At 46.1% G+C, this 288,358-nt stretch overlaps 1 protein-coding gene and 2 long non-coding RNA genes across 3 annotated transcripts; 1 reads left to right on the plus strand and 2 right to left on the minus strand.

Moving 5' to 3' along the window:
* Positions 1-9,116: 9,116 nt before the first annotated feature.
* Positions 9,117-14,661, minus strand: LOC139262049 (uncharacterized). The gene is made up of 3 exons (XR_011592869.1): positions 14,586-14,661; positions 10,295-10,892; positions 9,117-9,378 (listed from the first exon to the last, which is right to left on the minus strand). It is a non-coding gene; the product is annotated as an uncharacterized lncRNA (long non-coding RNA).
* Positions 14,662-17,801: 3,140 nt separating this feature from the next.
* Positions 17,802-160,749, plus strand: LOC139262897 (uncharacterized). The gene is made up of 3 exons (XR_011592992.1): positions 17,802-17,979; positions 151,925-152,022; positions 160,058-160,749. It is a non-coding gene; the product is annotated as an uncharacterized lncRNA (long non-coding RNA).
* A 95,502-nt stretch (positions 160,750-256,251) lies between these two features.
* Positions 256,252-270,358, minus strand: LOC139262896 (interferon regulatory factor 1-like). The gene is made up of 10 exons (XM_070878153.1): positions 270,226-270,358; positions 268,609-268,707; positions 267,931-268,030; positions 267,067-267,243; positions 266,922-266,971; positions 266,668-266,800; positions 265,833-265,976; positions 263,690-263,736; positions 260,037-260,220; positions 256,252-257,424 (listed from the first exon to the last, which is right to left on the minus strand). The coding sequence occupies exons 2-10, from the start codon at positions 268,693-268,695 to the stop codon at positions 257,318-257,320; spliced, it is 1,029 nt and encodes a 342-aa protein (XP_070734254.1). The 5' UTR covers positions 268,696-268,707; positions 270,226-270,358; the 3' UTR covers positions 256,252-257,317.
* Positions 270,359-288,358: the final 18,000 nt, after the last annotated feature.

The raw sequence follows: 288,358 nt of genomic DNA on the forward strand, positions 1-288,358 counted from the left end.
TTCTGTGTGTTTGTCCATTGGTCAGTTTGACCTGAAACACTCTACTCCCCTTGTTGGCTGTGATCGTGCCAGCAAGCCATTTGGGATCATGTCCATAATTGAGCACAAACACAGAATCATTGATCTCAATATCGCGTGACAAATTTACGCGGTCATGGTACACACTTTGTTGATGCCGCTTGCCCTCCACGTGATCATGGAGTTAAGGGTGGACAAGAGGGAGCCTTGTTTTAAGCACTCTTTTCTTGAGCAGCTCGGCTGGGGGATCCCCGGTGAGTGAGTGGGGTCTGGTGCGGTAGCTGAGCAGCACTCGGGACAACCGGGTCTGCAGGGAGCCTTCCGACACACGTTTCAAGCTTTGCTTGATGGTCTGAACTGTCCAAGCCCGCATCCAATGGCCAGGCGGAATGAACGGGGCAGATGTGACATGTTTAATCCGGGTGCGGGTCATGAATTCCTTGAATTCAGCACTGGTGAAGCACGGCCCATTGTCGCTGACTAGGACATCCGGCAAGCCGTGCATGACAAACATGGCTCAAAGGCTTTCAATGGTGGCCGTGGATGTGCTTCCAGACATTAATGCACATTCAATCTATTTTGAGTAAGCGTCCACAACAACCAAAAATATTTTGCCCAGAAATGGGTCCGCATCGTCTGCATGAATCCTCGACCACGGTTTGGAGGGCCATGACCACAAACTTAGCGGTGTCTCGCTGGGTGCATTGCTCAACTGAGAGCAAGTGTTGCACAGGCGCACGAATGATTCTAAATCTGAGTCGATGCCGGGCCACCACACATGGGATCTGGCTATAGCTTTCATCATTACGATGCCTGGGTGGGTGTTGTGCAATTCACATATGAATGTGTCTCTGCCTTTCTTGGGCAAGACCATGCGATTGCCCCACAATAGACAGACCGCCTGCAGGGACAACTCGTCTTTGTGTCTGTGGAATGGTTTAATTGCCTCTTGTTTCTCCACTGGGATGCCGGACCAGCTCCCATGGAGGACACAGTTTATTACCAAGGACAGTAAAGGATCCTGGCTGGTCCAGGTCCTGATCTGGCGGGCCATAACGGGGGACTTTTCCTTCTCAAATGCCTCCATGACCATGAGCAAGTCCACTGGCTGTGCCATTTCCACCCCGGTGGTGGGCAATGGTAGCCGACTGAGAGCATCTGCGCAGTTCTCTATGCCTGGTCTGTGGCGGATTACATAGTTGTAAGCCGACAGCGTGAGCGCCCATCTTTGGATGTGGGCAGAGGCATTGATATTAATCCCTTTGCTCTCAGAGAACAGCGGTATGAGCATCTTGTGATCAGTTTCAAGCTCAAACTTGAGGCCAAATAAGTACTGGTGCATTTTTTTTACCCCGTAAACACATGCCAGAGCCTCTTTTTCAACCATGCTGTAGGTCCTTTCGGCCTTGGATAAACTCTTGGATGCATAAGCGACCGGTTGCAAAATCCCCGATTCGTTAGCCTGTTGTAACCACACCCGACCCCATATGACGACGCATCGCAAGCTAGCACTAATCGTTTACATTGGTTGTACAGGATAAGCAGTTTGTTCGAACACAATAGACTTCTGGCTTTCTTAAAGGCAGCCTCTTGTGAATTCCCCCATACCCAGTTGTCTCCTTTGTGCAGTAGCGCATGTAGGGGTTCTAGCAAAGTGCTTAACCCAGGTAGGAAATTACCGAAATAGTTAAGGAGTCCCAGGAACAACCGCAGCTCCCTCACGTTCTGTGGTCGCGGCGCGTTCTTGGTGTCGGTGGGTCTGATGCCGTCTGCTGCAATTCTCCTTCCTAAGAATTCGACATCCTGTGCCAGGAAAACACACTTCGAGCGTTTCAACCTAAGCCCTTCGCGATCCAATTGACTAATACCCTCCTCCAGATTCTTCAAGTGCTCCATGGTGTCCCGACCTGTAATTAATATGTCGTCCTGTAGTGGGGAAAATGCTTGAAACTATCATTCAGGAAGAAATAGCGGGACATCTAGATAGGAATAGTGCAATCAAGCAGACGCAGCATGGATTCATGAAGGGGAAATCATGTTTAACTAATTTACTGGAATTCTTTGAGGATATAACGAGCATGGTGGATAGAGGTGTACCGATGGATGTGGTGTATTTAGATTTTCAAAAGGCATTCGATAAGGTGCCACACAAAAGGTTACTGCAGAAGATAAAGGTATGCTGCGTCAGAGGAAATGTATTAGCATGGATAGAGAATTGGCTGGCTAACAGAAAGCAGAGAGTCGGGATAAATGGGTCCTTTTTGGGTTGGAAATCGGTGGTTAGTGGTGTGCCACAGGGATTGGTGCTGGGACCACAACTGTTTACAATATACATAGCTGACCTGGAAGAGGGGACAGAGTGTAGTGTAACAACATTTGCAGATGATACAAAGATTAGTGGGAAAGCAGGTTGTGTAGAGGACACAGAAAGGCTGCAAAGAGATAGGTTAAGCGAATGGGCTAAGGTTTGACAGATGGAATACAATGTCGGAAAGTGTGAGGTCATCCAGCTTGGGAAAAAAAACAGTAAAAGGGAATATTATTTGAATGGGGAGAAATGACAACATGCTGAGGTGCAGAGAGACCTGGGAGTTCTTGTGCATGAATCCCAAAAAGTTAGTTTGCAGGTGCAGCAGGTAATCAGGAAGGCGAATGGAATGTTGGCCTTCATTGTGAGAGGGATGGAGTACAAAAGCAGGGAGGTCCTTCTGCAACTGTATAGGGTATTGGTGAGGCCGCACCTGGAGTACTGTGTGCAGTTTTGGTCACCTTACTTAAGGAAGGATATACTAGCTTTGGAGGGGATACAGAGACGATTCACTCGGCTGATTCCGGAGATGAGGGGGTTACCTTATGATGATAGATTGAGTAGACTGGGTCTTTACTTGTTGGTGTTCAGAAGGATGAGGGGTGATCTTATAGAAACATTTAAAATAATGAAAGGTATAGACAAGATAGAGGCAGAGAGGTTGTTTCCACTGGTCGGGGAGACTAGAACTAGGGGGCACAGCCTCAAAATACGGGGGAGCCAATTTAAAACCGAGTTGAGAAGGAATTTCTTCTCCCAGAGGGTTGTGAATCTGTGGAACTCTCTGCCCAAGGAAGCAGTTGAGGCTTGCTCATTGAATGTATTCAAGTCAGAGATAGATAGATTTTTAACCAATAAGGGAATTAAGGTTTACGGGGAGCGGGCGGGTAAGTGGAGCTGAGTCCACTGCCAGATCAGCCATGATCTTGTTGAATGGCGGAGCAGGCTCGAGGGACTAGATGTCCTACTCCTGTTCCTAATTCTTATGTTCTGATGTAAGACCATTCTACAAGGAACCGACTTTAACAGGCTCTCCGTGTTCCACTGGAAAATTGCCGCGGCCGACCAAATCCCGAACGGGCACCAGTTGTAGATAAACAGACCTTTGTGCGTGTTGATGCAGGTGAGGCCTTTCGAAGACTCCTCCAGCTCCTGTGTCATGTAGGCCGAGGTCAGGTCCAGCTTGGTGAACGTCTTCCCTCCTGCCAAGGTTGCAAATAGGTCATCTGTCTTGGGTAGCGGGTACTGGTCCTGCAGCGAGAAACGGTTAATCGCTACTTTATAGTCCCCACAAATAGTTACCTTGCTGTCACCTTTAAGTACCGGGACAATTGGACTAGCCCATTCATTGAATTCCACCGGCGCGATGATGCCTTCGCACTGCAGCCTGTCCAGCTCAATTTCCACTTTCTCACGCATCATATATGGTAATGCCCATGCCTTGTGGTGGATGGGTCGCGTACCGGGAACCAAATGGATCTGCACTTTCGCCCCTGAGAAGCTTCCAATGCGTGGCTTGAACAACGATGGAAATCTGCTCAGAATCTGGGCACATGAGGTGTCGTCAACGGACGAAAGTGCTCGGATGTCATCCCAGTTCCAGTGGATTTTTCCCAGCCAGCTTCTGACAAACAGTATGTGGCCATCTCCTGGCACGATCCACAGCGGGAGTTCTTGTACTGCTCCATCATAGGAGACTTTGACTTCTGCACTGCCAATTACAAGGATTAGTTCCTTGGTCTATGTCCTTAGTTTGGTGTGAATGGGGCTGAGCTTGGGCCTGTGTGCCTTGTTGCACCACAGCCTGTCGAAGGCCTTTTTACTCATTATGGACTGACTCGCACCTGTGTCCAGTTCCATAGATACTGGAATTCTGTTCAGTTCAGCTTTCAACATTATTGGTAGACATTTCATAGTGAATGTGTGTACCCCGTACACTTCTGCCTCCTCGATACGAGTCTCCAATTCAGCCTGATCCACAGTGGATCGATCTTCCTCTGCAACATGGTGGTTTGCAGGGTGTGCAGGGTTTGCAACTCGCCTGCACAGTCGCTGGAGGTGTCCCATTGTTCTGCAGGCATTGCGCGCATAGTACTTGAGTGGCATTGATGGGCCCAATTGTCATGTATTCAACCAGCAATGTAACCCATGTATACTCTGACCTAAGTTGTACACTGTGAGAACAATGACCACTAGGTGGTGAACTTGTGGGAGACACCCCTAACCTGGAGCTTCAGATATAAAAGGGGAAGCTCCACCCACTTCCTGCAGTTGAGTGCTAAGGAATAAAGGACAGGTCACAGACTGACCTTCTCTCAAGCATGGGCCTCGTGTGCATTTATACTGTACAGTAAGGACAAGAAACTGGGATTTAAACCACGCGAGCATGGCCACTAGCAGAACAGACGAGAGGTACTGTGTTAAGGAATGGTTGGGACAGAGATTCAACATTGTTAAAGCAGCACACAGTTCTCCAGGCAGAAAGAGGCTACGGGATGGTAGAAAAGGAGGCACTCGCATGTGTATATGCGGTTAAGAAAATGCACCAGTACCTGTTTGGCAGAAAATTTGAGCTGGAGACAGATCACAAACCCCTAACGTCTCTTTTGGCTGACAACAAGGCCATAAATACAAACGCATCGGCCTGCATACGGAGGTGGGCACTCACGTTAGCCGCCTATGTCTACACAATTCGGCACAGACCGGGCACCGAAAACTGCACCAATGAACTCAGCAGGCTCCCACTAGCCACCACTGAGGGGGCTACCGAGCATGCTGCTGAGATGGTCATGGCTGTTGAAGCTTTCGGAAGCGAAGGCTCACCTGTGACAGCCGTCAGATTAAAGTCTGGACAAATAGAGACCCGCTATTGTCTCTAGTCAAGAAATGTGTCCTGAATGGGGACTGGGCAGCCACGTACAGGGCATGCCCTGAGAATTTTAAACCATTTCACAGGCGCAGGGATGAACTCGCGATTCAGGCCGATTGCCTACTGTGGGGAAACCGCGTAGTCATGCCCCAGATTGGCAGAGAGGTGTTCATCAGAGAACTTCACAATGAGCACCCGGGCATTGTCATAATGAAGGCAATTGCCAGGTCACACGTTTGGTGGCCAGGGATAGACGCAGATCTGGAACTTTGTGTTCGCAGGTGCAACACGTGTGCCCAGCTGGGCAATGCGCCCAGGGAGGCCCCCCTTAGCCCCTGGCCATGGCCCGCCAAGCCTTGGTCACGCATCCATGTGGACTACGCAGGTCCTTTCATGGGAAAAATGTTTTTGGTTGTAGTAGACGCCTACTCCAAATGGATCGAGTGTGACATTTTAAATTCAAGCACATCCTCTGCCACGGTAGAAAATCTACGGGCAATGTTCACCGCCCACGGTCTACCGGACATCTTGGTCAGCGACAATGGCCCGTGCTTCACAAGCACTGAATTCCAGGATTTCATGGCAGGCAATGAAATCAACCATGTCAGAATGGCACCGTTCAAGCCGGCCTAAAACGGCCAGGCAGAACGAGCAGTGCAGATAATCAAACAGGGGATGCTCAGAATCCAAGGGGGTTCCATACAAAGCCGTTTATCATGCTTCCTGTTGGCCTACAGATCCTGACCACACTCGCTCACAGGGATTCCATCCGCAGAGCTGCTAATGAAAAGGACGCTCAAAACCCGGTTATCCCTTATACACCCCACCATGAAAGAAATTGTCGAGAGCAGGCGCCAGTCACAATATGACTACCATGACAGGAATGCGAGGGCGCGATGTATTGATGTAAATGACCCTGTTTTTGTCCTCAACTACGCTGCAGGGCCCAAATGGCTCGCAGGTACTGTGATTGCCAAAGAGGGAAATAGGATTCTGGTAGTTAAACTTACCAATGGACAAATCTGTCGCAAACATGTGGATCAAACAGAAAGGAGGTTCAGCAACCCCATAGAAGAAGCAGAGGAAGAACACAATATAGAGTTCACTCCTTCACAGGTGACCAAACACAGGGACTAAAGGGAGGAGAGCCCAGTCACTGTGGGCAGTCCGGATAGGCCTGAGGCACCGCAAACAGCAGACACTCAGGCCAGCGCCCAACAACCGGAGTCCCAACTCAGGCGCTCTACAAGAGAACGTAAATCACCAGAGAGACTCAACCTGTGATCCCAATAAGACTTTGGGCGGGGAGGTGATGTCATGTATTCAACCAGCAATGTAACCCATGTATAAACTGACCTAAGTTGTACACTGTGAGAACAATGACCACTAGGTGGTGAACTTGTGGGAGACACCCCTAACCTGGACCTTCAGATAAAAAAGGGGAAGCTCCACCCAATTCCTGCACTTGAGTACTAAGGAATAAAGGACAGGCCACAGACTGACCTTCTATCAAGCATGGGCCTCGTGTGCATTTATACTGTATAGTAAGGACGTATCACCGATGATCACCTCCCCACCGACAACAATGTGCTAACTGCCTCGCATTAACGATTGATGGCGGACTCTGGGTCATCTGAGGTCGTGCAGCAGCAGCCGACATGTACGTTCTGTAATATATATTTCTGCTCGAAAATGACGTTACTTTGTGCACAGTACTGGCCGAAACCTCTTTACTCTGCAAAATCTGCTTGGTGTTGTCACTGGTGGACATAAATGCCTGGGCTATCATTATGTCTTTGCTTAGATTCGGAGTTTCAACAGCCAACAGTTTGCGCAGGATTGTCTCATGTCCAATGCCCAGTACAAAACAGTCTCTTCGCATTTGTTCTAGGAATCCCTCAAGTTCGCAATGTCCTACAAGGCGCCTTAGTTCGGCGACATCGCTCGCCACTTCCTGGCCCTCCGACCATTGACACGTGTAGAACCGTTATCTCGACATCAAAACGCTTTCCTTAGGATTTAGGTGCTCCCGGACCAGCGTACACAATTCTTCATAGGATTTAATTGTTGGTTCCCAGAGCTAGAAGATTCTTCATGAGGCCATAGGTTGTTGCTCCACAGACAGTAAGGAGGATCGCCCTTCGTTTGGCAGCATTCTCATCCCCTTCCAGCTCGTTGGCCACAAAGTATTGGTCAACTCTCTCCACGAAAGCCTCCCAATTGTCCCCTTCTGAGAACGTCTCCAGGATACCAACTGTTCTTTGCATTTTCGCGCGGTTATTCGTTACCTCTTCGCCAATTGATAAACTCATAATAAAGGATGAAACTGAGTACTGTGAAAAATGAGCAAGTGTGACCTTAGCTCCTTTAATAAGACTCCAGATGCAGGTACCTCATGGGTGGCCTGCTTATATATAAGTGCTCCCAAGGGATGCTGGGACCCCTTGGGACTCCAACAGGTAGGCCCTCTGATGGTAGTGTGATACAGGTTGCAAGGGTTAAATATATAACACACCCTGAGCAGGTCGCTGAGTTCATTATGGTGGGCTGCATATTGCATAAACTAGCTATGAGGAAGGATAACAATTGCCAGATGGGACCACCAGTCCACCTCAAGGGAGAGGGGAGGAGGAAGAGGGATGATGAGGAGGAGGACGAGGACCTCGAGGAGGACAATCAGCCTGGTGATGAACCCATGGCCCCACATCCGTCCGCAACACTAGAAAAGTCCCGCCTTGCGTCAGCAGCTCATAAATGAACAGCTTGCGTGAACCTACATTGGTGACAGTTCCAGTTGCACTACGTTTCATCCTTGCCTGGCCATAGCCATTGTTTCCAACCATTGTACTAATGTTTTACCTTATGTTATTAGAAGACACTTCAGGACAATTGTAAAATTAAATAAAAATGTTTAATAATTGAAGACGAATGTAAAAATTTTTTGAACAAACATATATAACACATCCCACCCTCAACAGTCAACATCATTTGTAACACAACAATATAACAACACCCTCCCAATCAGTGAACATTCAACAAAATGTATTTTTAACAACAATATACAGCACCCTGCGGCCACGCTTCCCTCCTGCACCTTGACCCCCTCCTTGTATTAACCCATCGTTTAACTCCCCGAGTAATGGGACCAAGATGTCGAGGCCTGCTGCTGTGTGTGCGGGGGAGGGGATGGGTGACGTCAGCAGAAACACCTCAGTGGCTGGAGGAGAAGGTGTTTCTGAAAAAAAGTCTTCCGAGTCAGAAGGAAGTTCTTCCTGTCTCGCATCTGTCATGGTGCTTGGTGGGACGGCACCTTGGGGTGCAGTGCCATCTCCCGAAACCATCACAAGCTGCAAGGCATCGACAGAGTCGGTTGTTCGCCCCATTGCCGCAACTATGCGCTCCATGCCCTCCGTTATTCATGCACACAGTGTGGCAATGTTGCCAGTCAACCCACCAAGCGCCCGGAGGAGCTCTCGACCTATGTCTACGCTCGCCCTTGACAGCGAGACCATGTCCTCATTTGGATCTGCCCATTGCAGCACGTGCCTACCTCACCGACTCAGCATCCGTGGGGTTGGCATGAGCACTGGATGCATTGGAGCGGCCTGGTGTAAGCAGCTTTGCCCGGCTACTTCATCTGTTGACGATGTGGCCGCAGGTCCCACAGATGAAAGCTGGTCATCTTCCTCCTCCTTGGTTTCTTCTTCTGCACCTGTGGTGATGACCACCTGTAGCAGCAAAGTGGTTGTTGCAGGGGCCTCCCTTTGTGCCTTGGGAATCTGGGTAGCTGCAAAACATAATTGAGATTATTAGAAGAGAAGGGTAGACATGAGAATGCTTGTGCTGCACTGGCATATGTATGAGGAGAACACTACTACAATAAACATGAACGAGAGACATTACATATGATTAACCTGAGAGTACAGAAGCTGCATACATAACATTACATCATTCATATATTATAATGAAATGCCATTAAATTACTTTAAATTACCACTGCTTTACCACTGCTTTATACATTACTCACATAGTGCAACAACGGGATCTGCACCAACACGGGTGGCAGAACGGTTCTGGGTGCCCACTAGTGCTGTGCACATCCCTCCAAATCAGTGAGCGGGTGCAGCTCAGCAGGGCCTCCTCCACTGCACCTCTGCTCTGCCCGATTCTTAGATATCTTCCTCTGCAAACGTGACACGAGCATGGCATAAGCTAATTGACTAGATACTATTACGAAAACACAACAGATATTGTAATCAACAATTCGTCACCCCGCATTCTATTCATTGATAACTTTAACATTATATGCTAATACGGTTTGTATCCACAATGGATGCATGGTTATAACATCTACGTTCAGAGAAAATATTTTATAAGATCATGTTTAGGAACTAATGCTTCATACCAAACATATCGCGTACAATCTCCACGAAAGGCCCATCAACGGGCCATGCCATTCGGCACCTGAGGGGAGGTAGGCGGTTTATTTGAATCAATGGAGGTTCCCCCGGGGCAGCGGGGGTGGAATCAGGACCACTAGTGAGCTCGGTAATGACAGGAGTTTAATGGGAGGGGGCACCTGTGTGTCCATGGGCTGTGCTCGGAGACCTCCGTGTGGCCAGAGCTAATGTCCCAAAGTGTCCCAGGGCAGACAGTGAGCCAGGGCAGCTCTCCCCCAGTCCAGGCTGGGTCACTATATGAGTGACAGCAGCCGGAGAGACTCACATAGTCTGGGTAAAGGTGACCGGACCCCTCAGTGCTCAGTCGTGCCTCATCCACCATCCTAACCAAAAAGGAGACGGTGCCCAAGTTAAAGACTTGCTCACAACACACAAGAATTCTCCTTCTAAACTAACGTGGTAGAAATGCCAAATGTTTGCAGTCTGTCTGTTTCCAATCATTCCTTTAAATAATAATAATTAATACTGTTGATTAAATGTAGGCAAAATTAGACTTCTAGGGTGCAGGTTCCAACCCCAGTCCAAATCTTAGCAGGGAAGCTACCCAAGATTACCCAGCTTAATTACAATCTGGCAGATATACATTCTAATTAATTCAATGGATCATTACAATTTAAAATGTAATAATTTAATACTTACTCTTGCTGAAGCAACCAGGCTGCTCCACCTCTTGCGGCACTGGTCTGCCTCACGACTATCGTGGGACACTGAAGATACAATGGCGGCGATATCGCACCATATTTTTTGATAGGTGCTGCAAGGGGGAGGATTCCCACGCCCACCCCGGGTTCATTGTCCCCAACGACTTTCCACCTCATTTATGGGGGCCTCATTCGCTTCATCCAAAAAGGCTTTCGCCCACCTTCTCCCTGACAGTTCCTCCTCATGGACACTTGTATCGCTGGACATATTTTTATAAAACAGCTCCAAGATTTAAGAATAAACAGACAATACTCAAATTACAACTATCAACTCCGATGATTGCTCTTGTTTCTCTCTCCTTCTCTCTCTCCCCCTCTCTGACTCTTCTGAGCATGGCGCAGATGACTCCTGAACTCCCGAACGCGGGAAAACTTCTTTACTAAAAAAAACGCGCATGCGCAGAACGACCGCTGCTATGATGCCAGCCTTGCATGACTGAATACATCGCTAAGGCCCATTTCACATCAGTAAGGCGATCGCCCAAAATAAAAAGATGAAACTAGCGGTCTTTAAAATGGGCGATATTCCAGCAATCCTGAAAAATAAACAAACACTAGGGATTAGAACCTCCACTTTTTTTGCATGCTTAATGCCCACTTAAGGCCATTTTACCGCTGAAATGATGTATAACGCCCATATATCGCCCATTTTGGCACAAAATGGAAACTGACAGGCATTTTTAGGAAACTTATCACTGAGCGTTACTTTCTCCATGTACTTAATGCCGGGAAAAAATATTACCGCCCGCCCACTTTTTTGGGGCAGAATCATTGAATTAGCTAAATCAATGCCCATAACATCAGCAGCGTTACTTTCCGCGTGGAATTAATGCCGGGATTCAATAATACCGCCCGCCCATTTTTTTTTGTCGTAAAGAGCACATTTGGCGAAACTAACTGTTGCGCAAGCGGCAATTTCACTAGTCGTGTGACTAGTATTTGCCTGCGATGGTTCCTGAGTTAAATACCAAATTGCACACTGGACAAATGACAGTATCGTTAATGTTCATTTAATACAGGAAAAGTACAAGACTCAGTACTTATACTCTATAATTCTCCGATAGAGAAGAAGTACAAGACTCACTACTTATACTCTATAGTTCCCCAATACAGAAGAAGTACAAGACTCACTACTTATACTCTATTTAATTCTGCTTAACTCTGCAGAAAGGCGTTCCAAAAGGTGTTCTATTCCGCTCAAAATACTAACTCTGTTCAACTCAACATAGTTACCCAATACGCCCGTGTGATCAATCCGGTCCTGACACTGTTCCTTCAAGGATCGCTCCCTGGTCCCTGCTTCTGTCAAGTGTTGTTCCCGGGTTCTCGCTCTGGACTGTCCGAGCTTGTCTATCTTTATACCTTTTTTGTCCCTCATTTAACCATGTGTGTTGCTATTAATTGCCTGCTTGTTTCTACAAGATACAGAGACATTCTGTTGTTATCTCAACTTGTCTCTCGCCTCCAAAAGTTAATACCAAGTCGGGAATCTCCCTTCCCATGTGTAAACATTATCTTGATCAATGAAATCCTTTATTACCACCCCTTACTGTGTCCACAGCTGGTCCTGTTATGGTAACTCCCTCTTGTCCGTTGGCCTTCAATCTGTTATTCCTACACCTGCCCTTTTGTTCGGTCATTAGCAATTGCCGGAACTTTATTAATTGGCATTCAGTATTTACAAACTATCTCTTATCCAGGGCCACTCCTTTGAATTTAGCTTTATTATCCTGTAGCTTCCCAGCTGTTTTACAACTTTACCTCATCTCTTATCTCATTGACTCGGAGGTTAATGCCTGCTTGTTTTTTGTGCAAGAGAGTTTATTAGTTTTTTAGACCCCAGGTCTGAACTAACTTCTTAAGCCTTTCTGATATTTCCACACTAACGCCCAGGAGATCAACCACTGTACTTTCACCACCTCGCACACATATCGCCCACAATATTGCTCGTCCAAAAGAAATGCCCAGAAAAAGTGGAACTGTTCTGAACTAAAGCCAGCGGTGTGGCTGCCATTTTTTTAAATCGCAGGTCGCTTCATTCAAAAGGCTGCCTCAACTTCGGGGAAGTTTGCATTGACTCTGCAGTTCTTCTCAGGTGAAGTGAACATCTCAACAGACATATTTTCAGACTCTGGACTATTGGGGCTTTACTCCAGGTGTATTTTAGTGAGGAAATCATTGCTTCTGATCAATCGCTATAATACTTTGGATGCAATGGGACCAACAAACAATAACAGTGCTTAAGCAGCGCTTCAGATGTCTTGACCACTCAGGAGGGGAGCTAAATACAACCCTGAGCAAGTAGGTAAATTTGTGGTCGTGTACTCGATGCAACACAACCTGGCTATCATGAAGGACCAAGAATTGCCAGAAGGGACTGATACTCCACCTCAGGAGAGAGAGGAAGAGGACGACGAGGGGCTGGACGCTGACCTAGGGCCAGACAATCAGGCTGGCTGTGCAACCATGCCCACGACCCTTTGCAGGAAAGGGCCCGTGGTGGCTACATAGCTGCAAGACTCTTACGTGAGGAGCTGATATCTGAACGACTTGCCTGAAAGAACGTTGCTATGAGTGACAACGCTGACACACTGCTGTGTGTGTGCAGCTCAGACATTACTGGTGCCCATTACCTTGGTGCCAGTTAAAGTTTACGTTGATTGATGTTAAGTTTTATTTAACCCTTTCATGTTAAGGAATCACCAGTGTGTAACGGTCCAGCTATCTGAGACAATGCGCAACAAGGTTATGTTCAATAACAAAAGTTTTATACCAACATTGGTCTGAAATCATAAGTATCACAGGCAATAACACCCAACCCCCGCCCACACCCTACTTTTTCCACCATTGACATCAATCAAATGTTCAACATGTCCAACAACACAGAATACAAAGGCAAAGCAGGAGCATGGTCCCCAGCCCCCATACATTACAACAAATTGCATACACCCAGATGGAGATATAATACAGCCATTATCTGTGGACATGCACCTCACTTTCCTTCCCCCCTCCCCTTCTTCTCCCCACATCTACCCCTTCCCCTCCTCGCTCCACGGCGCCTGGCCGAGGAACTCCTCAGGCGGTGTCTCATTGGGGGGGTGAAGGCAGATGCGTTAGTTGCACGGGTACGGGAGCGGGGGGTGCCGAGGGGGCAGCATACTCTGATGTAGAAGCAGGATCTTGGTCCTTGCTCTCATCTGTCGTTCACAGTGGTGGTGCAGAACCTAGGGGTGGAGTGCTGTGCTCAGGGACCACTGGGATGCCTGTGCCAGCAGTGTTCCTGGCTATCGCATTCAGGACCTCCGCCATCCATGGAATGTACTTGATCATGGTGGCCAGATGTCGGGATATGCCCCCCAATGCTTCGATGAGCTGGTCACCAATGTCTACAGTCCTCCTGGACAACTTGTACCATCTCTCCACCGTCATGTGACGCTCGTGGAACAGACCTGTCGCATCCACGAAACCTCCGCGGGGTCGGCACCATCCTGGGGACAAATGGGGTGTCCTGTGATAAGGTGCTTGGGACCGGTACCTCCAGAGTGGAGGTGGGAATGATCGGAGGACTATTAGATGGCCTTGGGGTGGAATGGCTTCTGGAGCATGGCGATGCAGGTTCCTCGAAGTCCACACTCTCATCCGTGGAGAACAGACCCAGTAGATTGACGGGCAAGAATCGGAGCTCCTCAGTACCAGATGTTGGATCGTCCGGAGAGTTGGGCCCCGCGCCCCCACCTTCTGGCATCTGTTAGATATGGCCCTCGAAGCTAAAGGGATCAAGGGGAATGGAGAGAAAGCAGGAAAGGGGTACTGAGGTGAATGGTCAGTCATGATCTTATTGAATGGTGGTGCAGGCTCGAAGGGCCGAATGGGCTACTCCTGCAGCTATTTTCTATGTTTCTATGTTTCTATTTTTCTATGTTGACTTGCCTTGGGATGCGCTGATGGCTGAGCTGCAAAACACAAATGAGGTTATTGGAGGAGAAGGGGGTGTTAGAGTCACAAGGTGAGTCCAGCACTACACACAGCATATGCACGACAAAAGCACCACCGCTCTCAAAATCATTGCGGATATCACATTTCATGACCATGCATTGCAATGATTTTCATTAGACCATCATTATTTCTATGACAATTTTAGAAATCATCTACCATATATGATTGTTCAGATATGAGTGGGTGTGGCATCTATTGACTTCACATCACGCAATGGTGTAAGCTTTACTCACGTGGCATCACTTCAGGGTCTGCAGATGCATCCATGGCTGTCTGGGGCTGCTTCCCCACGAGTGCGAGCATCCCGCTCCTCCATCTCAGTGTTGTCGCTGGTGACTGGTGGCCCCCCACTCGTTCGCCTCGGCACAGAACTCATCGTCGATAGCTTCTTCTGTAAAAGGTGACAGGATGACATGGCATGAGATCATTGCGTGCTATCATTGCTAGGTACTGTCACAGAGACTGATACAACACATAAATGACAGATGTAATCATGATTATTATGAAAATTATCATTTTTTACCTAAAGACGTACAACATGGCCGCAGGCTTTGAGTAAAACATTCCCGGTAAAAGTGAAAGACCTCACATCTGCTGATAGTCACTCATGACTGTTACAAATCAAATTATATAAATACATAAGTACATGTAAATCAATGTAATACTTACTCTTGTGGATCTCACAAGGTCATTCATCGTCTGCGGCATTGGTTGCCCTTTCGAACCTCGTTGATCGCCGACGAGACCACCTCTGCTATCTTGGCCCATATCTTTTGGTAGGCCTTTGGGGTGAGCTTCCCACACCCTCACTGTGTCAAATCACCCTAGCGTAACTCAACCTCCTGCAGAAGGGAGGCATTTGCTTCATTCGAGAACCTCCTGGCTCTTTGCGCCCTTCAATGTGCTCTTCTCCCACCTCACTGCCCTCTCCAGCGTCAGTCTCCACAGCGTGCTGTGATGCCTCCTCCTCTCTCTCCATTACAGGCCAAATTCAGGCAAATATGTGGCTGGTAACAGTACTTTTTGTTTGCCTACTTGCTGTGAAGCTCTAAAGTCTCCCTCCTTCCTCCCAAAGCAGCCACACCACACCCAGACACGCCTTCAGTCCCTCTGAGCTCCCTCTCTCTCTGTCTCCTCTTCTGCGCATGCCATGATGACCTTTGACCTCCTGAATTGCGGGAATCGAGCGTTGCCATGCCGTTGCTAAGGACGGCCACACTTTACAGCAGAAGGTCAAAAAAATTTAACGCTACCGCCCATTTCATATCGCTCGCAGTAACAGCCATTTTCAAAAATTGGAGACTAGGTGCTTTGAGAATGGGCGAGAAGCCGGCGATCTGAAAAACCCTTTTTTAATCGCCCACGCCAGAAATAATACCCATTTTTGGGCGATAAGCACAAAAGTGGAGGTTCTAGCTCTAAGGCCGGAAATATCGCCCAAAAGATCATCGTGGAAAGTCGAGCCCAATCCGTGTCTCACCTCTTCATGGTACAATGTACTGATGTTTCAATGCACTGTTTCACCATGCTGACCCTACATAGAAACCCACTTTCTGTGGTGTTGGTCAATTTGCAAGTGAAAAATGACTCTGGGTGAGTTGTGAGAGAATTGGAAAGTACATTGAAAGGGTCATTGTTCTATCTGAGCTTAAGCTGATTTTTCAACATGGTGAATGAATGTAGAGCTGGGTGCCTTGAGAAATTCTGTCTCGGACAGATTCTGAAATTCAACAGTCCCAGCATAGAATAGCCCTCACAGGTAACACATATAGAAACATAGAAAATAGGTGCAGGAGTAGGCCATTCGGCCCTTCTAGCCTGCACCACCATTCAATAAGATCATGGCTGATCATTAACCTCAGTACCCTTTTCCTGCTTTCTCTCCATACCCCTTGATCCCTTTAGCCATAAGGGCCATATCTAACTCCCTCTTGAATATATCCAATGAACTGGCATCAACAACTCTCTACGGTAGAGAGATCCACAGGTTAACAACTCTCTGAGTGAAGAAGTTTCTCCTCATCTCAGTCCTAAATGGCCTACCCCTTATCCTTAGACTGTGTCCTCTGGTTCTGGACTTCCCCAACATTAGGAACATTCTTCCCGCATCTCACCTGTCCAGTCTCATCAGAATTTTATATGTTTCTATGAGATCCCCTCTCATCCTTCTAAACTCGAGTGAATACAGGCCCAGTAGATCCAGTCTCTCCTCATGCGTCAGTCCTGCCATCCCGGGAATCAGTCTGGTGAACCTTCGCTGCACTCCCTTAATAGCAAGAACGTCCTTCCTCAGATTAGGAGACCACAACTGAACACAGTGTTCCAAGTGAGGCATCACCAAGGTCCTATACAACTGCAATAAGACCTCCCTGCTCCTATACTCAAATCCCCTAGCTATGAAGGCCAACATACCATTTGCCTTCTTCACCACCTGCTGTACCTGCATGCCAACCTTCAGTGACTGATGTACCATGACACCCAGGTCTCGTTGCACCTCCCCTTTTTTTAATCTGCCGCCATTCAGATAATATTCTGCCTTCGTGTTTTTGCCACCAAAACCCCACATTTATCCACATTATACTGCATCTGTCACACTAGGGAACGGAGTTTGTGGCAGGAGACCAAAGACAATGGCTTCGGTCTTCCCAATATTGACTTCGAGAAAATCAAGGCAGAGTATGCTATGATACCACCTTTGAAATTATCCACAAGTTCGGGATTTCCAAGCTCGTGCTAAATCCCGAACTTCCGTTCTGTCAAGGTACGCCTTGACAGATGATCCGCACCGATGGGGAAATACTCATTGCTCAGGAGCCTGTTTCAATGTCCACGCCGTCACAGCCACCGCAAAATCTGTCCATTGTTTGTCGAACTCTAGCGAGAGGAAATAGAATAGAAAGAAAATATAAAACAAAAATACAGTAAAAATATCCTCAAGTAGACTGAGAATACAGTACAGATGAAATTAGATTTAAAGAGTAAATTCTCACATCAAGGTATAGTACCGAGCTATCCAAAACAAGGAAGGCTCCTGCTTCGGACCATGTTCTATGCTGAGTTATCTGAGTGGGGTCACTGAAATTTACCTCAGTTTCTCACTATCTCGGCTTCCACATCACCTGGAGAAGGTAGTGGCAGACTGCCGCTGCCTGTACCTCAGCATCTTTTAATCCCTTCAGAAGAGAAAAAGCGGGGGGGAAATAGGCATGAGGAGGAGGCCTGTAGCCCATGTCCCCTTTTAATCTATTAAAAATAAATCAATTGTTTGTTAAAAAGAGATCTTAACTGATCCAAAAATGAAGTGATATTTATTAATATGAAATATACACAAGTGTGGTTGTGCATTATGAGGCCATGAGCAGCCCCGGCCAATTTTTCTTATACAGGAGGGCAAAAGTGAAAGTTGTGAAGAGAGTGGAAGTGAAAGTAGAATTACACGTTGGATGTGTTGGAGAGTACAGGCAGCTTTCCTGTCTATCAGCAGTTACAAATTTAACACAAGATACATGCAGACGGCCTGGGATTTATGGAACAGTGCATTTGGAATATGTAGCTGCGTATGTTGCTGTGGACAAAGGGACATGTCACTCTGTGGTGTGAGATTTGAGCTCGAACATTTACAGAAAGGTAAACCAACGTTTTCCAGTGCTCTGTGAATTGAAAGTAATGTGACGAGTTTTCTTGTTCACTTTGATACATTTCTAGGTGTTGTTTATGATTCAGTGTTTGATGTGTAGCTTTGGACAGTAACAGATATTCATTTGTCTTGTTGCTGGCAGAACTGAGAACAATGTTTACATTCGAAGCATCCATTATTTACTCACCCTGAAAGTTACAAGATGTGTTCATTGCTGATGATGGGCATAAAAGCGGAATTAATTTGTGTAGGTAGTCGAGGGTAGACAATAAGAGTAACACAAAATGTTGAACTTGTGGGAAAACACCTCGAAGTGAAGTTCGCAATTTAAAAAGATTTGTATTTTTTCATGTAGGCTTTATTTCCTTTCAGTTTCACATTCTGATGCTAGAACGCTTGGTGCGTCTTTGTTGTGTTGAGCTGGTCCCTTCAATTAAGAAAGATCACAGATTCTAAATGCGATATAGGAATGTGAAAACTTGTGCAGTGAAGAGAGATTTTGGGGCCGAAATTGCTCCTCCCAATAAGGTCTCTGACCGCCACAGGGCGGCGCAAAATGGCCGCCGACTCGCCTTGGAGGGGCCGCCATTTTAGAAATTGCCCTAACTCAGGAGCGCAGTGGTGTCTGGGTCCGCATCATCTATTTTCCCACCACAGGGTGCACGCATCGACCCCTTACTGTCTGGTGGGGACTCCCTCACGAAAATGCCCTCACAAAATTGCACCTTACCCGAAATTGCCCCACGGGAGAAGCCCCGCCACCGACCGGTGCCCCCGACAGTTTTTGCTGTCGGTGCACTCTGTGTGAAATGGCGGCTCGGCCGCCCTTAAAGGGGAGGGCGCACTGCCGCGGCCATCACGTTACTTTTTTTTGTCGGCCAACTGCCAGGTCGGCTCGACAATTATGGCCACAGGTTCAGCCGGGCCGCCCTGCAGCCCCTCTTGGGTGCCATGCCGCTGGCCCGGCCAAAACCTGTGCTGGGAGCCCAGTAGACCTAACTAAAATATCTGTAAAGTTCGCAAGCAGCTCTCCCCCTTAACTGAAGGGGAGAGACGTTGTGAGGCGCTAGCGCGATGACGTCATCAGCACGGCGCTGATAACTGACAGCTGCGTCCCGCCCCCAGTTCCGCCCTGCTAGTGACGGCCACTGCGCTCTGCTCCCACTTCTGTACCCATGATGATCCACTTCCGCCCCACTGGAAAAATAACCCCGAGGAGCTGAGTTTTGCCAGATAGGCCGCCTCATCCATTGCGGCAGCCAGAACACTTCCAAAAGAGTTGGTGCACCCCGTTTCCGGCAGAGGGCAATTTCTATCCCTTTAACTCCTGCCAATAAATTAACCTTTTTTAGAATAAGACAAAAAGATAGATTCCCTCTTAAGAATTGTTTTCCCTACCTTCCACTCCTCACAGTGTGCATCCTGCAAGCTTGTGTTTACATCTGCTTCTGATTGTTCCCTCCTGTCTCTTCACAGTATCGTGGCTGAGATTGAGAAATAAATGTTGACGACTTTGAGCACAAATCCACAGCATAGCGTTTCACCTTGCAACATATTGAGGGGCCGAAATTGCCCCTCCCGATAAGGCCCCTGGCCACCTGAAAGCGGTGGCATCGGGGCAGCGCGGAATGGCCGCCGGCTCTCCGTGGAGGGGCCGCCATTTTGTAAATTGCCCTTCGTGAGTTTTGGAGCGGTGCCCGAGATCGCCCCGCCCGTATTCCTGCCGCGGTGTGCATGCGCCGACCCCTTACTGACTTGCGGGGTACCCCTCGCGAAATTGTCCCTCGGGAAATGGCCCCTTTCCCGGTATTGCCGTGCGGGAGCAGCCCTGCCATCGGTAGGTGCACTCTCTGTGGTATGGCAGTCCGGCCGCCCTTAAAGGGGAGGGCGCACTGCCATGGCTCCCATGTTATTTTATTTTGTCGGTCGACTGCCAGGTCAGCCCGAAAATTATGCCCCTGGGTTCAGCCAGGCAGCCAACAGGCAGCCTGCCACCCCCTTTAACTGAAGGGATGAGACGTTGTGACGTGTCAGCACGACGCGGCACGTCCGTTGCAAGAGCATTTCCGCCCCTCAGCCGCCACGGCATCCATCCTGACCAAAAAGAAACTTCCAAGTGCCGAATATCCCTATTGTTCAAATTACCCAATAGACAGAATTTGGGATAGGGTCAGCAGCAGGTGAAAATGGCAGGTGGAAGTGTTGCCTCACCACAGTGCCGAAACACTATTGCAGGATTTCTTCGCTACTATCTCCTTTAAAATACAGTGCTAATCTCTAGATCAGTGTACTGTTTAAAAGCTGGCAAAACATAGAGAGAAACTTTGGTGTAAAATCTGACATATTTGACAGTAACACAAGGCAAACCATGTACCCAAGCCCCAATTTTAACTCGGGGGTGAGCGGGCTGAGGCGGCCGGTGAACCATCCTGTTCTCAGCATAGTGTGGTCCCGGAGAGTTTATATCCTGGCACCACCTGCATGCCCTCAGCCAGTTTCCTGCCTGAAACTGGTGGGAGGCGGCAGATGGCTGGTGGGCAGGAGCGTAATGTTTGGCGGCAGGACACTGCTGCCGGGTATCCAACAAACAGTCCTCGGCAGTCAAGGATCAGTGAGGGAGCGGGGAGGCCCTGGCCAGGAGAAGCCTCAACTTTCCTCGGGGGGCCTGGAGGAGCACTCCAAAAAAAAGTTAAGAAGCTAACCTTTTTGGGCCTCTTCTCGCCTTGACTGCTCTTCCTGCTCAGAGGACCTGGCAGGAAAAGCACAACCACTTATAGCAGATGATGTAATTGGAGCCCGTCGGGCATATTTGAAGTAGGACCCTGCTGGTTTACAGTGGGTCTCATGCTTATCTGTTAAGAAGAGCAGGTTGAAATCAAAACCTGCAGGATCGCTGTGAGCAGGTGAGTCACATGAGCAATTTTAACTCTCTGCCTGTTTGGTTTTCATCGAGCGGGCAGGGTTAAATTTGCCCCAACAGTGTGACTTACAGGGGATAACCTGGTTCCTCGCTCACTTAATTCATACAACAGACTAAGATTTATATGTACTGTAAATGGAGGATAAATATATAGTGAGGCCTGATTGTTGGTGATATTCATCCAGTGACTGAATTTAAGCATGCAACATATGAGCAATGAAGTGAGGCAGTTATATGTGATGTATAGAATGGGAACTCTCTGCATCTACTGTTTCTACAATGGATCTGATTAATTGTAACTCTTAGGATTGCTTTTGTGACATGTGATACATCAGGTCTTCCTATAAGGATCGCTTTTATTTCAGTTGAGATCTGGAGTTTCGGGAGAAAAGGTTATACTATGTTAGTTCTGGAAATTTTGCAGGCTCTGCCAAAGAGGTTTTGTTGGACTGGGGAACCAAAATATTTAGAGATGAATTATTCTGGATGAATATTGCATACTGGATTGGAAGGGAAGCATCTGTTTTGCTGGCGAGAAATACTTTTTAGGGCAATATAAGAGAAATTGTAAGGCTGGTTCAGCATTTAAAATATGATAAAAACGCAGTCTTAAGTGGCTTCCTGTCCCCACAACAACAACATCTTGCATTTATATAGCACCTTTAACATACTAAAATGACCCAAGGTGCTTCACAGGAGCGTAATTAGACAAGAAATCAGTTTCTTTAGTCTCTCCTCCCTCAGTATCATCCTATAAATCTCATAAGTACACTCTCAATGGTCTTGACATCCTTCCTAAAATCAGGATGGCTAAAATTGGATGAAATATTCTGTGGCCTAACCAGTGATTAGATTTAGCATTACCTCTTTGCTTTTGCACTTGATGCTCCCATGAACAAAACCGACGTTGTAAGAATTCTGCAAGAATTACACAAATGTGTGCTTATGGATCCTAATTTCCTTCTGTGCACTATTGCAAGATAAACCAAACTGCTGGCACACAAAGGCTGATTCCCCATTGAATAGAAAACCAGAGGCTGCAATTTCCCTATTCTGTGGGTTTTGCTCCTTACCAGTGGCACCCAATCAGCCATACAATATACTGTTCTTTTATAATCATAATTCCCTTCAAGAGTAGGCACTGGCTTTGAAAATTGGTTGAATACCACAATATTTACAGGCTATGAACATGCAGGTTAATGTTCCTCCTGATTTATTTTCAGCTTTTTAAGCCCTGATTTTGTCTTAATAAATAGTGGGGCAGAAATTGAACCTCCCCCCACCCCGCAAAAATGTGGCGCACTTACCCTGTTTCATGTATTTTTACTGGCGCAGTTGATGCGGTGGCCTCTTGAGCGAAATTCCGCACTTTGGACTTTTATTTCCAGTGGACTGGAAGTCGGTCATAATGGGGGCGGAAGTGCAGCAGTGAGCAGAAGTTCGCACAGTAGACATGCGGAAGTTGGGGGCGGGCAGAGCGTCTGCCGCTGTCACTCATCAGCGTAGTGCTGATGACGTCATCACGCTGGCCGTCACCACGTCTCTTCCCTTCACGTAAATAGGAGAGCCGGTGCGATTATTGAAGCTAGGTCCACTGGGCCACCAAGGAGGGTTTTGGCTGGGCCAGTGGCCTGGCACGCAAGAGGGGGTGCCAGGTGGTCTGTTGGCGACCCGGCTGAACCTGGCGGCATAATTGTCAGCCAGACCTGGCAGTCAGCTAGCAAAAAAAAATATGGCGGCCACAGCAGTGCACCCTCCCCTTTAATGGCAGCTGCACCTCCATTTTAGAAGTACTCCCAACACTGTGCACAGTGGCACCGAGCGGCAACGGCAAGATTTTGTCAGCGGAATTTCACATTCACATTGATGATGCACTTAGGACAGATCGACAGCAGCAGAGCGGCAGTGGGGGGGAGTGGGTCACCGCCTGGATACCGAATTTTCAAAATGGCGACCATTACACGAAAAATCAGTGGCCATTCCACTCCGCAGCATGACCATCGATTTCCAGTGGTAACAGGCCTTAAGGGAACGGGAACGGCCCACAATATGGGGCCAAGTTTCGGCCTGAGTTGCTCTTGTTTTTTTGAAGCAACTGGTTTAGAATGGAGTATCTTAGAAATTGCAATTCTCAGCATTTAGTTTGCTCCAGTTCGAGTCAGTTAGAACAGTTTCAGTTTGGAACAGATTTTCTTTTTCAAAAGGGGGCGTGTCCGGCCACTTACGCCCATTTTGAAAGTTTAGGTAGTGAAAACTTACTCCAAACTAACTTAGAATGGAGGAAGTGTAGATTTTTGTACGCTCAGAAAAACCTTGTCTACACTTGGAAAATCAGGCGTAGGGAATGGGGGGTGGGAGGTTTAAAGGGAAGTTTACAAACATTAAACACTTCAGTTTTGCAAATAAAGAGCCATCATCAATAATAAATGATAAATACATCAATAAATCAACCAATAAATCAATCAAAAAAAATTAATAAGAAATAATTTTTTTTTTAAATCAATAAATAAAACATTTTCTACTTACCAACTGCAGCACCGGGAGCCCTCCAACAGCATGCTGGGATCCCCCCCCGCAGTGTGTCTCTGTCAGTGTCTCTATCTCTCTGTCTGTCTGTCTGTCTGTCTGTGTTTCTGACAGCAAGGGGAGGGAGAGGAGGGGGGTAGAGGGAGAGAAGGGGGGAGGGAATGGAGGGAGGGGGACAGAGGAGAAGGGAGGAGAAGGGGAGGGAAGGGGGGAAGGGGAGGGAGAAGAAGGGGAAGGGGGGAAGAAGAAGGGGAAGGGGGGGAGAAGAAGGGGAAGGGGGGAGAAGAAGGGGAAGGGGGAGAAGAACGGGGGGAGGAGAAGGTGGGAGGAGAAAGTGGGGGGAAGGAGAAGGGGGGGGGAAGGAAAAGGGGGAGGAGGCTGAACGGGCCCGGCCCAAGACTTCGGGAAGGGCCCGTCTCCAGCACCAGATTTACAAGTAGGTGGCGTTGGGTCGGGTCGGGTCCGGGGTCCGGGGTCAGGAGCGCGGGTCGGGTCGGGGGGAGCGCGGGTCGGGGTCGGGAGCGCGGGTTGGGTCGAGGGGGTGGAGGGAGGTTGGGTCGGGTCCGGTCCGGGGGGGGGGGGTGGCAGTCGGGAGCATGAGTCGGGTCAGGGGTCGGGGGGGAAGATGGAGGTCGGGTTGGTTCGGGTCGGGGGGTGGGGGGAGGGAGGGAGCGCGGGTCGGGTCTGGAGGTGGGGAGGGAGGGAGGGAGAGGGAGGTCAGGTCGGGTGGTGAGGGGGGGGTTAGCGCAGGTCGGGTCCAGTCCGGGGGTCGGGTCCGGTCTGGGGGCGGGGAGCGGGGGGAAGCAGGAGTCGAGTCGGGTTGGGAGGAAGCAGGAGCTGGGCGTGGGAGAAGCCTTATGCACACAGCCCCAGTGAGGCCATTCGGCCAGGGCTATGGGCTGCATGCTTCGGGCCCCTCCCACACAGTTTTGGGCGCTTGGAGCTATTGCACATGCGCGCCCACTGTAGCGCGCATGTGCAGAGGTCCCGGCACTGTTTTCAGCGCAGGGACCTGGCTTCGCCCCCCCATAGCTCGTGCTGCGCCGCACCCGGCTCCAGAGGGCCTACAGGGAGCCGGAGAATCTGTAAGTTTATTTTTGACGAGAAAAACAGGCGTCTAGATCGGGGTTGCGCGGCCCGAAACTTGGGCCCATAGTTACTTATCAATTTATATCAGTAGTAGGAATTCAGCAGCTGTACATCTGTGCTTTCCTCCACAATGAAAATGTTGAGATCATCTTATTTTCGCATTTTATTTAAGAAATACTGATCTCCATCAAAAGGTTGATGGCTGTCCAACTGTTTGGTTTAGAGTATAACCACTGTTTAGAGTAAAGGCACGATAAGGAAAAAAACGCTTAAAATAGGTGAACACTTATTGACTTTTCCTGGAGATTCTATATCTAAAATTATTTCTGTTAGCAGGAGTTTCGGCAGCATATTTGATATTTTGATATCTTCCATTGAAAGTTGGCCAAAATATGCAAAAGAGTATATTTTAATGCCATTGTTAAACTCTAATACTAATTTTCTAATCCACATGTATCTTGAAGCTTATTCTGGTGATGTGGGCAGTTCTGGTTCTGTCGGAATGTTCTATTAACAAGGCAGTGCTTTTCCAAAAAACTGACAAACAATTTGTTGCATATAAGTAAATATGACCAAACATAACTCTTATGCAAGTCGAGAATTCTGTTGTGCTTAATAACTTCCTGCAGATTGCTGGATCTAAGGATAACATTTTCAGTTCAACACAATACCCTGATCCAAGAATTCAACATTACCCTCTATTACCCTTCATTTTATTATTAAATATGAGGGTAAGAATTTAGTCAAAGTGGAGTTAAGAGGGCAGGAGCTTTCTCCTGGCTCTGTTAATATTGCTCTTAAATACACTCTTACTATTTGCACAAGTGAAACTCTTTTTGGATTTGCACAAGTGAATCTCCTGCCCTGGGAGAGGCATATGGCCTCCAATCAATGAAGTTAGCTACCTCCTAGATTTCTTCCTGCAGCAGCTGATTAAATTATTACATTGACCACGGTATGATAATTTGCATATTGTCCCTTTTGTGTCTGTATTTTAGTTCATAGAAATTTTGATCTGAACCAAACATAAGGAGATTCTTAGCAAATGAGTGTATTTATCAGAGCTAAACCCAACTCAAGCCATTAGAAGACTTACAATTTGTAAAAGTTGCATCATGTATTAATGGAGACAGGCTGGGCATGATCCAAGATAAATTAGCATTGTAAATCTTCACTGGGGCATTCAGGATATGCTGGGCTGTAAGGTTTCATTTTTCTTTTAAATCACAGTACATTAATGTTAGCAGATTTCTTAGTGGTTACCGTCATAACAAAAGGTTGTTAGTTCGGCGACAATAAGTCCATTTATGATTCACTCATAAGTGCTTTTTATAATAACGAGCTTCATTATAGTGACTGATTTGGTCTTCCATTTATATTAAACGAATAATATAACCTGATCCCCAGGCTCCGAGTACCTCCGATTACACTCTCTGATGTCTGAGAGCAACGTAAGACCTGGAGTGACCAGCTCTCGCTCTCCAGAACCTCCGCGCGGCTGCATTGCTCCTGACCCTCGAGAATGCCCTGAAGTTAAAGGGAACCTGGTTCTATTCTTATACTATATATCATGCATTACAACCTTGGCCTGTGCTTACCGAATACATAGCTTGCACATTCAGCCTTTGCCCCTGTGCTACAAGCTTTGTGTATAGTACAGTAAGTACTTAGACCAAATGTGTATCCTGTTCCGTAGACCTGTTGTTCATACATAGAGACAAGATTACTTTCTCTCACATTTGCTCTACCACTAAAAATGCTCACAGAAAGGAATGCTGAGATGGATTGGTTTTTAAATCATCTTAAAACATTCTAATAAGTAGCAAGAAGGTTCTGATTAGTCTTACCATGAGATTGTTGTCTTAAAATATAAACAAGATCTGATTCCAGCAAAATATTCTCGTTCTAATAGAAATGCTTATTTTCATAGAATGCTTTTTAAAATCTACTTCCCAATGAGATTTGCAGAATTGGGCAAATCAAATTGACTTGGTTCAGATAGTTTCAAGCTGGTTAGCCCATTACCACTGCAAATCCCCGGGGAGGACAGACTCACCAACATCAGTGTCCTCGACCAGGCTAACATCCCCAGTATTGAAGCAATGACCACACTCGATCAGCTTCGCTGGGCAGGCCACGTAGTACACATGCCAGATACGAGACTCCCTAAGCAAGTGCTTTATGCGGAGCTCCTTCATGGTAAACGAGCCAAAGGTGGCCAGCGGAAACGTTATAAGGACACCCTCAAAGCCTCCCTGGTAAAGTGCGACATCACCACTGACACCTGGGAGACCCTGGCCGCAGACCGCCCGAGGTGGAGAAAGTCCATCCGGGAGGGTGTTGAGCTCTTTGAGTCTCGATGCAAAGAGCAGGAAGAGGTCAGGCGCAGGCACTGGAAGGAGCACGCGGCAAACCAGCCCCACCCATCCCTTCCCTCGACAAATGTCTGCCCACCTGTAACATGGTCTGTGGCTCTCGTATCGGACTGTTCAGCCATCAAAGAACTCACTTTGGGAGTGGAAGCAAGTCCTCCTCGATTCCGAGGGACTGCCTATGATGATGATGATTTTTCTCCTTTTTTCTTTTTGGGTTCTTTCCATACTATTTACCATTTCTAGTTGAGAGAATAAAGTGTGAAACTACTTCACTGGCCTGAATTTTAATACATTGGTGGGTTGAGAGCAGGGGTCTAGGAAGCGGTCGGGAAACCTGGGAGAAACTTGAGTTTCCCGCAGGCCCTGCCCAATTTAATGGCAGGACATGAGTTGCATTTGCAATCTCTGTCCTCGCCCCCTCCTGCCTCCGTTAAAACCGGAAGTGAGCGGTTTGGAGGCGGGTTCTGGTTGGGATTCATATTATTAACACTTTAACTCCCTACCCGACTCCAAGCCATCTGTCTTTTTGGGTTAAAATTACCCCCAGTATCTCTGCTAGTGTTAGGACATGAGTGAGAGTGCCCAGAATGACAGACCCTCCAAATTTCACTTCCTCCCAGTACTGAATCTTACAGCCAACGAACAGCATCCACTCCACTAGCAAGGAACATGGTCAATATTGGGAACGGTGTGTGGAAGGTTGCTGATGTGAGCTTGTGTCCGAGTAATCTCTGGCATTGCCCCCGACACAACCTCTGCTAAAGTTCAATTTTAAATAAAACTGCTACTTAAACAGAAAAATCCCAAACGCTAATTTTAATCCCAGTGATAATTTATCTTTAATTAAACATTGTGCAGCTATTTTCCCATTTATCTTGAACCATTGTTATTAGACAAAAAATAAACAAAGCAAGAACTTGCATTTATATAGCACTTTTCATGATCACAGGACATCCCGAAGTGCTTTGCAGCCAATGAAGTAGAAAAAGCGGCAGCCAATTTGTGCACAGCAAGTCCCACAAACAGCAATGACCAGATAATCTGTTTTAGTGATGTTTGATTGAGGGATAAATATTGGCCAGGACACTGGGGAAAACTCCCCTGCTCTTCTTCGAAATAGTGTCATGGAATCTTTTACATTCACCTAAGAAGGCATATAGGGCCTTGGTTTAACATCCCATCCAAAAGACAGTACCTCTGGCAATGTAGAATTCCCTGGGGGAAAAAATGCCCTTTTTTATAGCCCCATTAGTGCCAATTTAGTGCAATGAGGTTATCACCTGGGAAGGTGTCTATAGTGCCTTCAGGGAAATTGCCCCGGAGGTTTGGGGGACATTGCGCCGTTAGTGGTTCGCCCTGCGATTGGCGTCCCAGGCTGGCGCACGCACGGCGATGGCATCATCGCCATGCGTGCTGATCCCGCGCCGACCTCTTGGGGGAAATTGCCTGGTGGTCGGCAAGGATGGTGCTGGCCAATGTCACCGCCAGCTTCGCGAGTCACTACCGCCGCCGGAGCTCCATTTAAAGTGGAGGTTGTTTGTGCCATGGGGCGCCACATCACCCTCGCCTCGACCAGGTTGCCATCCTGCAGCCCGGCACTCTGTTATGGGTGCCAGGCTATTGGCCGGATCAAGGGTGTCCCTGGTGTCCCAGTGCCGGCCGCCAAATGACTACAGAGCGCGCAGCGGCCCGGCCCTTTAATTTAAGGCAAGGAGCATTCTGCTGCGTTAGCGCTACGTGGAGCATCTGCATAGCGCTGACGTTGCCGGTGGGGCACTGCGCTCCAGAGTGCGGCGCTGGACCCCGCACCATGCTACCGCCTGGGACCACCCTTCCGTGGACGCGGAGTGCCTCCGATAGCGCTCCGCCTCCGTTGAGGGATGGAAGGGCCGAATTCCGTGCCGGGGTGGCAATTCCGGGCCGGGCGATAAATGTCCCGGACCCGGAAGGTCACCGCCTCCAAACGGGGCACGGGGCAATTTCACCCCTCCTCTGTCTTGCACGCAAGTGTCAGCCTAGATTTTATGCTCAAGTCTCTGGAGTGGGATACAAACCCACAACCTTCTGACTCAGCTATAAGGGTGCTGTCAACTGAGCCATGGCTGACTGAAATTATGTGCTGTCCAGTCTGTGATCACAAGATCATTATGTATTAGGAAGGCTATTCAACCAATCTTAATCCATCCAACCAGTAAGAGCCTACAGCTCCTCACAAACCCACTGCAGGATCCAATTGTTCATAAATAATGCCAGGGTTTTCTCCTTCACTGTTCTGTCTGGGAGTCCATGCCATGTGTTGATTACTATTTATGTGAAGAAAAATCTCTAGTCTCACCACAGTAACCTTTGATCTTGGGTCACTGGCTACCTGCCAAGCTAAAATCTCATTCAAATCATATTGAACTGTCCTCCTTGATGATTCTATTAAATTCAACAATACCACACCATGCAATCCCTCAGTGTGCCATAGAATAGAGCCAATTTTTACTCCATCTGGGGGAAACGGTGTAGTATCAGAGTTAAAATTGGAGTAGTTGACGTACAAGCCCATGCCTGGTCCGTTACTATTTTAACTTGGGTCTTCTGCTGGGCAGCTCAGATGCCTTTTGAGTCAGGCAGGAGCCTCAATAATCTATGCAAATAGAGGACTTATAAAGTACATAGAATTAGAGAAATTTACAGCACAAAAGGAGGCCAATCGGCGCATCTTGGCTGCGCCGGTTGAAAAAGAGGTATCCAGCCTAATCCCACTTTCCATGGTCTGTAGCCTTGCAGTTTACGGCACTTCAAGTGCATATCCAAGTACTTTCTGCCTCTACCACCCATTCAGGCAGTGAGTTCCAGACCCACACCACCCTCTGGGTGAAAAAGTTCTCAACACCCCTCTAATCCTTCTACCAATTTCTTTAAAGTTATGCCCCTTGGTTATTGACCTCTCTGCTAAGGGAAATAGGTCCTTTCTATCCACTCTATCTAGGCCCCTCATAATTTTATACACCTCAATTAAGTCTCCCCTTAGCCTCCTCTGTTCCTAAGAAAACAACCCCAGCCTATCCAATCTTTCCTCATAGCTAAAATTCTGTCGTCCTGGCAACATCCTTGTAAATCTCCTCTGTACCCTATCTAGTACAATCACATCTATCCTGTAGTGTGGTGACCAGAACTGTACGCAGTACTCTAGCTATGGCCTAGCTAGTGTTTTATACAATTCTAGCATAAACTCTCTGCTCTTATATTCTATGTCTTGGCTAATAAAGGAAAGTATCCTGTATGCCTTCTTAACCACATAGTCCAATGCATTTTAGAGGGCCTACTGGGTAGAGTGTGCCCCATGGATGTTCTGCTCAGTAAAACCTGGGGGCCATGAAGGTAAGACTAAAGTTATTTTCTAAAGTCTGCATCAATGTCATACTACAAAACTATCATACCTCACACTAGGCCAAGCTCAAACATAGCACACTTGATCCTACAATAGATCATACTGCTAGCTGCACTTCTAATCTAGCACTAATATCTACAACTATTTGCCTTCAGTCTTTATTCAACTCCAACATTCAAGTCCAATTTCAGATCCTACTCTACAATCCCAAGAGTTGTACAGTTCCTCATGCTCATTTTTTTATTCATTCACAGGATGTGGTCGTAGCCAGCAAGGCCAGCCTTTAATGCCCATCCCTAATTGTCCTTGAGAAGGTGGTGATGAACCGCCATCTTGAATCGCTGCAGTGCGTGAGATGAAGGTTCTCCTACAGTGCTGTTAGGTAGGGAGTTCCAGGATTTTGGCCCGGCGCTGATGAAGGAATGGTGATATATTTCCCAGTCAGGATAGTATGCAACGCAGAGGGAAGCTTGCAGGTGGCGTTGCTTCTATGCATCTGTTGCCTTTGTCCTTCTAAGTGGTAGAGGTCACAAATTTGGGAAGTGCTGTCAAAGAAGCCTTGGCAAGTTTCTGCGGTGCATCTTGAAGATGGTACACACTGCAGCAACAGTGCGCTAGTGGTGGAAGGAGTGAATGTTTAAGGTGGTGGATTGGATGGCAATTAAGCAAACTGCTTTGTCCTGGATGTTGTCTAGCTTCTTGGCTGTTGTGGGAACTGCACTCATCCAGACTATCTCTTGTTGGAGATAGTCATTGCATGGCACTTGTGTGGCACGAATATTACTTGCCACTTATCAGCCCAAGCCTGAATGTCATCCAGGTCTTGCTGCATGCGGGCATGCACTGCTTCAATATCTGAGGAGTTGCTTCATTGATGAAGCAGCTGTACATGCTTGGGTTTGGGACACTGCCCTGAGGAACTCCTGCAACGATGTCCTGAGATTGAGCTGATTGGCCTCCAACAACCACAACCATCTTCCTTTGTGCTAGGTAGGACTCCAGTCAGTTGAGAGTTTTCTCCCAGATTCCTATTGACTTCAATTTTACTAGGACTCCTTGATTCCACACTCAATCAAATGCTGCTTTGCTGTCAAGGGCAGTCACTCTCACTTCACCTCTGGAATTCAGCTCTTTTGTCTATGTTTGTATTATGTCTATAATGTACTCCATGAGGCACTGTGTTGTACTCAAACTGTAGTGACCTTGGTCCTTTATTCCAAACGCCAGAGTGAGTCACAAGCATGGTGTGCAGCCTTTTATAATGGGCCCTGCCAATTTTTTACACAGTTTGTATCATGACACCTTGGTTCAGTCACTTACATTCGTTACGTTTTACGGTCGTCTGCCAGGATTGGGTAGATTGCATTCATGGTTCAGTCATGGTAAGTACTGAGGTAGCAGTACAGGTATGCGAGGATGCTAGTTCCAGAGCAACCGGACGGGGTCCTAGTCGTCTGATGGCGGCGCTGCATCCCCTGCTAGCGGGGTGGGCTTGGTTCGCTCACCTAGCCAGGACTCAGGGCCTTTGCTGTTGCCTAATGGTGGGCAGAGCCACAGATGTGTGTGACCTCCCTGTCCTCCGTTGAGAGCTGCAGAGTCTTCTGCCTGCTTTCTAACGGTGTTGGGAACCTGGCTGTTCCAGGTCCCGTTTGCGGATCTCGTTGATTCTGACCTTTCGCTCCCAGACATGGCCGAGGTAGCGACTGGGTCTAGGGGCTGCGCCGTCTCCACTCGGGTGGTGGGCAACGACGGCCGATTGCGCGTATCGGCACCGTTTTTGTTTCCGGGTCTGTGGCAAATAGTGCCATCGGGTGCCTGCAGCATGGGATAGACCTGGGGCAGGGTATCAGGATCAGTGCCTTCACCCTTCTGAGGTCGCTTGTTTGCTACTTTTGGATACACTCTATTCCCAACATCTCGCAACAACATTTTGTTCTTTACATTTGGAATAGTACCGACAATTCGCAACAACATTTTGTTCACAATCTTAATCGGTTCATAGAAATATAGAAACATAGAAAATAGGTGCAAGAGCAGGCCATTCAGCCCTTCGAGCCTGCACCGCCATTCAATATGATCATGGCTGATCATGCAACCTCAGCACCCCGCCCCTGCCTTCTCTCCATACCCACTGAACCCTTTAGCCATAAGGGCTATATCTAACTCCCTTTTGAATGTGTCCAACGAACTGGACTCAACAACTTTCTGTGGCAGAGAATTCCACAGGTTCACAACTCTCTGGGTAAAAAAGTTTCTCCTCATCTCAGTTCTATATGGCTTACCCCTTATCTTTAGACTGTAACCCCTGGTTCTGGACTTCCCCAACATTGGACACATTCTTCCTGCATCTAACCTGTCCAGTCCCATCGGAATTTTATAAGTTTCTATGAGATCCCCTCTCATTCTAAACTCCCGTGAGTATAAGCCTAGCCGATCCAGTCTTTCCTCATATGTCAGTCATGCCATCCCGGGAATTAGTCTGATGAACCTTCGCTGCATTCCCTCAATAGCAAGCACGTCCTTCCTCAGATTAGAAGACCAAAACTGCACACAATATTCAAGGTGTGGTCTCACCAAGGCCCTGTACAACTGCAGTAAGACCTCGCTGCTCCTATACGCAAATCCCCTCGCTATGAAGGCCAGCATGCTATTTGCTTTCCTTACTGCCTGCTGTACCTACATGCCTACCTTCAATGACTGATGTACCATGACACCCAGGTCTCGTTGCACCTTCCCCTTTACTAATCTGTCACCATTCAGATAATAATCTGCCTTCCTGTTTTTGCCACCAAAGTGGATAACCTCACATTTATCCTCATTATACTGCATCTGCCATGCATTTGCCCATTCATCTAACCTGTCCAAGTCCCCCTGCAGCTTCTTAGCATCCTCCTCGCAGCTCGCACTGCCACCCAACTTAGTGTCATCTGCAAACTTGGAGATATGACATTCAATTCCTTCGTCTAAATCATTAATGTATATTGTAAATAGCTGGGGTCCCAGCACTGAACCCTGCGGCACCCCACTTGTCACTGCCTGCCATTCTGAAAACGACCCGTTTATTCCCACTCTTTGCTTCCTGTCTGCCAACAGTTCTCTAGCCACGTCAATACATTACCCTCAATACCATGTGCCTTAATTTTGCACACTAATCTCTTGTGTGAGACCTTGTCAAAAGCCTTTTGACAGTCCAAATACACCACATCCACTGGTTCTCCTTTATCCCACTCTACTAGTTACATCCTCAAAAACTCTAGAAGATTTTTATGCATGATTTCCCTTTCATAAATCCATGCTGACTTGGACCAATCCTGTCACTGCTTTCCAAATGCGCTGCTATTACATCTTTAATAATTGATTCCAGCATTTTCCCCACCACCGATGTCAGGATAATCGGTCTATAATTCCCTGTTTTCTCTCTCCCTCCATTTTTAAAAAGTGAGGTTACATTAGCTACCCTCCAATCCATAGGAACGGATCCAGAGTCTATAGAATGTTGGAAAATGACCACCAATGCATGCACTATTTCTAGGGCCACTTCCTTAAGTACTCTGGGATGCAGACTATCAGGCCCTGGGGAATTATCGGCCTTTAGTCCGTTCAATTTCCCCAACACCATTTCCTGACCAATAAGGATTTCCCTCAGTTCCCCCTTCTCGTTAGACCCTCGATCCCCTGGTTCGTTACATTGATTGCCATGCACACAATGTCTCTTTAAGCTCAGTTGGTTGCAGGTCTCCTTTAAGAGAACCCTGCTGGCTTTACCCCAGTCGAGTCCTTTGTTAGACACCACATGTTGGTCCCTCAGCGTTGCACCTCGTGATATTGCCGCGGCCATCTTTTTTTTCAGCCACGCTGCCCCTCGCTGCAGCAGGGATGCCATCTTGCCTCTGTCCTCAAGGTCGACTGCCTTGATCCTTCTCTCCTGCGATTCTGCCACAAAAAACCTCGGTCTCCACCAGTTGCACCCTCTAGTAGTGCCAGTATGTATATATACAGTGCAAACCTTACTGATAGCACATCAGATAAACAAGTCTCCATCTTATGCAACTATAAAGTGACTACACAGAGATTATATCTATAGTCTGCATACACAACAGTTTGCACGAAGGCTTTAATGAGGTCTGGAGCCGAGTGGACCTGGCAGAACCCAAACTGAGCATTAGTGAGCTCATTCTGAACGATATACCAAAATGTTACATTAAGAACTGAAAAAGGAGCAAACCAACCTTTTCAAGAGCAAATGAGTGCACATTAATTTTAACATTTATTCAGTCCACACTTCTGTGGTAAACAACTGAACGGAAGCACTACTCTCGTGGAGGAGGGGTTAATATATAGGGATCGTCATTGGACCAATGTCATAAACTTTAATGACTCAGGGAGGCGTTGGCCGAGGTTTCACAACATTTGCTCGCTTCCTTGGCCACAGTTGATCAATGTCCCAGAGAGAAAATAACTTGATGAAAGGGGAAAAGGGTTCTTATCTTCACAAAAATGATATGAGTTAAAAGATTATTTTCATTGGCTTGTTTCAAATGTTCCTCTCTCTCAAAAGTACGTTGTTCGCAAAGTAATGCAAACAAAGCATTAAATCCTCCTCTTACTTTTTTATATTTTCATGAACTAGACATATGTTGTAAATTCAGTGTCCCTGCTGACCCAGCAAACAGATGTACACAAAGGGGGTGCTACAATGTTGTAGCTTTGTCGCCTACCCTTGATCCTTTCAACTATGGCTGCATGCTTTGCGTGCAGGTTTGCTGATATTACCCAATAGTGTCTGACGAATTAGAACTTCCTGTGGTACAAGGAGAGTTTTAATTTTTTTTTAATTTACATTTTTCCACCATGCGGCAGTAATAAGAAAATTGTTTCAAACAGCTATACAAACGACAAACTGAACAAAGCTAGTTTGGAAAGGGGAAAAAAAAACAAGCTTCCTGGAGCTACGCCAAGCCACATGCAACTTCTCACTGAAAAAATTTAGAACAACATTAACCAATTAAGATCATGTCAGTTCAAACCAAATCACGTTAGTTGGCAAATTCTTATTGCAACTTTTCCCTATGCACAATAACCATCAACACCAAAGAATATTCCAGTAGTTGCAGTTAACTAAAACACCAACCTTCCTATTCCAACTTCAAAGATAAACACAGCTTTATACAATTGAAAGAAAGTCATCAATTCATGCTGCCATTAAATAGAGATATACATAAACTTCATTTGAAAAATGAACGTAATCTCAGCATAGAATTACGAACCAGTGGCCTATTGGTGATGCCCATTATTGTACTGGTATATTTTGCCATGAATGGCAGGCCATTGGTTCTCCCTGCTGCCCTTTCCCCAAGCAAATTGCCTAATTTCAGGGGGATGTTCTAAAAGAACACATTTTGATCATGAAGCCACTGTGCTTTATGGTACGGTACCGCAACACAGTGTATTTACATTTGCTGAATAGACGTGTGCAATATTTACATTGATGTCATGATTAGAATTTCACAATGTGTACCAGGCAACAATCTTCACATGAATATGGAGCTTTAAAAGAGTGAAAAATCAGACTGAATTTTCAGTATAAGTTATAATTGCATCTCTGAAGATTAACAGCCACCATACTGAAGGGATTCCATCCATGTTTGAAATGAGTCTGAAAACATGGGATGGGGAAAAAGAAGACAGTCGAGAGACAACTGAACATTTTTTATTGAAATAACAAATAATCATAAAAATGACCCAGCAAGAATTTAAAAAAAACCTGATTTGAAGAAATTGCTGCTTATTTTGTTTGAGCAGTAACTGAACCAAATTAGTGCAAAGACCGATGTCTTTGAGTTTTTAAGCTATATCTTTTTCTTCATTAAGCATCAATGACTACTCTGATAAATGAATCTTGTGTCCCCTATGAACCAGAGTGTGTCTTTATCTGCACAATATACAGATCTCAGGAATTGAATCGAGAACCCTTGACACTGTATTTTTGCTTATTGGCATATATGACATGATCTTATCTTCAATAGGCAGATACAAATTCACTCGATCAGATGGAGGATCAGGCTGAGAATCAACAGACAAATGTTATTTGCATTGACATATAAATGAATAGTATTCTGTAGAAATAGTACATTTATTGAGAGTGAGACTGATAGATTTTTGTTAAGTAAGGGTATCAAGGAATAGGGAGCAAAATCGGGTAAATGGAGGTGAGATACAGATCAGCCATGTTTGAAATGAATGACGGAACAGCCTCGAGTAGAAAAATAGCCTACTACTTTTCCTATGGCTGGAATCTGCCAGGCATGCAGGTTTGGAGGCGAGACAGTAGTAAAAATGGCAGAAATTGCGAGCGCGTCGGGAATGCATCGTCATTGTGCCTTTAACTTAGACGTGTTTGCCAGCCACCATGGACCCGAACGGCAGAGGCGGGCAACCTAATTAAACGCATTAAAACCTTGTTGTCAGACCCACAACAGGAAATTTAAGCAGACCTTTTGAATTTCACTGGATGACCACAGGAATCACGCAGCTCGGGAACCACGTCTGTTAATGTGCAGCGGAAGCTCTGGCCATTGATCGAGGTCATTAATGCACAGCATAGAAATCCCAATAAATACTCCCACATGACACTTCATTACTTGCTAAGGGAAAGGCTGAATCCATTTTGAGCACAGGTTTGGGTGTCAAAAGTTTACAAGTCTTTTCTGTAACCTCGGAAGTTACTCTCAACACATTGCTAGTAACTATCAAAACATTGACAGTTTGCTCCTCTGATCGCTACTTGACCGGCCATCTATTACATCAGCATGGGTGACGTTTATACTATCTCACCTTGGTCCTCAGAATCAGACCACGATGAGTCCCAACACCAGCAGCAAATACGGCAACAAATTTCTTCTCAACCCCCTGATGATCCACAGGACAGAGGACATCAATGTAGGGCTGCACCGTGCTGGAGGCGATCCCCCAACACAGGGTATACAGGCAGAAGATGAGCTTCCTCAACAATGACGGAACAGCAGTGCCAAAGCAGGCTCAGGCTATTGCGCCAAGTCATCACAGACATTTGCAGCTTACTGGAGCAAGACCTACAGCTCAGAGGAGCTGGTGGACTCGTCTTACCAGTGGCTGTCAAAGTCACCATCGCTCTCAACCTTTTCACCTCGGGCTCCTTCCAGGGATCTGCAGAAGACATTTGCGGCATCTCGCAGTTTTCCGCCCACAGATGCATCACACAGCTCACCGATGCCCTGTTTGACAAGTCAGCCAATTAGGTGAATTAATGCGCCAGAGCACATTGCTGATCGGGAGGCCAGGGATGGCCTCTTCATGGACAGATCGACTTAACATACTGCATTATACCCATATGGCTGCCTAATGCTGTGCCAGGTCCCCCACCCCACCCTCATCAACACCATAAAGCACCCCTACAATGACCAATCTTTTCACACTGAAGACCATTGCTGGAGGTAATGTTATGTCTCACTATTCACTCCAACTCACTAAGCCACTTCCAAAGTATCAGACAAAAATGGGCATGAACAGAAAGTGGTGAAAATAAGTAGTTTTATATGTGTCATAACATTAACAGAACCTTAACAATAACACTTCTTTAAACACCCAGGTGCTTAGCCCTGTGCATCTACTTCTGTGTGAGTTTTCATTTATGCATGCTTCCACAAGGTGCATCCCCTGTGACTTCAGCAGAGGAAGAGACAGGCTGCTCAGTTCCTTGCTGTGACTGCATAGGCACTTTTGGCGGATGACCTCTGGGTTTTGGAGTCTATGATGGTTCGCCAAAGTCTGCTGCTCCTGCGACTGTGCAGAGGCAGACTTGGCCATCACGATCTGAGGAGGCATATGACTGAGGGGGGGAAGGGCAACGGGGGAGAAGTGTGAGCACTTTGAGAGGAGCTCCCACTTCCATGTGCCCTCTCACCATCATCCCTCTCATGGGCCACCCGCACTTGCTGGAGAACACCAGTGGGGCCTTGAGGACCCAAGTCTACCTTTACATCCCTCCTTGAGAGGAGGTCTTTGAGCCTCTGTTATCTGTTGTCCATATGCTCATGTGCTCATGTGAGTGGTGCAATAGCTGCTCCATGCTGGTGGCCATCCTTTCAATGGAAGCGCATACTGTCCCCATCACCTGCGAAAAGATGGTGCTCTTGTTAGAGATGGACTCCCCCATTCTCTGCACACTTGCAGACATCACGACTAAAAATCCTGACAGAGCCTCCTGCACTTCTTCCTACACCTCTTTCTTGATGGCCTGGGGCTCAGCATCTACATGCAGCTGAGCAGAGCTGGGAGCGCCCTGCGCCCTCTAGTAAGTAGTCTCCTCTGCTGTTCCTGTCTCCATCATCTGTTCTTGCTCACTTGTGACTTGTGAGACACTACTTTATCTTGCATAGGACCCACCGAGGTATGCTGGTGCTGGGTGCGCTTAGGTGGGTGACGGTGCAGCCTCAGAGGTTGGAGGATCCTCTGAGGAGTTGTCTTCCTCCTCCAGCTGGACAGTGGGGGGGGTTGGGGGCGGGGGCACTTGATGGACCTGTGGAAGAGTAAAGAGATGATTCAGAAATGTTATATTAAGAATTGGTAACAATTCCATTATGCACATGATGAACATTCACTAGCTGCTGATATCAGTCCCCATATGAGTGACTGTTGTATGCCATGTAGCTGTATGAGATGTAATTCCGTCACCAGGTTGCCGAGGGATCCCCCTCTCTCTCTTTCCCACCACCAGCAGTTCCGTAACTCGAAACTTCCAGGGCGACCTCCTCTACTGGAGTTAAAGTGGTGAAGGATGGAGGGCCATCTCTGGTTCTCTCCCTCGCTCTGTTGTTTGTTTGTTTCTTCTGCAAGAAGGAAACAAAAAGAAGTTTGAGTGAGAGTAATGGCATGAGTGTAAGCAATGTGTGTGTTGCATTTTTGAGGGTGACTATGAGGGAGTGTGGCGTCAATGCCAAAGTGCCACTGTCAAATAGCCTCTTTGTGTGGTGTTATTTGGTATGATTGCATTAGGATGAAGGTAAATGTGAGGGGTGGATTGTCAGGTGGGGATGTGAGTCTGTACAGAGAGAGGAATGGGTGGATGTGCAAGGTATGTTGGTGTGAGTAAGGATGTGCAGGAGCAGGGTTGGGAAGGAAGAGGTCGGGATGTGGTGACAGGCACAGCAGGATGAAGATGAGTGTGGCTTTGCACTCGCCTGTCCTAATCTCATAAGATCATTGCAGCCCTTCCGGCACTGCACCCAGATCTGCCTCACCACATCCCTGATGTTCAGCTCCTCAGCTAATAGATGTCAGGCTCTTTTTGACTCCTGGGGCGGTCTCTTCTGCCCATCAGCAGGGAAGAGGACCTCCCTGCGTGCACTGACTCCCTCCATAAGAATATGTCAAGAGTCATCTGAAAACCTGGGTGCAGCCCTTTGTCTTTGTAAAGTCATGTTTTGAAGTGTCAGCAATAAGAAGATCGTGTAATATCCTCCCTGCACACCCCTAGATGAACCTTTAAATGCGATGTGGCCAAGGCTGCTTTAAATATCCCCACTGGAAATGAGTGATCAATTACATCATCAGACCCGCACCATTTAATAGGGCTGGGAAACGCGCATGTCTGCCTGAATAGGAAAGGGTCAGTGTGAGGAGCGGGATCATTACAACAACACGGTTCCGACCCACCACGCATCCAAACCCGAATGGGTAAGGCACATTCTGGCCAATGCTCCTACAATGGTTGCAACCTTTTCTTTTTGGCCTTGGGGCAGACGTTCCTCTTCCCCTGAGTACAGCAAATACAGGATCATTGTCAAAAAGTCAGTAACATCATTAGACCACCTTCACCTTCAAATTCCTGTTCAAGTCACACATCATCTAGATTTTGACATATTCTGCTGTTCTCTCAGCATCGCTCGGTCAAAATCCTCGAGTTCACTATCATTATGGAAGCATTACCATCACTGTAGTTTCAAGAAGAGGCCAAATCGTAGGGCAATTAGAGATGGGCAATAAATGTCGTCTTGTCAGCATTTAAATGGACAAACTATCAGACAGGCTCCTTTATAGGCATGTGTTCCTAATCAAACAGTTGTCCTCTATTCACTACAGCCAGGCAATGTAATAGCTCCTGCAGGGACAAGAATCTTCCCCCAGAAATGTCAGAACAATAGACACTTTTGTGTTACCGCTCAGCATAAAATTGACCCTTGCGTATCAGTTGTGAATGAGCTGAATTCATTATGTACTATACTGACAAATATACACAAGAATGGGGAGAAATTTAGAATTCAACAGAGGACTAAGGGTTTAATTAAGAGGGGGAAAATAGAGTACGAGAGGAAGCTTGCAAGGAACATAAAAACTGACTGCAAAAGCTTCTATAAATATGTGAAGAGAAAAAGATTAGTGAAGGCAAACGTAGGTCCCTTGCAGTCGGACTCAGGTGAATTTATAATGGGGAACAAAGAAATGGCAGACCAATTGAGCCAATACTTCGGTTCTGTATTCACGAAGGAAGACACAAATAACCTACCGAATGTATTAGGGGACAGTGGGTCTAGTGAGAAGGAGGAACTAAAGGATATCCTTATTAGGTGGGAAATTGTGTTAGGGAAATTGATGGGATTGAAGGCCGATAAATCCCCGGGGCCTGATAGTCTGCATCCCAGAGTACTTAAGGAAGTGGTCCCAGCAATAGTGGATCATTGGTGATCATTTTCCAACAGTCTTATCAACTCTAGATCAGTCCCTATGGACTGGAGAGAAGCTAATGTAACACCACTTTTTAAAAAAGGAGGGAGAGAGAAAATGGGGAATTATAGACCAGTTAGCCTGACATCAGTAGTGGGGAAAATGTTGGAATCAATCATTAAGGATGAAATAGCAGCGCATTTGGAAAGCAGTAACAGGATCGGACGAAGTCAGCATGGATTTATGAAAGGGAAATCATGCTTGATGAATCTTCTGGAATTTTTTGAGGATGTAACTAGCAGAGTGGACAAGGGAGAACCAGTGGATGTGGTGTATTTGGACTTTCAAAAGGCTTTTGACAAGGTCCCGCACAAGAGATTGGTGTGCAAAATCAAAGCGCATGGTATTGGGGGTAATGTACTGACGTGGATAGAGAACTGGTTGGCAGACAGGAAGCAGAGAGTCGGGATAAACGGGTCCTTTTCAGAATGGCAGGCAGTGATTAGTGGAGTGCTACAGGGCTCTGTGCTGGGACCCCAGCTCTTTACAATATACATTAACAACTTAGATGAAGGAATTGAGTGTAATATCTCCAAGTTTGCAGATGACACTAAACTGGGTGGCGGTGTGAGCTGTGAGGGGGACGCTAAGAGGCTGCAGGGCGACTTGGACAGGTTAGGTGAGTGGGCAAATGCATGGCAGATGTAGTATAATGTGAATAAATGTGAGGTTATCCACTTTGGGGGCAAAAACACGAAGGCAGAATATTATCTGAATGGCGGCAGATTAGGAAAAGGGGAGGTGCAATGAGACCTGGGTGTCATGGTTCATCAGTCATTGAAAGTTGGCACGCAGGTACAGCAGGCGGTGAAGAAGGCAAATGGTATGTTGGCCTTCATCGCTATGGGATTTGAGTATAGGAGCAGGGAGGTCTTACTTCAGTTGTACAGGTGAGGCCTCACCTGGAATATTGTGTTCAGTTATGGTCTCCTAATCTGAGGAAGGATGTTCTTGCTATTGAGGGAGTGCACGAAGATTCACCAGACTGATTCCCGGGATGGCAGGACTGACATATGAGGAGAGACTGGATCAACTGGGCCTTTATACACTGGAGTTTAGAAGGATGAGAGGGGATCTCATAGAAACTTACAAGATTCTGATGGGACTGGACAGGTTAGATGTGGGACGAATGTTCCCAATGATGGGGAAGTCCAGAACCAGGGGACACAGTCTTAGGATAAGGGGTAGGCCATTTAGGACTGAGATGAGGAGAAACTTCTTCACTCAGAGAGTTGTTAACCTGTGGAATTCCCTACCGCAGAGAGTTGTTGATGCCAGTTCATTGGATATATTCAAGAGGGAGTTAGATATGGCCCTTGCGTCTAAAGGGATCAAGGGGTATGGAGAGAAAGCAGGAAAGGGGTACTGAGGGAATGATCAGCCATGATCTTATTGAATGGCGGTGCAGGCTCGAAGGGCCAAATGGCCTACTCCTGCACCTATTTTCTATGTTTCTATTGCTCACCACACCGCCATCATACCATCCCGGTCTCATGGGATATCACAGTGTCCACCTGGGCACAATGCTGATACGAGAGACACTACAAAAGATTCCAAACAAAATTATTAAATTTATTAAAAATCAATTCAGACATATTTACATGAAGAAAATGTGTGTGCTTTTTCCTAACCTAGCACTCCTATGAAATGCTCCCCCAATGGCTGCAGCATGGCTGGTGGAAGGCTGCTGAATTTCCGTGCGGGAAACTTCTGATGGCCTTGCAGGACGACCTCGAGCAATTGTGGCCCTAGAAGGCCTGGCTGTAGACTGCACCACTTCGGCATGGGCGGTTGTAGTTTGGGCTGGCTGGCTGACAGACAGTGGCAAGGGAAATGGTGGAGTGGTAGAGGTGGGAACAGGAATACAGTCATCTGTTATACTGTCATACTCTCAACTACAAAGCTTTACGCTTCCTTTTCCTACCTCTCCTATGTGATGCAAGCCCTGTAGCTTCAGCTGAGGGAGAGGCAGGCTGCTCATGTCCCTGCTCTGACTGCTGAGATGCTCTTGGCCAATGACCTCTGGGTTTTGGTTCCCATGAGGGCCCTGCCAAAGACTGCTCCACCTGCAGCTGTGAAGGGACAGACTCGGCCATCGGGGCACAAGGTAGCATGGTGGGCACTGACTGAGGAGGAGGCCACTGGTGAGAGCTGTAAGCACTATGAGTGGAGTTCCCAATTCCATGTCTCCTTTTGCCACCATCCCTTTCATGGGCCAGCCGCACTTCGCTGGTACGATTCTGCTGGAGAGCACATTAGAGCAGATCAGTGCGATGTTGTAAGGCCAAGGCTAAGATAATTGTCATCCTATTGAAGGCATCAGACATGTTGACATCCAGAGTATGCATGGCCGTGGGCAAGACTCATTTGATTGCCACGTTTGATGTTCCACAGAGTTCGCCAGTCTATCCAAGGAAGAAGACATCATTGCAATGCCCTGTGACATCAACCAAACTCATGCTTGAGACAGACTGCTCCATTCTCTCTGCAGTCATGTCAGTGTGCTTGGAAGGCAGGTCAATACATCACACATTGTCTGCTGCTCCTCACTAATCATTGTTTTCATTGACGGCCCCCGGGGTACAGCACCAGATAAGCAGAGCTTGCAGAGGGCTGTACTCTCCGACACAAACTCTCCACAGTTGTCCCTGCCACCCGTGTTTGCTTTCGCTCACTTGTGAAGTGTGAATCACCAGGTGAAAACCTAACTATCTGTCTAACTGGTCCCACCGAAGTTCAAGAATCTGCGTTAGTGCATGGTAAGCATGAGTCCTGTGAGGGTCCACCCTTAGAATGAAACAGCTTCTATGAGGATTCATCATCCATGAGGTCTGCCAATGTGCATAAAGGCCCTGGCGGAGAGAAAAGATATGAATTAGTACTGGCAAGCTAAGTACCTTGTAACTTAGCATTATGAAGATGATCAAATTTCACGATTTCACTCGCTGTTGAAATCAAGTCAACATGACTGAGTTTTGTATGACATGTGGGTCAGTGATATTTAATTGTGTCACCAGGTTGCTGGAAGGCCTCCATCTCCGATGACCAGGGACACCAAAATGCCACTGATCTCCAGTGCTTCTTCCTCTGCAGTTGTTAGCTGGTAAATTTGTGGTGGATCACCTCTGGTTCTCTCCTTCTCCCTAGTGTTCTGTGCTCTTTTCTCCTACAATGGAGGAAAGAACAGACCTATGTGTGACTGTAATGGCATGTGTCCACCTGATGGATGCAGTGTATTTGTTGAGGCATGAAATTGCATAGGGATGAGGTTGAGTGGCAGTGGTGGATGGATGGGGATGTGAGCAAGTACATAGAAAGAGAAGGATGGCTCCGCTTGCAAGTTAAATGGTGTGAGGAGTAATATAATGGAGTAGGCATGAGAAGGCAGAGTGAGGGGGTGGAATGATGTACGCAGCAGGATGTAAGTGAATGTGCAACTTTAAATCATTAAAATCCTTTCTGCACTGAATCCAGGAGAGTGGCACAGTGCTTCTGCTGCTGATCTCCTGGGCCGCCTCCAGCCACGCCTTCTTTGTGGCAGAAGCAGGTTTCTTCCTCCCATTGCTGGGGAAGATTATTTCTCTTCTCTCCAGCTCCTCACAGCCCCAGCAGCACATCAAGGGAGGTGTCATTGAAGCGGGGCACGGCCTTTGAGCATCCGGAATTCATTGTCCCACCTTTCCAACTCCAAACTCCTCCAAATTCCATCTTTGGATTGGTCCTTTAAATACTGAAGTTAAGGTCATGTATTGCGGGGGTGCACCATGCTCGCTGCTGCAAAATGGACTGGAATTAAAATGCTAATGAGCTGGCTGCATTAAAATGTCACTGCCAGACATGCTGAACTTACTTGCAGGATTCCCATGCAATATCGGACACCCCTTCCCTCACTCACAACGTGCCTTTGAATTAATATCGGGGCCTTTTTCACACAAGTTATTGACAGTGAAGAATTTCCCCACTTTTCCCCAAATAAGGCTTTTGAAACTAAATCACAAAAATGCTCTTCAGTGTTCTCCAGCAGCAGGATCTATTTCATTCAGCAACTATCATATTTTAGAAATAAGAGTACTGTAGGATATGCTAAATGCACTAAAGACAGCCTAGTTACTTGTAACCTTGATTCCAAAATGGCAGGGTGAGATAAAGCTATCAAAATTGACTTTTTTTTAAACAGAAAAGAATGAATGTATAAATTCTTTGTGTAGAGATTGCATAGTGTAGTCCTACTGACACAAACTGGGTGCAAGGAACAATCCGCTGCACCAAAACACATAGGGCCCATAGCCCAACTGAAATTGGGCATCGCCTTCATCTAAATTATTGAGCTGTGGACACCTGCTGCACGACCTCAGGCAGCTTGCCAGCAAAGCGAACATCTAGGTTAGGCCGCTGAAACGCCCTCAGGTAAGTTCAGGGAGGGGGGCTGGAGCGGGTTATGGGCGAGGGGGGCGCAGTGATGATCACAATGCTTCTGGAGTCATGGGAGCCCTTTAAAAAAAATGATTATTAAACTTACCTTTCATTGGCCGCTGGAGAATCCTGAGCAAACCCAATGCCTGCCCTGTTCATCATTGACTAATTTTGAAAAAGGGTCCTTCAACAGGCATTAGGTCCCTAATTTACATATATAAGACACTGAAGGCATATTGTAGGCATCCGCCCAGGGCGGCTGATAATGCGTCCTACAAATTTAGTGGTTGGACAATGCCTGCACAATGTTAATATAATGAGCCATCACTTTATATTTAGCAATATTGAAAGAAAACCCTGACTTCGCCTAGCTTGAATGAGTGCTGTGCTGTGGAAGATAAACAGGGTTCGTTGAAATAAACATGTTCTTGGCTTGGGCTGGGAGTGATTACTTGAAGGATGCATTCAAGTATGAAACAACTTGGCTTTGAATTTTAGATTAAGAATGGCATATTTGTAGATTCATTGACTTAATGCCATGGGTGAATTACAGTTTGGCGTTTATGAAAGTAAAGAGCGATAATAAATCATGTTCTTTACCCCAAAGCTTCAACAGTGTCTGTAGTTTGAAGCTGGCAAGATTAGTGTTATGGTAATAATCACTTCTTTGAGTAGATTGGAACTATACTCTCTAGAGCAGGTGAGACGAAAGGAAAAAGAGCATAATAACAACTATCTTCTTATCAAGACATAAAAGGGAGAAATTGGCCTGGTTTGTGCCTCTCCTTAGTGTCTGCAGGGGGCGGTAACACGGTGCGAAGGGATTCCCGACTGGGCGCTGTAAGAGGTGGTCCCGGGGGTCAGGTTCAACTCTGACCTACTTAAGCGGTTCGAATTGCTCCCACTCCCTTGGGTTCTAGACTCTGGGTTTATTTGGGGGGGGTGACAAAGTGCAAAGGACAACTGGTTTGATGCAAAAGAACTTTGACTTTATTACAGACAAGAAAATACAATGTCAAACTTATAATCACTCTAATAAAGAACAATACATTACACATTCAAAGGGGGTTACAGCAAAAATTACACCTCCCACCTCCCAATACCTAATCCTAGCTAGAGTAGATTCCAGGGCAGGCAGGGACTATGCTTACCAATCCTTTCTGGTCAGTTAGCGGTAGTTTGCAATTTCGGGGTTCGTTAAATTCTGTAGGTTTTGCTTGCCGTACCCCGAATGTCAGAGAAGACTTCTTACTGTGCAATCTTCAGTTGGGTTGAGTCCGCTGATGCGGTAAGGCGCGTTTTGGATCTATGGGGTAAGTACCCGGTTTTCTTCATTAGAAATAGGTTCAAAGTCTCTTTAGGTAATGTTTTCACCTGTTGGTAGTCAGGCCTTAGATTGTACACTGGAAACTTTCGATTCTTCGGTTTCTTTCTGTTGGAGTTTTTTTTTGAGTTTGGTCGATCGCGGTGGTTTCTCGGTGGTACCACATTGACTGTGGTCGGTTGCTGCCACGATGGTGATGTTCTTCCTTCCTTCAGGACTTCAAGACTTCGAGGCTGGATAAGTTAGTTTTCAGCTGTCGCGTTGGTCTCTCTCCCTTCTTGATGGCATACTCGCAGTGTAGCACCTGGAGCTATATACAGTGTCTCCTGAGGTAGGAGCAACCTTGTAGCTACCTAGCATCCCAACCTCTGTTAAAAACAGGGGCCAGTTATACGGTTTGAGTTGTTCTAATCTTCGCGCCAAATCAGTTCAGAATTCTTTGTTTAAATTTGGCGGGCTTGACTTTTCTTTGTAATATTTTGGCGGGCTTGTTAAAAGTTAATGTCTTGGGTGGGTTGCATTTCTAAATCTATTTCCTCATGGAAATATTAGCTTGCTAATCGCAATGTTCTTTTATGCTTGGTTTTTCGCATACAGGCTGCATTGGGCCCATTGTTCTTATTCATGTTGAAGGTGGCTTATCTCAGTTTGGTTTGATGGCTAGCCATCTCTGAGTTATTGTTGTGATGTAAATGTCTCTTGTGGAGAAGGGTTTTCGAATGTCCATTCCTCCAGACAAGTTAACTTAGTCTCAACACCCAAACAGTTCCAATAATCAAGTGGGCTTCTTTAGTTCTTTAGGCCCGCCCACAGGCTTGAATTTGTCTTGTAAAAGTCCAAAATTTGATTAAAGTTCGTAGTTACTCCCACAAGCACTTTAGGATTTCAAACTTTCCGGTAGATAGTCCCAAATTAAATTTCCTTTCAATGAGCCCAAACACTGGGGTGGGGGGGGGGGTTCTCGTGAATTTTGCATCCTTCAGCGCGGAGAATTCACCGGTGCCCGCAAACTTCCCTGGTGGTTTTGAGCTGGCGCTAACACTTACCACATAGCTCTCTAGCACCCCGTTGCTCATGACATTATCCAGTGCACAGCGCCCCGTTACCGCCCCAGATCAGAAATTCCCTCTCTTCCCCTGTCTGAGCTCCTGCTGTCACCAACGGCAGGAAGAAGAGGCAGCCGCTGGGGGATGGGTATATAAAGGCGTCAACATCCAGTTTATTTGGAGTCAGCAAAGAATTCTGTCTCGTCAGATTGAGATAGGCAAATAGCTGTTTTATGCAATTTTATCGTTGTTCAGTTTCAGGAGTCTTCTGCCTCATTAAAATTATTCAGGATCATTCTGATGAGATTTAAAAGTGCTACATTTCCATACATTGTTGGGGGCTGTACTGGCACTGGACCCCGCCCTCCACCATCAACGTCGCAGGCAGCGGAGGCGGAGAGAAAGATTACAAAATGTAGCCAGAGGGAGGAGGTCCAACAGGACTTTCAACAGGTGGCCTTACCCTCCTAGAGCACTCCGGGAACATTTCTCCTACATCAGTTTCACTGAAGAACAGTGTGTTTGAAGGCTGCGCTTCATCAAGGACATGGTCACAGAGCTCTGCCACGTCCTGCAACCAGACCTCGAGCCTCAGACCAGGGTGAGGACGGCTCTCTGAGTGTCAGTCAAGGTCACCATCGCCCTCGATTTCTACGCCAGTGTGCAACAGGAAACATATCGCATTGCTACATCTGCGAGGTCACAGAGGCGCTCTACAGAAGGAGAAGGGATTATATTTCCTTCCCCATGACCAAAGAAAAGCAGCACAAGCATGCATGTGGCTTTACCAGGATAGCAGGCTTCCCCATGGAGCAGAGCGCCATTGACTGCACCCAAGTCGCTTTGCGGGCACCGCATAACAATCCTGAGGTATTCCATAACCGCAAAGACTACCACTCACTGACTGTTCAGTTGGTCTGCAACCACACACTGCAAATCCTCACTGTCAATGCCCACTATCCTGGCAGCAGCCACGATGCCTTCATCCTGTGCCAAACCGGTGTGCCAGCTCTGCTCCAGCCACCACTTCAAGCTCGCGACTGGCTGCTGGGAGACAAGGGCTATCCACCTTGTTCATGACTCCCCTCAGCTACCCCAACACTCATGCCCAGTACTCGCATGATTAGAGCCATGCTGCCATCAGGAACATCACTGAGCAGACCATCGGAGTGTTCAAGCAACGATTCCGCTGCCTTGACCACTTGGGAGGAGCCAACCAGTACTCGGCTGAGCAGGTGTCCTTTACCGTCATCGTCTGCTGCATGCTGCACAACTTGGCCATCATGAGGGCGCAGCCATTGCCATCAGCATAGCTGCACCAGCTCAGGAGGAGGAAGAAAGAGACAAAGAGGGCAAGGAAGAGGAGGAAGAACAGGAGCATGAACAACTGTGATGGAGGAGGCAGCCACTCAATCGGCCTTGTGGAAGGGCAGTCCGTGACTGCCTCATCAGACTTCAGTTCCAATGAATTCGAGGCCATTTCCCGGTTGCTCAGCACGTCCCCATCGTTCCATCAATTTCTCAATCCATGTCACAGCGCAAAGCTGAAATGAGCACCAGATCTGCAGTCAGGAGATCTAAGGAAATATATGTATTGACATATAGATAAGATAGCCAATTAGCAATGTAGAAAATTGAAACTTCAGCATGAGATTTGCTATATACAAAATTAATTGTTGTTGCACAATCTAGAGATGGTTAAAGAGAGCTGTTCTTTCATCAAGCTTGATCGTGGCAGCCTAACTAAGCAGACTTCATGCAATTGGATTTCTCTAGACTTTTTCTGGAGAGCAGATTTAAACATTCACAAAAAATAGATGAAAGTTGAAGAATTAACAATAAAGCTGACCTTTTGAATTATTTATTTTCCTCACGACAGTCAATGTCTGCGTCGTGCATTGCTAACCAACCAGAAAGCACTGACAGCATTAGAATTAAAATTTGCAATCAGCCAAATGGGCCGTAGAAAAGGAATGGGTATGTCCGCCACTCCATTTTAACTCTCCCCACCTGGTTTCTGCCAACATCCCCCCGCCCCCCAAGTTAAAGTCGATCCCAATGTCTCCGACTATGAACTACAGTGTGGGTTTTCAACTTCATGTCGGGGCATAAAGCTGTCTTTGTGGATCAGCCATCCATTGTAGAAACACTCCATTTTCATTTCACTTGATTTCAGTTTTACATCTGGCAGGAAGTTGAAAATATATCTTAGGAATCAAGTTTATGAAGAAGTAAAATTAAACAGAAATACAAACAAAGCTGAAATATTTCACTAGTAAAGGAATACTTGTTTTCTGATCATGTACTTTAAACCATTTGAAAAATGATAAATGTCTTGCAAGTTAAAAAATTCTCTTGGAACGGATGCTTATGAGGAAACTTATATATGAACTCAGATATTCAAGGTGTATTTCCATTGGCTTCTAACTCATTCAGGTGCTTAGCGAAGCAGAAATTCACTAAGGATCTTTCCAATGTGAGCTGTTATACGCCTCTTACTTTCAAGACTGAACTTGCACAAAATCTCAAAGGGTTATCTTTCATTATTAAATACAGCACTCAATCACAGTATGGTTCAAAGGCATCAGTTTGTCAATCGCATATTCCTGATATAATAGTTACAGCTGTGAAACAAAGCCAATCGTATACAGAGAAAGATTAGCTTTCCCCTCTGATGAGCTCACAATACTAAGCAATTGTCAATCTCTTCTTCTCAGCCAAATAATCAACATTAAATATTACTTTCACCCATTTGCACTTGCAACTTAGCAGTCCAACTAGACATCTGCTCCTTCGAATGGCATTGATACTAGAGACAAAGAATGGCCCCTATATTGGTGGCCTTACTGCCCACTGCCGCCTGCTGCCGCCGACTGCCGGCAAGTTTTGTTGCCATTTTCCTCTCCTTGCCATTTTCCTTTTGGGCTGGAACGGGCGGGAGGGGAGTACCACCGGGAACCGCCCGCCGGCGTTCTCTGGCAGCCAAGTCGCATAAGTGGCCTCCCGCCCTCCGAGATGCCAGATTGGTGCGTGCGGGAGTCAGCGCCAGCAGGGGGAAGGACCGCTGCGAGGAGGCTATTCCAACCCCGACAGTAGGTATGAACACCTGCAAGAAAATGTTAGTGAGCATCCTTAAAACATTTTTTTCACAGCGATTACCTGGATGGGGTCCCCTGAAGATGTTCTGGTGTTTCTTTTTTTTTGTTTTTTTTTTTTACTTTTCAGGTCATCCACCGTCCCTGGGCCCGACTCCATCCTCGGCAGCACTTGGGCGGCAAGCTCATTGCCGCCGAGATTGAGAGCTCCCGCCCACTGCCGCCCAGATTGGCGGCGTAATTCATTATTTGGCCAGTCGGTACTGCCACCTCTTTGAGGAATCTTTCAGGCAAAATACCGCCTGGTCTCTTGGCGGCCATCGGCGGTCCTTTGGGCGGCAAACGGGCGGGTCTTGCAGCTCATGAGAACCGGGGCCAATGCATATTTCAAGTTTGCACACAAACACACACACAGTTTGTTTCTAGCAACAAGAATGAAATTAAAGTGATTATCAGCTACCAAAATCTTATAGGATCCTATATATCAATAAAACATCCTTTTTATGATTTGAAACAAGATAGATCTTCAATCTGTCACAGAACGCACCACCATTTTTTTCCAATTTACTCCCATTCTCCCAAAGTTGATTTCTTATGCTGGGGTTCCATGAACATAAGCAGCCTTCCTCTATGTCACCTAATTATATTAGTGATGAGCACAGAATCTAAGAGATAGTTGAATTGCCACCCTTGGCCTTGTCTCGCAGGTTTGGGGTGGTAAACAGTAGCCTAACGGAGCTGGTCAAGTGTGATCACTGCATCGATATTGGGGATGTTGGCCTGAGCAAGAACACTGGTGTTGGTGCGTCTATCCTCCCAGTGGATTTGCAGGATCTTGCGGAGGCAGCGCTGGTGGTACATCTCCAGCGCTTTGAGGTGTCTACTGTATATGGTCAATGTCTCTGAGCCATATAGGATGATGGGTATCACTACTGCCCTTTGAACCATAAGCTTGCTGCCAGATTTGAGGTCCTGGTCTTCGAACACTCTCTTCCTCAGGTGATCAAAGGCTGCACTGGAGGTGGTGTTGGACCTCGTCATCGATGTCTGCCCTCGCTGATAGTAGACTCCCGAGATATGGAAAATAGTCCACATGTCCGACACGAGACTCCCAAAACAAGTGCTCTATTCTGAACGACTACACGGCAAGTGAACCCCAGGTGGGCAGAGGAAACATTTCATGTACACCCTCAAAGCCTCTTTGATAAAGTGCAACATCCCCACTGGCACCTGGGACACCCTGGCCCAAGACTGCCCTAAGGGGAGGAGGACATCCGGGAGGGCATTGAGCACCTTGAGTCTCGTCGGCAAGAGCATGCAGAAACCAAGCACAGACAGCGGAAGGAGCGTGCGGCAAACCAGACTCCCCACCCACCCTTTTCTTCAATGTCTGTCTGTCCCATCTGCGACAGAGACTGTAATTCCCATATTGGACTGTACAGCCACCTGAGAACTCACTTTTAGAATGGAAGCAAGTCTTCCTCGATTTTGAGGGACTGCCTATGATGATGAAACAGAGTACAATGTGGCAGCAATTCCTACCGTTTCAAAACCACTAGTCTAACACTACAAAGGATTGTGCACCCAGAAAATCACCAATCTCCTTTAAGGTCCACTGGGACCCTACACTGCCGCATTTAATTGGAGTCAAGTGGGCCTGGATTTTGCACTCCGACCCATTTTCCCCAATCTCTGCACCAAATCTGCCCCACAGTTATCCCCGGTGTCCTGGCCAATATTTATCCCTCAATTAACATAACTAAAAACAGATTATTTGGTCATTATCACTTTGGTGTTTTGGTAGCATGCTGCATGCAAATTGGCTGGCGTGTTTCCGACATTACAACAGTGATTACAATTCAAAATTACTTCATTGGCTATAAAGCACTTTGGGGCATCCTGAGGTTGTGAAAGGTGATATATAAATGCTAGTTTTTCTTTTTTCCTTTCTTTCTATCTATCCCTGAAGTGGATGCTCTATTTTTTTTTCCTGCAACTGAAGATTGGGGTTACTATTGCTATATATTGATATGGCGATCCTCTTACACACACACACATGAGGTTTCCCCCATACAGATCGAGGACGCTATACCTCCTAGTTAGAGGGCGCTATATATTCTATCGTTACACCACTGTTTCACTAGTAGGAGGATCGCCATTTTAACTGTACAATGCTGACTGAGCTTCAGAATAAAGAGAATTAAATTGAACTGAAGAGTTGTTCAAGAGACAAAAAATACATGGTGTCAGAAGCGGAGACTTCCGATTTTTCGTCAAATGCATCTACGGTGCCAACTTCCGCGCACATTTCCCTCCCACCTCCATTGCAGGTGATTGGCGATTTGAAAGCCAACTGGAAAAAATTCAAACAGCTGTGGGACAGCTATGAAATTATCACGAATATTGTGGAAAAAACAGATAAAATTAGGGTTGCAACATTTATCACTGCCATTTGCAGAGATGCCCTCGGTATCAACAATATCTTCCCTACAAATCGGAGGAAGACAAACAGGAAATTGAGATTATTTCGAAGGTCTGGGAAGAGCACTGTAAAGATAAAACCAACATCATCTATGAAAGGTATCAGTTTAACAACTGTGTACAAAGGGATGAGTGTTTTGATAGTTATGTCGTGAAAGTGAGGGAGCTGGCATCAGCATGTGATTTCGGCAATTTGAGGGATGATGTCATCAGAGACTGCATAGTCTGCGGAATATCTGTAAGAGGCTGTTGCAAGAATCAAGCCTAACACTAGATAAATGTGTGATACTCTGTAAATCTACAGAGGCCACAGATGTGCAAATGAAAGCCGTGAAGCTCACTAAAACAGAGTTAGACTCTGAGAATGTCAAAATTGTCAGACAGAAACCCCAACCCACAAAGAAAGAATTCACAGACAACGAGTTTACGAACAATTGCAGATATTCTGTCAAAAACTAAATGCCCAGCACTTGGAAAGACCTGCACAAGATGTGGCAAACAAAATCACTTTTCTCAAGTGCAGGCAGAATGGATCGAGGAAGAAGTCTACACATAACCCTAAATATAAGGGCAAGTTAAAAGTTCATGCACTATATGAAGACAGTGATGATTTTGATTTTGAAGTCATGATTGTTGGTAAAGTTGATCACACAATCAAGGACAAAGCTGATCGAAAGTATCCTAACAAGATTATGGCAATCTTCTCCATTAAAGGTAAAATAGTAAAAATGCAAATAGATTGTGGGGCCACATGCAATGTGCTACCTCGTAGATACTTGCCTAAAGGCTTAAAGATAAAAGAATCTAAGAACCATGTAACCATTCCAATGGTAGGGACTTGTAATGTGCCACTGGAAAATACAAAGAGCAAGCAAAAATACATTGTGCCCTTTGTGATCATTGAGGACCAAAGTGCACCACTGATTGGCTCACGCACTGCTCAACAGCTACAACTGATACAAATGCAGCATCAGAATATCGCAGTGGTAAATGAACCACGCGAATCGCAAACTACGAACAATGCAAACATCTCGCTAGCGTCAAAAGCTGATGCCAACAATGCGTATCCGGATGTGTTTAAGGGACTTGGACACATGCCAGTGACATAAAAGACTATATTTCAAAGTGTGAAACATGCAACACCTATCAACCGAACCAACCAAAATAGCCATTAATAAGTCACGACCTCCCTCAGAGATTGGTTGTGAAATATTCACACTCAATGGCCAAGACTACCTATGCACAGTGGACTACTACTCGGACTATTTCAAGATAGACAATCTGCACGAAAGAAAGATACCATTGTCATCATCAAACACCTCCATAAACACTTCTCCAACCACGGTATTCCAGACACGGTTCAATCTGACAATGGACCTCCCTTCAATCACAACAGTTCGCAAACTTTGCCACAAAATATGGATTCGATCACGCAACAACCTCACCAGAATATTCACAAACCAACGAAAAGGTTGAGAATGCAGTTAAGCTCACAAAGTGTTAAATCAAGATGACAAAGAAAGACTGCGGTGACTTCTGCATGAACCTTCTCATCTGGCGAAACACACCAACTGAAGGCCTTAATAGTTTGCCAGCACAACACTTACTCAGTCACCACACAAAGACAAACATCCCAATCGCAAACAAACTTCTCAAACCAAAAATCGTACAGGACGTCAACATCAACAAAGAAAAGAACTGTGCCAAACAAGCACACTACTACAACAGAGGTGCCACAGCACTTATACTCTGCAGGAAGGAGAAACAGTGAGACTCAAACAAACGTGAGACAGCAAAGTGTGGCAAAAAGTTCAGGTTCAGAAACAAGTCGGCATTCGATCATATCAGATCGTTACAGAAGATGGCCGGAAGTATCGCCGAAATAAGAAACATCTGCGAAAGAGCGCGGAGACATTCATTGAAACTCCAGAGATGTCAGTGACACCCACACATAATCCACTGCCAACACAGCCAAATAACATGCAAAACAACACCTCAATGACAACACGTGAAAATAGGGATATGTCGATTGATACTTCCCCTCAGAGCACTGATAAAGGGACTAAATCGATCGAACACCACTGAAACAACCAGTTTGAGGCGAAACAACAGAATCTGCACAACCAACAAAATACATGGAACGGAACACCATGTACAGAAATAAGAAATCATGGACACTGGACACTTGGATAAAGAGAAAATAAGACAAGGTTTTTGTTGTTGTTTGTTAAACTTATAGTTGTTTACTACATGTATTCATAAGAAGTTCATTACCAGTTTATATTGAAACTCACTTTAATTCACTTTGTTTCTTATGAAAGGAAAGGTGTAACGATAGAATATATAGCACCCTCTAGCTAGGAGGTATAGCGCCCTCGATCTGTATGGGGAAACCTCGTGTGTGTGTGTGTGTGTGTGTGTGTGTGTGTGTATGAGGATCGCCATTTTAAATGCACATTGCTGACTGAGCTCCAGAATAAAGAGAGTTAAAGTGAACTTAAGAGTTATTCAAGGGACAATAAATACAAGTGGTACCTGCCATGCCAGAAATCATCACATACTACCTCATCCTGATGTCTTAATGCTGTAGAAATCTCCAAGACTGTTAGCCTCTTTAGTGTTCTGCATGTCATGGGAAAGTTCCAGCAATATGATGCAGGTGTAGGTAGTAGATTTGTCTCACTTCTTTATCATATGCACTGAAACTGTCTTACTGCCTCCACATGAGATCAACCTTCTCTAATAATGTTTTTTTTTTAAACTGGGCCCCTGAGATCTGGATCCCTCAGCTCCTCAAGTACAGTTGATTGTTTTTCCACCTTTCATGGGTGTCTTCCACACCCAGATCATCATTCCCACCAGTTCTCAGAACTTCATCCAGTGTCAAACTACTTCACTCACAAACTACTTCCTCCAAAGTGGGGTTTTGTGTTTGTACAGTTAAGAAGCCATGATAGAGTTGGTGATGAAGTGGCAGGAATGGCAGATCAGGAACTAGCATCAGTTGTGTCTCTGGAAGTACCTGGATGCTCAATGGAGTGGACCGCCTCTTCCTGCAAGGGACCACCTGTTAATTGTATTCAGGTGGTGGGTATTAATTGTGTTCATATATATGGGAGCAGGCTTGGGAAGTGGGAGAATCTTATATTGGGGTTTACAGTATGTCTCTGAATAAAGGCTTCTAAAGACTAGGCTTTAGTTTTCCTACCGGCTCTACTGGAAAGTAGGGAGATGGGAAGCAATTTGCTTGCTTGTTGGCTCTGTATTGGGAGAGAGGGAGAGTGAAGGAGAACCACAACTATGTGTGTGCACCCCTGCAACACACTCACCCTCCCATTGAGCCCTATTCTACGTAGTGACCTCACTTCTCCAGCCTCCCTCCTCCTTCGCTCTCTCTCACTCTTGAGAGGCAACCTCTATCTTTGCTATTATTGTTTCCTTTACCTTTTTTCAGCAGAGAGGAGAAATTGCCTCTCCCATCCTGAAATCACTAGGCGAGGTGGGTCTTTTCCCCATTTTATCTCCAAATCTCCTCTGTTTGAAGAAAAAACCATATTAGTCTCAGGTTTAAAACTTGGAGTGAGTGTAGCACTTTATTAACATCAATCGTGACTTCCTCTTCGCCGGTGAAAAGGCAAGCAAGGGCAGACTCGGGCATGGCAGCTACAGCCACTTCTGCTGCCCTGTCACCTTTCAGCCTTATCACCAAAAAACATGTTGTGAAGAACTACACTCACCCCAACATGACCCTCGAGGCTTGCATCAAAACCATGGTTTTGGTTGTCGGGCCTTCAGCCATCGTTGTCGCCCTGAATGTGTGGGAAGGCTGTGTTCTTCCTGAGGTCTGAGCAGGTGATGTTCCTGGCCCTTAATAAGGGGCTCACGGTGGGCGGGACCTTCCTGCCGGCGGATCCTCTCAAGGCCACTGCGCAGCAAATAATTTTATCAAATGTCCCATCCTTTATTCCCAGTGAGCTCCTCCTCCCCCACCTACGTCAACTGGAACAGGTGAGGTCGGGGATAGCGATGATCCCACTCGACTTCAGGGAGGCCTCCGTCATGTCTTCTTCTTCCAGTACCAGCTTTGTGTTCAGCTGGCGAGAGACGAGGACATGGAGGGTGGATTCATGGTTAGCCACCAGGGAACTCTCTACCACGTCTTCTGGACATCGGATGATGTGCAGTGCCACACCTGCAAGGAGGTGGGGCAGGTGCTTAAAAACTGCCCCACCTCCAAGGCCGCCAACACAACTAACCGGCCAAGGCTAGTACCCGCACTGCTCCCGTCCCCAGGCCTGTCCCCCGCCACAACACCAAATGCGCGGTCGTCTTCAGACGCCAATGTCATCACGGCCTCCGGTGGGACTGGTGGAAGAGCATCCACACAGAAGGAAGGTGCAGAGGAAGCCTTCTTCTCTGAACGTGTACACTCCCTGGACAAGTGCACTTCTCTGTACAAGTGTCTGCTCTTTTAGGCTCCATCTATGCCATCGAGTGCATTATCCTCGGGGGGGATTTCAACTGCACCCTCGAGGCGACGGATCGCTGTGGTGCCCCAAGCCGCATGGTGGCAATGGGGAAGTTGAGGGACTTGGTCGGGTCCTTCAACTTGGTGGACGTCTGGTGAAACTCCAGTCCGACTCCGGCGCCTTCACTCACCTGAATTCTGGAGGAGCAAGGTTCAGAATCAACCGCCTTTACATTTCCCAGGCATACGTCTCCTGTGTTTTGGTTGCTTCCATGCGGCCAGTACCATGCTCATACCACCACCTGGTGTGGGCAGAGCTCACTCCACTCCGCTCATGGGTGGGGTCCATGTACTGGCATTTTAACAACCTGCTGTTGAACGACAAGCGGTTCTGGGATTCGTTCCATTGATTCTGGGGAAGGAAGCAAAGGGGCTTCCCTTCCTTGAGGCTATGGTGGGATATAGACAAGGCTCACTTCTGTCTCTTCTGTCAGGAATATGTGAGGGAGTCGACCAAGAGGTGGGAGGTCCAGGCAATTGGAGGACGAGGTGCTTCAACTGGAGTTTTGTCTCAGTCAAGTCTTCGAAGACCCGGACCTGCGGGAGATGTACGAAGAGAAGAAGGGAGTACTGAAGGACCGGCGGCTCATTGGGTCCTGAAACGCGTACGTGAGGTTGTGGATTGAGTTCCTCCAGGACTTGGACCCTGGTTCCCCCTTCTTCTACTCACTGGGTAAATGGCATGGGGTCCGTAAGCAGCTCTTGAGGCTGCTGGCCCATGACAGATCTCTGGTCTCGGATCCGGGAGGGCATCAGTGCCAGGTCTTGGGCCTATTACGGGGCTCTGTTCTCTCCGGAACCATCCAACGAGGATGCTGAGAGAGTTTTATGGGAGGACCTGCCGAAGGTCAGTGTGCTGAACAGCTGGATGCTCTGCTAAGTCTTGGCGAGTTGACTGGTGCCCTTGGCCAGCTCTCGAGGGACAAGCCCCCGGGGCTAGGCGAGCATCATGGGAGCGACTATGCGCGGGTCCTGGGGAAAGTCTGGCGACTAGGGAGATACCCCATCTTGGCACAGGGCAGTCATCGTCCTGCTGTCCTTGATGGGCGATCTCCACCTATTTAAGAACTGGCGCCCTGTCTCCCTCCTCAGCTCGGACTACACGATCTTTGCCAGGGCAATGTCTGCTCGCCTTGGCACCGTGCTGAGCTATATGATCCACCCCAACCAGTGCTACACAGTCCTGGTCCCGACCATCCACGACAACATCCATTTGATCCGGGACCTGCTCCACCATTCCCAGAGAGCTGGTCTCTTGATAACCTTCCTTTCCCTGGATCAGGAGAAGGCATTCGACAGGGTGGATCACGGGACTCTGTGCGCATTCTTGTTTGGGATTCACTTTGTCACCAGATCCGACTTCTGTACGCCGCCACGGAGTGTCTGATTAAGGTTAATGGGTCTTTGACAGCGCCCCTTTGCAAGGACCAGGAGTGGAAGTCGTCCCTTCAGCTTACGCTGAAGGCGTGCTCCTCGTGGTGATGGATCCCATTGACTTGAGGAGGATGCTCCAGTGCCAGAAGATGTACTCAGTCACATCCTCTGCCAGGATCAATTGGGAGACTCGTGGTGGGTCAGTGCCGGGTGGCTCCCTGCCGGAGGAATTAAGGCCTTTTTCCTGGAGCACCATCCATTTCCTCTACCTGGGATTTACCTTCGGACTGCCGAGGAAACCTGGCCGGCGAATGGGAAAAAGCTGGAGGCCAAAGTCACCGTTCACTGAGAGCACTGGACAGGATTGCTCCGAGTGCTGCCCTACAGAGGTCGAGCGCTAGTCATAAACCAACTTGTGGCCGCTATGCTGCAGTACTGGTTGGTCACTTTGATCCGTCTCCCTGAATTTGTTGCCGAGGTACAGAAGAAGCTTGTTGACTTCTTCTGGGATAAAAGGAAGTATTGTGTCTCTGCCACGGTTCAGAGTCTCCCGCTTAGGGAGAGCGGTCAGGCACTGGTGTGCGTGCGTACCCAGGCAACAATTTTCCCTTTTCGGATCCTCCCAGATGGTGTGTGCCGGCGATGTAATTCGTCTGCCAGCTGCACGGCCTCAATTATGACAGGCAGCTCCTGTTTATAAAACTGGGGTGTAGCTGGGCCTCCTTGCAGGAGCTGCCTGTCTTTTTGCAAGAATTGATCAGGATCTGGAACACTGTTGCCTCCAGCCAGAGTTCTCCTTTATCAGGAGTGGCGGCTGCTGCTCAGGAATCCGCACCTCCACAACTGCAGTTTCAGGTGGCTAATGGAGAGGAGGGCTCGGTCTGATAAGGTGAGCAGAGTCAGGGATGTACTGGATGGTGGGGAATCGGTCTGGATGTCGCCAAAGAGGCTGGTACAGCGCATGTCATGGCATGGCATCCAGTCTGTTGCCAAAGCCACTGAGATGCTAAAAGAGGCACTCAGCCCTGACTCCACTGGGTGTGTCAAGGAGGCTCAAGTATGTGGAGCGATCCCGTCAGAACTGATCCTTGGTGTCAGGCCTCGAAACCTCCCTCAGGAACAGGCGCCTCACAGCTTGACCCGTCTCTCGGATATCCCTTCCGTGCCTTGCCACTCTGCACGGAGGGGTTTCCTGTACGAGCTGCTCTTGCACAATCTCCACTTTGTCTTCCTCATCTCCCGTCTGCCATATGGAGGAGGCAGGTTGCCCAATGGAGGGCTCTCTACGCGGGAGTCCTCCCCTTTTCTACTGGGGACTTAGCGTGGGGACTTCCTTCTTGCACGACTACTGGGCCTGGCCAAAGTGGCCATTAACAGGTCCAGGCAGTGGCAGGTCGATCGGCCAGTATGATTGATGCATTCCACGACCGAAGGGACTGGAGTGCTTCATTACCCCCAGAAACTAAATTCTGATTTGTTAAGTTTCAAGTAAATTCCACTTTATTTGTGGTTCATTGGTCATGCCCCTTTAAAAGAGGGCACTTGCTTCCTTTTTATTGGTGATGGCGCCAGTCATCAATCACTGACATCAACATAAAAGGTGTAACTGACTGAAAGCTAAGCTCTAGTGTTCAACCCAACTTTTACACCCCATATAATGTGAAACACAGAAGAGCGACATTTGATCTCAAAGGTATAGTGGGTGAGCAAAAGGCTGTTGAAAATTTTGAGGAAGCACATGAAGCTGACACTATTTATCAAGCCCACTGAGTAGGAAAGATCTGGGTCCTTGCCACTTACCTCCAGGAGGTACACATCCATGTTCTCTGATGGTTTGATGGTATCATCATCCCTGGTGGTTTGTTGGTTGGTGGGCATTAAAATCTGACAGTCCAGTGGCTGTTAAGATATCAAATCTCTAATGTCTGATGATCAGTGTCACTTTCAAGATTCAAAAGGGAGCAGCAGGAGCTGGTTTATAGGGGGAGGAATCTGGTGCTCCTGATATACAGAGATCTAGGACATGAGGGTCCAGAGATCAGGCTGTTAATTTCCTGTGCAGCCAAGAATTAAGAGGAAAACACTGGCAAAGCTGTCTGCTCAGCTAGTAAGGGAAGACAGCCCCAAAGACACAAAGGTCTCTTCTGGAAGAATTGGACCAACCAATCACATAGAAAGAGGTACTGATTCAAGAGTATGTTCCAGCCTGCAAACAAGGGCAGTGTGAAATGCTTTGCTGTTTTATATGTTATATGAAACATTATAGTATAACGTTCAGGATTTACTACTCTGTTCAGTAATATGTAAAATAAACCAGCTTCTTAATTTTTTTTAATTAGCCTTGTCTCACCAAAATTTTTAATCAATCCATCGTTCAGGTGACACGAGAAGAGCATACAGGGATATGTGCTAGATTACAGTATCTAGTTCATTTATCAGAGTTGTACTGATAAAGCCCCCAGGCACATTACTTACTATATGACTAGATATTGAGCAGTAAGGATACGCTCTTGATTGTAACGCATGTGGAACTCACTTATGGGGGAGACTGGTAGCGCTGAACCCTAAGAGAATATCTAGAGTCGATCCAACATTTGTGGCAGTGGGTAAGCAGGAAGTTCTTTGCTATCTGATGCCTCTGATCTTTGGTGATCGATGCTGGTTTGATTCCTTCGAGATTTAAAGTGACTTGAGTTTGACTTCTGGTGGATCTAATTTTGCACTTAAAGGTTTCATTATTATTATTTAGGAAAAAGACTGCTGTCTAAGTTAATAGTCATGATGTTAAGGACAGGATCTGCCACTCTTGTTCTATACAATGGAAGATTAGAGCACTACTGCAAAGCTTGTAGTATAATTCATAACCTTTTCACGATCCATATATTTAGCTTGCAGGTTCACAGTGCAGGGACAATAGTAATGATGATATTGTTGTTACATGCCAGATTTGTTATCCTTACTGTAACTAGGCAGAATTTCAAGTAGCAAGTCAACATTCTTTCCCCTGTGGCACTGTAAACTAGTTTTATCCGTTCAATTTCTGATAAATCAGATGTTTGTTTGTGATAGGACCCCAGTAGCCTGTTTTTATAATCTGATATCAATATGATTGGATGCTAGCCTGCAGCAGGTAAGGGCTTGTTTGATTGCATCTTATGTGTTTGCAGTCAGTGCTTTTTGCAATTACCGAGTACAATATTGAAAAAATTGTACATATTCTTTGTTTTCTGAAACTTAAGAGATTTCTGAGATGCCAAGTCTAAACCTTTCCTGCTGGTAAATACCACACATGTTTATAGATGTGGTTATACAGCCAAGCATATTGGAAATGGTAGGGCATTTGCCAATAATGGCGGGACTTATAGATGTAAAGAACTGTTAGTTGAGTAAAAATTCCAGCTTTGGATGGCCTTCCTCCATAATTTACTTGTGATCTCATGAATTTTTCTCATGTGTTAGAGTAAGAGCATTAGTAAGCATACTTTAGCCAGGAAATTACTGTTAGCAATATTAGTGGACGAACACATAACACATTTGAGTGACATCTCTCTGACTGCTATTTAAAACTTGCTTTTTGATAGTGTACCTTTTCTTTTTCCAGCTCTTGAGCTTTGAATAGTTGGCCATCCTGATTTAGATGAAAATAGATACTTTTTGAAGCAGGGGTAAATGATTACACAGGCAGTAAATAGGCAAACGCTTTGTTTAGCACAGGTACCACAGACTTTTGAGCAATCCAACTTGTAGCACAAAATTATATCATCTGGAAAATGACTTTGTGGAAATACAAAAAGAAAGACTTGCATTTATATAGCACCTTTCACGACCTCAGAACGCCCCAAAGCGCTTTACAGCCAATCAAGTATTTTTGAAATGTTGTCACTATTGTAATGTAGGAAGCGTGGCAACCAATTGAACACAGCAAGCTCCCAGAAACAGCAATGTGATAATGACCAGATAATTTGTTTTTGTTATGTTGATTGAGGGATAAATATTGGCCAGGACAACGGGGATAACCCCCCTGCTCTTCTTTGAAATAGTGCCATGGGATCTTTTACATCCACCTGACAGAGCAGACTGGGCCTCGGTTTAATGTCTCATCTGAAAGACAGATGATAAAAATTGGGAGAGATGTAAAACATGCTGCCGATTCGCTATCACCCATTTTACATTATCGCGCAAAGTCAAAATTACCTCAGTGAGTGTATAGATTTGGTCAAAGCTTAGATAGACCAAGGGAACTCCGATGTTTTCCGTTAATTTAAGCAGCAGCAGGTCTAGCTCAGGAGGTTTGAGGCCCCTGTAAGAGTTGTTCCATGGCATTGGAACTGGGGGTTCTTGTGCATGAAACACAAAAGGTTAGTATGCAGGTACAGCAAGTAATCAGGAAGGCAAATGGAATGATGGTCTTCATTGCAAGGGGGATGGTTTATAAAAGCAGGGAAGTTCTGCTACAAAGGGTATTGGTGAGGCCACACCTGGAGTTATTTAAGGAGGGAAATACTTCCATTGGAGGCAATTCAGAGAATGTTCAGTTGATTCCTGAGATGAAGGGGTTGACTTATGAAGAAAGGTTGAGCAGGTTGGCCTATACTCATTAGGGTTTAGAAGAATGAGAGGTGATCTTATTGAAACATATAAGGTTTTGAGGGGGCTCGACAAGGTAGATGCAGAGAGGGTGTTTCCTCTCATGGGGAAATCTAGAACTAGGGGCATAGTTTCAGAATAAAGGGTCACCCATTTTGAACTGAGATAAGAAGGAATTTTTTCTCTCAGAGGGTCATAAATCTGTGGAATTCTCTGCCCCAGAGAGCTGTGGAGGCTGGGTCATTTAATATATTTAAGGTGGAGATAGACAAATTTTTGAGCAATAAGGAAGTTAAGGGTATGGGGAGCAGGCAGGGAAGTGGAGCTGAGCCCAAGATCAGATCAGCCAAAAGTCTTATTAAATGGTGGAGCAGGCTTGAAGGGCCAAATGGCCTACTCCTGCTCCTATTTCTTATGTTCTTATTCTTCCTGATTGCTGTAGTCAAGCACTAACGGTATAGGCTGTTATCCTGGGGAGGCCCAGAACTGGCATCTTCCCTCAAGATTCAGGATTTAAATATAAGAATTTAAATGTGAAGATAATAAAGTGGACAGAAAAAAAGACTGATTTGTTAAAGAAGTCACAGTTTGAAATTGTTGGAAATAGTTTTCTGGGGGATTGTTAGATGAGAATTTTAGAGAAGATTAAGGGGTATGGAATTTGGGGGAGGATTAAAAAAATTGATTAGATGGAGAAAACAGAGAGACTGCATTATTGGCAGTTTTTCAGAGTAGTTGAAAGTGATTAGTGATGTGTAACAGGGTTCAGTTCTGGGGCCAATTCTGTTCACCGAGTGTATCAATGATTTGGATCTAGGCCTCAAGAAGTGTTTAAAATTGCAAAAAGGTGGGACAGGTTAGAGGGAAGCAAACTGGTTCCAGTAATTGAAGAGTCTAGAACGAGGTGCCATAGCTTCATGTCAGAGATTTAGAACAGAGATCAAGAGAAATCTCTTTACACAGAGTGAGGCTGTGGAATTCAATTCTAGGCTTAGTGGTTGAGGCAGATACTGTATCGACATTCAAGGTTAGATTGGATAGGAAGGAAAAGGCAATAACTGGAGAGTAAAAAAAGTTAACAAAATTCTAAGTTCTATACTTGTATACAATAGGTTGGGCTAAAGTGATTATAACTCTTTGCTCGCATGGACGGTTAACACCAGCACGGATTGGTTGGGCCAGATGGCCTATTTCCATGTTGTGACTTCTACGTATTTCTAGGCTTTTGGGGTACCTGCAATCTTATTCTGCTCTATATGAGCCATCTTTCACAATCATGTATCTCAGGCCATAATCTCTGCACCTCTGAATACAGATTACTCCCTCAACTAAATCATGACAGGACAATATTTGTCACTATGCTCTTGCTCTTTCGAATTCTCTCACCAAACCACTTTGTCTTGCTACCTCCCTCCCTGTCCTCAAGCGCATCGAAATAACCCAACACTTTGACTATGCCTTAAATCTTCTCCTCGCCCCAGATTCCATTATCCTGCTTGGTGTTCACCTCTCCATATTATAAAGTACTCTGGGCAATAATTTTACATGAGAAGCACTGTAAAATGATATGAAAGTGATGCCAAAGAAGGCTAACTTAATTTGTTTAAACAACTCGTGTTACCAGGATAAACTTGTGGAAATAATTAATGAATCACAATTCAGCAAGCTATGGATCAAAATAGGATAGGTAATAATATAAGAAAAGAATAATTTGCCAGGTTGGTGGTATGTGGCTTTAAATTGAATTGCCTCCAAATTTTGCTACTGAAACAAATGTAAATGAATTCACATTGACAAATTTTTGCTGCTGAGAGCACAATTAGATATGAAGGGAGAGTGTCAATAAAGAAATGAAGAGTTTGTTTTGAAGGAGAATTCCAAATGGTCATTAATTTTAAATCTCAAAATTGCACTGTTAGTAGATTTTTTAAAGTTTGATTTAGAGTGGCTTTCTTTCTTTAAAGTGTGACAGAAATTTGTATGTGAGACATGAAGTGTATAGACCAGTCTAAAAGCGTTTTTACTTAGCTGATTTCCCATGATGTTGCTTATAGTAAATGAGATGATATGTTGTTTGTTAATCTGTACTCTGAGGTGCAGAGATTATGGCCTGAGATACATGATTGTGGAAGATGGCTCATATGTTAGAAACATAGAAAATAGGTGCAGGAGTAGGCCATTTGGCACTTCAAGCCTGCACCACCATTCAATATGATTATGGCTGATCATGCAACTTCAGTACCCCATTCCTGCTTTCTCTCCACACCCCATGCTGTAAAGTGCTTCAAGACGTCTGGTGGTCGTGAAAGGCCCTATATAAATCCAAGTCTATCTTTTATACATCAACTGCACAATCTTCCTCAACCCTCTACCGTTATTTAAGAACATAAGAAATAGCAGGAATAGGCCACTTGGCCCTCGCGCCTGCTGCGCAATTCAACAAGACAATGGCTGATCTGATCATGAACTCAGCTTCACTCCCCCGCCCGCTCCCCATAACCCTTTATTTCCCTATCACTCAAAAATCTGTCTATCTCTGCCTTAAATAAATTCAATGACCCAGCCTCCACAGCTCTCTGGGGCAGAGAATTCCAGCGATTTACAACCCTCAGAAGAAATTCCTCATCTCAGTTTTAAATGGGCGGCTCCTTATTCTGAGACTATGTCCCCTAGTTTTAGTTTCCTCTATGAGTTGAAACATCCCCTCTGCATCCACCTTGTCTAGCCCCCTCATTATCTTGTATGTTTCGATAAGATCACCTCTCATTCTTCGAAACTCCAATAAGTGTAGTCCCAACCTATCTTCATAAGTCAACCCCCTCATCTCCAGATTCAACCTAGTGAACCTTTTCTGAACATCCTCCAATGCAAGTATATCCTTCCTTAAATATGGAGACCAAAATTGTACGCAAATAACTCACTCAAATTTGTATCGTAACTTGCCTTTAACAAATTTGTGTTGGCTATCATTAATGAACCCATTGTTTTCCAACAGACTTATGATCTTTAGAAATACCTCATCACTTGGCAGCATCCTCTTCAGTGCTTGAGCTACACCAGCTAGCTCCACAAGATTTCCATTTCTGGTCTCAATTCACCTGACCATTTGACTGAATAAAAGATACAAAATACTGGTGTATCATTTGTTACCCACTAATCTTTGTCCTCTTATTTTGCCAGAGCTCTTTGATTATCCTGTTCACCTTAACTATCACCTTTAAGGCCCCTGACGTACCCGGTCAGCTGTTTCCAATCTATCTGGGCCAGAACCCCCAACTCACCAAAATTAGCCCTTTTCTGGTGGAGTACTTTCACCATTGCTTGATGCACATTCTCTTCCATAACTACAGCAAATCAAATATTATGATCACTATTCCCCTGATACTCTCCCGTGAAACGTGCTCCATTTTATTTCCCAGAACTATCTCCAACACTGTTCCCTTCCTTGTTGGGCTGGAAATATTAAGAATTTCCTCTCCCACCCCCAAATAGATTCTACGAGCACGTTATATTTGTAGTAAGACATGTAGTGGTTCTCGCAGGGTGCTGAGACCCGGTAAGAAGTTACCAAAGTAGTTCAAGAGTTCCAGAAATGACCATAGCTCCATCACGTTCTGTGGCCTCGGTGTGTTCTAGATTGCCTCCGTCTTCGCGTTGGTGGGCCTGATGCCGTCCGCCGCAATCCTCTTTCCCAGGAACTCCACTTCAGGCATCAGGAAAATGCACTTTGAGCATTTTAACCTGGGCCTACGTGGTTGAGTCGACTAAGAACCTCCTCCAGGTTCTGCAGATGCTCGACTGTGTTCCGACCTTTGACCAAGATGTCATCCTGGAAGACCACGGTATGCGGGACCGACTTCAGTAACTTTCCATGTTTCTCTGGAATATCGCCACCGCTGATCGGATTCCAAACGGGCACCTGTTATAAACAAAAAGACCTTTGTGCGTGTTGATGCAGGTGAGGGCCTTCGATGATTCCTCCAGTTCCTGCGTCATGTAGGCTGAAGTCAGATCCAGCTTCGTGAATGTCTTTCCTCCCGCCAGCGTTGCAAAGAGGTCGTCGGCTTTTGGTAGTGGGTATTGGTCCTGCAGGGAGAAACAATTGATAGTTACTTTGTAATCACCACAGATTCTCACGGTGTCGTCTCCCTTGAGGACTGGGACAATAGGACTGGCCCACTCGCTGAACTCGATCGGTGAAATAGCTCGATCTCTACCCTTTCTCTCATCATGTACGGTACTGTTTTCGCCTTGTGATGGATGGGTCGCACCTCCAGAATTAGATGGATCTGCACTTTTGCTCCTTGGAATTTCCTGATGCCTGGTTCGAACAGTGAAGAAAATTTGTTTAAGACTTGGGCACACGAAGTGTCATCAATGGGCGATAGCGCTCGGACGTCGTCCCAGTTCCAGCGTATCTTTCCCAGCCAGCTCCTGCCGAGCAGCGTGGGACCATCGCACAGTACGCACAGAGTGATAGCTTGTGCACCGCTCCATTGTAGGAGACCTTTACGGTAGCACTGCCGATTACAGGAATAAGTTCATTTGTGTAAGTTCTTAGTTTTGTGCGAATTGGAGTTAAGACTGGCCTTGAGGCCTTGTTGCACCACAACCTTGCGAAATACTTTTTCCCATGATGGACTTGCTTGCGCCTGTGTCCAGCTCCATTGACAGCAGGAGTCCATTTAGTTCAACAATCAGCATTATCGGGGGACAATTCATGGTGAACATGAGTACCCCATGTACCTCTGCCTCCTCTATCTGAAGCTCTGTTTCATCGTGATCCTCCTCTGCAACATAGTGATTTGCAGGTTTAACAGGCTTAGCAGCTCGACTGCACACTCGTTGGAGGTGTCCCATTGTTCCACAGCCCTTGCAAACATATCCTTTGAATCGGCATGAATGGAAACGATGATCACCCCCGCAGCACCAACAAGTTGTTTTTGGCCTTGCATTCATCACCCTTGATGGTGGACTCAGACATCTGCGGACGTGTAGCTGCAGGTATGTATGACCTGCCCTGTACGATTTGAAAACAACATCACTTTGTTCACAGTACTTATAGCAGCACTTGTGTGCTGACAGAGTTGCTTAGTATTGTCACTGGTGGCAATGAACGCCTGGGCTATCGCTATGGCCTTACTCAAGGTTGGGGTCTCTACAGTCAAAAGTTTGCAAAGTATGGTTCGTGACCAATGCCAAGTTCGAAAAAGTCTCTGAGCATGTGCTCCAAATGTCCTTCAAATTCGCAATGTCCTGCAAGGCGGCTTAGCTCGGCGACATAACTCACCACTTCCTGGCCTTCAGACCTTTTTTAGGTGTAGAACCGGTACCTCGCCATCAGAAAGCTTTCCTTCAGGTTCAAATGCTCTCGGACCAGTGTGCACAAATCGTCGTACGATTTCTCCGTGGGTTTCACTGAAGAGAGCAGATTCTTCATGAGGCCATACGTTGGTGCCCCACAGATGGTGAGGAGGATCGCCCTTCGTTTGGCAGCGCTCTCTTCCCTATCTAGCTCATTGGCCACGAAGTATTGGTCAAGTCGCTCCACTAAAGTTTCCCAATCATCTCCCTCCGAAAATTTCTCCAGGATGCCCACTGTTCTCTGCATCTTTGGGTTTGCTATCTGTACCTCGTCGCCAGTTGTTGTGTATGGAGAAAGAGTCAGGCTGAATACTGTGAGCTCAAAGTAACGTGTGACCTTCATCTTTTATTGCAAGTCTCCAGAGTGCCTCTCCAACCTGTGAAGCCTTCTTAAATACCTGTGCTCCCAAGGGATTATGGGATCCCTTGGGACTTCGGGGAATGAGCCCTCTGGTGGCTGTACAGAGTAGATACAAGTCCACATATATAATAATATGCGAAGATAATCTTGCTCTTTTTGTGCTTAAAGGTGTTTTTCTAGACAGAGGCAGAATATATTCTACTGCTGAGGTGAAACTCTTTTTGGAGTTCATCTGCAAAACAAAAAACATTAAACCATGCCACCCGACCTGGGTGACACACCAGACATTTACAAGGCCCTTTTTTTTTTTTTTCCCCTTTTTTTTTGGTTTTTTTTTTGTGTTTTTCTTTTTTCGGTTTTTCTTTTTGGGCACTAAAATCACAATTTTTACTGCTGAGGTGAATCTGTGTCTCTTTAAGGCCACATGGTATTAATTAAATGTTAAGTAGATTCATTAAGAGTTTAATTGCTATTTAGACAGCAGGCCAGAAACACGATGTTATCTTTTTTTAAGTGGTCATTAAGTTCAATTAGGAGCTTGCCGACACAATGGCTGGCATGAACTGGGTGCAGGGAATAATCCTCATCTTTGAAATTTGCAGTCTTCGCCGCTGAACTTTAAGGCCTGTTTCGGAGAAAAAAATGGCAGCCGCCACACTTCCTCCCACTGCCGGCAGGTCCCGCGGCAACCGCCATTTTCGGCAGGTCAGCAGCGCAGCCATTGCCTGCGTTTGTCGAAAGTATCAGAGCGTGATGTCACCCAGCGTGCAACGCCAAGTTGATGTCTGCTCATCCATTTTGGTTATCGCTGCTCCTCTTGCCTCCCTCTCCAAAGCACGTCTTGTGTGTGCAGCCACTAAAACACTTCAGCAGCATAAACGGCCATGAGGATGCTTCAAGTGACAAATGTAAGAACACCAGGACTATTATCTCCATGTCGCAATGTTTATATTAATTGCAAGCCTAGGTATTGAAAGCTAACCCTTGAGATTTGTAGGTAAAGTTTTTTTTATTCAGTGGTTTGTTTATTTGAAACTGTCCTGCCTGAGGTGTAATACTGGATGTAACAAATGTGAAGATGCAGAATATTGCAAGTGATTACTTCTGAGTGACTAGAAGAGTAAGTTTGAGGTTTGAATTAAGAATCGCCTATGGATGTTCAATGTTTCGATCTCTGAAATCTGAAGTGTGAATTCAAATTGTTTAAGTTATCAGGTATGTGTATTCTGTCTTCACCATTTAATAGTAAAATGCTCTCAAGTTGTCAAGACTCTCCTAAGCCAGTGAGTAAAGTGACCTCAGCATATCAATGAAATGATGACTACAGTGTATCAGTTTCAAATACTACAAAATGCTGGATTTGATCGTTCCTGTCCTATATCTTTTTCTTCCTGCTACATTTAAATTTAAAGACGCATTTAAAATAATGAGCTTCATTTAAAATAAAGAGCTTGGCATAGTCTCTACTTCTTTAGACTGAGATGTGTGGATAAAATGATAGGGGAACGAGCCTTGAAAGCATGAAATGGGGCATCTTGGCTCAATGTCAAAAAAAAATGAACACTGAATGCTGCATGCCTTCTTCAGTGCAATGCGAGGTACAGACCTCCGATAATTAATTTGCTGCCTTGTACACCCACACCAACCCCCTTCTCCCCCAATCCCATAAAAGCCGAAGTCCAATCAAACTACAGACTTCCCTGGTGCAGTCGACAGGCTCCCCACAAATAGAACATAAGAACATAAGAATTAGGAGCAGGAGTAGGCCACACGGCCCTTTGAGCCTGTTCAGCCTTTCAATAAGATCATGGCTGATTTTCGACCTCAACTCCACTTTCCTGCCTGATCTCCATATCCTTGATTCCCCTAGAGTCCAAAGATCTATCTATCTCAGCCTTGAATATTCTGAACGATTCAGTATCCACAGCCCTTTGGGATAGAGAATTCCAAAGATTCACAACCCTCTGTGAAGATATCCCTCCTCATCTCAGTCTTAAATGACCAAGCTCTTATCCTGAGACTGTGCCCCCCTAATTGGCAGATGGAGTATAATGTGGGAAAATGTGAGGTTATCCACTTTGGCAGAAATAATAGAAAAACAAATTATAATTTAAATGGAGAAAAATTGCAAAGTGCTGCAGTGCAGCGAGACCTGGGGGTCCTTGTGCACGAAACACAAAAAGTGAGTATGTAGGTACAGCAAGTAATCAGGAAGGCAAATAGAATGTTGGCCTTTATTGCTAGGGGGATAGAGTATAAAAGCAGAGAAGTCTTGCTACAACTGTACAGGGCATTGGTGAGGCCACACCTGGAGTACTGCATACAGTTTTGGTCTCCGTATTTAAGGAAGGATATACTTGCATTGGAGGCTGTTCAGAGAAGGTTCACTAGGTTGATTCTGGAGATGAGGGGGTTGACTTATGAGGAAAGGTTGAGTAAGTTGGGCCTATACACTTTGGAGTTCAGAAGAATGAGAGGTGATCTTGTTGAAACTTATAAGATAATGAGGGGGCTCGACAAGGTGGACACAGAGAGGATATTTCCACTCATGGGGGAAACTAAAACTAGGGGACATCGTCTCAGAATAAGGGGCTGCCCATTTAAAACTGTGCCCCAGAGAGCTGTGGAGGCTGGGTCATTGAATATATTTAAGGTGGAGATAGACAGATTTTTGAACGATAAGGGAGTAAAGGATTATGGGGAGTGGGCAGGGAAGTGGCGCTGAGTCCATGATCAGATCAGCCATGATCTTATTGAATGGCGGAGCAGGCTCAAGGGGCCAAATGGCCTACTCCTGCTCCTATTTCTTTTGTTCTTATGTTCTTATGTTCTTAATTCTAGGATGCATAAAGAATTTGCCTGTAACATTGATTGGTGAGCGGGTGGCAAGTAAATTGTTGTAACAAATACGACAACTGTTTCATAAGAATTAGGAACAGGAGTAGGCATCTAGCCCCTCGAGCATGCTCCGCCATTCAACAAGATTATGACCGACAGGTTCACTCATTTCTTCCTCCTTCTCCATCACTGCAAACAGGACACAGTCGTGACCTTCGGCCTCCTGCTGAGCTTAGCGCCGGAAAAGCGTATTACACCACAAATTCTCCGCACCACTGAAGTTAATTAGCATGCAGCACCAATGTACCGGTGCTGCCTGTGCTCTTTCTGCGGGCAGCCGTTAGCCTTGCTGGTGCTGTTGCCGGCAGGTGTCCAGTCTACTGCAATTTCTAGTCCCCTGTGGCAGAACCGATAGGCTCGAGGCGCATCTTATATTGGGCCTCGGGCTTCACTTAAATGAGAGCAGTGAGCTGCAGCCACCTGCTGTGCACCCCCAGGCAGTTCGCCAGTGAAGATCCTTGGCATTGTGGGCCACTCCGGCTGCACCCTCAAACAATTGCTTAAAGGGGAAGGAAACGTAATCGGGAAGGAAGAAGATCAAGAGAGGTGGGGCTGACCAGGGCCAGGTAATAACCTATGGGACTAAAGTGGAGCCAGGAGGAGCACTGTAAGTATTTATTATAATTTACCTTTAAGGGTTGCTGATGAGATTACATGTAGACCTGGTTTTCCTGAATGCCGCTGAACTGGTACCCTTTTCTGTATATTTAAATACCTTCCTGCCTCTTTGGGGTGGGAGTGCTGAGAGCTTATAATGTCCTGCCTGAAAATTAAATTAGGCAGGCAAATGGATGTCCAAGGACCGCACCAGATTTTTTCTGCTGTTCTTCCATTTCTCAGGTGAGAAATTGGCCACCAGCAGTTTGAAATCCACCCCATCCTCCGTGGTGTCAGAAATGGAAGTCACTCACTGTGATTTTACCAGAATATCTTTGAAGGGGATATAGATGAAAACAAGGAACGGTTGGTCAGAAAAGCCATCCTTTCGCAGCCCTTTGCTTTTCAGTTAAATTATACATAGAAATATTTCAACTATGTTGGTAGATATTGTACTTAATCTGTGATTGACTCAGTACATTGTGTTTTTTTTTAAACTGTGGCTTACTCCATGTTATTGTATCAGCTGCCAAGTCACTTTAAAATGAAAAATATAAGTGTAATGCACCAAGAATGCAATCACTCTACAGGCCTCTAAGCCTACCATTCAAGATGTGCCCTTTAAAGCAAAACTAGAAAGGACAAGACATCGGGAAGCAGTTGAAAAAGCTTTAGAAATATGTGGGAGAAGTATAGGATTCATTAAAGCAACCAAAAAATGTGTGAACTGTTACATCAATTCATTATTCTTGTCAGAGAGGCACTAAATATTCTTGATGGTCTCAAATTTGAGACAGATGAAGACAAGAATGACACTGACTTTGTTCTTATCAACATTGCGCACTTCTGTTTTGCAGAAACCCACAAACATTGCACTTGCAACAATTAAGACGAAATAGGTAGCTAGTCTGCACACCTTGACTAGAATATGTAACAATGGGGTCCAGAAATTCAGCTGCACAGCGCCTATTTTTCATTTGCTAAACAACAACAGCTTGGATTTATATAGTGCCTTTATGGTAGTAAAAGATCCCAAGATACTTCACAGGAGTATTATAAGATTTTAAAAATTGACACCAAATCACATAAGGAGAAATTAGAGCAGATGACTAAATTTTTGGTGAACGAGGTAGGTTTTAAGGAGCTTCTAAAGGAGGAAAGAGAGGTAGAGAGGCAGAGAGGTTTAGGCAGGGAGTTCCAGAGTTTAGCGCCTAGGCAACAGAAGGCATGGTCACTATTGGTTGAGTGATTATAATCAGGGATGTTCAAGAGGGCAGAATTAGAGGAACGCGGACATCTCGGGGGTGGCGGGGGGGGGGGGTGGGGGTGTTGTGGGGCTAAAGGAGATTAGAGATAGGGAGGGGCAAGGCCATGGAGGGATTTGAAAACAAGAATGAGAATTTTGAAATCGAGGCATTGCTTAACCAGGAGCCAATGTCGGTCAGCGAGTACAGGGGTGATGGGTGAGCGGGACTTGGTGCAAGTTAGGACATGGGCAGACAAGTTTTTGATGATCTCAAGTTTACGTAGGGTAGAACGTGGGAGGCCAGCCAGCAGTGCGTTGGAATAGTCAAGTCTAGAGGTAACAAAGGCATCGATGAGGGTTTTATCAGCCGATGAACTGAAGCACAGGCAGAGACGGGCGATGTTATGGAGGTGGAAATAAACGTTCTTAGTTATGCCATGGATATAGAAACATAGAAACATAGAAAATAGGTGCAGGAGTAGGCCATTCAGCCCTTCTAGCCTGCACCGCCATTCAATGAATTCATGGCTGAACATGCAACTTCAGTACCCCATTCCTGCTTTCTCGCCATACCTCTTGATCCCCCTAGTAGTAAGGACTTCATCTAACATCAATATGTGGTTGGAAGCTCATTTCAGGGTCAAATATGTCACCAAGGTTACGAGCAGTGTGGTTCAGCCTCAGACGGATGTTAGGGAGAGGGATAGAGTCAGTGGCTAGGGAATGCAGTTTGTGGCAGGGACCACAAACAATGGCTTTAGTCTTCCCAACATTTCATTGAAGAAAATATCTGTTCATCCAGAACAGTCGCCTAAACTTCCACTATGGTGGATAGGAAGCACAGAAAGCCAGAAATGTGTCACCTGTCATATTGATAAAGGCCACAAAATCGACATGCAGGGCTCACATTTGAAACAGACGTTCGGCCCTTGCATATACAAATATGCAGCCAAAACAGTTGAGAAATATGTATCTAGCAAGATAAATAAAGAAAATGCATCAAGTTGTGAAGCCCAAGATGTTTTTGAAAACTCCTGAACTTGACTTTAAATACCATGGAAAATGTCATTTCAGAAAGATAGAAGTGTGTGCTGTTTGTGGTCCGGAAGGAAATGTAAGTAACAGTTTGGTTCAGTGGTAGTATGCTTAACTGCAAGTCAGAAGGTTGTGGGTTTATAGCTTGCTCTAGCGGTGGAGACTCACACTTTCTGTAACAGTGTTGGAGGTGCTGATTTTTAGATCAAACATTGAACTGTTTATCTGCTGAGGTGGATTTAAAGACCCATTGCACTTTTTCAAGGAAGAACGGAGAGCTCGCCTGCTGTTCAGGTCAACATCCATTCACCAATGAACAGCACCATAAGAAACGAACTAGTCCTTCATTTTATTTTTGTTTATGGGATGTTACTGTGTGCAAATTGGCTGATGTATTTGTGATCCACACGACACGAAATGCACTTCAACAAAAACGTATTTGCTGTGAAGTGCTTTGGGATGTTCTGGGGATGTGCATCTTTTTAATTTATATAACAGAATCATTTTTCAGCCTCAGTGTTTAAAGTCCAGAAAAATGGAAAACAGTGACCAAATAATGTAAGTAAAGTTACTAGTGATTCACAAATTTTACATTTTCACACTTATGTTGATCAGAATGCCAACAGATGTTTAGGAGTGTGCCAACACACTCCAAAACAATAAACAAGTTAGATATCAACTAGACATTGACCGCTCATGTCCAACAAAAGACAATTTGACCGAGAAATTCAACTTCTGCCCAACATGGGCACAAAGTGGGCGGAATGACAGCTCTGTATTCCAGTCCATGCTGGCACTAAGCCTCATTTAAATGCTGCCGGCGAGCTGTTGGCGTCAAATGGATGCCGTGCTGCAGCTCAACGGTTGAGACGGATTGGAAATCAGCCAGGTGGAACCATCCAACAAGTCAGGCCTAGGAGTGTGGGGGTGGTGGTGGGGAAGGCGATCTCACAAGGGGGTGGGGGGAGCGGTGGCTATGAACATGTCAGCAATGGACTTGAGTTTTATCAGTGGGACCAATAGGAGCCCACAAAATGTATTTGGCCTTTTATTTGGGCGGCAACCAACGATCACATTAGGCTGCTCAAAACAAGGTATAACTAGACAGATCATGTGTGGCGCAAGGACTTGTTCCTGAATTTCTGTTGGTGGTCCTACCATCAGTGTTGGACCCAGATTTGCACCTTTAAGCAGCCTTATGCCCATTTCAGGCGGCCATACTGCTAGTCTATTTACAGGCTCACCTGAACATTGCATGAGGTGAGCCTTGGGTATTAAATGGGCTGCTGAGGTATACCTTCCTGATTGTCAACAGGGGCCGGCCATTTTTCAGGCATAGAACTGACAGCCGTGAGCTGAATTCTTCCCCCCACTAAGTCCTTGGGAAAAGAATGGTAATTAAAAAAAAATCAAGAGCAAGAAAAAGTAAAATATTTGTTTCAAATAGTGGCAAATGGACATGGACCTGTTCTGATGTCAGAAATATGGGCTCAAAATTCCTTAGGGCCCACTCTGCCCTTGTAACCCACTCGGTGGGATTTCTAACCCACAGTCTGCTGTGACCCATCCCAAATCAGATCATTTACATAGGGAGCAGGCACCTATGCTGTTTCCATCGGAGAGCCTGGAATTTAAAAGTAACACCTTTCTGGTTAAACTAGTGTTCAAAAAAAAATTTAAAAAATATGAGTTATTTTCTGCTTTACCAATGGCACTCAAACATTGTGATCGATTGCTGTTAGGAAACTGCCATTTCCTAAAGTAACGGAGCCCCACTTCCACCAGGACCTGGTCCTGGCATCCAAGTATACCTGCATCAGTGAACTTAGCACAAGGGTCAAGTGAGGCGGGTCTGGCAAGATTTCTGATTGATGACAGTCACCCTACCCATCCGGCCTTATACAGTATTGTCATTACAAAGGGGGCAATAATGAACCTATTCCCATAACAAGAAGTAATGCTAAACAACAATAATAATGTTATATACCAATGCCTTTATAATTATTTGAATTGCTCCAACTGGAACATTCGCACTGTTGAGACATTATAGTTCATTGTTGATGAACTGTTATTGTATAAAGGTTTATTTTCTATAGAGGATCAAGGTGTAGCAATGTTGAAATTTAAACTTTGTATCACTGGTGTAGTACAGGAAGTTTCCTGACTGCTCCCACTGACCTGGATATTATTTGTATGATACAGTGTAGAATTAAAATGGCTGTACAATAAAGAACTAATTTATTTAGTTCTGGTTGTTTATTATCAACTAGTATGTAATAACAATTGGTACATAAGAGTAAAGGTACTCTCACTGGTGTTTCAGTGCTTCTTATTGTAAGCTTTGCTCATAAACGTTTACTTGTGCAGTGCTATTTGCCTTGCCTTCTCTTAGCCTTTTCCAGTCTATTTTTCACAATGCTAGATTTCATTCAAAGATATTGGGAGCAATTTGTTGCATCAGTTACAATTTCTAAAGCCTGTGAACCTGTTTTTCATTCAATTTTGGTACCAGGTTCTTTATTTTAGTATAACATTTGCAGGGTTATGGGGAAAGAGCAGGGGAGTGGGATTAATTGTATAGCTCTGCCAAAGAGCCAGCACAGGCATGATGGGCCGAATGGCCTCCTTCTGTGCTGTATCATTCTATGATTCTATCAGGTGGCATAAGCAGCTGGTCAGAAGCAGCCTGGGAGCAGACATTTTGCATAGAACTTCTCTTGTAGTAAAACAATGAATTTCCATTTGAGTGGCATGATTCAGGACAAATGACTTTTAATTAAGCTGATTATTTTATTGAAGAACAAAGAACTGGTTAAAGAAGATGTTGTACGGAATTTTACTGTGATTGTGATAAAGTATGATAACAATTAATCAAATTCCAAACAAGACTAGTAAACTTACAAGACAAAGTTCATTCTGAACTGTAATCAAATGAATACCTGCAGATAAGTGGGAACAAAGCCACATGGTATTCCAGTAAATGGCAATAAAATATTAGCAACCTTTAACACCTTAGAATTGACTTAGGTTGCATTTAACTCATGCAGCTTCTAAAGTACATGAGCTAACAGGCAAAGCACACTTAACCAGGTGTGATAAGAACACAAAAATGGGTTGTTAATATAGTAACCTTCAGTTGCTATAGGTACAGTAAATGTTAAAGATATTCAGATGAAGATACATATTTACAAATGCACATGATGAATAATTAACCAAAGAAATCTCGCTGCTATGTTACTATTCACTTTCTCAAATTAGATGATGGAACAAGAAATGTGTACTATACCCCTAGCTCCAACCACAAAGTGTTATAAACATAAAAAATAACACACATTTCCCATGGCACTGCTTATGGGTAACTTGTGACATGTGGTGCGGTTTCTGATCACCATAATGTCACAGCTGTCTAAATGACTCTTTTTACTGGTCACTGTAATACAGCAACTTTACTGAAATAATGGCCCTCATTTTAAAAGAAGGGCAGGCATGATGATTATAAGCCCCAAAGTGGGCAGCGAACCCAAGGAGTCCAAGGATGTGGCGACCCGGTCGATCTTAATGGCCAGATCTCATTATCATAACTTTCATCAGAGTCCTGCCTAATCTCAGCCAGATCCACTACCTGGCTGATGGCCAGGAGCGGAAGATTGCAGACAGGAGCCCGTAGCTTGTAACCCACAGGATAGGCCTCTGGCAGTCAGGTAAGTTTATGGAGGTGAGAGGGGATGTGATCCGAGCGGGGGGTGGCGTGGGGGAAGCTGGGGTAAAGGAAGCCCAAAGGTTTCCTTCTGAGGCCCAGAGGGGCACTCCTGCTCCACCTGGCCCACAAAGAAATGTTTTTTTTAAATTTACCTGACTGAGCCTTTCCTGGCCCACGATCTTCCTCCTGACAGGTTGGGTCTGACGGGGAAGCCCTTGCTGGAAGTGATATGGCCTGGAGATAAAAAATAAAAACATTTGACACTGAGACACATAAGTAGAAATTAATGCAGGTGACCAAAAGCTTGGTCTAAGAGGTAGGTTTTAGGGAGCATCTTGAAGGAGGAAAGAGAGGCGGAGAGGTTTAGGCAGAGAGTTCCAGAGCTTGGGGCAACAGAAGGCACGGCCACCAGTGGTTGAGCGATTATAATCAGGGATGCTCAAGAGAGCAGAATTAGAGGAGCGCAGATATCAAGGGGTTGTGGGGGTGTAAGAAATAACAGAGATAGGGAGAGGCGCAGCCATGGAGGGATTTGAAAATAAGGATGAGAATTTTGGAATCAAGGCGTTGCTTAAATGGAAGCTAATGTAGGTCAGTGAGCACAGGGGTGATGGGTGTGCGGGACTTGGTGCGAGTTAGGACACGGGCAGCCGAGTTTTGGATCACCTCTAGTTTACATAGGGCAGAATGTGGGAGGCCAGCCAGGAGTGCATTGGAATAGTCAAGTCCAGAGGTAACAAAGGCATGGATGAGGGCTTCAGCAGCAGATAAGCTGAGGCAAGGGAGGAGACGGGCGATGTTACGGAGGTGGAAATATGCGGTCTTAGTTACGCTGTGGATATGTGGCAAAAGCTAATTTCAGGGTCAAATATGATACCAAGGTTGCAATAACAGCACTGTGAGAGTATCTTCACCACATGGACTGCAGCAGTTCAAGAACAGGCTCACCGCCACCTTCTCAAGGGTAATTAGGGATGGGCAATTAATGTTGGCCTTGTCAGCGATGCCCACATCCCAGGAACAAATAATGTTTTTAAAACCTGTACATCTGTCTTACTGAAACTAACTGATTCGGCCTTCCTCTGCTCAGTGGCCATACAATATGCAGAAGATATGGTTCCACAGTGTCAATTATCTTCTGGCACCTTACTGAAGTGGCCACTATTCATCCATAAACCTTGACAGTGAACATTGGCAGGCTATTGAACTAAAATAAGCCAAGTAACATCTCCGCCAAACCCACTGGTCCTCCCCCACTGCCCTTGTGCACCTTCAGAAGTGGTTACCACACAGCAATTAGGAGCAGGGATCCACCTCAGTAATCCATGGCACTGAATCAGCCACCTTGACCCTACTCTCTGGAACCTCCTCCGTAAACCCCAATTCTGTTTCTACCCATAAAAGTGTAAAGTCATGTCCCCTCTACAGATTCACATGAGGCATGTAGTGAAGTCAAGGTCACTCTGGACCTGCACTTTTATTTCACAGCTCTGGAATGCTGCACTTGCCTGAGACCTGTCCTTATATATCTGTCTCTTGCAAGTGCACCCCTGGTGGTAAGGTATGCTGGTGGTTACAGGTCATATCTTATTACAGTCATGTATAGCATGTTAGGATACAGTTATATTTATTAATGTAAGATACATGACATCACCCTCCCCCAAGGTCTTATTGTCTTTATAGGTTCAGTCTCTCAGGTGGTCTACGCCCTCACGTGGAGCGTCTGAGTTGTGGTTCAGTTGTTTGCCTTGGTGTCTGTTTTTCTTTGGGTGTGGTTGCTGGTATCTCGCCTGGGCTGTCTGTTTCGATTGGTGTGATTGTTGTTGACTCACCTGGGCTGTCTTTGGGATTGCCCTTTCCTCAGGTTGTTCCCTCTGTCTGTCCACCAGGTGTGGTGCGAGTTCCACATTGTAGTCTGCCTCTGGTTCCGCAGTGTTGTTGGTAAATCTGCTTTTGATTTGGTCTACATGCCTCCGGCAGGTTTTGCCATTGTCCATTTGTACTACCAGTAGCCTGTTTCCTTCCTTGCCCGTTACTGTCGCTGCAAGCGATTTGGGACCCCTGTCATAGTTTAGTACAAACACTTTGTCCCCTATCTCATTCCATCTCCCCCTCAAATTTCTGTCATGGTACTCAGTCAGCTTACGGCACTTTGCCTCAACGATTTCGTGCATGTCTGGGGGGATTAATGAGAGCCTTGTTTTTAAAGTCCTTTTCATCAACAATTGCGCGGGGGGGATCCCAGTCAGTGAGTGCAGATGAGATCTGTATGCCAGCAGCAGTCGCGACAGGTGACCCTGCAGCGTGGGACCTTAGATTTTAAGCATGCCTTGTTTAATAATTTGCACTGCTCTCTCCACTTGGCCATTGGAGGCCGGCTTGAACAGTACCGTCTTGACGTGATTTATGCCGTGGTCAATGATAAAGTCTTAGAATTCTGCGCTGGTGAAGTACGGACCATTGTCACTGACCAATATGTCAGGGATTCCGTGCGTTGCAAACATGGTTGCGAGGCTCTCCACAGTGGTGGAGGTTGTGCTCGAGTTTAAAATGGTGCATTCGATCCACTTTGAAAATGCATCTACAACTACGAGGAACATTTTGCCCATGAATGAGCCCGCATAGTCTACGTGCACCCGCGACCACGGATTGGTAGGCCAGGGCCAGGGGCTCAGTGGAGCCTCCCTGGGGGCATTGCTGAGTTGGGCACAAATGGTGCACCTTCGGACGCAGAGCTCCAAGGCCGCGTCAATACCAGGCCACCAGACGTGGGATCTGGCTATGGCCTTCATGAGAACGATCCCCGGGTGCTCGCGGTGGAGCTCCCGGACAAATGTCTCTGCCTCGCAGAGGCATGACTACTCGGCTGCCCCACATCAGGCAGTCTGCTTGTAGTGTAGCTCATGCATGCGCCTGTGAAAGGATTTTAATTACTCGGGGCAGGCATCGCGAGCCTCTGCCCAGTCACCGGTTAGGACACATCTTTTTACTAAGGATAACGTGGGGTCGCTGGTCATCCAGGCTCTGATTTGGCGAGCCATCATGGGCGAACCTGTGGACTCAAAGGCATTGATTGCCGTGACTATCTCACAGTCCTGTTCGTCAGACCCTTCCGTGGTCACCAGGGGTAGCCTGCTGCGCGTGTCGGCACAGTTGTCTGTGCCTTATGGTATAGTCGTAGGACGCCAGCATGAGTGCCCACCGTTGAATTCACGCCGAGGTGTTGGCGTTTATTGCCTTGCTCTCGGATAGGAGGGACGTGAGGGGCTTGTGGTCGGTTTCTAATGCGAACTTGGCCCCGAAAAGGTATTGGTGCATCTTTTTGACACTGTACACGCACGCGAGTGCATCCTTCTCTACCATTCCGCACCCGCGCTCCGCCCGCGAAAGTGACCTGGAGGCATAAGCTATGGGTTGTAATTTGCCCGCACTATTGACATGTTGCAAAACGCACCCGACCCCATACGCTGACGCATCGCATGTGAGAACTAGCTTTTTACCTGGATCAAAGAAAGTCAAACCACTGTTGGAACACAGAAGGTTGCGTGCCTTATTGAAGACGTGTTCCTGGGCGACCCCCAAAACCAATCGCACCCCTTCCTGAGTAGCACATGGAGAGGCTCCAGCAGCGTGCTTAAGTTCTGCATAAAGTTCCCAAAGTAATTGAGTAGCCCGAGAAAGGCGCGCAGTTCTGAGACATTCCGGGGCCTGGGTGCCAGGCGAATTGCTTCTGTTTTGGACTCTGTTGGGCGGATTCCATCAGCGGCAATCCTTCTGCCCAAAAATTCAACCTCGGGTGCGAGAAACAGGCACTTGGATTTCTTGACTCGTAGGCCTACCCAATCCAACCGCTTTAGTACTTCCTCCAAATTACGGAGATGGGAGTCGGTGTCCCTGCCCGTGATAAGTATGTCGTCTTGAAATACAACCGTCCCCGGGATGGACTTGAGCAGACTCTCCATGTTGCGCTGGAATATGGCAGCTGCCGACCTGATGCCGAATGGGTATCGATTGTACATGAAAAGGCCTCGATGTGTGTTGATGGTGGTGAGTAGCATGGATTCCTCAGTCAATTCTTGCGTCATATACGCAGATGTGAGGTCTAATTTTGAGAAAAGTTTACCTCCAGCCAATGTGGCAAATAAGTCCTCCGCTCTGGGCAGCGGGTACTGGTCCTGTAGGGAGACTCTGTTTATGATAGATTTGTAGTCCCCACAGATTCGTATGGATCCATCAGGCTTCATGACTGGGACGATGGGACTTGCCCAGTCGCTAAATTCCACAGGTGATATAATGCCTTCCCGCAGAAGCCTGTCTAGTTCGTGTTCAATCTTTTCCCTCATCACATAGGGTACAGCTCTGGCCTTGTGATGGACCGGTCTAGCATCCTGTGTGATGTAGATTTTGACTTTGGCCCCTTTGAAAATGCCCACACCTAGCTGGTGTTTAAATCACTTTATAACTGTTGAGCAGGAGGTCCGTTCCTCTAATGACATGGCATGGACATCATCCCATTTCCAGTTCAGTTTTGCCAGCCAGCTTCTCCCCAGCAGTGCTGGGGGGTCTCCGGGGACAATCCACAGGGGAAGTCGGTTCACTGTCCCTTTGTGTGTGACAGAGAGCATGGCGCTAGCCGAGGACTGGTACGATTTCTTTGGTATAGGTCCTTAGTGTGGTGTCGACCCTTGTGCGTTTTGGTCTGTCTCTTTTATGCGGCCACAGTTGTTCAAATTGTTGAGCGCCCATGAGAGATTGACTCGCTCCCGTATCCAGCTCCATGTTGACAGATATTCCATTGAGTTGGACCCTCATCATTATAGGAGGCGTCCTGTTGTAGGAGCAGCGGCCATTGATCATGTTGTCCCGCTGTACATCGGTGTCCCGGGGACTGTCCCCACCATCTTCTGGTCCGCTTTCCGACCCATCCGATTCGTATACCAGCTGAGCTGCCGTTTGTTTTGCACATGCGGGCCAAATGCCCTGTATATTCACAATTTCTGCAAACAGCCTGCTGAAATCGACATCCCCTTGATGAATGCCCACCCCCACACCTCCAGCACAGACCTGTTCCATTGTTCAAAGTGTTCCCAAAGAATGAGCTGCGTCTGGCTGATCTCTCTTGAGCTTCTCTCAGTTTGTAGTTGATTGCTCGCATTGTGGGTTGATGAGGTGTGAACGGCCGTTCCTGTAGCCCTTGATGGCTTCTGCCTGCTGTCGAGAGCCTGTTCTCCTGGTTTTGTCTGTGTGTGGGGGTAGCAGTTTGTTTAGTGCTGTGAACTTCTTGTTCCGATATTTCGTTAGTTGTCGTACCTGCATTGTAAATCAACCTCGTTTTTTCTTCCCCTACCAAGAATGTCTGTGCAACCAGTGCTGCTGCCTCTAAGGTCAGGTTCTTGGTATCTATGAGCTTTCGGAATATGCCTGCGTGGCCTATTCCTTCAATGAAAAAGTCTCTCAGCATTTCTCTCCTCAGTTCATCGGAGAACTCACATAAACTAGCCAACCTCCGAAGTTCCGCCACAAAGTCGGGTATGCTCTGGCCCACACAGCGTCTGTAGTTGTAGAACCTGTGTCTGGCCATGTGTAGGTTGCTCGCTGGCTTCAGGTGGTCTCTTACCAGTGTGCTCAACTCTTCAAACGACTTGCTTGCTGGTTTCTCGGGTGCCAACAGATCCTTCATTAAAGCGTATGTTTTCGAGCCACAGCTGGTCAAGAGATGGGCTCTTCTCTTGTCTGCCTTATCATCGCCTAACCAGTCTTTGGTTACAAAGCTTTGCTGGAGCCTTTCTATAAAGTCCTCCCAATTGTCTCCCGCATTGTACTTTTCATCTGATCCATTGTTCGCCATTCTGTGGATTCTGTAATCCCTTAACTCGTCGCCACTGTAAAGTCCTGTCCCCTCAGTACAGATTCATACGAGGCATGTAGTGAAGTCAAGGTCACTCTGGACCTGCACCTTTATTTCACTGCTCTGGAATGCTGCACTTGCCTGAGACCTCTCCTTATATACCTGTCTCTTGCAAGTGCATCCCTGGTGGTAAGGTATGCTGGTGGCTACAGGTCATATCTTATTACAGTCATTTATAGCATGTTAGGATACAGTTATATATAATAATGTAAGATACATGACAAAAAGCCTAATCCAAATCAACCTTTGACGAACCTTTTGGTCACACTTCCTAATCTATCCCTCTCTGATGCATTGTTTATACCCTATCTGTTTCCGTTATTGAATGCCTTGGAATGTGTTTTTAATGTTGAAGATGTTGTACGAATGCAAATTGTTGTTCTTGTTTAATTCCTCTGACAATATTTATTTTTGTCCCTGCAATTTGGGATTTAATAAGTATAATTTAAGTTTTGAATTCTCCACCTCATTAGGATTTCCTGGAAACACCAAAGATCTTGACTGAGCACAACCTAAAGTAAAATGTTCTCCCAAAAGTAAAATTTCAGCTTCTGTTAAGCAAAGCTACAGTGAGACACAAAGGGTAGGAATTTTCTATTTAAATATTGAGCCATTTCCAAGCAATACAAACAATTAGCTGGGCGGTGCCATGACAAATTGTGGCATATTGGCATCTATGTTGAAACAATATCTAGTCCCAAGTAAGTGATTTGCTCTGTGGAACACCCACAATCTGATTGTATAGTCTCTCTGGGGCCGTCTTCATACCAGATGTGGAAAGACAGCAACTTCCTCCAACCTACATATCTGCAACTTTTTGATATTTTTAATCACAGAAGGTCTTAGTCCGGCTAAACTTTTCAGTTAGATGGTTCATCTTTTGAAAGCTAGCTAGTGTGGCATCATGGATGCTAAATACATTACTTTCTTAATGTTCATTGTTTATTTCAATCCAGAGAGAGAAAAACTAAGCTGATTCTCTATTAATTAATAGAGAAAAGAGGGAGCTTTAGCTGTTATTCACTACCTTGTCTGGTGAAACCAAAGTCCCAAGGCACGTCACCCTCATTGCTAATCCATTGAAAGGAATAAGGCTTGTGTACAATGAGGAACAACTGAGGGAAAAGATACTCCCTTTTTAAATGTGATACTCCCTTTTTAAATGGGAATCATTAATATCTCGGCAGTAGAAGTTCAGTTATTTGGCTGTGGAAGGATCCAGAATTATTTTTGTTTCATGACACCATGCACAAATTGATTTTTATACGCCGACTGCACAGTTCCTTGACTGCAGTCACCACACGCTACTCTGTGCACCCATAAAAACCGAGTGCATGGGTGTTGAGTGTTACTTGTGGAAAGTTACACCCCAACTGGTTTAAAATATCTCATCTCAATGCTAATTAACCACAAAATGACATCAAACTTTAAATCAGTCGAGTCGGGCTCTCTCAAACAATTGTTTCTTTTCACGACAGCCTCAGTTGGTAGCTCACATGTCAGCCGGGCTACAAATTTACAAATAATTGAACTAAGAGCAGTGAGAAAAGAATTCAAATCTAAAAATTTTTTTACTTTTTATACAATTTAAATGATGGAATCAGCTTTCTGAGCTAAAGGTACATAATGAGGGCTTTATTGTATCACTGAAGGGTTGGTATTTGTGACAGAGCTGGAGGAGAATACTGATAAGGCAGCTAGTTGGGTTTGGACCAAATATCCACCATGCCAACAACATTGTGACACCAACAGCTTCAGCAAAAACCATTGCTGGGAATTTCCTTGGGGATTCTCCCGATTAGCTGCCATAACTTAGGCAGAAGATCGGGGGAGACCCCAGAAAGACGCATAAACAGAGACTTTGCCAATCCTTTAAGTCAGCAAATCTGGAGAAATCCGAGGGAATTTCTGGCATACAAATTCACGGGAAGAAAGGGCCCGATTTTCCTGTTTCTTCACCACACTAAAACAGAGACTCGGGCTCAACAGACAATTTATTTAACACAAAACTGGTAAATGGACAATACTCCATGCAAAACTGTGTTGTTTACAGTAATTTACAGATTTTGCTATCTTTCACCATGTATCACGGGAATCAAAAAATTTTTCCTGAGCTGTCTTTCAACAAACTGATTACCTGAAAATCACTGCTCACTTGCAATGTGGCAAAACACTATCATGGAATCAAATTAGCCAAACCCTCTGGTGGGCGCATGAAACCACAGATAAAGCCCCAATCAAAGGTTTCTGGCCACAGAGCTGTCAATCAATACACTACAGCTAATCGTTGCATCTGCCCCTTCTCACAAGCTTGTGACACAGCTGTCAATCAAAATCATCATCCCAAAAGAACTTGGTTCCGTATAACGTGACTGACCTGCTTTCGAAATCTTTTGCAGAGAAGGCAGAAGAAAAGGCATTAAGGTAGATTTTAACAGGGTCCACTGAGTAGATACTGGCAGAAGCACCCCGAAAATCGTGAGAAAAACATCGTCCCATTCTCGCTTCCTATTCGATGAATGCTATATTTTTCAGGTCATTCATGAATGCTTTGTGAAGTTGGAATTTAGGTATTTAAATCAAGATCCTATAGTGTAGGATCAGATGACAATGCCCAATGACATTTTATATTCGTTGCTGGATGTGGGCATCGCTGGCAAGACCAGCATTTATTGCCCATATCTAATTGCCCTTGAGAAGGTGGTGGTGAACTGTCTTCTTGAACTGCTGCAGTCCTTGTGGTGAAGATACTTCCACAGTGCTGCTAGGGAGGGAGTTCCAGGATCTTGACCCAGCGACGATGAAGGAACGGTGATATATTTCCAAGTCAGAATGGTGTGTAACTTGGAGGGGAACTGGCAGGTGATGGTGTTCCCATGCGCCTGCTGCCCTTGTCCTTCTAGGTGGTAGAAGTTGCGGGTTTAGGATAATGCTGCCAAAGAAGTCGTGGCAAGTTGCTGCAGTGCATCTTATAGATGAAACACACTGCAGCGACGGTGCGACGGTGGTGGAGGGAATGAATGTTGAAGATGGTGAATGAGGTGTCAATCAAGCGGGCTGCTTTGTCCTGGATTGTTTCGAACTTCTTGAGTGTTATTGGAGCTACACTTATCCAGGCAAGTGGAGAGCATTCCATCAAACTCCTGACTTGTGCCTTGTAGATGGTGGAAAGGCTTTGAGAAATCAGGAGGTGAGACACATGCCACAGAAATACCCAGCCTCTGTTCCACTCTTGTTGCCAGATTATTTATATGGCTGGTCCAGTTAAGTTTCCGGTAATTCTGTTGAACACCAAATGATGGTGGTTAGACTCTCGCTTGTTGGAGATGGTTATTGCCTGGCACTTGTGTGGTGTGAAAGTTACTGTCATTTATCAACCCAAGCCTAAATGTTGTCCAGGTCTTGCTGCATGCGGGCACAGGCTGCTCCATTTTCTGAGCAGTTGCGAATGGAACTGAACACTGCAATCATCAGCGAACATCCCCATTTCTGACCTTATGATGGAGGGAAGGTCATTGATGAAGCAGCTGAAGATGGTTGGGCGTAGGACATTGCGCTGAGGAACACATGAAGCGATGTCCTGGGGCTGAGATGATTGACCCTCACAACCATCTTCCTTTATGCTCGGTATGACTCTAGCCAATGTCGAGTTTACCCCCTGATTTCCATTGTCTTCAATTTTACTAGGGCTCCTTGATGCCACACTCGGTCAAATGCTGCCTTGATGTCCAGAGCAGTCACTCTCACCTCACCTCTGGAATTCAGCTCTTTTATCCATGTATGGACCAAGGCAGTAATGAGGTCTGGAGCCAAGTGGTCCTGGTGGAACCCAAACTGAGCTTCAGTGAGTAGATTATTGGTGAGTAAGTGTCACTTGATACCACTGTCATCGACACCTTCCATCACTTTGCTGATGATTGAGAGTAGACTGATGTGGCGGTAATTGGCTGGATTGGATTTGTCCTGCCTTTTGTGGACAGGACTTACCTGGTAGATTTCCACATTGTCGGGTAGATGCCAGTGTTATAGCTGTACTGGAACTGTACTGGCTAGAGGCATGGCTAGTTCTGGAGCACAAGTCTTCAGCACGACAGCCGGAATGTTGTCGGGACCTATAGCCTTTGTTGTATCCAGTTCCCTCAGCCACTTCTTGATATCACGTGGAGTAAATCGAATTGGCTGAAGACTGGCTTCTGTGATGGATGGGAATCACAGGAGGAGGCTGATATGGATCATCCACTTTACACTTTTGGCTGAAGATGGTTTCAAACGCTTCAGCCTTGTCTTTTGCGTGCTGGGCTCTGCCATCGTTGAGGATGGGGATATTCATGGAGCCTCCTCCTCCAGTTGTTTAATTGTCAACCACCATTCACGACTGGATTTGGCAGGACTGCAGAGCTTTGATCTGATCCGTTGATTGTAGGATCGCTTAGCTCTGTTTATAACGTACTGTTTCTGCTGCTTAGCATGTATGTAGTGCTGTGTTGCAGCTTTCCCACATTGGCACCACATTTTTAGGTTTGCCTGGTGTTGCTCCTTGCATTTTCTTCTGCATTCCTCATTGATCCAGGATTTATCACCTGGCTTGATGGTAATGGTAGAGTGAGGGATATGCCGAGCCATGAGGTTACAGATTATGGTGGAATACAATTCTGCTGCTGCTGATGGCCCATAGCGCCTCATGGATGCCCAGCTTTGAGCTGCTAAATCTGTTCCGAATATATCCTATTTAGCGCAGTGGTAGTGCCACATAATACGATGGAGGAAGTCTTCAGTATGAAGACAGGACTTCATCTCTACAATGATTGTGTGGTGGTCACTGCTACCAATACTGTCATGGACAGATGCATCTGCGACAGGTTGATTGGTAAGGACGAGGTCAAGTAGGTTTTTCTCTGGTGTTGGTTCCCTCACCAGCTGCCACAGGTCCAGTCTGGCAGCTATGTCCTTCAGGACTCGGCCAGCTCGGTCAGTAGTGGTGCTACCGAGCCACTCTTGGTGATGGTCTTTGAAGTCTACGACCCAGAGTACATGCTGTGCCCTTGCTATGCTCTATGCTTCTTCCAGGTGGTGTTCAACTGAGGGAGGGCGGTACGTGGTAATCAGCAGGAGGTTTCTTTACCTGTGCTTGACCTGAAGCCATGAGACTTAATGGAATCCGGTGTCAATGTTGAGGACTCCCAGAGCTACTCCCTTCCAACTGTGTTCCACTGTGCCACCACCCTGGGCGGGTCTGTCCTGCCAATGGGACAGGACATACCTAGGGATAGTGATGGAGGAGTCTGGGACATTGGCTGAAAGTTATGATTCTGTGAGTATGACTATGTCAGGCTGTTGCTTAACTAGCCTGTGGGACAACACTCCCAATTTTGGCACAAGTCCCCAGATGTTAGTGAGGAGGACTTTGTAGGGTTGACTAGGTTGGATGTGCCATTGGCGTCGCCAAAGCCGGTGCCGAGGTCGATGCAGGGTGGCCCATCCGGTTTTATTCTTATTATTGTTTCTTGTAGCAGTTTGTTACAACTGAGTGGCTTGCTCGGCCATTTTAGAGGGCACTTAAGAGTCAACCACACTGCTGTGGGTCTGGAGTCACATATAGACCAGACCAGGTAAGGATGGCAGATTTCATTCCCTAAAGGACATTAGTGAACCAGATGGCGTTTTATAAAAATCCGGTTGTGTCGAAATCTCGACTCCTGATAAACGACTCAGACACCTTCAGCTCCGGCAGAAGTTTCTTTAATTTACTTGCAGCAAGGAGAAAGGTCTCACCCAGTCAAAGGCTACGTGGCGACCCCCCGAAATAGTACAATTTCACGAGATATTTATACAGTAAAACCCAAGTTATGGCCTCTCCCTGTGTATTGGCTCTGTCTCGCAGTCAGTGAATACAGATAAAGAGTTAATTTTTCAACATCCTTGTCCTGACATGGTTTCCAGATATTTCCTTTTGTCAGGGTTATTAGTTTGGCCAGCCGGCCATTACTCGATGAGAGTGTGGTAATGAGCTATTACCTGCATTGCATTGTGTCAGGATTGTCCAGTTTCCTGGTCAGTTATCTTTTTGCATCAAATGGATGAGGTCTCTACAAGAGATAATGGCTGGTGGTTTGAGTACTTCGAAAAGGGTGGGGTGGAGTGGAACTGGTGTTATATAGACAATAGGAGAGCACCATGGGGGGTACTTGTCTCAGCAGGACTTGCCTCCTAGCTGTCTGGTGGCTATCAGCCATTTCAAGCCAGGTTTAGCTGTTTATGCAAACCGACTGCTTGTTGCAGAAATTTCTGGAAGGACCAGGACTCCATTTTGTTTTATATTAAAAGGGCACAAAAATACAGTGTGGTACAGCTTAGATAAAAATACATTTCCACAGTAGTCTCATGGTCACCATTACTGATACTAGCTTTTTATTTTAGATTTATTTAATTAACTAATTGCAAATTCCCCACCTGCCATGTTGGGATTGAAACTCATGTCTCCAGATTATTATTCCAGGCCTCTGGATTACTAGCATTGAGAGAGTCAATTGGAACACTACAATATACATTGGTCCAGAATTCCTATCGTGACATCAGAGAGGGACTGGAAACCTTTGACAATGGAAGGCATTTTGGCCACTCAACGGTAGGTGGAGGAGAAAGAAGAACAAGAGCAGCGGCAGCAAAAGCAACAAGGGTGTCATGTATGTACATGCTGTTTGTAGCCACCAGATAGAGTCCTTGTTGGAGGCCACTGAGCAGCACGCACATGGTGCTGCTCTGATATAAAAGGCCAGCCATTTTGTGAATCAGGCACATTGGGCCGTAATAAAGCAGAAACGAGGTTGTGCCTTGTTCAGTTAACCAGTACTCAGTTTGTACCTTTATTGCATAAACAGTTGGCGACGAGAATACAAGAACCTTTGTTTGCAAAATGAGCACGATTGGATTTTTAGAGCGATTCATGGAGGGAGAAGATTGGGCAGACTTTGTGAGCCGTTTGAACCAGTACATCGTGGCCAACAAAATGAAGGTGTCGACGATGCAGATTGACTCCGGGCCGTGTTCCTCACTGTATGCGGTTCAAAGATCTACGGTCTGATAAAGAATCTACTCATGCCTAGTGATCCAACAGAGAAAAAGTACGAGGAGTTGTGTAAGTTGATACGGGAGCACCTCAAGCCAGATGACGGCATCATCATCTCGAGATACAGGTTTTATACACACATTCGATCGGAGGGCCAGAGCGCGGCGGAATTCGTTGCTGACCTGAGACTTCTAGCGGGACCGTGCAAGTTCGGGACGGTGTTGGCAGACATGCTGCGGGACTTCTTTGTTATCGGTATCAACCACGAGGTGATCCTGCGCAAACTTCTGGCGGTGGAGGAGCTGGATTTAAAAAGTGCCATCCAGATCACTCAATCGTGTATGACGACGGACAGGAATTTAAAGCAAATATCGGTGAAGAACCGAACCTCGGCAAGTACTGTAAATGCAATTGATTCGGCGTTCGGCAGAGCGGCACATGGCAGAGCCCATCCGGCTGCATTCGCGAATGATTTGGCGTTCGGCAGAGCGACATATGGCAGGGCCCATCCGGCTGCATTCGCGAAACCTGTGGCTGCCCAAAGTCCGCCAGCGGGAATGTATCCGACATCTCCGTGTTGGCGTTGTGAGGGTAATCATCGACACCAGCAGTGCCGATTTAAGCAATATAGTTGCAAAGGCTGTCTGAGAGTGGGGCATCTCCAGCGCAAGTGTCCGCAGATGAGCAAGCGAGCTGCGACACACCACGAGGAGGATGAAAGTCAGACTAGCGCGGATCCGGATACACAATACGAGATGCCAGAGGAGGAGGTGTATGGACTGTACTCTTTCATAACCAAAAGTAAACCAATTTTGATTAATGTGAAGTTTAACGGAATACCGGTATTGATGGAACTGGACACTGGGGCAAGTCAATCGATCATGAACGAGAGGGCATTTAATAAGCTGTGGGATACTAAGACTGTGAGGCCCAGGCTCAGCTCTGTTAACGCCAAGCTGCGCACGTACACCAAAGAACTGATAAAGGTGATTGGGAGTGCACAAATTAATGTGTCGTGTGAGGAGAGGCCGAAGACATCTGGGGAGGAGGCCTTACCTCCCACGTGTTTACAGGCAGCAACACTTATACCTCCAGCTCTCTAAGGAGCAGTGTGTGAGAAGCGCGCTTCCAAAAGGAAGTGCTGACAGAGATATGCCATCTCCTACAGGCAGACCTGCAGCCTTACAGCGGCAACAGGACTACACTGCCTATCGCTGTGAATGTGGCGCTGGCCTTCTATGCCTCCAGTTCTTTCCAGGCTGCAACAGGGAGCATATGCAGCATCTCTCAATACGCTGCACATTGCTGCATTCGCCATGTCATAAAGGCTCTGTACGCCTGTAAAATGGATTTCATAACATTTCCAATGAGCAGGCATGTGGGTTTTGCAGAATTGAGGGCTTCCCGAAGGATCAATGAGCCATTGACTGCACACACGTGGCCTTTGCGAGCACCATTACACCATGCAGATATATTCAGAAACCGAAAGGGATATCACTCCATAAATGTGCAGCTGGTGTGTGACCACACTCAGCACATCCTCGCAGTGAATGCCCGCTAACCAGGGAGTGCACATGATGCTTCCATCCTGCGTGAGAGCACTATCTCATTGTTTCAGCCACCACAGGAATGACGTGACTGGCTGCTCGGGGACAAAGGATGCAGCCTAGCCATGTGACTCATTACCCCCCCCCCCCGGTCCCCCGTCCCCCCCCGAAACCCCACCACACAAGCGGAGCAGCGCTATAATGAGAGTCATGCAGCCACCTACAACGTCATCGAACAGACAATTGGGGTGCTGAAACAGCACTTCTGATGCCTGGACACTCTGGAGGCAGCCTTCAATACTCTCCTCAACAGGTCTCGGAATTCATTATGTTGTGCTGCATGCTGCACAATTTGGCCATCATGCAAGTGGGGATTGCAGCCCCACCTCAGGAGGAGGAAGATGATGAACAGAAGCCTGTCGAGGCTACTAATGGACAGCCACATCTTACATGGGGAAGGCAGCGTGGAGATGCCGTCGGACCAAGAGCCGCATGTTGGCAGCTCAAAATGGATTGGTTCTCTTGAATGGAGAAAGCTGAGGGATGCAGCTAATACTGGCTGTGCTATGTGCCACCATAATGGTACATCTCTGGTTAAGTTTACAATGATACACAAGACGACAATGGCAATGGTCAAAGTAATATTTTACTCAAGCAAACAAACACCCCTCCCAACCCCCCAAAAAAAATACAACGTTCTGTTGCAACACTCAACACCAATGAAGTGCAGCAATGTACGGTAACTATATACAGGCCAGATTAACAATTTTTAGTGCATCTCCCCAACATGGTGCTAGTCCTTAATCAGACTTGGCCTGACCTTTCCCCCCCCCTAACCTTTAACCCCCATCCACACTGACTCCTCCTCCTCAATGAGGCCTCAGTGCTTACAGCAAGGCTGTTTGAGGGCTGCTGTGTGTGTGGGCCAGACAGTACAGATGGCCTATGAGGACACCCTGGACCAACTCTGGCTGTTGAAGGCCCGGCATCAGTGGCAGCAGTCTGAGATGGCTTGGGTGTGAACCGCGTTAGGTGCACGATCGGAGTGGCAGTGGTGGGAGCCGCAATGCTGTCATCTTGAGGAAGGACAGCACCTTCAATTTTCAGGGGACCACTGTCACTCACATGGGGCGGAGCCTCGGCATCCGGAGCACGATGTGTGACCACAACTTGCTGACCTGCTTCAGCACCGTCACTTCCCCGTCGGACTTTGAGGAACACAGAGAGGACAGCAGCAGTCAGTGATCGCATGGCATCACCTAACTGTTGCGTGGCTTGTGCCTGCGATGCGATAGCTGCTGCACCCATGGCACGCATTATTATGTATGCATGCCAATGATGTACTGTAACACTAGACCTGAATGTAACTTCACCCTGTATATGCCTTACCTGTACACCAGAGGGTGCTGCTGCTGGAGACCTAAGGGTCACCTGTACACTGCAGGTAACCCAGTATAAAAGGGAGCTCACCTTTTGGTGTCCTCACTCTAGCAGCTGCAATAAAGGACTACAGTCTGTACAGTTTAAGTGCCATACCCCTGCCTCGTGGAGTCATTAACAGAGTACTTACATACACAATACGCATCATCCCCTCTGGGACTCCACTATCACTGATGGAGCCCATCTGCCTCTGTGAGAGGCCAAGTCACTGGAGTCCTGAGCTGCACGGGCAATGCGTGAGGCTGCTTCCGCCACACTCATAGCAAGTGGATCGATGCTCTGCAGGACCCTACTCAATGCATCCATGAGGTTGCGGTGCATTTGCCCGTTCTCCCTGAACACAGCCACTAAGTCCAGGTCCACGTCTACCTGTCTCTGAGCAGGACTACTGGGCGGACTCACCCTCCGGGGAGCTGGCCTCCAAGCGTCATCTCTCATTGGGCATTGCTGTCGGCCACTGGGGCCAGGAGCCTCAGACACATCAAATCCCTCAAATGAGATGTCGTCCCCCGATGTTGTGTCCCCATTCGGTGGGACTAATGGGGTCTCCCGTTCAGGGAGCACACTGTCATCCCCTCCCTCATCATCTCCTTCGTCCCCAGATGTCAACGGCTCATGGGAAGGCTCCTGTGCTCTTGGCTGGTCATCTGTAAGCACAAAGCAACAGACGTGTGGTTAGCAGCAGGGGAGGGGGCAGGCTGAAAGAGGAAGGTGGCATTGGCCATCTAAATGTAAAGGGGCTAGGCCGCTTGATATTAGGGGTCAAGGAACTCACATCTATCGCAAAAGCCATTCACACACCATCACTACCCGTAGGGGGCTCTGCCTCGCCGCCGGCCACCACACGAACTGGGGTGCCCATGAGGGCCGACACTGCTCCACCTCCGTGAGGTCCTGCATATCAGGCCCTCCACCTCCAGTCCACTGCTGCTCCTGGTGATTATGCGCTAACTTGGCCTACAATAAGAGCAAGAAGAAGGGTTGAGTAAGTGTGCAGCTCCTCTTGTGCCACATGTGCCTTCCATAGCTGCTACTGTCTGGCAAATGATTATAATCTGCATGGCTGCAGACTGAGCATGTGAAAAGACTGAAAGAAGGTGAGAGCCAGGTAGCATTACGGCTCAGGGGGACGTTTGGCCAACGTATATCAAGAGTGGAAGGGGAATACGAGGGGGGTTGTCAATGATTAGGGGACAAGAGGGTCTGCCTGAATGTGCAGGGATTGGTTGGTGAACTGAGCCTCCAGCTTTCAGGTGATTTCAACAACCCACACCATGACCTGAATACATAGACAAGGGGCAGTTCCATCAAAGACTTTACATTGTGTGAGACAGTGATCTTGCAACCATGGCAGGGGTCTATAAATGTAAAGGGTACTCACCCTGATGACCCTCGTGAGGTCGTTAAACTTTTTGCAGCATTGTGTGGCAGTTCTAGCCACCATGTCTGCCGCTGACACCTCCTGCACTATCACTCTCCAAATCCTACTGAAGACCCTTGGCACAGGCCTCCTTCCTCCCACAACATGTAGTGCAGGCCACCTCCTGTCAATGGCCTGAACTAGGGCCTCAGCGGCCGTTGCAGAGAAGCGGCGTGCTCACTGGCGTCCCTCCTGCTGCGCCATGCCTCCAGCTCTTAGTGAAGTGGGCCGGTAGATCTGCACATGTGCAAACAAAATCGGTACGCCCTAAACTTTCACCCGGGCCCGGGAAGTGTCGAGCGGGTCTGTGCATGCGCAAAGTTTAGAGGATTTTTTGCACCGCGGTTTTCAGGTTGGTGGCCAAGCACAGGTGTATAACACCTGATTTAGCGCCCCCGATCATTGAACCTCAGTTTCAGTCAAATTTTACGGACAGAGGCACAAACGTTTTCCAGGCGCTATTAATACCGTCCCGACATGATTAACACCCCAAAATCACCAAACCCGAAAATCCAGCCCAAAGTCTCAGGATAAGTAGTCGACTATTTAGGATAGAGATGAGGAGAAATTTCTTCACTCAGGGGGTTGTGAATCTTTTGAATTCTCTACCCCAGAGGGCTGTGGATGCTCAGTCGTTGAGTATATTCAAGACAGAGATCGATAGATGTTTGGGCACCAAGGGAATCTAGGGCTATGGGGATCGAGCGGGAAAGCAAAGTTGATGTAAAAATTTTGCCATGGTTTTATTGAATGGCAGAGCTGTGGTGCAGTGGTCCACAGAGATTTCATCTGCCATTTATAGAGAGGGTATCCCTTGTGCCCCAGCATCCAACCTCTGATCTGCTCAGCTTGGTCAATCGGTGAGGATATGGTGGACTGGCGCAGTATATAGGCAACATGGCACCAGCTGTACATTAAGGGAATGGTACCCTTTTCTATTAAGAAATAAAGATGGCTCATGTGGAGATGTCCTGATGGTGATACTTGAGGGCTTGAGGGGTCACATGACCTATTTCTGCTCTTATTTCTTATGTTCTTATGGACACTCTTTTTACCAAGGCAAACAATTACATCAGAGTCTTCAAGAACATCTAAAGTCAATAAGAAAGAGCTTTCGGGCTCGTTGCATTACAGGGTTCCTCCAAGTACAGGCAGTCATTGACTGTACGTGCATCACCGTCAGCACATCTCCACATGAGCCAACTTTATTTCTCAACAGAAAAGGGTATCTTTCATTGGATATATTCAAGAGGGAGTTATATATGGCCCTTACGGCTAAAGGGATCAAGGGGTATGGAGAGAAAGCAGGAAAGGGATACTGAAGGAATGATCAGCCATGATCTTATTGAATGGTGGTGCAGGTTCGAAGGGCCGAATGGCCTACTCGTGCACCTATTTTCTATGTTTTCTATGTTTCTTTCCCTTAATGTACAGCTGGTGCCAGGATGCATATATACAGCGCCAGTCCACCGTATCCTCACCAATTGACCAAGATGAGCAGATCAGTGGTTGGATGCTGGGGCATGGGATACCCTCTCTATAAATGGCAGATGTCACCTCTGTGGACCACTGCACCACAGCTGAACACTGATATAACGTGAGCCATGGCAGCACACAGGACTTTATAGATGTGCTGAAGCAATGCTTTTGGTGCCTTGACAGATCGGGCGACTTCTGGATAGTTAAGATGTGCTGTGTCCTCCACAACTTTGCTGTTCAAACGGGGTACGATGCAGAGCCACCACTGCCAGAAGACCAGCCGTCATCTGATGCTGATGGGCCCGCGACGGTGAAGCTGGAGAGAAATGGGAGGAAGACAACATGAAGTTGCTGCTTTGCACCAACAGCTAATTCAGCAGCAATTCAGCTAATCAAGGCCATTCACACATACCATCACCCAACTACATTAACAGGCAACTGCACCATCTGAGCAGGTCTGTCCAACCTGCAATAAACGACTTCCAGCTACTGACCAATACTGACACAGAAGCCATCTGCCATTTCTGGCTCAGATCCTGCTGAATACCCACACTGCCAACAAAGTTGCAATTTCAACAACAACAGCAACAAAATTGTATTTATATGAAGCCTTTAACATAGTAAAACATCCCAAGATGCTTCACAGGAACATTATCAAACACAGTTTGACACCGCGCCACGTTAGGAGATATTAGGGCAGATGACCGATCATAGTGGTAGGTTTTAAGGAGCGTCTTAAAGGAGGAAAAAGAGGTGGAGAGATGTAGAGGTTTAGGGAGGGAATTCCAGAGCTTAGGGCCGAGGCAGCTGACGGCAACGTTGGAGTAATTAAATCAGGGATATTCAAGAGGCTAGAATTGGAGGAACGCAGATATCTCGGATAGTTGTAGTGCTTGAGGAGAATACAGAGATAGGGAAATAGGGCTCAATTTTCCCCAGTATTTGCGCCGTTTCTTTTGGAGCAGGCTACTTTTTCTGGCCTAACTTAAAAATCCCCATTTTCCCCAATCAATTTGCACCAGCGTAACTCAGTTAGTTACGAATTTTTTAAGTCAGTTTTTTTTTCAGCCAAAGGGGGCGTAACCAGCCATCTACGCCACTTCCAGCCATTTAGGGAAGTTTGGCCAGCTGAGAGTTACTCCAGTTCTGATTAGGCCAGTGTATGTGGCCTGTCCTGAAAAACCTTCCCTGGAGTTAAGGAAATCGGCGCAGGTAAGGAAAGCGGTGCAGCAGATGCCCGGACACACTGAAAGAATTGAAAAACACATAGCAGCAACTTACCTCCAACCCCGCCCACTTCCATTCTTGGTCCCCAGTTTACAGTGTCGGTCCCTGGTTTACCCCAAGAAAGAGAGAGGGAGAGAAGGGGAGAGGGGGAGAGGGAGACAAACCGGCGACTGGACAGCCTTCAGGCGGGGTTGCAGGTAAGTTGGTGCTATGTGTTTTTCAATTCTTTTAATATGTTGTGTTGCGAGGTGGCTGTATGATTCACTTTGCAGCCTCAGCTCGCATTGTGTCCCTGGTTACCCTGGCAGACCGATTTTTTTTTGGCGCAGATCTAGGCTTCACCCCCAAAACTAAAGATCGGGTTAGGCCATGCAAAATGAAGAGATCCAATAGGGAAACTTACAACTTTTTTTTTTTGGCATACTTGGGGCCCCAAAAAATCGAGCGCAACTCTTCAAGTACGCCAAAAAAATGCCTTGGGGAAAATGGAGCCCATAATTTCCACACGTGTTTTTTTTAATAGCTGACACAACTGCCATAACACAAGATAATCACCCAAGTGTTAACCCACAGTGTGGCCGCGATTTCACCAACAGTGGCGAGATGGGTGCGGGCGGCATTGGTAGCTTGTGGGGAACGCGTTCCCAGCTCCATCCTGCCCTCTCAGCACTATTTTACGATGATTGGGCTTGTTAAGCCCTCCCGATTAACAGGAAACTGGTCTGATGACGTCATCTGATGATGCGTCCTGGTTTCCTTAAAGGGACCACAGCCAACTTTTTTTTGACAGTTCTTCTGTTAGTGTTCTACAGCATTCAGCTGCTGCAAACACTGACAAATACTGCACAAAGGTGCACGGCTGCACTCTGGTTCTCCCATGACTCCCTCCAGATGATTAAATCAAAATCTTTCTTTCTTATGGAGGGAGTCACAGTGTGCAGGGAGGTTGTCTTCCTCCTGCAGGGCACCACGCAGCCTGCTTGCACATTGCACAAGAGGGCACAAGCAGGATGTTGTCAGAAGGATCTGGTTGCAATGGCGCAAACCTTTCAATGATCTCAGTAGATAATGAAACGTTACTGCAAAGCCACATTCAACCTCATCCTGCTGTGCCACTCATTACATCTCCATCACTCTGCCTTCCCTACTCTACTCCTGCACATCCTTACTCACACCAACTGACCTTGCACCTCCACCCATCCCTCTCTCTCTCTTTCCCTCTCAGATAGGAAATGGATGATCAACAGGAAGAGCAGTGGAAGGAAGGTAATGCAGAGGTCCCCTGAGGTCATCCCCCTCTAAAACAGATACACTGCTTTGGGTACTGTTGGGGGGGATGTCTCGTCAGGGCAGGGCAGCAGCAGCCAAGTCCATGGGTGACTCTGCTGCACAGGAGGGAAGGAAAAAGAGTGGGAGAGGAATAGTAGTAGGGGATTCTATTGTAAGGAGAATAGATAGACGTTTCTGCGGCTGCAATCGAGATTCCAGGATGGTATGTTGCCTCCCTGGTGCAAGGGTCAAGGATGATTCGGAGTGGTTGCAGAACATCTTGAAGGGGGAGGGTGAACAGCCAGTTGTTGTGGTGCATATAGGTACCAACAATACAGGTAAAAAACCGGATGAGGTCCTACAAGCTGAATTTAGGGAGCTAGGAGTTAAATTAAAAAATAGGATCTCAAAGGTAGTAATCTCAGGATTGCTGCCAGTGCCATGTGCTAGTCAGAGTAGGAATCACAGGATAGCTCAGATGAATACATGGCTTGAGGAGTGGTGCAGAAGGGAGGGATTCAAATTCCTGGGACATTGGAACCGGTTGTGGGGGAGATGGGACCAGTACAAACTGGACGGTCTGCACGTGGGCAGGACCAAAACCAATGCCCCAGGGGGAGTGTTTGCTAGTACTGTTGGGGAGGGGGTTAAACTAATATGGCAGGGGGATGGGAACCTATGCAGGGAGACAGAGGAAAGTAGAATGGGGGCAGAAGCAAAAGATAGAAAGAAGAAAAGTAAAAGTGGAGGGCAGAGAAACCCAAGGTAAAAATCCAAAAGGGCTACATTGCAGCAAAATTCTAAAAGGGCAAAGTATGTTAAAAAGACAAGCCTGAAGGCTCTGTGCCTTGATGCGAGGAGTATTCGCAATAAGGTGGATGAATTAACTGCACAGGCATCAATTAATGAATTTAATACAATTAGCATCACGGAGACATGGCTCCAGGGTGACCAATGCTGGGAACTCAACATCCAGGGGTATTCAACATTCAGGAAGGATAGACAGCAAGGAAAAGAGGTGGGGTAGCATTGCTGGTTAAAGAGGAAATTAACGCAATAGTAAGGAAGGACATTAGCTTGGATGATGTGGAATCTGTATGGGTGGAGCTGCGGAATACCAAAGAGCAGAAAACGCTAGTGGGAGTTGTGTACAGACCACCAAGCAGTAGTAGTGAGGTTAGGGACAGCATCAAACAAGAAATTAGAGATGCGTGCAATAAAGGTACTGCAGTTGTACTGGTCCGGTTTGTACATATAGATTGGGCTAACCAAACTGGTAGCAATACAGTGAAGGAGGAGTGTATTAAGGATGGTTTGCTGGACCAATATGTCGAGGAACCAACTAGAGGGCTGGCCATCCTAGACAGGATGATGTGTAATGAGAAAGGACTAATTAGCAATCCTGTTGTGTGAGGCCCCTTGGGGAAGAGTGACCATAATATGGTAGAATTCTTTATTAAGATGGAGGGTGACACAGTTAATTCAGAGTCTAGAGTCCTGAACTTAAGAAAAGGTAACTTCGATGGTGTGAGACGTGAATTGGCTAGAATAGACTGGCAAATTATACTTAAAAGGTTGACAGTGGATAACCAATGGTAAACATTTAAAGATCACATGGATGAACTTCAACAATTGTACATCCCTGTCTGGAGTAAAAATAAAAAGGGGAAGGTGGCTCAACCGTGGCTAACAAGGGAAATTAAGGATAGTGTTAAATCCAAGGAAGAGGCATATAAATTGGCCAGAAAAAGCAGCAAATCTGAGGACTGAGAGAAATTTAGAATTCAGCAGAGGAGGACAAAGGGTTTAATTAGGAGGGGGTTAATAGAGTATGAGAGGAAGCTTGCCAGGAACATAAAAACTGACTGCAAAAGCTTCTATAGATATGTGAAGAGAAAAAGATTAGTGAAGTCGAACATGGGTCCCTTGCAGCCAGATTCAGGTGAATTTATAATGGGGAACAAAGAAATGGCAGACCAGTTGAACAAATACTTTGGTCCTGTCTTCACGAAGGAAGACATAAATAACCTTTCGGAAGTACTAGGGGACCGAGGGTCTAGTGAGAAGGAGGAACTGAAGGATATCGTTATTAGGCAGGAAATTGATGGGATTGAAGGCCGATAAATCCCTGGGGCCTGATAGTCTGTATCCCAGAATACTTAGGGAAGTGGCCCTAGAAATAGTGGATGCATTGGTGATCATTTTTCAACAGTCTATCGACTCTGGATCAGTTCCTATGGACTGGAGGGTAGCTAATGTAACCCCACTTTTTAAATAAGGAGGGAGAGAGAAAATAGGGAATTATAGACCAGTCAGTCTGTCATCAGTAGTGGGGAAAATGTTGGAATCAATTATTAAAGATGAAATAGCAGCGCATTTGGAAAGCAGTGACAGGATCGGTCCAAGTCAGCATGGATTTATGAAAGGGAAATCATGCTTGACAAATCTTCTTGAGTTTCTGAGGATGTAACTAGTAGAGTGGATAAAGGAGAACCAGTGGATGTGGTGTATTTGGACTTTCAAAAGGCTTTTGACAAGGTTCCACACAAGAGATTGGTGTGCAAAATCAAAGCACATGGTATTGGGCGTAAATTACTGACGTGGATAGAGAACTGGTTGGCTGACAGGAAGCAGAGAGTCGGAATAAACGGTTCCTTTTCAGAATGGCAGGCAGTGACTAGTGTGGTGCCGCAGGGCTCATGCTGGGACCCCAGTTATTTACAATATACATCAATGATTTAGATGAAGGAATTGAGTGTAATATCTCCAAGTTTGCAGATGACACTAAACTGGGTGGTGGTGTGAGCTGTGAGGAGGATGCTAAGAGGCTGCAGAGTGACTTGGACAGGTTACGTGAATGGGCAAATGCATGGCAGATGCAGTATAATGTGAATAAATGTGAAGTTATCCACTTTGGGGGAAAAACACAAAGGCAGAATATTATCGGAATGGCTGCAGATTAGGAAAAGGGGAAGTGCAACGAGACCTGGGTGTCATGGTATATCAGTCATTGAAAGTTGGTATGCAGGTACAGCAGGCGGTGAAGAAGGCAAATGGTATGTTGGCCTTCATAGCTAGGGGATTTGAGTATTGGAGCAGGGAGGTCTTACTGCAGTTGTACAGGACCTTGGTGAGGCCTTACCTGGAATATTGTGCTCAGTTTTGGTCTCCTAATTTGAGGAAGGACATTCTTGCTATTGGGGGAGTGCAGCGAAGGTTCGCCAGACTGATTTCCGGGATGGCTGGACTGACATATGAGGAGAGACTGGGTCGACTGGGCCTTTATTCACTGGAGTTTAGAAGGATGAGAGGGGATCTCATAGAAACATATAAAATTCTGATGGGACTGGACAGGTTAGATGCAGAAAGAACGTTCCCGATGTTGGGGAAGTCCAGAACCAGGAGACATAGTCTAAGGATAAGGAGTAAGCCATTTAGGACTGAGATGAGGAGAAACTGTTTCCCTCAGAGAGTTGCTAACCTGTGGAATTCCCTGCCGCAGAGAGTTGTTGATGCCAGTTCATTAGATATATTCAAGAGGGAGTTAGATATGGCTTTTACAGCTAAAGGGGTCAAGCGGTATGGAGAGAAAGCAGGAAAGGGGTACTGAGGTGAATGATTAGCCATGATCTTATTGAATGGTGGTGCAGGCTTGAAGGGCCGAATGACCTACTCCTGCACCTATTTTCTATGCTTCTATGTATCTACATTATCACTTCCCTATCTCACTAGCCACCTCTCACACTTACCTACATCCTTGTCCAATCATACCAACTAACAACACACAAGGGTAGGCACTTGGGTGGTTTAGCCAATATGTAAAGTTTCTGTAAATGTGTTGTCAAATCATTGAAACTTTTATTTTGAACACCTTGTGTTTTTGGACAGATTTGTGGGCACCTTTCAAAGTGGCTTAGTGAGTTATAGAGTGAGTTGTATGTCTGAATAGTCAGACATAAGAGTACCCTGCACAATGGTGATGAGTGTGAAAGGAATGGCTTGGACATTGCAGGGATGCTTTATGTTGCTGGTCTGGGGTGGTGCCAACCTGGCACATCATGTGACAGCCAGGGTTTACAGCGCAAAATGAAGTAAATGTGGCCATGGTGAGGCCATCCCTGGCCTCCCGGGCAGCGATATGGTCAGGTGCTGATGCCCTGTGTAGCATCAGTTGATTGTGGAGAAGTTTGGTGTTGTTATCGGTGATGCTGGTGTATTTAGTGATGTTGGTGTTGGAGCTGATTGCGGTGGGAGTCTGAAGACCAAGATGAGATTATTTCAAGGGCATTGATACTGCTGGAATAGATGGCAGGTAAGGTTGAGATGACAGATGGTGAGAGAGGTTGCTCCAAGGAGGTGACAGTGAATAGAGTTCACTGCAAACAGCTCCAAACTGCATACAGCTCAAAGGTTTCTTCCAAATCCTGAAGGCTTCAGCTTCTGACATTGAAAAGTGAACAGCTGTGAAATGGTAGCTTTTATACCACTTCTGTAGCTGTCAACTAGCCAAAGCAATAGAGATTCACTGAGAACCCGACAGACATATGAAACTGGCATGAAACCCGAGGGATGGCAAACTCATCAAAATGTTGGTAAAATTGTAAGTGCCTGCTTTTAATCCTCTTAAATAGCATTAAAGTACCTGTTAAGTAGCTTCATTAACTGGCCTGCCACTTGGTGTTGGGTCTGCGATCTGCACGCAAACCCGACAGTTAAACTTACAAGGAGGCGGGTTTAGAGCGGGATCCCGTCCTGCTGTCAATCAAGGCCATTTTGGCAGCGGACCCACCTCCAAACCCGCACTGGCAGGGCTGAGAAGATTCCGGCCTGTGTTTCTTAAGTGATTTATTGCCTATTCTACTGGTCCTATGAAGTTATCACCCAGTGGCTTGAGCATGCATGGTGAAACGCTGCAGATGTTGAGATGAAAGCACTAAAGATGTTTGAGTTCGATGAACTCTAGGAGCTCAGGGCCTTGAGGGCTCAGCTGCACACCACAACATCTCAGCTGCTGTCAGAGCAGATTGGCTTAGCTGGCTTTCTTGTACCCTTTCTTGCATGGTGAGCATTGGTTGAGTCGGGGAAGAGGGAGCTGATGTGATGTTATCCTGAGAGAGGGTAACATGTGCCACTCCCATGCGTCTGTGAATCATCACTCCCAGTGATCTGCAGGAGAGCAAACCGCAATCAAAATCTACCCCATTAATGAACGGAAGCACTTTAATTACATAGATGGGCTGCCTTTCGAAGTACTCAAGCATAGACAATGCTTGTGGAACAAGTGTGGAACCATTTGTGGTACAGAAGTTACAAAATGAAAAACTGCCCATTTAAGCATTTAACATCTTAAACTTTATATTATCCATTAGAGACCAGTACTAATTCACATTTGCACAATAATTGACATTCAATCTGTCTGACTGAAATGTAGAAATAGACAATAGATAATAAAATTCACCATGTGTGTACTATGGCTAGCAATAAAGAAGCTAATCGATACTCTAACGCAGATAGAAATGCTTCTTTTTTCTCACAGTTTCAATAACATTGATTAAATCTAATACTGAAAATATTCATTTAATTGGTTATTGCAAACTTTAATACATGCATTACACATACCGTCATCAGCTCCAAAGTTGACTACTCCAACACTCCCCTTGTTGGCCCTCCATCTCTTATCCTTGATAAACTCCAACTTATTCAACATTTCTGTACACATCCCATGTAGGGGGTTTTACTACGACCTTTGAGCCCCCACAGCTTATGCCTAGCCTGTGGGAACTTCTCTGAGCAGTTTCGAAGTTCTCTTAACCCCTGGTTCTGGACCCTGGACTTATCACAGAAGTAATAAAACAAAAGGTAGTCAAATGTGTGTTTGGAATGAGTCTCAGGTGTTTATTAGAAAATTGAAGGCACCAAAACTTTATTTCAGACATGTGAAAACTACCAAACTTTAATGCAACGTAACAATCACGGTCAGACAGAGCTAGAAGGGAGGAAGAAGAACACACAAAATTACAGTGTATCTGTCTAAACCAAAAAAAAAACACCTCCCAACACCCAAACCTTACTGTCTAGGTCTACACCTTCAAGGTCAGAATTATACTTGCCAATGCAGTTTAGATGTTGTCTTCAGGAATGGTAGGCTTTGTTTTCTAGCGACGGGAGAGTTGTTTTATTGTCGTTGGGGACCCCGGTTAATTCGACCACTCAGAGGGCGGGTGGTCGGCTCGATCGTCGCTGGTTGGCCCCTGGTAATATGGTGGCAGGTTCTTCTGTTGGTTTCGATGGGCCCATTTGGGTTTTAATCCCAAGCTGGACCTTGGTGGAGTTCGGGGCCTGGTTGCAGCTGACCGAGCTGAGTGTCATGCTCCCGGTTGCGGTTTTGACTTGGCCCCCTTTGGTTGGAGCGAGGTTGCTTGTTGGTCAGCAAAATGCTGGAGACACTGCGAACACTTGGGCATGAACACGAACACTGACGCGAACACTTTCTTGCTGGAGAAGGTGGAGCCTGGATACAGGGCTCTGACCTAGTTGGTTTTAAAAAGTCCTTTGTTCGGGCTTGTTCAGTTTCAAAAGATGCACCCTTTGAGATGTGATCAAACTCCAACGGCCGACCTGGGCCATTAACGGTAAATGATGGCCCAATTTAGTTTGACGAGGTGTTAACTGCCAGTCCATTGTACTAGGCCATCCTGCCACCTGTCAATCTCGGGCCCAGGCCTGGAGTTCTTTGTTGGAATTAATCGTTGTCAGGTGATGACTCAGGAGATGAGTGACAGGTAAATAATGGTTTTGCTGACTTTGCAGGTTCTCCGACCCCCAATACTCACACAGCAAAACCCACCTGTCCATCATCTCAGCAATATGTGTTCTTTTACTCCGTCTCTCCTGTTCAGGCTTTTTGCAGTCTTTTCCAGCAAAATCCACAGAATATACCTATAAGTCCATAAAGTCCTCCAAATCTTTCACAAGAATCTCCAGACAGTCCAGCACAAAGGTTCTCCAGGGCCAAGTCTCAAGGACCCAAAAGTTAGTCCAGGTTTCCACAGAAGGTGTACATACACATGCTGTTTTCAGGGCTCCAGGCTTCAGAACCTTAACAGGGGTTTTGAACTGGCACAGTCCGAGACCAAGACGGATTCCCCAAACCAGGGAATTTTGGTCAATCCTTATACCCACCTGCCACTCAGTGCCAGTTGACTATCATCTCTGTCCTCGGTGACATGCATTAGCTCCCCACCCTCAATGCATAACATTTTTAATCACCACCCTCCTCTTTAAATCCTCACCCCACCCTATCTCTGCAATCTGCCCCAGCCCAATATAGCCCCCTGAATAGTCCATTCCTCTAACTGTGGCTTTTGTGCATCCTTCTTCTTTGTGCCCACTATTAATGGCAGAGCATTAAACTTCCCAGTCTTACTCTCTGGAATTCCCTGTCTAAACCTCTTGCTATGTTATTTTCTCTCTCTCTCCCTGCAACCCCCTTTCAAAACCCTTTTTCTTCAACAAAGTTTTTGGTCACCCTTTCAAATGCCTTCCTTCCTGTCTTAACATCTGAGTTTCTTATGCATAATCTGTGAAAATTCTGGGATGAATTTTTATTTTAAAGGTGCTATGCAAAATGTAAGTTTTTAAATGTTGTTTAATGTTGCGGATGTTCTGTGGTTGAATTGCGGCTCTTTGAATGCGAGTGGTCCAGAGCAACAAAGGATGCATAACAAAACTAGCAGTGTATTTTCTATTCTGATCTGAATAACTTATAAATATATTAACTATTTATTGTTTTGTGGGCAACATAAAGGAAGATAGTAAAGGATTTTTAAACACATAAAAAGTAAAAGGATTGTTAAAGAAATGGTCGGGCAGTTTAGAAATGGAAAAGGAAATCTATTGATGGAATATGAAGGATGGAGAAGATACTAAATGACATTATCTCTGTGCTCACAGAAGAGTGTGATAGTGGGAATGAAGTTATTCCAGAGGAGGAAGTGAAGCAATTAGATAGGATAACTACGGATACGCAAGTAGTACTGAATACTAAAAGTGGAAAAAGACTAGGCCCTGATGACATGCACCCCAGAATGCAGAGCAAAGTCAGAGAGGAGAAGAAGCAGCTCTGACAAACATCCACATATCCTTGGCTATGGATGTTGTGCCAGAGATGGAGGATTACCAATGTATTACCTCTGTTCAAGAAGGGAGAAAAGGATAAGCCAGACAAATATAGATCAGTCAGCCTAACATTGGTAGTGAATAAGCTTCCACAGGCCGCAATACGAGATCAAATGAATACTCACGGTATTAAAGAGAGTGTAGCAGTATGGATAGGAAGTTAGTTAAAGGACAGAAAATAGAGACTCGTGATTATTAGATGAGGGGGAACTGGGAGGAGCTCATAGAATTTCTGGAGTCATGTTTTTCACACCGAAGGAAAGTGGTGTCCTGTTGTTGAGACAATTTATTTTCTCAATAAACGTAAACTTGGGCCTTAGGTGTACAATATCAAAATTTGCATATGACACAAAAATAGGGAATATTATTAACTGCGAAGAGGACTGCAAGTGACTTCAGGAGCACTTAAACAAAACCAAGGGAAGGTGCAGCACAGGCCAATAGCGAGGCTGTGAGGTCGTGAGGCTCATATTGCGTACTATGAATCCCACGTAGACAGAGGTCCTGTGGGAAAGAGGAAGGAAGGAAGACAGTAGGAGTATGTTTGAGTTTGTGTGTATGTATTGGCACATGCGGTGAAGCCTGGTCTCCAGTCGTTTTGGATCCCCTTGCCACTGGACCAAGACCTTGCTCCGTCAAGCCTGTGTGATGGCTGGTGTGCAACGGCCATCCCACATTAAAAGAATTTGCGCACAGGCATCTTCCACCGTTTAAAATGAGTTCATCAATCACCCGAGTACTCATTTTTAGTATGGAAGCAAGTCATCCTCAATCGCAAGGGATTGGCTATGACATAAACAAGATGGAAGATTGGGCAGATAGATGTCAGATTAAATTTAATGCAGAGAAATATGAGGTGCTATATTTTGGGGGAAAGAATAGGGCATATTGTACACACTAAATGGTTAAACTTTAAAAGTGATACAGCAGCACAGAAACTAGGGTTCAAAACTTTAACACTGCTCGTTAACAGTGAGAGGGCAAGTTGATAAAGCTGGAAGGAAAATGGAAATCAGCAGGCCTGCTATTGTCTGAAGCTGCTTGCAGCATGAGGGTTTTCTTGCCACAGGCGAGGACTCAGAAAATCTACCCTTGTGGCACTATATATTGGAGCTCCGTATTCGAGAGGTTTTGTGGGTTCCAAGCAGCAACTTTATCAGATGGTGGGTTTTCCCCACTGTCCGCTATATTGGGGCGGGTAAAGGGCTGAGCTGAGCGAGAAAGCACTTTCCCACAGGGAAAGAAAATCAGAGGGACAGCCACATCAGTCATTGTCCATTTCCTAAGTGCAAATAGTTATGTATCAATGAGGTATGGGAGCAGGGGTCCAACCTGTCATCCACAGCTGGTGATGGTGCAAGGCACAGGAAAGCTTCACAAAATGGGCAGAAATATTTGTTCTGCGTTAAATGTGCGGAGAGTGGGAACCTTCAACTGACCTTTTGGATGATTTAGGAGGACAGAAAAGAAACACAAACCGTCGAGTGTGGTTTTGTTTTCCATTCTGCAGCCTTTAGAGAACAGTATACATTGTGATGGGAAAGCTTGGATGCCTTATCTCAAGTACATTCGCATTTCGTGTTGAGCATCTGTAATTGCGGTGCACTCAGGATATCTGTTAGATCGCAGTCTGTTATCCCTTTCTGCCATATGTTAGGGGCTTTTAAACTTGGCACAAGTACAGGGATTTTCCTCCATTGTTGACATCCCTATATTCAAAAATGATCAGAAACTCAAATTGTTCAGCTTCGCCATCATACTATCACTAACTGAATGCTTGACCAGCAACCAGAGGTAAAATGTGTAGAATTTTAAATTGCTGTGTTAATATTTATATTGAAAATAGAGATGTATTTTTAATGAAAGTGTAATGTCATTTGTGGCAGTGAGGCTGTGATAGAAACGACCAATGGAACAAGCTCTGGTATGATTGCACACTTCATGCCTTCTGTTTTATCGGTATTAGACTTACGAAATTTATGGGCTCAATTTTCCCCCAAAGCTTTTTTTTTTGCTGTACTTGAAGAGTTACGCCCATTTATGGGGGGCCCCAAGTATGCCAAAAAAAATATTCTAAGTTTCCATTTTGGATTTCTTCATTTTGGTGCAGCCTAACCTGTCCTTTAGTTTTGGGGTGGAGCCTTGATCTGCTCCAAAAAGATAGGGTTATATACAGCCAGCTCCCAACACATTAAACCACATTGCATCAACTTAAAAACACATTAAAATATATTGCAGCAACTTATCTCCAATTATTAAAGCCGGTGTCGATCCCCACCCCTATCCCAGGCCGAGTGGTCTCCTGGTCTGCTCCCCCGCCCGCCCCAGCCCATTGCTGGTGCTGGTCCCGCTCCCCCGCCCCTAGCCCTGGCTGAAGGGCTTGCTAGTCCATTCCCCTGCCTGACCCTGGCCCCGAGTGCCTTGCCGGTCCTGCTCCACCCCCCCCTCCCCAGCCCCGAGTGCCTTGCCATTCCCGCCCCTATCCCAGACTGGATGGCCTGCAGGTCCGCTCCCCCACCCCCAGCCCAGGCCGAATGGCCTCCCGGTCCATTCCCCCACCCCTATCCCAGGCCAAGTAGCCTCCTGGTCCGCTCCCCCGCCCCTATCCCAGGTCAAGTGGCCTCCTGGTCCGCTCCCCCGCCCCTATCCCAGGCCGAACAGCCTCCTCCCTCCCGGTCCCCGCAACTAACTACACCCGAAAGGCTTCCCCTCACCCTCCTCGCTCCCTCCTCTCTCCCTCTCTCCCTCACCCCCCTCTTCCCCCCCCCCCCCCACCCTACCCCTCTCTCTTACCTCTCTCCTGCTGCTGCTGTCTGGGCATCTGCTGCACTTAGCTGCGTCGATTTCCTTACCTGTGCCGATTTCTTTAACTCTCCAGAAGGTTTTTCTGCAGAGGCCACATACATTGGCCTAAGCAGAATTGGAGTTACTCTCAGCTGGCCAAACTTGCCAAATTGGCCAGAATTGGCACAGGTGGCAGGTTATGCTCCCTTTGGCTGAAAAAAAACTTACCTAAAAAAATTGTAACTAACTGAGTTATACTGGTGCAAATTAATTGGGGAAACTGTTTTTTTAAACTTAGGCCAAAAAAAGCAGCCTGCTCCCAAAAAAACCGGTGCAAATCTTTGGGGAAAATTGAGCCCATAGACTAGAAAAATGTGAGCTGTTTTTGTAAACTAGACCTGATGGAGATGTAGTGCTAAGTATTGAGCAGGAAGGAAGTGGTTACAGTGCAGGATGAAAAGGGAAGTCTTTCAAAATGCAACCTTTACCTCCTGACCTTCACCATCAATAATATGCACCATTTCCAATGCTGAGTCAGTACAAAGTGCTCCCATTCCACAACCCTTAATATTGCCAGCTTGTGCAATTTTAGCCGTAGGTTTCCTTCATTAACATAAATACTGTGGCTACAAGAGCAGGTCAGAGGCTGGGTATTCTGCGAGTGACTCACCTCCTGACTCCCTAAAGCCTTTTCTCCATCTTCAAGGCACAAGTCAGGAGGAGTGCGATGGAATACTCTCTACTTGACTGGATGAGTATAGCTCCAACAACACACAAGAAGCTCAACACCATCTAGGACAAAGCATCCCTCCACCACCCATGCAACGTGTCTGCATTGTGTACCATCTGTAAGATGCATTGCAGTAACACACCAAGACAGGCTTCTTCGATAGCACCTCCCAAACCAGCCTATACAAGCAAACAAGGGTAGCAGGTGCATGGGAACACTACCACCTCCAAGTTCTCCAAGTCACACACCATCCTGATTTGGAAATATATTGCCATTCTCTCATCGTTGCTGGATCAAAATCCTGGAACTCCCTCCTCAGCAGCACTGTGAGAGTACCTTTGCTTCATGGACTGTAGCAGTTCAAGGTGGATCACCACCACCTTCTCAAGGGCACTTGGGGATGGACAATATATGCTGGCCTTTCCTGCGATGTCGACATCCCATGAATACATTTTTAAAAGTAACATGTGTAGGGTTAGGTTTGTGCACTTACACGGAGCCCTGAGGCAGTTAGGGTCCCAAGCGGGCCCAGTGAAATGACACCTACCCAATGGTAGTAGCTGATTCTTGATCATTTTGTCAACTATTTTTATAGTACCTATTGGAAAACTGTCTTTTCATAATCGTACATGTACAGATTTGACACCAGATTAAGTAAGTAGTATTTAGTGCCATTACCCAGTAAAATTTCGGGGTCCCAAACCGAACCCTTGCATGGGGCCCCCACAAGGCAAACACCGTTCCTGTTTAGTAAAGTTTATCATTTTCTTAAAGGTATCAATGGTGGATTTTTTCAATTAATTGGAACTTGGCATCGAACAAATTTCCGAAGTATGGAAAAACAGGCCTACCTACTTCATCGGTGTAAATAAATTTCATTTACAATTAAAACATTAGTTAAAAATAAAAGAATATGAACCTTTGTTGGAATACGCTGGTAACTTCTCACTTAAATTTTTAGTTGACTTCCTCTCTCAATGTTTGATCTTTTCAAATTTTCATGATCTCTACCCATTCCAATTGTTACATTCAAAATAATTTATTTGGCTATAAAATAGGATTTGAGCAGCATAACATCTAGACTTGGTGTTTAATAGCCCTGCTTAATTCCTACTGAAAAGAATCATCTATCATGGTATTTTGTTGCTGATGCCTGTTTTAATAATACCTATTGGCCCGGATTCCTCACCTGCATAATAATGTATTTATAAATATGTAGGTAGTATTGTCAAGGTTATCTGAAACCTGCAGGAATTTCCTCGGAGCTACTCCTGCTCTGCTGCTCTAACTTCACCGGAAGACCAATTAAATCCCGTTTAAGTGGGTAAAAGTTTCCGCCACACTTTAGGTAAAGTTATATAGTGGAGTGGGAGCAGGTCTGAGGAAATCCAGTGAACTTGAAAGGAAGTAACTACAGGTTTCGCCCTTTAAAGGTTAAAAGCAAGAGTCGAGAACACAACTGGAGTTCTTTTGAAAAGATACTGTTTGAATTGCAAAGAGGTGCAATTTTCTACTCTTGTACTTTAAACACAAAACAGTGCATATTTAAATATTAGGCACAGAGGATAGCGTGTATATGACACAGCCCGTCTAATTTTTCCCCCATTCATTTAAGGTTCGAGTAGGAGAGGATAAAAACGGGCTGAATTTGCTATTCCAAAACAACTCATTGCCCTGGAAATTGCAGTCAGCAGGGATGCGACAGCAATTGCCGCTGACCTCAAAGAAAGCTGCCCACAAAGATCTTGTGATCACTTCAGCAAAAACTTCGGCTTTATCGATGTTAATTTACTTGTAGCGCTTTTTATAGGGGATGTCCAGCATACAGCAGCAGTGATGTCATCAAGCTGACTAAGCAGCCAATCACACAGAAGAATTCTCACAGACAGCAAACCAGAAAATAAAAAAAAGAGTTTTTATCATTCACTTTTCAAAAAAATTGCAGAGGAAAATAAAACTTGGGACATACTTATGGTGTTAACGTAGAAGTTGAAATATAAACAAACTTAAAAGAAATATTTTTCATTATTTTAAAAATCCTGTAATTTTTTATCATAATGGAGAAATTTGACTTTCCACAGATATAAAATTAGTTTTTCAGGGCCAGACGGTTGTTCAGTAGTGGTTATTACTCAGAACTTCATTAAAACCCAAGGCTTTACTTTAAACGGTGTTTGTAATAGAGATGTTAGAGCAGAAAAGGAGAAGTTTTCAGAAGTTCAAGTGATTTCAGCGATTGCTGGCTATGGAAAGTTCCACAGCATAACCTGTGGTGGAACAGGGAATGACTGACTACAACTTCAAGATCTCTGCGGCTATCTGCGCTTGTGCTAAATCCTGAAGTTACGGTTAGATTCAGAGGGGTAATGACGGCGAATGCTGACAATTTTGCCATCATTACCATCGCAAAATTTGGGCCATAATTTATTTGCATTTTTATCCACTATATGTCTCCCACAACCTGCCTTGCTGTCAGCAAATATACATTTCATACATACATTAATAGGATTGGGATGAGACAAAAGTTTGAAATAGACTGTGAATTGTGACAATCCCCAGATTGGTTCATCTAACTTTACTGTACATTCTTCAATGCATGTAGCCTGTGGTCCTTCCATTTAAACCTGTGCAAATTCATTTGGTTTTGAAACACTCCTTAAACATAATTTAATGCCAAATTCTGTGAAGAAAAGATCAAAATCCTGAAACACAAAATACTTACAATTCACTGGTGTGATGTTTCCATTTTCCTACTCCAACTTCTGGTGGGGTCTTTTCAGTGTGATTGAGAATTTGTGGAGCATTAGTACAGAACTGTGAAATAAAAAGAGAAAATGCTAAAAACACATTGCAGGTCTGAAAAGAGTAAAGATGGAATACTTCATGTGAAGATCCGTTATGATAACTTAAAGGAAAGGGAGTTATAAAGGAATTACCAAAATAAAGAGGGAGTCAAAGAACATGGGTCAAATATACTTAATAGTAGTGTAGGCAATTAAAAAAATATCTGTGGTGGAGAACTGTGGCGAGTTTTGTGCTGTGGATCACTACATATCAGGAACTGGATTGAGAGTGTCCACAAACATGTGTAAGGTCCTTTCAGCCAACAAAGATATTTTCTTACTTTCAGTCCGGATTGGGTAGGCCTCAGGTGAAAGGACAACTCACTGCACCAAGCTTTTCTGCGCAGGAAATTCCATCATTATAAGGATTTATAACATTCATTATGAATTAAAACATTGCAGTACTTCCAGAAGACATCAGCACAGAAAGGGTGAAAGTCGTGTGATCACAGCTGACACAGGCATGCAGCAATACTGGGGACAGCTTAGTGACAGATGGCGAGGTTGTCCGCTGCTAAGGTCTGACCTTTCAACTTTCCTGTTCAGCCAGAACTAGGTACTTTAAAAAAAAATGTTTACAACATTGTATATTTTATATTAAAATTTGAAATGGCTTGGTTTGCTTGGAGACGAGCACATATTTATACAGAACTTTTTCTCAGGAGATTCAATTGTTAGCTGTAAACTCCACAATAGGGTACACTGTGAAAAGAGAAGGCTTGATTAGGCCATATTGGTCTTTTCTCATTCCATGCTTTCTTATGTTCATCACTGACATGCACTTACTTTCTCTTGTCCAACACATTCCCTGGCATGTGTCAGGACATTAAGAAATAGTGAACAATAACTCAAAAGTGAATTTCACAAGTCCCAGCAGAGAGCTTTGCCCAGCAATAGCACATATTGAAAATTCAAAAGCAGCGTGTACCTAATTATGCAATCCCAGCTGGTGAGGCTCCCCCTTTTCTCCTAGCTTTAAGGCCTGCCAATAATGACTGCAGGAGTAATAAATGAGCAATGACAGCATTTTAATTTGTTACTGTCAATCATGCTTTGTGTAGATTGAGGAATTTGTTTTTCTCACAAACACACTTATCTGCTGCATGTATCAAGCTGTGGTCACACAGCCCACGGATCTCCCTTAAACTTTTCTGATTGGATGACTTGGGGACTTTTGTATAAAATGCTGGGGCATTACCCTGGTTGATTGATTGGTTTGTTGTGATTCTGAGTAACTATAATTAGACATAAAAAAACACAAGCTCCACATTTGTCTCAAAATAATTTCTGAGATCTATCTGGGGAGCAAGCATAAAATCACAGAGTAATACAATGCAAAAGGAAGCCATTCGGCCCATTGAGTCTGTGCCGGCTCTTTCGAAGAGCAATCCCGTTAGTCTCACTCCCCCACTCCTTCTCCATATCCCTGCAATCTTTTTCTCCTTCAAGTATTTATCCAATTCTCTTTTCAAGGCTACTCCTGAATCTATTTCCACTGTGCATTCCAAATCCTAACCACTTGTTCGGAAAAAAAAGTTTTTCCTCATGTCGTCTCTGGTTCTTTTGCCAATCAGCTTAAATCTGTGCCCTCTGGTTATCTATCTTTCAGCCATTGTAAACCGTTTCTCTTCATTTACTCTATCTTAATTAACCCTTCATGATTTTAAACTCCTCTATCAAATCTCCTCTTAACCTTCTCTGCTCTAAGGCGAACAACCCTAGCTTCTCCAGTCTATCCACGAAACTGTAATCTCTCATCCTTGGAACCATTCTCGTAAATCTCTTCTGTAGTCTCTATAACGCCTTCATGTCCTTTCTAAAGTGTGGTACCCAGAATTGAATACAATACTGCAGCTGGGATCAATTAGTGTTTTATATGGGTTAAGCATAACTTCCTGGCTTTTCTATCTGTGCCCCTATTTATAAAACCCAGGATCCCATATGCATTATTAACAACAACAGCAGACTCAGAAAATGCTGGTCAGGCAGCATCTGTGGAGAGAAACAGAGTTAATGTTTCAGGTCTGTGACCCTTCTGCTTTGTTAGCCTGTCCTGCCACCTTCAAAGATTTGTGCACAAGCATCCCCAGGTCTCCCTCTTCTTGCACCCCCTATAAAATTGTACTATTTAGAATGTATTGGCTCTCCTCATTCTTCCTACCAAAATTTATCACATCACACTTTTACCATTGAATTTCATCTGCCATGTGTCTTCCCATTCCACCAGCCTTTCTACTGTTGAAGTCTAGTACTATCCTCCTCAGTGTTTACGACAAGTTCCAAGTTTTGTGTCATCTCCAAATTTCAAAATTATGCCCTGTACCCTGCAAGTTCAAGTCATTAATGTAGATCAAAAACAGCAGTGGTCATAGGCTAGTACTCCCTCCAGTCTGAAGAATAGCCACTCACCACAGCTCTCTATTTTCTAACCCGGAGCCAATTTTGTATCCATGCTGCTCCTGCCCCTTTTATCCCATGGGCTTCAATTTTACTAACAAGCCTATTATGTGGTACTTTATCAAATGCCTTTTCAAGTCCATATACATAATGTCAACTGCACTGCCCTCATCCACCCTTTCTGTTACCTCATCAAAAAACTCAATCAAGTTAGTCAAACACGATTTGCCCTTAACAAATCTATGCTGGCTCTCCTTTATTAGTCCATGCTTGTCCAAGTGGCTGCTAATTTTCTCCCAGATTATTGTTTCTAAAAACTTCACCATCTCAGACGGTATCCTGACTGGCCTGTAATTGCCAGGTTTATCCTTCTCCCTTTATTAAACAAGGGTGTGACATTTGCAATCCTCCAGTCCTCTGGCACTACCTCTGTATCTAGGGAGGATTGGAAGATTGTGGCCAGCGCCTCCTCAATTTCTATCTTTACTTCTGTCAGCAACCCAGCATGCCTCCCATCCAGATCGGGTGACTTACCCACTATATGTACTGCCAGCCTTTCTAATACCTCCTCTTTATTTTTATAAGAAATGGCCATCTGTAACCACACACTAAGCCAATCAAAACTGGAAGATCCAGTCGTTTCCACTCTAGCACCCAAGGCCTGTATGACAGTGTGTGTATCCAGGGCAGAAGCAATGAGAGTCCTTTGGGCCTCTGTTGTGGAGTCTTCTGCTGTAGATCAGCCTAGAGCAGCTACAGACCCCAAGATGGATTGCGGTGCTGCAAAGCCATTCACCAGGGTCCTACAGGTAATAGGCTCCTACAATTGGATTGAGATCTGGTAAGCATATCCAACCAGAAAATACATCCTAAATCTTCTGTACAGGTAGGAGAGAATAATCAGGCAAGTTACCATTCCACCAACTCCTCTTTCCCTCCCCCGATGGAATTTCTGCACTTTCTAGTGAAAGTGATGTAAAATATATAATACACCTACCCAAATATGGGTGACTGTATTATAATGAGAGGCAAATAACTGGAATAAATCACTCAGCACATTTGCCACCCTTTATGCCTTATCAGCACTGGGTGCGAAGGATGCCTATCCACTCCTGGCATTCAGTGTTGCAATGGGCCGGGATGGGGAGTGGTTACGTTCCAGTGCCCAGCTTCTCTGATCTAATTATTAAATGTCCCTTACTCCATGATATAGGAGTTGCAAAAAAGGAGTGGGTGGAAGTCCCATCATGCAAAGGGTCCGCCATCATAGGGATTTTAGGCTACTTTCCTTATTCATCAAGCAAACTTGATGTCACACACAATTCATTTGAGTCAGCTAATTGGATAATTAATAGGTGTCCAATGCATAAACTTTGTATTGCATTCCAGTTTGATGTTTGTCAATATCACAATTTCTGCTCCCTGCCCCCAAATTCAGGAGATAGCACTTAGGTTTCCATGATTGCACTTTGAGTGCCATCAATGTTAATATAATGAAAAACCTTACGACAAGCACATTTGTGGTCTCTGGTAAAATTGTCCATCTCACTTCTGAGGGTCACATATGCACCTGATTGGCTCAAATAACCACTAGCTGTTAAATTCACCATGCTGATTAATTAAAATTTAAAGAGGTAGAAACATTATCCTTTGCAGACCAGTAACAAGGTAGGGAAAATGACCATTAACCCAGAAATCGGCACAAAACCAACCAGTTAAATCAATCCTTTTTTTTTCAATACTGCCAATTGGGAAATGGCACTGCCAAAAAAAAAGTGCCAATCAAATCGCTGAAACAATTGTTTTCAGGTTTTTTTCCCTCACTCCATAATATTTCCTCAACTAGTCTATATATACTTAAATATAACATTTATAATATAAACAAAATATAAAAATTAAAGAAATCAGAAAAAAAAGCTTTCAAATTACCCATGACCTGTTGGAAAACTGACCAAAACAAATTATTTACAGTACAGAAACAGGCCATTCGGCCCAAAGGCCCAAAGGTGTTTATGCTCCAGACAAGCCTCCTCCCAACTTCTTCATCTAACTCCATTCACATATTTTTCCATTCCTTTCTTCCTCATGTGTTTATCTAGCTTCCCCTTAAATGCACCTATGCTATTCGCCTCAACCACATCTTGTGGCAGCGGTTCCACATTGTGACCTACCTCTGGGTAAAGAAGTTTCTCCTGAATCCCCTATTAGACTTATTAGTGACTATTTTATATGTATGGCCCCTAGATCTGGTCTCACCTGCAAGTGGAAACATCTTCTCTGTGTCTACCCTATCAAACCCTTTTATAATCTTAAAGACCTCTATCGGGTAACCCTTCCGTCTTCTCTTTTCTAAAGAGAAGAGCCCCAGGCCTAGAAATTTAGGGGTGTAGCGCCACCCATTACCGTCAGATGCTGCCGCTGCCTGCGATTGCAGAATGTATTGTAATGAGTCGGAGCGTGACGTCGATCGGAGTGCAACTCCGAGTTGATGCCCGCTCATTCATAATGGATTTCACCTATTGCAGTCCACTCTAAAGCACGCCAGTGCGTGCAGCCGCTAGAAGTGTTTCAGCAGCGATAACGGCCATGAGGAGTCTGGCAGGACTTGGCAGATTGTATACGAGGATGGAGGCCGACAAGTGGAAAACAGCTCAAATGGATGTCGGAACTTCAAATGCCGCCTTTGCCAAGATTCTTCTTTTATATTTTAATTTTTTGGCCTTCAGTGGGGGGATGTGGGGTGGGGGGTGATTTGGGCGGGGGGTGGGAGGGAGGAGGGGGGAAGGGGGGTGGGGGCAGGAGGTTGCATTTTCTGGTGGCTTTCCAGGAGGCTTACAGTCTTTTGTGGGTCAGTATATCAATGGATGAACTCCATTTGATTTGAAGATTATCTCTGATAAGATCTCTTTTATCTTTATCACCAGACTATCACCCCCTAGCAAACCTGGACTCAAATGCTTAAGATTTTAATGAATTATATTTAATTTATTCAAAATTCCATAGCCAAATATTTATTAAATAATTATTTTGTGTTGCGTATGCAACACTCATTAAAAGCTGGCACAATTACGACATATTTAAATATTTTCAAGAGTAACCATTGGGGAAAGATTAGTGTTGCAGAGAATGCAGGTGCATTCAATTCATGAACTATCAAAAAATCAACAAACATTGGGTAACAGATAAAATTTTTGCAGCAAGTGCGGCAACTCTTCCATACATGGCCTACAGGTTTGCTACTTTCTTCTCCGTTCCCCTTCACTGCAAGCGGGAGACAGATGCACCTTCGGACTCCAGCTTAGCGCTGGAAAGAGCGCGTTACACCAGAAAATCAACGTCACGCTGATGTTAATGAGCAGGCAGCACAAAAATGTCAGCTGGTGACCATTATCCTTTGCCATCACTGTTAGCATCAGGTTTTCAGCTTTCTCCAATTTCTAGGGCTCAGTCTATTCATTCTTTCCTGATGGGTATAACCCCTCAGTTCTGGTGTCATTCTAATAAATCTTTTTTGCACCTTCTCCAGTGCCTCTGTATCCTTTTTATAATATGGAGACCAGACTGTTCACAGTACTCCAAGTGTGGTCTACCCAAGGTTCTATACGTTTAACATAACTTCAATGCTTTTTATTTCTATCTCTCTAGAAATGAACCCTAGTGCTTTGTTTGCATTTTTTAGTTTTGCGGGTAGAGGTCTATACTGTCTCAGGTTCTGGGGCTTGAGGTTTGCTCATACATTTCTCTATCAAATTATTTGAGTTGCTGCACAGCTTTGACCTTCTAAGCATCTGTGAATATATGCCTCCAGTGCCCAGAAAAATGTTGGCCCTGTAAACTGTTCCACCTCAAGTTAAAACTGCCAAGATTGTTTACTACAGGTTTTCCCCAAGTGCTGCCTCTTCATTAAGGCCCAGATAGGACTGTCCCAAATGGCTCTGTTGCTTGCCCAGATGTCTACCCATTGCTCTATTACTAGCCAGTATCAATGAGTAACAGCACAAGATTTCTTCGAGGAGGGCATAATTATTATGTATGTAAACATTACCAATGTGTAAGACTTGCCACCAGGGGGTGCACCTGTGGGAGACCCAATGGTCACCTGCACACCCTGGGCAAGCAGGTATAAAAGGCAGTCTACCATGCTGTTTCCTCACTCTGGAGTTACATTAAAGAGACCAAGGTCACAACAGTTTGAGCTTACAATATACAGTCTTGTGGAGTTATTCGGAACATATCAATTAGTGATGAGTAACAGATCACGAACTTTCACGTGGTTATGGCTGCCGTTGGTATTCTTGAGAGATTTGTTGAGGGTGATGATTGGGAAGCCTTCGTTGAGCATCTTGACCAGTACTTCGTGGCCAACGAGCTGGATAAGGAAGAAACCACGGTCAAGCGCAGGGCGATTCTCCTCATCGTTTCCGGGTTCACGATATATGGCCTCATCAAAAATCTGCCACCACCGACGAAACCAGTGGAGAAGACATAGCAAGAGTTGTGCACGCTGATTTGGGAACACCTCAAGCCGAAGGAGAGCATCTTGATGGCCAGGTATCGCTTTTATATGCACCATCGCTCCGAGGGCCAGGACGTGGCGAGCTATGTCGCCGACCTAAGACGCCTTGCGGGACCGTGCGTATTTGCTGGATTTTTGGGGGAAGTGTTGTGGGACTTTTTTGTGCTTGGAATCGGCCACGAGGTCATTCTTCGCAAACTGCTGTCTGCCGAATCCCTAAATCTGAGCAAGGCCATCACGATAGCCCAGGCTTTCATATCCACGAACGATAACACCAAACAGATATGATTGCAGCATCGAGCTCACCGGCAAGTACTGTGCATAAAATAAGGTCTTCAGCAGGCAGAACTGTACATGGCAGGGCCTACACGCCTACAGAGGCCAGACCTAGGATGACTCAGAGCCCGCTGTGGGGCGTGAATGCGAATCCATTAACACCATGTTGGCGCTGCGGGGGTAATCATCGGACCCATCAATGTTGATTCAAGCATTACGTGTGCAAGGGCTGTGGAACAATGGGGCACCTCCAGCGAATGTGCAGACGTGCTGTGACTCACCACGTGGCAGAGTCGGCAGAAGATGACCAATCCGGCATGGATCACGCTGAACGAGTAAGAGAGGTAACTCAACCCAAGGCTGAAGAGGAAGTGTATGGGGTACACACCTTCACCACCAAAAGCCATGTTAAAAGTCAAATTAAACGGCATTCCAGTTTCCATGGAATTGGACACGGGGGCGAGTCAGTCAATTATGAGCCAGAAGACTTTTGAGAAACTGTGGGGCAACAAGGCACAAAAACTAAGCCTGATCCATACCAAGCTGCGCATTTACACCAAAGAGCTTATACCAGTCATTGGCAGTGCGGCAGTGAAGATATCATACGATGGAGCTGGGCATGATTTACCACTATGGATTGTATCAGGCAGTGGCCCAACGCTGTTCAGCAGAAGTTGGCTAGGAAAGATCCAATGGAACTGGGACGACATCAAAGCACTGCCTTCAGTGGATGACGCCCAGTGCCCAAGTGCTTAACAAATTCCCATCGTTATTCGAGCCAGGCATCGGCAACTTCACAGTCGCCAAAGTGCAGATCCATCTAGTCCCTGATGCACGACCCATTCATCACAAGGTGCGAGCGGTTCCATACATGATGCGAAAGAAAGTTGAGATCGAGCTGGACAGACTTCAAGGAGAGGGGATCATATCACCAGTCGAATTCAATGAGTGGGCCAGTCCAATTGTTCCGGTGTTGAAACGTGATGGGACGGTCATAATCTGCGGGGACTGCAAGGTAACGATCAACCGAGTCTCGTTACAGGAACAGTACCCACTACCCAAAGCGGATGACCTGTTCACAATGCTAGCAGGGGGGAAGTCGTTCACCAAGCTGGATCTAACCTCTGCTTACATGACACAGGAGCTGGATAAACCTTTGAAAAAATTGACATGCTTCAATATGCACAGAGAACTGTTCATAAACCACAGATGCCCCTTTGGGATTCGCTCGGCTGCGGCCATCTTCCAGAGGAACACGGAGAGTCTGCTGAAATCGGTTCCGCGCACCGTGGTGTTTCAAGACGATATCTTAATCACTGGCCGCAACACCACCGAACACTTGCACAACCTGGAAGAGGTTATAAAGTGACTGGACCAAGTGGGACTCAGGCTGAAATGATCCAAGTGTGTTTTCCTGGCGCCAGAGGTTGAATTTCTGGGGAGAAAGATTGCGACGGGCGACATCAGACCCACGAACTCCAAGAAGAAGGCCATCAAGAATGCACCCAGACCACAGAATGTGTCATGTTTGTAACTACAATGTAATACCACTGTACTACTGTATACACTCAACTTAGATGCACACCTTGACCACACGGGGTGAACTTGTGGGAGACACTCCTTGCCTGATCACACAGGTATATAAAGGAAGGGCCCACGCAAGGTCATGACTTCTGGAGTCCTGTAATAAAGAGCTAAGGTCACAGAGTGGCCTTGTCCCTGGAATGTGCCTCATTTGGTTTCATGCTGTAGAGTAAGGACTTTACATTGGTGACGAGAAACGGGAATTCATGACCCATGAGAATGGCCACCGGTAGCACAAAGGAACGGTACTGTGTTGGGGAAGACTGGGACGATTTTGTCGAGAGACTTCAGCAAAGCTTCGTTACTAAAGACTGGCTAGGGGATGCAGCGGCCGACAAGCAACGGGCTCATCTCCTGACCAGCTGCGGGCCAAAGACTTATGCACTCATGAAGGACTAACTAGCACCCGAAAAGCCGTCGGACAAAACCTTTGAAGAGCTCAGCAAATTAATCGGGGAGCACCTCAAACCGGCGAGCAGTATACACATGGCTCGACACAGATTCAACACCCACCGACGTCATGAAGGACAGATCATACCGGACTTTGTAGCGGACCTCCGGCGTTTGGCCAGCCTCTGTAAGTTCACAGACGCCTGCAGGGGGGAGATGCTAAGGGACTTCTTTATTAAGGGTATCGGTCATGCAGGAATTTTTCACAAGTTAATTGAGACAAAGGACTTGACCTTGGAAGCGGCAGCGTTGTTAGCTTTAACTTTTATGGCGGGGGAGGAAGAGACGAAAATGATTTACGTGTGCAATTCTGCCTCTAATGCGGTGATGGATCAGGGAGTCAACATCATAAATGCTACTCAGAGCTCCACAGGCAGGCAGGGGCAGTCCAACATTTACCAGGCAGCAATAGATCCCAGAGCAGGATCTCAACAGAGACAATGGCAGGCTGAACAGACGTTCACGCCATCACAGTGGACAATGCGGCCCGGGATGGGGCCATTGACACCCACTAATAGGGTACTTAAGAGCAGTCAAAGGGACAGTCAGCGTGGAATTCCTGGCCATAGTCCCTTTGTCCCCAACAATGGAAACTTTAATTCATGCTGGAGGTGTGGGGGAAAACATGCAGCCAGATCTTGCAGATTCCAAAATTTTGTCTGTAGAACCTGCAATTTCAGTGGCCATTTAGCTTGAATGTGTAGAAAACCTGCAACCAGACTGATATATGAGGCAGATGGACCAGAAGAGGGTTCTGTGAGGCAGGATGACTTTTGAGGCAAATCGATGGACGCCGAGGTTCAGCGGGTCCATGTGGCAAATATTCACAGTTCATACACCAAAACACCACCAATGATGATGAAGGTTTTGTTGAACGGTATCCCAGTACACATGGAGCTGGACACTGGGGCCAGCCAGTCACTCATGGGCGTTCAGCAATTCGAGAAGCTATGGCCACTCAAAGCCAGTAGACCCAAATTAGAATGTATTGAGACACAATTACGGACTTACACCAAGGAAATCATTCCGGTGCTAGGCAGTGCAATGATGGCTGTCACACACAATGGGTTGGTGAACCGGCTGCCACACTGGATTGTCCCGGACAATGGTCCCGCACTGTTGGGGAGGAGTTGGTTAGCCGAGATGAACTGGAAATGGGAGGATGTTCACGCAATGTCCTCGGTGGAGCGAAGTTCGTGCTCACAAGTCCTACAACAATTCGAGTCACTATTTCAACCGGGCATCGGGACTTTCAAAGGCACTAAAGTAGTGATACACATCACCCCGGACACCAGGCCAGTGCACCACAAAGCCAGAGCGGTGCCGTATGTGATGGGGGAAAAAATCGAGAGCGAATTGGACCGGCTGTTGCGAGAGGGTATCATCTCGCCTGTTGAATTCAGCGACTGGGCGAGCCCCATCGTTCCGTTCTAAAAGCGGATGGCTCTGTCTGGATCTGTGGCGGCTACAAGGTCACCATCAATCGGGTATCTCTACAAGACCAAGACCCGCTCCCAAGAGCGGAGGACCTCTTCGCCACGCTGGCAGGCAGCAAGCTGTTCACCAAGTTGAACCTCACTTCAGCCTATATGACCCAGGAACTGGCCGACGAATCCAAACTACTGACCACCATCACCACACACAAGGGACTGTTTGTGTATAACAGGTGCCCGTTTAGCATTCGATCAGCGGCCGCGATTTTTCAACGTAACATGGAAAGCCTGCTTAAATCCATTCCGGGAATGATCGTATTATAGGACGACATCGTCATCACGGGTCGAGATACCAAGGAACACCTCCACAACCTGGAGGAGGTGCTACGCCGACTGGACCGGGTAGGCCTGCGACTCAAGAAGTCTAAATGTGTGTTTTTAGCTCCTGAGGTTGAGTTTCTGGGCAGGAGGATTGCTGCAGATGGGATTTGGCCCACCGAATCCAAAACAGAGGCGATTCGACGAGCACCCGGGCCCTGCAACACATCGGAGCTGCGTTCATTCCTGTTGAACTATTTCGGGAACTTTCTGCCGAACTTGAGCACGTTGTTGGAGCCACTACACGTGCTCCTGCGTAAGGGTTGCAATTGGTTTTGGGGAGACTGCCAGGAACGGGCTTTTGATCGGGCGCGAAACCTACTTTGTTCAAACAAGTTGTTGACCCTGTACGACCCCTGTAAACGTTTAGTTCTGACTTGTGATGCATCGTCCTATGGGGTTGGATGCGTGTTGCAGCAGGGTAATGCTGAGGGTCAGCTACAATCTGTGTCTTATGCCTCCAGGTCGCTCTGTCAAGCAGAACGGGGATATGGCATGGTCGAGAAGGAAGTGCTTACATGTATTTATGGTGTAAAAAAAAGGCATCAGTACCTCTTTGGTAGGAAGTTTGAATTAGAGACGGACCACAAGCCACTCACATCCCTGTTGTCAAACAGCAAGGCTGTCAATGCCAACGCATCAGCTCGCATACAGCGGTGGGCTCTCACGCTCGCTGCGTATGCCTACACCATCCGGCACCGGCCCAGCACTGAAAATTGCGATGATGCACTCAGCAGGCTCCCATTGGCCACCACCGAGGGGGGCAGTTGAGCAAAGCGCTGAGATGGTCATGGCTGTCAATGCCTTTGACAGCACAGGCTCCCCCATCACAGCCCGCCAGATCAAAATCTGGACAAACAGAGATCCCCTCCTATTCTTGATTAAGAAAATGTGTCCTGACTGGGGATTGGGCGCCTACACACGGAGCATGCCCTGAGGAGGTCAGACCATTCCACAGCTCTCCATCCAAGCCAACTGCCTACTATGGGGTAGTTATGCCTCAGAAGGGCAGGGAGGCATTCATCAGGAAACTCCACAGCAAGCATCCAGGCATTGTGATGATGAAGGCCATTGCCCGGTCACACATTTGGTGGCCTGGAATTGATTCAGACCTGGAACACTGTGTTCGCAGGTGCACGACGTGTGCCCAGCTGGGTAATGCCCCCAGGGAGTCCCCACTCAGCCCGTGGCCCTGGCCCACCAAGCCATGGTCACGCATTCACGTTGACTACGTGGGCCCGTTCACGGGGAAGATGTTCCTCATTGTAGTAGATGCGTACCCAAAATGGATCGAGTGCATCATCCTGAATTCATGTACGTCATCCACCACCGTGGAAAGCCCACGTGCGATCTTTGCAACCCATGGCTTGCCGGACATCCTGGTTAGTGACAATGGCCCGTGTTTCAAGAGCTATGAATTCCAGGAGTTTATGTCAGACAATGGCATCAACCACGTCAGGACTGTGCCGTTCAAGCCGGCCTCCAATGGCCAGGCGGAATGGGCAGTCCAAAAACGGGCCCTCCCTACAATGCTGCCTATCGCGCTTCCTGCTGGCCTATAGATCCCGCCCGCACTCGCTCACGTGAGTCCCGCCCGCAGAGCTACTCATGAAACGGTTGTCCCTCATCCACCCAGTCCTGACTGACATAGTTGAGGGAAAGCGCAAGTCACAAAACGAGTACCATGAACGTAATTTAAGGGGGAGATGTATAGAAATAAATGATCCTGAATTCGTCCTCAATCATGCCATGGGGCCCAAATGGTTTGAGGGTACTGTAATTGGCAAAGAGGGGAATAGGGTCATCGTGGTAAAACTCAACAATGGCCAGATATGCCGTAAGCATCTGGACCAAGTAAAAAAAAGGTTCAGCATGGACACGGAGGAACCTGAAGAAGACCATGAGATGGAGCTCACACTACAGCCAGTGAACGAGCAACAAGAGCAATCAGAAGAATGCACAGTCCCTAAGGTCAGCCCGGACAGGCCAGAATCACCACAGGTGACAGACACTCACATCAGTGTCCAACAACCAGAGCGTAGACCACCTGAAAGACTGAACCTATGATCCCAGTAAGACTTTGGGGCGTGGAAAGTGATGTCATGTTTGTACTACAATGTAACACCACTGCACTACTGTATACACTCAACTTAGATGCACACCTTGACCACAGGGGGTGAACTTGTGGGAGACACTCTTTACCTGATCACACAGGTATACAAAGGGCGGTCCCACGCAGGGTCATGACTTTTGAAAGGAATTCAGGATCATGAAAGGGATAGACAAGATAGAGGCAGAGAGGTTGTTTCCACTGGTCGGGGAGACTAGAACTAGGGGGCACAGCCTCAAAATACAGGGGAGCCAATTTAAAACCGAGTTGAGAAGGAATTTCTTCTCCCAGAGGGTTGTGAATCTGTGGAATTCTCTGCCCAATGAAGCAGTTGAGGCTAGCTCATTGAATGTATTCAAGTCACAGATAGATAGATTTTTAACCAATAAGGGAATTAAGGGTTACGGGGAGAGGGCGGGTTAGTGGAGCTGAGTCCACGGCCAGATCAGCCATGATCTTGTTGAATGGCGGAGCAGGCTCAAGGGGCTAAATGGCCTACTCCTGTTCCTAATTCTTATGTTCTTATGTTCTTATGTTCTGGAGTCCTGTAATAAAGAGTTAAGGTCACAGAGTGGCCTTGTCCCTGGAATGTGCCTCGTGTGGTTTCATGCTGTAGAGTAAGGACTTTACAGAATGTGACGAAGCTGCGTTCGTTCCTGGGACTCCTCAACTATTTTGGAAACTTTTCTACCGAGGTTGAGCACGTTACTGGAACCTTTGCATTTATAGCTACGCAAGGGTGATGACTGGGTTTGGGGTAAAGCTCATGAGAGAGCCTTTAACAAGGCCAGAAACCTACTATATTATAACAAATTACTTGTATTGTATGACCCGTGTAAACATTTAGTACTAGCGTGTGATGCATTTTCGTACGGGGTCAGTTGTGTGTTACAGCAAACCAATGTGTCAGGCAAACTGCAATCGATTGCATATTTGTCCAGAAGCTTATCTAAAGCTGAAAGAGCCTACAGTATGGTTGAGAAAGAAGCATTAGCATGTGTATATGGGGTTAAGAAAATGCACCAATACCTATTTGGACTCTGGTTTGAGCTCGAAACCGACCACAAGCTGCTCATTTCGCTGTTCTCAGAAAACAAACATAAAAACATAGAAAATAGGTGCAGGAGTAGGCCATTCGGCCCTTCGAGCCTGCACCACCATTCAATATGATCATGGCTGATGATGCAACTTCAGTACCCCATTCCTGTTTTCTCTCTATACCCCTTGATCCCTTTAGCCGTAAGGGCCACATCTAAGGTATTAACACCAATGCCTCGTCCCGCATCCAAAGATGGGCACTAACGTTATCTGCGTATGACTATGTAATCCGCCACAGACCAGGCACTGAGAACAGTGCTGATGCCATCAGTCAGTTACCATTGCCCATCACCGGGGTGGAAATGGCGCAACCCGCAGACTCGCTCCTTGTAATGGATGCTTTTGAGAGCGAGGGGTCACCCGTCACGGCTCGCCAGATCAGGACCTGGACTAGCCAGGACCCTGTGCTATCACTAATAAAAAGCCGCATCCTCAATGGGAGCTGGTTGACAGTTCCCGGGGAAATGCAAAAGGAAAATAAACCGTTCTACCAACGCAAGGATGAAATGTCCATCCATTCGGACTGTCTGCTATAGGGGAATCGTGTAGTTTTGCCAAAAAAAAGGCAGCAAAACATTTATACGCGACCTTCACAGTACCCACCCAAGCATTGATTCGGAATTGGAGTTATGCGTACACCAATGTAATGCTTGCTCACAGTTGAGCAATGCAGCAAGGGAGGCCCCACTGAGTCTGTGGTCATGGCCCTCCAAACCGTGGTCCAGGGTCCATGTAGATTTTGCTGGCCCCTTTCTAGGAAAGTAGCAGTGGACGCTTACTCTAAATGGATTGAATGTATAATAATGTCGTCATTAATAATGTATAATAGTGCCACCATTGAAAGCCTCTGGGCCATGTTCGCACCCATGGTTTGCCCGACGTCCTTGTTAGTGACAATGGATCATGTTTCAGCAGCTCAGAATTCAACAAGTTCATGACCCGCAATGGCATCAAGCATGTCAGGTCTGCGCCATTTAAGCCCACATCCAATGGTCAAGCAGAACGGGCAGTCCAAACCATCAAGCAGAGCTTGAAACGCGTGATGGACGGTTCCCTGCAGACCCGGTTATCTCAGATTCTGCTCAGCTACCGCACGCAACCCTACTCATTTACCGGGGTTCCCTCTGCAGAATTGCCAATGAAGAGAGCACTCAAAACCAGGCTCTTCTTAGTCCACCCGGATCTCAATGATCATGTAGAAACCCGGCGTCACCGGCATAACGTGTACCACGATCACGCGGCTGTAGCGCATGGCATTGAGGTTAATGACTCTGTGTTTGTTCTTAATTATGTTCATGTCCCAAATGGGTTGCTGGCACTGTGTTAGCCAAGGAGGGGAATAGAGTGTATGTTGTCAAACTTTTGAATGGACAAACGTGCAGAAAGCACTTGGATCACACCAAACTGCGGTTCACTGACAACCAAGAACAGTTTGAAGAGGAGGACATCACCATCAATGATCCACCCACACACACCCAACCAGCAATTGAGCTTGCAGTCAAACATGAGGATGAACCCACCATGCGCGACAGTCTGATCAGACCAGCCACACCGCAGTGCAGCAATGATCCGACCGACTCACCCATGCCAGGACATCAACTCAGCCGATCAACCTGGGAACGCAGAGCCCTGGATTGTCTGAACTTGTAATTAACTTGTGTCTAAGACTTTGGGGGGGAATTATGTTATGTATGTAAACATTACCAATGTGTAAGACTTGCCACCAGGGGGCGCACCTGTGGGAGACCCAAGGGTCACTTGCACACCCCGGGCAAGCAGGTATAAAAGGCAGTCTACCATGGTGCTTCCTCACTCTGGAGTTACATTAAAGAGACCAAGGTCAACACAGTTGAGTTTACAATATACATTCTTGTGGAGTTATTCGGAACATACCAGTTACAAAGCCAAAAGTCAGGTTGTGGGTGTTTTATTATAAAATGTCGATTCTGCACATCATCATGTGGTTGATCAGTTCCTCAGAGGAAATAATGTGCTGCCAGTTGGTGATGCAATCGTTCGTTCATTAAAAGACACAGTCCAGAATTCGCTCTATTTGGTTAGCAGGCATATTTGAAACCTGCAATTGCATTTTGCAGCACTCTATAAATAACTGAAATGCAAAGACATTTTATCATAATGCCCAGCCTGTTTAAAAACAAAACAACAGCCTGTATTGTGTTCTATGTCTTGGTTTATGGTAGGAGGTTCCTGTTTGTGTGACAGTATGGATTTGGAGATAAGGGGATTGGCTTGAACATATCATTTTTGAAACTTGTTTGAACAAAACTCCAGCTCATAGTTGAGAGATTTAATGTACTGATAAAATAGGCTCTTCTTCCAACTCCTTCCCTTAAGTCTGCAAATGTGACTAATTTGTGTTGAGCTTCTGAATTCAAGTCATTAATGTAAATTAGAAAGCACAGGGGAATAAAAACAAATTATTGGAGCACTCCGCTCAGTACTTCCTCTAACTCCTTAACTACCTTTACTCAAAAACTTGCATTTACATAGCAACTTTAAGGTAGAAAACAGTTTGTGGTGAAGTCCAAATTTAGCTTCCAGAATCATAACATAAGAAATAAGAGCAGGAATAGGCCAATCAGCCCTGCGAGCCTGTTCTGCCATTCAATATCATGGCTGATCTGATCTTGGACTCAACTCCACTTTCCTGCCTGTTCCCCATAACCCTTGACTCCCATGTAGTTCAAAAATCTGTCTTGAATACATTCAATGACAGCCTCCACAGCTCTCTGGGGTAGAGAATTCCAAAGATTCATGACCATCTGAGAAAATAAATTCCTCCTCATCTCCATCTTAAATGTGCGACCCCTTATTCTGAAACTATGCCCACTAGTTCTAGATTCCTCCAAGAGGGGAAACATCCTCTCAGCATCAACCTTGTCAAGCCCCCTCAGAATCTTATATGTTTCAATAAGATCATCTCTCAAACGCCAATGAGTATAGGCCCAACCTGCTCAGCCTTTTCTCATAAAATAACCCCTTCATCCCAGGAATCAACCTAGTGAACCTTCTCTGAACTGCCTCCAATGCAAGTATATCCCTCATTAAAGAAGGAGACCAAAACTGTACGCAGTACTCTAGGTGTGGTAGCAGGACTTCCCGACTTTCATCCTCTATCCCCCTTACAATAAAGGCCAACATTCCATTTGCCTTCCTAATTAATTGCCGTGCCTTCATACTAACTTTTTGTGTTTCATGTACGAAGACACCCAGATCCCTCAGTACACAAGCATTTTCTAGTCTCTCTCCATTTAAATAATATTTTGCTTTTCTATTCTTCCTTCCAAAGTAGATAACCTCACATTTTCCCACATTATACGCCATTTGCCAAATTTTTGCCCACTCACTTAACCTATCGATATCCCTTTGAAGACTCTTTAGAGTGGAAATTCGGTCACGCCCATTTAGAGGCGTTAATCCAGGCGAAGTGGTAATTTTAGCGCCTTGTGAAGTTTGCGCCTCCCGCCGAGAAATTTGTTGGAATCGGACAAAGAGCTGAAGGGGGCACTAAAACTGCCATTACACACCTGATCTGGGGAGGGCGCTAATGAAAATGCTGGCGCTAAATTTAGCCGAACCATTGCACATGCTCCAAAATCTGATTCAGATCCTGGGAAATGCCAAGTCTTAAAGCAGCGGCAAGGTAAGTATGCACATGCGCAGCTCTACCTCCTCACTGACCTGAGAGTGGGAAAGTGGAGGAGCAGGGAGGAAGGTTAGACAGCTCACCACTTCTCAGCCATGGCCTTGAGGCCTTGCTTGAGGCTGGTTGCGAGGCGCAACCTGGAGGGGGACGAAGGCCATCGCCACGGTTGTTCAGGAGGCTGTGGAGGGAGGTGGCCCAGCATGTCTCTTACATGTAACACAGTGGTCAGGACAGTGACACGACCTCACTAGAGTCAGGGTGAGTACCCTTTACATTAACCTTGCAATGCATTCATGTGAACCTCAATGTCTTACACAATGTAAAGGCTATACACTGCCCACCCCTTCTCTATGTGTACCAGGCCATGCTCCTCATTGCTGGAGACACCCTAAAAGCTCTCTACTGCCTCCCCAGACATGCCGCCTATCTAAGCATCTCTCTCCTTCTAGCTCCCAACTGCCTGAGGACACCCACCAACACCATTTAACTCTCCATATGCGGTCACAGGCCTTCAGTCTCATACCGACTCATAGCTCTTTGTCCCCAAATCCCACCGTTGAAACATAGAAACATAGAAAATAGGTGCAGGAGTAGGCCATTCGGCCCTTCGAGCCTGCACCGCCATTCAATGAGTTCATGGCCGAACATGCAACTTCAGTACCCCATTCCTGCTTTCTCGCCATATCCCTTGATCTCCCGAGTAGTAAGGACTACATCTAACTCCTTTTTGAATATATTTAGTGAATTGGCCTCAACAACTTTCTGTGGTAGAGAATTCCACAGGTTCAACACTCTCTGGGTGAAGAAGTTTCTCCTCATTTCGGTCCTAAATGGCTTACCCCTTAGCCTCAGACTGTGACCCCTGGTTCTGGACTTCCCCAACATTGGGAACATTCTTCCTGTATCTAACCTGTCTAAACCCGTCAGAATTTTAAACGTTTCTACGAGATCCCCTCATTCTTCTGAACTCCAGTGAATACAAGCCCAGTTGATCCAGTCTTTCTTGATATGTCAGTCCCACCATCCCGGGAATCAGTCTGGTGAAACTTCGCTGCACTCCCTCAATAGCAAGAATGTCTTTCCTCAAGTTAGGAGACCAAAACTGTACACAATACTCCAGGTGTGGCCTCACCAAGGCTCTGTACAACTGTAGTAACACCTCCCTGCCCCTGTACTCAAATCCCCTCACTATGAAGGCCAACATGCCATTTGCTTTCTTAACTGTCTGCTGTACCTGCATGCCAACCTCAATGACTGATGTACCATGACACCCAGGTCTCGTTGCACCGCCCCTTTTCCTAATCTGTCACTATTCAGATAATAGTCTGTCTCTCTGTTTTTATCACCAAAGTGGATAACCTCACATTTATCCACATTATACTTCATCTGCCATGCATTTGCCCACTCACCTAACCTATCCAAGTCACTCTGCAGCCTCATAGCATCCTCCTCGCAGCTCACACTGCCACCCAACTTAGTGTCATCCGCAAATTTGGAGATACTACATTTAATCCCCTCGTCTAAATCATTAATGTACAATGTAAACAGCTGGGGCCCCAGCACAGAACCTTGCGGTACCCCACTAGTCACTGCTTGCCATTCTGAAAAGTACCCATTTACTCCTACTCTTTGCTTCCTGTCTGCCAACCAGTTCTCAATCCACGTCAGCACACTACCCCCAATCCCATGTGCTTTAACTTTGCACATTAATCTCTTGTGTGGGACCTTGTCGAAAGCCTTCTGAAAGTCCAAATACACCACATCAACTGGTTCTCCCTTGTCCACTCTACTGGAAACATCCTCAAAAAATTCCAGAAGATTTGTCAAGCATGATTTCCCTTTCACAAATCCATGCTGACTTGGACCTATCATGTCACCTCTTTCCAAATGCACTGCTATGACATCCTTAATAATTGATTCCATCATTTTACCCACTACCGATGTCAGGCTGACCGGTCTATAATTCCCTGTTTTCTCTCTCCCTCCTTTTTTAAGAAGTGGGGTTACATTGGCTACCCTCTGTCATGTATTCAACCAGCATTGTAACCCATGTATAAACTGACCTAAGTTGTACACCTTGAGAACACTGACCACTAGGTGGTAGACACTCCTAACCTGGACCTTCAGGTATAAAAGGGGAAGCTCCACCCACCTTCATCACTTGAGTGCTAAGGAATAAAGGACAGGTCACAGACTGACCTTCTCTCAAGCATGTGCCTCGTGTGCATTTATACTGTGTAGTAAGGACGTATCAATGGCGACAAGAAACTGGGATTTAAACCATGTGAGCATGGCCACTAGCAGAACAGACGAGAGGTACTGTGTTAAGGAATGGTTGGGACAGAGATTCAACATTGTTAAAGCAGCACACAGTTCTCCAGGCAGACAAGGGCAGTCAGGCATGCCCCAATATGTAGTCGAACCCAGAGGGGGAGTTCGACAGAGACAATGGCAGGCTGAACAGCGATTCACGCCATTGCAAGGGACAATGCGGCGAGTAATAGGGCCATCAACACCTGTTAATGGTACACTCAAGGACAATAACAGGGGCAGTCAGGGACGATCGACTGGCAAGGGACCTTTTGTTTCAAACCGCAACTCATGCTGGAGGCGTGGAGGCACACACTCAGCCGAAGTTTGCAGAGATGAGCAAAATACCTGCAGAAATTGCAGAAATGGACACTGGGTGAAATCGCTGGAAGCTGTAGTTCAGCGAGTTCATGTGGAGCACGTATACAGTTCATGCACCAGGACGCCACCGATAATGATGAAAGTGCTCCTCAATGGCATCCCAGTATCAATGGAGTTAGACACGGGTGCCAGCCAGTCCCTGATGGGTATCAAACAGTTCGAAAAGTTGTGGGCATCCAAGGCCAGGAGGCCAAAATTATCGCCGATTGACGCACAGCTACAGACTTACACAAAGCAGATCATTCCGGTGCTAGGCAGCGCCACGGGAGTCGTGACCCACAAAGATTCGGAGAACAGGTTGCCACTCTGGATTGTCCCAGGGGATGGTCCCGCACTACTGGGGAGGAGTTGACTTGCTGTCATGAACTGGAAATGGGGCGATGTCAATGCAATTTCCTCTGTGGAACGAGTATCATGCTCACAGATCCTGGACAAATTTGACTCATTATTTCAACCCGGCATTGGCACTTTCATGGGGGCCAAGGTAGTGATTCACATAAACCCGGACGCCAGACCAGTACACCACAAGGCCAGAGCGGTGCCGTACGTGATGCGGGAAAAGATAGAAGGCGAATTGGACCGCCTGCTGAGGGAAGGCATCATCTCGCCAGTCGAATTCAGTGACTGGGCGAGCCCGATTGTGCCGGTGCTCAAGGCGGATGGGTCGGTCAGGATATGTGGCGAATACAAGGCCACCATCAATCGGGTGTCACTCCAAGACCAGACCGAGAGCAGAGGACCTCTTTGCGACGCTATCCGGTGGCAAAATATTTTCAAAATTGGACCTGACCTCAGCTTACATGACCCAGGAGCTGGCGAGTGAGTCGAAGAAGCTGACCACCATCACGACACACAAGGGGTTGTTTGAGTACAACAGATGTCCGTTCGGGATTCGCTCGGCCGCCGCGATCTTCCAACGAAATATGGAAAGCCTCCTCAAGTCGATTCCAGGGACGGTGGTTTTTCAGGACGACATCCTCATTACGGGTTGCGATACTGAAGAACACCGCCACAACCTGGAGGAGGTGCTACGCAGACTGGACCGGGTAGGTCTGCAACTGAAAAAGGCGAAGTGCATCTTCCTAGCTCCAGAGGTAGAATTCCTGGGGATGAGGGTAGCAGCAGACGGGATCAGCCCTACTGCATTCAAGACAGAAGCGATCCAGAGAGCACCCAGACCCCGTAACACGACGGAGCTGCGTTCGTTCCTGGGGCTCCTGAACTATTTTGGTAACTTTCTTCCCAAATTGAGCACGCTGCTAGAGCCGCTACACGTGCTCCTACACAAAGGTCGCGAATGGGTCTGGGGGGACAGCCAGGAAAGGGCTTTTAATAGAGCACGCAATTTGTTATGTTCCAACAATCTGTTAACGCTATATGACCCATGTAAGAAACTTGTGTTAACATGCGATGCGTGGTCCTATGGTATCGGGTGTGTGTTGCAGCATGTCAATGCCAAGGGTCAGTTACAGCCGGTAGCTTATGCCTCCAGGAGTCTGTCCCAGGCAGAAAGGGGCTACGGGATGGTAGAAAAGGAGGCGCTCGCATGTGTATATGCGGTAAAGAAAATGCACCAGTACCTGTTTGGCAGGAAATTTGAGCTGGAGACAGATCACAAACCCATAACGTCCCTTTTGGCCAACAACAAGGCCATAAATGCAAATGCATCGGCCCGCATACAGAGGTGGGCACTCACGTTAGCTGCCTATGACTACACAATTCGGCACAGACCGGGCACCGAAAACTGCGCCGATGCACTCAGCAGGCTCCCACTAGCCACCACTGAGGGGGCTACCGAGCATGATGCTGAGATGGTCATGGCTGTTGAAGCTTTCGGAAGCAAAGGCTCACCCGTGACAGCCCGTCAGATTAAAGTCTGGACAAATAGAGACCCGCTATTGTCTCTAGTCAAGAAATGTGTCCTGAATGGGGACTGGGCAGCCACGTACAGGGCATGCCCTGAGAAATTTAAACCATTTCACAGGCGCAAGGATGAACTCTCGATTCAGTCCGATTGCCTACTGTGGGGAAACCGCGTAGTCATGCCCCAGTTGGGCAGAGATGTGTTCATCAGAGAATTCCACAATGGGCACCTGGGCATTGTCACGATGAAGGCAATTGCCAGGTCACACATTTGGTGGCCAGGGATATACGCAGATCTGGAACTTTGTGTTCGCAGGTGCAACACGTGTGCCCAGCTGGGCCATGCGCCCAGGGAAACCCCCCTTAACCCCTAGCCATGGCCCGCCAAGCCTTGGTCACGCATTCATGTGGACTACGCAGGTCCTTTCATGGGGAAAATGTTTTTGGTTGTCGTAGACGCCTATTCCAAATGGATCGAGTGTGACATTTTAAATTCAAGCACATCCTCTGCCACGGTAGAAAGTCTACGGGCAATGTTCGCCGCCCACGGTCTACCAGACATCTTGGTCAGCGACAATGGCCCGTGCTTCACAAGCACTGAATTCCAGGACTTCATGGCAGGCAATGGAATTAACCATGTTAGAACAGCACCGTTCAAGCCGGCCTCAAACGGCCAGGCAGAATGAGCAGTGCAGATAATCAAACAGGGGATGCTCAGATTTCAAGGGGGTTCCTTACAAACCCGCTTATCACGCCTCCTGTTTGCCTATAGATCCCGACCACACTCGCTCACAGGGGTTCCACCCGCAGAGCTACTAATGAAAAGGACACTCAAAACCCGATTATCCCTTATACACCCCACCATGAAAGAAATTGTCGAGAGCAGGCGCCAGTCACAATATCACTACAATGACAGGAATGCAAGGGCGTGATGTATTGATGTAAATGATCCTGTTTTTGTCCTCAACTACGCTGCAGGGCCCAAATGGCTCGCAGGCACTGTGGTTGCCAAAGAGGGAAATAGGATTCTGGTAGTTAACCTTACCAATGGACAAATCTGCCACAAACATGTGGATCAAACAAAAAGAAGGTTCAGTAACCCCATAGAAGAAGCAGAGGAAGAACACGATATAGAGTTCACTCCACCACAGGTGACCAAACACCGGAACCAAAGGGAGGAGAGCCCAGTCACTGTGGGCAGTCCGGACAGGCCTGAGGCACTGCAAACAGCAGACACTCAGGCCAGCGCCCAACAACCGGAGCCCCAACTCAGGCGCTCTACAAGGGAGCGTAAACCACCAGAGAGACTCAACCTGTGATCCCAATAAGACTTTGTGGGGGGAGGTGATGTCATGTATTCAACCAGCATTGTAACCCATGTATAAACTGACCTAAGTTGTACACAGTGAGAACACTGACCACTAGGTGGGAGACACTCCTAACCTGGACCTTCAGGTATAAAAGGGGAAGCTCCACCCACCTTCATCACTTGAGTGCGAAGGAATAAAGGACAGGTCACAGACTGACCTCTCAAGCATGGGCCTCATGTGCATTTATACTGTGTAGTAAGGACGTATCACCCTCCACTCCATAGGAACTGATCTAGAGTCTATGGAATGTTGGAAAATGACTGTCAATGCATCCGCTATTTCCAAGGCCGCCTCCTTAAGTACTCTGGGATGCAGTCCATCAATCCCTGGGGATTTATCAGCCTTCAATCCCATCAATTTCCACTATGTAGGCTGAGATGCACACCTCGCGCTATTAGTATCAAGTCACTTACTGCAGACACATGGCACACGAGTAACTGCAGATCCACTCACAACATCTTGTTTTAGTCATTGCAGGCCAAACTCGCCCACAACAGGCGAGAGCAGGAGCGGACGGGAGGTGGGGAGCCAAACCTCCAGGACCTCACCGCGGTCAAGGAGCGAATGTCCGTTCTCATGGGCGCACTAGTCAGGGCGGTGGCGGCCGGCAAAGCTGAGGCCCCGCATGAAAGTGATAGTTTGTGAATGAGATGTCCATTTTCTGTGACAGCCCTGACCCTTGAGCCCCCATGCCTTACAACATGTTGCTCCACAATAACGATGCCCCCTCCTTCTTGCCTTTTTGCCCCCTTCCCAACTGTTACCCACACTCGTGTTGCTTTGTGTTAACAGATGATGAGTCAGATGAACCGCAGCCTGCCCATCAGCCGGCATCATTGCACGAGGGGGAGGGTGAGGAGGATGTGGAGACGTGTGTGGCCACAGAGCGGGACCCATCCTCAGTGCTAGCCAGTGGGGGGACCAGCTCGGTGGAGGACACCACTACGTTGCTGATCCTGACGCTGCTGGCCGCAGTGGCCTGCAATAATGCGCAGCGCAAAGAGAAGCAAGGGGGCCAGCTCACCGGAGGGTCCTGCTCAGAGTCAGGCAGATGAGGATCTGGATTGGATGGCTATGTCCATGGAGTCCACGCAGATGCACTGTGAGATTATGGGTGCATTGGGGAGAGTACCGCAGAGCGTGGATGCATTTGCTAAGTGTGGCGGGGGCCGCCTCAAGCATTGCCCATGCCTCTCAGCAGTCCACTGAGCCCATCCTTGCCCAGCTAAACCGGGAAGCGTGCTCAACGAGCGACAGTAGGGTCACAGAGGTGATAGCGCGTGCCATGGTTGACGTGGCAGCAGCCATGACATCACAGGCCAAAGCTACGCAAGGTCTTCGTGATGTCATGCAGATACTGGTTGCTGGCATGCACTCTCAGATTGCAGCGTTTCAAGTGCAGTCTGTGCTTATGCAATTTCAGAGTGATGCCAAGCAAGCAGTATCTGCTGCCATCCTCTCCGTCATCCCCACAGTCGGACGGGGAACAGACAGTGCCGCAGCAGGTCAGCAATCTGTGGTTGCACTTCTTGCTCCTGATGCTCTGGCACCGCCGCGGAGCACTGACAGTGTACCAGTAGAAATGGAAGGTGCAGTCCTCCCTCATGATGACAGCATTTCAGCTCCCCGCCACTGCCAGTCCGCCTCTGCACTCGCCACGGCCTGCACCCCAATCGTCCGACACTGCTGCTGCCCAGTGTGAGGTGGTGCGGTCAGCAGTCGGACCTCCCAGGCCCACAGCTGGTCCAGGGTGTCAATGTAGGCCATCTGTACTGACTCCCTCAGACACACAGCAGCCCTCAAGTGGCCTTGCTGCAGGCACTGAGGCCACATTTAGGAGCAGCAGTCGGTATGGGAGGGGGTGAAGCAGAGGTTTGGAAAATACCAGTGCAAGATGCACTGAGGAAATGTATCCCCATGGGACCTCTCTACATATGTTCCATAATATAATGAGCTTCTGTGTTCTTTGAAAGGGCAAGTGCTCCACTTTGTTTTACTTGTGGGTGTGAGGTTTTTGGGGTTGCTTGAGGGATGTTTGAAAAATAAAATGTTACATTGACGGTCTCCTTCAGCCTCTGGTGTATGACGGTGGACTTTTGACGGAGAAGAGGCATTATCCTGCCTCAACACACGGTCATTATTGGCTGCATCCCTCACCTCCCTCCATTTAAGCAAACCGATGCCTTATGAGCCACCGCCAAATAGCCCTGGACCCGCCAACATTGGCACACTGCCACATCCGTGGCTGCTACTGGTTCTCGTCGTCTTGCTGGATATTCGGGGCATCACCAGGCTTCTGTTCCTCTTCCCCCTCCTCCTGAGGTGGGCGGTGGGCCTGCGATCCCCACTGGCCTCATGATGGCCAAGTTGTGTCGCATGCCGCACGCCACAATGAATAGTGAGACCTGTTGAGAGGAGTATTGAAGGCTGCCTCCAGAGCGCTACAGGCATCAGAATCGTTGCTTCAGCATCCCTATAGTCTGCTCTATGATGCTGCGGATGGCGGCATGGCTCTCATTGTAGCGTTCCTCCAGCTCTGTGGTAGGGTTGCAGAGGGGGCGTCATTAGCCAGGTGGCCAGGCCGTATCCCTTGTTCCTGAGCAGTCAGCCTCGGCACTCCCATGGTGGTTGAAACAGTCAAGACACAGTGCTCTCCCGGAGGATATATGCATCATGTGCGCTTCCAGGACAGCGAGCATTGAGTGCGAGGATGTGTTGTGTGTGGTTGCACACCAGCTGCACATTTAGGGAGTGGTATCCCTTTCGGTTTCTGAAGACCTCTGCATTCTGGAATGGTGCTCACAAGGCACATGCATGCAGTCAATTGCTCCTTGCACCCTCGGAAAGCCCGCTATCCTGGCAAACTCACATGCGCGCTCATCCTGTTTCTCCCTGGTTATCAGGAAGGTAATGAAATCCATTCTGCATATATAGCGAGCCTATATGATGTCGCGGATGCAGCGATGTGCTGCAAATTGTGAGATGCTGCATATGTCCCCTGATGCAACCTAGAAGGAGCCGGATGCATAGTAGGCGAGTGCCACCATGACGTTCACTGCGATGGGCAGCACAGTCCTGGTGCTGATGTGAGACTGCTGGTCTGACTGCAAGAGATGGTATATCCCTGTAACTACCTCCTTTCAGAAGTGCAGCCTTCTGACACATTGCACCTTGGACAGGCCCAGGTATGAGCGTTGGGGAGGGTGGTAAAGCCGTGGGGAGGGTGGTAAGGCCTCCTGCCCTGACAAATAGGGGCTTCTCCTCCTTCAGCTGCCGACATGGCCAACAGCGCTTCTCTCTTGACACTGACTTGCTAGAACATGTAGAATGTGATGCTGGTGGCATAGTAATGCACCCATCAAAGTTCTCAAAATGACTTTTTCTCAAGTTAGTGTTAAGACTGTTATGTCTGTCTGCTGCTACAGACCCGGAAGCACACACACACTATGCTCTGTGTAAACGTTGCACTGACTGTGAACTCCGAGGGAAGCGCTTCCTCATTCCTTTAAGTAGTCACCAGTTAACGACTCTGGAAGGCTGTAACAACTGTTTTTTCAGGCATGATTAGTGGCGGTCGCTAAATGAGGCTGCCGGACCTAATTTAGCAAGGGCGGGTGCAAAACTACACCAGACTAGCATCATGATCGGACCGATAGTCAGCAGCCAGGCACTAGCGTTTTGTGCCCCCGGTAAACCTCAACTGAATTTTCCATTGGGGCACAAAAAGCTGCGCGCCCGGTCGGTAAGCTGTTACGCTCGCATTAACGCCCCTCCTGGCCACTAACTGAGGTGCTAGACAACCGAAAATCCAGTCCATGTTGTCCTCCTCACAACTTGCTTTCCCATCCATCTTTGTTTCATCAGCAAACGTGGCTACATTACACTTGGTTCCTTCATCCAAGTCATTAATATAGATTGTAAATAGTTGAGGACCCAGCACCGATCCTGCGGCACCCCACTAGTCATTGTTTGCCAACCGGAAAATGACCCAATTATCCCGACTCTCTATTTTTTGTTATTTAGCTAATCCTCTGTCCATGCTAATATATTACCCCAACATCGTGAGCTCTTATTTTGTGCAGTAACCTTTTATGTGGCACCTTATCGAATGCCTTTTGGAAATCCAAATACACTACATAGAATGGTTACGACACAGAAGAAAGCCATTCGGCCCATCGAGCCCATGCCGGCTCTCTACAAGAGCACTTCAGCTAGTCCCACAAAGCCCCGTACTTATCCAATTCCCTTTGGAAAGCCTCAATTGAATCTGCCTCCACCATCCTTTTAGGCAGCGCATTCCAGATCCTAACCACTCGCTGCATAAAAATGTTTTTCCTGATGTAGCTTTTGGTTCTTCTGCCAACCACCTTAAATCTGTGTCTTCTGTGTCTTCTGGTTCTCGACCCTACCACCAATGGGAACAGTTTCTCTCTATCTGGACACCTCATCATTTTGAACATCTGTCAAATCTCCTCTCAACCTTTGCAGCTTAAAGGAGAACAACTCCAGCTTCTCCAGTCTATCCACATAACTGAAGTACCTCATCCCTGGACCCAATCTTGTAAATCTTTTCTACACCCTCTCTGAGGCCTCCACATCCTTCCTAAATTGGAATTGGACACTATTTGACCTCCATTTGAGCCGAATCAGTGTTTTATACAGGTTCATCATAACTTCCTTACTTTTGTACTCTATGCCTCTATTTATGAAGCCCAGGATCCCATATGCTTTTTTAACCGCTTTCTCAAACTGCCCTGCCAGCTTCAATGATTCGTGCACATATACCCCCAGGTCTCTCTGTTTATGCACCCCCTTTAGAATTGTTTCGGTTACATTGCCTCTCCTTGTTCTTCCTACTGAAATGTATCACTTCGCACTTTTCTGCATTAAATTTCATCTGCCATATGTTCGCCCATTCCACCAGCCTGTCTATGTCCCCTTGAAGTCTATCCCTATCCTCCTCACGGTTCACTATACTTCCAAGTTTTGTGTCATCTGCAAATTTCGAAATAGTGCCCTGTACACCCAAATCCAAGTCATTAATATATATCAAGAAAAGCAATGGTCCGAGTACTGACCCCTGAGGAACCCCACTATGTACCTTCCTCCAGTCCAATAAACAACCGTTCACCACTACTCTCCGTTTCCTGTCACGTAGCCAATTTTGTATCCATGTTGTCACTGTTTCTTTTATTCCATGGGCATCAACTTTGCTGCAAGCCAACTATGTGGCATTTATTAAATGCCTTTTAGAAATCCATGTACACCACATCAACCGCATTGCCCTCATCAACCCTCTCTGGTACTTCATCAAAAAACGCAATCAAGTTAGTTAAACATGATTTGCCTTTAACAAATCCATGCTGGCTTTCCTTAATTACATAAGAAATAAGAAATAGGAGCAGGAGTAGACCATACGGCCCCTCGAGCCTGCTCCGCCATTTTATACGATCTTGGCTGATCCGATCATGGACGCAGGTCCACTTCCCTGCTCGCTCCCCATAACCCCTTATTCCCTTATCAGTTAAAAAAACTGTCTATCTCTGTCTTAAATGTATTCAATGTCCCAGCTTCCACAGCTCTCTGAGGCAGTGAATTCCACAGATTTACAACCCTCTGAGAAAATAAATTTCTCCTTGTCTCAGTTTTAAATGGGCGGCCCCTTATTCTAAGATTATGCCCCCTAGTTCTGGTCTCCCCCATCAGTGGAAACATTTTCTCTGCATCCACCTTGTCAAGCCCCCTCATAATCTTATACATTTCGATAAGATCACCTCTCATTTTCTGAATTGCAATGAGTAGAGGCCCAACCTACTCAATCTTTCCTCATAAGTCAACCCGCTCATCTCTAGAATCAACCTAGTGAACCTTCTCTGAACTGCCTCCAATGCAAGTATATCCTTTCGTAAATATGGAAACCAAAACTGCATGCAGTATTCCAGGTGTGGCCTCACCAATACCCTGTATAACTGTAGCAAGACTTCCCTGCTTTTATACTCCATCCCCTTTGCAATAAAGGTCAAGATTTCATTGGCCTTCCTGATCACTTGCTGTACCTGCATACTAACCTTTTGTGTTTCATGCACAAGTATCCCCAGGTCCCGCTGTACTGCAGCACTTTGCAATCTTTCTCCATTTAAATAATAACTTGCTCTTTGATTTTTTTTCTGCCAAAGTGCATGACCTAACACTTTCCAACATTATACTCCATCTGCCAAATTTTTGCCCACTCACTTAGCCTGTCTATGTCCTTTTGCAGATTTTGTGTGTCCTCCTCACACATGCAATTAAACCACACTTGTCCAAGTGACAGTTAATTTTGTCCCAGATTATTGTTTCCAAAAGCTTCCCCACTTCCGAGGTTAAACTGACTGGCCTGTAGTTGCTGGGCTTTATCCTTGCACCCTTTTTTGAACAAATTTGCAATTTTCAAGTCTTCTTGTACCACCCCCATATCCAAGGAGGTTTGGAAGATTATGGCCAGTACCTCCGCAATGTCCATCTTTACTTCCCTCAGCATCCTAGGAGGCATCCTATCCGCTCCTGGTGACTTAGCTACTTTAAGTACAGCCAGCCTTTCTAGTACATCCTCTTTATCATGTTTTCTCCCATCCAGTATCCATTAGCCTTTATAACCGGAGAACATAAAGGGAAAATAGTTTCGCTACAGCCCTGGTTGGACCACATCTGGAGTACTGTGTACAGTTCTGGACATCAAACCTTAGAAAGGATACATTGGCCTTGGAAGGAGCACACGCAGATTCACCAGAATGTTACCAGGGCTCCGAGGGTTAGATTATGAGGAGAGATTATATAAACTAGGCTGTATTCCCTGGAAGATAGAAGGTGAAGGAGTGTTTTAATTGAGTATTTTAGGATTTTGAAAGGAACTGATAGGGTAGATAAAAAGAAACTTTTCCGCTGGTGGAGGAGTCCAGGATAAGACTACATAAAAAGAAAAAAAGACTTGCATTTATATAGCGCCTTTCATGACCACTGGATATCTCAAAGCACTTTACAGCTAATTAAGTACTTATTGAAGTGTAGTCATTGTTGTAATGTGGGAAATGCGGCACCCAATATGCTCCCACAATCAGCAATGTGATAATGACCAGATAATATTTTTTGTTATGTTGATTTAGGGATAAATATTGGCCAGGACACATCATGGTATCATAGCCAGGCCATTCAGGAGAGAAGTAAGGTAACACTTCTTCATGCAAAGGATGGTAGAAGTGTGGAACTCTCTCCCACAAAAAGCAGTAGATGATTGCTTAATTAATAATTTTAATTCTGAGACAAGGGTACAAAAGGATATGGAGCCAAGACAGGTGGGTGAAGTTAAGATACAGATCAGCTATGATGTCATTGAATTGCGAAACAGCTGAATGGCCCACTTCTATTTCTCTGTGCCTATGAAGAACAGCAGAGATGGATCCTTCAGACCTCCTGATTTATTCAGTTTAATTTTATTGTTAGTGTTATTTAAAAAAGAGAGTGGTGGTGTGTGCGTGATAGAGGAAGAATAATGTTGCTCTGCTATACATCTCCCCATGTCTGTTTTAAGAGTGAGATAGGTAAATCCTAGATTGGGAAAATGATATGTTGAGGGCAGAATTGATTGTTTGATGTTATTTTTGGTGTCGAGAATTCACATTGTTTTTGCACTTCATGTTACAAAGAGGATAGATTTATTTGTGCTTTCTAGAGGCTTCTCCCGCTCCACCACTAACTTTGGCAGAAACCCTTTGCATACATAAATGGGTTCCCGTTTAAGTTACAGTGATGGAGCAGGAGAAGCCATGAGAAGATTTTCTCCCAAAAGTTTATTTCTTTTGGTAAATTTGCATGCTGATTAAACTAGAGAATAACACATTTTTAGCAATCCGTGTCAATATCAAGTATTTCCAGGTCAGGTGCAGCATTTACAAAATGCCACTACCATAATTCCCAAGATGAGTACCTCCTACACCATCAGTGGCCCAGTGAATAGATTTCCCCAGTGTGCATCACATGCTTAGTAGGCCTCAGGCACTCATGGTATTGACCCTCATAAATTAGTGCCAGTTTGAGTTCAATTATATGCAGTTCAAACTCTTGCCCTAGAGATGAACTGTTACTGTCATAGAGAACAGCTCAAAACAATTGATGTCAGATCAGTCATTTAAATCTCTCCTCTATTAACCAGTTTTATTGAAATGGGGAGGCAATGACAGAGCAGTGGAAAGAAATTTGTATCCCAGAAAACTGAATTATGCATTAATTATATATTCTATAACTGTGTGATTAACAGTTGCATCTCTTGTGATGATACTTCATAAAAAAATGACGGACCTGTCACCAACCCTAACACAAGCCAGAGCTCACACTGGCAATCTTATTTAAAAAGTAGTGCTGTTGTCACATATATTAAGCTAAATGAAGTAAATTCCAAGCTGGGGAAATCGGTGAATAAAAAAAATAAGACTTTACAAAGAGCAAGTCAAAATATTTGTGAAATGCTTTGTACTGTAACATTGCAGGTAAATTCCAAATGATCTCCACACCCTCACTGTTTCAAACAATATTCAATAACGTCATAAGAGAAATAGGAGGACCTTTTGCTCCAAGTAAATAATTAAATGAATGTTTTTCTCCAGATAAAAAAAAGAAATGACATCAAAGTGGGAACATGTTGGGCTAAAAATTCGAGTACACTGGAAACCTGCCGGTAACAGCAGCAGCCAAGGCTAACAGACACCCGCCAAGAGCACGGGTATTTTGGTGCTGCCTGCTAATTAATATCAGTGTAGCGTGATTTTGTGGTGTAACGCGTTCTTTTCAACACCAAGTTCGGCGAGAGGCCAAATGTCACATCTGTCTCCCGTTTGCAGTGAAGGGGAACGGGGAAAAAAGTAGTGAACCTACAGGCCATGTACGGAATAGTTGCCGTACTTGCTACAAAAATATTGCCTGCCACCCGATGTTTGTTGATTTTGTAATATATGTACATAAGGTCTACCCACCACCAGGGGCACTACCGTCGGAGGTCCAAGGGTCATAGGTACAGTTGTGCTGGGCCCGGTATATAACCTGAACTTTACCTTTGTATCTTCACTTCTGGAAGCCATTAAAGACTGACCAGGTTACACCTGGTCACTGGCTCACAGTACGGAGTTCATTGTATCATTTCATACACAACAGATTTTTTAATAGTTCATGAAATGAATGCATCTGCATTCTCTGTAACACTAATCTTTCCCCAGTGGTTACTCTTGAAAGTGTTTAAATGTATAATAATCGTGCCAGCTTTTAGTGGATCTTGCACACTCGACAAAAAATAATTATTTGATAAATAATTGGTTACGGAATTTTGAATAAATTAATTATAATACATTAAAATCTTAAGCATTCCAGATTTGCCAAGGGTTGACGTTCTGGTGACGCTATCATAAAGATAAAAGAGATCTTATCGGACATGATTTTCAAACGTTACAATGGAGTTCTAGGCAATCTGATGCTCTATAGGAATTTGTTTATTTATTTGCTTAGAATCCACCGAGGCATGAGGGGGCTTGACAAGGTGGATGCAAAGAGGATGTTTCCACTGACAGGGGAGACTAGAACTAGAGGGCATAATCTTAGAATAAGGGGCCACCCATTTAAAACTGAGATGAAGAGAAATTTCTTCTCTCAGAGGGTTGTAGCTCTGTGAAATTCACTGCCTCAGAGAGCTGTTGAAGCTGGGACATTGAATAAATTTAAGATAGAAATAGACAGTTTCTTAAACGATAATGGGATAAGGGGTAATGGAGAACGGGCAGGGAAGTGGACCTGAGTCCATGATCGGATCAGCCATGATCGCATTAAATGGCGGAGCAGGCTCGAGGGGCCATATGTCCTACTCCTGCTCCTATTTCTTATGTTCTTATTTGTACAGTTGTTCAGTTCTGAACTAAATGCTTCCTTCACAATGTTTTACCCATTGATTTACTGACAAACACTGTAGGCCTCCTATAAGGCCACCAAAAAATGCAACCCTACCTCACCTCCCTCCCAAGATCATCCTTGGCAAAGGAGGCGTTTGAAGTTCCGGCATCCATCTAAGATGTTTTCCACTTGTCAGCCTCCATCCTCGTAAAGATCCTGCCAGATTCCTCATGGCCATTAATGCTACTGATAGGGTTTTAGCGGTTGCACGCACTGGCATGCTTTAAAGAGGGCTGCAATAGGAGCGGCGAAAACCAAAATGGATAGCGGGCGTCAACTCGGAGTTGCACGCCAATTGACATCACACTCCGACTCATTACAATACTTTCGGTGAGTGCGGGCAGTGGCACCGCTGCCGGCCTGCCGAAAAAGGCGGCTGCCGCCACCGCGGGACCTGCCAAAAATGGGTAATAGTGCAGCAGCTGCCAATTTTTTCCCCGAATCTGGCGCTAACAAGTGGCGCTAAGCTCCCGAATTATTAGTGTTTATATTTTTCTGCCTCATTTTATCCTGTTCCACTGGTTATTGTGTCTCTATTTTTGTGCGTTATCTTGAACTGCCAATAAACTACCAGTGTTCCAAAATACATCAGGATTTCTGTCATACATAGAATCCCAGCATCAAATATGATTATGGGCATGGATTCCCTAATACATATTTATGTTTATAAAATATCCTTAAGATGACAGCTGTTGCCAAAGGGCAGGCTAACAAAAAAATTAAGAGTGGAAACCCTTGCAATTCATGAAGGCAGTCAAGTTCTTATGAAAGAGCCCACAGGGTGACATTGGTGAAGTCAATTATGTGACACAACTGTGTCACTGCCAGAGAATTGAAGCCTTGTTTTGCAGTGCTGATCAGAGAATTGCAGAAGATGTTGTTCTGGGCCTATAAATGCTGTTGAGGAGTAAATATTCTTCTGAGCATAGCTTCTTCTCTTCGTTTTTCCTCCTTGCTCCTACAGTGTCAGCTGTGGCTCAATGGGTAGCACTCTTGCATATGAGTCTGAAGGTTGTGAGTTCAAGTCCTACTCCAGGAACTTGAATACAAAAAAAATCCTGGGCTGACACTCCAGTGCAGGGCTGAGGGAGCTATCTTTCGGATGAGAAGTTAAAGCGAGGCCCTGTCTGTTCTCTCAAGTGGCTGTAAAAGATCCCAATGCACTATTTTGAAGAAGAGCAGGGGAGTTATCCCTGATGTCCTGGCCAATATTTATCCCTCAATCAACCTAACAAAAATATTATCTGGTCATTATCACATTGCTGTTTTGTGGGAGCTTGCTGTGCACAAAATTGGCTGCAGCCTTTCCTAAATTACAACAGTGACTACATTCCAAAAGTACTTCATTAGCTGTAAAGCGCTTTGAGACATCCGGTGGTCGTGAAAGGTGCTATATAAATCCAAGTCTTTCTTTCTTTCCTTCCTCCTCTTTCCAGCGTGGGATTTCTTGCAGGCCCCCCATCAAGGAGCAACTGCAATGGCAGAAGCTCCTTTACAGTTCGGAACCTACAATAGCAACTAAGAGCATTTTCAAAACCTTTAAAGTTAAAAAACTTACAACCTATTGCAGGAAAAATGTCTCCAAATGCTCTGTCTGAGGATCCTTTTTAAATAGCTTGAAATAGCAGCCTCACAACTAGTGCTGCCCATGGTTGGTGGACAGGAGCAGGAAGTGGCATTAGTTAGGTGGTGAGGGTGTAATACGGCATCAGTGCATAATGACGCCACTTGACCCCATTTAAAATTTTTCATGAGGCTCCCTCTTGTTTCAGTCAGGAGCTCTGGCTGCCACAATTAACGTCCCGTGGAAATTCAAGCCAGTTGTAAAAGCAGCAGTAAGTGGGCCAGGCAAACAGTTGTTTTATATTCTTGCTCATGTTTTTGATTGCAAAGGGGCAGTAAGGCGACAAAAATCGTACCCATTGTCATTGCAGAAACTATTTTCAAGTGTCCACGGTCTGATATGATGTATTCTCACTTCATCATCATCATAGGCAGTCCCTCGAAGTGAGGATGACTTGCTTCCACGCCAAAAAGGGATGAGTTCACTGGTGTTTCAATGTTCCAGATCTTGAACTAATATTCTAGGTCCCGAACTACATTTTGAAGGGTGGAAGATGCCTGTGTGTGGATTTTATTAACGTGTGGTGGCCATTGCACACCAGCTACCACACGGGCTTGCTCTACTGGCAAGGATTACCCAAGACGACTGGAAACCAGCTCTACTCTCACTTATGCTGTGCACGAATATATATCTAAAAACCAGGCTAACGAGTAGGAGGAACATTATCATACACAGGAATATCCTGCTCATTTGTATATCACTTACACAGCACATAAGAGAAAGTTATTCAGCTGAAAGAGCTCATTCACCTAGTATCCTAGCGCTCTGATCATAGCATTCAGCTGTATATTAAACAACCCCTATGTTCTTGCCTCCACTACCCTGTTGAGCAGGCTGTTTCAAACACATCTCATTCTTGAAATAAATTAGTTTTTCCTGGCATCACTTTTAAATTTACTTCTGCCTCATTTCCATTTATCTCTGCTTGTCTTACTTTCCTGACTTATTTTGAAGTAGCAATGTGGGATTTACCTTATCTATGCCACTTAATTTTACCACGTGATCGGGGCGCAGGAGAGGCGTGAGTTCGGGGTCCAGAAGAGGCATGGGCGGGCCAGCCCACACTGCGATGTGTGTGCGCACTAGGCCTATGCAGCAGAGCAGGTCTCCAGTCGTCTTGGTTAATCCTTGCCACTGGACCAAGACCTACCTCTGTCAAGCCCGTGTGGTGGCTGGTGTGCAACAGTCACCACATGTTAAAAAAATCCACACATAGGCATCTTCCACCCTACACTATCCTTTTTTGGCATGGAAGCAAGTCATCCTCGTTTCAAGTGACTGCCTATGATGATGACCACTTAATATTTTACATATTTCACCAAGGTCATCCCTTAATGTGACCTTCTGTCCAGACTGTAAATTTGAAGTTTCTCTATTCGTACCACATAGCTCATCTCCTTTACACTTAAGGTCAGTCTTGTTGTGCTCTTTGCAGTGTGCATATATGTATTTTGTTGCCACCACATGCTAAAATGCTTCCTAGAAAGTATAGTTAAATATAGCTTTTCCTTTTTTACAGGGATTTCCTCAGATTTACAAAGAAGCAGAAAATGTCTCCATAGCCTCAAGAGGAAATTAGACCTCTCAAAGAAATGACATGTACATCTCAAAATGCCAGTGAGTAACACTGAAAGATTGTGGAATTTAGCCAGCTTGAGGTTGTTGGCCAACCCTCATTTCTGATAAACTTTTGGGGGAATTTTAGTGGAAAAGGAGCAGGAGAGCAGTTAAAATGGAGAGGCACCATTTCCCACAGATTCTCCTGCTGGAGTTTAGCGGAAGCCACATCAATCCTCGTGCACTGCCAGCCAGCTGTCGCAATCAGCCCAAAGCAGGCGAGCAGCTGACTGGCGCCAATCAAAGGCGGCCCGACAATTAAAATCTGACCGGTCTTCAACAAAGATTGCAACAGAAGACTGCCGTCCACTCCACCAGCTTCCTTTTATTCACCAATTAAAATAAGAAACTTAAGTCAGTCGTGCAGGAAAAGGTAAAGTAAACTTTGATTCATAGTTAAAGGAAACCATGTTCACTTACATGAATCTAGGTTAAAGAAGAAGGATTTTCTTCCAAATTACTACACAATCGTTACTGCAGCAAAACGCCATATCTTTCATTCACTCATGTTTCACATGTATTTTGTTGTTCAAACAGAGTCAGGGAGAAGCCATGTGTAGAATTTTCCTTTTTAGCAAACTCATAAATTGTGAGTGTTGTCCACCACTCTCTATTGTACTTACCCTGCTACTGACTTTGAGATCTGTCAATTGTGCTGGATGGTCATCCTTATAAACCCTGACTGGGATTACTGATTTAATATCTACTAGTGAGTAATATTGGGTCCAATATCACCCCTCCTCCACCTGTCTTTACCGGATTCTGGGCTGTATTTCTCAGTTCAGGTCATGGCACGGACACAATGTTCCCCTAGTGCAGGTCTACTCCTTACCAGGGATCCACACCCAAAACCAGGGGCAGGAACATTGGAACCGGAGTAAGCCATTCAGCCCCTCAATCCTGTTCTCTCATTCAATTAGATGATGGCTGATCTGTATCTTCACTCCATTTACCCGCCTTGGTTCAATAACCCTTAATACCCCTGCTAACAAAAAACGATCAATCTCAGCTTTGACATTTTCAATTGATCGAAACTCAACAGCTTTTTGGGGAAGAGAGTTCCAGATTTTCAGTACCCTTGTACAGGCAGAAATGCTTCCTGACATCACCTTCAAGAGACTAGTTCTAATTTTAAGGTTATGCCCCTTTGTTCTCCCACCAGAGGAAATAGTTTCTCATTATCTACCATAACAAATCTTTTAATCATCTTAAACACCTTTAATTAGTTCACCTCTTAATCTTCTGTACTCAAGGGAATACAAGCCTAGTCTATGAAATCTGTCCTTATAATTTAACCCTTTTAGCCCTGGTCTCATGCTGGTGAATCTACACTGCAGCCCTTCCAAAGCGCTCCTTCCTGAGGTGCGGAGTTCAGAACTGAATACAGTACTCCAGATGAGAAGAAAGAAAGACTTGCATTTATATAGCGCCTTTAACAACCTCAGGACATCTCAAAGCATTTTACAGCCAATTAAGTACTTTTTGAAGTGCAGTCACTATTTTAAGGAAATGCAGCAGTCAATTATTGCACAGTAAGCTCCCACAAACAGCAATGTAATAATGACCGGATAATCTTTTCTTGTGGTGATGTTGATTGGGGGATAAATACTGGCCAGGCCACCAGAGATAACTCCCCTGCTCTTCTTCAAAATAGTGCACGGGATCTTTTATGTTCACCTGAGAGCGCAGACAGGGCCTCGGTTTTACATCTCATCTAAAGACAGTGCAGTAGTCCCTCAGTACTGCCCTGGAATGGGACTTGAACCTACAATCTTCTCACTCAGAGGCAAGAGTTCTACCAACTGAGCCATGGCTGACATGACTTCCATCCCTTTATATTCCAGCTCTCTTGACATAAAGGCCATTTGCCTTTTTAATTATGTAGGAATGAGAGGCCTACAGCACAATGGCTGCCAGCTTTGAAGTATGCTGGCTGATGTCCAAAAACACCTCTGATGCCCGATTAAAAAAAAATGTCAACCTCCTAGTCTTTGCCCCTGCCCCTTCTGCGATATTTCATAAGCTTGCTTTCAGCAGTAAGACCCACCATTTGTGAGTACCCCTGTGTTTGGGCCATTGACAAGCAAACACCGAGTGTGAAGTGTGATCTCATTCCTGTCTCATTACCATAGAATTACAATCTTTGCACCTATTCTAGACATCAAGAGGTAGATTTTGACCTTGTGCAACAGTGTAAAATGGGTGATAGCATGTCGGCAGCCCATTTTACATCTCTCCTGATTTGACGTCAATGGCAATAAGAATCGGAAGAGATGTAAAACAGGCTGCCAACTCACCATCACCCACTTTACATTATCACACAAAGTCAAGATCTACCCCAGCACCTCAGTTATCTATAGAAGCATGCAAGCAATGCAAAGAGGGTTGAGACCTGACTTCTTGGCCTGGATTTTAGCCTCGAGGCGAGTTTCATGTAGGGGGCTGTTGGTAGGTCAGGAAACTGGGAAGAACAGGTTTCACAAATGTCCTGCATGGCTCCTTCAAGTTTTTTTCTGTCAGGTTCCCACCCACATGCAGCTGGATTAGGCCTTTCGGGCAGAAACCCTGCTTCACAGGCCGAAGCCTACGAGAGTGAGTAGGTGTATTGCGGGAGTAAGAGAAATCGTGGGAGGTGTCCCGATCACTCGGTTGGTGGGTGTCTGGAAGGGGTGGGGTGTCTGATGGTGGTCGGGGGGGCGGAGCAGATGGTGGTCGGGGGAGAAGATGGTGATCAGGGGTGTCGGATGGTGGCCGGGGGGGGGCGGAGCAGATGGTGGTTGGGGGAGAAGATGGTGATCAGGGGTGTCGGATGGTGGCCGGGGGCGGCGGAGCAGATGGTGGTTGGGGGAGAAGATGGTGATCAGGGGTGTCGGATGGTGGCCGGGGGGGCGAAGCAGATGGTGGTTGGGGGAGAAGATGGTGATCAGGGGTGTCGGATGGTGGCCGGGGGGGCGGAGCAGATGGTGGTTGGGGGAGAAGATGGTGATCAGGGGTGTCGGATGGTGGCCGGGGGCGGCGGAGCAGATGGTGGTTGGGGGAGAAGATGGTGATCAGGGGTGTCGGATGGTGGCCGGGGGCGGCGGAGCAGATGGTGGCCGGGGGGGGGGAGCAGACAGTGGTCGTGGGGTGGGGTGGGGGGGGTAGAGGGGAGGTGGAGAGCACACGGTGGTTGGGGGGCAGGAGGTAGTAGACGGGGGGCGGGGGGCGACAGACGGTGGGCGGGGGGCAGGGGCTGCCAAACGGTGGTCGGGGGGCGGGGGCGGGGAGTAGACGGTGGTCGGGGGGCGACAGACGGTGGTCGGGGGGCGGGGGCGGGGAGTAGACGGTGGTCGGTGGGTGGGGGGGCGACAGACGGTGGTCGGGGGGTGGGGGCGGGGAGTAGACGGTGGTCGGGGGGGACCAGACGGCGGTCGGGTGGCGGGGGGCAGATGGTGGTCGGGGGCGGGGGGCAGACGGCGGTCGGGTGGCGGGGGGCAGACGGTGGTCGGGGGGGCGGGGGCAGACGGTGGTCGGGGGGCAGCAGACGGTGGTCGTGGGGCGGGGAGCAGATGGTGGTCGGGGGGGCGGGGGCAGACGGTGGTCGGGGGGCAGCAGACGGTGGTCGTGGGGCGGGGAGCAGATGGTGGTCGGGGGCGGGGGGCAGACGGTGGACGGAGGGCGGGGACTAGACGGTGGACGGAGGGCGGGGAGTAGACAGTGGCAGGGGGGGCAGCAGACGGCGGTCGGGGGCGGGGGACAGACGGCGGTCGTGGGGCGGGGAGTAGACGGTGGACGGGGGGCAGCAGACGGTGGTCGTGGGGCGGGGAGTAGACGGTGGTCGGGGGGGCGGGGGCAGACGGTGGTCGGGGGGGCGGGGGCAGACGGTGGTCGGGGGGGCGGGGGCAGACGGTGGTCGGGGGGGCGGGGGCAGACGGTGGTCGGGGGGGCGGGGGCAGACGGTGGTCGGGGGGCAGCAGACGGTGGTCGTGGGGCGGGGAGCAGATGGTGGTCGGGGGGGCGGGGGCAGACGGTGGTCGGGGGGGCGGGGGCAGACGGTGGTCGGGGGGGCGGGGGCAGACGGTGGTCGGAGGGCGGGGAGCAGATGGTGGTCGGGGGGCGGGGAGCAGATGGTGGTCGGGGGGGCGGGGGCAGACGGTGGTCGGGGGGGCGGGGGCAGATGGTGGTCGGGGGGGCGGGGGCAGACGGTGGTCGGGGGGGCGGGGGCAGACGGTGGTCGGGGGGGCGGGGGCAGACGGTGGTCGGAGGGCGGGGAGCAGATGGGGGGCGGGGGGCAGACGGTGGTCGGGGGGGGCAGCAGGCGGCGGTCGGGGCCGGGGGGGCAGATGGTGGTCGGGGGGCGGGGAGCAGATGGGGGGGCGGGGGGCAGACGGTGGTCGGGGGGCAGACGGTGGTCGGGGGGCGGGGAGCAGATGGGGGGCGGGGGGCAGACGGTGGTTGGGGGGCGGGGGGCAGACGGGGGGCGGGGGGCAGACGGTGGTCGGGGGGCGGGGAGCAGATGGGGGGCGGGGGGCAGACGATGGTCGGGGGCGGGGGGTAGACGGTGGTCAGGGGCGGGGGGTAGACGGTGGTCGGGGGCGGGGGGTAGACGGTGGTCGGGGGGCGGGGGGCAGACGATGGTCGGGGGCGGGGGGTAGACGATGGTCGGGGGGCGGGGGGCAGACGATGGTCGGGGGCGGGGGGTAGACGATGGTCGGGGGGCGGGGGGCAGACGATGGTCGGGGGCGGGGGGTAGACGGTGGTCGGGGGGCGGGGGGCAGACGATGGTCGGGGGCGGGGGGTAGACGGTGGTCGGGGGGCAGACGGTGGACGGAGGGCGGGGAGTAGACGATGGACGGAGGGCGGGGAGTAGACGGTGGACGGAGGGCGGGGAGTAGACGGTGGTCGGGGGGCAGACGGTGGACGGAGGGCGGGGAGTAGACGGTGGACGGAGGGCGGGGAGTAGACGGTGGACGGAGGGCGGGGAGTAGACGGTGGTCGGGGGGCAGACGGTGGACGGAGGGCGGGGGGTAGACGGTGGTCGGGGGGCAGACGGTGGACGGAGGGCGGGGGGTAGACGGTGGTCGGGGGGCAGACGGTGGACGGAGGGCGGGGGGCAGACGATGGTCGGGGGGCGGGGGGCAGACGATGGTCGGGGGCGGGGGGTAGACGGTGGTCGGGGGGCAGACGGTGGACGGAGGGCGGGGGGTAGACGGTGGTCGGGGGGCAGACGGTGGACGGAGGGCGGGGGGTAGACGGTGGTCGGGGGGCAGACGGTGGACGGAGGGCGGGGGGCAGACGATGGTCGGGGGGCGGGGGGCAGACGATGGTCGGGGGCGGGGGGTAGACGGTGGTCGGGGGGCAGACGGTGGACGGAGGGCGGGGAGTAGACAGTGGCAGGGGGGGCAGCAGACGGCGGTCGGGGGGCGGGGGGCAGACGGTGGTCGGGGGGCAGACGGTGGTCGGGGGGGCGGGGGGCAGACGATGGTCGGGGGCGGGGGGTAGACGATGGTCGGGGGGCGGGGGGCAGATGATGGTCGGGGGCGGGGGGTAGACGGTGGTCGGGGGGCAGACGGTGGACGGAGGGCGGGGAGTAGACGGTGGTCGGGGGGCAGACGGTGGACGGAGGGCGGGGAGTAGACGGTGGACGGAGGGCGGGGAGTAGACGGTGGTCGGGGGGCAGCAGACGGCGGTCGGGGGGCGGGGGGCAGACGGTGGTCGGGGGGGCGGGGGGCAGACGGTGGTCGGGGGGGCGGGGGGCAGACGGTGGTCGTGGGGCGGGGAGTAGACGGTGGTCGGGGGGCAGCAGACGGCGGTCGGGGGGCGGGGGGCAGACGGTGGTCGTGGGGCAGCAGACGGCGGTCGTGGGGCGGGGAGTAGACGGTGGTCGGGGGGCAGCAGACGGTGGTCGTGGGGCGGGGAGCAGATGGTGGTCGGGGGGGCGGGGGCAGACGGTGGTCGGGGGGGCGGGGGCAGACGGTGGTCGGGGGGCAGCAGACGGTGGTCGTGGGGCGGGGAGCAGATGGTGGTCGGGGGGGCGGGGGCAGACGGTGGTCGGGGGGGCGGGGGCAGACGGTGGTCGGAGGGCGGGGAGCAGATGGGGGGCGGGGGGCAGACGGTGGTAGGAGGGGGCAGCAGGCGGCGGTCGGGGCCGGGGGGGCAGATGGTGGTCGGGGGGCGGGGAGCAGATGGGGGGGCGGGGGGCAGACGGTGGTCGGGGGGCGGGGAGCAGATGGGGGGGCGGGGGGCAGACGGTGGTCGGGGGGCGGGGGGCAGACGGGGGGCGGGGGGCAGACGGTGGTCGGGGTGCGGGGGGCAGACGATGGTCGGGGGCGGGGGGTAGACGGTGGTCGGGGGGCGGGGGGCAGACGATGGTCGGGGGCGGGGGGTAGACGGTGGTCGGGGGGCGGGGAGCAGATGGGGGGCGGGGGGGCAGACGGGGGGCGGGGGGGCAGACGGTGGTCGGGGGGCGGGGAACAGATGGTGGTCGGGGAGCAGACGGTGGACGGGGCCGGGGTGTGGGGGGCAGACGGTGGTCGGGGGGCGGGGGGCAGACGGTGGTCGGGGGGCGGGGGGCAGACGATGGTCGGGGAGCAGACGGTGGACGGGGCCGGGGTGTGGGGGGCAGACGGTGGTCGGGGGGCGGGGGGCAGACGGTGGTCGGGGGGCGGGGGGCAGACGATGGTCGGGGAGCAGACGGTGGACGGGGCCGGTGTGTGGGGGGCAGACGGTGGTCGGGGGGCGGGGAGCAGATGGTCGGGGAGCAGACGGTGGTTGGGGGGCGGGGGGTAGACGATGGTCGGGGGCGGGGGGCAGACGATGGTCGGAGGGCGGGGGGTAGACGGTGGTCGGGGGGCAGGGAGCAAACGGTCGTTGGGGGAGAAGCCAGATTGCGGGGGTGGGGGTTTACTGGTTAACTTGTTGGACCTGGTGGAAGCACTCCTGCTCCTCCTGGCCCACAAGCAGTGCTGTAAAGGCATTTACCTTATGCATTCAGCCCTTCTCACCTCTTTGGCACCTGCTGGGTTTCTAGAGGCAAGGGAAACATGACTGAAATGAGTTATAATAGAATGACTGTTAAAATGAAGACAGGCTCATTATAATCTTTAAATGACCAAGCTACTTCCCGCGAGCAGATTGCTCATCTGCCCCTCATCCCGCCTCCGTTAAAAACGGAAGTAGTTGGGTTCAAGGCCTGCTGGGCTCCTGTTTCAGATTAATTACATTTTAACTGCTGACATGATCCCCCCCAACCCACCCGTTTTTGGGAGTTAAGATTCAGCCTCTCAAGTCTCAATCTATTTTCCTTCTGCTTTGCACCCAAGTCATAGGCATTCTCTGGGCACAAATCAGTGAAAAATCAGCCTATAGTGTTGTGGTTCCATTCCACCAGGAAATGGAGTGAGGCTGTCCTAGACTCATATATTACCCTTGCAACTGTCAGTGAAAACAGAACTTTGATCCTATTAGTCTGGGCAGAATTGAAATCGGAAAGGACAATGTGCTCATCCACTAAACGCCCAGTTCTTTAAAATTAATAGGTAGATAAATTGGCCTAGTTGCAAACATTAATTCCTAATCCAGTCCATCCCTGAACAAACCCTAGCAAACACACCCTGGTTTCTGTAGCTGGAGGGTTTAATCAATGTTCAAATTAGATCATTGATACGTTCTGTTGTATCTTGGATAAGGAGTCAGACTAGATACGGCAAGCTCAAAGTAAGTGTGACCGTAGTCCTTTATTACAGATCTCAGAGTGCCTCTCCTGCCTGTGAGGCCTCCTTATAACAGGTGCTCCCAAGGGATTGTGGGATCCCTTGGGACTCCAGGGGATAAACCCTCTGGTGGTTAGACATGGTAATTACATGTTTACATACATAACACGTTCTGTGTATTAAATAGAAACTTTTGATCACTGAGCTTTTGACATTCAATATACCAGCCAATGCTCTGTATTCTTATTGAGTTATCTGTTATTCCATTGAATGGAGTCAGACTCCTGAAACAAAAATGAGAAAAGTAAGACATGGCTTACTAATCATTTATCTTTCCACTCTAGGTTCACAATTTTGCAACACTGACTCCGACAGACAGAACAGTCTCAGTCCTGGATTTTGCTAGGGCCACTCTCAATACCACTCCCATGTTGTGTCAACGCAAAATGCTTTTTTATCAAAGAACTACAAGCCCTGTCAGGTTTTTATCCAACCTAAGATGAACTGTTCCATCATCATAAAGTATTTCATGTGCCAGCCTGAAAATTGGTCAAAAACCAACTTGAGCTGGCAAGATTAAAATTACAGCCAAGGCTTGGGATTCAGAATGTCAGCCTCCATTTGGAAGTCCGGCACTCTACCTCTGGGACTAACTGGATCCCTAGAAGCAAGTTGCCCACTCAAGTGGTAATTGAAACAAAAATGAAAGATTGCAGCAAGCTGTTTGGTGATCGCAAAATTAAATTCTGATTATGCATCCTTTTATCTGCAGTCTTTATGTCAGGAGAAGGCAAATACCTTGAATGTAAGTTTATATGGAAAGTATATGCTACACACATACTGAAATGATAAAGTAAAACCAGTAGAACCACCCAATGCAATAAAAATATTTTTTCACTATGAATGTTCAACCATTTTCTTGGCCTAGTGTATTTGTCTCACCCCAACAGCGATCCAAATGAAAATGTTTCATACACATGAATAGTTTGCCCTAGACCAGTTTACGTGGCTTTCTGTAGGAGTCTGACAAAACTATTTATCTTACCACAAAACTATCTAGTATTCATAGCAATTACAAATAAATTGATATTCGTTTTACAGAATACTGGATAGATATTGCCCACACTGAATATAGTTTGTAATTTTCAATCGACACATCAACTAACCCAGTCAAAAATAACAGCAAGCAGGAAGGAAATGTTAAATTTTGCCTGCAAGGAATGCACGCCTGGGACAGGAAACATTTTAGTTTACATCAGCAAGAAGTTTTATCAAATTAAAGTGTGGGGGAGACCAAAGCTAGGGGCCATAAATATAAGACCAATCACTAATAAATCCAACAAAGAATTCAGGAGAAACTTCTTTACCCAAAGAGTGATAAGAATGTGGAATGCGCTACCACAAGGGAGAAGTTGAGGCAAATAGCATAGATGCATTTGAGGGGATTCCAGACAAGCATATCCGGGAGAAAGGAATAGAAGAATATGCTGATAGGGTTAGATGAAGTAGGATGCGAGGAGGCTTGTGTGGAGCATAAACACCAGCATTGAGCAGTTGGGCCAAATAGCTTGTTTCTATGTAATTCTATATATTTTTTTAAATGAACACTCTTAATGAAGAAAATATTCTGGCCTCGAAAATGTGCAGGCCAACAGTCCCAGCACTTTTGCCAGGATCCTGCTGCCCTCCACCACTATCCGCTGGGGATGGGGAAGTTCACCTAATTAGCATATGTGGGGAGCACCAGGAGCGAATTTCAGGAGTCTGGCAGCCTCATGATGCCGCAATATACAGCCTTGTTGCCAGGTAAGAGGAAAGTGTCATCCCCCCAACCTCCCAAAAGAATCATGTATGTTCCCAGCTTAAAAAGAATTCCCGCATCAAAGCCAAGAAAATATCGATAAATCTTTACTTGGTAACGTGGCAGGATTTTCCAAGAGCTTTTAGGGTACTTGGCTGAGAAGCCTGCTTTAGTTATTTAAAGTGCACAGTACAGCAAGTATGCGGCGCTGGGAAAGCGCTGTTGTAAATTTTCTGTAGGGTAGGGATTAATAAAGGCTTACAATCTATGAATTCCTTCATCCCCCACCCCTAAAAAAACTGCCAAACTCCCACGAGTTGCCAAGGACTGGTGTTCCACAACTTACTTTCTTCAATCCTTCATGACTTCTCAATCCTCATTGATCCTAAGACCTATCTTTCCAATCATCCTAGACATTTGCACCCCTCTTCAATACTTCTACACAATGCTATCATACACCCTGTACTCCAACCCCTATGATACCCTCTCCCTTTTCACCAATGGTCTCAGACCATACCATCTACCACATAGTTGGCCCACACCCACACATCCCTCCCCTAATTCTCTGAGCCCAGCACCCTAGCCACTGCTCCCAAGCCTCACTTTCTCCTTCCCATTGATCTGACTCTTGCGACACCATTTCCAGTACTCCCAGATCCTGCAATCCCCGCCACTATTCTCACTCACCAATCCTCCTCGCATTACTCCCACACCTAACCTGCCTCCCCTATGCTAGCACACTCTGCTACCATGATTTAAAATTACCATGAAAATGTGGACATAATCACATAATTTGCACCCAAAAAAATTGCTAACACTTTCATAATTGTAATAAAAATGCTAATTCACTTATTTGATCACCGTAAATCTATGGCCCAGATAATACACTGTACATTACTTAACCTAAAATATTGTATCCTCCGACTCACCGTTAGCATAAATATAAACATATGTAAGGGCAGGGGTGATTGTCTTCCATAAAGCTGAGAAGTTATTTAATTTTAGACAGAGTAGTAGATATGTGGAAGGAATGGCCCATAACAAACAGTTAACATGGATCAATTAACTCCTTTAAAAAGAAGTTGGACAAATATTTGATTGACAAAGAAACTGGATATTACAATGATAAATAAGACACAAGATGATCAAATACTCCATGGAACACCATTTTATTTGAATGGAGTGTGGGGGGGGTGGGGGGGCGGTCATAGAAATACTATCTGAAAAATGAATCTGGCCTGGTGGTAACATATATACAGATTACATTGCTGATGATTTTAATATTAATCCTGAATCATATGACATTTTGAAAATTAATTTATATCCGCAGTAAGGGGTTTAAAACAAAATAGTTTCACAGGGACAAACATCTTTCTCTGATCAAGGAAGTCTTTCTCGGTTTGATAAATTAATTTGCATTGTAGGGAAAGATACAAGCCAATTCTGCTGGTGCAGTAATTAAGTATCAATTAAATGCAATCTTAGGTAACAAAGTAAAACTAAAAGCGGGGTCAAAAGGGAATATTCCTCTCTCAATACTTGTTAGGAAATGGCAAGATATAAAAAAAATTAAACTCTTGGAATGCTTCATTGTTTTCTGAGTTGCTTAGTTGGATATAGTCACAGCCATGATATAAAGTTATTAATTACACGTATTCAGATGTCAGGATTTCAAGGAGAAGAGCTAAGAAATACTTTCCGCATGAAGTACTCCCACTGTCCTTCTTAGATAAAGGCTCCATATTATCAGTTGGATTGAAACCATAATAAAGACCTGTTTTGGAATGGCAGTTGCGAGGATAAAACTTTCTCCAACCTGTTACACAGGTGGGAAATCTTGTTTCCAATAGTGGAAATGATCATGGTTCAATGGATTGATGAAGCAGTCACTTCGACTGATCAATGTGTAAATCAGTTCCACTAATAAGGGTTTGTGAAGGGTACAAGCTGACATACCACACCTGCCACAGTACCGAAACAGCGCTCATCAAAGTCATAAATGACATCCTTTGTGACTGTGACAAAGGCACAGTATCTCTCCTCGTACTTTTTGACTTGTCTGCAGCCTTTGACATGGTTAACCACGCTATCCTTCTCCAATGCCTCTCCACCGCCGTCCAGCTGGGTGGGACTGCACTCGCCTGGTTCCATTCTTATCTATCTAATCGCAGCCAGAAAATCACCTGCAGTGGCTTCTCATCCCACCCCTACATCGTCACCTCAAGTGCCCCCCAAGGATCTATCCTTGGCCCCCTCCTATTTCTCATCTACATGTTGCCCCTTGGCAACGTCGTCCAAAAACACAGTGTCAGTTTCCACATGTACGCTGATGACTACCTCACTACCACTTCTCTGAACCCTTCCACAGTCTCGAAATCGTCAGACTGCTTGTCCGACATCCAGTTCTGGATGAGCAGAATTGTTCTCCAATTGAATATTGGGAAGACCAAAGCCATTGTTTTCAATCCCCGCCACACACTCCGTTCCATAGCCACTGACTCCATCCCTCTCCCCAACTTCTGCCTGAGGCTGAACCAGACTGTTTACAACCTTGGAGCCATATTTGACTCTGAAATTAGCTTTCGACCACAGCATAACGAAGACCACCTATTTCCACCTCCGTAACATCGCCGGTCTTCGCCGTTGCCTCAGCTCATCCGCTGCTGAAGCCCTCATCCATGCCTTTGTTACATCTAGACTTGACCATTCCAATGCACTCCTGGCTGGCCTCCCACATTCTACCCTATGTAAACTAGAGGTGATTCAAAATTTGGCTGCTCGTGTCCCAACTCGCACCAAGTCCCGCTCACCCATCACCCCTGTGCTCGCTGACCTACATTGGCTCCCGGTTAAGCAACACCTCGATTTCAAATTCTCATCCTTATTTTCAAATCCCTCCTTGGCCTCACCCCTCCCTATCTCTGTAATCTCCTCCAACCCTACATCCCCCTGAGATGTCTGTGCTCCTCTAATAATGCCCTCTTGAGCATCCCTGATTATAATCGCTCAACCATTGGTGGCCGTGCTTTCTCTTGCCTAGGCCCCAAGCTATAGAACTCCCTGCCTAAACCTCTCCGCCTCTCTATCCTCTTTTAAGACACTCCTTAAAACATGCCTCTTTGACCAAGCTTTTGGTCACCTGCGCTAATTTCTACTTATGTGGCTCAGTGCCAAATTTTTTATCTCATAATACTCCTGTGAAGTGACTTGGGATGTTTCACTATGTTAAAGGTGCTATATAAATGCAACTTATTGCTTTTACTTTTGAACGGTAGATCTAATCCTTTTCACTTATTCTTCTATACCTTTCTCCCTCATATGTTGATCTAGCTTCCCTTAAATGTATCCATGCTAGTCGCCTCAACCATTCCTTGTGGTAAAGGGTTCCACATTCCAACCACTCACTGGGAAAAGAAGTTTCTGCTGAATTCCCCATTGGATTTATTAGTGACTATCATATATTTATGACCCCTAATTCTGATCTCTCTCGCAAATGGAAATATCTTCTCTACATCTACCCTATCAAACCATTTCATAATCAAAATCAGCCTAACTTCTTTTAATATGCATAAATGCAATACATCCAGACCAAGGGTTTTATCCTCTCTAAGTTTGATTTGTTTATCAATCTTCTTCTCCTTTTCTATCTTCAATATCTATATCTTTCGTGATCTCTTCTGCTAATGTCATGCCCACTATGTTAGTTTCCTTTTGTAACTGGGCTTTAATTTAAAGGCCTTGCATGTTGCAATATTCCAATCTCTCAGTCTTCAGCTCAGTACTGTTTAAGGGTATTTCTGACTTGTATTAGTCAATTTTTTGTCAAATAGATACTTCTTTGGTTTATTGGTTCTGTTTTTATTTTGTGAAACTGTGATTGTCTTATCCTCAGGCTTTGCTCTTGTTCTCTTTGGTCTGCATCTCCACTTAGCAAAGTGCTCTCCATTAGCATCAAAATATATATCGGTTGACCGTAACATAAGAGATGCATTAGAAACATAGAAAATAGGAGTAGTAGGAGGCCATTCGGCCCTTCGCGCCTGCACCGCCATTCAATATGATCATGGCTGATCCTCTATTTCACCACCATATTCCCGCTTTCTCCCTATACCCTTGATGCCTTTTGTGTCTAGAAATCTATCCATCTCCTTCTTAAATATATTCAGTGACTTGGCCTCTACAGCCTTCTGTGGTAGAGAACTCCACAGGTTCACCACCCTCTGAGTAAGAAATTTCTCCTCATCTCAGTCCTAAATTTCCTATCCCGTATCCTGAGACTGACCCCTTGTTCTAGACTTCCCAGCCAGGGGAAACATCCTCCCGGCATCCAGTATGTCCAACCCCGTCAGAATTTTATACGTTTCAATGAGATCCCCTCTCATTCTTCTAAACTCTAGTGAATACAGGCCTAGTTGACCCAACCTCCTCATACAACAGTCCTGTCTTCCCAGGAATCACTCTGGTGGACCTTTGCCGCACTCCTTCTATGGCAAGTATATCCTTTCTTGGGTAAGGAGACCAAAACTGCAGACAATACTCCAGGTGTGGTCTCACCAAGGCCCTTGTATAACTGTAGTAAGACATCCTTACTCCTGTACTCAAACCCTCTTGCAATGAAGGCCAACATACCATTTGCCTTCCGAACTGCCTGCTGCACTTGCATGTTTGCTTTCAATAACTGGTGTACAAGGACACCCAGGTCCCTTTTTACATCGACATTTCCCAAGCTATCACCATTTAAATAATACTTTGGGACCGATTTTCAGCAAGGCTTCCGCCCGCGCAAGTGCCGCCGAGGTACCGGATGGTACTTTGGGGGGGTATTCATGAAGGTGGTCCCTCGAAGGTCGGCGGGCAGCAAATGGAAGACATACGCCGCCAATCTGGGCGGCAGCGGGCAGGAGGTCGTATTCTCCGCGGCAGAGACGCAACCACGGAGGGTCGAAGGCCTGAAAAAAAAACAACAGCAAAAAATTTTTAAAGTATCCAAAGACCTTCAGGGGATCCCATCCAGGTATGTCGCTGTTGAAAAAAAGTATTAAAATGTTCACTTACCTTTTTTTCCAGGTTCTTCATACTCAACATTGGGGACAGACCAGCCTTCAGCCAGCGGTCAACCCCCATTCCCCCGCCGATTCCCGCCCACAGGAAGCTGGGAGCTCAGCGGGCGGGAGCTTAGTTGCGTCACTCGGCCGTCCGCTGACATCAGCGGGCGGTTCCCGGCGGCTCTCCCCTCCCGCCTGCTACGGGCCACGCCGAAAGTGGCACTGGGCGGATCTTCAGGAGGAATGTCGGTGGCAGCAGGCGGTGAGGTGCTGAAAATCGTCCCCTTTGTCTTTATGTTTTTCATACCAAAGTGGATAAATTCACATTTATCCACATTATACTGCATCTGCCATGTGTTTGCCCACTCACTCAACCAATCTAAATCGCCTTGCAGCGTCTTTGCATCCTCCTTACAACTCACAATCTCACCTAGTTTTGTGTCATCAGCAAACTTGGAAATATTACATTTGGTTCCCTCATCCAAATCATTTATATATATTGTGAATAGCTGGGGCCCCAAGCATTGATCCCTGTGGTACCCCATTAGTAACTGCCCTCCACCCCAAAAAAGACTCATTTATTCCCACTCTCTGTTTCCTGTCAATTAACCAATTTTCAATCCATGCCAGTATATTACCTGCAATCCTATGTGCTTTAATTTTGCACACTAACCTCTTATCAAAGCCCTTCTGTAAATCCAAATACGTTACATCCACTGGTTCTCCCTTATCTATTCTATCAGTTTCATCCTCAAAAAACTCCAGAAGGTTTGTCAAACACGATTTTCCTTTCATAAATTCATGTTGACTTTGTCTAATCCCGTTGATATTATCCAAGTGTGCCGTTATCACATCCTTTATAATAGATTCTAGCATTTTCCTACTATTAATGTTAGCCTAACCGGTCTGTAGTTCCCTGTTTTCTCTCGCCCTCCTTTTTTAAATAATGGAGTTACATTTGCTACCCTCCAATCTGCAGGGACTGTTCCGTAAGCTATAGAATTTTGGAAGATGACAACCAATGCATCCACTATTTCCATGCCTACCTCTTTTAGTACTCTGGGATGCAGATGATCAGGCTCTGGGGATTTATCGGCTTTCGGTCCCATTAGTTTCCCCAGCAAAATTTTCTTACGAATAATCATTTCCTTTCATTCCTCTTGCTCACTAGATCTTTTGTTCCCTAGCATTCTGGGACGTTATTTGTATCCACTTCCGTGAAGATAGAACCAAAGTATTTATTTAATTGTTCTGCCATTTCCTTGTTCCCCATTATAAATTCTCCTGTTTGACTGTAAAGGATCTATATTTGTCTCCACTGATTGTTTTCTTTTTACATACTTGTAGAAACTTTTGCATTCGGTTTTTATGTTCCTTGTAAGTTTACACATACTCTATTTTTCCGCTCTTAATCAATCTCTTGGTCCTTTTTTGCTGAATTCTAAACTGCTCCCAATCCTTCGGTTTGCTACTTTTTCTGGCAACTTTGTATGACTCCTCTTTGGATCTAATACTATCCATAATTTATTTAGTTAGCCATGGTTGGGCCACATTTCCTTGTGTGTTTTTGCACCAGAAAGAAATGTTTAACTGTTGCAATTCATGAATTCGTTCCTGAAATGTTAACCATTGCTTATCCACCGTCATGCCTTTTAATGAATCTTCCCAATCTATCATAGCCAATTCATTTCTCATACCTTCGTAGTTTCCTTTGTTTAGATTTAGGACCCTAGTTTCGGATTGACTACTTCACTTTCCATCTTTATAAAGAATTCAATCATGTTATGGTCACTCTTCCCTAAAGGACCCCGCACAATAAGACTCATTGCACAATACCCAATGTAGGATAGCCTGTTTCCTAGTCAGCTCCTCAACATCGAGGTCTTAAAAAACCATCTTGTACACACTCCAGGAATTCATCTTCCACAGTATTATTACTAATTCGGTTTGGCCAGTCTATATGTAGATTATAGTCACCTACGATTACTGTAGTACTCTTGTTACATGCATTTCTAATTTCCTGTTTGATGCCATTCCCTACATTTCCACTACTGTTTGGAGGCCTATAGACAACTCCCACCAATGTTTTCTGCCCCATGGTGCTCCTTAGCTCCACCCAGACTGATTCTACATCTTGAGTTTTGAGCCAATATCCTTTCTCACTATTGTTCTGATTTCATCCTTTACTAACAATGACATACCACCCCCTCTTCCTTTTTGCCTGTCCTTCCTAAATATCGAATATCCTGGTCACCTGGTCACCCTGCAACCATGTCTCCGTAATTGCAACTATATCGTATCCATTTACATCTATTTGTGCTGTTAATTCATCTACCCTATTACAGATGCTCCGTGCATTCAGATACAATGCTTTTAAATTTGTCTTTTTAACATTATTAGACATCTTAACATTATTTTGTACTATAGCCCTATTTGTTTTATTGCTATTTTTTCTTACCTGGACCCTATTTGTTAGTGCACTCTTTTGTTTGTATGTGCTGTCCCTTCCTGACATAATCTGGTTATCCTTACCACAATCACTTTCCTCCATTGCTTCCTTTTCTTTTCTCTTTGGCATTCTAGGTTTCACTCCACTGGGATCCTCCTCCCCCCTCCGCGTCCTTATTTAGTTTAAAGCCCTGTATACTTCCCTAGTTATTCGATTCGCTAGAACTCTGGTCCCAGCATAGTTCAGGTGTAATCCGTCCCCACGGAACAGCTCTCTCTTTCCTGAGTGTTGGTGCCAGTGCCCCACGAATTGAAACCCACTTCTCCCACACCAACCTCTGAGCCACACATTCATCTTCCTGATACTATTGACCCTACACCAATTTGCTCGAGGCTCAGGTAATAATGCAGAGATTATTACCTTTGTGTTCTGCTTTTCAATTTAGCTTCTAGTTGCTCAACCTCTCTCAGCAGAACCTCTTTCTTAGTCCTACCTATGTCATTGGTACCAACGTGTACCATGACAACTGGATCCTCCCCCTCCCACTCCAAGTTCTTCTTCAGCCCGGAGGAAATGTCCTTTACCCTGGCACCACGTGGGCAACACAGCCTTCGGGACCCACGCTCTCGGCTGCAGAGAACCCTATCTATCTCCCTAACTATACTGTCCCCTACTACAACCACCTGCCTCTCTACTCCCCCCACTTGAATGGCTTTCTGCACCATAGTGCCTTGGTTAGTCTGCTCGTCCACCCCGCAATCTGCACACTTGTCCACAAGGGTTGCAAGAACCTCAAATCTATTGGACAAGTGCAGGGACTGAGGCTCCTGCAATGCTACCTCCTGGATCCCCTTACCTGCTTCATTCACAGTCACACCCTCCTGTCCCTGAATACGTGTCAATTCTAAAGTATTTAATCTAGAGGGTGTGGCTGCCTCCTGGAGCAAAAGGTCCAGATAACTTTCTCCCTCCCTGATGTCGCACAATGTCTGCAGCTTGGACTCCAGCTCTTCAACTCGGAGCCAAAGTTCGTCGAGCCGCACACCCTTACCGCAGATGTAGTTGTCCTGGACCAAAACATCCAGAAGCTCCCACATATTGCAGCAGCAACACATCTCCTGTTTTCCCATTATTTTAGTTCATTAATTAGTTTAGTGTTAATCAAAGTATGTACCTTATATAGTTTATTAAATTAGTTAAACAAATCAAGGTTAGTTTTTAGTTATATGCTATATGTTAACTTAAAAGAAAAACTTAGCCCACAATCACTTACCTGCCTTACCTGCGATGTCACACAGCAGAGTTCTCCTCACCCGGAGCCGTGCGATCTCCTGCGAGAGGCAAAAAAAAGATAAAAACCCAGGCCAATTGGGGAACAAAATCTGGGAAAATTCCTCTCCGACCCAACCAGGCGATGAAAACTAGTCCAGGAGAACACACTGGCCATATGCTGTGGTCTGCTGTGGCTTTCATCCCCGCTCTCGGGCCTAGATCTGCTCCCGCTCAGGTACGCCGCCGCTCTGTGGGAAAAGTGAGGAAAAACAAGGCAAAGCAACACCTCCCGCCCCCACTTCACCGAACTCTCCCATTTACCAAACTCTCAGATTCCCCATTCTAAGCTGTTGCATTCTGTGCTCCCAGCACACGGCCCTCGGTTTTTAAACTGCTTGTGGCTCAGATGAGCCACCACTGGTCAGCTATTTAAAAAGAACCGGTTTTAACTAGTTTTAACTAATTAGCAAACTACTGGAGAGCTAGCTAGTTTGTCACTGCTTAAGCCTGAAATAATCCTAAAAATGTAATTGTTAATCTTACTTAGAAGCTACTTAGTGTAAAATCCAAGGAAGAGGAATATAAATTGGCCAAAAAAGCAGCAAACCTGAGAACTGGGAGAAATTTAGAATTCAGCAGAGGAGGAAAATAGAGTATGAGAGTAAGCTTGCAGGGAACATAAAAACTGACTGCAAAAGCTTCTATAGATATGTAAAGAGGAAAAGCTTAGTGAAGACTAATGTAGGTCCCTTGCAGTCAGAATCAGGTGAACTCATAAATGGGGAACAAGGAAATGGTAGACCAATTGAACAAATACTTTCGTTCTGTCTTCACTAAGGAAGACATGAATAACCTCCCAAAAATAATAGGGGATCAAGGGTCTAGCGAGAAGGGGGAACTGAGGGAAATCCTTATTAGTCAGGAAATGGTGTTAGGAAAATTGAAGGGACTGAAGGCCGATAAATCCCCAATGCCTGATAGTCTGCATTCCAGAGTACTTAAGGAAGTGGCCCTAGAAATAGTAGATGCATTGGTGGTCATTTTCCAACATTCCATGGACTCTGGTTCTGTTCCTATGGACTGGAGGGTAGCTAATGTAACACCACTTTTTAAAAGAGGAGGAAGAGAGAAAACAGGGAATTATAACCTGGTATCGGTGTTAGGAAAATGCTGGAATCAATTATTAAAGATGTAATAGCAGCGCATTTGGAAAGCAGTGACAGGATCGATCCAAGACAGCATGGATTTATGAAAGGGAAATCATACTTGACAAATCTTCCAGAATTTTTTGAGGATGTAACTAGTAGAGTGGATTAGGGGGAAACCAGTGGATGTGGTGTATTTGGACTTTCAAAAGGCTTTTGACAAGGTCCCACAGAAGAGATTAGTGTGCAAAATTAAGGCACATGGTATTGGGGATAATTTATTGATATGGATAGAGAACTGGTTAGCAGACAGGAAGCAAAGAGTGGGAATAAACGGGTCCTTTTCAGAATGGCAGGCAGTGACCAGTGGGGTGCCACAAGGTTCAGTGCTGGGACCCCCAGCTATTTACAATCTATATTAATGATTTAGACGAAGGAATTAAATGTAATATCTCCAAGTTTGCAGATGATACTAAGCTGGGTGGCAGTGCGAGCTGCGAGGAGGATGCTAAGAGGCTGCAGAGTGACTTGGACAGGTTAGGTGAATGGGCAAATGCATGGCAGATGCAGTATAATGTGGATAAATGTGAGGTTATCCACTTTGGTGGCAAAAACAGGAAGGCAGATTATTATCTGAATGGTGACAGATTAGTAAAAGGGGAGGTGCATCGAGACCTGGGTGTCATGGTACATCACTCATTGAAGGTAGGCATGCAGGTACAACAGGTAATAAAGAAAGCAAATGGCATGCTGGCCTTCATAGCGAGGGGATTTGAGTATATGAGCAGGGAGGTCTGACTGCAGTTGAACAGGGCCTTGGTGAGACCACACCTTGAATATTGTGTGCAGTTTTGTTCTCCTAATCTGAGGGAATGCAGCGAAGGTTCACCAGACTGATTCCCGGAATGACAGGACTGACATATGAGGAAAGACTGGTTCGGCTAGGCTTATACTCACTGGAATTTAATAGAATGAGAGAGGATCTCATAGAAACTTATAAAATTCTGACGGAACTAGACAGGTTAGATGCAGAAAGAATGTTCCTGATGTTGGGGAAGTCCAGAACTAGGGGTCATAGTCTAAAGATAAGGGGTAAGCCATATAGGACCAAGATGAGGAGAAACTTTTTCACCCAGAGAGTTGTGAAACTATGGAATTCTCTGCCACAGAAAGTTGTTGAGTCCAGTTCGTTGGACATGTTCAAAAGGGAGAAACATGTGGCCCTTATGGCTGAAGGGATCAGGGGGTATGGAGAGAAGTCAGGGATAGGATACTGAGGTTGCATGATCAGCCATGATCATTGAATGGCGGTGCAGGCTCAAAGGTCCGAATGGCCTACTCCTGCACCTATTTTCTATGTTTCTATGTTACTTAGAGTGCATTTTCTCTGCAGAATCTTCTATGAAAATCATGGATTCCTACTCATTAACCTAAATTTTCTGAGTACAGGCCAATGCATGGAACCAATTCACAACAGAAAATCATCGGTGCAATCATTGCAACATTCCAACAGGCAAGATTCTTTATCACTCGTGCATTCTCTAAAAATTACAACCATCATGTCCTCTTTTTTGCAGCAGTTTCACTTTTCAGTTTTTGGGTCTCTGCTCCCCAGAGCTGCTCCAATGACATATTAACTCCATAATTTTGAAATAAATGGGGAGAAATTCAGTATCGCCCCATTTGGGGCATTAACTTTTGAAAGCTGAAAAAATGAATGCCAGGCCCTAATGATTCCTAGCTTTTTCTAAATTTGGTGTTAGCGCTCCAGGAAGGAAGTGAAGTGCAAAAACAAGCTCTCCATTTCTTTCCTGGAGCGCTAAAGGACGCAGGTGGGGCGATAGTGATGCAGCGCTGCACAATATCCCGTGCAGCGCTGATGCGATCCGAGGCTCCTTCCCTCCCTTAAAGGGAAGGGCCATCACTGCAGGCTCTGCATTGGGACCAGTTAGCTAGTACCCGATGGCAGGTGCGATCTGGCCTGATCAGCCCCAGTCACTCTTAGCAGAAAGAATTGAAAAAATCCACACAGCACATTATGAAAATGTTCTGTTACCCGCACCAACCTCCCCTTTAACTTCGACCTCCCAAGCCACCTGCAGCTGTCGGTGTTGGGGGCATAACCGAAGTTCGGGTCCGGGGCACTACCGGGTTGATGTGCACAGCAATGGCTTCACGATCTCCGAGCACAGGAGAGCATGATGCAAGGTGTTACCGCCACTGCAAACCTCTCGGCCAAGTTTGGGGAAGTCAGTCATTTCACCACGCCTGGTCAGTCGGTAAGTCGTTAGTGCCCAGTTATTGCCCCCCGGAGGGCAATGCATTTCAATGTGGTTGACATCACCTCATCATGTGTTGAAAAGCAAATGAAAAAAGATGGCTCTTTAACAGCATAAACCTCTCCAATATTTTATAACTCATAAATGAGTGTTTAAAGAAAATGAAATAAACATAATTTTTGTGATGCTCCTATGATTTTTCTCCTGGGTTGCACACAGCAATGTCCAGGAGATTAATCTTTTATTCCCGAAGACTCCAGGACATGGAAACTTAGAAAATAGGTGCAGGAGTCGGTCATTCGGCCCTTCGAGCCTGCACCGCCATTCAATGAGTTCATGGCTGAACATGCGACTTCAGTACCCCATTCCTGCTTTCTCGCCATACCCCTTGATCCCCCTAGTAGTAAGGACTACATCTAACTCCTTTTTGAATATATTTAGTGAATTGGTCTCAACAACTTTCTGTGGTAGAGAATTCCACAGGTTCACCACTCTCTGGGTGAAGAAGTTTCTCCTCATCTTGGTCCTAAATGGCTTACCCCTTATCCTTAGACTGTGACCCCTGGTTCTGGACTTCTCCAACATTGGGAACATTCTTCCTGCATCTAACCTGTCTAAACCCGTCAGAATTTTAAACGTTTCTATGAGATCCCCTCTCATTCTTCTGAACTCCAGTGAATACAAGCCCAGTTGATCCAGTCTTTCTTGATATGTCAGTCCCCCCATCCCGGGAATCAGTCTGGTGAATCTTCGTTGCACTCCCTCAATTGCAAGAACGTCCTTCCTCAAGTTAAGAGACCAAAACTGTACACAATACTCCAAGTGTGGCCTCACCAATGCTCTGTACAACTGTAGTAACACCTCCCTGCCCCTGTACTCAAATCTCCTCGCAAACATGCCATTTGCTTTCTTAACTGCCTGCTGTACCTGCATGCCATCCTTCAATGACTGATGTACCATGACACCCAGGTCTCGTTGCACCTCCCCTTTTCCTAATCTGTCACCATTCAGATAATAGTCTGTCTCTCTGTTTTTACCACCAAGGTGGATAACCTCACATTTATCCACATTATACTTCATCTGCCATGCATTTGCCCACTCACCTAACCTATCCAAGTCACTCTGCAGCCTCATAGCATCCTCCTCACAACTCACACTGCCACCCAACTTAGTGTCATCTGCAAATTTGGAGATACTACATTTAATCCCCTCGTCTAAACCATTAATGTACAATGTTAACAGCTGGGGCCCCAGCACAGAACCTTGCGGTACCCCACTAGTCACTGCCTGCCATTCTGAAAAGTATCCATTTACTCCTACTCTTTGCTTCCTGTCTGCCAACCAGTTCTCAATCCACGTCAATAAACTACCCCCAATCCCATGTGCTTTAACTTTGCACATTAATCTCTTGTGTGGGACCTTGTCGAAAGCCTTCTGAAAGTCCAAATACACCACATCAACTGGTTCTCCCTTGTCCACCATTGTGGATATTTGACTAGCATTTAGCAGCAGATTTTGACAACCCAGAGCTAGAAGCCAAACTGTGAAGGATATGAGCTGATAACAGGCATCCACAACTGCCAAGTTTGGCCAGAACAAAGCATGTGACTGAACATGTAAATTCCAGAATGATTTCAAATGAAACTCAAACTTGGCTTCAAATAAATGCGCTCAAATGCAAATGACCCTGAGCCTGACGGGTTGGTAGTTGCACACAACATCAGTGCATTTCTTCCTCTGTCTCCAATCGTTGATTGTTTTGTCACCTTGCTGTTATATCAGATTGTTTGTACCCCATTGTAGCTTCTTCCTTTGTCATGATCAGCTCCCAGTTTGTACAAGGAGTATCTTTCATTCTCTTGTAAGCTTCATTTCCTCTGGCTGAAGTCCAACTAAGAGATTTGGAAGACTGAAAAGCTCATTTTTGGCAAAGAAATAAAAACAATCCTCCACAACAAACAGCAAACTTTTTTTCAGCTCCGGGTCACTTGCATTTGAGCGCATTTATTTGAAGCCAAGTTTGAGTTTCATTTGAAATCATTCTGGAATTTACATGTTCAGTCACATGCTTAGTTCTGGCCAAACTTGGCAGTTGTGGATGCCTGTTATCAGCTCATATCCTTCACAGTTTGGCTTCTAGCTCTGGGTTGTCAAAATCTGCAGCTAAATGCTAGTAAAATATCCACAATGGTGAGAGAGTAGAGGCCGTGGATTTAATCTAATAAAAGCAAATTTAGGACTGAAATCAGCAATTTGCACTTCAGTAGCACCTTTAACACAGAAACACATTGCAAAGTGCTTCACAGACGCATGTGGAAAAATATCCATCGAACCCAAGATTAGGAAGGTCAAATAGGTGGTTTTAAGGAGGGTCTTAAAGGAGGAGAGGGAGGTGGAGAGACGAAAAGGGATGAGAGAATTTCCAATGTGGAGTCTAGGTAGTTGAAAGCATGGCCATCAACGATGGGGCAAAAGGAGGGAGAGAATCACAAGAGGCTGAAGTCAGAGGAATGTAGAGTATGGGATGGGGAGGAGGTTACAGAGATAGATGGGGTGAGGCCATGGAGAGGTTTAAACACAAGGATGAGGATTTTAAATTTAAGGCATTAGGTGGCCAGGAGCCAATGTAGGGCAGTGAGGAAAAGGGCAAGTAGCATTTGGTACAGAATAGGATACATCCATGCAGAGCTTTGGATGAACTAAAATTTACAGAGAATGGCAGATGAGAGGGTGGCCAGGAGAACATGTAAAGGCATGAATGAGGGTATCAGCAGCAGATGGGCAGAGGTAGTGGTGGAAGCGGTTTATGTTATGAAGCTGGAAGCAGATGGTTCTTACCATGGAGAAGATATGGGGTTGGAAATTCAGCTCGGGGTCAAATAGGATGCTGAGGTTCTGAACCTGAGACAGCAGCCAGGCAATGGAACTGAGTTGATGGCAAGGGTACAAAGTTAGTTCCAGGACTGATAACAAGGGCTTTGGTCTTCCCAACAATTTCTGGAGGAATTTACAGTACATCAATGACTCAATGTCAGAGAAACGGTCTGATAACACAGAGGCAATGGAGGAATTGAGATGTAATGCCGAGATAGTGCTTGATATCAGTAGCAAACATGTGGAAGTTGACCCAGATGTTGTAGCCAAAAAGTAGCATGTAGATGAGAAAAAGAAGGAGCAAAGATGAATCCTCTGGGGACTCCCATGGTGGTGTAGAACTAGGAAGAGAAACCATTACTAGAGATGTGCTGCCTACGATAGATAGTCAAGAGTGGAACCAAGTGATGGCACTCCCACTGATCTGGACAACAAACGAGAGGCATTAGAGAAGGGTGGTGGAATGGGCTGTGTCAAAGGCTGCTGGAAATTTGAGGACAAAGAGAGATAATGCACCATGGTCTCAGAGAATGTTATTTGTAACTTTCGTTAGGTTATTTTGGTGTGGTGGGAGGTCCAGAAACCTATTTGGAGGGATTCTAACAGACAATTGCAGGAGAGATGGGCATGGATCGAAGAGACGACAACACATTCAAGGACTCTGGAGAGGAAAGGAAGGTTGAAGATGTAGTAGCTTTCAGGAAGTTCTTCTTCACACGATGTGTAATCAATACATGAAATGTACTTTCAAATAGAGTATTTATTTAAGAATTTAAGAACCAGTTGGATACTGTAGTGGGAGAACGTTAGACCCTTTCTGAATGGATAAATTAAAAGGGGCCAAATGGTGTTCTTAATCCTGTAAATAATTTGTGATCTCCCATGACCATACATATCCTATGGCTAAAAAATTGGGAAGCTGATGCTACAGGCCTTAGTTACCATCGATGTGATATACACCAAGGGCCGTGGATGACTGTCCTTAGGCAAGTGTTAAACAGTTGTTAAATTGGTGTTAGTGATGTAATGTTGCACTGAGGAACTCACTTTACACTCTCACCTCCAAGTTCGAAAGTCGTGGGTTCAAGCCCCACTCCAAAGATTTCAGCACATAATCTCGCCAGGCAGTTGAGGAAGTGCTGTCCTTCAGAGCAGGCATATTTTGGAAGAGACGTTAAATCAAAGGCTCGTCTGCCCTCTCAAATGGACGTAAAAGATACAATGGAACTATTCAAAGAAGAGCACGGAAGTTCTGTGTCCTGGATAAAATTTATACCTCAACCAATATCGCTAAAGCAGATTATCTGGTCCTGTGATATCTGGTAGTTGTTCATAGAACCTTGCTGTGCACTTCTGGAATCTCGTAAATTGTACCATATTAATGTACCAATTTATTTCTTTTATTTCTTTTACAGACTGAGCAAAAATTGGATTTTCAGTCACAACTTCCAAACTATGACTCATACATGTCTAAGCATTGCTTCGTGAACATGTGCATGGAACTCAGCACGTGAGTGCAAAAGACAAGGCTGAAGCATTCACAACCATCTTCAGCTAGAAGTGATGAGCGGATGATCCACCTCAGCCTCTAAATGAGGTCCACACCATCAGAGATGTCAGTCTTCAGCCAATTCGATTCACTCCATGTGATATCAAGAAACAGCTGAGCACACAGGAAAGGCTATGGGCCCCAACTACATCCCGTTTGTAGTACTGAAGACCTGTGCACCAGAAATAGCCACGCCTCTAGCCAAGATGTACCAGTACAGCTATAACACTGGCATTACACTACCGACAAGGTGGAAAATTGCACAGGTACAGCCTGCAGGACAAATCCAATCTAGGCAATCAGCCTATTCTCAATGCCCTGCAAAGTGCTGGAAGGTGTCATCGACAGTGCTATCAAGGGGCACTTACTCACCAATCATCTTCTCTTCTCTTCTTAACGAGTGTGGCATCAAGGACTATGATTTTGCCACATGCGACAAGTTGAGTGTGGCCAGGGTTGGTGGCATGTAGTAAACCCGCTCCCGACTCGAGCCCGCTCTCTGTCCCAAATCTTCCGATGATTGTGCTGGTTAAACATAAGAAACATAAGAAAAAGGAGCAGGAGTAGGCCATTTGGCCTCTCTGTTCTGCAGCATTTTGTAATCTCTCTCAGTTTAAATAATAATTTGCTTTTGTATTTTTCCTGCCAAAGTGGATAACCTCACACTTTCCCACATTATACTCCATCAGCCATATGTTTGCCCACTCACTTAACCTGTCTATATCCCTTTGCAGCTTCTTTGTGTCTTCCTCACAACTTGCTTTCCCACCTATCTTTGTATCATCAGCAAACTTGGCTACATTACATTCGGTCCCTTCATCCAAGTCATTAATATAGATTGTAAATAGTTGAGGCCCCAGCACCGATCCCTGTGGCACCCCACAAATTATCGTTTGCCAACCTGAAAATGACCCATTTATCCTGACTCTCTGTGTTCTGTTAGTTAGCCAATCCTCTATCCATGCTAATATATTACCCCCAACCCAGTGAGTTCTTATCTTGTGCAGTAATCTTTTATGTGGTACCTTATTGAATGCCTTCTGGAAATCTAAATACACTACATCCACTGGTTCCCACTTATTCATTTTGATCATTACATTCGCAAAGAACTCCAGCAAAATATCAAACATGATTTCCCTTTCATAAAACTATACTGGCTCTGCTTGATTGAATTATGCTTTTCCAAATGTCCTGTTATTGCTTCCTTAATAATGGACTCCAGCATTTTCCCAATGACAGGTGTTAGACTAACTGGTCTATAGTTTCCTGCTTTCTGCCTCACTCCTTTTTTAAATAGATGTGTTACATTTGCGGATTTCCAATCCGCTGGGACCTCCCCAGAATCCAGGGAATTTTGGTAGATTGCAACCAATGCATCCACTATCTCTGCAGCCACTTCTTTTAAGACCCTACGATGGTCCAGGGGATTGTCCATCTTTAGTCCCATTATTTTACTGAGTACTTTTTTAGTGATAGTGATTGTTTTAAGTTCCCCCCTTCCTATAACCTTGATTATCTAATTTTGGGATGTTTTTAGTGTCTTCTACAGTGAAGACCGATACAGAATATCCTTTAGCCAATATTCATGCAAAGTTTATGTTGATGTGTTGTCAAACATTTAACTCTTTATTCTGAACACTTTGGGGGAGAAATGCGGCAGTGCTTCTGTTGCAGGTTAATCCAGGCAGAGCAGTACTTTTAGCACCTTGAAAAAGTTTGCACCTCCCACTCAGAAATTTGTCAAAATCGGTCGAAGAGCTGACAGGGGCGATAAATCAGCCATTATACACCAGAGCTGGGGGGAGGAAAACAAAAGTTCGGTCAGTAAATTTTGCAGACCCATTGCGCATGCATGGAACTCTGAATCAGATCCCGGAATCGCCGAGTCTTAAAGGCACAGCATAGTAATGCACCCATTAAAGTTTTCAAAATCACTTGTTTTCAATGTGTACTGTTATGTCTGTCTGCCGCTGTAAACTCGCAGGCTCACGTACTGTGCTCTGTATAAACGTTGCACTGATTGTGACCTCCAACGCAACTGCTTCCTCATCCCTTTAAATAGCCACCAGTTAACAATGCTGCAAACCTGTACCAACTGTTTTTCCAGACATTGATCTTGGCTGTCGCTAAATGACATGACCACAGCTAATTTACCAACCGGGGCACAAATGTGGGTATTGCACCAAGACTGACGTCAGGATCGCTCGGATCATCAGCAGTCAGGTGATACTGGTTTGTGCCCCCGGTGAGCATCTAATGAATTTTCGGTCGGGGCGCTAAAAGCTGTGCTCCTGTTTGGTAGCCTCTTATGCTCCTATTAACGCCACATCTGGCCGCTAGCTGAGGAGTCAGACAACTGAAAATCCAGACCTTTGTGTTCTTCGACAGATTATGTGCACCTTTGGACGTGGCTTAGTGAGTTGTCGTGAATGGTCAGACATAAGGATACCCCCCACAATGGCGATGAGTGTGAAAGTGAATGGTTTGGACATTGCAGAGATGCTTTATGGTGCTGATGTGGGGTGGTGAACCTGGCGCATCATGTGGCAGTCAGGGTGTACAGTGTCAAGTGAAGTAAACGTGGCCATGGTGAGGCCATCCTTGGTCTCCCGGGCAGCAATGTGGTCAGGTGCTGATGCCCTGTGTCCTGTGCAGCATCAGGTGATTGCGGAGAAGGTTGGTTGGTGTTGCTGTTCATGATGCTGGTGTGTTTAGTGATGTTTGTGTTGGGGCTGATCGTGGCCGAAAGGACCCTGCACCGGCCCGTTTCTATCCCGGGCCGAAGAGATGCCGCACCGTGTTGCTTCTATCTGAGTCAGAAGGTTGTGGGTTTGAGAGCAGAAGACAGACCCCGCTCCAGGAGCGGAGGACAGACCCCGCCCGGGAGCGGAGGACAGAGCAGGTGTGGTGGTGATTCCAGCCCGTGAACTGCTCTCGACTGCAGTCTCGCAACTTGGGCCTCCCAGCTGGCCCTCCTGCGGCGACTGTGAAATATTCTGCCCGGGGCCAGCATCGAACCGGCCGAAGGAACTCCAAGGCCGGCATCGAACTGGCCAAAGGGACTCAATTTTTTAAACTTTTAATCAACTTTTAAACTTCTTAAACAATTCGGGAAAACTCTTATATTTTTAATCAACTTGGAGAACTTTTTTTCTTTTTTTTTCTAACTTTTAAATAACTTGATTTACATTTTAGAATTTTTTAAAAATCAACTTCATCAATTTTATCTATTTATTAAACCTTCAATCAACCTGTGTAACTTCTTTTTAATAATTCGGAAGTACTTTTAAACTCTTAAACTTTTAAAACAACTTGGAAACCTTTGGGGAAATTTATAACCTTGGAAGAAACTTTCTAAAACATCCCTCAGAACCCCTGCGGACAGCTGACCTTCCTAATGCCTGCCCCCCAAACAAGTCTCGGGCCATCTATCATCAAAGGCGCTACTCGGCGCCAAGCTTGCGGCCAACATCTCGCCGTAGGCAATTAGGCTTATACAGTGGTGCCTGGTCTCCAGTTGTCTTGGACCCCCTTGCCACTGGACCAAGACCTTGCTCAGCTAAGCCCGTGTGGTTGCCGGTGTGCAGCGGCTAACCCACATTAAAAGAACTCACGCACAGGCATCTTCCACTTCGCTAATATGAAGTTCTGGACCTGGAACGTCAGGATCCTCATGGACAACTCCAATAGCAACAGGCCGGAATGCCACACTGCCATAGTTTCCCAAGAACTTAGACGTTTTGACATTGACATCGCCATCCTAAGCGAGAACCGACGGGCAGGGGAAGGCCAGCTCAAGGAACATGGTGGAGGTTACACCTTTTTCTGGAAAGGAAAACCAGAGAAAGAACGCCGCCTTCAAAAATGAACTGGTTGACCACCTCAAAGACTCCCCCTGCAGGGTTAAGGAACGTCTCATGACTCTTCGCCTTACCCTATCCGGAACTGATGCGCCACAGTCATCAGTGCGTACGTCCCAACACTCGATGCAATGGATGAGGCTAAAGAAGGTTTTTATTCCACCCTCGTGACATCCCTGTCCCGCATCCCCATGGGCGACAGATTGATCCTCCTAGGTGACTTTAATGCCAGGGTCGGCAAAGACACAGCCCTCTGGGGAGGCGTGATTGGCAGAGAGGGGGTAGGGAAAGCCAACTCCAGCGGTACCCTACTCCTGACAAAATGTCGAGAACATGAACTCATCATCAACACCCTGTTCCACCAGAGGGACAAATACAAGGCATCATCGCAACACCCTCGCTCCAAACACTGGCACCTGCTCGACTATGTCATCGTCCGAACCAGGGATGTGCACATCACCCACGCCATTGCAGGAGCTGACGACTGCTGAACAGACCATCGCCTAATCTGATCCATCATCGATATAAACATAGCCCCAAAGCAGAGGGGACAGCAGAAGGAGTGCCGCAAAAAAGTAAATGCCGGGGCACTTAAAGACCCAGCTAAGAGAGCCCTATACAGCCAGCGCCTCACAGCTAATATGGCGTGCCATGATGACCCTGAGATGCTGAATATTATATATGTGGACTTGTATTTACTCTGTACAGCCACCAACAGGCTCATCCCCTGGAGTTCCCAGCGATTCCATAATCCCTTGGAGCACAGGTATTTAAGGAGGCTTCACAGGTTGGAGAGGCACTCTGGAGACCTGCAATAAAAGACTAAGAACACATTTTACTTTGAGCTCACAGTGTTCAGTCTGACTCTTTCTCCATGCATAACAACTGGCGACGAGATACAGATAGCAAACCCAAAGATGCAGAGAACAGTGGGCATCCTGGAGAAATTCTCGGAGGGAGATGATTGAGAAACTTTTGTGGAGCGACTCGACCAATATTTCATGGCCAAGAAGTTAAATGGGGAAGAGAGCGCTGCCAAATGAAGGGTGATCCTCCTCACTGTCTGTGGGGCACCAACGTATGGCCTCATGAAGAATCTGCTCTCTCCAGTGAAACCCACGGAGAAATCGTACGACGATTTGTGCACACTGGTCCGAGAGCATTTGAACCCGAAGGAAAGCGTTCTGATAGAGAGGTACCAGTTCTACACCTATAAAAAAGTCTGAAGGCCAAGAAGTGGCGAGTTATGTCGCCAAGCTAAGACGCCTTGCAGGACATTGCAAATTTGAAGGACATTTGGAGCACATGCTCAGAGACTTTTTCGTACTTGGCAATGGCCATGAAACCATACTTCGCAAACTTTTGATTGTCGAGACTCCAACCTTGAGTAAGGCCATAGCGATAGCCCAGGCATTCATTGCCACCAGTGACAATACGAAGCAAATCTCTCAGCACACAAGTGTTGCTACAAGTACGGTGAACAAAGTGATGTTGTTTTCGAATTGTAATGTATAGGGCAGGTCACACGTACCTGCAGCTGCACGTCCGCAGATGACTCAGAGTCCACCATCAAGGGTGATGAATGCAAGGCCATTAACACCTTGTTGGCGCTGCAGGGGTGATCATCGTTTCCATTCATGCCGATTCAAAGAGTACATTTGCAAGGGCTGTGGAACAATGGGACACCTCCAACGAGTGTGCAGGCAAGCTGCAAAGCCTGTTAAACCTACAAATCACTATGCTGCAGAGGTGGATAGATCCATGGAGGATCGCGATGAACCAGAGCCTCAGACCGAGGAGGCAGAGGTACATGGCCCCCAATAATGCTGAATGTTGAACTAAGTGGACTCCCGGTGTCAATGGAGCTGTTTACAGGGGCGAGCCAGTCCATCATGGGCAAAACGACTTTCGAAAGGTTGTGATACACCATGGCCTCAAGACCAGTCTTAACTCCAGTTTGCACGAAACTAAGAACTTACACGAAAGAACGGATTCCTGTAATCAGCAGTGCCACTGTAAACTCTCCTTCAATGGAGCAGTGCACAAGCTACCACTCTGGGTGGTACCAGACGATGGTCCCACGCTGCTCGACAGGAGCTGGCTGGGAAAGATACGCTGGAACTGGGACGACGTCCAAGCGCTATCACCCGCTGACGGCACTTCATCTGACCAGGTCTTAAACAAATTTCCTTCATTGTTCGAACCAAGCATTGGGAAATTCCAAGGAGCAAAAGTGCAGATCCACCTAATTCCAGTGGCGCGACACATCCATCACAAGGTGAGAGCAGTACCGTACATGATGAGAGATCGAGCTAGACCAGCTGCAATGAGAGGGCATTATCTCACCGATCGAGTTCAACAAGTGGGCCAGCCCTATTGTCCCAGTCCTCAAGGGAGACGGCACCGTCAGAATCTGTGGTGATTACAAAGTAACTATCAATTGTTTCTCCCTGCAGGACCAATGCCCACTACCAAAAGCCGACGACCTCTTTGCAACGCTGGCGGGAAGAAAGACGTTCACGAAGCTGGATCTGACTTCAGCCGACATGACGCAGGAACTGGAGGAATTATCGAAGACCATCAACATGCACAAAGATATCTTTGTTTATAACAGATGCCCATGTGGAATCCGATCAGCGGCGGCAATATTCAAGAGAAACATGGAAAGTTTACTGAAGTCAGTCCCGCACACCATGATCTTCCAGGATGACATCTTGGTCACAGGTCGGAACACAGTCGAGCCCCTGCAGAACCTGGAGGAGGTTCTTAGTCGACTCAACCGCGTGGGACTCAGGTTAAAACACTCAAAGTGCGTTTTCCTGGTGCCTGAAGTGGAGTTCTTGGGAAGGAGGATTGCGGCAGATGGCATCAGGCCCACCAACGCGAAGACGGAGGCAATCGAGAACGCACCGAGGCCACAGAATGTGACGGAGCTACGGTCGTTTCTGGGACTCTTGAACTACTTTGATAACTTCTTACCGGGTCTCAGCACCCTGCGAGAACCATTACATGTTTTACTATGAAAAGGGGGCGAATGGGTTTGGGGCAAAAGCCAAGAAAATGTCTTTGTAAAAGCGAGAAAATTGTTATGCTCAAACAAATTGCTTGTGCTGTATGATCCATGTAAGCGTTTGGTACTAGCATGTGATGCGTTATCATATGGCGTCGGGTGTGTATTGCAACAAGCTAATGATTTTGGGAAACTGCAACCGGTTGCTTATGCATCCAGGAGTCTGTCTAAGGCTGAGAAAGCCGACAGCATGATTGAAAAAGCATTAGCGTGTGTCTATGGAGTAAAGAGAATGCATCAATACCTGTTTGGGCTAAAATTTGAATTGGAAACTGACCATAAGCCACTTATACTCCTGTTTTCCAAGAGTAAAAGGATAAATACCAACGCATCAGCCCGCATCCAGAGATAGGCGCTCACGTTGTCCGCATGCAACTACGCCATCTGCCACAGGCCAGCCACAGAAAATTGTGCCGATGCTCTCAGTAGGCTGCTATTGCCCACCACGGGAGTGGAAATGGCGCAGGCCGCAGATCTAGCCATGGTTATGGAAGCATTTGAGAGTGAGCAATCACCCGTCACTGCCCGGCAGATCAAAACCTGAACAAGCCAGGACCCCTTATTATCTCTAGTCAAAAGCTGTGTGCTTCACGGGAGCTGGTCCAGTGTCCCAGTGAAAATGCAGGAACAGATAAAGCCGTTCCAGCGGCACACAGCTGAAATGTCTATCCAGGCAGACTGCCTTCTGTGGGGCAATCGCGTAGTGGTCCCCAAGAAGGGCAGAGACACCTTCATCAATGACCTCCACAGTACCCACCCAGGCATCGTAATGATGAAAGCGATAGCCAGATCCCATGTGTGGTGGCCCGGTATCGATGCGGACTTAGAATCCTGCGTTTACAGATGTAATACATGCTCGCAGTTAAGCAATGTACCCAGGGAGGCGCAGCTAAGTTTATGGTTTGGCCCTATCACATCGACTATGCAGGCCCGTTCTTGGGTAAAATGTTCCTTGTGGTTGTAGATTCGTACTCCAAGTGTATTGAATGTGAGATAATGTCGGCTAGCACGTCCGCTGCCACTACTGAAAGCCTGTGGGCCATGTTTGCCACACACGACTTACCCGATGTCCTGGTGAGCGACAAGCCTGCGGGCCATGTTTTACCAGTGCTGAGTTCAAATAATTCATGACCCGTAACGGGTCACATCTGCCCCGTTAAACCAGCATCCAATGGTCAGGCAGAGAGAGCAGTGCAAACCATCAAGCAAGGCTTGAAGAGGGTAACTGAAGGCTCACTGCAGACTCGCCTATCCAGAGTCCTGCTTAGCTACCACACGAGACCCCACTCACTCACTGAGATCCCACCTGCTGAACTGCTCATGAAAAGAGCACTTAAGACGAGGCTCTCGTTAGTTCACCCTGATCTACATGAACAGGTAGAGAGCAGCCAGCTTCAACAAAGAGCATACCATGAAAGCGCAAATGTGGCATGCGAGATTGAAGTCAATGATCCTGTATTTGTATTAAATTGTGGACAAAGTCCCAAGTGGCTTCCCGGCACTGTTGTGGCCAAAGTGGGGAGCAGGGTGTTTCGGGTCAAACTTTCAAATGGACTCATTCACCGGAAACACTTGGACCAAATCAAACTCAGATTCACGGACTATCCTGAGCAACCCACTTTGGACCCTACCTTTTTTAATCCCGCAGCACATACACCAGTGGCAACCGGCACCACGGTTGACCATGAAGCAGAACCCATCATCCACAGCAGCCCTGCAGGGCCCAACACACCAGGCAGCCCAGCAAGGCCAGCTGCATAGCAGCCCAGCGAGGGTCCAACAAATGATTCAACGACACCAGCTTCCACACCGAGATGATCAACCAGGGCAAGGGCCCCAGATCGACTTACACTGTTGACTTTGGGGGGGGGGGGGCGGGGGGCAGGGTGAGGGGAATGTTGTTATATATGTGGACTTATATTTACTCTGCACAGCCACCAGAGGGATCATCCCCTGGAGTCCCAAGGGATCCCATAATCCCTTGGGAGCACAGGTATTTAAGGAGGCTTCACAGGTTGGAGGCACTCTGGAGACCTGCAATAAAAGACTACGGTCACACTTTATTTTGAGCTCAGTGTTCAGTTTGACTCTTTCTCTATACACAACACTGAATGCCCACAGTACTTGGTCTGCCCTCCAGGTCTCCATAACCAGTGCCTGCGAAGAAACAATTGGTTACTCAACCAGAAAACACCAGGACTGGTTTGATGAAAATGATCAGGAGATTCAAGAACTAATAGACCGTAAGCGCAGAGCATTTCTGAGCCTCAAGCAACAACCCAACTCAAGCTGCAAAGCAACATTACAGACGGTTCAAGGCTGAAGTCCAACAAAAAACCCCGGACCTAAATAACAGGTGGTGAATGGAGAAAGCACGGGAGATAAAACAACTGGCCAACAGCCACGATATGCGAGGATTCTTCAGGGACCGTAGTTCGCCTTGACTGCAAACGCCCAAGGCCCCACCCCAGTCCTGGCCAAGAACGGGGAAGCACTCATGAAAGACATCAAGGCTGTCAGGGCCCGCTGGAAGGAGAACTTTGAAGATCTCAATCGAGACTCTGTCTTTGACTCGAGTGTTCACAACTCCATCCCGCAGCATGCGACCCGTCACTACCTCAGTGAAACCCCAATGGGCACGAGGTAGGCAAAGCCATAAAACACTCAAGAACAAGGCTACGGGTGCGGATGGAATTCCTCTTGAGGCATTAAAGTGTGGCAGAGAGGCGCTGTTGGCGTGATACATGACCTCAGCTCTCTCATTTGGAGTGAGGAGAGCATTTAGGGAGATCTCAGAGATGCAGTGATCGTGACCATCTTTAAAAAGGGGGGATGTCCAACTGCGGCAACTACAGAGGAATCTCCCTGCTATCAGCCACTGGGAAGGTTGTCACCAGAATTCTCCTCAACCGTATTCTCCCTGTGGCCGAGAAGCTCCTCTCAGAATCGCAGTGCGGATTTCGTCCCCTACGGGGCACAACGGACATGATCTTTGCAGCGCAACAGCTGCAGAAAAAATGCAGCGAGCAGCGCCAGCCCTTATACATGGTCTTTTTCGATCCTACAAAGGCCTTTGACACTATCAACCATGAGGGTCTATGGAGCGTGCTCCTCCATTTTGGATGCCCCCAAAAGTTTTTCAGTATCCTTCACCTGCTCCACGACGATATGCAGGCCGTGATCCTTACCAGCGATTCCATTACAGACCCAAGCCACGTCCGGACCGGGGTCAAACCGGGCTGCGTCATCGTTCCAACTCTCTTCTCAAATCTTCCTCGCTGCCATGTTCCACTTCACAGTCAACAAGCTCCCCATTGGAGTGGAACTAAACTACCGAACCAATGGGAAGCTGTTTAACCTTCACCACAACCAGGCCAGGTCCAAGATCACCCCAACCTCTGTTATTGAGCTGCAGTAAACAGACAACGCCTGCGTCTGCGCATATTCTGAGGCTGAACTCCAGGATATAGTCGATGTATTCACCGAGGCATATGAAAGCATGGGCCTTACGCTTAACATCCATAAGACAAAGGTCCTCCACCAGCCTGTCCTCGCCGCACAGCACTGCCCCCCGGTCATCAAGATTCACGGCGCGGCCCTCGACAACGTGGACCACTTCCCGTACCTCGGGAGTCTCTTATCAACAAAGGCAGACATTGATGCGGTAATTCAACATCGCCTCCAGTGCCAGTGCAGCCTATGGCTGCCTGAGGAAAAAAGTGTTCGAAGACCAGGCCCTCAAATCTACCACCAAGCTCATGGTCTACAGGGCTGTGGTAATACCTGCCCTCCTGTATGGATCAGAGGCATGGACGATGTACAGAAGACACCTCAAGTCACTGGAGATATATCACCAACGATGTATCCGCAAGATCCTGCAAATCTCCTGGGAGGACAGGCGCTCCAACATCAGTGTCTTCGCCCAGGCAAACATCCCCAGCATTGAAGCATTGACCACACTTGATCTACTTAGCTGGGCAGGCTACATAGTTCGCATGCCAGACATGAGACTCCCTAAGCAATTGCTCTATGCGGAGCTCCTTCACGGCAACCGAGCCAATGGTGGGCAGTGGAACCTTTACAAGGACACCCTCAAAGCCTCCCCGATAACGTGCGATATCACCACTGACACCTGAGAGTCCCTGGCTGAAGGCCGCCCTAGGTGGAGAAAGTGCATCCAGGAGGGCCTTGAGCTCTTCGAATTTCAATGCCGCGAGCGTGAAGAGGTCAGGCGCAGGCTGGAGCGTGCGACAAATCGGTCCCACCCCCACTTCCCCCGACGAATGTCTGTCCCACCTGTGACAGGGTCTGTGGCTCTCGTGTTGGACTGTTCAGCCATCAAATAACTCACTTAGGGAGTGGAAGCAAGTCTTCCTCGATTCCAAGGAATTGCCTATGATGATGGTGGAAGTCTGAGGACCAAGGTAAGATTTTATCAAGGGCACCGATGCTGCTGGAATAGATGGCAGGTGAGAATGAAATAACAGAAGTGATCTGTCAATGGAGAGAGAGGTTGCTCCAAGGAGGTGACAGTGAATAAAGAGTTCACAGCAAACACTTCCAACCTGCGTACAGCTCAAGGTTTCTTCCAAATCCTGAAGACTTCATCTTCTGACATTGGAAAGTGAACAGCTGTGAAATGGTAGCTTTTGTACCATTTCTGCAGCCGTCAACATGCCAAAGCAATAGAGAGTCACTGAGAAGGTTGTTGGAGGCCAAACATCTCAGCCCCAAGACATCGCTGCAGGAGTTGCTCAGGGTAGTGTTCTAGGCCCAACCATCTTCAGCTGCTTCATCAATGACCTTCCCTCCATCACACTGTTAGAAGTGGGGATGTTCGCTGATGATTGCAGTGTTCAGTTCCATTCACAATTTCTCAGATAATGAAGCAGTCCGTGCCCACATACAGCAAGACCTGGACGACATTCAGGCTTGGACTTATAAGTGACAAGTAACATTTGTGCCACACAAGTACCAGGCAATGACCATCTCCAACAAGCGAGAGTCTAACCACCTTCCCTTGTCATTCAATGCCTATATCATTGTCGAATCCCCCACCATCAACGCCCTGGGAGTCACCATTCACCAGAAACTTAACTGGACCAGCCACATGAATATTGTGGCTACAAGAGCAGGTCAGAGGCTGGGTATTCTGTGATGTGTGACTCATCTCCTGACTCCCCAAAGCCTTTCCACCATGTACAAAGCACAAGTCAGGAGTGTGATGGAATACTCTCCACTTGCCTGGATGAGTGCAGCTCCAACAACACTCATGAATGTTGGCACAATCCAGGACAAAGCATTCCACATGATGAGCACCCCATCCACCTCCTCAAACAATCACTCCCCTCACCACTGGCACAGCATGGCTGCAATGTGTACCACCTACAAGATGCACTGCAGCAACTGGCCAAGGCTTCGACAGCCCCTCCGAAACCAATGACCTCTGTCACCTAGAAGGACAAGGACAGAGGCGCATGGGAATATCACCACCTCCAAGTTCCCCTCCAAGTCACACACAATGCTTGACCCACTGAGATTTCCAACATTTTCTGGTTTTATTTCAAATTCCAGCATCCGCAGTATTTTGCTTTTGTATCACCGTTTCTTCATTGTCGCTGGGCCAAAATTCTGAAACACCCTACTTAACAGCACTGTGGGAGTTTCAAGATTCACCACACAGACTGCAGTGGTTCAAGAAGGCGGCTCACTACCACTTTCTCAAGGCCAACTAGAGATGGGCAATAAATGCTGGCCTAGCCAGTGATACCCACATCCCCTGAATGAATAAAAAAAATTTTAAGTATACTAATGGCACTGTCAGTGCGAATGAGTTATGATGGCTATCAGAGGAGTGGCTTACTTTACACTAGAAAATATATGATGAATGAATTGCTGTGGCCATATGTTAAAGACGCGAGTTACAAAAATGGTAACTGCTGTGACTGGTAAAACCATAAAGGCGGGTTAGGTAAAGGGTGGGCTGTAATGGTTTGTGGTATCACGTGGCTGCCGCCAGCTGTGGATCTATACCAGTGCATGACTTACTGCATTCAGAAGAAGAGAGAAAAGTAAAGGAAGGTAGTAATCATCAAGAAGCAAAAAGAAAATCATCTACAAACAAGTAAACCTACATTATGAACAAGCAATACCAAGAGTGATCTCGCCTACTCTCAGTCTCCAGGTGATGGTCATAAACCACTAAAACTTTGTTCTCAGAATTTTGTTTTATTCAATCATGGGATGTGGGCATTGCTGGCAAGGCCAGCTTTTATTGCCCATCCCTAGTTGGCCTTAAGAAGGTGGTGCAGTCCGTGTGGTGAAGATACTCCCACAGTGCTGTTGGTGAGGGAGTTCCAGGATTTTGACCCTGCGACGATGAAAGAATGGCGATATATTTCCAAGTCAAGATGGTGTATGATGTGGAGGGATACTTGGAGGAGGTGGTATTCCCATGTGCCTGCTGCACTTTTTCTTATAGGTGGTAGATAGAGGTTGTGGGTTTGGGAATTGTTGTTGCAGGCTAGGCAAGTTGCTGCAGTACATCTTGCAGGTGGTACACACTGCAGAGATGGTGTGCCGGTGTTGGAGGGCGTAAATGTTTAAGGTTGTGGATGGGGTGCCAATCAAGTGGGCTGCTTTGTCCTGGAGGGTGCCGAGCTTCCATCACGCTTCTGAATTGTACCTTGTAGATGATGGAAAAGCTTTGGGGAGTCAGGAGGCGAGTCACTCACCACAGAAAACCCAGCCTCTGACCAGCTGTTGTAGCCACGTTAATGGTCAATGGTGACACCCAGGATGTTGATGGTGGGGGATTCGACAATGGTAATGCCATTGAATGTCAAGGGCAGGTGGTTAGACTCTCGCTTGTTGGAGTTGGTCATTGGGTCATTGTCTGGCACTTGTGTGGCACAAATGTTACTTGCCACTTATCAGCCAAAGCCTGAATATTGCCCTGGTCTTGTTGCATGCGGGTATGGACTGCTTCATCATGTGAGGAGTTGCAAATGGAATTGAACACTATGCAATCTTCAGTGAATATTCCCACTTCTGACTTTGAGATGGAGGGAAAGTCATTGATGAAGCAGTTGAAGATGCTTGGGCCTAGGACACTGCCCTAAGGAACTCCTGCAGTGATGCCCTGAGACTGAGATTATTGGCCTCAACAACCACAGCCATCTTCCTTTGTGCTACGTATGACTTCAATTTTATTAGGACTCCTTGATGCCACACTCGGTCAAATGCTGCCTTAACGTCAAGGACAGTCACTCTCACCTTACCTCTGGAATTTAACTCTTTTGTCCATATTTGGACCAAGGCTGTAATGAGGTCTGGAGCCGAGTGATCATGGCCGAACCCAAACTGAGCTGATTATTGTTGAGTAAGTATCGCTTGATAGCACTGTTGACGACCCCTTTCATCACTTTACTGATAATTGAGAGTAGACTGATGGGGAGGAAATTGGTCGGATTGGAGTTGTCCTGCTTTTTGTGGACAAAACATATCTGGGCAATTTTCCACTTTGTACAGCCAATGTTGTAGCTGTACTAGAATAGCATAGCTAGAGGCCAATTTATCATTTTAGTCGAGTTCATTGATTAAATTACTGCTTTTTAAATCACTCTCAGGGATCTATTGTTCTACAGTTCTTTTCAGAGATTTTTTTTTTGAAACAGAAAATTTCCTGAATTTAGTTCAAAAATGATCAGTTTTTATTTCTGTGATGCTTACACTCCAGTCTGTCATCATTGTCAGATCCAATATATTTATTTAGTTTAAAGCAGATTTATGGCTGTACATTTTCTGGGAAACTTCTTTGTTGATTTCTGTGGGAGGTCTTTGGAGCTAAAGGAGGAGGGAACTTCACCTTCAGAGATAATAAAGGAAGTGCCACAATATAGTTCACACAGTGGCATAACACGTTGCTGGTCTCTTTGTTTGTGGAACAGCATAATAGATAACTCAGGAATCCAAAGTTTATAGATATAAAGCAATAGATTGCTCTTACGGTAAGAAAAGCAATTAAAATGGCTCTTTTCCAAATGTAGTTAATGTAGATATGTATAACTATGTCATATTAAATGCATATTAGGACATGAGTTTACAACAATGAGTCCCTATGCCTGTAATTGCTGATCTCTGTCACACTATTATTGGGAATTGTACAGTAGATAAGTTGCTTCCCACAGTAATGAAGTGAAAAATTAAAGAGCGTGACCCCAGGTTTGATCTCTCACACATCTATCTGTAACTAATTAAAGAATGGCCATGGTAGAAGCCTGCGGAAACCATAAAAACAGGCTGCCCTCTGAGCAGCAGAGGCATAACGTCAGATTGTCTTAAAGACATAAAAGATAAATTACATTATAAAAAAAATGCACAGACTAGTTGCCCCAACACAATGGACCACAGAATGATGGGCTCCAAGTTGACACACAATGTCATCCACTTGAGACATTCTGGGGCCACAAAGTAATAGAGGAGGGAAGGTAATTAATTCCCTGGGGCACTCTCGAACTTGTGCCAGAAGCTGGATAAAGAACATAAGAAATAGGAGCAGGAGCAGACCGTCTGGCTCCTCGAGCCTGCTCCGCCATTCAATAAGATCATGTCTGATCTGATCCAGGCCTCAACTCCACTTCCCTGCCCTCTCCCCATAACCCTAGACTCCTTTATCCTTCAAAAATGTATCTATCTCCACCTTTAATATATTCAATGACCCAGCCTCCACAGCTCTCTGGGGTAGAGAATTCCAAAGATTCACAACCCTCTGAGAGAAAAAATTCCTCCTCATTTCCATTTTAAATGGGCAACCCCTTATTCTGAGACTGTGCCCCCTAGTTCTAGATTCAGCCATGAGGTGAAACATCCTCTCTGCATCTACCCTGTCAAGCCCCCCTCAGAATCTTACACGTTGCAATAAGATCACCTCTCAGTTTTCTAAACTCCAATGAGTATAGGCCCAACCTGCTCAACCTTTCTTTATAAGATAACCCCTTCATCTCAGGAATCAACCTTCTCTGAACTGCCTCCAATGCAAGTATATCCTTCCTTAAATAAGGAGACCAAAATTGTACGCAGTACTCTAGGTGTGGTCTCATCAATGCCCTGTATAGTTGTAGCAGGACTTCCTTACTTTTATACTCCATCCCCTTGCAATAAAGGCCACATTCCATTTGCCTTCCTAATTACTTGCTGTACCTGCTTGCTAACTTTTTAAGTTTCATGTATAAGGACCCCCAGATCCCTTTGTACTGCAGCATTTTGTAATCTCTCCCCATTGAAATAATCATTTGTTTTTTTATTTTTCCTGCCAAAGTGGATAACCTCACATTTTACCACATTATACTACATCTGCCAAATTTTTGCCCACATACTTAACCTTTCAAAGGGCTTAATTTTGGCCACGAATTCCTCCAATTCTTTTGGAGTAAGTTGGTTTTTCTGTTAAAAAACGCCACTTTCCCCAATAAACTTGCTCCAGAGTAACTCAGTTAGGTACGATTTTTTTTAGTTGTGTTTTTTTTTCAAAAAAGGGGCGTCCCCAGCCACTTATGCCAGTTTGGGCCATTTATGTCACTTTGGTCAGCTAAAACTTACTCCGAAATCGACTTAGGTCAGCGTATGTATCCAGCTCTGAAAAACATTGCGGGCAGTTAAGAAATCGGCGCAGGTTAGTACAGTTAAAGCACCAAGAGACTGACAAAGCACTAAACAAAGCACAAAAATAAGCATTCAATAATAAAAAATAGAAGTAAGCCGAGAGGACCTGCACCAAGACTTACGAAGCACTAAACACAGCACAAAAAGTAATAAGCAATTAATTAACAAATAAAAAAAAAAGAAAGAAGCGGAGAAGAACTGCACCTAAAGTACCAAGACTTTAAAAAGCACTAAACACAGCAGAAAAAGTAATAAGCATTCAATAAAAAATAAAGAACTGAAGTAAATAATTCAATTAACAAATAAAGAACTGAAGTAAATAATTCAATTAACAAATAAAGAACTGAAGTAAATCCTACCTTCAATTAAACTCGGCAGCAGCCGGCCTGTGCGGGAGGCCATTCGGCCTGGGACAGGGGCGGCAAGATACACACCAGGAAGCTAGGCTCAACGTGGCAACTGTGAACGGGGGAGGGAGGGAGGGAGAGGCTAAACACGGCATTGGTGAAAGGGGGGTGAGAGAGATCCACAGCGGCATCGGTGAAGGGGGGGGGGGGAAAGAGAGATTCACAGCAGGCCCGCCCCAGCCGGTGTGGGAGACCATTCGGCCAGGAATAGGGGTGACGAGCATCGGGTCGTCCTTTTGGCCTGGGATAGGGGCGGCGAGCATTGGGTCCTGCTCACAGCCTGCAGGACGCGATGGGAGGGCGAGGAGCATGCGCGCAGACTCCACTGCGCATGCGGACAGCTGCCGGCACTGTTTTCGGCGCAGGGCTGTAGCTCCAACCCCACTCCACTATATACGCCGCGCCTGGACCCAGGACATTCGGCAGAGTGGCCAGGATGGAGGCACATTTTTTCGGTGCCGTTTCCAGCGCACAAAGTCGGCGCACCTCAAATGAGTGCGCCGACAAAAGGGATTGGGGAAAATTGAGCCCTATATCCCTTTGCAGATTATTTGCGTCCTCCTCACAACTTGCTTTCCCACCTATCTTTGTATCATCAGCAAATTTGGCTCAATTACATTCAGTCCTTTCATCCAAGTCATTAATATAGATTGTAAATAGTTGAGGCCCCAGCACTGATCCCTGTGGCACCCCACTAGTTACAGTTTGCCAACCTGAAAATGACCCATTTATCCTGACTCTCTTATCTGTTAGTTAGCTAATCCTCTATCCATGCTAATATATTACCCCCAACACTGTGAGTACTGTACATAGTGGGCATGAGTGGGTCAGTTGCTCTACTGATCCCTCAGAACAGTGAATGTTGCGTGGTAGCAAGAAACATTACAAAGAATGAGAAAATAATCTACAATGAAGACTGTGTACTTCTTTTCCTTTAAAATAAGATGGACAACTCTCATGCACTAAAGTCCATTGCGTTACACAGAAACAAGCAGATGCAATCAATATTTGCTGTACAGACCATTAAAAATGTAGTTACTGTAAAATCATTCTTTTACTCAGATTTGATGTTTGTTTTAAATAAATATGGCAGCCACAATCTCAAAATGAGAGGCGTTATAAATAAAGGTGGGAGCCACAATGTCAAAGTCTGGTAGTGCATTACTGCACAATAATCTGATGTTTTTTAATCTGTTATGTACAATAATAGCATTTGGAAGGCAGCTATCTTAATTGCTTCTCTTACCGTAACGGCAATTTAACTTTTCTTCACCTGTAAACTTTGGATCCTTGAACCATCTGTTGTATTGTTACTCAAACAAAGGTATAGTGATGCTGCTTACTGACATTTCAAGAATTTTACACGCCACTTTAATTATTTTCTTAAGTGTTTTGTGTTACTTTAGACCGTTTTCTGTACGAATATGTGCTCAGACGTACCAGGAACTTGATAATCAATATATTGCAAAGGCAAAATTCTGTTTCTGAAATATATGATAATTTCTTTGTGAAACATTCTGCACGTCACTACTGAGGATTTATAGAACCTGTTTATTTGGGTGCGTGTCAGAAAATAATACACACAAATGAGTGAATGTCACATATAGAAGAATGCACAATTGGGCTATGTTAGGTAGAAAATAATGCACACGCTGGACTGTGTGCCCGATCTCTACTCCATAATGCCCATGTGCATCAAGACCATTTGAGAGATGAAAGTCAACCCTTTTGGGATATTTTCTGTGTGAACATATTGAAATTCAGGACTTAGAAGTTGTGAGAGTTACTGGCTCACATATTCAGTAGTTCATTGAGGTCCAACTTGGTTCCCTTGTATTGGAGGATGGTTCATGTGGTTCCATTATTTAAAAAAAGGGAAAAGCTTCTGAACCGTAGTCCCTGCTGTCATGTCGGCAAAAGCAGAAGCTAATTTGCACATAGCAAGGTTCCACAAACAGAAAATGAAATAAATTAGCAGCTATTGCGAGTTAGTACTGTTGGATGAGGGAGAAATGTTCGCTAAAATGATGGAATTGTTTACATCCACCTAAATGGGCAGATAGGGTCTTGCTTTAATATCTCATCAAAAAGTTGTCACCTCTGACAACGCAGCTCTCCCACAGTACTGCATTAAAGAGTCAGCCTAGATTATGTGCTCAAATCCTGGAGTAGGGCTTATAACAATAACCTTTTGATTCAGAAGCACCTTTTCTAACTCTTTTAAATATTACAATTCAACCGTGCGCCCCCTTGTTAAAGGGGCACAACCACTAGAACCAGCAAGCTAACCAGAAACGTTTAAGAAAACCTAACAAATCAAATCAAAATTTGGTTTCCGGGGGTGAGGATGCACTCCAGTCACTCTGGTGCCCACCGGTCACGGAAGGTCTCGAGCGTATTGGTGAACTGACCCCCTCAACCATCCACTGCCTGGATTGTTAATGGCGAGCTTGGCTATGCCAAGAGCAGTCCCACGAGAAGGCCTTCCGATTTGCCCGCTCTTCCCTGCACCGGGTGCCCAAAGATCAGGAGCGTGGGACTGAAGTGCAGCCAGAAATCAAGGAGTAGCCCATTTAAATAATGGAAGATGGGCTGCAACCTCACATACTCCATAAAAACGTGGAACACAGACTCCTCCAGGCCGCAGAAAATGCAGATGACCTGGGAATCCGTGAACTGACAAACATCTAATTGCACGGGACTGCCCTGTGCAACATCCTCCAGGCCAAGTAAAAGCCTACTGCACCTGGTATTCTCAGGCTGTCTCTCATCTAAGTACTAACCAGGACTAACACTGCAGTGTTTCTAAGATCACATGATACCAAGCATGCCTATAGTAGTTTGGCCATCTGACTGAAAAGCAAGGCTGATAGCAACTGAGCCAAATTGATAACTTTTTACACCACATAAAAAGGAGTTATCGTACTGTTATTACTTTGTATAGGCAGTTGGTTGAAATTACAAGCAGAGAAGTGGACTTGATTGGGGCCTAGGAATGAGTGCAGTTTTTCAGGGCTCTTGTGTTGGATCACTGCTATCCATTTTCATTAATAAGAACATAAGAACATAAGAAATAGGAGCAGGAGAAGGCTATACAGCCCCTCGAGCCTACTCAGCCATTTAATACAATCATGGCTGATCTGATCATGGAATCAGGTCCACTTCCCTGCCTGCTATCCATAACCCCTTATTCCCTTATCGTTCAAGAAACTGTATTTCTGTCTTAAATTTATTCAATGTCCCAGCTTCCATAGCTCTTTGAGGCAGCGAATTCTACAGATCCTCACCCCTCAGATTAGAAATTTCTCCTCATCTCAGTTTTAAATGAGTGGCCCCTTATTCTAAGATTATGCCTTCTAGTTCTAGTCTTCCCCCATCAGTGGAAACATCCTCTCTGCATCCATCTTGCCAAGCCCCCTCATAATCTTATAGGTTTCGATAAGATCACCTCTCATTCTTCTGAATTCCAATGAGTAGAGGCCCAACCTTTCCTCATAAGTCAACCCCCTCATCTCTGGAATCAACCTTGTGAACCTTCTCTGAACTGCCTCCAAAGCACGTATATCCTTTCGTAAATATGGAAACCAAAACTGTATGCAGTATTCTAGGTGTGGCCTCACCAATACTCTGTACAACTGCAGCAAGACTTCCCTGCTTTTATACTCCATCCCCTTTGCAATAAAGGCCAAGATTCCATTGGCCTCCCTGATCACTTGCTGTACCTGCGTACTAACCTTTTGTGTTTCATGCACAAGTACCCCCAAGTCCGCTGTACTGCAGCACTTTGCAATCTTTCTCCATTTAAATAATAACTTGCTCTTTGATTTTTTTCTGCCAAAGTGCATGACCTCATACTTTCCAACATGATACTCCATCTGCCAAATGTTTTGCCTACTCACTTAGCCTGTCTATGTCCTTTTGCAGATTTTGTGTGTCCTCCTCACTCATGGTGTTTCCTCCCATCTTTGTATCATTGGCAAACTTGGCTACGTTACACTCAGTCCCATCCTCCAAGTTGTTAATATAGATTATAAATAGTTGGAGTTCCAGCACTAATTCCTGCAGCACCCCACTGGTTACTGATTGCCAACCCGAGAATGAACCATTTATCCCTACTCTCTGTTTTCTGTTAGTCAGTCAATCCTCTATCCATGCTAATATATTACCCCAACCCCGTGATCTTTTTTCTTCAGCAGTAACCTTTTATATGGCACCTTGTCAAATGCCTTCTGGAAGTCCAAATACACTACATCCACTGGTTCCCCTTTATCCACCCTGTTTGTTACATCCTCAAAGAATTCTAGTAAATTTGTCAAACATGACTTCCCCTTCATAAATCTATGCTGACTCTGCCTAACCGAATTTTGCTTTTCCAAATGTCCTGCTACTGCTTCTTTAATAATGGATTCCAACATTTTCTCAACCACAGATGTTAGGCTAACTGGTCTATAGTTTTTGTCTGCCTCCTTTTTTAAATAGGGGCGTTACATTTGCAGTTTTCCAATCTGCTGATCCAGTGGAAGGCTTAAATTAAACAATTGTTAATTCACATATGATACAAAAATGTGAGTAGGGGTTAATTCAGACTAAGTTAATAGATTGCAGGCTGATTTAGATAAATTAGATGTCATTTAATGTTGAAAAATCTTTTTGGAGTTCACCTGCAAAAACATAAAACATTAAACGGTGCCACCCGACCTGGGTGACACTCCAGACATTTACAAGGCCCTTTTTTTTCCCCCTTTTTTTTTTGGTTTTCTTTTTTTGGTTTTTTTTTTGGGCACTAAAATCACAATTTTCCCCAGTGCCCCCTATAAAAGGGAAGGGGGACACTAAAAGCACCGGCAATTAAAACAAATTAAACTTTAAAACGTAAAATCAAATTAAAATTTGGTTGCCGGGCGTGATGATGCACTCCAGTCCCTCCGGTGCCCACCTCTCGCGGAAGGCCGCGAGCGTACCGGTGGACACCGCGTGCTCCATCTCCAAGGACACCCTGGACCGGATGTAAGAGCGGAAGAGAGGCAGGCAGTCAGGTTGAACGACCCCCTCGACCGCCCGCTGCCTGGACCGGCTGATGGCACCCTTGGCCGTGCCCAGGAGCAGTCCTACGAGGAGGCCTTCGGACCTACCCGCTCCCCTCCGCACAGGGTGCCCAAAGATCAGGAGAGTGGGACTGAAGTGCAGCCAGAATTTCAGGAGCAGCCCCTTCAAATAATAAAACAGGGGCTGCAACCTCGTGCATTCCATAAAAACATGGAACACGGACTCTTCCAGACCGCAGAAATTGCAGGCGGCCTGGGAGTCCGTGAACCGGCTTAAAAATTTGTTGCACGGCACTGCTCCGTGCACCACCCTCCAGGCCAAGTCCCCGATGAATAGTGGGAGGACCCCTGCATAGAGTGCCCTCCATCGGGGACCCCCGCCTCCTCTGGACGGCAAGATGGTACGCCATGGCGTGTCCGGACGGCCGGCGAGGATGGCAAAGTTGAGGGTGTGCAGGAGCAGCCCGTACAGGAAACCCCTCCGCACGGAACTGAAAGGCACGGAGGGGATTTCCCCGAGGCGGCTCAAGTTGTGAGGCGCCGGCCCCCGAGGGAGGTTCCGGGGTTTGGCGCCGATGAGGAATTCCGTCCGGACGGGGGTCAGTTCGGACGGGATCTCCCCACGTGCTTGAGCCTCCTCGATGCACCTAACGGAGTCAGGGCCCAGAGCTGTTTTTAGCGACTCGATGGCATCGGCCGCGTGGCGGACGTTGGCAGAATTTAGGCGCCGCGCCAGCGTGTCTGGTGCCATCCAGCCCGCTCCTCCACCATCGAGCAGGTCCCTGACCCTGGTCACCTCACCAGCCACAGCCCTCTCTTCCGACCGCCACATAAAACCTCGGCCGTGGAGGTACGGATTCCCGAGCAGCGGTTCCTGCAGGACGGCCGCCACTCCAGCCGGCGGAGAGCTGCGCTTGGTGGAGACTTTGTTCCAGACCCTGATGAGTTCCCTGTAAAAGACAGGCAGCTCCCGGAGGGCGGTCCTGGCACCCCCCAAGTTCACAAACAGGAGCTGCGTGTCATAATTGAGGTCGCGCTGCTGGCGGAAGAAATACCTCGCCAGAGCACACCACCTAGGAGGGGGCTCGACGTAAAGGTATCTCTGCAGGGTCTGAAGACGCACACCAACGACTGACCGCCCTCCTCAAGCGGGAGACTCAAGACCGCAGCAGAGACCCAGTGCTTCCTGTTGTTCCAGAAGAAGTCCACCAGCTTCTTCTGTATCTTGGTGACAAACGCAGGGGGAGGGGTCAAAGTGACCAGCCGGTACCACAGCATTGCGGCCACCAGCTGGTTTATGACTAGCGCTCGACCCCTGTAGGACAGCACTCGGAGCAGTCCTGTCCAGCGCCCTAGGCGAGCGGCGACCTTGGCCTCCAGCTCCTGCCAGTTCGCCGGCCAGGCTCCCTCGTCGGGGCTAAGGTAGACTCCCAGATAGAGGAGATGGGTCGTGCTCCAGGCAAAAGGCCTGAGCTCCCCCGGCAGGGAGTCCACCCGCCACTGACCCACCAGGAGTCCGGAACATTTCTCCCAGTTGATCCTGGCGGAGGACGCGGCCGAGTAAATCTCCTGGCACTCACGCATCCTCCGCAGGTCAGCGAGATCCTCTACCGCGAGGAGCACGTCATCGGCGTAAGCCGAGAGGACGACCTCCACGCCCGGCCCTTGCAGAGCCAGTCCCATCAACCTCGTCCGCAAGAGGCGCAGGAAAGGCTCATCATTTAATGTTGAATGTTGTGCAGTTGCATACCATGTGCATACTATGGAGGGGCATTTGTTGAAGGTAATGGATCAATAAACTCACTGAGGTATTAGATGATCACATGGTAAAAGGTGCACAAGTAGTGGGAGGAAGCTAAAGGAAAAGCAAATCGGGTAACTTAAAAAGGAAAAACTGCAAATACTGAAAGTAAGAACAGAAATACATGACAGTGTCAGAGTTCAAAATTATTATAATTATATTAAAAAATTAGTGATAGGATTAATGTCAATTTGTTGTTAATCAATCATTTTGAAAGACCTTTACACTTAAAGCTTTTAAGGATTACTTCCAATGTCCAGAGTGTTGCAGGTCTTATCAGTGCTATGGAAATGCTGTTTATGTATTGGAGATGAGTGGGGCTACCATTAATTAGAAAAAGATATCAACATTTAAAATGTAGGAGGTCACTGAATAGGAAACTCTGGTTGGTGGCATAACAGAAGGCAGTTGGTGTCTGTGTAGAGGCAGGTCTCCTAATTTGTACCTTTTTGCTTTGGGGTAAGTAATAATTAACATTTACTCTTGCTGCATTTAACATTTTAAAAAGAAACAAAAATGCAAAGACATTTTATTTTTAATATATTTATTGAGTATACACTGGTGCATTTTAGCACATTTTACTGCAGTTCACGATGAAGGAATTGCACCAGGAAAATCACAGTTATTCTATCTGCACTGCAGTTGGTTGCAGGCTTAATTCAGGTGGCAATACTTTAAATAAACATTGGACTTGCATAGGAGCAATCAAAAGTGAATTCACCAAAACATGGAAAGAAAATTACATTTACCTTTCACATCTTCAGGATATCTCCAGGTGCTTCACAGTCAATTAATTAAATGAAGTCACTTGTTTTAATCAGGCAAGGTGGCAGCCAATTTGCAAACAGCAAGATCCCTTAAACAACAAATGAGATAAATGAATGGATGAACTGTTTCATGGTATGTTGGGTAAGGGATGAATGTTGGTCATGACTCCCTGCTCTCCAACTAATGCTATGGGATCCTTTATAGCCACAGAAACAGAATAGCCCCAAGTTTCCTCAGGGGTGCTGCAGGACTCTTGTGAAGGTTGGGTGGAACCCACTGGAAAATTGTAGGCAGCTAGTTTCCCACTCATTGTGCGATTTCTCGATTTGGCTTTGTAAGTGGTGAAACTTCCACCCGCCAAGGTCATCAACTCTGGGTAGAGCCAGAAGCAGGGATTCTATATGTGGAAGTTTCCGCTTACCTGGCTTTAGTAGGGACCCTGTGTTTTATTGGGCGCCTGTACGCTTAATGAGGCGAAGCATCCCAGTCTCTAGACAGGTGCAAGTGGGCCCCATCAGGGGGTCCAGGTGAGGCAATTGGCCTGGATCCCCAAAGAAAGGCCAATTTCTTTTTTTGACAATTGGATCGGTTTTGTATATGGTGCCAAGGTGGGCAATAAGCAGAGGCAGGTGACAATGATGATCTTGTAATAGTTCAGGCATCCGCTGGCCCAATGTAAATTAGGTGCCCTCCCTCTGACCATGCAAACTCCATAATCACAAGGATTCTGGCCTGTGGTGTTTTGAGGCCCATTTTCTTAGTATTGCGCTTAAGTGTCAGCCTGCATTATGTGCTCAAGTTTTGGAGTGTAGCTTGAACGCATAAATGTCTAATTCAGACTAGACAAAATAATGCAAGACATTTAGTTTTTTTTCCCCAAAATTTGTATTAAGAAGTTTATACAAAAAACAAAATTACATTGAGATGAATACAAAAAAAAGACATGGAATAATGATATACAGGAAAGTACATTGGAGGAAGAAAATAATAAGGAATTCCAAGCCATGCATTCGTATCAGAATTCCAATTATAGAGGTGTCTGAACAAACAGAATCACATAAGTGAACTCTTGTGTGAAAGTCATCAGAATCCAACAGATATGCAAATATTTATACAATATTAATGAGGAGGCCCTATAAGTGAGAATAAAGCCACTGTATAAAGCATAACTGTCTAGCATGTATACTGTATCTGCACAGTCAAAGTGCTCCCAGGTTACAGACGGATGGAAAATATCAAACATAAGAATTACATTTCTTTAATCAATAATGCAATTTAAAGTATGCCTAAAACCATGCGGGGTGTGTCCAAGATTTTAGAAAGGGGATTTTCTCATGATGCAGTGACAACAGATGTATGCATCAAAAGTGTGAAGCCAATGCTAGGGGGAATTCAAAGATAGGGAGACCCGTTAAACTTTTACAAATAAACTGCACTTTACAAATGGTACTAATTTATGTTTATTTTTAAGACTACCTAGCATAAAAGGGGATTTCCGTCTCATAATAACCACATCCCATTCAATCCAAATCACAGGTTGAACCCAGAGTCAACCAAGGATATTGTCACAAATACACAATGCCTGGCAATCTCATACAGCAATTGTGTGACCCTGACCCATCTTATTAGTTCCCTTAAGAAAAAAAAATCCAAATATATATCAAAAATAAGATACCAATCATCATAATGTTTAAAAATAGCTCACAATACATAACTCACATCCAACTACCAACAGTTAATTGGGGGAAAAAACCACATGAGCTAAGTTTTATGAGCTTTAGTTTTGAAACAAATCACACAAGATAGTTTCTTCTTCACAACTGGTCAGCTCCATATCCTCTTTTTGTAGGTGTAGTATTACTTGGTAAGTTTAAGTTGCAGTTGTATGTAACATCCTCTTTTATGTACTATATGCTCTAGAAAAATGCTGTGCCTAATTAATTTTCCTCAGGGTGGAATTTGGGTGAAGCAGCTTAAAATCATCATGCTTTTAACTATGTAATTTGTCACATAGATCAGAAAATAGCACAGACATTGTATACATCTTGTGAGACACAATTTTAACCTTGCCTACCTGGGAGACTTACCCGCCAATGTTGCACTCCATTTACTTCAATTTTAACTTGCTCTTTTCAGCAGGCAGGAAGGGCACCTGCTAGACACCAGCAGGGTCCTTCTTTAAATATGTAGATTATGTTGTTGGGGCTCAACTATTATTTTAACAATTATTTTAACCTGAGCAGGTAAAGCATTGTGGCTTTTCCACCAGATTAAGTCTGGGCCAGAAGAAGCCCGAAGGTCTGAGTTTTTAAATTTTTCATATTTCTTTTGATTAGAGGGGGCCAGAAGTGCTTCTCCGGGCCTAACAAGGCCCTCCAGGCCTCCTTTGCCCCAGCACTCCCCCCACCCCCCAGCTCATTCCCGATCAAGAGACTCTCCCGAAACCCCCTCCCTGTAACTTACCTGAGTGCTGGGGACCATTCCTTCGATCTCCACCAACCTCCTGCCAAATAACATTCCTGACCAAGGCTGGGAACTGAATAATCAGGGGTATTTGACATCTTGGAAGGATAGGCAAAAAGGAAAAGGAAGTGGGATAGCTCTGTTAATAAAGGATGAGATCAGTGCAGTTGTGAGAAATGATATTGGCTCAGAAGATCAAGATGTAGAATCAATTTGGGTGGAGATAAGAAATAATACGGGAAAGAAGTCACTGGTGGGAGCAGTCTTTAGGCCCCCTAACTGTAGCTACACTGCAGGACAGAGTATAAATCAAGAAGTAATGGAGGCTTATAAGAAAGGTACGGCAATAATCATGGGTGATTTTAATCTTCATATTGATTGGACAAATCAAATTGGCAAAGGTAGCCTTGAGGAAGAGTTTATAGAGTGTATTCAGGATGGTTTCTTAGAACAATACATTGTGGATCCAACCAGGGAGCAGACTATGGTAATGTGTAATGAGACTGGATTAATGAATGATCTCATAGTAAAGGATCTTCTTGGGAAGAGTGATCATAGCATGGTAGAATTTCAAATTCAGTTTGAGGGTGAGAAAGCTAGGTCTCAAACTAGTGTCCTGAACTTAAATAAAGGTAATTACAAAGGTATGAAGGTAGAGTTGGCTAAAGTGGACTGGAAAAACAGATTAAAGGGTGAGAAGTGGCAAACATTTAAGGAAATATTTCATAACTCTCAGCAAAGATATATTCCAGTGAGAAAGTAAGAGAAGGATGAACCATCCGTGGCAAACTAAGGAAGTAAAGGATGGTATCAAATTGAAAATAAAGGAAAACAAAGGTTGCGAAAAATAGTGGAAGGCCAGAGGATTGAGAAATTTTTGGAAACCAGCAAAGGACGACTAAAAAAAAAAATAAAGAAAAAGAATATAGATAATGAGAGTAGACTAGCAAGAAATATAAAAACAGACAGTAAGAGCTACTACAGATAAATAAAAAGAAAGAGAGTCGGTAAAGTAAACGTTGGTCCCTTAGAGAATGAAACTCGGGAAACAGGAAAATGACAGAGACTTTGAACAAATATTTTGTATCAGTCTTCACGGTAGAAGACACTAAAGGCATCCCAATAATTGATAATCAAGGGGTTATTGGAAGGGGGGGGGAACTTAAAAAAAATCACTATCATTATAGAAAAAGTACTAGGCAAACTAATGGGACTAAAGATGAACAAGTCCCCTGGACCTGATGGCCTGCATCCTAGGGGCTTTAAAAAAAGAGGCTGCAGAGATAGTGGATATATTGGTTGTAATCTACCAACATTTCCTGGATTCTGGAGAGGTCCCAGCAGATTGGATAACCGCAAATGTAACAACCCTATTTAAGAAAGGAGGGAGACAGAAAGCAGGAAACTATAGACCAGTTATAAAAACAGAAAATGCTGGAAATTTCAGCAGGTCAGGCAGTATTTGTGGAGAGGAAGCAGAGTTAACGTTTTGGGCCGATGACCCTTCGTCAGATCAGTTAGCCTAACATCTGTTATTGGGAAAATGCTCGAGTCCATTATTAAGAAAATAGACAAATTTGCTGGAGTTCTTTGAGGGTGTAACAAGAAGGGTGGATAAAGGGGAATCAGATGTTGTGTATTTGGATTTCCAGAATGCATTCGACAAGGTGCCACATAAAAGGTTACTGCACAAGAAAAGAACTCACGGGGGTCGGGGGCAACATATTAGTATGGATAGAGGATTGGCTAATTAACAGAAAACAGAGAGATGGGAAAAATGGTCATTTTCAGGTTGGTAAAAAAACTAGTGGGGTGTCACAGGGATCAGTGTTGGGGCCTCAACTATTTACAATCTATATTAGTGACTTGGATGAAGGGACCAAGTGTAATGTAGCCAAATTTTCTGATGATACAAAGATAGGTGGGAAAGCAAGTTGTGTGGAGGACACAAAGAATTTGCAAAGAGATACAGATAGGCTAAGTGAGTGGGCAAAAATTTGTCAGATGGAATATAATGTGGGAAAATGTGCAGTTATCCACTTCGGCAGGAATTTTTTTTAAAAATTATTTAAATGGTGAGAGATTACTAAATGCTGAGGTACAGAGGGATCTAGGGGTCCTTGTACATGAAACACAAAAGGTAAGCATGCAGCAAGTAATTAGGAAGGCAAATTGAATGTTGGCCTTTATTGCAAGGGGATTGATTATAAAAATAGGGAAGTCCTGCTGCAACTGTAGAGGGCATTGGTGAGAACATACCTGGAGTACTGTATACTGTTTTGGTCTCCTTATTTAAGGAGGGATATACTTGCAATGGGGGCAAGTCAGAGAAGGTTCACAAGGTTGATTCCTGAGATGAAGGGGTTGTCTTCTGAAGAAAGGTTGAGTAGGTTGGGCCTCTCCTCATTGTTGTTTAGAAGATGAGAGGTAATTTTATTGAAACGTATAAGATTCTGAGGGGGCTTGACAGGTTAGATGCAGAGAGGATGTTTTCCCTCCTGGGGGAATCATAACATAGTTTCAGAATAAGCGGTCGCCCATTTAAAACGGAAATGAGGAGGAATTTCTTCTCTCAGAGGGTAGTGAATCTTTGGAATTCTCTACCCCAGAGTGCTGTGGAGGCTGGGACATTGAATATATTTAAGGTTAGGATAGACAGATTTTTGAATGATAAGGGAGTCAACGGTTATGGGGAGTGGGCAGGGAACATAAGAACATAAGAAATTGGAACAGGAGTAGGCCATATGGCCCCTCGAGTCTGATCCACCATTCAATAAGATCATGGCTGATCTGATCATGGACTCGGCTCCACTTCCCCGCCTGCTCCCCATAACCCTTTATTCCCTTATCATTTAGGAAACTGTCTATTTCTGTCTTAAATTTATTCAGTGTCCCAGCTTCCACAGCTCTCTGAGGTAGCGAGTTCCACAGATTCACAACCCTCTGGGAGGAGAAATTTCTTCTCATCTCTATTTTAAATGGGCCGCCCCTTATTCGAAGATTGTGCCCTCTAGTTCTAGTCTCCCCATCAGTAGCTCAACCTTTCTTCATAAGTCAACCCCCTCATCCCCGGAAGTGAACCTTCTCTGAACTGCCTCCAAAGCAAGGTAAACATGGAAACCAAAACTGCACGCAGTATTCCAGTTGTGACCTCACCAATATCTTGTATAGCTGCAGCAAGACTTTCCTGCTTTTATACTACATCCCCTTTGCAATAAAGGCCAAGATTCCATTGACTTTCCTGATCACTTGCTGTACCTGCATACTATCCTTTTGTGTTTCATGCACAATACCCCCAGGTCCCGCTGTACTGCGACACTTTGCAATCTTTCTCCATTTAAATAATAACTTGCTCTTTGAATTTCTCTGCCAAAGTACATGACTTCACACTTTCTGACATTATACTCCATCTGCCAAATTTTTTCCCACTCACTTAGCCTGTCTATGTCCTTTTACAGATTTTTTGTGTCCTCCTCACACATTGCTTTTCCTCCCATCTTTGTAACGTCAGCAAACTTGGCTACGTTATACTCGGTCCCTTCTTCCAAGTCATTAATATAGATTGTAAATAGTTGGGGTCGCAGCACTGATCCCTGTGGTACCTCACTAGTTACTGGTTGCCAACCAGAGAAGTAGAGGTGAAGCCAAGATCAGACCAGCCATGATCTTATTGAATGACAGAGCAGGCTCGAGGACCAAATGGCCTACTTCTGCTCCTATTTCTTATGTTCTTATTTTCTTATGATAACATTCAACTCCCACCCGCCAGCCAGGTGCTGCTTCATGCCAGTTTCAGGTGGGAAACTAACCATGGGGAATATAGATGAGACCCAGGAGTTACATTTTCCCGAGCTTCATACTGCTCAGCTCAGAGCGGTTTGCCATTCATCTCGGCTCCCACCGAGGGGGGGGGAGAGGGAGGGGGGGAGGGGGTTGGGGGGAGTGAGGGAGGGGGGGAGGGGGTTGGGGGGAGTGAGGAAGGGGGGGAGGGGGTTGGGGGGGTGGGGGGGAGGGGGTTTGGGGGGGGGAGGGGGGATGGGGGGGTGAGAGGGGGTTGGGGGGAGGTGGGGTGGGGAGGGTGAGGGGGGAGTTGGAGGGGTGGGGGTGAGTGGGAGTGGGGGAGAGTGGGGGTGGAGGGGGTAGGAGGGGAATGGGGGGGGAGTGGGAGGAGGAGGGGAGTGGGGAGTGGGGGGTGGAGAGGGGAGGAGGAGGGGTGGGGAGGGAGGTGGGGGATGGGGGGTGGGGGGTGTGGAGGAGGGGAGGGGGAGTGGGGGATGGGGTGGGGGAAGGGTGGGGGAGGGGCGGGGAGGGGTGGGGGGGTGTGGAGGGAGGGGGGGTGTGGAGGAGGGGAAGGAGGGGAGGGGGGTGGGGAAGAGGGGGAGGGTGAGGGGGTGGGGGGAAGGGGGGGAGGGAAGAGGGGGGTGGGGTGGGGGGGAAGGAGGGGAGGTGGGGTGGGGGGGAGAGGGGGGGTGGGAGGTGAGAGGGGGGTGAGGGGTGGGTGGGGTAGGGGGTTGGGGGTGGGGGAGAATGGGGGTGGGGAGGGGAGGTGGGGGTGAGGGAGGAAGGGGGGTAGGGAGGTGGGGGGGTGGTGAGGGGAGGGGAGGGGAGGGGAGTGGGTGAGTGGGGGGTGGGATTCTGGTGAATTTTGCTCTCTGCAGAAAATGCATGGTTGGCTTCTAGAAGAGCACACAGCCACTCACCCAGCCCTGGCTCATGACACTTCTACAGAGTCCATGTGCACCTGCTGAGCACTGGTACAATGAGATCTATGTATTTAAAGGAGTTATCATTGAGTACACCATAGGCATGTTAAAGCAGAGATTCAGAGATGAAGGAACATATTATGAAACAGCCCAGCCAAAGCCTTTCCACATCAATGTAGGATGTTACATGGTGTACAACTTTGCTATGTAATAAGCCATCACCATGAAGCACCCAGAGAAAGAAAACAACAAATAGCACAAGGAGATTACATAAAGGAGAGAGAGCTGCTATAGACTAAGGATACTGGCTGCTTATTACTTCTGCCACCCATTGCATTAACAGTCCCCTGCAGTCAGAATCAGGGGAAGTCATAACGGGGAACAAAGAAATGGCGGACCAATTGAACAAGTACTTTGGTTCGGTATTCACGAAGGAGGACACGAACAACCTTCCGGTTATAAAAGGGGTCGGGGGTCTAGTAAGGAGGAGGAACTGAGGGAAATCCTTATTAGCCGGGAAATTATGTTGGGGAAATTGATGGGATTGAAGGCCGATAAATCCCCAGGGCCTGAAGGACTGCATCCCAGAGTACTTAAGGAGGTGGCCTTGGAAATAGTGGATGCGTTGACAGTCATTTTCCAACATTCCATTGACTCTGGATCAGTTCCTATGGAGTGGAGGGTAGCCAATGTAACCCCACTTTTTAAAAAAGGAGGGAGAGAGAAAACAGGGAATTATAGACCGGTCAGCCTGACATCGGTAGTGGGTAAAATGATGGAATCAATTATTAAGGATGTCATAGCAGTGCATTTGGAAAGAGGTGACATGATAGGTCCAAGTCAGCATGGATTTGTGAAAGGGAAATCATGCTTGACAAATCTTCTGGAATTTTTTGAGGATGTTTCCAGTAGAGTGGATAAGGGAGAACCAGTTGATGTGGTATATTTGGACTTTCAGAAGGCGTTCGACAAGGTCCCACACAAGAGATTGATGTGCAAAGTTAGAGCACATGGGATTGGGGGTAGTGTACTGACATGGATTGAGAACTGGTTGTCAGACAGGAAGCAAAGAGTAGGAGTAAATGGGTACTTTTCAGAATGGCAGGCAGTGACTAGTGGGGTACCGCAAGGTTCTGTGCTGGGGCCCCAGCTGTTTACACTGTACATTAATGATTTAGATGAGGGGATTAAATGTAGTATCTCCAAATTTGCGGATGACACTAAGTTGGGTGGCAGTGTGAGCTGCGAGGAGGATGCTGTGAGGCTGCAGAGCGACTTGGATAGGTTAGGTGAGTGGGCAAATGCATGGCAGATGAAGTATAATGTGGATAAATGTGAGGTTATCCACTTTGGTGGTAAAAACAGAGAGACAGACTATTATCTGAATGGTGACAGATTAGGAAAAGGGGAGGTGCAAAGAGACTGGGTGTCATGGTACATCAGTCATTGAAGGTTGGCATGCAGGTGCAGCAGGCGGTTAAGAAAGCAAATGGCATGTTGGCCTTCATAGCAAGGGGATTTGAGTACAGGGGCAGGGAGGTGTTGCTACAGTTGTACAGGGCATTGGTGAGGCCACACCTGGAGTATTGTGTACAGTTTTGGTCTCCTAACCTGAGGAAGGACATTCTTGCTATTGAGGGAGTGCAGCGAAGGTTCACCAGACTGATTCCCGGGATGGCGGGACTGACCTATCAAGAATGACTGGATCAACTGGGCTTGTATTCACTGGAGTTCAGAAGAATGAGAGGGGACCTCATAGAAACATATAAAATTCTGACGGGGTTAGACAGGTTAGATGCAGGAAGAATGTTCCCAATGTTGGGGAAGTCCAGAACCAGGGGTCACAGTCTAAGGATAAGGGGTAAGCCATTTAGGACCGAGATGCGGAGGAACTTCTTCACCCAGAGAGTGGTGAACCTGTGGAATTCTCTACCACAGAAAGTTGTTGAGGCCAATTCACTAAATATATTCAAAAAGGAGTTAGATGAGGTCCTTACTGCTAGGGGGATCAAGGGGTATGGCAAGAAAGCAGGAATGGGGTACTGAAGTTGAATGTTCAGCCATGAACTCATTGAATGGCGGTGCAGGCTAGAAGGGCCGAATGGCCTACTCCTGCACCTATTTTCTATGTTTCTATGTTTCTATGTTTCAGTCCTCTCTTCATCTTCAACATGCCTTCAACTAATGCACCTTTATCTACCTTCCCTTCTCTTATTGCACAGACGAAGACACTGGCCTGGATATTCTGCAGGGGTTCTCCTGGTCTAACTAAATGTAACTTCTCCTGATCTATGTAAGTGTAACTTGGGCAAGAAATTGACAGAACTCCCAGCGAAACTGGATAAATAGACATTTTTGGAGCCATTTCCACAGTGGTTCTGTCATTTTCCCACCAAAGTTGTGACAGGAGACCGGGAAAACCCTGTGGAACTTAGGACCACGGTTCCTGTCACCTGCTGATATTTTATCCTTCACCATGACAAGAATACTATCTGGACATTTCAGCGCAAACAATTTTTATTTTCTGACTGGTTGATCTTCCACGGTGTTGCACATGGGGCGTCAAGACCAAATGTAGTTTTCAGCGCCAGCTGGGTTAGAGGTCAGGGAGTAATTGGACATGGTCACGTACTTCAGTCCCATGCATTCTGTCCGTATTTTTATATTCCATTATAAATTCCTATATTATAATGAAACTGCCTATGTAAACTTGTCATGGTGTAATTGCACCCTCTCACCAGTGGTGGTGCAGCATTAATTACATAGTGAAATAAAAACAGAAAATGCTGGAAATGCTCAGCAGGTAGAGAGAGAGAAACAGAGTTACGTTTCTGGCCAATGACCCTTCATCAAAACGGTTACAGAGTGATAAGTTACATAGAAAATTATCTTTATAAATGTGGTTATAGGTAAATAAATTTGGCGTGAAATGTGGCCAGATGATGGATTTTAACCCCTACTACTGGCGCTCTTCATACAATCGCTAAGCCTATTGTATTTTAGAACTGAGGGGCTCTGTAGTAGCAATCTGAGTCTAAGTCTTAGAGGTAGGGCTCCACTACAGACATCCCAGAGTTGCCATTCGCTGCACATAAGATCATAATAATTAGGAGCAGGAGTAGGACATATGGCCCCTCGAGCCTGCCCCATGAGCCTGCTCCACCATTCAATAAGATTATGGCTGATCTTTGACCTCAATGTCACTTTCTCGCCTGATCCCCATATGCGTAGAGTCCAAAAACCTATCTATCTCAGCCTTGAACATACTCAACGACTGAGCATCCATAGACCTTTAGGATACAGAATTCCAAAGATTCAGAACCCTCTGAGTGAAGTAATTTCTTTGCACCTCATTCTTAAAAGGGCGAGCATTTATTCTGAGACTTTGCCCCCGAGTTCTAGACCCTCCAACTAGGGGAAACAACCTCTCAGCATCTATCCTGTCAATCCCCCTCAGAATCTTATATGTTTCAATGAGATCACCTTTCATTCTTCAAAACTCCAGAGAGTATAGGCCCAATCTACTCGATCCCTCCTCATAGGACAACCCTCCCATCCCAGGAATCAATCTAGTGAACCTTCGTTACACCGCCTTTAAGGCAAGTATATCCTTCCTTAGATAAGGAGAACAAAACTGTTCACAGTATGCTAGGTGTGGTCTCACCAAAGCCCTGTATAATTGTAGCCAGACTTCTTTACTCTTATACTCCAGCCCCCTTGCTTTAAAGACCAACATGCCATTTGCCTTCCTAATTGTTTGTATACCTGCATGCTAACTCCTTGTGCTTCTTGTACGAGGTCACTTAAATCTTTCTGAACATCAACATCTAATAGTTTCTCACAATTTAAAAAATATCCAGTTTTCCTATTCTTTATTTTCCTGCATTATACTCCATCTGTCACATTAATACCCACTCTCTTAACTATCTATCTATATCCCTTTGCAGCCTCTTTCTGTCTTCCTCGCAGCTTACTTTCCCACCTAGCTTTGTATCGTCAGCAAATTGGATACATTGCACTCGGTCCCTTCATCTAAGTCATCGATATAGATTGTAAATAGCTGAGGCCCAAGCACTGATCCTTGCGGAATCCCATTAGTTACAGCCTGACAACTGAAAAAAAACGTTTATCCCTATTCTCTGTTTTCTCTCCATTAACCAATCCTCTATCCATGCTAATATATTACCCCCAACCCACTTTGAGCCCTTACCTTTCATAACACCCTTTTATCTGGTACTTTATCAAATGCCTTTTGGAAATCCAAATATGCTACTTCAACTTTATCCAGCCCTTTATCTATCTGCTAGTTACGTACTCAAAAAAACTCTAATAAATTTCCCTTTCATAATACAGGCGCAACGTCCTTAATCTGGAACTCCGAAAACTGGAACTGTCCAAAAACTGGCCATTTTGAGCATAGCTGATGGAGTCATCCGGAATCCGGAATTCTTGTCTGAAAACCGAACATTTTTGAGGCAAAACCCAAAATCCGGCACGGATTCAGTCGAGGATTCCAGATTTCAGACTATTGATTTTCTTGTCTGAAACCCGGAAAAACTCAAAAAACGGAACGGACTCAGTCCCTAAGATTCCACATTTCATTGTACCTGTACCATGTTGACTCTGTCTAATCATATTGTGATTTTTTAAGTGCTGTGTTACCACTTCCTTAATAATGGATTCCAGCATTTTCCCAATGACTGATGTCAGGCTAACTGACCTGTAGTTCCCTATTTTCTCACTCCTTTCTTGAATAACAGGATTAAATTTTCTACCTTCCAATCCGCTGGGACCATTCCTGAATCTAGGGAAATTTGGAAGATCTCAACCAATGTACCCACTATCTCTTCAGCCAACTCTTTTAGGACACGAGGATATAGACCATCAGGTCCAGGGGATTTGTTGGCTTTTAGTTTCATTAGTTTCTCAAGTACTTTTTTCTACTGATATTAATTACTTCAAGTTCCTCACTCTTATTAGTCCCTTGGTTCCCCACTATTTTTAGTGTGCTTTTTGTGTCTTCTGCTCTAAAGACAGATACAAAATATTTGGTTAAAGTCTCTGCCATTTTCTTATTTCCCAATATAATTTCTCCTGTCTTAGCCTCGAAGGGACCAATGCTTACTTTTGCTATTCTCTTCCTTTTTCCATACTTGTAGAAGCTCTTACAATCTTGTTATATTTCTTGCTAATTTACTCATATTCTATTTTCTCCATTTTTTTTTGGTCATCCTTTGCTGGTTACTAAAGCTTTCCCAATCCTCAGGCTTACTTCTATTCTTCGCAACATTATAAGGCTCTTCTTTTCATTTAATACTATCCTTAACTTCTTTAGTTAGCCACAGGTGGATCACTTTTCCAATGGATTTTTGAAATTTCTCAGTGGAATATATATTCGTTGAGAATTTTGGAATATTTCTTTAAATATTTGCCACTGCTTATCTACCGTCATACCTTTTAATCTACTTTCCCAATCTACCTTAGCCAATCTACCCTCATACCTATGTGATTGGCTTTATTTAAGTTTAAGACTCCATTTTCGGATTTAGGAATGTTACTCTCAAACTCAATGCGAAATTTGAAATTCTATCATAGTATGATCACTCATCCCGAGAGGATCCTTTACTATGAGATTACTACTTAACTCTGTCTCAGTGCACAAAACAAGTTTTAAAATAGCCTGTTCCCTGTTTGATTCCACGACTTTTTGTTCTAGGAAACTGTCTCAAATGCATTCCATGAACTCGTCTTCCAGACTACCCTTGGCATATATGAAGATTAAAGTCTGCCATTATTGCATTACCTTTGTTACAAGCTCCTATTATTTCTTGATTAATATTCTGTCCAATGTTATAGCCACTATTGGGGGCCTATAAACTACTCCCACCAGTGTTTTATGCTTATTGTTATTTCTTATCTCCTCCCATACTGATTCTACTTCCTGATCTTCTGAGCCAAGATCCTTTCTCACTACTGTCCTTATGTCATCCTTTATTAGCCGTGCTACCCCCCTCTTTTTCAAGTCCGCCTGTCTTTTCAAAATGTCAAGTACCCTGGAATATTTGGCTCCCAACCTTGGTCACCTTGCAACCATGTCTCTGTAATGGTCATTAGATCATAACCATTTATTTGCTACAAATTTGTCTAACTTGAATGAATCATGCATTCAGGTAAAGAGCCTTTAGTTTTAACTTTTTATCATTTTTCCCTGCTTTGACCTTATCCTTTGCTGCACTGCTACCTTTAAACTCTCTGTCCCTTCTTGTCACACACAGCTTATCTTTACCCAGTTCACTACGCTGATCTATTGCCTTGACTTTTCTCTTTAGATTACTAAATTCACCCTCACCTATTCTCTCTCCTGCCCCCTTTTTAGTTTAAAGCCCTATCTACAGCCATAGTTATTCAATTGACCAGAACACTGGTCCCAGCCCGGTTTAAGTAGAGCCCGTCCTAATGGAACAGCTCCCTCTTTCCCCAATAATGGTGCCAGTGGCCCTTAAATCTAAACTCCTTCCTCTCACACCATTCTTTGAGCCATTCATTTAACTATCTGATCTGTTTGTCCCTATGCCAATCTGCATGTGGCTCAGGTAGTAATCCAGAGATTATTAGCTTTAAGGTTCTGCATATTAATTTAGACCCTAGCTCCTCAAACTCCCTCAGCAGAACCTCATTCTTAGTTTTACCTATGTTATTGGTTCCTATGTGGACCACGACAACTGGATCCTCCCCGTCCCACTCCAAGTTCTTCTCCAACTGCAAGGAGATGTCCTTAATCCTGGCACCATGCAGGCAACACAGCCTCCGGCACTCGCAGTTGCGGCTGCAGAGAACAGCTTCGCTCCCCCTGACTATATTGTGCCCTCCCACTACTACGTTCCTTTTTACTCCCCTAGCCTCTACCACAGTGCACTGCAGGCTGTAGTGTTTATATTCCATGCAGCAATATTGTGCAGATGTGTATAGTGAATTTGTTAGCACTAACTCATCTGTAGATGATTGCTTAGCACATCTTCCACTGACTACAACAATATGTCTTGCCCAGGAGCATGATTCTCTTAAAAGCAGGTCCCTTGATGTCTGGATCCCTGTGTTATCAGCTGAGAAAGGCCATGTGCAGAACCCCAGACAACGACTCCTGGTTCCCCCACCATCTCCTGCTCGCTAGCGCCTGGTGTATCACCCAATGCATTATTCTCAATATTATTTTTCAAATCATCCAGGGTAGGTGTACTGAACTTATGTTTTGCAGGGTCAGAATGAAGGACGACGTGTGCTATGAGGTGGCAGATCTCTCTGTCCATGGTTCCTGATTCTGTTTCATGTGATACACAGAAAAAGTGAAGAGGAATGTTTGTACCACAGGTGTTTTGACAACACTTCCAATGCAGATTCCCAATGATTGAGTGGCATGCTATTATTCTTTAATATATGCTTTGATGGTGGTGAATAAATGACTGAATAAGATGAGCAAAAAAGAGTGGCAGAAGTTTACTACAAATGCTGAATTGGGATGAGATCATTAACTCTAGCTTTGATCTCTGAGGCAACCGTGCCAGCAGGATCAGAGGACAGAGTCTGGGGAAAGAGATAAGATTTTTAAATTGCCAGAAGCAATTTAATACAGTACAGCGCATAGTGGACGTGAGTATATGAACAATAGATAGACGAATGGCATTTAAGGAAAGGGAGAAAGGGAATTACATATAATATACAGCACAGAAACTGGCCCTTATACTCCACACAAGCCTCCTCCCACCCCAATCAGCAAACCTTTCTCCCTCATTTGTTCATCTAGGTTCCCCTTAAATGTCAGCCGTGGCTCAGTTGGTAGCACTCTCACCTGTAAGTCAGAAGGTTGTGGGTTCAAGTCCTATTCCAGAGTCTTGAGCACAAAATCTAGGCTGCCACTCCCAGTGTAGTACTGAAACATAGAAATTAAGTGCAGGAGTAGGCCATTCGGCCCTTCGAGCCTGCACCACCATTCAATAAGATCATGGCTGATCATTCAACCTCAGTACCCCTTTCCTGCTTTCTCTCCATACCCCTTGATCCCTTTAGCCGTAAGGGCTATATCTAATTCCTTTTGAATATATCTAACGAACTGGCCTCAACAACTTTCTGCGGTGGAGAATTCCACAGGTTCACCACTCTCTGGGTGAAGAAGTTTCTCCTCATTATGGTCCTAATTGGCTTACCCCTTATCCTTAGACTGTGACCCCTGGTTCTGGACTTCCATAGCATCGAGAACATTCTTCCTGACTCTAACCTGTCCAGTCCCATCAGAATTTTATATGTTTCTATGAGATCCCTTCTAAACTCCAGTGAATAAAGGCCCAGTCAATCCAATCTCTCCTCATATGTCAGTCCAGCCATCCCGGGAATCAGTCTGGTGAACCTTCGCTGCACTCCCTCAATAGCAAGAACATCTTTCCTCAGATTAGGAGACCAAAACTGAACACAATATTCCAGCTAAGTTAGAGAAAAGGGTATCTCTATGAGTAAATACCATCACCGATTATGCTTACCCATTGAGTTACTTCCGTACTAGCGTTGATAACTAATCTGCTAAGTATTTACCCACAGAATTATTCACAAGTAGGAATATATTGAATCGTTACAACACAGTAGGAGGCCATTCTGCCCGATGAGTCTGTGCCGGCTCTCTGCAAGAGCACTTCAGCCAGTCCCAATCCCACACCTTTTCTCCGTAGCCCTACAATTTTTTTTCCTTCAGGTACTTATCTAGTTCCCTTTTGAAAGCCACGATTGAAACTGCCTCCACCACCCTTTCAGGCAGTGCAATCCAGATCATAACCACTTGCTGCATAAAAAAGTTTTTTCCTCATGTCGCCTTCGGACCTTCTGCCAATCATCTTAATCTGTAATCTCTGGTTCTCGATCGTCTGCCAATGGGAACAGTTTCTCTCTATCTACTCTGTCTAGACCCTTCATGATTTGGAACACCTCTATCAAATTTCCTCTCATTATCGCTGCTCTAATAGTTTCTCCAGTCTTTCCACATAACTGAAGTCCCTCATCCCTGGAACCATTCTTGTAAATCTTTTCTGCACCCTCTCTAAAGCCTTCACATCCTTCCTAAAGTGTAGTGCCCAGAATTGGATGCAATACTTCAATCGTGGCCGAACCAGTATTTTATAAAGGTTCATCATAATTTTCTTGCTTTTGTATTCTATGCCTGTATTTATAAAGCCCAGAATGCTTTTTTAACCGCTTTCTCAACCTGTCCTGCTACCTTCAACGATTTGTGCACATATACCCCCGGTTCGCACTGTTCCTGCACCTCCTTTAGAATTGCATCCTTTGGTTTATATTGCCTTGTTGTTCTTACCAAAAGGTATCATTTTGCACTTTCCTACATTAAACCTTATTTGCCACGTGTCTGTCCATTCCACCAGTCTATATCCTCTTGAAGTCTATCCCCATCCTCCTCAGTGTTTACAATACTACCAAGTTTTGTGTCGTCTACAAATTTTGAAATATTGCCCTGTACACCCACGTCAAATCATTAATATATATCATGAAAGGCAATGGTCCTAGTAGTCATCATCATAGGCAGTCCCTCAAAATCGAAGAAGACTTACTTCCACTCTAAAAGTGAGTTCTCAGGTAGCTGTACAGTCCAATGCAGGAATTACAGTCTCTGTCACAGGTGGGGCAGACAGTGGTTGGAGGAAAGGGTGGGTGGGGGTCTGGTTTGCCGCACCTCCTTCCGCTGTCTGCGCTTGGTTTCTGCATGCTCTCGGCGACGAGACCCGAGATGCTCAGCGCCCTCCCGAATGCTCTTCATCCACTTTGGCCGGTCTTGCGTCAGGGATTCCCAGATGCCGGTGGGGATGTTACACTTTATCAAGGAGGCTTTGAGGGTGTCCTTGAAGCATTTCCTCTGCCCACCTGGGACTTGCTTGCCGTGTAGGAGTTCCGAGTAGAGCGCTTGCTTGGGGAGTCACATGTCGGGCATGCGGACGATGTGGCCCACCCAACGGAGCTGGTCGAGTGTGGTCAGTGCTTCGATGCTGAGGATGTTGGCCTGGTCAAGAACAGTGACGTTGGTCCTAGTAGTGATCCCTGGGGAACACCACTGTTTACCTTCCTCCAGTCCAAAAAACAACCGTTCACCACTACTCTCTGTTTCCTGTCACTTAGCTAATTTCATATCCATGCTGCCACTGTCCCTTTTATTCCATGGGCTTCAACTTTGCTGGCAAGCCTATTATGTGGCACTTTAATTCAATGTCTTTTGGAAGTCCATGTACACCACATCAACGGCATTGTCTTCTTCAATACTGTATATACTTGAGAAATACACACATTGACCACAGGGGACGAACTTGTGGGAGAAACTCCTCACTTGGTCATCCAGGTATATAAAGGGAGGTCCCACGCAGGGTCATCACTTCTTGGTCCTGTGAATAACGGTGCAGGTCACAGTGTGACCTTGTCCATAGAATGTGCCTCGTGTGGATTTGTGGTATTGTGTAAGGACTTTACAGTTTCCAATCCACATAACCATCTACAGCAGTTCTGTTCATTTTACCACTTATTTTCAAGATATAGTTACCTGTTGACAAGTATGCCGTTCCACATAAGGTGGTAATCAATCATTTGATAGTTTGGAGAAACCAGGAAATTTCGGAAGTGGGTGCATAGCTCAAGCTACTTTGATAAATAGCTTCACTTTAAAAATTGTGGTTTTCCTATATTTTGTGCTTGCATCATGTCCTCATCCATGCCTTTGTTACCTCTAGACTTGACTATTCCAATGCACTCCTGGCCAATGTTCCCACTAATTTCTTTTCGGTGCACGGATCCTTTAAGGAGCTACGTGGCCCATTTCAAATTACCGCGCATGCGCGGTTTTTGCTATAAGCACACCTGCACGGGAGTGGAAGATCACTGCGCAACCACGCAGCTAAACGGAAACATTGCTCCTGGTTGGCCTCCCACGTTCGACCCTTCATTAAAGGTGCAATATAAATGTTGTCGTTATTGGAGAAAAAGCATTTATAGGATGACCTACTGTAACCATTAGGTAATGTTCAGTGTTAATTATTATGTTCAAGGGTGAGAGACCTCATCATGATAGTTTTTAACTTATTTTTCCGTCACTGCTTCTTCCCTCTCCCCTAAAGCCTCTTTAATCTGGCAGCATTATGAGACCCCATCCACTTGGCTAATATTCAGGTTAAAGGGTGACTTTCATCAGGCTATTCAACCACGGGTGTCCGCATATGCACATTCCATAAAAGTTCACTGATTACTGATGAAGAGCACAATTTCCATTGTCCCCCACACCCCGCCCTCCCCCCCACCCCCCCCGCCCCCCGCACCAGACTGAGAGACGGTGGACGAATTTTACCTCTCAACAGGAAGCCAGCAAGAATGAATAACATTACCTCTGCGGAGTTTCAGTCGGAGGCTTAGTAGACTTTAACTGCCTGGCCTCATTTGAATGCTGCCAGTCAGCTGATTGCCCATTTGGGCAGAGAGCTGGCAGCTGAGCGGGTGTTGGAGAATGCTGCCAGCAGCAAGGTAGATCACGGGAGGGAATATTCTGAGGATATCACGGTTAGGCCGGTGGGGCAGGGTGGGGGGGGCGGGGGGCTGAGGGCAACACTCCTACTCCTCCAAGCACCTTCCTCCTTGCTCCACTAAGGAAAGCTTTTTCACTTACCTTCAGTGGCCTCACTGGCTTCCTGACAGCTGAATCTGGTGGGGTTGCTGCTGCAGACATCCCGCTCAGGGCTGGGTTAAAATGCCATTGTCGGACATCGATCAGCCAGTATTAATCAGGCTCCCATCGGGGGAGCGGCCAGTGGGCATCTTTTTTTAAAATTTGTTCATGGGATATGGGTGTTGCTGGCAAGGCCATCATTTATTATCCATCCCTAATTGCCCTTGGGAAGGTGGTGGTGAGCCGCCTTCTTGAACCACTACCGTCCTCGTGGTGAAGGTGCTCCCATAGTGCTGTTAGGGAGGGCGTTCCAGGATTTTGACCCAGCGACAATGAAGGAACGGCGATATACTTCCAACTCAGGATGGTGTGTAACTTGGAGGGGAACTTGCAGATGATGGTGTTCTTATGCGCCTGCTGCCCTTGTCTGTCTAGTGGTAGAGGTCGCTGGTTTGGAAGGTGCTGCCGAAGAAGCCTTGGCAAATTGCTGCAATGCAACTTGTAGATGGTACACACTGCAGCCACGGTGTGCCAGTGGTGGAGGGAGTGACTGTTTAAGGTGGTGGATGAGGTGCCGATCAAGCGGGCTGCTTTATCCAGGATGTTGTCGAGCATCTTGAGTGTTCTTGGAGCTGCACACATCCAGGCAAGTGGTGAGTATTCAATCACACTCCTGACTTGTGCCTTGTCGATGGTGGAAAGGATTTGGGGAGTCAGGAGGTGAGACACTCGCTGCAGAATACCCAGCTTCTGACCCGCTCTTGGTGCCATTGTATTTATTTGGCTGGTCCAGTTAAAGTTCTGGTTAATGGTGACCCCCCAGGATGTTGATGGTGGGGGATTCAACGATGGTAATGCTGATTAATGTCAAGGGGTGGTGGTTCGACACTCACTTGATGGAGATGATCATTGCCTGGCACTTGTGTGGAGCAAATGTTACTTGCCACTTATCAGCCTCAGCCTGAATGTCGTCCAGATCTTGCTGCAAGTGGACATGGACTGCTTCATTATCTGAGGGGTTGCCAATGGTACCGAACACAATGCAGTCATCAGCAAACATCCCCACTTCTGACCTTATGATGGAGGGAAAGTCATTGATGAAGCAGCTAAAGATGGTTGGGCCTAGGACACTGCTCTGAGGAGCTCCTGCAGCAATGTCCTGAGGCTGTGATGATTGACCTCCAACAACCACAACATCTTCCTTTGTGCTAGGTATGACTCCAGCCAGTGGAGAGTTTTCCTCTGATTCCCAGTGACTTCAATTTTATTGGAGCTCCTGGATGCCACACTTGGTCAAATGCTTCCTTGATGCCAAGGGCAGTCACTCTCACCTCACCTCTGGAATTCAGCTCTTTTGTCCATGTTTTGACTAGGGCTGTAATGAGGTCAGGAGCTGAGCAGTCTTGGCGGAACCCAAACTGAGTATCGGTGATCAAGTTATTGGTGAGTAAGTGCCGCTTGAAAGAACTGTAGACGACACCTTTCATCACTTTGCTGAAGATTGAGAGTAGACTGATGAGGCGGTACTTGGTTGGATTGGATTTGTCCTGCTTTTTGTGGACAGGAAATACCTGGGCAGTTTTCCACATTTCGGGTAAATGCCAGTGTTGTAGCTGTACTGGAACAGGTTGGCTAGAGGTGCAGCTAGTCCTGAAGCACAAGTCTTGTGCTTCAGCACGACAGCTGAGATGTTGTCAGGGCCCATAGCCTTTGTTGTATCCAGTGCGCTCAGTCATTTCTTGATATCACGTGGAGTGAATCGAATTGGCTGAACATTGGCTTCTGTGATGGTTAGGACCTCAGGAGGAAGCCGATATGGACCATCCACTCGGCACTTCTGGCTGAAGATGGTTGCAAATGCTTCAGCCTTGTCTTTTGCACTCACGTGTTGGGTTCTGCCACCATTGAGGATGGGGCTATTCATGAGCCTTCTCCTCCGGTTAGTTATTTAACTGTCCACCACCATTCACGACTGGATGCGGCAGGACTGTAGAGCTTAGATCTGATCTGTTGATTGGAAAATCGCTTAGCTCTGTTTATAGCATGTTGCTTCTGCTGCTTAGCATGCATAGGTTGCACCTTCCCCAGGTTGGCACCTCACCTTTAGGTACACCAGCTGCTGCTCCTGGTATGCTCTTCTACATTCCTTATTGAACCAGAGTTGGTCCCCTGGCTTGATGGTCATGGGAGAGTGAGGGATATGCCTAGCCAAGAATTTACAGATTGTGGTGGAATATAATTATTTTGCTGCTGATGGCCCACAGTGCCTCATGGATGCCCAGTTTTGAGCTGCTAGATCTGTTCTGAATCTATCCCATTTAGCACGGTGGTCATGCCACACAACACGATGGAGGGTGTCCTCAGTGTGAAGATGGGACTTTATCTCCACAGGACTGTGCTGTGGTCACTGCTACCAATGCTGTCCTGGACAGATGCATCTGTGACAGGTAGATTGGTGAGAATGAGGTCAAGTACGTTTTTCCCTCCTGCCACAGGCCCAGTCTGGCAGCTATTTCCTTCAGGACTCGGCCAGCTCAGTCAGTAGTGGTGTTACTGAGCCACTCTTGGTGATAGACATTGAAATCCCTCACCCAGAGTACATTCTGTGCCCTTGCTACCCTCAGTGCTTCTTCCAAGTGGTGTTCAACATGGAGGAGTCCTGATTCATCAACTGAAGGAGGCCAGTGGGTGGTAATCAGCAGGAGGTTTCCTTGCCCATGCTTAACCTGAAACCATGAGACTTCATGGGGTCCGGAGTCAATGTTGAGGACTCCGAGTGCAACTCCCTCCTGACTGTATACCACTGTACTGCCACCTCTGGTGGGTCTGTCCTGCCAGTGGGTCAGGACATACCCAGGGGATGGTGATGGAGGAGTCTGGGATGTTGGCTGAAAAGTATGATTCCGTGAGCATGACTATGTCAGGCTGTTGCTTGACTAGTTGGTGCAACAGCTCTCCCAATTGGGCACAAGTCTCAAATGTTAGTGAGGAGGACTCTGCAGGCTCGACTGGGCTTGATGTGTCACTGTTGTGTCCATAGTCGATGCCGAGGTTGATGCCGGGTGGTCCATTCAGTTTTATTCTTATTGTTGCTTCTCATAGCAGTTTGTTATAACTGAGTGGCTTGCTAGGCCATTTCAGAAGGCAGTTAAGATTCAAACTCATTGCTGTGGGTTTGGAGTCACATATAGGCCAGACCATGTCAGGATACCGGATTTCCTTCCCTAAAGGACATTAGTGAACCAGGTGGCTTTTATGACAATCCGATAATTTCATGGACTCCAGTACTGATACTAGCTTTTTTTAAATTCCAGATTTATTTAATGAACTGAATATAAATTCGCTAGCTGCCATGGTGGGATTTGAACTTATATCTCTGGACCATAGGTCCAGGCCTCTGGATTACTTGTCCAGCAACATAACCACTACCAAAATCTGAGCCACCACCAAAACCAGTAACATTGAAATGGAGAATCATTGAGAATGGGGTGGGAAATTTGAATTGCCCCCTCGCTCCATTCCTGCCAATTGGAGAGAGTTAAAATTCCCCCATCACATGTCTTACTGCTGCCGTGACTGATACAACTCAGCCCAGACCAGCTCATGACCTATTCTCAGAGTTTGACTCTATAGACGAAAAGATGCATTGCTTGGATGGTTCCCAAACCCACCTATTCCTCAATTTACATATTAAATTAAGATTGCTCAGAAGGGTGGTTATGTTTAAGAAACAACTAGAGTTAATTGTGTAAGGTTAGTATTCTGGAAGAATGAAATCAAATGGGTTGAAGGGCATTCTTCATTTAAATTTATCTTATGATCTTGTGGTTTTACACATCTGATACGGATGAGTATGGTCTGTAATTCATATAATCTATTATTAAACCATGAAAAGCAATTGGACAACTAATCTGAGATTGTTCAATAACCTTGAAAATGTGCAAACGGTTGTATATCCAATGATCACAACAAAAACATAAAAAATAGATATGTATAGACAACCATTATGTCGACATAATCAAAGTCTTTTTTTTAATTTTATAGTTTATATACTAAAATTTGAACTACAATACTGCATAGCCTGAGCTAGTTCCTAAATTCCCACGGTATAGTGCTAATTTCATAATATATTTTGCTGTGTAAACAATAACTGCATTTAGAAACTAGGAAGTTATAAGTGCAGATTACAGTGTAAGCATGTATTGACTAAAGAGATGTTTTAATGTAATAACCAAGGCAAAAAGAAAAATGAATTAATATGTAATAGTCTTCAACTCATGGTAAATATAAATCCTGGTACTTTTGAGGAGTGAATCTGTACACGTTCAAAGATTTGCATTAGAGCATATAATAGATTCAACCTTAATCCCATTAATATTCTAAATAAGCCCAACATGAGTAGTAGGAAATCCCTGTTATACAATGGTGCAAATTACACAGTATTGCATTCAGCATCTGATTCTGATAGTCTTGTACCATTTTTAAAGCTTTAAAAGAAAGCACGGGGAAATATGAAGATTGATTTTTATCTCTGTCATTGCTGGGTTTTATGGGAAAATAATTTTATAAATTTTTGAAATGCATTTTTTGTTAACAGGCAATCCTTACTAACCCCTATCTATAACTGGGTAAACTAAAAGATCAATTACTTTAGGGACGGAATTTTCCGGGTGGTTGCGAATATGATCGGAGGCAGGTCGGGTGGGAAAGTTGATATTTTTGGGAACCTGCCGTTATCCCGCCAGTAAGTGGTTTTGCTCCTAGCCCAATGGCATGGACAGTTCGAATCGCCCCCGCCTTATGAGAATTCTATACCCGGGGATTACTATTCAGAGTGTAAGTGCAATAAGTCACGGACAGGAATGCTTCGGTGAAAAATCGCATTTATTTATTTTGTCTAACATACACTGGCTAAAACATGCACTAAGTAAAATCACTGTCTTTGTGGAGAATAAGATCCAGGTTAAAACAACATACAGTGCAGCACTGAGGACCGGTGACATGCAGTAATTTCCTTGTTGCTATGGTGAAGTCTAACTCCCCCCCCCCCCCCTACCGACGAATTACCCAGTCGCATGAAGCTCCCTCCCCAGAATAGCATGAAAAAGTTTCACTTCCAAGAAAACTCTGAGCCCTTTACACCCCACACAGCTTGCCTGGCGCTCTGGTTACCGGCTTGGGACACTCGCGACCATGCTCACCAGTTGGTCTCGATCACTCAGCTGGTCCTTCTTCTTGTCACGTCGGTCTTGGTGGTGCGAGAGAGAGAGGGGGAACGCTCGAAAGCTGAAGAACACTCCAGAACGCTAGAGAAAAGAGGGTATCTTTAAAGGAGTCCTGCTGCCCTTATCTCTCCCACCAATCTTTGAAATCCTTTTGCTTCTAAATACCTCCGGTGCTTAGACCCATGTGTATTGGACTGATGGCCCTGGATCTGGGACACCTCTCGGCTTTTGTGTAGGGAAGAACTGGCCCCTCTTGGTCTGGCCAGGCTAGTGGGTCCATTGTTCTGCTTCTCTTCTGAGATGGAGGTGAGGAGTGTCTTTGCATATTAGAGTGGTTTTCCAATAGTTTATGCATGCCTCAGATATCTGAGCCCTTTCCTTTTGCTAGGGCGAACCCATACATTCTGGATGACTGACAGTTCTTTGTCACAGCCAACTGCCATGCGGTCTCTGGAATTTTAACAAACCAGCCTTTTCACGTATCTGCACAGGGTGACCCCATCACAGGGAAAGTACCCTCAGAGAAAAAAAAACCATAAAGTCCACAAAATATTCTCGACTGAGTCCATTCTTTAAGCAGAGACTTTGTGATCTCTTCAGTTCCCCGTTTGATACTTTTACTTTCCATAAAGCATCACTCGATGAGAGAGCAAAGGTCAAAGTCTCCCACAAGTGAAACTGTTCCCCTAATTTTACATTTTAAATGCCCAGAACCATACTTCTTACGGTGTATCACAGTTCCCTTCTACAGAATCAAAACATAAGAAAACGGCTTCTTCACACATAAGATCCACAAGACGTTACCAAAAAATAAAATAATCACCGCGCACCTCACACAGTTCAGCATTGTCAGGTGGTGACACATTACAAAAACTACAACAGCGCACATTGCGCAATACAGAGTGTGAAACTATAACCAGAATACAATACACTTGCTTACAGAACTTTGGTACGTTACAAGTTTTGGCAGGGAGAAACTATCATCAACAATTACACCTCTCCGAGTCGATCTAACATCCCTTGCCACTGCATTCGGAGCATCTGGCTCCGTCGCCTGCAGCTGGTGTACAACAAATAGCTTACAAGCAACAATTGTTCGATGACTAATGAATGGGAACAGACGCAGATCCAGGGAGGAATCTCGACACTCAGACGATGTCCCACCACGGTGGCGAGACAATCCCCTCGATCTCCTCCCCCACTTCCACTGACTTTTGCTCTAAAGTGTAAAAATGTATCTGGGAGAGCTCAATGGCCTTTATTAACTCAATGAGGTGCTCCGGCAGAAAAGGAATCAGGTACCCGAAATGTTCCACGTAGTCCTGGAGAGGCGTGAAGGTATTGTTCACAGTGAGGTGAATGGTCGAGGGTTCGGGGATGGGAGTAATTCGCTCTTGTGCCACTTGAACCTCAGCCTTGGGTTTGAAACAAAAACTGCTGTCGCTCACCGGACACCACATGTCCTGACTGTACTGGTAGTGGAGCGCACTTGTGGTGACACAGTATGTCCCACTCCCACGTTTGCTACCTGTGGAGCTACGTGATCTGGTGCCATCACTTCCATGGTGCAATTGATAGGTTCCGTGCCTGCAGACTCAAACCCACATTCTTTTCGAGCAAAAGCATTCAAGTGCTGGGGCACAATATTACGTGTGCACCCCGGCTCTGGCATCCGGAGAGATCAGTGCCCGTCATAGCATGCTCCCACTTTATGACAAACAAACATGCACTCCTCCACAAATCACCCCGATATTCTCAATCCTGTATACCGGTGCTGGCCGGGATGACCCGCCCATTACCGGCATCCTTACTACAATTCCCATCACTGTGTGGTTGGACCACCTGCAATCTACAGGGACAGGATAGGCTTCAGAGGCTAAACGAAGCTGGCACGGGCTCAATGAATTGCTTTATGGGTGCAGCGCGGTGAGATGCTTGTTGCTTTTCCATGAAGGGACGCGACCTTGCCTCAGGTCCTCCAGGTTACTGCGGCCCTCACCCAGCAACCATGCTCCATACAGCACGCACACCTCATTCCGTGCAGCCTGCTCCAAGGCGTTCCTGTTCTCCCGTATCAAATTATTTACCGTTTTAGCGTGCCTCTCCAGCTCCGCAATGACCTCCTTTAAATGAACAGTCATTGCCTGGTCCTCATGAAGATCTGAACCCACCACTGTGTTCTCTTCCCCTAGAATCTTACGCAGTTGCTTCTTTAACCCAGTGATCTGCATCTGGAGTTGTACATCATCCATACTATTAACAACACCCGTTCCTGTACTGAACGCTGTGGCTACATCGTTCCAGGTCCCTCTTCTCTGCCTCCCGGACCCCACACTATTCCCAACCTTCAGATCATAAAACTATTCTTTATCTACATTTCCACAGTCCAGTTCATAAAACTCCTGAAACATCACCTTTAACAGAGCTTCATAAAGCTTCTCCGTCTTTTTCGGGCACCACACAGGCAGGTGGACTTCAGTCAGGTTCAGGATCACGGATGCCACGGAATAGTGCACATTCTGAAACAAAACTTTGTCAGTGGGGCTTAACACCAACCCATTCCCTGGACCCCTGGTGGGACACCTATCTGTACCGTAGGGGCTCTGGGCGGGGGCTTCCTGGTGTATGAGATGAGTTCTGTGGTGTTGATGGTGTTCGGGGGATTTGGGATCACACAAGAGTCCACATTCCGATCCCAACTAATCCCACCCCCGGCATCCTGCCACCGCCTGCTAAACGCGATACACACACCAGTTGGGCAGATCTTTTCCGACCCCCACATTCACACATAAATCCCAACCTCGGATTCCCACCACTTTTCCCAACATACATTCACTCCTCTTGAGAACCTGTGATCGTCCGGTACGTGTCGTTACTTAGTCTTTCCCAGTCAGCTGTCTGGTCCCTTGTGTCCATGCTCAGTTTCCTGAGCCACCAGCACCTTCCCAGTGGAATGTGTCCCCTACAGCTAAGGCACATCCGCTTACCCTCCGTTACCCTAACCCGGGAGGTGGCAACCCCTATTCTCGGGCATGGGATGGGCGCTTCACCATTGGTGAACTTGTCATGGCTGGAATACTGGGTGGAATTTGACCCCAGCCATCCCGGCCATCTCCCCTTGTGGAGATAGATGCTCGCCCCATCCTTCGAGCCATCTCCAGTAGTCACGGTCGGACCGTCTCCGCTGGTGCAGCCGAAAACAACCGATTCCTCGGTGTCGCCCCTGCGACTCGTGCTGGCTTCAATCATGACAATCAGGATTACTATGACTGACTTCATCTTGTTCTTAGGCATTCCCTGAAAACACACAGAAGACAACCTTGCCCTTGGGGTGATGCCTCACCTTTCCAGACACAGCTACACACGATTGATTACCTTTGGTAACCGGAATATACAGACAAGCTAAGGCAACAGACAGGAGAGAAAGAAGTTATGTACAGTGCCACCCATCTCCGGATGGCCACACTGGGTCTCCTTGACCCTGGGCCTCTTACGACCCCGACTTCCTTCATTCACTGGTGTGTAAGGAGGCGTCCACAGCGCCCTGGGCCATGGGATCCTGGCACTCTTCCTCATTCCTGCCCCCACAGGCGGAACGGCTGGTCCCTCTGTGGGCTCCTCACAGTCCCAGATTATGGGCTGGAGACCCACACCTGTAGCGCAGCTCACCACTCCCAGATGTTTCCTCCTCTTATCAGCTCTTTCCCCAGGGTTGAAAAGCTTGCACTGATTGATATGGAACCACTTAGTGCGTCGGAGCATTTTGACCGCATATACCATCGGACTTATCCACGATACTATACGGTCCCATGTATAGCGGTTCAAAAGTCCGGGGGCACAGGCTGGGATGTTCTTCTTAAGAACCTGATAGTCCACAGTGGCTCTCCATGAATTGTCCGGTTTCCTAACCGGCCAAATCGGAGAGTTCACATGGGTCGCTATGGGTCTCAACACACCCTGCTCAACCAGTGATACCAATGCCATCTCTAAATCCGCCTCTGCCTCTCTGGGGAAGTTGTACTGTTTCTGTGCTCGGGCCATGGGGTCTCCTTCTACTCTGACCTCCACCCCTGCTACCCTCCCGCAGTCATGCTTGTGTGTAGCGAATGCCACGAGGTTGCCCCGCACATCCGCTCAGCACTCTGCCGGGGCAGAAGTGACCAAAAGTTCAAGGTCATAACTATCCTTGGGCTTCATTGTACACGCGGTTCCCTTGCCTTGCTTCCCTGGCATAACTACCACCTCCTTCGCCTTTCCCGTGCATACTGCCCCCCATAGACAGTGATTCTGGAAATCCACCAATATCTTGTGGGCTAGTATGAAGTCTGCCCCCAAAATGCCTATTCCCTCCCGTTCCCACCACATCAGGACACATTTCCACTCTGTATGGAGCGTCCCCAGATCAATGGCTAGCGGGATGACAAAAGACCCAGTTCGTTCGTTCCCGGTGAACCCTACTAAGTTATATGGGACCCCGTTCGATAGAGGTGATGTGGCCGGGTTATCCACATAGACAATAATGCTTGAAGCTCCAGTGTCCAGCAGATAGGTCCCTTGCACCTTTTCCATCCCCATCTTCACGCATGGTCTTTTCCAAGCATCATAACTTAGTGGGCAGAGATAAACGGGCTGAGAACCCCTTAGTCATGGGTCAGGATTGTTCGGGATGGATGGGAGTACGCTGCCTGCTGCCACATCCACCCTACCCTGCCCTGCCAGAAAGACTGCGCAGCAAGCAGCCACTAATACCACGAATGGATCAGTGCTGCTTCCCGCCACAGCTGCGGCTTTCCGCGCTGGCGCTGGAGGATTCTCTTTCCCGCTCCCTTTGTCAGGTACTGGGCAGTCTTTCCTCCAGTGCCCTTTACTCCCACACCCATAACAACCCTGCTTTTTCTCTGAGCTACCCCCTTCCTGGCGCCACTCTTTTCTAACGTTGCCTCCACTAGGCTTTAACTCGTTCACTCTGCCCTTTGGTTTGTCATTCTCAGCCCTACCATTCTTAAAAGAGAGAGTTACCTGCCGGATCACCCTCTCTTCTGTGGTCTGGGGATCCCTGGAATCGAACCACCCCTCTGCTTTGGCCTTGATCCTGGGCAGGCTGTTCGCCACCAGGGTCCTCAGCCAGTGAGCCCTAGGGTCCCCCTGCAGCTGTGCCCAGTTGTGCACCCCCGCGCAGGCGCTCTGATAGACGGGCCAAAGCCTGTCCACGAAGGCCTGCGGTGCTTCCCCAGCTAACTGCAGTGTCCTTTCCACTCGGGAGAAGGGACTTCCATCATTGAGGCCCATAGCCTCTAGGATATCATCCTTTATCCCCTCTAATGTACCCTGCCCTCTCTTGCTACCCACTGAGAGCGACTGGTACAACCTACTATCCAGGGAAAACAAAAGTAATTTGGCTGACTCAGCTTCGTATTGATCCCCCCACCTGCTCCACATCTGTAAAATGGACAGATGGGTCCCCTTTGTTGGTCAGTTTGGTCAGGTTAGAGACCATTACCTGCATACGGGACCACGAAGTCACTCTGCTTTGGTCCTTGCTCTTGATCGCCTACAGGCACACCATATTTCCGCTGCCAGAGAGGGCACATGAGTCCTGGTCCTGGCACTTCGGGCAGTGGTCGAGCGGCTTCCTCTGCCTCACAGTCCTCCTTATCTTTCCCTGGCTCTTCCTCATCTACCCGGGCCATTCCCAGAGCTACCAAGCAGACCATCCCTTTGGCCTTAGATAGAGCATCGGTTAAATTCCGGATCTGCTCCTGGCAAGGACCATGACTATCTATATCAAACCCTCTAGTGCTGGCGACTCTGTATGCCACCTGAATTTCCTTCAACTGCTCTTCCAGCATCTTTACCTCACGCGACAAGTGAGCGTTCTCCTCCCTAACTGCCCTCTCGTTCCCCTTTGCCTCAGTTACCTGGCATTGCAGAAACTCCTTATGGTTACGGAAGTTTTCCTCCTGACTTATTCTTCCCCTCTTCTCATCCCTTAGCTGTGTGCATAATCTGCTCCCTACTACCGCCCCTGCGTCTGACTGTACCTCGGACTCCTTGAACTCTGCCTCTAACTTACGAACCTGCTAATCTAGCAGTTGGACTTGTCTTTGTAGACAGACGAGCCATATCGCCTTTTCAATGCTGCGCCTATGCTCCTTGCCCTCCATCCATTCTGCTGCTGCGTCCGCTGGACGCTCAGCACGCAACAAACCTAGAACCCACTTCTTATTGATGTTAACCTTCTTAAATACATATGAAGAAATCTCTTCCTCCATTTGGAATTTTTTGCCAGAAGCACTGTCCATGACTGATTTACACTCTTTTAACCCAAGTCCCTTCGTGGTCACCATAAGATGTAAGCGGTTTTGATCCTAGCCCAGTGGCTAGATGGACGGTTGAAATCGCCTCCATCTTATGAGAATTCTATACCCGGGGATTATTATTCAGACTGTAAATGGAATAAGTCACGGACAGGAATACTTCGGTGAAAAATCACACTTATTTATTTGGTCTAACATACACTGGCTAAAACATGCACTACTAAACAAAATCAATGTCTCTGTGGAGAATATAGAAACATAGAAACATAGAAAATAGGTGCAGGAGTAGGCCATTTGACCCTTCGAGCCTGCACCACCATTCAATAAGATCATGGCTGATTATTCACCTCAGTACCCCTTTCCTGCTTTCTTTCCATACCCCTTGATCCCTTTAGACGCAAGGGCCATATCTCACTCCCTCTTGAATATATGCAATGAACTGGCATCAACAACTCTCTGCGGCAGGGAATTTCATAGGTTAACAACTCTCTGAGTGAAGAAGTTTCTCCTCATCTCAGTCCTAAATGGCCTAACCCTTATCCTAAGACTGTGCCCCTGGTTCTGGACTTCCCCATCATCGGGAACATTCTTCCCACATCTAACCTGTCCCATCCCGTCAGAATCTTAGATGTTTCTATGAGATCCCCTCTCATCCTTCTAAACTCCAGTGTATAAAGGCCCAGTTGATCCAGTCTCTCCTCATATGTCAGTCCAGCTATCCCTGGAATCAGTCTGGTGAATCTTCGCTGCACTCCCTCAATAGCAAGAATGTCCTTCCTCAGATTAGGAGACCAAAATTGAATACAATATTCCAGGTGAGGCCTCACAAAGGCCCTGTACAATTGCAATAAGACCTCCCTGCTCCTATACTCAAATCCCCTAGCTATGAAGGCCAACATGCCATTTTCCTTCTTCATCGCCTGCTGTACCTGCATGCCAACTTTCAATGACTGATGAACCATGACACCCAGGTCTCGTTGCACCTCTCCTTTTCCTAATCTGCCGTCATTCAGATAATATTCTGCCTTCGTGTTTTTGCCACCAAAGTGGATAACCTCACATTTATCCACATTATACTGCATCTGCCATGTATTTGCCCATTCAACTAACCTGTCCAAATCACCCTGCAGCCTCTTAGCGTCCTCCTCACAGTTCACACCACCACCCAGTTTAGTGTCATCTGCAAACATGGAGATATTACACTCAATTCCTTCATCCAAATCATTAATGTATATTGTAAATAGCTGGGGTCCCAGCACTGAGCCCTGCGGCACTCCATCAGTCACTGCCTCCCATTCCGAAAAGGACCCGTTTATCCCGACTCTCTGCTTCCTGTATGCCAACCAATTCTCTATCCACGCCAGTACATTACCCCAATACCATGTGCTTTGATTTTGCACACCAATCTCTTATGTGGGACCTTGGTTAAAACAGCACTGAGGACCGGTGACATGTAGTAATTTCCTTGTTGCTATGGTGGAGTATAACTCCCCCCCCCTACCGGCGAATTACCCAGTCGCATGAAGCTCCCTCCCCAGAATAGCACGAAAAAGCTTCACTTCCAAAAAAACTCTGAGCCCTTTACACCCGACACAGCTCGCCTGGTGCTCTGGTTACTGGCTTGGGACACTCGCGACCATGCTCACCAGTTGGTCTCGATCACTCAGCTGGTCCTTCTTCTTGTCATGTTGGTCTTGGTGGAGCGAGACAGAGGGGGGGATCTTGTGAACGCTGGAGAACGCTCCAGAACGCTAGAGAATGGTGGAAAAGAGGGTATCTTTAAAGGAGTCCTGCTGCCCTTATCTCGCCCAATCTTTGAAATCCTATTGCTTCTAAGTACTCCAGTGCTTAGTCGGTGATGGGCCATCAGATCCATGTGTATTGGACTGATGGCCCTGGGTCTGGGACATCTCTCGGCTTTTGTGTAGGGAAGAACTGGCCCCTCTTGGTCTGGCCAGGCTAGTGGGTCCATTGTTCTGCTTCTCTTCTGAGATGGAGGTGAGAAGTGCCTTTGAATATCAGAGTGGTTTTCCAATAGTTTATGCATGCCTCAGATATCTGAGCCCCTTTCGTTTTGCTAGGGTGAACCCGTACATTCTGGATGACTGACTGTTCTTTGTCACAGCCAACTGCCATGCGGTCTCTGGAGTTTTAACAAACCAGCCTTTTCACGTATCTGCACAGGGTGACCCCATCACAGGGAAAGTACCCTCAGAGAAAAAAAACCATAAAGTCCACGAAATATTCTCGACTGAGTCCATTCTTTAAACAGAGACTTTGCGATCTCTTCACGCCCCTACGCGTCTTTCCCTCAGGCACGGTTGCCAGTAGGGCAGAGACCTGGATGGCTACGGGAATCACTTGTCAACCTGAGATGGAAGTTGAGTGGCCATTGCTCCAGCTGATTAGTTGACAGCATCAAATGGACTATAAAAGCTCCCACCTGACAGCTGATCACTTTCCTCAGCAGAAGCTGTTGCTCACTGCAATTCTAGCACGGATTCTTCTAGTGTTTCCAGCAAAGTATCGATCCAGTGTCAACTCATTGAAAGAACCTCTCTCAGCATTGACCGAATGCTTCTGTTATCTCTACTTCACCTGCCATCTATTCCAACAACATGGGTGCTCTTTATACTGTCTCACCTTGGTCCTCAGAATCTGACCAAGATCATCCCCAATACCAGCAACACCAACAACACCACCAAACTCCTCCGCAATCACCTGATGCTGTACAGGACACAGGGCATCAGCACCCGAGCACACTGCTGCCCGGGAGGCCAGGGATGACTTCACCATGGCCAGATTAACTTAACTTGACACTGTACACCCATATGGCTGCTATTTGCTGCGCCAGGTTGGCACCACCCGACACCAACACCATAAAGCATCCCTGCCATTCCAAGCCATTCCTTTCACACTCACCACCACTACGGGGGCGATAGGGTTATCATTATGTCTCACCATTTACTGCAACTCACTCAGCCACTTCCAAAGGTGCACACAAATCTGTCCAAGACAGGAAAGTGGTGAAAATAAAGATGTTAACGTTTAACAGCGCATTAACAGAAACATTACAAAAACACCGGATAAAGCACCCAAGTGACTACCCATGCGAATATACCTGTGTGACATCCTTATTGTAAAGTCCTTACACAATACCACAAACCCACACGAGGCACATTCTATGGACAAGGTCACTCCATGACCTGAGCCCTTATTCACAGGACCAAGAAGTGATGACCCTGCGTGGGACCTCCCTTTATATACCTGGGTGACCAGGTGAGGAGTGTCTCTCACAAGTTCATCCCTGTGAGCAAGGTGTGCATTTCTTACGTATATACAGTATTGCAGTGTTGTTACAAAAAGATTTAATACATGACATCACCTCCCCCTCAACATCTTATTGGGATCATAGCTTAAGTCTCTCGGGTGGTCTGCGCTCTCTCGTGGAGCGCCGCAGTTGAGGCTCTGGTTGTTGAGCCTTGGCATGCGTGTCTATCACCTGTGGTGATTCGGGCCTGTCCGGGCTGACCACAGAGACTGTGCATGCTGCTGAATGTTCTTGTTGCTCATTCACTGGCGGTGGTGTGAATACCATCTCGTGATCTTCCTCAGGTTCCTCACTGTCCATGCTGAACCTTTTTTTTACTTGGTCCAGATGCTTGCGGCATATCTGCCCATTATTAAGTTTAACCACTATGACCCTATTCCCGTCTTTATCTATTACAGTACCCTCGAGCCATTTGGGCCCCAAAGCGTGATTGGGAACAAATACGGGGTCATCAATTTCTATACATCTCCCCCTTCAATTTCGGTCATGGTACACGTTTTGGGACTGGCGTTTGCCCTCAACCATGTCAGACAGGACTGGATGAATGAGGGACAGCCGAGTTTTGAGTGTTCATTTCATGAGTACCTCCGCGGGCGGGACCCCCGTGAGCGAGTGCAGTCGGGACATATAGGCCAGCAGGAGGCGCAATAGGCGGCATTGAAGGGAAGGTCCTTGAATCCGGAGCATGCCTTGCTTTATAATTTGGACCGCACGTTCCGCCTGGCCATTGGAGGCCGGTTTAAACGGTCCTGTCCTGACATGGTTAATGCCATTACCCGACATGAACTCCCGGAATTCGTAGCTTGTGAAACATGGGCCATTATCGCTAACAAGGATGTCCGGCAAGCCGTGGGTCGCAAAGACCGCACGCAGACTCTCCACGGTGGTGGATGTCGTGCACGAATTCACAATGATGCACTCGATCCATTTCCAGTACGCATCAACCACAATGAGAAACATTTTTCCCATGAATGGGCCCGCGTAGTCTACGTGAATACGTGAGCATGGCGCGGTGGGCCAGGGCCACGGGCTGAGCGGGGCCTCCCTGGGGGCATTACCTAGCTGGGCACACGTTGTGCACCTGCGAGCACAGTGTTCCAGGTCTCAATCAATTCCTGGCCACCACACATGTGACTGGGCAATGGCCTTCATCAGCACGATGCCCGGGTGCTCGCTGTGGAGTTCCCTGATGAATGCTTCCCTGCCCCTCTGGGGCATGACTACCCGGCTGCCCCATAGTAGGCAGTCGGCTTGGATGGAGAGCTCATCCACCCATCTGTGAAACGGTCTGACCTCCTCAGAGCATGCTCCGTGTGCGGGCGCCCAATCCCCAGTCAGGACACATCACATTTCTTAATCAAGGATAGGAGGGGATCTCTGTTGGTCCAGATTTTGATCTGGCGGGCTGTGATGGGGGAGCCTGCACTGTCAAAGGCATCGACAGCCATGACCATCTCAGCGCTTTGCTCTGCTGCCCCATCGGTGGTGGTCAGTGGAAGCCTGCTGAGTGCGTCAGCACAATTTTCGGTGCCGGGCCGGTGCCGGATGGCGCAGGCATACGCAGCCAGCGTGAGAGCCCATCGCTGTATGCGAGCTGACCCATTGGCATTGACAGCCTTGCTGTCTGACAGCAGGGATGTTAACGGCTTGTGGTCCATTTCTAATTCGAACCTCCTACCAAAAAGGTACCCCATAGACACATGCAAATGCTTCCTTCTCAACCATCCCATAACCCCGTTCACCTTGAGAGAGCGACCTGGAGGCATAAGCCACAGGTTGTAGTTGACCCTCAGCATTACCCTGCTGCAACACGCACCCAACCCCACAGGACGATGCATCACAAGTCAGAACCAATTTCTTACAGGGGTCGTACAGGGTCAACAAATTATTTGAACAAAGTAGGTTCTGCGCCCGATTGAAAGCCCGTTCCTGACAGTCTCCCCAAAACCAATCGCAACCCTTACGCAGGAGCACGTGTAGTGGTTCCAACAATGTGCTTAAGTTCGGCAGAAAGTTCCCAAGATAGTTCAAGAGTCCCAGAAATGAACGCAACTCCGATGTGTTGCAGGGCCTGGGTGCTCGTCGAATCGCCTCCGTTTTGGATTCGGTAGGCCGAATCCCGTCTGTAGCAACCCTCCTGCCCAGAAACTCGACCTCGGGAGCCAAAAACACACACTTAGACTTCTTAATGATTTAGACGAGGGGATTAAATGTAGTATCTCCAAGTTTGCGGATGACACTAAGTTGGATGGCAGTGTGAGCTGCGAGGAGGATGCTATGAGGCTGCAGAGTGACTTGGATAGGTTAGGTGAGTGGGCAAATGCATGGCAAATGAAGTATAATGTGGATAAATGTGAGGTTATCCACTTTGGTGGTAAAAACAGAGAGACAGACTATTATCTGAATGGTGACAGATTAGGAAAAGGGGAGGTGCGACGAGACCTGGGTGTCATGGTACATCAGTCATTGAAGGTTGGCATGCAGGTACAGCAAGCAGTTAAGAAAGCAAATGGCATGTTGGCCTTCATAGCGAGGGGATTTGAGTACAGGGGCAGGGAGGTGTTACTACAGTTGTACAGGGCCTTGGTGAGGCCACACTTGGAGTATTGTCTACAGTTTTGGTCTCCTAACTTGAGGAAGGACATTCTTGCTATTGAGGGAGTGCAGCGAAGGTTCACCAGACTGATTCCCGGGATGGTGGGACTGACATATCAAGAAAGACTGGATCAACTAGGCTTGTAGTCACTGGAGTTCAGAAGAATGAGAGGGGTTCTCATAGAATCGTTTAGAATTCTGACAAGTTTAGACAGGTTAGATGCAGGAAGAATGTTCCCAATGTTGGGGAAGTCCAGAACCAGGGGTCAAGCCATTTAGAACATAAGAACATAATTACATAAGAATTAGGAACAGGAGTAGGCCATCTAGCCCCTCGAGCCTGCTCCGCCATTCAACAAGATCATGGCTGATCTAGCCTTGGACTCAACTCCACTTACCCGCCCGCTCCCCATAACCCTTACTTCCCTTATTGGTTAAAAATCTATCTATCTGTGATTTGACTACATTCAATGAGCTAGCCTCAACTGCTTCTTTGGGCAGAGAATTCCACAGATTCACAACCATCTAGGAGAAGAAATTTCTTCTCAACTCGGTTTTAAATTGGCTCCCCCATATTTTGAGGCTGTGCCCCCTAGTTCTAGTCTCCCCTACCAGTGGAAACAACCTCTCTGCCTCTATCTTATCTATCCCTTTCATGATTTTAAATGTTTCTATAAGATCACTCCTCATCCTTCTGAACTCCAATGAGTAAAGACCCAGTCTACTCAATCTATCATCATAAGGTAACCCCCTCATCTCCGGCATCAGCCTAGTGAATCGTCTCTGTACCCCCACCAAAGCTAGTATATCCTTCCTTAAGTAAGGTGACCAAAACTGTACACAGTACTCCAGGTGCGGCCTCACCAATACCCTGTACAGTTGCAGCAGGACCTCCCTGCTTTTGTACTCCATCCCTCTCGCAATGAAGGCCAACATTCCATTCGCCTTCCTGATTACCTGCTGCACCTGCAAACTAACTTTTTGGGATTCATGCACAAGGACCCCCAGGTCCCTCTGCACCGCAGCATGTTGTAATTTCTCCCCATTCAAATAATATTCCCTTTTACTGTTTCTTTTTCCAAGGTGGATGACCTCACATTTTCCGACATTGTATTCCATCTGCCAAACCTTAGCCCATTCGCTTAACCTATCTAAATCTCTTTGCAGCCTCTCTGTGTTCTCTGCACAACCCGCTTTCCCATTAATCTTTGTGTCATCTGCAAATTTTGTTATACTACACTCTGTTCCCTCTTCCAGGTCATCTATGTATATTGTAAACAGTTGTGGTCCCAGCACCGATCCCTGTTGCACACCACCAACCACCGATTTCCAACCCGAAAAGGACCCATTTATCCCGACTCTCTGCTTTCTGTTAGCCAGCCAATTCTCGATCCATGCTAATACATTTCCTTTGACTCCGCGAACCTTTATCTTCTGCAGTAACCTTTTGTGTGGCACCTTATCGAATGCCTTTTGGAAATCTAAATACACCACATCCATCGGTACACCTCTATCCACCATGCTCGTTATATGCTCAAAGAATTCCAGTAAATTAGTTAAACATGATTTCCCCTTCATGAATCCATGTTGCGTCTGCTTGATTGCACTATTCCTATCTAGATGTCCCACTATTTCTTCCTTAATGATAGCTTCAAGCATTTTCCCCACTACAGATGTTAAACTAACCGGCCTATAGTTACCTGCCTTTTGTCTGCCCCCTTTTTTAAACAGAGGCGTTACATTAGCTGCTTTCCAATCCGCTGGTACCTCCCCAGAGTCCAGAGAATTTTGGTAGATTATAACGAATGCATGTGCTGTAACTTCCGCCATCTCTTTTAATACCCTGGGATGCATTTCATCAGGACCAGGGGACTTGTCTACCTTGAGTCCCATTAGTCTGGCCAGCACTACCCCCCCAGTGATAGTGATTATCTCAAGGTCCTCCCTTCCCACATTCCCGTAACCAGCAATTTTTGGCATGGTTTTTGTGTCTTTCACTGTGAAGACCAAAGCAAAATAATTGTTTAAGGTCTCAGCCATTTCCATATTTCCCATTATTAAATCCCCCTTCTCATCTTCTAAGGGACCAACATTTACTTTAGTCACTTTTTTCCGTTTTATATATCTGTAAAAGCTTTTACTATCTGTTTTTATGTTTTGCGCGTTTACTTTCGTAATCTATCTTTCCTTTCTTTATTGCTTTCTTAGTCATTCTTTGCTGTCGTTTAACATTTTCCCAATCTTGTAGTTTCCCACTAACCTTGGCCACCTTATACGCATTGGTTTTTAATTTGATACTCTCCTTTATTTCCTTGGTTATCCACGGCTGGTTGTCCCTTCTCATACCGCCCTTCTTTTTCACTGGAATATATTTTTGTTGAGCACTATGAAAGAGCTCCTTAAAAGTCCTCTACTGTTTCTCAATTGTGCCACCATTTAGTCTGTGTTCCCAGTCTACTTTAGCCAACTCTGCCCTCATCCCACTGTAGTCCCCTTTGTTTAAGCATAGTACGCTCGTTTGAGACACTACTTCCTCACCCTCAATCTTTATTACAAATTCAACCATACTGTGATCACTCATTCCGAGAGGATCTTTTACTCGGAGAACATTTATTATTCCTGTCTCATTACACAGGACCAGATCTAAGATAGCTTGCTCCCTTGTAGGTTCTGTAACATACTGTTCTAAGAAACAATCCCATATGCATTCTATGAATTCCTCCTCAAGGCTACCCAGTGCGATTTGATTTGACCAATCGATATGTCGGTTAAAATCCCCCATGATTATTGACGTTCCTTTTTCACATGCCTCCATTATTCCCTTGATTATTGTCCGCCCCACCGTGAAGTTATTAGGAACGAGATGAGGAGAAACTTCTTCACCCAGAGAGTGGTGAACCTGTGGAATTTTCTACCACAGAAAGTTGTTGAGGCCAATTGACTAAATATATTCAAAAAGGAGTTAGATGTAGTCCTTACTACTCGGGGGATCAAGGGGTTTGGCGAGAAAGCAGGAATGAGGTACTGAAGTTGCATGTTCAGCCATGAACTCATTGAATGGCGGTGCAGGCTCGAAGGGCCGAATGGTCTACTCCTGCACCTATTTTCTATGTTTCTATGTTTGAGTCGCAGGCCTACCCAGTCCAGTAGGCGTAGCACCTCCTCCAGGTTGTGGAGGTGTTCCTTGGTGTCACGACCAGTGATGAGGATGTCGTCCTGAAATATGATTGTTCCAGGAATGGATTTGAGCAGGCTTTCCATGTTCTTTGAAAAATCGCGGCCGTTGATCGAATGCCAAACGGACACCTGTTGTAAACAAACAGTCCCTTGTGCGTGGTGATGGTGGTCAGTAGTTTAGATTCGTCGGCCAGTTCTTGGATCATCTAGGCTGAAGTGAGGTCCAACTTGGTGAACCGCTTGCTGCCTGCCAGCGTGGCAAAAAGGTCCTCCGGTCTTGGGAGCAGGTATTGGTCTTGTCGGGACACCTGGTTGATAGTGGCTTTGTAGTCGCCACAGATCGTGACCGGGCCACCCGCTTTTAGGATGGGAATGATGGGGCTCGTCCAGTCACTGAATTCAATGGGCGAGATGATGCCCTCTCTCAGCAACCGGTCCAACTCGCTCTCAATTTTCTCCCGCATCACATACGGCACAGCTCTGGCTTTGTGGTGCACTGGTCTGGCGTCCGGGGTGATGCGTATCACCACTTTGGTACCTTTGAACGTCCCGACGCCAGGTTGAAATAGTGACTCAAATTGCTGTAGGACCTGTGAGTATGAACTTCGCTCCACAGATGACATGGCGTGCACATCCCCCCATTTCCAGTTCATCTCAGCTAACCAGCTCCTCCCCAACAGAGTGGGACCATTGCCAAGGACAATCCAGAGCGGCAGCCGGTTCACCGATCCATTGTGTGAGACCGCCAACATTGCACTGCCTAGCACTGGAATGATTTCTTTGGTGTACGTCCGTAATTGCATCTCAATGCGTTCTAGTTTGGGTCTGCTGGCTTTTAGCGGCCACAACTTTTCGAATTGTTGAACACTCATGAGTGACTGGCTGGCCCCCGTGTCCAGCTCCATACGTACAGGGATGCCGTTTAATAGGTCTTTCATCATCATAGGTGGCGTTTTGGTATATGAGCTGTGAATGTTTGCCACATGAACCCGCTGAATTTCAGCGTCCATTGATTTGCCCCATGCGTCATCCTGCCTCACAGACCCCTCATCTGGTTCATCTGCCTTGTATATTAGCCTGGTTACAGACTTTCTGAAAATTCTGGCTGAATGGCCACTGAGGTTACAATTTCTGCAGACAAACTGTTGAAACCTGCAAGTCCTGGCAGCATGTCTGCCCCCACACCTCCAGCATGAACTGAGATTCCCATTGTTGTGAACAAAAGAGCTGCTGCAAGGCATTCCTTGCTGATTGTCCCTTTGACTGCTCTTGAGCACCCTGTTAGTGGGTGTTAATGGCCCCATCCCGGGCCGCATTGTCCACTGGGGGGGTGTAAATGTCCGTTCAGCCTGCCATTGTCTCTGTTGGAGACTTCTTCTTGAGTCTATTGCTGCCTGGGGTGTCTCGAACTGCCCTTGCCTGCCTGCGGGGCTCTGTGTCACGTTTATGATATTGACTCCCTGATCCATCGCCACGTTGGAGGCAGAATTGCGCGCGTATATTATCTTGGTTTCCTCCTCCGCCGCCATAAAAGTCTGAGCCATCAACGCCGCCACTTCCAAGGTCAAGTCCTTGGTCTCAATTAGTTTTCTGAAAATCCCAGCATGACCAATGTCCTCAATAAAGAAATCCCTTAGCATCTCCCTCCTGCAGGCGTCTGTGAACTTACAGAGGCTGGCCATGCGTCGGAGATCTGCAACAAAATCCGGTGTGCTCTGTCCTTCCCGACGTCTGTGTATAGAATCTGTGTCGGGCCATGTGTACGCTGCTCACCGGTTTGAGGTGTTCACCGATTAGTTTGCTGAGCTCTTCGAAGGTTTTGTCCGCCGGCTTCTCGGTGCTAGCAGGTCTTTCATGAGTGCGTAAGTCTTAGATCCACAGCTGGTCAGCAGATGAGCCCTTCACTTGTCGGCCACTGTGTCTCCCAGCCAGTCCTTCGTGACAAAACTCTGCTGGAGCCTCTCAATGAAATCATCCCAGTCCTCACCAACACAGTACCATTCATCTGTGCTGCCGGTGGCCATTCTTGTGGGTTGTTGATTCCCGTTTCTTGTCGCCAATGTAAAGTCCTTACACAATACCACAAACCCACACGAGGCACATTCTATGGACAAGGTCACTCCATGACCTGAACCTTTATTCACAGGACCAAGATGTGATGACCCTGCGTGAGACCTCCCTTTATATACCTGGGTGACCAGGTGAGGAGTGTCTCCCACAAGTTCACCTCCTGTGGTCAAGGTGTGCATTTCTTACGTATATACAGTATTGCAGTGTTATTACATAAAGGTTACATACATGACACTTATCTTCCGCGTGTTTCTATGAGGTGCGAGCCCTGTAGCTTCAGCAGAGGTAGAGGCAGCCTGTTCACTTCCTTGCTGCCAAGGAGCTGGAGAGCACCTTGCTGCACATTAGTGGGGCCATGAGGACCCACGTCTATGCTGATATCTCTCTAGAGAGGAAGTCTATGAGCCTCTGCCATCTATTCTTCATAGGTAGCCATCTATTCTCCATAGGTAGCCATCTATTCTCCATAGAGTCGATTTACTCCTACAAATGGCGCCATGCAGGTGGCCATCCTATCCATGGAGGAGCCTACAGTCACCATTGCCTGCGACACGGTGGTGCTCAAGTTAGTGTTGGACTCCTCCATTCTATGAACATTTGCAGACATCACGGTCGTTAGAGCCCCCTGCACATCTTCCTACACCTCCAGAATCACCCTCTTTCTGGATGGCCCCTGAAGCTCAACGTCTGCATAAGAACATAAGAAATAGGAGCAGGAGTAGGCCATTTGGTCCCTCGAGCCTGTTCTGCCATTTAATAAGACCATGGCTGATCTGATCATGGACTCAGCTCCACTTCCCTATCCGCTTCTCAGAATCCCTTATTCCCTTATGGCTCAAAAATCTGTCCGTCTCCGCCTTAAATATATTCAATGACCCAGCCCCCTCAGCTCGCTTGGGCAGAGAATTCCACAGATTTACAACCCTCTGAGAGAAGAGATTCCTCCTCTTCTCAGTTTTAAATGGGCAGCCCCTTTTTCTGAGACTATGCCCCCTAGTTTTAGTTTGCACTATGAGTGGAAATATCCTCTCTGCATCCACCTTGTTGAGCCCCCTCATTATTTTATATGTTTCGATAAGATCACCTCTCATTCTTCTGAACTCCAATGAGTATAGGCCTGACCTACTCAACATATCTTCATAAGTCAACCCCCTCATATCCGGAATCAACCTAGTGAACCTTCTCTGAATTCCTCCAATGCAAGTATATCCTTCCTTAAATACGGAGATCAAAACTGTACGCAGTACTCCAGGTGTGGCCTCACCAATACCCTGTACAGTTGTAGCAGGATTTATCTGCTTTTATACTCCATCCCCCTTGCAATAAAGGCCAACATTCCATTTGCCTTCCTGGTTACTTGCTGTACTTGCATACTAACTTTTTTGTGTTTCATGCACAAGGACCCCCAGGTCCCTCTGTACTGCAGCACTTTGCAATTTTTCTCCATTTAAATTATAATTAGCTTTTTTATTTTTTCTGCTGAAGTGGATAACCTCATATATCCCCACATTATACTGCCAAATTTTTGCTCACTCACTTAGCCTGTCTATATCTCTTTGCAGATTTGTTGTGCCTTTCTCACAATTTGCTCTCTCATCCATCTTTGTATCATCAGCAAACCTGGTTACATTACACTTGGTCCCTTCATCCAAGTCATTAATATAGATTATAAATAGTTGGGGTCCCAGCACCAATCCCTGCGGCACCCCACTTGTTAATGTTTGCCAACCGGAAAATGGCCCATTTATCCCAACTCTCTGTTTTCTGTTAGTTAGCCAATCCTCTATTCATGCTAATATATTACCCCAAACTCGTTCTGTAGAGCGTGTTGGCCATGGCCCCCGCCTGCACCGGACCTAGCTGGTAGGGTAAATTCCGGTCTTGGTTTGTTTCCTGCTCCTCAATACTCCTATAACCATTTATTTGGGATTTTTGGAGATTTAGGGTTGGAAGGCAGATTGGCTTCATCTTGAGTGTAATAAACCTGCTTTGTGTTTTCAGCATTTTCTCCTTTTGTTTCAGATTTCTAACATTTGTAGTTTTTGTTTTGCTTTTTATTTGGCTTTGTCTTCCTCTGTTCAAACAAGGATTGTTTTCCTTGCATTGCTTCCTGTAGTTTGCTAATATAACACGAATTGTATTTGGCTCCCTCACTAAAAATGCTTGCAAGACGCTTGGTCCTTTTTGCAACATGTTTTTGGTACAGCTCCTAAAAATCGTTACAAAAGGAGTCCACTGTAGCTAAGGGTGGATTGTAGCTTCAAACCATTTCCCAAATCTTCTGGAAAAGAAAAATGCTGCAGATAATAAATCTGAAACGAAAACAGAAAATGCTGGAGACACTCAGGGCAAGCATCATATGTCGAGAGAACACAAATCAGTTCAGATTTCAGGTATACACCGTTCCACAGAACTGAAACATCACTTGTGCACCTGCTGGCCCCACATACTTAAAATATTTACCTGGAAGGTTTCCTGCTTCCCGATCCTCTGCACGTTGACCTTTACTTGGCAGGAATGGCACTCAGGCTGAAGTGAAAAATCACTGTTAGGGGCTAATAATGTAATTGAATGCCAATTAGCATCTGAAAATTAGAACCCCACTGGTTTTTGGCATGGAAGTAAGTGGCCTGTCCAGAAGCGTCCATTAACTTGGAATTGGCACGATATGCCCAGCTTCCTGGCAGGTTAGTAACCCAGGGATTGTTTAACTGCCCAGCTGTCCAGTTTCCACCAGATGGGTAGGGTTAAATTCCCTCCAAATGCTAAATCGATTGAAAAAATATTCCTAACTACTGAAATTAAAGGAGCATTGTCATGAGAATGTAATGTTAAGATGTTTCTGTACTTCTGCACTTGTTGAAAGTGCTGCAAGACAATTGATAAACTTAATCATTACCCATCGTATTACGAAGGATCTGGCCACGATTGGCTTTCTACTCATTCGATACAGCATAAATATCAGTAAAGTGAAATTTGTGGATTCAGTACCTTTCTAATAGCCATCGAGGCCTCATGATAGAGAATTCAAAGCTCTGCAGCCTGGCTGTAATTTTGAAAAAAACACAGACCACATTGAATTAAGTCATCAATTAACTTGACATTTTAGGACCTTGGGTAGCGAGCCAATTAAAGGTTAACAGACTATCAAATGAGCCAATAAGGTCAAAGAAGGCAAGTTCTTTTCTGTAAATTGAACCAGGTATAAGTACAGTTATTTTGGCCCATGTGGTCTCAGAAGGACAAAGGCCTGGCTTAAAGCCAAGAGCTTGTTGCTGCTGCCAGAATAAAATTACATTAAAACTACAACCGGAGTTCGTATTTCATTGGAAATTAAGAGATCTAACAATTTTGGCGTCACGAACACGATCGCTGAGGAAAGAAACTGAATTTTGGACATCGGACTGACATATTGAGGTAAGGACTTCTCTTTATAAAAGTCCTCGGTCAAAAGTCTAAATTCGCCTCTCCTTCTATGCGATTCCGAAAGCCTCCGGTTTGCAAACCCTCCGGTTGGTAGTCGGCTCAAGGTCTCATAGACGTCTAACTTCGGCGGTGTCTTAGTTAATTAATCACTGACCCACTGATCGGCTGGAAAGCCTACGACTCGAGACTCCAGTGAAGAAATCAGTATTGTGGCAGCAGGAGATAAGAGCAAAGAATTGCCTACAACTGTTAAAGACGGGCAGGCACCACCTGAGGTTTCGATAGATGAAATCCTCCAACAGTTGAAAGAATACATAGAGCAACAATTCAACTTATCTAAAACCTGTATTAAGATCGAACAAAAGTACGGAACCTCCAAAGGACAATGGTCCTTGGACGAGATTAAAAGGGTCTGAGGAAAAAACGACCCGTATGAAAAATAAAGAGCGAACTAGATGATCCCTAGCCATTATGGGACAAATCCGAAAGCGGAATTAAATTATAATGCGTTCCCAACATGATCGAGAACTGACCAGTACAAAGGACTAATTGTAAGCTGTTTGTGCACAGCTGCGACAGAAAAGATTTGAACTTGAAAAGTCGAAGGGGAAGTTAAAGATCTTAAAGGTGAAATTAAAGAATGGAAAAAAATCATTAGGTCAAGAGACAGTAATAGGAAAAGGAAAAATGTATCGGTCAATTCCCAGGGTACCCATGTTTGGATAAATTAAAAGCGCAAACCCAAAGACACGACCAAGGAATATATAGGGATTCTGAATCCTCTGACGATACAGGGTCGGAGGATGAAGAATTAGGAGTGCGCTTTGCCCCTTTTAAAAAAAAGACGAGTTGTAGTCAAATCAGAAGAGACTGCGGATGAGGGCGGAACCAAAACAACGAGGAAAAGGGTGTAAGCAGAATACTTATTTCATGATACGGCAGACCCAGAGAAAATTGATAAATGGTCCAAGGAATTACCCAATCCAAAGAAAGGGGGAGTGAAAACGTGGGACCAATTGGACCGCTTAAGAAATATACATCAACTTCATCCCTGGGATGGAGTGCAAATTTTGACCATAATGGTGCCAAAAACACAAGGAAGAAAATTGTACGACAAGGTAGAAGAAGCTTTGGGGCAGGATGAGCAAGAATTAGACGCAGGGTGGGAGGCGATTAAACACTGGCTGCAAGCCTTCAGTCCAGCTAAGACAGACTGGGGAAAAATTGCAGCCTGCCAACAGAAAGGAACAGAGGAGGTCCTGGAGTATGACGAGCGGTTTAGATGCACGTGGCTAGAACATTCAGGTATGAATAATACGGATGAGGAAATGGATGAACAAGTGTTTGGGCCCCTGAAAGCAGCTTTCGTGGCAGGTCTAAAGCCAGAACTGTCCAAAATGCTTCAGGTAGTGTTACCGGACTGGGAAGGTAGAGGAACTACCTTTGCAGCATTGGTGGTTCGATGTAACCAATTAGATCGGGATATGGGAGCTAAAGTCCGAGCTGTACAGGCTATGGGATGGAAATCCCAGGATTCCGATAAACAGTCATTCGGAAAATTACCCGGAAAATGTCATTATTGTGGGAAAGAAGGTCACTGGGCCAAGACGTGCAGGGCAAAACAGAAAGGTCGTGGCTGGGGAAGAGGACGCAGCCAGGGATACAATTCAGCCAACAAACCAGGCTTGTCACAAGATAACGACCTCATAGAAGCATTTAAGCGACTGACAATACAACAACAGAAGGAGTTACTTGGGATAGCAAAAAACGGTTAGAGCCCACCCTGGCCCCCCTCCTCGCACTAATACAACAAAGGGGAGATGGGCTATATATAACTGTGAGGGTGGGAAATAAGGATGTGGACTGTCTTTTAGATGCAGGGGCGGAATTAACATGCTTACCCCTACAATATGGAGACTTTTTGTCGTTGGATGGTAGGGCACATACAGCCTATGGAGTTGGGGGCCATAAAATGGAAATTAAAAGGATAACACCGGTACTTATAGGGCTGGGTCCACATGAACTAACCATGCCGGTCTGGATAGGCCCAGTAGATCAACCCTTTTTGGGAATGGACGTTCTAATCCAAGTAGATTCATCGTTGCATTTCGAGGATGGTCGGGTAACATGGTCAATTAGAACTTTGAAGAAAGAAGAATTGAAGGAACACCCGATATAGGCTAAAGATAAGAACGATTGTGGCCTACTCCAGATGGAGCCTGCGTCATTTACCGGGACCAAGCCTCCATGAACTAAACAGTATCCCATCAGTCCAACTGCCATCGCGGGAATCTTACCGGTTATTCAGCAATTGGAGAAATAAGAGGTGCTTATTAAAATGCATAGCTCCTCCAATAGCCCCATGTGGCTGGTACAGAACTCCAATGAGACTTGGCATTTGACTGTCGATTATAGGAAAGCTAACCAGTATATTGATCAAAAAGCTCCTTTGATCGCAGATCCCTCCACCATTTTTAATGCCCTCAAACCGGAACATAAATATTTCTCGGTTATAGATATGGCCAACGGATTTTGGTCGGTGTCTCTGGCACCGGAGGTTCGACAATGGTTTGCTTTCACGGTCCAAGGACAACAGTATACTTGGATCCGGTTACCGCAGGGTTTCCACAACAGCCCTACGATATTCCACATGGCTTTACAAAGCCATTTGCGAGAATTACCTCCCCTGTCATCCACAGTCATCCAATATGTAGACGATATCCTGCTAGCTTCAAACACGGAAGAACAGCATGAACAAGATTTACGAGCTTTGCTGAACCACCTTCGGCTGAAAGGACATAAAGCCAGCATCGACAAAGCACAAATATCCCAAGAAGAGGTTGTATACCTGGGACAAAAGATTTCACAAGGAAAGAGAGAACTTACCCAGGATAGAACTGCAGCCATTCGGGCTGCTAAAAAACTCACCACTATTCAGGAACTAAGGTCTTTTTTGGGAGTGTAACTTTAACAGAAATTGGATTGACTCCTTCACATAGCTTGCTCAGCCATTGAATGATATCTTAAAGGAGAAACGTGCCTCTAAAGAAGCCATCACCCTCACTGAGGAACAGCAAGAGGCCTTCCTGAGTTTGAAAAAGGCTTTGTGTTTGGCACCGGCTATGGGAATCCCCGACAGTGGTAAGCCATTTACCCTGTTTGTCCATGAGAAAGAAGGATATATGACAGCTATACTGACACAAGAACATGGGGATCGGCAAAGACCTATTGGCTATTATTTGGCAAAACTGGACGCGGTAGCCCTCGGATGGGGAAGTTGCCTAAGGGCCATGGAAGCTACATGCAGAGTGGTAATGATCACTGCGGGTCTGGTCCTCGACCAAAAACTGATGGTCAAGTGTCCCCACACCGTATATGCTTTGCTGTCTATAAATAGAATGTCTCAGGTGATGGCAGCTTGATGGACCCACTGGACAGCAGTTTTGGAAGCTCCTAATCTCCATATCGTCCAGGCCAGCCCAGTTAATCCCGCAACTATGCTCCCGATGTCAGAATCGAGGGAGCAAGAGGGGAGAGAATGTGAAGAGCATGACTGCGTGGAGATTTTAAAAGAAACAGAAGAAGCAGCCTTAGAAGCAGAGGAGCCTCTGCACAAACCAGACCTCATCCTGTTTACAGATGGTTTCTCCGTTGTTGACAATGGTACCAGAAAAGCAGGATGGGCAGTTGCAACCTTATATGAGGCAGTGGCAAAGGATGTTTACCCTCAGGAACGTCAGCACAACAGGCCGAGTTACCGGCCCTGTCAGAAGTATGTCGAATAGCAGAAGGACAGACAGCTAATGTCTACACAGATTCGCGTTATGCTTTTGGAGTCACTCACGACTTTGGTCTGTTATGGCGGAAAAGGGGATTCCTCACTGCTGCTGGTACACCTATCCGAAATGGAAAAGAAGCCCGAGACTTACTAGAGGCCATACAATTACCTCAGGAAGTGTCCATCCTGAAGTGTAAGGCCCATACCAAGGAAAATACCACAGAAGCACAGGGAAATGCCCTAGCCAACCAGGCAGCTAAAGATGCCGCCTCACAGGGCGTTCCCCAGAAGAACCAACACAGATGTGCAGATTTAAAGCACTCAGGACTCTGACACGAGACCTTTAAACAATGCAAGGCGAGTGCTCCCGAGAGGAAAAATGGACATGGATTGAGGCAGGAATTAAGCTATGCGAAGATGGTGTCTGGAGACAAAGAGTTACCGACAAGCCAGTCGCGCCACAAGCGCTTATGCCTTTTTTAGCCCAACAGATCCACTCATGGGGACACTTAGCCTCACAACAGATGACGGCACGGTTCCAGAAAAGCTGGTGGGGTCGGGGATTTAAAAAACATGTTCAGCTGGTAGCAGACCGCTGTGTGGTCTGCCAGAAAAATAATTCTGGACCCATCACAGTAATGCCCCAACTGAGGCCCCCTGCCCCTGTCGGACCATTCCAGCATCTGCAGGTTGATTATATATCTCTTCCTTCATGCCAAGGATACACTAACATTCTTGTCATGGTTGACAGATTCTCTAGATGGGTAGAAGCTGTCCCAACTAAAAGAGCCACAGCTAATCACACTGCAAAGGCCTTGTGTAAGGATTACATTCCCCGATGGGGAGTCCCGAGTAGCATTGACTCAGATCAGGGAACACACTTCACAGGTGCTGTCTGCCAATAAGTCTGTAGGTTACTGAACATTACGTGGGATTTACACTGTCCTTATCATCCATAATCATCAGGACAAATAGAACGAATGAATCGAACTCTGAAACAACGGCTTGCCAAATATCACCAAGAAGGAACACCCTGGCCCCAGGCACTACCAATAGTGCTATGTAGCATTAGGGCAACCCCGAACAGAACTCCAGGTCTAAGCCCATTTGAAATTATAACAGGAAGACCCATGTCGCTGCCAGGAACTATCGATTTAAGGAAAGCTGATGTTCACTTAATGAGTGACACTTTGTTATCATACTGTCAGAACCTAACCAATGCTATCAGTTCTGTTTCCCGACAGGTATCGGCAGCTTGGGGTAATCCACCCGAAGGAGGACACGACATCATCCCGGGAGTTTGGGTGTATGTGAAAAAGTTGCATAAAGAACCTTTGGGTGCCAAGTGGGAGGGACCTTATCAAGTGTTATTGACCAGCCAGGCAGCTGTTAAAGTCCAAGGAAAGAAAGCCTGGATCCACGCTTCACACGTTAAACGAGCACCCATAACTGAAGCTAAAATCTAATAAGGACAATTACTTTTTGCCAAAATGTATAAATTTACTGTATTACTGATTGTAGGTATTCTAGGCATAGGCCTACTTCTTACTAGCCAACCCTCTGCACCAAAGGGAAATAGTAGAGTACCAAGGGAATTACATGTGAATACCTTTTTATATATGTCATACATTTATGCCAAACAAGGTAACATTTCTAGTTGTTGGGTGTGTGCGCATATTCCTATTCACTCAAAGGGAGGGATTCCCTTGAGGCCAGTTCCCTTGAATATTTCTGAAATGGCTGAGTGGATAATTAATCAAAACAAAACAGGCAATGCGTTTCAGGATACGGAAAACTGAGCACGTAAATGGAAGTCAACAGGTTACAATCTGACTACCTTTGAAGGGGGATACCAACCATGCTACAATAATTCCAAACGGCCCTCATTTTTTGTTATCACTAATACAACGGGAATAGGAAGATCAGGGGAATCGGTCTGTCTGATTAGAAACATCAAAGGAGGCCAAAATATGGGGTATAGTAACGGCTCCCGGAATTATAATGTAATCAAGCCACGGAACCGTCCAAACTGGGCCGATGTGGGAATTCTTAACGTAACGGGGATTCTGAATAAAACAGATGGAAAAGCCTGGACAGGCCCCGGAGTGTTGCTGACAAAGAAACAGCTAACATTCATTGCCTGTAATGGCACCTATTGGGTGTGTGGCCACAAGGCCTACCCTTGGCTGCCCCAGAATTGGACGGGAGCCTGCTATTTAGCCTACATTGTGCCTTATATGTATCATATAAAGTCACTGTCGGAACATTTACACCGTCCTAAGAGAGCTATCACAGAAACAGAGAGGTTCTTTGCCATTCTGATCCCCAAGTATGGGACTGCCAGGGGAATCCATTAACATGGCATCCGTTGTGGAACGGGTAGCCACTGATACCTCAGAGGCCCTAGTTAAAATCAATGCAGAAATGGTAGCAATCTGCACAGTAGCCCAACAGAATAGACTGGCCCTTGATTACATCCTGGCTGAAAAGGGAGGTACTTGCGCCCTACTCGGAACTGAGTGTTGCACATATATTCCAGATAGCTCCGAAGAAATTACCCACTTAGCGGAGCATATCCAAAAGGAGGTAGAAAAACTTAAGGAACCCCCATCATTCACTTTGTGGAGCGGAGCCACTGAATGGCTAGGTTCAATAGGAACTTAATTGGTGGAAGGTTTAATTCTATTTGTTGTAATTATTTTACTTTTATATTGTTCGTTATGTTGATTAAATGTTGTTGCGACCAGGCGGCTGTAGCTGCTGTCCCACAGGTGAGACACCTTGCAGGTCCCAGCAGACCGTCTGTACGTGGCACAGGGGTATGTTATGCTTAAGGGAAGGTTGTTTACTAGTTGAATTAAGATATTGATTTGGATTAAATTGGAATAAGGTTAATTAACCTAAAACCAGACTTCCATTGTGGCCACGATGGAACTCGGGTTGGTGTAAATTTGTGTGGAAGCTACTAGTCCGGACATGTGACGAAACACATCAACAAATTTTAGAAGGAAACTCTATTAACATGTATGAAATTATTTTTTAGAATGTTTAACCAGTGATGCCTGATGTTTTATGATTCAGTTTGTGAAAGAATCAAAGGGGGGATTGATAGAGAATTCAAGCTCTGCAGCCTGGCTGTAGTTTTGAAAAAACACAGACCACATTGCATTAAGTCATCAATCAAACTTGACATTTTAGGACCTTGGGTAGCGAGCCAATTAAAGGTTGACTATCAAATGAGCCAATAAGGTCAAAGAAGGCGAGTTCTTTTCTGTAAATTGAACCAGGTATAAGTACAGCCATTTTGGCCATGTGGTCTTAGAAGGACAAAGGCCTGGCTTAAAGCCAAGAGCTTGTTGCTGCTGCCAGAATAAAATTACATTAAAACTACAACCGGAGTTCATATTTCATTGGAAATTAAGAGATCTAACACCTCACAATGTGTTTTGAAAATAAGCCCATTAGCAAACTGATAACATAGCATATGAATCTTTCTTTCATATGAAAAGTTTTAATCTCCAAATGGCAAAATCATCTTTCTCTTAAGTGTCATTAGAGAAGCATCAAGTGGAGATCATTGCTTTAGCTAGTCAGAGATTAGACAGTGTGACCCTGGGCCTTTCTGACACTTGACTAAAGCAATAGGTTAAAGTGAAAGCTAGATTTAGTTTGAATCTGCCCTCTCAGACAGGAATGTTGTGTGATGTGCAAGTGAGAAAATTAACATTTGTAATCTTTCAAAAGCTACATTCGGAAAAATGTGACAATTCAATGTGACATGGAGGGGGTGGGTGGGGAGAGAGAAAGAGTTTCTCATTTCTGTTCAAATGAAATTCAAGTTTACATGAAGGAGACTTAAAGGACACCAGAATCCCCCCAGTCATTAGAAATATTATCACTGCTGATCGCTTACATAGGGATTTCCCAAATTCAGCCTCACACCTGTGGGAAGCATTGAACAGAAAGGGGCTACTTCTCCAGGTGTGGAAGTTTGGATGGACAGCAGCCAATGTGCATAAGTTTTTGACAGCATTGGCAGAAAGATCTGGCAAGTCACCCTATTGTTCAAAAGACAAAGGGTGAAATGAAAAGCACAAGAATTCCTGTTTTTCTACATAATTAGCAATCTTCTAAAATTGCATTCTCAGAAATCACACTTTCTTTTCCTGTGATTAGTTTAGAGTTGTTAATTAGAGAAAAACAGGCATTATCCATTTGTTCATTAGTATTTTCACCAGAACTTCTTGATGTGGAGCCAAGCCCATCTCGGATCTGTACAAGATTAGAAATAAATGTAAAATATTAACTATTATGCAAGTTAATGATTCATAATTATTTAATTTTAACATAGGAACAGGAGTAGGCCATTCAGCTCCTTGAGCATGTTCTACTATTCAATGAAATCACGGCTGATCTGTATCACCCGCCTTAACTCTAAATCCATTAATTGAGCTAGCATCTACTGCTTTTTTTGTGGAATATAGTGCAGCATTTCTACCACCCTTTGCATGAAGAAGTTTTTCCTAACTTCTCTCCTGAATGGCCTGGCTCTGATTTTAAGGTTATGTCCCTTTGTGATAGATTCCCCCACGAGCAGAACTAGTTTCTTTCTACTCTATCAATTCCTTTCACAATCCTAAATGCATCACTCAAATCACCCCTTAAACTTTTATATTCCAGGGAATATAAACCTAGTTTATGTAATCTATGATCAACACTTTTGTTATGTATCAAATTTTAATATGTATCAAAAGTATACTTTAAGTACTAATTGCACAACAGAATGATTTAATAATGTACAAATTGTAAAATATATCCACAACTAGAAATTTTAAACAGAACACACAAGTAAATGTTATTTATAAACATTCAACGTATCTATTTCTGAAGACAGAGAAAAAAACCTCAAATTACATCTTTGGGCACCACCATCTGCATCATGCTACAAAGATCATCGGTGAGTCACCTATACCTGACAACATGGACACTGCAGCATAACTTCTAATACAACTAAGTTCCAGTGTTAGCTAAAGCTTTTTTGGCAAATATTGTTGCATATCGTTAGCCATGTGGTGTTGGGAGGTAACGTACATTTTTGTTACAATGAATAAACAGTTGTAATAGCAATTAATATACACAGTGATGCTGCTTTTTTATTCAGTGTTTTTAGTAGTTTCCTTTTCATGATTTCAGAAAAATGAGTCTGTTTAAGATTGCAAAAACTTTTATATTTTAATACATATGTACAGTTAAACAAAAGATTGGTTTTGTGTATTTTTTTAATTTTTTGCCACGAAATACCACACTGCATACAAGCTTGAGGCTTGCTGACAATGCCCAACTTGTTTCTGAACTATCTTCAGCTTACAACTCCCTCATCTTCAGTTTTTTTATGTGTGTGTGTGTTAAAAAGTCCTTTTGGTTAAGAAAGCTGAGGGTGACATAATTAGATGAATAATTAAAAGCACTTGACTTCCTATAGCAGCAAACAGTTAAAAATGGTGCTCAATCACAAAACAGCATTCCATGATCTCACTGAAATTGGCTTCCCTGTGTGGTAGACGTTCTTTGCATTCTTCAAGCATGAGCCAAACAAGTCATCTTTCAAAACAGTGCTACAAGCTTTTGTCTTCAAAAGTCCATTCTGTATAAGTTCTAATGGTAGCAGATGGAGAAATGCAGATATGGCTGATGTGACAACAGTCGAAGTCTAGATAGTAACAAAATACAAGAGAAGGGGGGGCGGGGTCTATGTACATAGTGCATCCCGCTCTATTGCATCACAGTTTTAATTCAAGTGCAACTGATGAGATTTCCAGTTGGCCAGTTTGCTGATTCGAGCCAGCTCACAAGGTCTAATCCCGCTCTGAAGTCTGTATGAAACCTGAATTCAAACTCGCCTGCAAAGGAAAATTAAGAGGACCACTCATGAGACTTGGAATGTATCTAATTTCTCAGTATAATATACGCAATTCATTCTAAACATTGTACAAAATGATGGGGCCGAAATGATGGACCAGAAAGCGGATGCACCTATGAGTTTTTGATTCGATTTCGAGGAACTGCCTATGATGATGACCGTGGGAACTCCTGGTACGGTAAGTCGATCCATTTTCAGGATTTTGAAAATTTTTCAAAGTCCATCAGGAAATGGATCATAATGGGGCGGGCCTTAGATTCAAAGCCAGGCTGATTGGCTGAAAATGGGTCATTCAGGGCCTCCCATCGCTGTCAATCAGCAGTGGAGTCGTGATGACGTCACAGCGCGTGCATGTCAACATGCTCTCTCCCCTCCGTTAAAGGGGAGAGATTCTATCATTTTTTTGAATTTGGCCACTGGGCCACCAGGGAGGGTTTCGGCCAGGCCAGCAGCCCAGCTGAAATCGGGGGCAATATTTTACTGGCCGGTCAGCAAATCAGCCGGCAAAAATGTCTCCATTGCGGCCGCGGCAGTGGACCATCCCCTTTACGGACGGCCGCGCTGCCGGGCTGCATTCAGTGCGGACATGGTGCACCGGCAGAAAAACCTGCCGGGGGCACCGTGTGGTGGGGGATCGAGGGATTTAGGTGAAAATCGATGGGTAAGAATTTTTATTTCTTTTTTATTGTTTTCATTGGCGGTGCAACCACTCGGGCAGGATGGGATCCAGGCCGAAAAATTCCCGACCTGAATTTCGGTCGGGTTGGACTGTTGACTCCAAAGTGGCGGCCATTCGATTTTTAGAAACAGCTGTTGCAAACGGGCATTAACTGGTCTCTTTGAGACCCTGAATTTAGGCCCCGATATATGTACTCTTACTGGCATCTCTCAATCCTCCCTTCCTCTTGAATTTTATGCTTTAAAACTGCAGGCTAAAGCAAGCAAGAAGCAAACATTTTGTGTAATATTCAACCTGCTCTGAAGTATAATTCTAGTCGCATCATGATTGGTGACAATGGATATAGCCCTAAAGTCTTCTTGAACTGGCAGAGGGATTTCTAATTTGTGGGAAGAATCTTCCTCCTTTACACATGAATGAGAGGGAAATGCCATCTAAAATGTCTCTTCCCATGTTATCAACAAATAAATGTAAAGCATGATCTTTGAATACTCTTTTATTGTATTAGTTTGAAAAGTTAATCAGTATAAAATGTTGAATTATTTTTATTGAAGTTTTATTATATTTGTTGACCAATCAGGTTCCACTTCACAAGAAAATTTTTTAAAACCTGTAGGCTTTGTGAGGTAAAGGTGAAGAATGTGTGGGCGAATGGAATGGAACCAGGAAATAAATATTCCGGTAAACACAGGTATTCAGCCACAGACATCTATATACAACACACAAACAATACTGCTTTTTCAGTGCAGGTAGAGAAGCTGCTTTTTGTAGAAAGGCTGAGATTCTATCAGTTACACTGTCTCTCGGGTCCAATCATGTAATAAACTGGCAACCATTTTGACTATGCTACCACAACTTTAACAGGGTATTGGCACCAGTGAAGTGCCCTGGATTAGCACTAGAGAGGGTACAGAGGAGATTTACGAGGATGTTGCCAGGACTGGAGAATTTTAGCTATGAGAAAAGGTTGGATAGGCTGGGGTTGATTTCTTTGGAATAGAGGAGGCTGAGGGGAGATTTAATTCTATAATCAATGGAGGTATTCTAACCCCCTTCCCCCACCCCAGCGGCTTGTGGGAGAGGATCGGGGATTAAAAATTTTAAATTGCATAGCCCGACCCCAACCCGCCGTTGACGTGCATGCCACCATTTTTACAGTGGCGGATTGCGAGACGCGTCTGTATCCTGCTCTTGAGAGCTGCGTCACCCGATTATAATAATTAAAGCAGGCAGTGCAGTTGGGAGCCTGATTTAAATTTACTGCTGGCCAACTGGATTTTCCAGGGCTAGGAAAACCCGGCAGCAAAAGTGGGAGCAGCCGGATCAAGTAGGTAAGTGCTTTTTAGAGCACTGCTTGTGGGCCAGGAGGAGCATGAATGCACCCCCCAACCCCCTCAAGCAAATCTTCTGCCGCAATTGGCCACCTCTCCCCCTCCTCCCCCCAAACCCACAATTCCGAAGCTGTCCCCCTTCCCTCCCGATTGCCAGTCCCCTACCCCTCCCTTTTGCCCCATGATCTCTCCCAGTCCCCCTTCTCTCCTGATTGCCAGTCCGAACCCACCACCCCCACCAAATCTTAATCTTTCCTCGTTGCCAGGGACTGGCTGCGGCCTTCTATCACCGGCTTTCCTGCCCCGTAGCTGGCCAACCTGTCAATCTGGCCAGCTGCCAGGCGTGAAACAGAGTTTTAAAAAAACGATAATGAGATCCAGCCGTTAAAGGACCTCCGCGTTCCTGGGAACCCCCCCCCCCCGGCCAAACATGCTATCCACTCCCTCCCCACCTCCCTGTAAATATCAGGGCCAATGAGTCCGTTGTTAGTATGGAAAGCAAACCATATTTAGCTCAGGGATTCTCCTCACCAAAATAGTGCTGATTATGAGCAGGACATTAAAAATGTAAAATGATTATACCTGCTGAATCTGGCCAACTGCCATCCTGGAATGTCATATGTGAGATTGTTCCTTGTTCACTGGACTTAGATTCACTATCGATGGAAGTTAGTGGCATTGTTCCCATTACGTTGCTGAGGTAACCTCTCCCTTCAATGTTACTATGCTCCCATTGACTGGGTTCTTGGATTATTTCATTTGCGATCTGAAGAAAAATGACAGCGTTAAAATAAGTACCAGAAGCAGCAATGTTTGCTAGTAACACAATTCTAACTCAAGTCAAAAATGCTTGGAGCGAAGATTCCAAAGTGAATATAACACATGGTTTCATTGGTAATTATTGCAAAATGATTCCCAAGAACTAAAATACATGATTGAAAATGATTCCGTGGCACAATGGCTTCCAATGACTGTGTTTTGAGATTTATGACAACTGATCCTTCCTTCTACCAGGCAGCAAGTAAAAGCTGTATCACTAACTAGCAGGACTTTGCACTAAAATGTTTTCTTGAAGCATGGCACTGCTGTAACAAAGTGTGCTTGGTGACCAATCATGACACAAGCATTCTCCCAGAATTCTTCTCCAATAGTGTGCTTAACCACAACCTCACAAGTGCATCTCCTACAATACCAGTTTGACATTTCCATTTTCCACACTGTCTACCCTCACGACATTGTGGAGTGACCGCATCCTTGCCTCCGATTCCACCCTTGCTCGATCCGAATAAATCTGATAGTGCACCAGCTTGGTGTCCTGTTTGACCCCAAGTAGAGCTTCAAACCCAATTTCCTATTCATCACCAAAAATGCCGATTCCCAACTCCGTGGCATGGGCTACTTTTGTTCTTACCTCACTCACACACACTTTTGTGATCTCCATGTTCAAGTATTCCAATTACTTCCTTGCCGGCCTTTCCAAGCTCCTCTCTGTATAAACTCCTACTCATCCAAAACCCAGACACCCAGATCCTGCCCCATGATAAGTCCTGCTCACCAATCATCTCTGTCCTCTTGACTTGTACTGGGACCCACATTGATTTCAAAAACCTCATACCCACTTATGTATCTCTCCAGGACCTCATCACACTTTATCTCTTTAATCTCCTTTAGCCCTACATCCCAGTTTACACTCTCCACTCTTCCAATGCTAACCTTCAATTTGTCCCCATAGCTCCTGATCAGTGTCTATTTCAAGCAGGTCCTGAACTATGTGCAGTTTTGTGCTGTGAACTCTGAACAACTAGGGGGGAATTTTAACATTAAAAAACAGGTGGGTTTGGAGCATGAGGGTAGTTAAATTCCTGACCAGAACCCGCTTTCAACCCACCCACTTCCGATTTTAACGGTGGCGGGACAGGAAGCCTTGCAGTCGGATTCAGGTGAATTTATAATGGGGAACAAAGAAATGGCAGACCAACTGAACAAATACTTGGTTCTGTCTTCACGAAGGAAGACACAAATAACCTTCCGAATGTATTAGGGGACAGTGGGTCTAGTGAGAAGGAGGAACTGAAGGATATCCTTATTAGGCAGGAAATTGTGTTAGGGAAATTGATGGGATTGAAGGCCAATAAATCCCCGGGGCCTGATAGTCTGCATCCCAGAGTACTTAAGGAAGTGGCCCTAGAAATAGTGGATGCATTGATGATCATTTTCCAACAGTCTATCGACTCTGGATCAATTCCTATGGACTGGAGGGTAACTAATGTAACACCACTTTTTAAAAAAGGAGGGAGAGAGAAAACAGGTAATTATAGACCAGTTAGCCTGACATCAGTAGTGGGGAAAATGTTGGAATCAATCATTAAGGATGAAATAGCAGCGCATTTGGAAAGCAGTGACAGGATCGGTCCAATTCAGCATGGATTTATGAAAAGGAAATAATGCTTGACGAATCTTATGGAATTTTTTGAGGATGTAACCAGCAGAGGGGACAAGGGAGAACCAATGGATGTGGTGTATTTGGACTTTCAAAAGGCTTTTGACAAGGACCCGCACAAGAGATTGGTGTGCAAAGTCAAAGTATTGGGAGTAATGTACTGACATGGATAGAGAACTGGTTGGCAGACAAGAAGCAGAGTCGGGATAAACGGGTCCTTTTCAGAATGGCTGGCAGTGACTAGTGGAGTGCCGCAGGGCTCAGTGCTGGGACCCCAGCTCTTTACAATATACATTAACGATTTAGATGAAGGAATTGAGTGTAATATCTCCAAGTTTGCAGATGACAGTAAACTGGGTGTTGGTGTGAGCTGTGAGGGGGACGCTAAGAGGCTGCAGGTTAGGTTAGGTGAGTGGGAAAATGATGGCAGATGCAGAATAATGTGGATAAATGTGAGGTTATCCATTTTGAGGGCAAAAACACGAAGGCAGAATATTATGTGAATGGCGGCAGATTAGGAAAAGGGGAGGTGCAACGTAACCTGGGTGTCATGGTTCATCAGTCATTAAAAGTTAGCATGCAGGTACAGCAGGCGGTGAAGAAGGTAAATGGTATGTTGGCCTTCATAGCTAGGGGATTTGAGTATAGGAGCAGGGAGGTCTTACTGCAGTTGTTCAGGGCCTTAGTGAGGCCTCACCTGGAATATTGTGTTCAGTTATGGTCTCCTAATCTGAAAAAGGACGTTGTTGCTATTGAGGGAGTGCAGCAAAGGTTCACCAGACTGATTCCAGGGATGGCTGGACTGCCATATGAGGAGAGACTGGCTCAACTGGGCCTTTATTCACTGGAGTTTAGAAGGATGAGAGGGGATCTCATAGAAACATATAAGATTCTGATGGGACTGGACAGGTTAGATGCGGGAAGAATGTTCCCGATGTTGGGGAAGTCCAGAACCAGGGGACATAGTATTAGGATAAGGGGTAGGCCATTTAGGGCTGAGATGAGGAAAAACTTCTTCACTCAGAGAGTTGTTAACCTGTGGAATTCCCTGCCGCAGAGAGTTGTTGATGCCAGTTCATTGGATATATTCAAGAGCGAGTTAGATATGGCCCTTACGGCTAAGGGGATCAAGGGGTATGGAGAGAAAGCAGGAAAGGGGTACTGAGGGAATGATCAGCCATGATCTTATTGAATGGCGATGCAGGCTCGAAGGGCCGAATGGCCTACTCCTGCACCTATTTTCTATGTTTCTATGCACAGGGGCGGGCAGCCAACCCGCTCTCAGGAGGAAGGAAAACAATTCAAATATTATAATGAAGCTGGAAACCTCTTTTTTCCACCTACATTTTATTTTTAACTGCAGATGGTTGGGTTTTACACATTTCTTAAAACCTGGCAGTTACAGCAAGGTGAGGACTGCTGGATCCAGGACGTAAGTGCCATTATACTTACCTCCTGGATCCAGGTTCCCTACCTAACCCACCCCCACGATCGGGGAGTCCCCAATGAGGCCTTCAATCACCGCACCCACCCCCCCCCCCCCCCCCACCGCCAGGCCTCATCTCTCAGCTATGGGTGGGTGTGTAACCCAAGGACACTGGAAGACCAGAATAGATATATCCTTAAAGTATCCAGAAAAAGAAAGTCACCCACTCAGTAATGCTGACTAATCAAGGTAAGTTTCAATTCAATTTTTGTTAATAAATTCTACGGTGGCAAAAGAGATCAAATCACATTGCCTTTCCCATATACACAATATATAATTCCCTCAGCACAGTCAGCTACATCTACTAACCTCAGCAACTTCATCTGTTGTCAGGAAGCTATCTGCTGCACTGGCTGCTGTGAAAAACAAAACAAAGCAAATTCAGTATAAACCAATGCGTTCACCAGACACCCAAATCATGCTACAGAGAAATGCTTTCCCCTTTTCTCCCCCATCAGGACAAATACATTCTCCACAAGCAAATACACTATCCCATTCTCCTGTACAGAAGTTATTTAAACCTGCTTTAAAGATCTGATTGCATTGAAGTTAGCTATTTGCTTCCCTTTATTACTGGACTGATTTAAAACAGAAAAATAAATGCCAAATTAAATGTGATAAATGGGTAACTTGTTTTTTTGGACTTCAATTCAATTCATTGTGACTTCTTAATACTGACCTTACATTAAAAGACATCTTAATATTTATATAATTGTGATGCTGCAAGAGCTTAAATAAGCTACACGGCGGGGAGTGATAGACTATTTTTGAAGTATAGTAAAATGTGGTGGTGGCGCTACATTGCTGGTAGAGGATGTGAACAGCAGCACTGTTGCATTAAAATATTTCCATAGCATTACAAAAGACTTGGCCTCGTTTATCAGATTTCTCATTTACCTATGCAAACACTGCTGGCAAATTTTGGATCCTGTAACAGTATATAAAACCAAATCTGACATACGCATTTTATTATTTCTTTTTCATCCACTTTTTATATTTATAAACAGTATCTGCTAACAAATTAAACAGCTTGCCACTGGCAGAGATGTGATGAGAATGTTGGGATCTATGAATTTTTAGAAGCTGATTGAGATTTTGCTTTGCATTATTTTGCTGCTTAACAATAATTATAACATAAAACATAGAATATAACTGGCTGTCTGGGGAGATGACAGTTACATACTTTGAAGCTGTGTTTGTTTTTTATCACTTAAATATTGTTTATTCTGTAATAAAAGGTGTCAGCCTCGTCTCAGTGGTAGCACTCTCGCTCTGAGTCAGGAGGTTATGGGGTCAGGCACCACTCCAGAGAGTTGAGCATGTAATCCAGACTGACACTTCAGTGCAGTACTGAGGGAGTGCTGCACTGTCAGAGGTGCCAGCTACTGGAAAACCAAGCTCTCCCAGCTGGATGCAAAATATCTCATGGCATTATTTGAAGAACAGTAGGGGAGTTGTCCTGGTGGCCACACTTCAAAAAGTACTTCATTGACTACAAAATGCTTTGGGATGTCTTGAGTTGCTATACAAATCCTTTGCCTTTATTTGTACTTAGAGGTCAATGCACTACGGAAGGGCTTGCTACTTATGCAGGTCACTTGTACTATGCCTATTTATACAGAGGGTTGTATGGTGTAGTAAAGCAATGATACACTGCATTATAAAGTTGTGGGATTACAGTCCATCCCTGTGACCTCCCCAGCATGCTGAATTGCAGATCTCAATCATCTGAGAGCTGATTACCAGTCTACATTTTAGGTTACGGCGACATGTTGCAAACAGAAAGAAAAAAAAAGCAAAAGTTGTACTGTGTATGAAAGGGAGCTAATTCCATTTATTACAGCGCTGCCACTTAAGAGACTTTTGATCCCATCTTCCAAAGGCAAAGATCCCCGGCAGCACCACCAGCCCAGTATGTCACCAGGTCACCATTTTATTCTATGCATGGTGATATCTAGCAAAATTCTCAAAAACCTCAGAAGTTTCAGATCTAAGTTGAACAAAGAAAATTCTTCTAGAAATACTCAAAATCCTGTCTACTAATTTAAACAGATAAATAAATCTGATTTTATGGTACGAGGCCTGTGCTAGCACTGCCTGGTAGGTGAATTTGTTGGGATTCACTAAGGCCTATGGCTGGGAAAACCTGATAAGTGACCTTACTAATCTGGCACATTAGCCTTCAGGCTGTAGCCAGCTGCATGAGATCTAGATATCGGGCACAGAAGGAGCTAGCACAGGTTTTTCATTGCAGCTTAATTGGGGCATTGCAAATTCTTAGGGTGTAGAAGTCCGAAGGTCCCATGAGTCTTTGTAAAAATTGTGAGAATTCCAATGTACAGAAGAATCACAAGGAAAGTAATTTACTGTCAAAAGGCTCTAATTTTTCTTTTAATAGAGGAAATATTTACGAAGCTCAGAAACTGACTACATTTGTACAGCTTGTACTAACCTGCAGGAGAGGGCATGGGAGAGATCTGAAATGGGTACAGGTCACTTGTGCTGACAACTTGATCTTCAGGTTCCCCTACAATTGCATTAATCGCCCATTCAGCCAGCTGCTCGGATGCTGAGCAAGCTTCTGATTGGTCGAACTCTGTAACAAAATGGGAGGGAAGAAAGTAAGTTTGGCACAATGCAGAGCTTGGCATGTTCAACACCATACTATCAGCTGACACCGACCGATACTATATGCGACGAGCAATTTGAGAAAAAAAAACTAATTTCTTCTACACAGAAACACAGGTTACTGAACAAAGCTCACTATACAGTGTTTAAAGTATTCAGTTATAGTGCTACCTTGAAGTACTGGGTGACAATTTTCCAAACTGCTTTTTATTGCTATTCTGGGAAATTCAATGTACTTGGCCACAATGTCCTGGAGTTAAAGAAAAAATATTTATAAAAGAGTTGTGCTCCTGATCTCTATCTAGTGACTCCTGCTGGACTCTATCTAGTGACTCCTGCTGGAAAGGTCACATATATGAACATTGGCTGAGGACAGGACAGGGTAGTCATTTCCCCCTACAGGCCACAGTATAATTGTCTGCCATTGCTCACTGCCTATTCTTACAAAGGAATACTTGGGTGAATTAACAAGAAGTTGAGTGCCTAAGAGGGGAAAATATCTTATAAAAATAGAGTTTATTTTTAAAGGGCTAAAATAAACTTTGCATTGTAAAGCATCAAACGGGTCTCTTAAAAGCCTGCTAACTGCAAAAAGAATGCTACTTTTCTTAGTGGTTTTGCAAAAATGTCTAGACAACAGTTTTTTTCAGCTCCCTCACCTATATTCACTGTGCTGTCAACCACCATTTCCTGTGGAGTGCATTGTTCTGGTGCAGTGTATGTGGTGTGATCGGTTGGTAGTGTAGGTGCAACAGATTCCGTCACTTCTAGCTTGACCTTTGACTTGATCTCCTACAAAGACATAAAGAAATAATTTTTTTTGTTAAAATAAAAATAGTGGCAAAATGTTTTATTTGGCTGAAGTAACATTCTGATCTTGTATACAAATTATTTCATTGACCCATGTACTTACTCTTTTCCTATTCTTGCTTTTTGAATCTTTGGATGACCTAGACTTCTTTTCTGTGGAAAAACAAAATAATGGATTTTAAGCACTCTATACTTCTGTTTCCCTTTGAAAAATATAAGGAAAAACAGGGGGTTTAATTTTCAAGTACCTTTTCGCTTTGAGCTGTCAAGTGGTGGTAGCATTCTGTACACTCGAATAGCACTGGAGCCTTTATTAATGCTCTGATCCTTCACTTCTTCTATATCAGGCAATGAGTTCATGGCACAGCGGAAATTGGCTTTCCATGTTTTAGGTTCTGGTGAATCTAGTCCTTGCCTGAACCTCCCTACAAAGAAAATGGAAGAGATTTAGGACAACTGGGTATACATGGGCATTCAAGTTAGATTTACAAAGTTGGTAATTTGCTAATGAGGTACAGCAGGATCATCAACCAAAGGAATGCTTGTTGAATATTTTCTATTTTTAATTTGAACTCCTGGGCTTGAATTTCAGTCTTGAACCCATTCCTAAGTTTTGGCATTCAACCATGTTCTTTCATATATGGAAATGAAAATGTTGTGACATACCTACTGAAGCAGTACTAAATTTAAAATAATAGGTCATAGGATCTCAGATTATGACATTATATCATAGGACCTGTAGCATTTAAAATGTCTAGCAAAGCTGAAACAAGAGATTCAGACAATATGATGAGAAAGCAGGCCTTGTGACTCAACCATTTAAAATAAGATTGCACAAAATATATATACAACCTTCTGTTGTAAGGTTAATTTTGGCCACTGCCAAGAATTGTCTTTTATTTTATATATGTTTGCTGTGGTCACCCCCTTGTGATATTTGTAGGTGCTCTCAGCAGAATAAACTTGCAGGGAGAGCAACATTATCATATCAGGTTATTTTTTTCGTACAGCAATTTGGTAGTTCAAAACTATCATAAAAATGTCTTAAATACTATTTATATGCTTCCAGTACCAATCTGCACCATTGTAAATACAAGAATTATGTTTTCTACCTGTATGTACAGCCCAGTTTCTGAAAAGACTGGCATCTGTTTCCAGATTCCACCCATGTCGGGCAGCATGCTTCCATGGAATTTGGAACATCTTCCTTTCCTGCATTTTCAATGGAATACATACAAAGTTGGCTTGATCATTTAGTAAAGTAGCACATAAATTAAGGTCAACAATCCAGTAATCTAGCAGTAATTGTGCTAGTTTCTCAGCCAGAAAAGGTGATGGTTCCCCAGCTGGGTGATGCCAAAAAGACTTGCATAGTAAACAAATCCTGTGAATCAGCACACTCAACACTTAAAATCAAAGAGAGTTCAGATAACTTTACATTATGCAATGCTGAAATACTTTCATTTCTGCTGCACTCTACTATATGTTCCAGGTGACATGAAATGCTTTGGTCACCTGGCCTGTTTCAACCATTTGACCTGTCACATATAACACTGGTAGTGTCTGTGGAGAAGTATTGGCAAAAATAAACCTCCTTTACCACCTTCCAACTAATGAAAGGCAAACAAAGGAATGTAACCTTTGCTGAGTAGGAGGAGGGAATACCGCCACACACTTATGTGTGAGTAAACTATAAAAATATCAGAAATAATAAGATTAGTTAAATGTAATTAAATCTTGAGAGCTGAACATCACTGTATATTGCATCGAGTGAAACAATATATATTTACCTTATTTATCCAATTCAACCCCGGAATTGTATTAGTATCTATCTGTAATTCCAGCCAAGGTCTCATACGCATTCTTGCCACAGGCATATTTCTAGAGATCTGCAGGAGAAAATAAGCAGAATGCTATTATCTGCAATGCAATAAAGAACTGTGGCTCAATGTATAAATACATCACCTGGTATAGCATTGATCCATGCATTCCCAGGAAAATCCCAGGTTTGATCTCGGGTCTGTGGTGAGTTAGTGCAACTGCCCAGTGTCCTTGGAAGGGAAACATTTAGTCACAGCTGCTGTTTCTTATTGCCATGTAGAGCTCTCTGTTGGAAAGTCCCCATGTGTTGGGTGCAAAATGAAAACAGGTTCAGGTGGGGGCTGTGATGCTTTCAGTTAGAAAGCTTGCCAGGACTCATTGACCCAAGCTCCCAGTGAACCATTATCATTCAGTTGAGGTACCGCTATGGAAGCATATCCCAGCCCGAGCTACTGCTTTCAAGAGATCGTTTTTTTTAATACTTTATTTTCGAAATATTCCAAGCCTGACGTGTACAAAAAGCGCCGTTGAGGCGCACCTCTGCAGTGTTTGCATTTATTTAGATATGAACTATTCGCCACGCTAATACTTGCTTCTCTCGGTCTTTGAGAAGTTGTTATAGTAGAATTCAACTCAAATATTTAAACGGTTAACTTAATGTGTACGTGTTGTTTCATTGCAGAACAGATTAAGCCACTAGGCGGACTACATGCAACGTGAGCCGATAGGACACGGAAAGGGCGGTGCTTCCTGAATCGTTAATGTGGGTGTCGGAAGATAACTCGGAGACACGAATCTCCCGCTCTCTGCTATCACGTCTTAGCAAAGGGGCACTGCCCGGCGAAGTCAGCTTTTATCATCAACGTATTAAATATCTGAATTTATCGTCGAACGCAACGCATAGTCCTTTTTTTTTAAATGTCCACCCAATCTCACAATTTTGTGTACCTCGCGGTCGCATACAAACTGCAAAGTCCCATACATTAAACACAAAACAAATACATGCTTTATATGCATGCATACGCCTTAAGTTTTGCAAAATGTTTGTCTTTACTGAACCAGCATTTAACATACACGGCACTGCGAGCCCGCGTTACAGAACTGTATCTTAAATATGATCGTTTGGACAAATAGCGACTGGCTGTCAATTACATTTTAAATGATAACCAAAAATATTGTTTTAAGTTAATGGTTATTATTGCATGATTGCAAACTTTGGAAACACGATGCTCGGTTCCAATATTCTCTGCTATTATTTCCTCACTACTTCCGCGTGTATTATGTTATGATCAGCGAAATTGTCCCAGTGTACAGAAAGTGTATTACAATAAATATTGTTTGAACACTTTATCTTAAAACTTCAGATTTTATTGCAGCACTGACAAGCAAATTATTTCTCCGATGACATTTCTAGTATATTTATAATTTAACATTTACTTTTACTTGGTTTTCATTAAATTGCACCAGTACTTTTAACATTTCAAATGGTTGCAAGCTTGTATCTAAAACGCGCCCGATACAACATTAGCAAGTCAATACCAAGCGTCCCCGTGTTACATCCATGCACAGTTCAGCAAAACAGCTACCTGGTGGTGCGAGACTGATTAAGTGTCCAGCTCTTGGAGACCCGTTCAGCAAGATCACCTCGCTCGATCTGTGGTTCTCGGGGGTTTGAAGCTATATTAAAAATCAAAACAGGACGCGGGATTTCCCACCAACTCTTATGATAGACTCGGCGAACCAATAAGAGCTCTTGGCAACCCTCCCAAATTACTTAAGGTCGATACTATTGGTAAGGCTGACGCTCTCATCATTTCGGGGAAATCATGCTGTTTATATTGCTTCGCACTGAAAGGGGGAAGTACGCCACCATGCCAGGGAGTATAGATAAACACCATTAAAATAATCTAACAACTTGCATTATTATTGAAAGAATGTTTTATTTCTATGATATTTTATTTTTATATTTTTATTTATGCACAATTTATGTTCCGATCTGGTGGTGCATTTTTATTTTTTCGGTTCATTTAGTCAAGTTTAAGTGCAAATAATTCATTATGTACATTTGCTTTATAAATCAAAAATAAAACACAAGAAAACAAAATGGCATTACAAAAATGTGAATCTTGCAAAATACAACAGTCCTTAGATCTGACCATTTACAGAGTATGTTAAATTATTTTTATGTTCTTTTGAGTGCTAAACCTATCAAAGACATGGAGAGCACTGACAGTAGCTATGTAATTTAATAGCTAAGAACAACATCAAATGTAACACCTAAAAAGAAGGAAAGTAAAATATTTAAAAACAGAATAGCAATTTTAAAGTTATGTAAAAGTATATATATACGAAAGAGCAAGTTAAGGAGGACGGCCCAGTGAATGCAATAACTCGCTCTTGATTCATGCGGCTTGTGCTTTGTGATGTCATCTAGACCCTTTGACTGGAATGAGCTCTGGGTCTGATTCCCTGTAATGCTATATTGCTCTTTATTAACTTCTGTATTCACAGATATCATGCTGCAGAGGTCACGTCTTGTTAGAGGTTCAATACAATCTGTAAAGAAAAGAAGCAATTTGTTTTATGCTGGGTACACCACTAACAGTGAGCCAAACTTTACAATGTGCAAAATTCTCACACCAAACAGCAGTTAAATTTTGAATGATCTGAGTTCACATTTAATTAACAAAAAATATTCTTTGTTGATTTCTTTTTTATTCGTTCATGGGATGTGGGCATCACCGACAAGGCCAGTATTTATTGCCCATCCCTAATTGCCCTTGAGAAGGTGGTGGCGAGTCGCCATTTCAGAGGACAGTTAAAAGTCATTGCTGTGTGTCTGGAGTCACATATAAGCCAGACCAACGGCACTTTTTCTTTCCTAAAGGACATTAGTGAACCAGGTGGGTTTTTACGACAATCATGGTGAGATTTGAACTCATGTCTCCGGATCATTAGTCCAGGCCTCTGGATTACTAGTCCAGTAATGGGAATGGTAGCATAGTGGTTATCTTATTGGCCAAGCAATCCACCCAGTTAAAAAATTGCTACGAAAAACACACCACATGGACTACAGCTGTTCATGAAGGTGGCTCACCACCACCTTCTCAAGGGCAATTAGGGATGGGCAATAAATGCTGGCTTGCCTGCGACGCCCACATCCCGTGAACACATTTTTTTAAAGTACCATAACTACTATGCTACCATACCCACTTAATGGAGCACTGCGGTACTTTAGCAGAATAAAGTTCTGTGTATTGCATGCTGTAAAATATCTGTCCTTATAAAACAGGAAATCATCTGACTTACCATGCAGAACGCCACAGAGATCTGCTAATAATATATTAACAAGCTACATCTGTATGTGCAAATGTAGCCTTTTCATTTTTACAAGCAGAACTCCTGTGGCAATAGACACACTACAGAGATCACACTTTACACATCATACTTTCGCACAAATGAACAACAATTTAAAAACACTGTGTGCTTTTGAACTGCAGCCTCAACAGGGGCATTACAATTTCTAAAGTTCACTGAAAAACCAATTAAACACTGACCTAAAGCTCCATTTAGTTAAAATTTAGGCCAAAGATTCGATCAGGCGGGCAAGTATTACAGGTGTCTGTTAGTATCCAGGCCCAGGTTAGTGTTAGGGCCCAGGAGAGGCGAGGGCCCAGGGGCAGCACGGGCCAGCCCACACTGAGATATGTGTGCGCACTAAGTCCGTGCAGCAGAGCTGGTCTCCAGTCGTCTTGGTGAATCATTGCCACTGGGCCAAGACCTAGCTTTGTCAAGCCAGTGTGGTGGCTGGCGTGCAACGGCCACCACACATTGAAAAAATCCACGCACAGGCATCTTCCACCCTTCAATATGTAGTTCGGGTCCTTGAATATCAGGTTCTCATCGAAACACCAGTGAACTCATTCCTTTTTGGTGTGGAATCAAGTCATCCCCGAAACGAGGGACCACCTAAGAAGAAGAAGAAGTGTTGCCCGAAGCAGCATGTAATATTTGTGCTGCTTGTCATGTTATCATGACTCAGGTGTTTAGCCAGCACTACCCACACTATTCGTTGGCTGCACGTCTGTTTGGGGGATGGGATATTGGATGTATCTGACACCACTTAAAGGCAGCCAGCACCTCTAAAATTGTACTCTAGCTACAGCAGCTACAACCTCACTACTCACAATACTCCCCTCCTTCACTTTCCTCCGCTCTCTTACAAGCATTGCACCACACTTCACTACACCTCCCTCTCATCCGACTCACACATTCACCACTATTGCAACCCTCAGTTTCCCACATCTCACATCTTATGCACTGCATACAAGCTTTTACACCCTTTATAAGTTTATTCCCTAAACAAGGCTGTCACTAACACACTACCTTCTCTCTTGCATGAAAAAGTCACCCACAGCTCAAGGAGTACGGTAGCATAGTGGTTATGTTACTGAACTAGTAATCTAGAGGTCTGGACTGATCATCATTAGTACAAATCCTACCATGGCAGCTAGGGAATTTAAATTCAACTAAGTAAATCTGGAATAAAAAGCTGGTATCCGTAATGATGGCCATGAAATAACCAGATTGTTGTAAAAACCCATCTGGTTCACTAATGTCCTTCAGGGAAGGAAATCTACCATCCTTACCTGGTCTGGCCCATATGTGACTCCAGACCCACAGCAACTCTTAACTGCCCTCTTAAATGGACTAGCAAGCCACTCAGTTGTATAAGATGGCTCACCACCCACTTTCTCAAAGGTAATTAGGGATGGGCAATAAATGCTGGCCTTGTCAGCGACGCCCACATCCCATGAATGAATTAAAAAAACAACTTGAGATAGGAACATAAGAATTAGGAGCAGGAGTAAGCCATTCAGCCCCTCGAGCTTCCTTCGCCATTCAATGAGATCATGGCTGATCTTCTACCTCAACTCTATTTTCCTGCACTATTCTCATATCCCTTGATTTCCTTCATATCCAAAAAATATCCAAAAATCACTGATTGAGAAGCTGCCATTGGACAGGATTCGGCCGACAAACGCAGGGCTCATCTCCTGACGGTTTGTGGATCCAGGACATACTCCCTGATGAAGGACCTTCTAGCGCCAGAGAAGCCGGCGGACAAGACTTTTAAAGAGCTCAGTAAGTTGATCAGGGAACACTTTAAACCGGCGAGCAGCATGCAGATGACGAGACACCGGTTTTACACGCACCGGCGGCGAGAAGGGCAAAGCGTTCCTGACTTTGTGGCAGACCTCCGACGACTGGCGAGCCTATGTAAGTTCCCAGATGCATGCAGAGCGGAGATCATGCGAGACTTTTTTATTGAGGGCATCGGGCACGCTGGGGTTTTCAGGAAACTGATTGAGACCAAAGACTTGACCCTGGAAACGGCGGCGTTGATGGCCCAGACATTTATCTCAGGGCAGGAAGAGACAAGAATGATGTTTGACAAAAATCTTGGTTTAAATGCAGCAAATGGACAGGGAGTCAACATTGTTAACGCGGCACACAGTTCTCCAGGCAGGCAGGGGCAATCAGACATGCCCGAGCATGTAGTCGAACCCAAAGGGGGAATTCAACAGAGACAATTGCTAGCTGAACGGCGATTCATGCCATCGCAAGGAACAATGCGGCCAGTAATGGGGCCATCAACACCTGTTAATGGTGCACTTAAGGACAGTTACAGAGACAGTCAGAGGTGATCGACTGGTAATGGACCTTTTGTTTCCAACAACGGCTCATGTTGGAGGTGTGGAGGCAAACAGACAGCCAGAGTTTGCAGGTATCAGCAATATACCTGCAGAAACTGCAACGTCAGCGGTCACTTGGCGCGTATGTGCAGGAAGCCTGCAGCCAGGTTGATGTACGAGGAGGACGGGCCCGATGTAAAACCTACAAGGCCAAATGGACACTGGGGGAAATCGCTGGAAGCTGAAGTTCAGCGAGTTCATGTGGAGCACATATACAGTTCATACACAAGGATGCCACCGATAATGATGAAAGTGCTCCTCAATGGCATCCCAGTATCAATGGAGCTAGACACGGCGGCCAGCCAGTCCCTGATGAATATCAAACAATTCGACAAGTTGTGGGCGTCCAAGGCCAGGAGGCCAAAATTATTGCGGATTGACGCACAGCTATGGACATATACAAAGGAGATCATTCCGGTGCTAGGCAGCGCCACGATAGGCGTGACCCACAAAGATTCGGAGATCAGGTTGTCACTCTGGATTGTCCCGGGGATGGTCCTGCACTGCTGGGGAGGAGTTGGCTTGCTGTCATGAACTGGAAATGGGGCGATGTCAATGCAATTACTTCTGTGGAGCGAATATCATGCTCACAGGTCCTGGACAAATTTGACTCACTATTTCAACCTGGCATTGGCACTGTCATGGGGACCAAGGTAGTGATTCACATAAACCTGGACACCAGGCCAGTATACCACAAGGCCAGAGCGGTGCCGTACGTGATACGGGAAAAGATAGAAGGCGAATTGGACCGCCTGCTGAGGGAAGGCATCATCTCATTAGTCGAATTCAGTGACTGGGCGAGTCCGATTGTGCAGGTGCTCAAGGCGGGTGGGTCGGTCAGGATATGTGGTGATTACAAGTCCACCATCAATTGGGTGTCACTCCAAGACCAGTACCTGCTACCGAGAGCCGAGGACCTCTTTGCGACGCTATCCGGTGGCAAACTTTTTTCAAAATTGGACCTGACCTCAACTTACATGACCCAGGAGCTGGCAAGTGAGTCGAAGAAGCTGACCACCATCACGACACACAAGGGGTTGTTTGAGTACAACAGATGTCCGTTCGGGATTCGCTCAGCCGCCGCGATCTTTCAACGAAACATGGAAAGTCTCCTCAAGTCGATTCCAAGGATGGTGGTTTTTCAAGACAACATCCTCGTCACGGGTTGCGATACTGAAGAACATTTCCACAACCTGGAGGAGGTGCCACGCAGACTGGACCGGGTAGGTCTGCGATTCTTAGCTCCAGAGGTAGAATTCCTGGGGATGAGGGTAGCAGCAGACAGGATCAGACCTACTGCATCCAAAACAGAAGCGACCCAGAGAGCACCCAGACCCCGTAACATGACGGAGCTGCGTTCATTCCTGGGGCTCCTGAACTATTTTGGTAACTTTCTTCCCAAATTGAGCACGCTAATTGAGCCGCTACACGTGCTCCTACGCAAAGGTTGTGAATGGGTCTGGGGGGAGAGCCAGGAAAGGACTTTTGATCGAGCACGCAATTTTTTATGCTCCAACAATCTGTTAACGCTATATGACCCGTGTAAGAAACTTGTTTTAACGTGCAATGCATCGTCCTATGGGGTTGGGTGTGTGTTGCAACATGTTAATGCCAAGGGTCAGTTACAGCCGGCAGCTTATGCCTCCAGAAGTCTGTCCCAGGCAGAAAGGGGCTAGGGATGGTAGAAAAGGAAGCACTTGCATGTGTATATGCAGTAAAAAAAATGCACCAGTATCTGTTTGGCAGGAAATTTGAGCTGGAGACAGATCACAAACCCCTGACGTCCCTTTTGGCCGACAACAAGACCATAAATGCAAATGCATCGGCCCGCATACAGAGGTGGGCACTCTCGTTAGTCACCTATGACTATACAATTTGGCACAGACCAGGCACTGAAAACTGCACCGATGCACTCAGCAGGCTCCCACTAGCCACCACCGAGGGGGCAACCGAGCATGCTGCTGAGATGGTCATGGCTGTTGAAGCTTTTGAAAGCGAAGGCTCACCCGTGACAGCCCATCAGATCAAAGTCTGGACAAATAGAGACCCACTAATGTCTTTAGTCAAGAAATGTGTCTTGAATGGGGACTGGGCAGCCACGTACGGGGCATGCCCTGAGGAATTTAAACCATTCCACAGGCGCAAGGATGAATTCTCGATTCAGGCCGATTGCCTACTATGGGGAAACCGAGTAGTCATGCCCCAGATGGGCAGAGAGGTGTTCATCCGAGAACTCCACAAAGAGCACCCGGGCATTGTCATCATGAAGGCAATTGCCAGATCACATGTTTGGTGGCCAGGGATAGATGCAGACCTGGAACTTTGCGTTCGCAGGTGCAACACGTGTGCCCAGCTGGGAAATGCGCCTAGGGAAGCCCCCCCTTAGCCCCTGGTCCTGGCCCGCCAAACCATGGTCACGCATCCATGTGGACTACGCAGGTTCTTTCATGGGAGAAATGTTTTTGGTTGTAGTAGACGCCTACTCCAAATGGATCGAGTGTGACATTCTCAATTCAAGCACATCCTCTGCCACGGTAGAAAGTCTACGGGCAATGTTCGCCGCCCATGGTCTACTGGACGTCTTGGTCAGCGACAATGGCCTGTGCTTTACAAGCATTGAATTCCACGACTTCATGGCAGGAAATGGTATCAACCATGCCAGAACGGCACCGTTCAAGCCGGCCTCAAACAGCCAGGCGGAATGAGCAGTGCAGATAATCAAATAGGGGATGCTCAGAATCCAAGGGGGTTCCTGACAAAGCCGCTTATCACGCCTCCTGTTGGCCAATAGATCCCGACCATATTCACTCACAGGGGTTCCACCCGCAGAACTGCTAATGAAAAGGACGCTCAAAACCAGGTTATCCCTTATACACCCCACCATGAAAAAAATTGTTGAGAGCAGGCGCCAGTCACAATGTGACTACCATGACGGGAATGCGAGGGCGCGATGTATTGATGTCAATAACCCTGTCTTTGTCCTCAACTACGCTGCAGGGCCCAAATGGCTCGCAGGCACTGTGATTGCCAAAGAGGGGAATAGGATTCTGGTAGTTAAACTTACCAATGGACAAATCTGCCGCAAACACGTGGCTCAAACAAAAAGGAGTTTCAGCAACCCCATAGAAGAAGCAGAGGAAGAACACGATGTAGAGTTCACTCCACCACAGGTGATCAAACACTGGAACCAAGTGGGCGAGAGCCCAGTCACTGTGGGCAGTCCGGACAGGTCTGAGGCACCGCAAATACCAGACACTCAGGCAAGCGCCCAACAACCGGAGCCCCAACTTAGGCGCTCTACAAGGGAGCGTTAACCACCAGAGAGTCTTAACCTGTGATCCCAATAAGACTTGCGGGGGAGGTGATGTCATATATTCAACTGTCATTGTAACCCATGTATAAACTGACCTAAGTTGTACACCATGAGAACACTGACCACTAGGTGGTGAACTTGTGGGAGACACTCCTAACATGGACTTTCAGGTAAAAAAGGGGAAGCTCCACCCACCTTCTTCACTTCAGTGCTGGCTAATAAAGGTTACTGCTCCCAGAGTGACCATCTCTCAAGTATGGGCCTCGTGTGCATTGGTACTGCATAGTAAGGACATATTAGCCTGCATGATTCGCTGGACTTTTATGGAGTGGAATCCTTCCAGTTCCGGTGCAGGGCAGAGTTGGCATGCAGTGCCCGCAAAGCCATGTACGTGCAGTCAATAGCCCCCTGCACCATGGGGAAGCCTGCAATTCTACAGAAGCCATGTGCTCGCTCTGCCTGCTGCTATCTGGCAAGAGGGAATGAAATGTAGTCAGCTCTAGTTGAATAGAGAGCCTCAGTGACCTCCCTTATGCAACAGTGGACAGCAAACTGTGAGATGTTGCAAATATCTCCAGCTCCAGACTGGAAGGAGCCAGGCACATAAATGTTTATTGGCCACGTACCTTCACAGCCACTGGCAATGCGGTCCTTGCCCTGCTCTCAGGTTGCAGTTGTGGCTGTAGTAGGTGGCAGATTTCAGTGAAGACTGCCTTACTAAAGCGTAGATGTCTCACATATTGTTCCTCACTGAGGTTCAGGTTGGAGAATTGCTCCCTGAGCACTCTGGGTGGATGTGAACTGTTGTGAGCACTTCTCCCCCTTCTCCCTCTTCCAGCAGCTTGTGCTGCTCTGCATGCCTTCTGTTCATTCTCCAAGTCATGCTGTAGTCAAATGGGAATTCCTACTAGTGCACCCATATCTGGGAGCAACTGGTTTGTACAGAAGCCTTAAAGTCAGGAAAAAGACCTTCAGCACATGCCACACCACTCCTTTTTGACTTTTGCAATTTAAAACAACGATAGAAAGCACCAAACACTCACAGAATCATATCAGAACATAATTACATAAGAATTAGGAACAGGAGTATGCCATCAAGCCCCTCGATCCTGCTCCGCCATTCAACAAGATCATGGCTGATCTGGCCGTGGACTCAGCTCCACTTACCCGCCCGCTCCCCATAATCCTTAATTCCCTTATTGGTTAAAAATCTATCTATCTGTGATTTGAATGCATTCAATGAGCTAGCCTCAACTGCTTCCTTGGGCAGAGAATTCCACAGATTCACAACCCTCTGGGAGAAGAAATTCCTTCTCAACTCAGTTTTAAATTGGCTCCCCCGTATTTTGAGGCTGTGCCCCCTAGTTCTAGTCTCCCCTACCAGTGGAAACAACCTCTCTGCCTCTATCTTGTCTATCCCTTTCATTATTTTAAATGTTTCTATAAAATCATCCCTCATCCTTCTGAACTCCAACGAGTAAAGACCCAGTCTACTCAATCTATCATTATAAGGTAACCCCCTCATCTCCGGTATCAGCCTAGTGAATCATCTCTGTACCCCCACCAAAGCTAGTATATCCTTCCTTAAGTAAGGTGACCAAAACTGCACACAGTACTCCAGGTGCGGCCTCACCAATACCCTGTACAGTTGCAGCAGGACATCCCTGCTTTTGTACTCCATCCCTCTCGCAATGAAGGCCAACATTCCATTCGCCTTCCTGATTACCTGCTGCACCTGCAAACTAACTTTTTGGGATTCATGCACAAGGACCACCAGGTCCCTCTGCACTGCAGCATGTTGTAATTTCTCCCCATTCAAATAATATTCCCTTTTACTGTTTTTTTTCCAAGGTGGATGACCTCACATTTTCCGACATTGTATTCCATCTGCCAAACCTAAGCCCATTCGCTTAACTTATCTAAATCTCTTTGCAGCCTCTCTGTGTCCTCTGCACAACCCGCTTTCCCACTAATCTTTGTGTGATCTGCAAATTTTGTTACACTACACTCTGTCCCCTCTTCCAGGTCACCTATGCATATTGTAAGCAGTTGTGGTCCCAGCACCGATCCCTGTGGCACACCACCAACCACCGATTTCCAACCCGAAAAGGACCCATTTATCCCGACTCTCTGCTTTCTGTTAGCCAGCCAATTCTCGATCTATGCTAATACATTTCCTCTGACTCCGCGTACCTTTATCTTCTGCAGTAACCTTTTGTGTGGCACCTTATCGAATGCCTTTTGGAAATCTAAATACACCACATCCATCGTTACACCTCTATCCACCATGCTCGTTATATTCTCAAGAATTCCAGTAAATTAGTGAAACATGATTTCCCCTTCATGAATCCATGTTGCGTCTGCTTGATTGCACTATTCCTATCTAGATGTCCCGCTATTTCTTCCTTAATGATAGCTTCAAGCATTTTCCCCACTACAGATGTTAAACTAACTGGCCTATAGTTATCTTCCTTTTGTCTGCCCCCTTTTTTAAACAGAGGCATTACATTAGCTGCTTTCCAATCTGCTGGTATCTCCCCTGCTGCTGCTGAGTGCATGTTCAGCTGTGCAAGCTTAAGGGAGACCATTTCATGTGGCAGCATGACTTTCATCGTATGCATGGTGCCAACGAGTAAGTCTTGAGTCTTGAGCCAAGTCATCTGTGGATAACCCTTGTCGCCAAGTAGCCACCCTTTGATTTGCCGTGGTGGCTCAAATTCAGATGGCATTGAGCTCCAAAATGGCAGTGCTGATGTCAATGATGTCATGGTCTGTCTATTCTGCATGTTCACTGTGCTTGCCCTAGCGCCCTCTTCCTTCCTAGGTGGTCCCTCGAATCGAGGATGACTTGCTTCCATGCCAAAAAGGGATGAGTTCGATGAGTTGTGCGAGGCCCCTTGGGGAAGAGTGACCATAATATGGTGGAATTCTACATTAGGATGGAGAATGAAACAATTAATTCAGAGACCATGGTCCAGAACTTAAAGAAGGGTAACTTTGAAGGTATGAGGCGTGAATTGGCTAGGATAGATTGGCAAATGATACTTAAGGGGTTGACAATGGATGGGCAATGGCAGACATTTAGAGACCGCATGGATGAACTACAACAATTGTACATCTTGCGTAAAAATAAAAAAGGGAAGGTGGCTCAACCGTGGCTATCAAGGGAAATCAGGGATAGTATTAAAGCCAAGGAAGTGGCATACAAATTGGCCAGAAATAGCAGCGAATCTGGGGACTGGGAGAAATTTAGAACTCAGCAGAGGAGGACAAAGGGTTTGATTAGGGCAGGGAAAATAGAGTACGAGAGGAAGCTTGCAGGGAACATTAAGACAGACTGCAAAAGCTTCTATAGATGTGTAAAGAGAAAAAGGTTAGTAAAGACAAACGTAGGTCCCCTGCAGTCAGAATCAGGGGAAGTCATAACGGGGAACAAAGAAATGGCAGATCAATTGAACAAGTACTTTGGTTCGGTATTCACGAAGGAGGTCATAAACAACCTTCCGGATATAAAAGGGGTCAGAGGATCTCGTAAGAAGGAGGAACTGAGGGAAATCCTTATTAGTCGGAAATTGTGTTGTGGAAATTGATGGGATTGAAGGCCGATAAATCCCCAGGGCCTGATGGACTGCATCCCAGAGTACTTAAGGAGGTGGCCTTGGAAATAGCGGATGCATTGACAGTCATTTTCCAACATTCCATTGACTCTGGATCAGTTCCTATGGAGTGGAGGGTAGCCAATGTAACCCCACTTCTTAAAAAAGGAGGGAGAGTGAAAACAGGGAATTATAGACCGGTCAGCCTGACATCGGTAGTGGGTAAAATGATGGAATCAATTATTAAGGATGTCATAGCAGCGCATTTGGATAGAGGTGACATGATAGGTCCAAGTCAGCATGGATTTGTGAAAGGGAAATCATGCTTGACAAATCTTCTGGAATTTTTTGAGGATGTTTCCAGTAGAGTGGACAAGGGAGAACCAGTTGACATGCTGTATTTGGACTTTCAGAAGGCCTTCGACATGGTCCCACACAAGAGATTAATGTGCAAAGTTAAAGCACATGGGATTGGGGGTCGTGTGCTGACGTGGATTGAGAACTGGTTGGCAGACAGGAAGCAAAGAGTCGGAGTAAATGGGTACTTTTCAGAATGGCAGGCAGTGACTAGTGTGGTACCGCAAGGTTCTGTGCTGGGACCCCAGCTGTTTACATTGTACATTAATGATTTAGACGAGGGGATTAAATGTAGTATCTCCAAATTTGCGGATGACACTAAGTTGGGTGGCAGTGTGAGCTGCGAGGAGGATGCTATGAGGCTGCAGAGTGACTTGGATAGGTTAGGTGAGTGGGCAAATGCATGGCAGATGAAGTATAATGTGGATAAATGTGAGGTTATCCACTTTGGTGGTAAAAACAGAGAGACAGACTATCATCTGAATGGTGACAGATTAGGAAAAGGGGAGGTGCAACGAGACCTGGGTGTCATGGTACATCAGTCATTGAAGGTTGACATGCAGGTACAGCAGGCGGTTAAGAAAGCAATTGGCATGTTGGCCTTCATAGCGAGGGGATTTGAGTACAGGGCCAGGGAGATGTTACTACAGTTGTACAGGGCCTTGGTGAGGCCACACCTGGAGTATTGTGTACTGTTTTGGTCTCCTAACTTGAGGAAGGACATTCTTGCTATTGAGGGAGTACAGCGAAGGTTCACCAGACTGATTCCCGAGATGGCGACACTGACATATCAAGAAAGACTGGATCAACTGGGCTTGTATTCACTGGAGTTCAGAAGAATGAGAGGGGATCTCATAGAAACGTTTAAAATTCTGACGGGTTTAGACAGGTTAGATGCAGGAAGAATGTTCCCAATGTTGGGGAAGTCCAGAACCAGGGGTCATAGTCTAAGGATAAGGGGTAAGCCATTTAGGACCGAGATGAGGAGAAACTTCTTCACCCAGAGAGTGGTGAACCTGTGGAATTCTCTACCACAGAAAGTTGTTGAGGCAAATTCACTAAATATATTCAAAAAGGAGTTAGATGTAGTCCTTACTACTAGGGGGATCAAGGGGTAAGGCGAGAAAGCAGGAATGGGGTACTGAAGTTGCATGTTCAGCCATGAACTCATTGAATGGCGGTGCAGGCTCGAAGGGCCGAATGGCCTACTCCTGCACCTATTTTCTTTGTTTCTATGAGTTCACAGATGTTTTAATGAAGGATCTAATATTCCAGGTACTGAGCGGCAAATTGAAGGGTGGATGATGCCTGTGTGTGGATTTTTTTAACGTGTGGTGGCCATTGCACACCAGCCACATGCTTGACAGAGCTTGGTCTTGGTCCAGTGGCAAGGGTTAACCAAGATGACCGGAGACCAGCTCTGCTGCATGGAGCTAGTACGCACACATAGCGCAGTGTGGGCTGGCCCGTGCTGCCCCTGGGCCCATGCCTCTTCTGGGCCGCAAACTCACACCTCTCCTGGACCCCAATCACACGGCTCTGCAATCTTTCACCATTCCTTCGCCCCAACCTCGTCGCTCCTGCTGTACCTGCTCACGCTCCAATCACTGACCCGGAATTAGGTGACATCCAATCCAGTCTCACTATTCACAGCCTTCGCCCTCTCTGATCGGCTCGTGCTCCAATATGCCACCGCACCTCCACTCTTTTTATGTCCCTCACCAATATGGTGTCCAGTGCGATTCATCCCAGAAATGTGCACGAGCACCGCGGATGCCATTTTTGATCTCTAAGGGCACTATTAGCGCCCAAAGAACGGATGCCATGGATCCGAATTTTGGACTCATGGTCTCTATGTTATATCATGTTGATACAGCAATATATTGCTCCATTGAACTGCTACATGGTCTTCAAAATGGAGTAACATTCTAATATTACAAAGCAGTGTGGAGCATGAAACAAATTTGTCTTAATACTGGTTCATTCTATTTCGGTTTGAGCTGTGCTACTGACTAGGCACTGACTTGTAGGCAACATTGTGGGAGGTGGATTGAATATCATTATTTGAGATTTGGTGGCTATTTTTCCACAAATAGAATCCAGACATTACTGTTTTTAAATGTCTTAAAATGGTTAGTTGCTCCAGGAAGTCCCATGCTGTGTTGTCAATTCAATGGCAGTCAGGAAATAAAAATAAAAAATTCTGGAAATACGCAAAAGCTCAGGCAGCACCTGTGAAGAAAGAATAAAAGATTAGGTTAACGTTTTATGTCTATGACCCTTTGTCAGAATTGCTAGATGTTGCAGATGGACAGTTTATAAGGAGAAACAGAGCAAGGGAAAGGGGGTTAGGACAAATTTACCACATACATATGAAAAGAAAAATAATGATCTGCAAAGTGATAAAGTGACAAACAGGAGCTGAGTAAATGACAGAAGTGCAGGACAAAAGGAAGCATGAAGAGAGAAATTAGAGAGATAATATGTATGCAATCCAGAGGATGTATGAATACTTAAAGCAGCATAGCAGAGGGAGAGAGCATTGAAAAACTGGTAAAGTAGAGCAGGCTGTAGGAGTGTGATGTGATAAAACAGCAGTTAGTCACCAGGGGCGCAAACCAATCTGCTGTCATTGCTAATGGGAGAATCCCCATCCCAAGCAGCAACCCACAACCCTGCACCTCCCCCCCCCCCACCGCCCCACTACCTTCATGTTTTGAAGGGTTCCCCAACAATGGCCCATTTGCTATAATTGTCTGGTCATTCAGCAGACATCTAGCACCTTGGAATTGAAACATTTATTTGACCTCTACTCGGCTTTGAAGAGAGGTTTGTAAGCATCAACACAGATACCCCAAAAGTCACAAATCTGTAAAAGAAGTGAAGGTAGCAGGCATTTAATATACAGCTTCCCTTTATATAACATCATGAAATTCAACTCCAAGACATTATTGAAGGGTAATGAAACCCTCCGCCCATTGTTCCTATTTGTGTGCCTTCTCATACACATTATATATTAAAATGTCTGCTTTCAGTCAGCTTCCAGCCAATGGGTGCAAAATATTAACTATTCAAGTGCCCTAATAAAGGAGAATTAAGAGACACAAATGACAACATTATAAACTCATCCAATATTACATTCATATGTAAGAATGAAGGTGCATTTACATATTGCTTTTCACATCCTCCATTTTTCCCAAAGCACTTCACAACCAGTTACTTCTGAAGTTTCATCATTGTTGTTAGGTAGACAAGCACAGCAGTCAATTTGTACACAGCAAGGTGCCACAAACAGCAAATGAGATGAATGGCCAGGTAATCTATTTTTGGTGATGTTGGTTGAGGGAGGAATGTTGGCCAGGACACCAGGTGAACTCCCTGCTCTTCTTCATGGGATCTTTAACATCCACCTCCAATATAGCACTCCAATATAGCACTCTCTCAGTATTGTATTGAAGTATTAGTCTAAATTATATGCCCAAATCCTGAAATAGGATTTGAACCTTCTGGCTCAAATGACAGAGTGCTACCAACTGAACCAAACTAAAACTAACAATGTTACATACAAAAAATGTGAAAGCTTACATATCCAATTGTGGAGCTTAACAATTCATTACACAAACTTAATTACGCATATGCAAATATAATTAACAGGTTCACAACCATCAATCAGTGAGATGAGCTGCTCTGATCGTTTTATCAACAGATGTAGCTTTTTCTTTAAATGACTAAGAAGGAAAGCAACTGAAAGTTTGTCACAACTACAAATGTATTTCCTTATAACATTTAGAACTAAAACACAATTCAATAAAACATACTTTTCAGTTAAGTAAACCAAAAATGTCTAGCAATAAAATTCATCTCCCACCATTACATAGAGAATAGCGTCTTGAACTCGTTGCTATATCTATGATCTTTCATAGGTTGAGAGCAGGTAATAGTGTCCCACATGGTTCTGTTCTGTATCTGCCTCTGTTCACAGTGTACAGAAATCATTTTGATATAGGCATAGATGGAGTAATGTCCAAATATGCATTTGACATGAGACATGAGGCTAAAATATGAGGCACAGTAAATAATTGTGATGGCCGAAGGAAGCTGCAAGGGGATCATGATAAGATGGTTGACTGGGCAAAAAAGTGTCAGATGAAATTAAGTGTTAGCAAATGTGAGTGGCACATTTTGGTTTAAAATAAAATAAATGTAATAATTATACTCTGAATGAGGGAAAGCTATGTGATGTGAAAGAACAGGGGGGTGAAATTGCCCCTCTCCTTAAGGCCTGTTACCACCACAAATCAGCGACCACGCTGCGGCGTGCAGTGGGCCGCCGACTTTTTGTGGAATGGCCGCTGATAGCCCAATTGCCCTCCCAAGTTTTCCCGGTGGTGTCCCAATCCCCCCTGCCACCGCTCCGCTGCTGCCGGTCCGTGGTAAGAGTGTCATCACCCTGCGCACCGCCGATCTACCCCTCCGACGGTGACATTCCCCTCTGAAAATCTTCGGCCTGCCCGGCGATGCTAAAACGAGGTGGTCCAGTGAGGCTGTGGCTTTCTGCAATGGCGGTGTGGCTTCCCTTAAAGGGGAGGATACACTGCCATTGTCGCCATGTTTTATTTGTCTGTTGACTGCTATGTCGGCCCGACAATTATGTCCCCGGGTTCGGCTGGGCTGCCAATAGACAGCCTGGCACCCCTCTTGGGTACCAGGGGCTGCTGGCCCAGCCGAAATCCTCCCTGGTAGCTCAGTGAGCCAAAGTTTCAAAATGGCAGAGGTTCTCCCCTTTCAGTGAAGGGTAGAGCCGTGGTGACATAGCACTGTGATGATGTCATTGCAGTGGTTACTCTGCACCACCTCCAACTTCCGCCCCTAACATGTTGCCACTGCCCCGGTATCTGCCCCTCAAGTGTTGTCACCACCCCCATTAGGAGCGACTTCCGGAGCCAAGGAAAAAAAACAAGAGCCGAATTTCACTCAAGAGGCGACCTGAACCGCAGTTGTGATAAAAACGCCCCATTTTGGATGGGGCAATTTCTACCCCCAGATCTTTGAGATAATTAGGCCTGATAAGTGACTATAGGAATGCAGGTATTATTCTGACAGGAATGTGCATACGCCGATGATATTTGATTGATCTGATGAGACTTATTGTAGCTATTAATCCAAGTGGAATGTCACTGATTACAATATGACTCAATCATATCACAGTCATGAGTCACGCACACAAAAACCACACTACTTTATCACTGTATGTAAATTCTTTAATTAATTCTGTATGAATCAGACTGAAAATAACCAGAGACATAATTGAAAACAATTTCTAAAATCTTGGATTTGAGCTACTAATTGATTCTTGTGTGATTGTTTAGCATTTTTTAATGTCTTTTTTTTAGATTTTTGAATATTAAGAGAATCAAGGGATATGGGGATAGTGCAGGAAAGTGGGAGTTGAGGTAGAAGATCAGCCATGATTTTATTGAATGGCAAAGCAGGCTCAAGGGGCCGAATGGCCCTACTCCTGCTCCTATTTCTTATGTTCTTTTTCCTGTGTAGTCACTGTTGTAATGCAGGGACCAGCAGCTGCCTTTTTACTCACAGCAAGGTCCCACAAATAGCAGTGAAAAAATTATCATCATCTGTTTTAGGTGTTGGCAAAGGAATAAATATTGGCCAGAATGCCAAGAGAACTCCCCAGCGCTTCTTTGAATGATGCCATGGGATCTTTTACGTTCACTTGAGAAGGCAGATGAGACTTTGGTTTAACATCTCATCTGAAAAATGACAACTCCCACAGTGCAGCACTCCCTCAGTACTGCATAGGAGCATTGGCCCACATTATGTGCTCAAGTCTCTAGAGTGGAACTTTTTAGTGGCCTGCACTCCTGGAAGAGACTTGCATTTCTGCAGCATATTCTCGGGCCTCGGGAGTATTCTCTTCTTTGCCAGATTTTCTGTGCTTCCCTCCGTCCTTGATATTCTGCTGTAACCATTTACACCTCCTTTGCACCCATCATTTGTTTATATACTTGTCTCATTTTGCCTTGCAACATCATCACTTTTGTCATTTAAGCACTCCTGATCATCACTCTATCAGAGTATTGTTCCTGCCCTGCCCTCTTTTCCCTGGCTCTGTACTTGGTCAAAAACTATTCATCTCTAACCTTACAACAGTGACTACACTCCAAAAAGTACTTAATTGGCTGTAAAGCACGTTTGAGATGCCGGTGGTCATGAAAGGCGCTATATAAATCCAAGTCTTTCTTTCTAACATCATTTTTGGCAGTTAACAACTACAACAACCATAACTTGTATTTATATAGAAGCAGCTCCAATCCCAGGTTCGAGCGGCGATCAGCTCCACGCGGGTCATGGTTCGGCCGAACTTCCAGCTTCCTCGTATATCGCACTGCACGTGCGCGACCGGATCGAGGCCAGGCGTGCATGCGCAGGACACAAAAAAGTTGTTACAAATAATCACTCTGTTTACATGGCACCTTCAACGCTTCACAGGAATATTATAAGACAAAAAATGTTGACAAAACGTGTGAGTTCCAAAAGACATTTAGCACGCAAAAGAGTTGATCTGCGCCGTTTAATTTCTGTACTTGCTTAAAAACTGTCACATCTCTAACATTTTCCAGTTCAGATGAAAGGTCATCAACCTCAAGTATTTTTTTTATTTTATTTTTTTTATTCG

This window comes from Pristiophorus japonicus, chromosome 4, assembly GCF_044704955.1.
Source record: "Pristiophorus japonicus isolate sPriJap1 chromosome 4, sPriJap1.hap1, whole genome shotgun sequence".
NCBI lineage: Eukaryota > Metazoa > Chordata > Chondrichthyes > Pristiophoridae > Pristiophorus > Pristiophorus japonicus.

Coding starts and splice junctions, on each gene's coding strand:
- LOC139262896 (XM_070878153.1), bottom strand. CDS start 268,695: ATGCCTGTGGCAAGAATGCGTATGAGACCTTGGCTGGAATTACAGATA. Junction 268,031..268,608: donor GGTTGAATTGGATAAATAAG/GTAAATATATAT, acceptor TTGAAAATGCAG/GAAAGGAAGATGTTCCAAAT. Junction 265,977..266,667: donor TGACAGCACAGTGAATATAG/GTGAGGGAGCTG, acceptor ATTTTGTTACAG/AGTTCGACCAATCAGAAGCT.